Source organism: Symphalangus syndactylus, chromosome 13 (genome assembly GCF_028878055.3).
Source record: "Symphalangus syndactylus isolate Jambi chromosome 13, NHGRI_mSymSyn1-v2.1_pri, whole genome shotgun sequence".
Classification (NCBI taxonomy): Eukaryota; Metazoa; Chordata; class Mammalia; order Primates; family Hylobatidae; genus Symphalangus; species Symphalangus syndactylus.
In genome coordinates, this window is record NC_072435.2 from 58,822,343 (window position 1) to 59,101,787 (window position 279,445).

At 49.5% G+C, this 279,445-nt stretch overlaps 14 protein-coding genes, 1 long non-coding RNA gene and 2 pseudogenes across 46 annotated transcripts in view; 13 read left to right on the forward strand and 4 right to left on the reverse strand.

Moving 5' to 3' along the window:
• Positions 1–11,630: 11,630 nt before the first annotated feature.
• Positions 11,631–15,542, reverse strand: FAM187B (family with sequence similarity 187 member B). Its single transcript, XM_055238442.1, has 2 exons — positions 14,762–15,542; positions 11,631–12,043 (listed from the first exon to the last, which is right to left on the reverse strand). The coding sequence occupies exons 1-2, from the start codon at positions 15,481–15,483 to the stop codon at positions 11,656–11,658; spliced, it is 1,110 nt and encodes a 369-aa protein (XP_055094417.1). The 5' UTR covers positions 15,484–15,542; the 3' UTR covers positions 11,631–11,655.
• A 1,791-nt stretch (positions 15,543–17,333) lies between these two features.
• LOC129459572 (protein FAM187B-like) lies at positions 17,334–53,055 on the reverse strand. Of its 3 annotated transcripts, none has more exons than XM_063614112.1 (2): positions 35,987–36,509; positions 17,334–19,999 (listed from the first exon to the last, which is right to left on the reverse strand). In XM_063614112.1, exon 2 carries the CDS (start codon positions 19,755–19,757, stop codon positions 19,155–19,157), a length of 603 nt encoding a protein of 200 aa, XP_063470182.1. In that variant the 5' UTR covers positions 19,758–19,999; positions 35,987–36,509; the 3' UTR covers positions 17,334–19,154. The 3 variants fall into 3 exon arrangements, with proteins under 3 accessions (XP_063470182.1, XP_055092425.1, XP_055092424.1); XM_055236450.2 differs by lacking the exon at positions 35,987–36,509 and adding an exon at positions 52,352–53,055 and having other exon boundaries at positions 18,053–19,999; XM_055236449.2 differs by lacking the exons at positions 17,334–19,999; positions 35,987–36,509 and adding exons at positions 47,252–51,298; positions 52,352–53,055.
• Positions 36,089–54,658, forward strand: LSR (lipolysis stimulated lipoprotein receptor). 7 transcript variants are annotated; one of them, XM_063614061.1, is made up of 10 exons: positions 36,089–36,221; positions 37,556–37,900; positions 45,991–46,110; positions 48,624–48,680; positions 49,245–49,391; positions 53,049–53,222; positions 53,369–53,428; positions 53,526–53,657; positions 53,797–54,422; positions 54,512–54,658. In XM_063614061.1, the coding sequence occupies exons 2-10, from the start codon at positions 37,645–37,647 to the stop codon at positions 54,545–54,547; spliced, it is 1,608 nt and encodes a 535-aa protein (XP_063470131.1). In that variant the 5' UTR covers positions 36,089–36,221; positions 37,556–37,644; the 3' UTR covers positions 54,548–54,658. The 7 variants fall into 7 exon arrangements, with proteins under 7 accessions (XP_063470131.1, XP_055092413.1, XP_055092415.1 ...); XM_055236438.2 differs by lacking the exon at positions 36,089–36,221 and adding an exon at positions 36,246–36,376; XM_055236440.2 differs by lacking the exons at positions 36,089–36,221; positions 48,624–48,680 and adding an exon at positions 36,246–36,376.
• Positions 54,659–55,647: 989 nt separating this feature from the next.
• Positions 55,648–66,486, forward strand: USF2 (upstream transcription factor 2, c-fos interacting). Of its 4 annotated transcripts, XM_055236446.2 has the most exons (10): positions 55,648–55,850; positions 56,122–56,168; positions 56,257–56,375; positions 56,475–56,675; positions 57,124–57,274; positions 57,395–57,482; positions 57,761–57,819; positions 65,355–65,449; positions 65,603–65,731; positions 65,824–66,486. In XM_055236446.2, the coding sequence occupies exons 1-10, from the start codon at positions 55,789–55,791 to the stop codon at positions 65,911–65,913; spliced, it is 1,041 nt and encodes a 346-aa protein (XP_055092421.1). In that variant the 5' UTR covers positions 55,648–55,788; the 3' UTR covers positions 65,914–66,486. The 4 variants fall into 4 exon arrangements, with proteins under 4 accessions (XP_055092421.1, XP_055092422.1, XP_055092423.1 ...); XM_055236447.2 differs by lacking the exon at positions 56,475–56,675; XM_055236445.2 differs by having other exon boundaries at positions 55,656–55,850; positions 65,603–66,486.
• A 2,561-nt stretch (positions 66,487–69,047) lies between these two features.
• On the forward strand, positions 69,048–72,046 carry HAMP (hepcidin antimicrobial peptide). 2 transcript variants are annotated; one of them, XM_055236522.2, is made up of 3 exons: positions 69,054–69,348; positions 71,688–71,750; positions 71,841–72,046. In XM_055236522.2, the coding sequence occupies exons 1-3, from the start codon at positions 69,259–69,261 to the stop codon at positions 71,943–71,945; spliced, it is 258 nt and encodes an 85-aa protein (XP_055092497.1). In that variant the 5' UTR covers positions 69,054–69,258; the 3' UTR covers positions 71,946–72,046. The 2 variants fall into 2 exon arrangements, with proteins under 2 accessions (XP_055092496.1, XP_055092497.1); XM_055236521.2 differs by having other exon boundaries at positions 69,048–69,348; positions 71,688–72,046.
• A 7,261-nt stretch (positions 72,047–79,307) lies between these two features.
• MAG (myelin associated glycoprotein) lies at positions 79,308–99,348 on the forward strand. Of its 5 annotated transcripts, none has more exons than XM_055237655.1 (12): positions 79,348–79,405; positions 80,343–80,607; positions 81,462–81,517; positions 82,607–82,675; positions 82,833–83,201; positions 85,309–85,605; positions 85,853–86,110; positions 88,069–88,329; positions 95,419–95,706; positions 96,092–96,188; positions 97,458–97,557; positions 98,831–99,348. In XM_055237655.1, exons 2-12 carry the CDS (start codon positions 80,588–80,590, stop codon positions 98,993–98,995), a joined length of 1,980 nt encoding a protein of 659 aa, XP_055093630.1. In that variant the 5' UTR covers positions 79,348–79,405; positions 80,343–80,587; the 3' UTR covers positions 98,996–99,348. The 5 variants fall into 5 exon arrangements, with proteins under 5 accessions (XP_055093633.1, XP_055093630.1, XP_055093631.1 ...); XM_055237656.1 differs by having other exon boundaries at positions 80,343–80,415; XM_055237658.2 differs by lacking the exon at positions 80,343–80,607 and having other exon boundaries at positions 79,308–79,405.
• A 15,040-nt stretch (positions 99,349–114,388) lies between these two features.
• LOC129459735 (uncharacterized) lies at positions 114,389–117,419 on the forward strand. The gene is made up of 2 exons (XM_063615048.1): positions 114,389–114,488; positions 114,594–117,419. The coding sequence occupies exon 2, from the start codon at positions 114,594–114,596 to the stop codon at positions 115,314–115,316; it is 723 nt and encodes a 240-aa protein (XP_063471118.1). The 5' UTR covers positions 114,389–114,488; the 3' UTR covers positions 115,317–117,419.
• CD22 (CD22 molecule) lies at positions 114,588–132,550 on the forward strand. Of its 4 annotated transcripts, none has more exons than XM_055236842.2 (14): positions 114,588–114,635; positions 117,426–117,481; positions 117,954–118,331; positions 121,401–121,706; positions 122,893–123,159; positions 123,306–123,569; positions 126,085–126,342; positions 126,542–126,805; positions 126,901–127,164; positions 130,058–130,154; positions 130,280–130,355; positions 130,819–130,937; positions 131,369–131,453; positions 131,784–132,550. In XM_055236842.2, the coding sequence occupies exons 2-14, from the start codon at positions 117,448–117,450 to the stop codon at positions 131,913–131,915; spliced, it is 2,544 nt and encodes an 847-aa protein (XP_055092817.1). In that variant the 5' UTR covers positions 114,588–114,635; positions 117,426–117,447; the 3' UTR covers positions 131,916–132,550. The 4 variants fall into 4 exon arrangements, with proteins under 4 accessions (XP_055092817.1, XP_063471114.1, XP_063471115.1 ...); XM_063615044.1 differs by having other exon boundaries at positions 117,960–118,331; XM_063615045.1 differs by having other exon boundaries at positions 114,596–114,635; positions 117,928–118,331.
• Positions 132,551–132,667: 117 nt separating this feature from the next.
• Positions 132,668–139,332, forward strand: FFAR1 (free fatty acid receptor 1). Of its 3 annotated transcripts, XM_055236848.2 has the most exons (3): positions 132,668–134,528; positions 135,858–136,018; positions 136,376–139,332. In XM_055236848.2, exon 3 carries the CDS (start codon positions 136,723–136,725, stop codon positions 137,623–137,625), a length of 903 nt encoding a protein of 300 aa, XP_055092823.1. In that variant the 5' UTR covers positions 132,668–134,528; positions 135,858–136,018; positions 136,376–136,722; the 3' UTR covers positions 137,626–139,332. The 3 variants fall into 3 exon arrangements, with proteins under 3 accessions (XP_055092823.1, XP_055092824.1, XP_055092825.1); XM_055236849.2 differs by having other exon boundaries at positions 132,668–136,018; positions 136,591–138,732; XM_055236850.2 differs by having other exon boundaries at positions 132,668–136,018; positions 136,614–138,732.
• A 4,216-nt stretch (positions 139,333–143,548) lies between these two features.
• On the forward strand, positions 143,549–145,633 carry LOC129459732 (free fatty acid receptor 3). The gene is made up of 2 exons (XM_055236844.1): positions 143,549–143,738; positions 143,968–145,633. The coding sequence occupies exon 2, from the start codon at positions 143,979–143,981 to the stop codon at positions 145,017–145,019; it is 1,041 nt and encodes a 346-aa protein (XP_055092819.1). The 5' UTR covers positions 143,549–143,738; positions 143,968–143,978; the 3' UTR covers positions 145,020–145,633.
• A 10,813-nt stretch (positions 145,634–156,446) lies between these two features.
• LOC129459733 (free fatty acid receptor 3-like) lies at positions 156,447–157,518 on the forward strand. Its single transcript, XM_055236846.2, has one exon. The coding sequence runs from the start codon at positions 156,447–156,449 to the stop codon at positions 157,485–157,487; it is 1,041 nt and encodes a 346-aa protein (XP_055092821.1). The 3' UTR covers positions 157,488–157,518.
• Positions 157,519–166,804: 9,286 nt separating this feature from the next.
• Positions 166,805–169,004, forward strand: LOC129459731 (elongation factor 1-alpha 1-like; annotated as a pseudogene).
• Positions 169,005–185,535: 16,531 nt separating this feature from the next.
• On the forward strand, positions 185,536–186,504 carry LOC129460231 (uncharacterized; annotated as a pseudogene).
• Positions 186,503–189,059, forward strand: LOC134732187 (uncharacterized). The gene is made up of 3 exons (XR_010115074.1): positions 186,503–186,534; positions 186,800–186,953; positions 188,944–189,059. It is a non-coding gene; the product is annotated as an uncharacterized lncRNA (long non-coding RNA).
• Positions 189,060–213,921: 24,862 nt separating this feature from the next.
• Positions 213,922–271,243, reverse strand: KRTDAP (keratinocyte differentiation associated protein). Of its 4 annotated transcripts, XR_010115073.1 has the most exons (7): positions 270,874–271,243; positions 268,077–268,115; positions 267,937–267,978; positions 267,716–267,760; positions 266,987–267,034; positions 251,457–251,540; positions 213,922–213,987 (listed from the first exon to the last, which is right to left on the reverse strand). XR_010115073.1 is itself a non-coding variant. In XM_055237086.2 (6 exons), exons 1-6 carry the CDS (start codon positions 270,964–270,966, stop codon positions 266,703–266,705), a joined length of 306 nt encoding a protein of 101 aa, XP_055093061.1. In that variant the 5' UTR covers positions 270,967–271,243; the 3' UTR covers positions 266,601–266,702. The 4 variants fall into 4 exon arrangements, 3 of the variants coding, with proteins under 3 accessions (XP_055093061.1, XP_055093062.1, XP_055093063.1); XM_055237086.2 differs by lacking the exons at positions 213,922–213,987; positions 251,457–251,540 and adding an exon at positions 266,601–266,741; XM_055237087.1 differs by lacking the exons at positions 213,922–213,987; positions 251,457–251,540; positions 270,874–271,243 and adding exons at positions 266,601–266,741; positions 269,639–269,750.
• On the forward strand, positions 229,458–231,512 carry FFAR2 (free fatty acid receptor 2). The gene has a single exon (XM_055237085.2). It carries the CDS (start codon positions 229,459–229,461, stop codon positions 230,449–230,451), a length of 993 nt encoding a protein of 330 aa, XP_055093060.1. The 5' UTR covers position 229,458; the 3' UTR covers positions 230,452–231,512.
• A 5,247-nt stretch (positions 271,244–276,490) lies between the features above and the next one.
• The window catches only part of DMKN (dermokine), a 17,736-nt gene continuing 14,781 nt past the window's right edge, over positions 276,491–279,445 (reverse strand). For 7 of the 8 annotated variants that reach the window (XM_055236314.1, XM_055236313.1, XM_055236324.1 and 4 more), the window contains 3 exons: positions 278,111–278,134; positions 277,953–278,000; positions 276,491–276,809 (listed from right to left, as the gene is read on the reverse strand). In XM_055236314.1, coding sequence (XP_055092289.1) covers positions 277,953–278,000; positions 278,111–278,134 — 72 coding nt within the window. In that variant the 3' untranslated portion in view covers positions 276,491–276,809. The remainder of the gene's footprint in view (positions 276,810–277,952; positions 278,001–278,110; positions 278,135–279,445) is intronic. The other variant, XM_063615047.1, reaches the window with a different exon arrangement.

Below are 279,445 nucleotides of genomic sequence, written 5' to 3' on the forward strand. Positions count from 1 at the left end.
TGCCCAGCTCCACCACTTGCAACCAATGTAAGCTTAAACCTGGATATAATCTCTCTGTGTCAGAGGCATGTGAACCAGAACAATTCCATCTTGAATGGGACTGGGTAAAATGAGGCTGCATTTCCAGACAGTTAGGCATTCTAACTCACAGGATGAGATTGGAGGTCAGCACAAGATACAGGTCATAATGACCTTGCTGATAAAACTGTTTGCAGTAAAGAAGCCAGCCAAAACCCACCGAAACCAGAGTGACCTCTGTTCGCCCTCAATACTACACTCCCATCAGCGCCATGACAGTTTACAAATACCATGGCAACATCAGGAAGTTATGGTCTAAAAAGGGGAGACAGGAATAACCCACCCTTTAGCATAACATCAAGAAATAACCATAAAAATGGGCAACCAGCTGCCCTCAGGGCTGTTCTGTCTATGGAGTAGCCATTCTTTATTCGTTTACTTTCTTAATAAACTTGCTTTCATTTTACTCTACAGAATTGCTCTGAATTCTTTCTTGTGCGAGATCCAAGAACCCTCTCTTGGGGTCTGGATCCGGACCCCTTTCCTGTAATGTCTGTGGATCACTTGAGGTCAGACCAGCCTGGTTAACATGGTGAAACCCCATCTGTACTAAAAAAATACAAAAATTAGCCAGATGTGGTGGCATGCATGTGTAATCCCAGCTACTCAGGAGGCTTAGTCAGGAGAATCACTTGAACCCAGGAGGTGGAAGTTGCAGTGAGCCAAGATCATGCCACTGTACTTCAGTCTGGGCGACAGAGCAAGACTCCGTTTCAAAACAAACAAACAAAAAAGAAGTGATACAGCTTAAGAGAGTAGGCCACGTGGAAGCCACATGCATTGTGGGTTAGAATCCAGGCTGTTACTGAGAGCTTGTGGTAGGATGTTGCAGAATGGACACACTCTTTCAAGCCTCCTTGTGTACATTCTTACAAGGTGATTTTGCCACTCTTCCCATCAAGGCATGGAGTCTATGTCTCCACCCCTTGAATCTGGGCTGACTTTGTAATTTGTTTTGGCCAATCAAACATGGTGAAAGAAATGCTGTGCTAGTTTCAAGCCTAGATTTCAAGAAACTGTGCTGCTTCCATGTACTCTCTTAGTTGACCTTGCCATAACCTTGTGAACATGACCGGGCTAGCCTGCTGGAGGATGAGAGGCTGGAGGCTCCCCAGCGAACCGCCATCCAGCCCCCTGAGGCAGAGCCACCTAGCTACTTAGTGCTGGCCACAGATGCATGAGTGAGCCCAGCCTACATTACCAACCTGCAGAATGGACAGATGAATCCACCAATGTTGTTTTAAGCCATTTTAGATGATTTCTTAGGCAACAGTAGAGAACTGCTTCATCTGGTTTAACTCAACCTTGCCCAAGGGCCTTCCAAAACCCTGACCTCCAGGTCACATGACAAGGTGAGGCCTCTACATCCCAGTCCCTGGTGACACTGTGCTAGCTCGGAGGCTGGGTCTCAAGTGACCTTGCAACTTCCATTCACTCTCTTGGACTCCTGCCACCACCTTGTGGACACACCTGGGTTGGCCTGCTGGAGAATGAGAGACCAGGTGGAGGAGAACCCAGTTGCTCCAGCTGATGAACATCTGGTCCAGCCTACAGAGAGCCAACTATCAAGTCGGCCAAGATGAGCAGAGCCAACCCCAATTCACTGCTGCTGATCAGAGAAGCAAGAATGATCACAGCTGAAACCAGAACTGCCCAACTAATTTGTAGACTTGTAAGCAATAATGAATGCTTACAATTATTATTAGATAATAATTTAAATCTCTGACTTGGGGGATGTTTTGTTTGGCAGCCATAACTGATACACTAACCGATACACTTTGCAAACATGGGCAAATGAACTCATATCTCTGTGCCAGAGTTCCTCTTGTGAAAAACAGGAACCATTTGGGATGGTCATGAGGATGTCATGAGCGCATGATCCTAAAACTCTTGGCACAGAGCCTGGCTGCCTTAGTCCGTTCAGGCTGCTATAATAAATTACCATAGCCTAGGTGGCTTCAACAACAAACTTTTATTTCTCACAGTTCTGGAGGCTGGGAAGTCCAAGATCAAGGTGCCAGGAGAAGTGATGTATGATGAGGGCTGTTCCCTGGTTTGCAGATGGCCATCTTCTTGCTGTGTCCTCATATAGCAGAGAGCAGAGAGAGAAAAGGCAAGCTCTTTGGTGTCTCTTATAAGAACACTAATCCTATCATGGGGCCCCACCCTCAAGACCTAATGACCTCACAAGGGCCCCCCCGCAACAGTATGCCATTGGGGGTTAAGATGTCAACATGAAAATTTCTGAGGGGACATGCAGTCCATAACATTGGCAGAGAGTGAACATTCAATTTAAAAAGAGGTAAAATGAAAGGCAGAGAGACAGTTGACTAACACCCTGCCCACCATGAACCTTTTTGCCTTGTCCAGACAGCTGTGGGTCATTTTTCTTTTCTTTTTTTTTTTTTTTGAGACGGAGTCTCGTTCTGTCACCCAGGCTGGAGTGCAGTGGCGCAATCTCGGCTCACTGCAAGCTCCACCTCCTGGGTTCACACCGTTCTCCTGCCTTAGCCTCCTCAGTAGCTGGGACTACAGGTGCCCGCCACCATGCCTGGCTAATTTTTTGTATTTTTAGTAGAGACAGGGTTTCACCATGTTAGCCAGGATGGTCTCGATCTCCTGACCTCGTGATCCACCCACCTCGGCCTCCCAATGTGCTGGGATTACAGGCATGAGCCACCACACCTGGCCAGCTGTGGGTCATTTTAATGTAGCCTCCCAACGGCCCATAGGTCCCCAGCCTCTTAGCCCTTAATATCACCAACACAGAGACATTCCTTGGTGGCAGAACCAAAAACCCTTGGGAATAAGTACCAAGACCTGGTAACCTGGGACCTACTGATTCAGAACAGGTAGCAGCACATAGTTGTAACAAGCTCTGGATTCAGTTAGACCTGGATTATGATCCAATCTCTGCCATTTACCTGACGTGTGACATTGAGCAATCAATGCAACCATTCCAATCTTCCATTTTATCCCTGTAAAATAAGGATAATTGTACCTACCTCCCAGGATTCTTGCTCAATCATTTCTTCCTTCAGTTTAGTATTTTTTTATTTTTATTTTTATTTTTTATTTTTTTTTATTAATTTTTTTGCATACAAAAACAATAAACATTTTCTAAAAATACATACAAACAAAAAGATGCGTATCAAACATATTAGGAAGGTTGCACATGGGAAGTCGGGGAATAGAAATGGGGGTGGGAGTTAAAATAAATGAGAGGGACTTTATATGGATCAGTGATAAGAACTCAATCCTCTATTTGACAAAGAAGAGGGAGAAGGAAGAGGAAGAAAAAGAAAGTGGGATAAAGGATCAGAAAGGGAGGAAAATAGAAAAAATTAGAGTATGACTCCAGGGTAGACCTGTTTTGTTGTCATTGAGTTGGTTGGTTGGTTTGTCTGTTGTATTCTTCATGTTTCGCCAAGTTGGCCAGACTGGTCTCGAACTCCTAGCCCGAAGTGATCAACCCGCCTCGCCCCCCAGAGTGCCGGGACCACAGGCGTGAGCCACCACGTCCAGCCCCCACATTGCTTCTGGCCTCCGTGGTAGACCTCCCAGACGGAGCGGCCAGGCAGAGGAGCTCCTCACTTCTACCCAGACACGGGGCGGCCGGGCAGAGGGGCTCCTCACTTCCCAGACGGGGCGGCCAGGCAGAGACGCTCCTCACTTCTTCCCAGACGATAGGTGGCCGGGCAGAGGCGCTCCTCACTTCCCAGACGATGGGTGGTCGGGCAGAGGCGCTCCCCACTTCCCAGACAATGGGTGGCCGGGCAGAGGCGCTCCTCACCTCCCAGACGATGGGTGGCCGGGCAGAGGCACTCCTCACTTCCCAGATGGGGCAGCCGGGCAGAGGCGCTCCTCACTTTCCAGATGATGGGTGGCTGGGCAGAGGCGCTCCTCACCTCCCAGACGATGGGTGGCCGGGCAGAGGCGCTCCTCACCTCCCAGACGATGGGAGGCCGGGCGGAGGCGCTCCTCACTTCCCAGACGATGGGTGGCCGGGCAGAGGCGCTCCTCACTTCCCAGACGGGGCGGCCGGGCAGAGGCGCTCCTCACTTCCCAGACGGGGTGGCCGGGCAGAGGCGCTCCTCACTTCCCAGACGATGGGTGGCCGGGCAGAGGCGCTCCTCACTTCCCGGACGGGGCGGCCGGGGAGAGGCGCTCCTCACTTCCCAGACGGTGGGTGGCCGGGCAGAGGCGCTCCTCACTTCCCAGACGGTGGGTGGCCGGGCAGAGGCGCTCCTCACTTCCCAGACGGTGGGTGGCCGGGCAGAGGCGCTCCTCACTTCCCAGACGGTGGGTGGCCGGGCAGAGGCGCTCCTCACTTCCCAGACGGTGGGTGGCCGGGCAGAGGCGCTCCTCACTTCCCAGACGGTGGGTGGCCGGGCAGAGGCGCTCCTCACTTCCCAGACGGTGGGTGGCCGGGCAGAGGCGCTCCTCACTTCCCAGACGGTGGGTGGCCGGGCAGAGGCGCTCCTCACTTCTTCCCGGACGGGGGCAGCCAGGCAGAGGCGCTCCTCACTTCTTCCCGGACGGGGCGGCCGGGCAGAGGCGCTCCTCACTTCTTCCCGGACGGGGCGGCCGGGCAGAGGCGCTCCTCACTTCCCAGACGGTGGGTGGGTGGCCGGGCAGAGGCGCTCCTCACTTCCCAGACGGTGGGTGGCCGGGCAGAGGCGCTCCTCACTTCCCAGACGGTGGGTGGCCGGGCAGAGGCGCTCCTCACTTCCCAGACGGTGGGTGGCCGGGCAGAGGCGCTCCTCACTTCCCAGACGGTGGGTGGCCGGGCAGAGGCGCTCCTCACTTCCCAGACGGTGGGTGGCCGGGCAGAGGCGCTCCTCACTTCCCAGACGGTGGGTGGCCGGGCAGAGGCGCTCCTCACTTCCCAGACGGTGGGTGGCCGGGCAGAGGCGCTCCTCACTTCCCAGACGGTGGGTGGCCGGGCAGAGGCGCTCCTCACTTCCCAGATGGGGCGGCCGGGCAGAGGCGCTCCTCACTTCCCAGACGGGGCGGCCGGGCAGAGGTGCTCCTCACCTCCCAGACGGGGCGGCCGGGCAGAGGCGCTCCCCACCTTCCAGATGGGGCGGCGGCCGGGCAGGGGCTGCAATCCCAGCACCCTGGCAGGCCAAGGCAGGCGGCCGGGGGGTAGAGGCTGCCGCGAGGCCAGACCACGCCACCGCACTCCAGCCCGGGCAACACCGAGCACTGGGTGAGCGAGACTCCGTCTGTAGTCCCATTACCTCGGGAGGCTGAGGCGGGCAGAGCACTCGGCGTCAGGAGCTGGCGAGCAGCGTGGCCAAGATGGCGAACGCGTGCCTGCATCCAAAGGAGAAAAGGCAGGCAGCGGTGGCGCGCACCGGCAGACCCAGGCAGTCCGCGGCGCGGGCAGCAGCAAGCCGAGTAGATTGTAGCCTGGGCCAGAGAGGGAAAGAAAGAAAGAAAGGAAGGAAGGGAGGAAGGGAGGAAGGAAGGAAGGAAGGAAGGAAGGAAGGAAGGAAGGAAGGAAGGAAGGAAGGAAGGAAGCTTATTTTTTTTTAAACAGAGTCTCACTCTGTCACCCAGGCTGGAGTGCAATGGCGCCATCTCAACTCACTGGAACCTCCGCCTCCCAGGTTCAAGCAATTCTTGTGCCCCAGCCTTCTGAGTAGCTGGGATTACAGGCCTGTGCCACCATGCCCGGCTAATTTTTGTATTTTTAGTAGAGACAGCGTTTCACCATGTTGGCCAGGCTGGTCTGGAACTCCCAACCTCAGGAGATCTACCCACCTTGGCCTCCCAAAGTGCTGGGATTACAGGCATAAGCCACCATGCCCAGCCCTTCAGTTTGAATTTATTGAGCTCTTACGTTGTTCCAGCTCTTTCAGAATCTGGGGATACAATGGAGAACAACAACCACAAATTCCTGACCTCATGGAGCTCTCAATTTGTAGCTTAAAGAAAAATACTAATCTGATAGTGACAGAAGCAGTGAAAAATTGCAAAAGAAACAAGTGTTTTGGAAGGAGAATGTATCAGTCAGAATAGGCTGGGTTATGCTGTGGTAACAAACATCCCCCAAGTCTTAGCACCTTATACTAACAAAAGTTTACTTCTTATCTGTCACATCTATTGTAGGTCAGTTTCATTTCTCCTCCTTTTCAATCCAGGCTGGCAGAATGGCCTCCACCTCAAGAATTGTGGGCTCTGTGCAGAGGGAAAGAGAATCCTAGAGTATCTTTGCCCAGGCAATTAAGTGCTCTGGCCTAGAAGTGACTGTATTACTTCTGCCCACACTTCATTGGCCAGAGCTAGTTGCAAGGCCCCATCCAACCATAAGGAGGACCAGAAATGGCATTCTGTCCTATGCTTGGAAGGGAAAGAGCCAGGGGGATTCAGGGAGCAGCACTAATGACCATTCTGAAAACATATGTGTGATGGGAAGACTTCCATGAGGCAATGATGCTTGAAGTATAAGAGCAGTTAACTAAGAGAAGGGGAAATTAAGAGTTTTCTAGGTTAGAGGGCACAGCATGTAGTGAGGAGAGTAATGAGTAGAAACAGCTCATGCAACCAGTTTGATTGGAGCTGGAAGGAGCATGTGTGGTGCAAGGAAAAGGGAAAAGCGAGCAGTCGTCCATCGTGCAGTAAAGAGGTTTTCTTTTGGAGACAGAGTCTCACTCTGTTGACCAGTCTGGAGTGCAATGGCGTGATTTCGGCTCACTGCAACCTCCACCTCCTGGGTTCAAGCAATTCTCCTGCTTCAGCTTCCCAAGTAGCTGGGGTTACAGGCACCCACCACCATGCCTGGCTAATTTTTTGTATTTTTAGGAGAGACGGAGTTTCGCCATGTTGGCCAGGCTGGTCTCCAACCCCTGACCTCAGGTGATACACCTGCCTCAGTCTCCCAAAGTGCTGAGATTACAGGCGTGAGCCACCACGCCCTGCCTGTAAAGAGGTATTAATAGATGCCAATGAACTTCTTATGTCTGAACACGGAAATGATAAGTATATACAAGTTTTAGGAATTCAGAGAAGTCCATATTATTCTCAGGTCAACAAATTATTTGTACGAGGAATCAGAATTACAGATTCTTTTCTTTTAGTGGTTAGAATTGCTTTCACAGGACATGGCCACAATTTCTGAATCCCCGCCTGGGTGTTAATTGGCCAGATGGCCAAAAACTTACCTCCTCTTCCTGGGCACACAGGCAGCCATATTTCCCAGCTTGCTTTGCAGTTGAGGAGGGGTCATGTGACTGTGTTCTGACCAATGAAATCTTCTGGCCAGTGGACAAAACAGATGACACTTCTAGGCCCAGCTCTACCCTTCATACTCAGTTCCATGTTCTCTCTGTCCATTGTGTGGTGACCTTGGAAGCCAGTACTTCAGATGGCAGCCTGCATTCCTGAGTTATCTGAATTAAGTGAAAGAAAGCCCCTGAGCTGAGACTACGGTATTGAAACCATGCCCCAAAGAGTTAAAGAAATCAGTAACTAACAGAAATTCTAGAGTTTGCAGGATGGCAGATAAGAAACAACTTGCGGAAATGTGAACCACTCCCTCCACTTATGAGATAAAAGAACTGGCTGAAATCAATTGGAAACAATATGACTAAGTGGAGTCTGTGCAGAACCAGTTTGCTGAAGTCACAGCCCAAAGTTTCATACTAACCCCTCAAGTTTGCACATGGGACCCCCTAAGGAGGCATGAGGGAGAACTGTGCATGCCGGAGGACTTTCCAGACCTCCCCTTGGCTTCCACCAATCACCGGCTAATCCCAGAATCCACCCCCTGAACCTTTCCTGGTAAAATTACTGCCTTAAAGCCAGCATAGGGAGACAGATTTCAGCGGGACTCCTGTCTCCTTGGAAGTTAACCTGCAATATAAAGCTTTTATTTTCTCAAAAAACCTCGTGCCATAGTATTGGCTCATTGTGCATCTAGCAGCAAGCCCCTTTTGCTTGATACCAATGTAAGCAGGAAATAAACCTCTGTGTTTTATTCTGGAGTGTATTTATTGCTGCAGCAGAGCCTATCCTACACTGACTAGTACAGAATAACAAATGAGACTCCTTCAATAGCAGTAGGATTTGCCAAGACAATTTTTTTTTGAAATGGAGACTTGCTCTGTTGAACAGGCTGGAGCACAGTGGTGCAATCTTGGCTCACTGCAACCTCCACCTCCTGGGTTCAAGTGATTCTCCTGCCTCAGCCTCCCCAGTAGCAGGGATTACAGGCACGTGCCACCACACCTGGCTAATTCTTGTATTTTTAATAGAGGCGGGGTTTCACCATGCTGGCCAGGCTGGTCTCGAACTCCTGACCTCGTGATCTGCCTGCCTCAGCCTCTCAAAGTGCTAGAATTACAGACGTGAGCCACTGCGCCTGGACTGCCAAGACAATTTTATGATGCAGAAAGTGTCTGCATTCAGGGTTGTCATGTGGAGTCCCATGTCCAGCCAGGGGATAAGGGGAACTCACTCCATGCTCCACTCACCAGGCCTTTATACAATTTGTTCTAAGGCGACATGTAGGCTAGTGGCAGCTTTGTCTACATTTCTGCAGCTTTAGAAAAAAAGGGAATATTTTCTCCTTTTCTTTCTCTGGCAGAGTAGAAGAGCCATATAGCAAGACTAAGTACTGGAATTGCATTTATAAGCAATTATTTTTTTCCCAAAAAACATAGGCCTAAGAAGTTAAAAAATCACAACAAGAAAAGGAAGAGGGAAGAATAGGATAGTTAAAAATGGAATCTGTGGCATGTTTTGTCTTATGCTGTACTCTGTTGTGCAGGGGAGGGTGGCAAGGCTGGGCCTGACTATGTCTCCTGCTTGGTGAGGAAAGTTTCTCATTGTACAGCTGGCCACATGCAAAGCAGCTGCTACTCCCTGCTCCAACCTGGGGGACAACCCACCCTTACCTGTAAGGAACCCCACCTTGTCAGAATCACTTTTTTTTTTTTTTTGAGATGAAGTCTCTCTTTGTTGGCCAGGCTGGAGTACAGTGGCGCGATCTCGGCTCACTGCAAGCTCTGCCTCCTGGGTTCAAGCAATTCTCATGCCTCAGCCTCCCAAGTAGCTGGAATTACAGCCCCGCCACCACACCTGGCTAATTTTTGTATTTTTCGTACAGATGGGTTTTCACCGTGTTGGCCAGGCTGGTCCCGAACTCCTGACCTCAGGAGAATCGCCATTTTAAGTGGACATAGGTCATGTCTCTCCACTGCTCAAAACCCTCACATGACTCCCATTTCATCTCAAATAAAGCCCACAGCTGCTACCCTGGCCTACAGGGTCCCACACACTCTGGGCCCTGGTGACCTCCTTGATGTTCTCTCCACAGTTGCCTTCCTGTCCTAATCAGCTCCATCCACCAAGTAGGTACCCACCCCCAGAGCCCTTATATATGCTGCCTGTGCCTGCAACTGCTAGGGGTAGGCTGAATAACACCTCCCAAAGATGTCACTCTAATCCCCAGCACCTGTGAATGTTACCCCTGGGGACCTCCAAGAGGATGTGTAGAGTGTGCCTTGCAGGGGTGAGGAATCTGGGTGCTCCCATTCCTGTCCCTCGAGGTTAAGGACTGCTCCTGGGGTGTCAACTGCCCAGCTTCCAGCCTGCTCAATGAGTGGCTCAGCAGGCTTCTTGTATGAGTTAGGAAGCCCCTGGCACCCACTGGAATCATGCCCATGACTGCTAAAGCTGCAGGGGACTTCCAGGACTTTCCAGGGATATGGGTGAGTGTATTTGTTGTCTGTTGTTGCAAAACAGATTGCCAGAAATTCAGTGGCTTAAAATAATAGACGTCTATGATCTCACAGTTTCTGTGGATCAGGAGTCCAGGCACAGCTTAGCTGAGCCCTCCATCTGAGGTCTCAGAAGGCTGCTGTCAGACATGGATCAGGCTGCACTTTCATCTGGAGGCTCGACTGGGGAATGAATCTAATTCTGAGTTCATCCGGGTTATTGGCAGAGTTCGTTTCTCTCTGGCTGTGTGACTGAGGGTCCTTTGCTTGTGCTGTTAACTGGGAGCCTCCCTCAGGTCCTAGAGGCCACCCACAGCTTCCTACCATGTGGACTTCCTCAATGTGGCTGCTTACTTCATCAAGCCAGCAAGGCTCCCTGCCTCTGATCTGCTAAGACAGAGTTTTAGATAACATAAGGCAAGCTAGGGAGTGACAGCTCAACACTTTTACTGTGTGCTATTGGTTAGATGCAAGGTCACATGTCTGGTCCACACTGGAAGGGAGGGGATCATACAAGGCATGGACACCTTAGGCGCTGCCCTGACAGCCTTGGAGCACTGGGGCACTGACAGCCTCTGCTATGGGTTGTGAGACTTCAGTGCTGTGAAGAACAAACACCCTGAATGTGGGACCCGGGCTTGGCTCTCCCTGTCCCACCTCCAGCTCCCACACAATGGGGGCTTCTATGGGTGCAGGAACTGGGGGGCTACCTGGGACCTGGGGTGGACGCTTCAGGTCTCCTTTCACCTTCTAACCACAGGCCCCTTCCCAAGCTCACTGTGTGACCTCAGGCAAGTTGCTTGAAGCTTCTGAGTCTTGATGTTCTCAGCTGCAAAATAAGGTTAACAGCAGCACTGGCCTCTTGGGTGATCGTGGGGACATAACACTTACGAAGGGTTTGAGTTTTGACCACACCAGGAAGTCCCCAAATGTTTGCTACGATTATCATTATTATTGTCTACCTCTGGTTTCCAGGGAGGCCTCTTTAGTTCTCAGGGAACGCTGCCTCATTCTGCAGCAATCTTTGAGCATCTGGGCACCACATGAAGCCTTAAGTGTTTTGACAACAGTGTCTGGTACATGAGGGATGAGCCCTGCCCTATCCTGGGGGCAGAGGTTCTGTTCTGGGAGAGTTTCATCTCTGTCTAGTCATGGCTTCATCGCACTATTAGGGCAATGAATTTTAATGGCATGAATTATTTTTCACTCTTGCACTCTGCTGAACAGTGTGTGATTTCTGGGAACAGCCAGGCCTGGTGATTCCTGCAGGTCAGCTGAGCCAGGCCTGGCGCGTTGTACCAGCAGAAGGGCCTGTCTCCCCTTCCAAGGGCCTGAGGGGCCTCGCTCCACTGCAAGAGCCTGGAAAAGTGGCGCGTATCTGGCAGTGCCTCTGACTTGGGGAGTGGTGGCTGGGCCTGAAGGCCTGGGCACAGTGGGGAGGGTGGGCAAGGGACGGGCAGGGAAAGACAGCAGGGCCCAGTGCAGATCTGGGGAGCCTAGAGGTGTCCTGCTCATATCCCCCATCTTGTAGTTGGGGGAATGGGGTGAGTGAGGAGGCTATGAGTTACCACCCTTAGGGAGACACCCCAAGAATGGCCTCATTCCATCTCTCCCTCCTTCTGAAGAACACAGGGCTTGGGCCAGGCAACCTGGTTTGAACTAGAATCCCCAGCCTCAGTTTCCTCATCTGTGCTATGGAAATTACTAATGAGTTAACAGAGCAAGACCTGACCCAGGGAAGAGCTCGGTCACCCTTCGCTACAGGGCACGGGGGCGAAAGTGACAGAAGGGGCGGCTGTGGCTAAGAGGGAACCGGGGGCTGGGTCCGCTTGTGCTCCGGGGGCTCGCTTTATTTCACCACCAGCACCTGTGTGCTTCTCTTGCCAGGGGAAGGGCGGATGAACTTGAGCAGCGCCCCCAGCAGGGCCAGGACGGTGCCCACGAGCAGCACCAGCTTCAGCCCCTTGAGCACGGAGTCCGCCCTGCCCCGCAGGGCCTTCCTTGCCTCCCGCCACTGGGCATCGTTCTCTCTCCACTGAGCCTCCAGCGTCTCCGGACTGGCGGCGGGGTTGAACTGGGCCACGAGCTCCTGCTGCACGTAGCACTTGTAGATGGCCGGCTGGAAGACCTGCAGCTGCCTGCCGCCGGTAGAGGGGTCCAGAAAGGTGGTGAAGTCCCGGCCGGAGAGCTGGCTCTCCCACGTCAGGGGGGTGTCGTTGGCATGCCAGTTGATGGGCCTGCGAGGAAGACAAGGTCAGGGGCAGGGCCAGGGCGAAAGGAGGGACCGACGTCTCCCTGAGGAACAGAAAATAAAGCACAGCCCAGCTTCCCTCCTCACCACCCCCCACGGAGCAATGTGCAGCCGTCAACAGTGGGGTGGAGGCGGCACAGCTGGGGGCTCCCAGGGCTCCACCCGTTACTGGCTCCACCCCTTACTGGCCCCATCCCTTACTGGCTGGGTGACCTGGGGAAATGCCTCCAGCTCTTTGAACTTCCATTTCTTCATGTAAAAATAAGAGTCTAGATCAGGCTTGGTGGCTCACACCTGTAATCCCAACACTTTCAGAGGCAAAGGCAAGGAGGATGACTTGAACCCAGGAGTTCAGGACCAGCCTGGACAATAAAGCAAGAACCCATGTCTGCAAAAATTTTAAAAAATTAGCTGGACATGGTGACATGCGCCTGTGGTCCCAGCTGCTCAGGAGGCTGAGGTGGGAGGATTACTTGAGCCCAAGAGGTTGAGGCTGCAGTGAGCCAGTCACAGCACTGCACTCCAGCCTGGGTGACAGAGCAAGACCCTGTCCCAAAAAAGAAAACAACAAACCAAAAATATGGAGAGTAACGATTGTACCTCATAAGGTTATTTGGAGGAGTTAGCAAGGGCACTCCTTAAGTGATTTGTCCACCTGCCTTTGCCTGTCTGGTCTCATCTCCTTCACTCTCCCCTTTACTCACTCTGCCCAGCCACGCTGCTCTCCTAGATGTTCCTCTGACATGCTGGGCACAGCCTTGGCCCTGGCTGTTCCCTCTGTACCCAGGGCTTCCTTGCCTCCTTTCAATATGGGCTGAAATGGCAGCTTCTCAGAGGAGCCTTCCCCGACCCCACCACTTTACGCTTTTAACCTCCCCTATTCCCAGCATCCCTCCCTGCTCCGTCACCATCCAGAATACTATAGGTCAGGCACAGTGGCTCAGGTTTGTAATCCCAGCACTTTGGGAGGCTGAGGTGGGAGGATCACTTGAGCCCAGGAGTTTGGACTCAGCCTGGGCAACAAAGTGAGACCTCATGTCTACAAAACTTAAAAACTTAGCCAAGTGTGGTAGTGCATGCCTGTAGTCCCAGCTACTGTGGAGGCTGAGATGGGAGAATCACCTGAGCCCGGGGAATTGAGGCTGCAGTGAGCTGTGATTGTGCCACTGCATTCCAGCCAGGGTGACAGAGTAAGACCCTGTCTCTAATAATAACAACAATAATAATAATAAAACTATATATTTATGCACCACGAGGGCAGGAATCTCTGTTGGTTGTGTTCTTCACTGTTTCCCAGGTCCCTAGAATGGAGCTTGGCATATAAATGTGCAGTGAACACGGGTTTAGTGGAGAAATGAATCAGGCACCGACACACCCAGCGTGGTGGAAGAACAGAGAGGATACTCCACAGACAATATCATAAAAGCTTGCATTCCCACCTAGGTACATTGTGGAACTTCTTATTGGATGCTGTGGCAGGCACTCTGTAGTCTTTAGTCCCCTTAACACATCACAATGACCCCGTGTGGCCAGGGGCTGGCAAGACCTCTGCACTGAGTTAGACAGTGGCCCCCCAAAATGCATGTCCTTCCCAGAAGCTCAGAATGTAACCTTATTTGGAAATTGGACCATTGCAGATATAATCAGTTGAGATGAGAGCATATTGGAATAAGGTGGGCCCTCAATCCCAATTGACCGGTGTCCTTTTAGGAAAAGGAGAAGAGAGACAGAGACACAGACACCCAGGAAGAATGCCAAGTGATGATGGAGGCGGGCATTGGAGAGAAGCAGCCACAAGCCAGAGAAGATCGGGATCTCTGACTGCATCCAGAAGCTAGAAAAAGGGAGGATTGTGCTCAGCTCACTCAGAGGGACTGAGAGGGAGCGTGGTTCTACTGACACCTTGGTTTCAGACTTACAGCCTCCAGAAGGGTGAGACAATGGATTGCTGGGGTTTTTTTTTGTTTTTTGTTTTTTGTTTTTTGAGTCAGAGTTGTCTCACGATGTTGCCCAGGCTGGAGTGCAGTGATGTGATCTTGGCTCACTGCAACCTCTGCCTCCCGGGTTCAAGTGATTCTCCTGCCTCAGCCTCCCGAGTAGCTGGGATTACAGGCACGTGCCGCCATACCTGGCTAACTTTTGTATTTCTAGTAGAGACAGGGTTTCACCATGTTGGCCAGGCTGGTCTCGAACTGCTGACCTCAGATGATCCACCCACATCGGCCTCCCAAAGTTCTGGGATTACAGGCATGAGCCACCGTGCCCAGCCTGCATTTCTTATTAAGGGGCAGGTGGACTCGGGGAGAGGAGGGGAAGTATTTTCCAGAGGCTCCTGGCAGGAAGCAAGAAGATGAGTGTGAGTTCTGGGAGGCAGGCCTTGATGGGAAGCCCCGGGGGCACCAGCCTCTCCTCCAGGGTCTCGCTGACCTTCCCAGATGAAGCAGGGGCCTGTTAGAGCCCCTAAGCTTCCTGGGCTTCCCCTGTCACAGCCCCATCTGTCTGCCTGGGCTTCTCCCATCCCAGCTCGCACCACCCTGGGCTGTGTCACCCTTGGACTGTTTAAGAGCAGGACCTGGCACTGTCCTGATGACCGCTACGAGGCTGACCTGCATAGAACGCCCCCTCACCCCTCTGCACATATTACCATGAAGGATCCCCCGACCGGAAGAACCTGGCTAGGGGCCAGAGGCAGGGATTCCATCACCTGTACATGGATCCTAAGGGACAGTCGAGCCACACAAATTCTGTCTTCTCATCGAGCCTGAAGTTGTCAAAAATGACGTAATCCACCCTTAACTGTGTGTTATTGGTGCACTGGACGTGGCAGGCTTCCACCTGCAGCTCAGGCCGCAAGCGGCTAGACCACCCCAGCACCTCTCCCAGATAGAGCCAGCAGGGCATGGCTTCCTCCAGAGGCTCCTCAATGTAGCAGTACCCCAGGCGTTTACGCTCGCCCGGCTCCTCACAGAGGTTGCAGTCCTGCCAGGGCTCCCACCGGGTAAAAATGAGCTGTTTGCTGCCCAAATGCAGGGTCTCGTTCTTCAGGGGCTTCTGACCCAGGTCCTTGTGTGTTATATGTAGGGTGGTGACGTCCTGGAAGTCAATTTCATACTGCACCACTTGGCGGCCATTCTTGTTCCAGCAGTGGTAGAGGCCCGTCTGGGAGGGCAATGGATCTTTAATGAGAAGGCTGCCCTCGGGCACTATTTCCATATTGGAAATATTGGTGAGGCTGGTGAGCCTGCCCTTCTTGCCTTGTGTGAATAAGTAGTACCAGTGTGCCCCCGAGGAATTGCAATACAGGAGAATATCATTGCCGGAGAGTAGGGCCTGTTGGCACTGCTTACCACTGGGGCAGCTGATGGAAAAGTAGAACCCCAGCGCCGGGGCAGCAAAGTGGAGCAGCAGCCACAGCATGGGTGGCATGGTGGACTGGGGCTGTGGCAGTGGGCCGGTGCCACCCTGAACATTGTGAGGTCACTCATGAACTCCGGCCTCAGCCCTGGGCAGTGGGATGAATGAATTGCAGCCACCACATGGGTGTGTGAGGTCACCATCCCCTTTTGTTTTGTGACAAGCTGACAACACTATTTTTTTTTTTTTTTTTAGACAAGGACTTGCTCTTTTACCCAGGCTGGAAGGCAGTGCTGCAATCACAGCTCACTACAGCCTCAAACTCCTGGAATCAAGCAATCCTCTCACCTCAACCTCCTGAGTAGCTGGGACTACAGGTGCATGCTAACCATGCCCGGCTAGTTTAAAATTTTTTTCTGTAGAGACGGGGTCTTGTTACGTTGCCCAGGCTGGTCTTGAACTCCTGGCCTCAAGCCATCCTCCCACCTCGGCCTCCCAAAGTGCTGAGATTACAGGAGTGAGCCACTGTGCCCCGCTGACCATATTTAATTTCTGTTCCAAGTCCTCCATTTTGTTGGGAAAGGAGCAAACTTAATTTGTCTATTCAGAGTTTTCTCTATTACCTGCCCCCCTTCCTTTCCCAGGGGTGAGACTACATTCCCAGGGATGGAACAAGAGCATGAAAGTGTCACATGTGAATGCTCAACATATATTTCCTGAACTCTTACTATGTTCTGGGCATACTTCTTAGCACTGGGGATAAAGCAGTAAACAAATCCTCTCTGGGGCTGGGCTCAGTGGCTCATACCTGTAATCCCAGCACTTTTGGGAGGCTGAGGTGGGCGGATCACCTGAGGTCAGGAGTTCAAGACCAGCCTGGCCAATGTGGTGAAACCCCTGTCTCTACTAAATAGCTGGGCATGGTGGCAGGCACCTGTAATCCCAGCTACTCGGGAGGCTGAGGCAGGAGAATCGCTTGAACCTGGGAGACAGAGGTTGCAGTGAGCCGAGTTTGCACCACTGCATTCCAGCCTGGGTGACAAGAGTGAAATTCCATCTCAAAAAAAAAAAAAATTAAAAAAAAACTCTCTGGTTACTGTTCTGACCTCCTGCACCTCTCCCCCTACTCCCTACCCTCCAGCCACGCTGGCCTCCCACTGTTCCCTGAATCTGTCAGGCAGGCAGAGGGGCTCTTGCCCCAGAACCATTGCATGTGCTGGTCCCTGTCTCTTCCCTCAGCCATGTGCATGACTCAATACATCTTCAACAAATATTTTTCTCAGTTGCTCCCTTTCCTTCCATCCCCTTTTCTAAACGCCTTCTCAGGCGGTGGCTCACGCCTGTAATGCCAGCGCTTGCCAGCACTCTGGGTGGCCAAGATGGGAGGATCACTTGAGGTCAGGAATTCGAGACCAGCCTGGCCAACACGGTGAAGCCCCATCTCTATTAAAACTACAAAAAATTAGCCAGGCATGGTGTCGGGCACCTGTAATCCCAGCTACTCAGGTGGCCGAGGCAGGAGAATAGCTTGAACCCAGGAGGCAGAGGTTGCAGTGAGTGCAGATTGTGCCACTGCACTCCAGCCTGGGTGACAGAGACCCTGCCTCAAAAATAAATAAATAAAATAAATAAATGAAATTGATCTTCCAAACTTTTCCCAAAATAGAAAAAGACGGAACATTTCTATGAGACTTGCATCACCTTATATCAAAACCTTATAAGGATATTACAACAAAGAAAAACCTCAGGTCAATCTCTTTTGTAAACATAGACACACTATCCCCAAGAAAATATCAGCAAATTGATTCCAGTGATTTTCTTTACACAGGGATAAATATAAAGACCAAATTGGGTTATTTCAGGAAGGCAAATTTGGGTTATATTTGAACATCAATCAATGTAATTGACCACATTAACAGAATAAGGGAGAAAAACCATATTATTATCTCAGTAGATACAGAAACAGCATCTGATAAAACTCAACATTCATTTATGGCTCAAAACTTTTGGCAAACTAGGAACAAAAGGAAATTTTCTAAGAAGATGAAGTGTTTCTATTAAAAACCTAGGGCAGGCCGGGCACGGTGGCTCACACTTGTAATCCCAGCACTTTGGGAAGGCTGAGGCGGGTGGATCACCCGAAGTCAGGAGTTCGAGACCAATTAGGGTAACATGGTGAAGCCCCATCTCTACTAAAAATACAAAATTAGCCAGGTCTGATGGTGGGTGTCTGTAGTCCCAGCTACTTGGGAGGCTGAGGCAGGAGAATCATTTGAACCCAAGAGGCGAAGATTGCAGTGAGCTGAGATTGCGCCATTGCACTCCAGCCTGGACAACAAAGTGAGACCCTGTCTCAAAAACAACAAAAAACAAACAAACAAACAAAAACACCTAGGGCTAAATTATACTTCATAGTAAAATACTGAGAATAACACAAGTATTTCTGCCATCAACTTTTCCATTCAGCATTTTACTGGAGGTAAGATACAAGCAAAAAATTAGATACAAGATCATATATTAAATAGTATTTATATACCAGCAACAAAGAATTAAAAGATGAAACTTAAAAGATTCCTGTATGATAGTATGAAAAAATTAAATACCTAAGAATAAATATAATAAAAGATACATGAGTCCTCTACATTAATAACTTCACATTATTGGGAGAAATTAAAGAAAGACTAAACAATGGAAGTATTTGCCACATTCATGGATTGGAAGACTAAATATTGAATATATATTGATTTTCCCCAAATTTATCTTTAGATTCAATAAAGTTCCAATTAAAAAAAAATAAGAGTTTTGGGGTGGAAACTACAAACTGATTCCAAAATTTGTATATAATGGGCCAAGAATAACAAAGACAATCTTGAAGAACAAAGTTGGGAAACACTTACTACCACATATCATGACTTATTGAAAGGTATAAAAAGACACTGTGGGCTGGGTGCAGTGGCTTGTGCCTGTAGTCTCAGCACTTGGGAGGCCAAGGAGGGCAGATCACTTGAGTTCAGGGGTTCGAAACCAGCCTGGCCAATCCCTTCTCTACTAAAAATATAAGAATTAGCCAGGCATGGTTGCAGGTGCCTGCAATCTCAGCTACTTGGGAGGCTGAGGCAGGAGAATCGCTTGAATTTGGGAGACAGAGTTTTCAGTAAGCTGAGATTGTGCCATTGCACTTCAGCCTGGGCAACAGAAGGAGACTCTATCTCAAAAATAAATAAGTAAATAAATAAATTAAAGGAAAAAAAAGAAAACCAAAGACACTGTGGCACTGGGACAAGGATGGATAGATAAATTGTATCCACCAGGGTCCGATCAGGAGACAGAAACATCAGTATCTACATTGGCATGAGCCCATGGGCCTGAGTAGCTTGGTCTCTAGATTCTACATTTGGCCTCCCCCTGAATATCAGAAGCCTATGTAGACAAGAACTAGGTCATTGCTGTGTCGCTAACATCACCTGCCCAGGGCACACTTAGAAGAAACACCAGGGAATTCTTCCTGAATGCACATCTTAGCAAGCCAGTGAGGAGACATTTTCCTGTGCAGAACCAACATGAAGGCTTATGGGCTGGGAGAAAGAGCCTGGTTTTCTGTTGGAAGGTAACCCCCGAGCCCAGGTGAGCACAGAAACAAAGCCTGGGTGAGGGTCAAGGGCAGGGCTACGGCCCTGGTCCTGTCACCTGTAGATGGAGGCCAAGGGGCAGGTGAGCCACCTGTTGTTCATCCACTTGCTGGGCTAGTAAATGTCAAAGATGAGGTATGGCTGGTGAATTTCCTTAACGGGGTTGCAGGGTACGTGGCAGGCTTTCACCTGCAGTTCGGGCTGCATGCGGCTGAATTGCATCTTCTCATCTCTCAGATACAGCCGGCAGGGCATGGGTTTTTCCAGGGGCTCCTCAATGTAGCAGTACCCCAGGCGTTTGCGCTCACCCGGTTCCCCACAGCGGTTACAGTCCTGCCAGGGGTCCCAGTGGGTAAAGATGAGTACCTTGCCATCCAGGATCAGGGTCTCATTCTGCAGGGACTTTTGGTCTAGGCTCTTGTGCGTAACATGAAGGGTGGTGACATCCTGGAAGTCGATCTCGTATTGTACCATGAAGGTATCATCATTGCCCTGGCCGTAATAGAGGCCGGTCTGGGAGGGCTGAGGGTTGGTCAGTTGAAGGCTACCCCCAGGCAGTTTCCTTATGTCAGGCATTGAATTAAGCAGAGAAAGATCTTCCCCAAGAATGGAAGAGAAGTACCAGAGTGCCATGGGATGGTCACACTTCAGGACAGCATCACTGCCTGAGAGTAGGGCTCGCTGGCAGAGGTCCTTGTAGGCACAGTTGATTAACATCTAGGCCCACAGAGTGGGGCAAGAAAGGCTAAGCAGCCACAGGGTGTCCAGCATGGTGGACCAAGGCTGTAGAAGGAGGCTAGGAACTCTGTGGCCATTGTGAAGTCACTCACAAAACTCGAGGATCAGCCTAGGCAATGGAATGAACCTTGATCCAGTGTGCTTCCAGGAGTACAATTCAGTTCGTGTCATCAAATGGCTTGTAATAGGTTGTAGGGTCGAAGGTCAGATATCCACATGAGCTAGGCAGGAAACAAAATGGGTGAGCTCAAATCAGAACAAACGAACTACAAAGGCAAATTATTGGCCCTCCACATACTCAATATATAATGACAGAATGGGACAAAATGACTTTATGACCATCAGAAAGTGGAAGAAGAGGCAGGGCCCAGTGGCTCACACCTGTAATCCCAGCACACTTTGGGAGGCCGAGGCGGGTGGATCACCTGAGGCCAGGAGTTCAAGACCAGCCTGACCAACATGGTGAAACCCCATCTAACCCCGTCTAACCCCGTCTCTATTAAAAATACAAAAATTAGACAGGTGTGGTGGTGCATGCCTGTATTCCCAGCTGCTTGAGAGGCTGAGGCAGAAGAATCTCTTGCACCTGGGAGGCAGAGGTTGCAGTGAGCTGAGATCGCACCACTGCACTCCAGCCTGGCCAACAGAGCGAGACTCTGTCTCAAAAAAAAAAAAAAAAAAAAAAGAGAAAGAAGAAAGAAAGAAAGAAGAAAGAAGAAAGAAAGAAAGAAAGAAAGAGAAAAGAAAAGAAAAGAGAGAGAGAGAAAGGGAAGACACACAGAAATCACTGCTCTGTACCACTTCTGAAATCCAGTGGGAAAACATCACAAGGACCCCCTATCTTGTAGATGGGAAAGATTCCTTAACTAGCACTGAAGCAGCTCCTTGGTGTGTGTGGGGAGGGTAGGGGGATTCCCAAATCATTGTTCTCTGTGGGTAATATCTCACTCTCCAGGGAAATATCTCCTTTTCTCGTATTCTCCTTGGCTACATCTGAAAATGTGCCCTCCTTGAGACACCAGCAGTTTACTCAGCCTGCTTTCTATCTCCCACAGTTTGGGACCTACAGTTCTTATAAGCCTTCAGTCAACTAAATATGTAAACGAACAAACAAACAAACAAAAACACACACACAGCCGTAGTTCTGTTCGAGATGTTCTCGGGCTGGGCACAATGGCTCATGCCTGTAATCTCAGCACTTTGGGAGGCCAAGGTGGGAGGATTGCTTGAAGCCAGGAGTTCGAGACCAGCCTGGGCAACATGGTGAAACCCTGTCTCTCCTAAAAATACAAAAATTAGCCAGGCGTGGTGGTGGGCTCCTGTAATCCCAGCTATATAGTAGGCTGAGGCAGGAGAATTGCTTGAACCTGGGAGATGGAGGTTGCAGTGAGCCAACATCACACCATTGCACTCCAGCCTGGGCAACAGCACAAGACTCTGTCAAAAAAAAAAAAAAGATGTTCTTATCCTCTCTCTCTCTCTCTCTCTCATTTCAGGTACCTTAAATTCTATCAAGCATCCTTGGTGAGCTATATCTCTTATCTCTCTTTCATGGAGACATTTGTCCACCTGAAAGGGCTTCTGCTAGTATCTTAATTCATTCAGAGAATTTTTAAACAATGGGTAATAATTATTTACCTAGGCATATACTTTTGATTTTATCCTTGTCAAAAGCTGAGTTCTAATTGGACTTTGTCTCTCAAAGGCCCTCTCAATTTTTAGCTAACTTTGGCCAACATCTACTGCTAACATCTTATATTCCAGCAGCTTCCTTGAACGCTACAAGTCCATTAAATATATTATCTGCCTTCCAGAGTATCTCAGGCAACAGTCTCCATCTTTCTGGTTTCAAATAAGTGTCTTAGTCCCAAATGTATCTAAGCCAATGCTGTCTTTTTATTTTTGATTACCTCAGCACCCTACTCCTGATACTATTTTGGTATCAATCTAGATAAGTTATTTGCTACTATAATAAACTTCTAGCCAGGTGTGGTGGCTCACGGCTATAATCCCAGCACTTTGGGAGGCTGAGGAGGGCAGATCACCTGAAGTCAGGAGTTTGAGACCAACCTGGCCAACCCTGTCTCTACTAAAAATACAAAAAATGACAAAACCCTGTCTTTACTAAAAATACAAAAATTAGCCAGATGTGGTGGCATGCACCTGAAGTCCCAGGTACTTGGGAGGCTGAGGCAGGAAGATCACTTGAACCCAGGAGGCGGAGGTTGCAGTGAGCTGAGATCACGCCACTGCACTCCAGCCTGGGTAACAGAGCAAGACTCCATCTAAAAATAATAATAATAATAAATAAATCCCCCCAAATCTCAACAACATAAAACAAGAAAGGTTTACTTTTTACTCATTGTGCATTGGTATTGGAATCACTCAGGAATCCAGGGTGATGGCGCAACTGCCATCTCAAACATTTTCAGTTTCTTCCAAGGAGAAAGAAAGAGCTTTCTGTAAGATTTCGGGTCTACATTAAATGCTTTGCCCTTAAGTAACATGTCATGTCACTTGCTCACAAACCATTGGCCAGAAACAGCTACATGGCACCACCAATCCACCAAGCCAACAAAAGAAATGGAACTCTAGCCGGGCGCGGTGGCTCATGCCTGTAATCCCAGCACTTTGGGAGGCCGAGGCAGGCGGATCACGAGGTCAGGAGATCGAGACCATCCTGGCTAACACCGTGAAACCACGTCTCTACTAAAGATACAAAAAAACTAGCTGGGAGTGGTGGCGGGTGCCTGTAGTCCCAGCTACTCAGGAGCCTGAGGCAGGAGAATGGCGTGAACCTGGGAGGTGGAGCCTGCAGTGAGCGGAGATGGAGCCACTGCACTCCAGCCTGGGCGACAGAGCGAGACTCTGTCTCAAAAAAGAAAAAAAAAGAATGGCGTGAACCCGGGAGGTGGAGCCTGCAGTGAGCCGAGATCGCACCACTGCACTCCAGCCTGGGTGACAGAGCGAGACTCCGTCTCAAAAAAAAAAAAAAAAAAATGAAAGAAATGGAACTCTACTATTTCCAGGAATCCTTTGGCAAATGGCAGTAATGATTTCCATGGCTAATGTCTTTTACAAGGGATTTTTCCTCTGATATTCTCCTTTATATCACAGAGTTAAAACCATTTCCAAAATCCTCACATCAGCTCTCCCCTAAAGTTCTACTGGCCAGGATTGGGGCCCATGCCCAGGTCTAAACCAATCCCTGATAATAAATGAAGCTTACATCGTTGGCTTAAACCAATTAGAATTTGTTCCCTAGGATTGGGTAAGGTCAGCTTTTTCTTAGCAGAAAAGCCACTGAAGACCCAAACAAAATCAGGATTTTGTATGCAGGAGAATTGTAGAAAAGAATGCTGATTTGGTGTAGCCAACCATGTCTTCCATAGCATTGACTGATGGGAAAATATTAGTTGTACCAGAATTGTGCTAGGCGCTGTGTGAGCCACATGACCCCAGGCAAGTTGCTGAGACTTTCCTTTTTTTTTTTTTTTTTTTTTTTTTTGAGACAGAGTCTGACTTTCTAGCCCCCAGGCTGAAGTGCGGTGCTGCAATCTTGGTTCACTACAGCCTTTGCCTCCCAGGTTCAAGCAATTCTCTTGCCTCAGCCTCCCAAGTAGGTGGGATTACAGGCATGCACCACCACGCCCAGCTAATTTTTGCATTTTTAGTAGAGACGGGGTTTCACCATGTTGACCAGGCTGGTCTTGAACTCTTGACCTCAAGTGATCTGCCCACCTTGGCCTCCCAAAGTGCTGGGAATATAGATGTGAGCCACAGCACCTGGCCAGAACTACTGGAGACTGGTTAATTTATAAGGAAAAGAGTATTAATTGACTCACAGTTCTGCATGGCTGGGGAGGCCTCAGGAAACTTCCAATCATGGTGCAAGGCGAAAGGGAAGCAGGCACCTTCACAAGGTGGCAGCAGAGAGACAGCAATGGGGGAACTGCCAGCTACTTTTAAAGCATCAGATCTCATGAGAACTCCCTCACTGCAAGGGAGAAACCACCCCCATAATCCAATTACCTTCCACTGGGTCCCTCCCTTGACCCGTGGGGATTACAATTCCAGATGAGATTTTGGCGGGGACACAAAACCAAACCATATCACTTATCCACCTTGCACCAGACACCAAGGATCCAGGCTAAGTCCCTGACCTTTAGGAGCTTACATCCTAGTGGGGAGGTATTAGTCAGGATAGGTTAAGTTATGCTATGTAACAAAGGATTCTAAAATCTTAGTGGCTTAATAAAATTGTTTTTCATGCGACATGCCCAAAGTTGGCTGGGGAGAGCTCTACTTCACAAAGTCCCTTCAGATACTGTGGCTAACAGAGGTGGTACCATCTGCAACATCATTAGTTGCTATGGCAGGATAAGGGAGTATAGCAAATCATGAACTGGCAATTGAATAATTTGGTCAGTGATATGGTTTGGCTGTGTCCCCCCAAACCTCATCTCATATTGTAGTTCTCATAATCCCCACATGTCATGGGAGGGACTCGATGGGAGGTAATTGCATCATGAGAGCAGGTTTTTCCCATGCTATTCTCATGATAGTGAATAAATCTCACAAGATCTGATGGTTTTTTTCTTTCTTTCTTTTTTTTTTTTTTTTTGAGGCGGAGTCTCACTCTGCTGCCCAGGCTGAAGTGCAGTGGCACAATCTCAGCTGACAGCAACCTCCGCCTCCCCGGTTCAAGCGACTCTTGGGCCTCAGCCTCCCGAGTAGCTGGAATTACAGATGTGCGCCACCATGCCCAGCTAATTTTTGTATTTTTAGTAGACAGGGGGTTTTACCATGTTGGCCAGGCTGGTCTTGAGCTCCTAACCTCAAATGATCCACCCGCCTCGGCCTCCCAAAGTGCTGGGATTACAGGCATGAGCCACTGTGCCTGGTGAGATCTGATGGTTTTATAAAGGGCAGTTCCCCTACACACGGTTGCTTGCCTGCCGCCATGTAAGATACGCCTTTGCTCCTCCTTTGCCTTCTGCCATGATTATGAGGCCTCCCCAGCCATGTGCAGCTCTGAGTCCATTAAACATCTTTTTCTTTAGAAATTACCCAGTCTCAGATATTTCTTCATAGTAGTATGGAAATAGGCTAATACACAGATGGTAAACAAATAAATGACTAATAAAACATCAGGTCATGGTAAATGGTTTGAAGAAAAGAAGAAGGTGCGAAGAGAGATTGGGGATGGAGACTATTAGGGGATGAATTGTGACCCCACAAGTTCATATGTTGAAACACTGACCCCCAATACCTCAGAATGTGACTGTATTGGGAAACAGGGCTTTTAAAGAGGTAATTAAGTTAAAATAGGGTTGTTAGAGTGGGTTCTAATCCAATATGACTAGTGCCCTTAAAAGATGAGGGAATTAGAACACAGGCAGAGGGATGACCATGTGAGGACATAGTGAAAAGGGAACCATCTGCACACCAAGAAGAAAGGCCTCAGAATGAAACCAAACCTGCCAACACCTTGATTTTGGACTTCTAGCTTACAGAATTGCGAAGAAATAAATTTCTGTTGTTTAAACCACCCAGTCTCTGGTGTTTGTTATGGCAGCCCTAGCCAACTAATGTAGAGACTATTTTATTTTTATTTATTCATTTATTTTGAGACAGGGTCTCATTCCATCACCCGGGCTGCAGTGCAGTGGTGTAATCATAGCTCACTGCAGCCTGAAACTCCTGGGTTCAAGTGATTCTCCTGTCTCAGCCTCCTAAGTAGCTAGGACTACATGGACATGCCACCATGCCTAGCTAATTTTTAAAATTTTTGGTAGAGATGGTAGACTGGATAAAGAAAATGTATACACCATGTAGAGGCTTGTCTTAAACTTACGGCCTCAAACTATCCTCCTGTCTCAGCCTCCCAAAGTACTAGGATTACAGGTGTGGGACACCATGACCAGCCTGTGGGGAGAGAGGTAGGTGAGAAGAGAAGGCTTCTCTGAAGAAGTGACATTTGAGCAGACCTACATAAGATGGTTATGAAGATTCACACAGTGGCTCATACCTGTGATCCCAGCACTTTGGGAGGCTGAAGCAAGCGGAGCACCTGAGGTCATGAGTTCAAGACCAGCCTGGCCAACATAGTGAAACCCCATCTCTACTAAAAATACAAAAATTAGCCAGGTGTAGTGGTGCACGCCTATAATCCCAGCTACTCAGGAGGCTGAGACAGGAGAATTGCTTCAACTTGGGAGGTGGAGGTTGTAGTGAGCTGAGATTGTGCCACTGCACTCTAGCCTGGGTGACAGAGTGAGACTCTGTCTCAAAAACAAAAACAAAAAATTCCAGAGAAAGCAAGGTCTGAACTAAGCACACTGCACATGCAAAGGCCTTGAGGTGGGAACAGGTTTGCTATGTGAATACCCGTCAGCCAAAGACAATCAGGCATGCACCTATGAACAAAGTTAGGTTTTTTGACTTGCTGCAGTGAGGGCAGATGTACACCATAGGGAATGGTGTGGTGTCTCATGAAGAAGGGGTCAGAGAAGACTAACAGAATTTGGGCCATGTTGTATGATTGTGGGAAGGATTCAAAGAAGTGGGGATTTGCTTTGGGTTGGGTGCTATCAAAAAGTGTAACCAATACTTTTTTTTAAAACTTTTTATTTTAAGTTCAGGGGTATGTGTGCAAGTTTCTTATAGAGGTAAATTTATATCATGGGGATTTGTTGTACAGATTATTTCATCACCCAGGTATTAAGCCTAGTACCCATTAGCTATTTTTCCTGATCGTCTCCCTCTTCCCACACTCTACCCTCTGATAGGCCCCGGTGTGTGTTGTTCCTCTTTATGTGTTTGTGTTCTCATCATTTAGATTCCACTTATAAGGGAGAACATGCAGTATTTGGTTTTCTCTTTCTGCATTAGTTTGCTAAGGATAATGACCTTTAGCTCCATTCCTGTTCCTGCAAAGGGCATGATTTCATTCTTTTTTACGGCTGCATGGTATTCCATGGTGTATATGTACCACATTTTTTTAATCCAGTCTACCATTGATGGGCATTTAGGTTGATCCTATGTCTTTGCTATTGTGAATAGTGCTGCAATGAATATACGTGTGCATGTGTCTTTATGATAGAACAATTTATATTTCTCTGGGTGTATACCCAGTAATGGGATTGTTAGGTTGAATGGTAGTTCTGTTTTTAGGTCTTTGAGGAATTGCCACACTGTCTTACATGCTAATTAACACTCCCACCAACACTGTGTAAGCATTCCTTTTTCTCTGCAACCTTGCCAGCATGTTGTTTTTTGACTTTTTAGTAATAGCCATTCTGACTGATGTGAGATGGTATCTCATGGTGGTTTTGATTTGCGTTTCACTAATGACTAGTGATGTTGAGTTTTTTATATGATTCTTGGCCAGATGTATATTTTCTTTTGAAAAGTGTTTGTTCATGTCCTTTGCCCTCAACAAGTGTAACCAATTCTATCTTTTCTAGAAGGTGAGAAGAATGGAGCAAAGCTAAAACTGAAATTGGTAAAGAAACAGCAGCCACTCAGATCAGCTGAGAGAAGGGGATGTTTGATATTTTGTGGTTTGGACAGTGTTCCTGTTTTGTATCTGTTCAGGCATAATTACAGAGCAGTCTTGTTTCTGTCTAGATGCATCACAGTCACAGAGAGGCCTTTGTTGTTGTTGTTCTGTGAAAATTGTTCACCTTCAACAGGAGAACCTCATGACCTAGCAGTGCATTCTAGACAAGCTGCTAGCAACACCAAGACCCAGTTGTTACTGTTAGGCCAGCTCCCAGCTGTTAGAGGCTGCTTTCTCTTTCTTACATAGATGAGGAACTTCAGTGAAGTCTCTTCCAGCAATGAAAGACTGATCAAATGGCTTTCACTCTGTGAACCTCTGTTTCCTTATTTTCAAAGGATTTTAATTGTACTGGCCACATAGGGCTCTTGTGTGGATTTGATGAGATGTTACCTATAAAGTATCAGCCAGTATTATTACCTAGGGATTAGCAATATGGACTCATCCTCCAAATATCAGAGTTCTGTGTTGGGGCTCTGGATTACTACTTCTGATCATGGTTGTGCAGACACAGGGGGTGGGCCACGATTGGCTGAATCCCCACCAGCTGAACTGGCTTCCAGAAGGTATAAAGGGATAGCCACTGGATTTTCTCCCTTTTTGTTCCCTTTGGAAGGTGGACATTTAGGGATTAGGACATTCAAAAGCAACTGTGTATACAAGGGAATTTAGAAAGTCACTGCACAAGCTCAGGGATAGATGCAAATTCAGAAAATACCTAAGATGATCATAAGCTTTCATTTTAGGTTGATCCTAGCACAGATACATCCTATAACAATAAACAAACAAAAAAACCAGCAAACCCTGAGGAATGGGGAAAAGCTGATTTCCAGAGTTAGCACATTGTAAGATTCAAATGTCCATTTTCAACAAAAAAGTCACAAGACATATATACAAAGAAACAAGAGAGTATGGCCCATTCAAAGAAAAAATAAATAAACAATACCTGAGGAAGCCCAGGTGGTAGACTTACTAGACAAAGACATAAATAACTGTCTTAAAGATGCTCACACAGCTAAAGGAGACATAAATGAAGACAGAAAAATGATGTATGAACAAAAGAAGAATATCAGCAAAAAGACAGAAAATGCAAAAAGGAACCAAAAGGAAAATTCTGGAGCTAAAAATACAATTACTGAAATAAAAAACTCATTGAAGGGGCTCAGAAACAGATTTGAGCAGGCAGAAGAAAAATCAGCAAACTTGATGACAGGACAATTTATTGAGTCTGAGGGACAGGAAGAAAAAAGATTAAAGAAAGCTGAACAGAGCCTAAAGGATCTGTGGGACACCACAGAGGAGACCAACATACATATTATGGGAGGTCCAGAAGGAGAAGAGAGAGAAAAAGAGGAAGAAAGAATTGTAATTTTAAGAAATAAGGTTGAAAACTTCCCAAATTTGATGACAGACATGAATCAACAAATCCAAAAACTCAACAAACTCCAAGTATGAAAAACCCAGAGATTCAAGCTGAGACACATTATAATCAAACTGGAAAAAGCCAAAGCCAGAGAAACAATCTTGAAAGCAGCAAGAGAGAAGCAACTTGTCACATTCCAGAAATCCTCAATAAGATTATTGGCAGATTTATCATTAGAAACCTTGGATGCCAAAGGCAGTGGGTTAATACACTTGACATGCCAAAAGAAGAAGTAGAGAAAAAATCTATCAACCAAGAATTCTATAGCTACCAAATCTATCCTCCAACAATGAGGAAGAAGTTCAGATATTCCTGGATAAACAAAAGCTGAGGGAGTTCATTACCACTAGTCCTTGCCTACTAGAAATGCTAAAGGAAGTCCTTCAGGTTGAAATGAAAGAGTGCAGACAGTAATTTGAAGACATGAAGAAAAAAATAAAAATATCTGCTAAAGATAAATACATGAGCAATTATAAAAGCTACTGCTATCATAATTTGAGTTTGTAATTTCACTTTTTATTGTCTACATGATATAAAATAAAATGGATGAAAACAATTATTAATCTTCATTATTGGGAAAACAATGTATATAGGTGTGATTTGTGACACTGACAACAGAAAAGGAATGACAGAGGCCAGGTACCGTGGCTCATGCCTGTAATCCCAGCACTTTGGAAGGCAGAGGCAGGTGGATCACTTGAGATACTTGAGGTCAGGAGTTCAAGAGCAGCCTGGCCAACATGGTGAAATCTCATCTCTACTAAAAATACAAAAATAAAATTAGCCAGGCATGGTGGCAGACACCTGTAATCCCAGCTACTGGGGAGGCAGAGGCAGCAGAATTGCTTGAACCTGGGAGGCAGAGGCTGCAGTGAGCCAAGATTGCACCATTGCACTCCAGCCTGGGTGACAGAGCAAGGCTCCATCTCAACAAAAAAAAAAAGAAAAAAAAAGAAAGAAAGAAAGAAAAAGGAAAAGGAGTGACAGAGCTATATAAGAGCAGAGTTTATATATATACTATTGAAATTAAGCTGGTATAAATGTAAATTGGAGTATTATAATTTTAGGTTTTATATATAATATAATCTCCTCTATGACCACAAAATAAAAAGCTACAAAATATACACAACTGGAAATGAAAAGAGAATCAAAACATTTCACTACAAAAAAAATTAAACATAAACAGTAATGGAGAAAATGTGGGAAAAGCCATAAGATATATAGAAAACAAATAGCAAAATGGCAGTAATTTTGCTGATAGTAATTTCTTTAAATCAAGCCAGAGATTGCCAGAATGTATTTTTAAAAACATCACTCAACAATATGCTGTCTATAAAGGATTCATGTTACATCCAAAGACACAAATATGTTCAAAGCAAAAGATATGGAAAAGGATATTCCGTGCAAATAGTAACCAAAAGATAGCTTGAGTGGCTATACAAATATCAGACAAAATAGACTTTAAATCAAAACAATTTACAAGAGACAAGACAGACATTACAAATTAATAAAAAGTTAAATATCTCAATAAGATATAATAGTTATAAACATTTCTGCACCTAATAACAGACCTCAAAATATAAAGCAAAAATTGATAGACTCAAAGGAGAAATACACAGTTCTACCATAATAGTTGGAGAGTTCAAAATCCCGCTTTCAATAATGGATAGAACACACAGACAGAAAATTAGCAAAAATATAGTGGACTTGAACAACACAAAAACCAACTAGACCTAACAGACACATATGGAACACTCACCCAATTAAAAAAAAAATCCAAGTGCACATGAGACATTCTCTATGGTAGATGACATGTTAAGGCATAAGTTAAATCTCAGTAGATTTTAAAATACATATCAAACGAACTATTTTCTTTGACCACAACAAGATAAAGTTAGAAATGAATAATAGAAGGAAAAATGAAAAATTAAACAACACTCTCTTAAACAACCAATAGGTCAAAGAAGAAATCACAAAGGAAATCAGAAAATACTTAGGGACAAGCGAGAAAGAAAACAAAATATACCAAACTTATGAGATGCCCCAAAAACAGTGCTCAGAGGGAAATTAATAGCTATTAATGCCCATGTAAAAAGAATAACTATCTCAAATTAATAATCTGACTTACATCTTATGGAACTAGAAAAAGTAGAGCAAACAAAACCCAAAGCCAGCAGAAGAAAGGAAATAATAGAGACTAGAGCAGAAACTCATAAAATAGAGAAAGAGAATAGATAAAAAATCTATAAAACCAAAAGTTGGTTTTTTGAAAATATTAACAAAATTGGCAAACCTTTGGCAAGACTGATGAAGCACCAAAGAGAGAAGACGCAAATAACTAAAATCAGAAATGAAAGTGGCAATACCACTAATTTTAAACCACCTAGCAAAGAAAAATCTTAAACCAGATGGCTTCACGAGTTAGTTCAACCAAACATTTATTTTATTTTATTTTATTTTATTTTATTTTATTTTATTTTATTTTATTTTATTTTTGAGATGGAGTCTTGCTCTTTCACCCAGGCTGGAGTGCAGTGGCGCGATCTCGGCTCACTGCAGGCTCCGCCCCCAGGCGTTCACGCCATTCTCCTGCCTCAGCTTCCCGCATAGCTGGGACTACAGGCGCCCGCCACCTAGCCCGGCTAATTTTTTGTATTTTTAGTGGGGACGGGGTTTCACCATGTTAGCCAGGATGGTCTCGATCTCCTGACCTCGTGATCCGCCCACCTCGGCCTCCCAAAGTGCTGGGATTACAGGCGTGAGCCACCGCGCCCGGCCCAACCAAACATTTAAAGAAGAATTCACACAAATAATTTTCAAAAACTTCCAAAAAATTGAAGAGAAGGAAACACTTTCTAACTCATTCTGTGCAGCCAGTATTACCATAATACCAAAGCCAAATAAAGAAATCACAAGAAAATTACAGACTAATATCCCATATGAATATGGATACAAAAATCCTCAAAAAAATTAGCAAATCAAATTCATTAGCATATTAAAAGGATTACTCAACATATCCAAGTATGATTTATGCAGGAATGCAAGGGTGGTTCAACATAAGAAAATTAATCAATGTAATACATCACATTATTAGAGTGAAGGTAAAAAACACACACGATCACCTGAATTAATACAGAAAAGGTATTTAACAAAATTCAACACACCTTCATGATTAAAAAAAAAAAACCAGAAAACTAATCATACAGGGAAAATTCCTCAATGTGATAAAGGGTATTTATGAAAAACTCACAGCTAACATCATACTTAATGGTGAAAGATTGAAAGCTTTCCCCCTAAGATCAGGAATAAGACAAAGATGCCCATTTTCACCATGGCTAGTAAACACTGTATTGGAAGTTCCACCCAGAGCTATCAGACAGAAAAAGGAAATAAAAGCCATCCAGATTGGAAAGAAAGCAGTAAAACTATCTCTATTCACAGATGACATGATCTATGTATAGAAAATCCAAAATAATTCACAAGACAGCTACTACAGTTAATAAACAAATTGCAGGGTACAAGATCAACACACAAAATTCAGTCATGTTTCTACGCACTAGCACTGAACAATCCGAAGAGGAAATTGAGAAAACAATTTCATTTACAACAGCATCTAAAACAATTAAATACTTAGGAATAAATCTAACCAAGGAGGGGAAAGACTTGTACATTGAAAATGACAAAAGATTGCTAAAATAAGGCCTGGCACGGTGGCTCACGGCTGTAATCCCAGCACTTTGGGAGGCCGAGGCAGGCGAATCACGAAGTCAGGAGATCGAGACCATCCTGGCTAACAGGGTGAAACCCCATCTCTACTAAAAATACAAAAAATTAGCCGGGCGTGGTGGCGGGCGCCTGTAGTCCCAGCTACTCGGGAGGCTGAGGCAGGAGAATGGCGTGAACCCGGGAGACGGAGCTTGCAGTGAGCTGAGATTGGGCCACTGCACTCCAGCCTGGGTGACAGAACAAGACTCCGTCTCAAAAAAAGAAAAAGATTGATAAAATAAATTAACAAGTATCTAAATAAATGGCAAGATGTGTTCATGGATAGAAAGACTTAACATTAAAAATGTCAGTACTACCCAAAACAATCTACAGATTCAACACAATGCTGATCAAAATTCCAACATCTTTTCCCAAAGAAATGGAAGCAGATCCTCAAATTCATATGGAGTTTTAAGGGGCCCCCAATAACCAAAACAATACTGAAAGAGAAGAATAAAGTTAGAGGACTCACACTTCCCAACTGTGAACTTACTACAAAGCTACAGTAATTAAAACATATGGTACTTGCATAAGGATAGACATATAGATCAATGAAATAGAATACAGAACCCAGAAACAAACCCTCACATATATGATTAATTGGCTTTTGACAAGGAAGCCAAGACCACTTAATGGGAAAAGGACAGTGTTTTCAACAAATGGTAGAGGGAAAACTGAATATCCATATGCAAAAAAATGAAGTTGGACCCTTCTACCACATACTAAAATTAAAATGGCTCAGGCCGGGTGCAGTGGCTCACACCTGTAATCCCAGCACTTTGGGAAGCCAGGGCGGGTAGATCCCTCGAGGTCAGGAGTTCGAGACCAGCCTGGCCAACATGGTGAAACCCCATCTCTTCTAAAAATACAAAAATTAACCCAGTGTGGTGGCACACACCTGTAATCCCAGATACTTGGGAGGCTGAGGCATGAGAATCGGTTGAACCTGGCAGGTGGAGGTTGCAGTAAGTGGCGATCACACCACTGTACTCCAACCTGGGCAACCAAGTGAGACTCCATCTCAAAAAATAAAATGAAATAAAATAAAATGGCTCAAAGACTCAATTTAAGAGTTAAAACTATAAAACTCTTAGAAGAAAATATTGTCAAAGATCTTCATCACATTGGACTTGGCAACAACTGTATAAATAGGATACCAAAAGTACAAGGAACAAAAAATAGTAGGTAAATTGAACTTCATCATATTAAGAACTTTTGTGCACCAAAGGACACTATCAAGAAAGTGAAAAAACCTGGAGAATGGAAGAAAATATTTGCAGATCATATCTCTAACAAGGGATTAATATTCAAAATATACATAGAACTCCTACAACTTGACAACAAAAAAAACAAACAACCCAATTCAAAATGGGCAAAGTACTTGAATAGACACTTATCCAAAGAAGATACACTAATGGACAATAAATTCGTGAAAATATGCTCAACATCATTAGTCATTGGGGAAATGCAGATTACAACTACAATGAGATGCCACTTCACACTAACCAGGATGGCTATAATCAAGAAAATGGATAATAAGTTTTGGTGGGGATGTGGAGAAATTGGAATCCTCCATGCATTGCTGGTGGGAATGTAAAATAGTGCAGTCATTGGGGAAAACAGTTTGGCAGTTCCTCAAAAGGTTAAAAATAGAACTACCAAGTCACCCAGCAATTCCATTCCTAGGCATATATTAAAAAAAAAATGAAAGCAGATATTTGTACACCAGTGTTCACAGCTGCACTATTTACAATAGTCAAAAGGTAGAAACAACCTAGGTCCATCCACAAATGAATGGATAAATAAAACGTAGCATATACATACAACGGTACACTAGTCCGCTGTAAAAAGAAATTTTGATCTTACTTCCTGCTACATGACTTTGATATATTACAACATGGATGGACCTTGAAAACATTATTCTTTGTGAAATAAACTAGACACAGGACAAATGTTAGACGATTCCACTTATATGAGGCACCTAGAATGGGTAATTTGGTAAGCACAGGTAGCAAGGAATGGGGAGTTATTGTTTAACGGGCACAGAGTTTATGTTGGGGATGATGAAACAGTTTCTGGCATAAAGAGTGGTGATTGATACACGGCATTGTGAATGTACTTAATGCCACTGAATTTTACACTTAAAATGGTTAAAACGATAAATATTATAGTTTGCATATTTTATCATAAAAATATTTGTTAAACGATGAAGGGACGTGAACGGGTTGAAATTTTATAAAAAGTGGCCAGGCAAGGTATCACTGCAATCGTGTCCTACAGGAGGAGGAAGATCATGTGGACATCTGCGGGAAGGGTGTTCTGGCAGAGGGAGTAGCACGGGCGATGGCTCTGAGGACTGTGAGAGGTATATTTGGAAACAGCGAGGAGGCCAGGGTGTCTGAAGCTGAGTAAGCCAGAGAGAGTGGCAGGAAGTGAGATAAGAGAGGGAAGGTCAGTTTCTGCTGAGAGTGAGGAGGAGCCGCAGCAGGGTTGTGAGCAGGTGGACGTGATCTGGCTTGAGTTTTAACAGGGCCAGTAGAACAAAGCACGCCTGGGTACCGAAACCAGCCGGTGGCCAGTTGGCAACCTGGGGAAGTCTAACGCGAGGAAGCGCCAAGGGTTCCCCCAGGATGCGCTTCCCCTCGCCGCCACCTGGAGACAGCAGAGTCGCGCCCAGCGCTGCGCAGGCTGATCGCCGCGCCGTGCCCCCGCCCTCGGTCGCAGGTGGCTCGTCCCGGGAATTCCTAAGCGGAAACCGGTCTCATGCCCCGCGCCTTTGCTCGGCCCCTTTAAGAGCCAGAATTTCCGGAGGGCTGACCTGGGGGGGCTAGGGATGCCCAGGGGCCGAACCACAAGTTGGGAACGGGTGGGGGAGTTGGCGAAAACTTCCGAAGTGGAATTCCAACTTTTCCTGGGCCTGATTCCCCTTAGGCATCCCTGAGGGGGCAGAGCTTCCCTTCCGGGGACTTCAGAGGGTTCCTCAGGTCATCTAACTGGGAGACACAGGAGGCCCGAAGCGCCCCCCTCCACCTGGTCCAGAGGAACCTCAGTGGAAGTGGAGAAGTCAGGCGCCGCCGACAAGCCTCTCCCAGCCAGGACTTTGCTTAGACTCGCTCCTCCCGGCAGGGCGCACCTAGGCGGGTCCATCGCCAGCCGGGGAGAGGGGTGTGGGCAGGGAGGGAACAGGTGCGCGGCGGGACCCGCCCTATCTCAACAGGTGAATCGCTCCAAGTAGGTCTCGGTTGCGTGGATCTCGGTGAGCTTGGTTTGGCCGGAGCAGATGGGGGCCGGAAGAGACCTGTGGTCTGCAGGCGCCCTCCCAGCGGACCAGTCACTTGGTTCGGGCCCTGGGGGCCGGAGCGCACCTGGGTCAGCCCACTTCCGGGGAGGGAGGCAGAGGAACCCCTCCCCGCCGCTCACCCCTAAGCCCAGCCCTCGGCTCCCACCCTTGTGTACCTGGGCCGAACCATTCACCGGATCGCGCAGCGGGTGGAGTGTGGCTCGGAGGACCACGGCGGGTCAAGGACGTTTCTCCCCCATATCTGAAAGCGTGCCCTTTATTCACGTCGTTTACGTTCATTAAAACTTCCAGAACGCAGCAGGATGGACTTAGAGTAGGGACAAGGAACGGAAGTGGGAAGGGGAGGAGCGTGCACCCCTCCTGGCCTTGGTGAGCGCCGCGCCCCCTAAGGTACTTTGGAAGGGACGCGCGGGCCAGACGCGCCCAGACGGCCGCGATGGCGCTGTTGGCTGGAGGGCTCTCCAGAGGGCTGGGCTCCCACCCCGCCGCCCCAGGCCGGGACGCGGTCGTCTTCGTGTGGCTCCTACTTAGCACCTGGTGCACAGGTACGGGGCACGGGGCCTCTGAAGCTGCGGAATGGCGGAGGGCACTGTAGAGGCGGATGGATGGAATGGAGGCGGCGGGGGCGCGGGAAGCGGGGCGTCGCAGAGGCTGGGACCTTCCGATCCCCTGGGTCTTGGGCGATCTTTTGCGCGCCAGAGTGAGAGGAATTCCCCATCCGTGCCGGGGAGCGCTCCCCCCGCCCTTATCTGGAAGATAGCAGGAAGTGAAACTCCCTGGACGGTGAGACCCGGAGCGGCAGGGAGAATGGAACTCTTTGTGGGGAGAGAGTGGAAGACCGCCCGATCACTGGCAAAAGAAAAGCCGGGATGGGGCTTGGGCGCACCCGGGGATTTCTAAGTGTTGGAGTGACGGGGAGAGGGCACGGGAGGGCTGGATCAGACGATTCCTAGAGGGACAGAGACGAAGAAACAATGCCTAGGCCTCGGGTGGGTGTGGGACTGGGGACTTCCCATCCCCCGCACCCCACCCACCTCCCGCGGGCTCCGGATTATAAGTGCGTAAGAGTCAGGTAGGATGGACTTACGGACTTGAAACCGACTTCTGCTGGTAGGCTTTCACCTGGATGGGATGTTTGGGTGGTGGTGAGGTCTTTCCCGAGACACTTTTGGTTCAGTCATTTGAAATGACTTTAGGGTGAGGTGGTGGGAGGCTGATGGAGATATTGTGGGGGCTTTAGTCCCTCCATGGCAAAGTAGTTCAGGCAAACAACTCCATGGTTTTCCCTCCAAATTCAAAAGACCCCGGGTAACCTGGAATCCTTGGTAGTCGGTTTTGAAGTGGGGCCTTGGGCGCTGGGGGCATCAACATGGCCATTTGTGCTTGCCTGCCCAGGCCACACAGAGGCCCCTTGCTGTGGGTTAATGGCAAAGGGAAGAGGGGACTGGTGTGGTTCAGAGGACACAGGCTGGGAAGAGAGATGGCGGGCAAGTCCAAGGAAACTGGCCGTGTCACCGTGCACCTGCCACTTCAGCCCCACGGGTCTATAAAATGGGCATGATTATCGTGGCTACCTCACTGGTCCTGGTGATTAAGGAACAATGTGTGCCACGCACTCTGTAAACCACACACTTGCAAATGTCAAGCTGGTGACAGGTGGCCTTCCTGTTGAAGCACCTCCCTGAGCTCACAGCAACCCTTGCTGTCTCTCCTCTTGCCCTCAGCTCCTGCCAGGGCCATCCAGGTGACTGTGTCCAACCCCTACCACGTGGTGATCCTCTTCCAGCCTGTGACCCTGCCCTGTACCTACCAGATGACTTCGACCCCTACGCAACCCATCGTCATCTGGAAGTACAAGTCTTTCTGCCGGGACCGCATCGCCGATGCCTTCTCCCCGGCCAGCGTCGACAACCAGCTCAATGCCCAGCTGGCAGCCGGGAACCCAGGCTACAACCCCTATGTCGAGTGCCAGGACAGCGTGCGCACCGTCAGGGTCGTGGCCACCAAGCAGGGCAACGCTGTGACCCTGGGAGATTACTACCAGGGCCGGAGGATTACCATCACCGGAAGTATGTTGGGCGGGGCAGGGGGATGAGGCTGGGCTTGCCCGGGTGGTGGGGCTGGCGTCCTTGTGTGGGACCTGGAGTCCCCATCTGAAAGCTCTTGAGTGCCAGTGTCTGAAAAGATCAGTGAAGGGAGCAATTCTTTTTTTCTTTTTTTTTTTTTTTTGAGATGGAGTCTTGCTCTGGACTCCAGGCTGGAATGCAGTGGTGCAATCTCAGCTCACTGCAACCTCCACCTCCCAGGTTCAAGCAATTCTCCTGCCTCAGCCTCCCAAGTAGCTGTGTCTCCAGGTGTGTGCCACCACGCCCGGTTAATTTTTGTATTTTTAGTAGAGATGGGGTTTCACCATGTTGGCCGGGCTGGTCTCAAACTCCTGACATCAAATGATCTGCCCGCCTTGGCCTGGCAAAGTGCTGAGAGACACCATACCCAGCCTAAAGGGAGCAATTCTATTCTACTATTCTTCCTTCTGTTAATCCTTCCATTCCTTAATTTAATAACGAAGATTTTTTGAGTACCTGTCATATACCAGGTGCTGTTCTGGGCTCTGGGAATACAGCTGTTAACAAAATCATCAAACCACTTCCCTCGTGGAGCCCACATTGCAGTGAGAGAGACAAACACAACACACACTCTCAAGTGCTTGAAGATAAAGAAAACTGGGTAACGGAGAGAAGAGGCCAGGGTTTGTTCTATAATCAGATTAATAACACGAGCAGTAAGAAGTAAAATTTATCTAAGTAACAACTTATTAAGGGTCTACTGTGTGCTAAGCTCTCATCCAGGTTCCCAAGGATTAACTCAGACCACACAGTAATTGAATAGATTCTATTATTGTCATCTTACAGAGGCCCAGAGAGAGAAAGTGACTTGCCTAGTGTACCAGCTAGTTACACATAGCTGGTAACGGGGTTGGGATTCTAACTCAGCCACTTTGGGTCTAGTGGCCAAGCTCCTAATCCCTTTGCTTGCCTAGGGTGGTCCGCAGAGGACTCACAGAGGAGGTGGCAGGAGTGAACTGCAGGGGCAAGAGATCTTAATGGAGAAAGCCTGTGACATGTCAGGAACTGCACACATATTCTCCCATTGAGTCCTCTCTTCTACCCTCCTGACAGCTGAGGCACAGAGAGGTTACCTTGTTCAAATGGGCGCATAGGAAGTCAAAGTCTGGAGCTGGGGTTTGAACCCAGGCAGCCCTGAGAACCCTTGTTCTTAACTGTAATGCTGCCTCCTGATAGGATGTGCCTGTTGGGACTAAGTAAGGGGCAGTCATTCATTCATTCATTCATTTGGTATTTATCAAGCATCTACTATGTGTCGTTGGTGCTGGGGATAGAGGTGATTGGGATGGCTGAAGTTTCTGTCTTCAAGGAGATGACATTCTGGTGGAGTGAGACTGGCAGTAAATAAGCAGATAAAGAGTATGAGAATTTCAAAGTCTGGGCACGGTGGCTCACATCTGTAATCTCAGCACTTTGGGAGGCCAAGGTGGGTGGATCACCTGAGGTCAGGAGTTCCAGACCAGCCTGGCCAACATGGTGAAACCCCGTCTCTACTAAAAATGCAAAGATTAGCCAGGCGTGGTGGCACATGCCTGTAATCCCAGCTACTCAGGAGGCTGAGGCATGAGAATCGCTTGAACCCAGAAGGCAGAGGTTGCAGTGAGCCAAGATCGCACCACTGTACTCCAGCCTGGGACTAAGTAAGGGGCAGTCATTCATTCATTCATTCATTTGGTATTTATCAAGCATCTACTATGTGTCGTTGGTGCTGGGGATAGAGGTGATTGGGATGGCTGAAGTTTCTTTGAGACTCTGTCTCAAAAAAAAAAAAAAGACTCCGTTTCAAGGTATAAGAATGTCAGAGAGTACTAAGTGCTGCAAAGGAAATAACACCAGGCTGGGCGCTTTGGCTCATGCCTGTATATTTCAGCACTTTGGGAGGCCAAGGCAGGAGGATCACTTCAGCCTAGGAGTTTGAGACCAGCCTGGACAATAAAATGAGACCCCATGTCTGCAAAAATTTTAAAAATTAGCTGGGCATGGTGGCATGTGCCTGTGGTCCCAGCTGCTCAGGAGGCTGATGTGGGAGGATTGCTTGGGCCGGAGAGGTCAAGGCTTCAGTGAGTCGTGATCATGCCACTGCATTCCAGCCTGGGTGACAGAGTGAGACCCTGTCTTGAAATGAAAAGAAAATAGGCTGGGCACGGTGGCTCACACCTGTAATCCCAACACTTTGGGAGGCCGAGGTGGGTGGATCACCTGAGGTCAGGAGATCCAGACCAGCCTGGCCAACATGGTGAAATCCCATCTCTACTAAAAATACAAAAATTAGCCGGGTGTGATGGTGGGCACCTGTAATCCCAGCTACTCAGGAGGCTGAGGCAGGAGAATCGCTTGAACCAGGGAGGCGAAGGTTGCGGTAAGCCAAGATTGCACCACTGCACTCCAGCCTGGGAAACAGTAAGATTCCGTCTCAAAAAAAAAAGAAAAGAAAAGAAAAGCAAATAGCACTGGGTGATGTGCTACATGGAATGACTTGGGCTGTGAATATGATTTGAGGAGGGCCTGGGCCTGGGCCCTACAGAACCTAGAAGGCAGAGAGGAAGGGGAGGGGCAGGGTGCCAGGGATGAAGCCTCACCTACCTCATGTCTTATTGTGTGTTCACCGTCTTAAACAAGAATTTAAAGTTGGGCATGGGGTAGGGGGGGAAGGGAGCGTCCCTTTGCAGACCCCAAGAAGCCAGGAACTGGAGCACATTCTGCTAGAGGATCGATGGGAAGCAGGTTTCCAGGGGCTGAGCCTATGTCCGTCCTGTTTCAGAGGAAGCACCAGGCTTGCTTGCCCTGAATTTCTGTGGGCAGCTCAGCCATGAGCATCCTACTGTTATTGAGGTCACAGGGCTTCTTAGGCCCCCTCCTCTCTAACCCAGGGATTGTGCCTGCCTGGACCAGGCATGACTGCTAAGCTCCTGCCAGGACAAGCCAAATACTGAGGGTGCTTCCTCTGCTGGGCACAAAAGTCCAGGATGACCCCCCAGGCTCTGTCTAGGGGAAGGGGCCCTGCATGCTACAGGGGCCTCACAGACCTGGGTCTTTCAAACCACCCCCACCTGGGCCTGTGTTTGATCAAGGCCCTGAGTGTAAACATCCATTGTGTGTATATGTCCTTTCAGGAAGCCCCGTAGCCGCAGGAGCTTCCTCCGTTTCAGCTTTGAGGATGGGGAAAAATGTACTCCCCGTGGTGTTCCTAGGGTCACCCACTGTGCTGGGGTTTTTCTGTTTTTTGTTTTTTTCTGTTGCCCAGGCTGGAGTGCAGTGGTGCAATCTCAGCTCACTGCAACCTCTGCCTCCCAGGTTCAAGAGATTCTCCCGCCTCAGCCTCCTAAGTAGCTGGGATTACGGGTGCACACCACCACACCTGGCTAATTTTTGTATCTTTTTGGTAGAGACAGGATCTCGCGATGTTGGCCAGGCTGGTCTCAAACTCCTGACCTCAGGTGATCTGCCTGCCTCGGCCTCCCAAAGTTCTGGGATTACAGATGTGAGCCACCATGCCTGGCCTATCCTGGTTTCAAAAGTGAAAATAGTCCTGGGTGAACTAGAAGGCTGTCCACTCCAGGCGTCCCTCCGGTCAGGTGGCTCGTGCCCTGCTTTGTCCTTCCATGCTTTGGATGATGGACCAGCACCTGGACAGGAGGCCCTGTTCCACCTCCTCAGGCTCCTTGGGGTCCAAGCGCCCCCACCTCCAGCTGCACTGCAGCAGAGAGCCCATGGGACCTCTGAAATCATGAAGATCACCTTTGTGATGTATAAAGAAGGAACCAGAGGTTGGAGATATGGAGGAGGCCTGGCTGCTGTTCCCACTGGAGACCTGGCATCTTCTCCCCTCACCTAAAACAATGAAAGCAGTGCTCAGCTCGGCTGAGATCACGGCCAGCGCAAGACCAGGAACAGGGTACGCCCTGCAGGAAGAAGGTGCGCCCAGGCCTTAGGATGGATCAAAAGAAGCCGGAAAACTATATTTTTTGTGGGTTTTCAAAATGTCAGACAGGTCAAACAAAACACACTGAGGTCCAGCCTCGGCCTACGAGATGCCAGATTTCAACCCCTGGCCTATATGATCTGTTTGCCATGGCAGGCGGTTCCCGTCCACCTCTTTTGTTTACAGCAGGGACCAGCTCTTGAGCTCCAGTGTTGAAGAGGCATAGTCAGGGTCTGATTTGAAGACACTGGTGGCTCATGCCTGTAATCCCAGCACTTTGGGAGGCCGAGGCAGGAGGATTGCTTGAGGACAGGAGCTGGGAGACCAGCCTGGGCAACATAGTGAGACCCAGACACTACAAAAAATAAATTAGCAGGGCATGATGGTGTACCCTGGTAATTCCAGCTACTCTGGAGATGGGAAGATTGCTTGAGCCTAGGAGTTCGAGGCTGCAGTGACCCATGATCGCACTACTGCACTCCAGCCTGGGCGACAAAGCTAGGCCCTCTCAAAAAAGATACAGGTGGAAAAATGATGGACGAAGAGGGCATTGTGGCAAACCTGGAGGATTTAGGAGAACCTAGTTTGGAATTCTATGAGGATTCAATGAAAGAATGTGTGCAGAGGGGCCCAGCACATAGTAAGAGCTCAATAAACGGTGGGGGCCGGGGTGGTGGCTCATGCCTGTAATCCCAGCACTTTGGGAGGCTGAGGCAGGTGGATTACTTGAGCCCAAGAGTTCAAAATCAACCTGGACAACAAAGCGATATTCCCATCTCAAAATTAAACAACAACAACAACAACAACAAAACAGTGGCTTAGATGCCTGATCATTAGGGTAAGTTGTGTCTTCAACCCTTTCACGTCTGCTCTGAAGGTCACCATATCTGGAAGCCTTCCCTGGCCTCCTTGTTTAAAATGGCACAGCCCCCACTCCACGCCTGGCACTCTCTGTCTGCTGTCCCTCATTCGTTTTCTCCATACAGCTTATCTTTGTCTGATATGTGACATAGTTACATTTTTTATTTGTCTTTCTTTCCCAGTTAGAATCTGAGCTCTAGAAGGGCAAGGGCAAGGATTTATAACTCAAAGGTTCCGGGCTTAGGCCTCTTTACTTTCTTGATTTTGAGGTTAATTAAGAGCTCAGGCCTAGCGAAGTGGCTCATGCCTGGAATCCCAGCACTTTGGGAGGCCCAGGCGGGCAAATCACTTGAGGTCAGGAGTTCCAGACCTGCCTGGCCAACATAGTGAAAACCCTGTCTCTACTAAAAATACAAAAATTAGCCAGTTATATTGGCAGGCGCCTATAATCCCAGCTACTCAAGAGGCTGAGGCAGGAGAATCGCTTGAACCCAGGAGGCAGAGGCTGCAGTGAGCCGAGATCGTGCCACCGCACTACAGCCTAGGCAACAGAACGAGACTTCATCTCAAAAAAAAAAAAAAAAAAAAAAAATCAGAGCTCAAAGAGTTTGTTTTCCCAAGTAGCAGAATGAGAAAAGTTTACAAAATTGTTTAAATGACAATAAAGTCATTATAGATTAACAAATAAAATACCTTTTATGAAAAAAATCATTTTCTGAAACCAGACAAAACATTGTGAATGAGAAGGTGGCATGGTTTTATTTTTTTGCAAGTCTCTGAAGCCTGGCTGGATAGAAGAGCCTGGCTTCTCAGAGCTGCTTCAGTCTGTTGTGATGTCTATCATATGTCACGTAGCCTCTGGAAAACTCCACAGTTAGTATTGTTGGGAAAATAACTTTGACCTCAGGGTCTCCTGAAAATGTCTTGGGGAACCCCAGGGTCTAGAGGCTGCAGTTTGAGAACTGTTGCTGTGGTATACCAGGTGTCTCAAATACTGCCTAGAACATAGGTGGCACTCAGTAATTATTGTTGAAGGATGAATGAATGAATGAAATGTGTCTTTGAATCCAGCCATGTGCCCAGAATGATGAGACAGATGACAAAAGCTAAGGGACTTTAGCATGAGGAGAGAGGGGGTTCGTTTCCTTTTTTTTTTTTTTTTTTGAGATGGAGTCTCACTCTGTTGCCCAGGCTAGAGTGCAGTGGCGCAATCTCAGCTCACTGCAACCTCTGCCTCCTGGGTTCAAGCAATTCTCCTGCCTCAGCCTCCCAAGTAGCTGGGACTACAGGCGCGTGCCACCACACCTAGCTAATTTTTTACATTTTTGGTAGAGATGGGGTTTTACCATGTTGGCCAGGCTGGTCTGGAACTCCTGACCTCAAGTGATCCACCCGCCTCAGCCTCCCAAAGTGTTGGGATTACAGGTGTGAGCCACCATGTCCGGCCAAGAGGGTGTTCATTTCTGCTTCTGCCAGGTATTGTGTCAGGCACTGGGGACCCAGCAGTGACTGAGACAGACAGGGCTCTGCCTCACGGAGCCCACATTTTCACCAGGCAAGGGATGGTTGGCCCCTAAGCTGGGAGATAAGACTTCAGCAGTTGGGTGGGGGAGCCGTGGGAGAAGCCCAGCCCATGGGGGGACAGTGTGAATCTAGAACCAAGGCAATGGCAGGGGTGAGGCTGGCACGGTAGCTAGAGGCCATGTCGTGCCAAGGGCCTTGGGGACCATGGGACCTTAGGGAAGGCGTCTGGAATGCTGTAGCCAGAAACTGTTGCAAGGAGGATTTTTCTGTAGACGTGAGTCCTTCCTTGTGAAGAAAGCAAGGGTTCTTTCATTCCTGGGGATGCCAGGTGCTGTGGACTGCAGCACGCATGGTTGCTGCCATCACAGAGCCGTCGTGCAGGAGGGCAGCGCGTCCTTGGGAAGGTGGCAGGCAGGTCAGGCTTGGAGGAAAGAGGCTGGGAAGCTGAGGGCGTTTCCTGCCCGAGATGCCCAATGTAGCCTACTTATCTCCCCAGTGGCCTAAGGCAGAGTTGCCTGGTAGGTGCCCCGGACCCACCCTGGTGAAAGGCTGAAGGTATTTAACTAATTAGGGCCTGAGGAGCAGAGAGGAAACAGGATGTGCCAAAACACTTTGATAGATGGCAGAGTTAACAGGCTCCTTGCCTGCAGCTGCTTCAGACAAGAGCGTCCCCAAGCCCTGGGTCTGACCTGGAATGTGGGGATGGAAGGGGAGGGGGAGGGACCAAGGCACTGGGAGGGTAAGTCTCTCTCTCTCTCCCCCACATAGACACACCCACTCCTTATGGGTGCCTGGGCATCTCCTGGTACCTAGAATCTGGCCTGTTTATCTCCACACCCATCCCTGGGGTCTACACTAGGCTCTGTGGGTGGCAGTTCACATCAGGGGAGTTCTGACTTTGGCTCTGAGAGGTGGTTCAGAGATGGCTGTAAGTTGAGAAGCACAGACTGCTGGGTGTGGTGGCTCAAGCCTGTAATCCCAGCACTTTGGGAGGCTGAGGTGGGGGTGGATCACCTGAGGTCTGGAGTTCAAAACCAGCTTGGTCAACATGGCAAAACTCCATCTCTACTAAAAATGCAAAAATTAGCCAGGCATGGTGGCAGATGCCTGTAATCCCAGCTACACGGGAGGCTGAGGCAGGAGAATCGCTTCAATCTGGGAGGCAGAGATTGTAGTGAGCCGAGATTAGTTCGCGCCATTGCATGCCAGCCTGGGCAACAAGAGGGAAACTCCGATTCAAACAACAAAAAAAGCTGGGCATGGTGGAGTGCCTGTAGTCCCAACTACTCAGGTGGGAGGATTGCTTGAGTCCAGGAGGTTGAAGCTGCAGTGGGCTATAATTACACCACTGCACTCCAGCCAGGGCCATAGAGTGAGACCCTGTCTCTAAAGAAGGAAAAAAAAAAAACCCTCAGGCTCTGAGGGCACCATAACTGCTCTACACTGAAGAGATGTGCAGCTTTTCCAGACCCAAAATGTCATCCACAAAACAGAAGTGATAATGGCCCTGCCTCACAGACTTCTTGCAGTAGCCCAGGTGTTTAGAACGGGGTGTAAAAGGCCCCGTGCCTTTGGTAGGAATCTTTGCATATGCATTTGATCATCTGCAGCCTGCCCAGCCCACCGCTTGCCCACTCCTGGGTGTGCTGGGAAGGGGGCTCTGGCCCTCCTGGGGTTAGGTGCCCCAGCCTCTAAAGTGCCCTCACGCCTTTTCCTCCTGACCCAGATGCTGACCTGACCTTTGACCAGACGGCGTGGGGGGACAGCGGTGTGTATTACTGCTCCGTGGTCTCAGCCCAGGACCTCCAGGGGAACAATGAGGCCTACGCAGAGCTCATCGTCCTTGGTGAGTGGGCCTGGGAAGGGGGAGGCACGGCCCTTCCTTTTGTCCGCTTCTGTTCTGTCTGCCCTCCCGTGTCCACCCTCTGCCCTCCCGCTTACCCTCTGGGCTCTGTCGCCTGCTTTGCTCTCCCCCAGGCTCTGCCAGTCACTTAGGCTTCCCCGTGCCCTGCACCCCAGGCAGGGACCACTGGCCCACAGTGCCTCCAATCACCCAAGCCAAACTAAGAGAAGAGTGGAGACTCTGCCTCTTCCAAGTCTCATTTTTAAAAAAATCCAGACTTGGGGTCCGGGTGCGGTAGTTCATGCCTGTAATCCCAGCACTTTGGGAGGCCGAGGCGGGTGGATCACTTGAGGCCAGGAGTTCGAGACTAGCCTGGCCAATGTGGCAAAATCCCGTCTCTATAAAAAATATAAAAGCCAGGCGTGGTGGTGCACATGCCTGTATTCCCAGTTACTCAGAGGGCTGAGGCATGAGGATTGCTTGAACCTGGGAGGCAGAGGATGCAGTGAGCCAAGATCACGCCACTGCACTCCAGCCTGGGCGACAGAGTGAGACTCCGTCCAAAAAAAAAAAATCCAGACATGGTCAGAGTCCATGGGCAGTGAATGACGACAGTTGATGGTGTGCAAAATCGACCCACCTCTTGCTACATCTCCAAGGCCTCATCTCGCCCGAGTCCCTCGCCAAAGCACAGCGGTTTTGCCGTGTGCCCTGCTGGGATGGCGCTGCATGGCACACACAGTGTGTAAGTTTGAGTGCAGCTGAAACGAAGCCGATTCCAGACGCCCAGGGGCAGGGCGGGGAGTCCGTGTGGCTGGGAGGCCTCCCTCCATGTGTTAGGGGGATGTTGCCATCAGCCAGGTGCCCTGCTGTAAGCCAACACATGGAGTCTCATATGATGTGTGCTCTGCGTGAGTGATGCCGCTGGGTTGTACACTGCCATCTTCACATGTGTGAATGAGCACGTGACTGGGGGGTACTTGGGCCGCAAGACAGAGTTCATGTGTGGGGGATGGAACACGTGCACCAGTGACCCAGGAACCTCTGCGTGTTCTTTGGTAAAATGCACCATTTGCATCAGCAGTTCCCAAAATTAGTCTCCAGGTCTATTTACACTCTAAAACATTATCGAGGGTCTCCAAGAGCTTTTGTTTCTGTGGGTTTTATGTCTATCTGTTGCTTAACGTATTAGGAATTAAAATGGGGAGATTTTTCAAGCCCAAGATACACAAGCAAGACTTGGCAACATGGCAAGACCCCGACTCAACAAAAAATTTTAAAATTAACCAGGTATGGTGGCATGCACCTGTGAGCCCAGCTTCTTGGGAGGCTGAGGCAGGAGTATGGCTTGCACCCAGAAGGTCAAGGCTGCAGTGAGCCATGATTATGCTGCTGCACTCTAGCATGAGTGACAGAGACCCTGGCTCAAGAAACACAAACACACACACAAAGCATATAGTCCATTAGGCATCAGGGCGATGATGGCATCAGGGAGCCTGGGAAACTCCACTGGACATTCATGGGAGAACAAGTGAAAAAGGCAAATAACATCTTAGTGTTATTCTAAAAATTCTTCTTTTGGCCTTGCGGACAGGACCACACTTTGAGAGCTGTGACTGACATGCCTCTGTCGTGTTGCAAGGGCCTATAGTGCCAAGTGCATGAGCTCTGGGGAGGGCTTCGTGGGTGCAGAGCTGGGCCTGTGGAGGCCCCTGAGACACAACGCTGGTGGGGCTCAGAGCTCCAGGGGCACTCGAGGGAAGACAAGAACCAGGTCTGAGAGGCATGAATGTGACAGTGCACGAGTAGAGATGGAGACCTTGTGGGTCCCAGAACTAGGACTGCATATGACTTTCATATGTGGGCATTTTTGCCTTCATGGGTCCCTTCCTGTTTTAAAAAAAATTTGTGATTATGTTGTCACAAAGAGTTTATTACTATATATTCAGTGTTAATTTTTTTTCAGATTTGTAAAGTAAAATTAAACCATTTCAGCCAGGTGTGGTGACACATGCCTGTAGCCCTAGCTACTTACTCCGGAGGCTGAGGTGGGAGGATCGCCTGAGCCCAGGAGGTTGAAGCTGCAGTGAGCCATCATCACACCCCTGCACTCCAGACTGGGCGACAGAGCTGAGATCCTATTTCGTGGGCACTGTGCCTGCTGGAACAGGACATCCCTATCACCGTGGTTGGAGCCCTTTGGGGTGCTAAGACCTATGAATGAGAAAAACTTAGGGTGCCCAAGCTGAGGTAGAGCCCTCAGAACCCCCTGGGATTTGTATTGGAGCCCTCGTGGCATGAGACACAGGTGGATTATGCAATGGGAGTTTCTTACCTATAAGCACCCACATGTCGGCAGGTGGAGGGTAGGAGCCATGCGCTAGGGCTTCAGCCCCCAGCCCCTGCCCGGTTCAGGGCACACCTTGCACTTGACCAGCCTGGAGCTGGGCTTTCGGGGGCGGCTCAGCCTGGGCTGGCTCTGGCCAGCATAATCTGTTTCTCTTTTGTCCCTCCAGGGAGGACCTCAGGGGTGGCTGAGCTCTTACCTGGTTTTCAGGCGGGCCCCATGGAAGGTACGGGGGGTGGATCCTGAGTTGGGTTTCTCAGGAGCTCCCATATATCACCTACTGCTTCTGACTCTAGTTAGTATCCCCTTCCCCACTAAACCCTGCTCACTGTGGACCCCTCACTAACCTGGCCTGACTGTGGCTCTGAGGCATCTAGTGGCCTGGCGCTGGGCCTAGGCTAGGCTGGGTGAGGAGAACCTGGGGTGCAGGCCGGGGCTCTGTGACTGGCACCTGCGGTGCTCTTGAGGGTGTGGCATCTGGGCAGCTGGCTCTCTCTTTGGTCTGGGGGCTGCAGCCTGTCTCCCTCTGTGCAGGCCGCCTCTTGTCTTCTGCCTTGTGTTTTTGCACCTGGGGGAGGGCCCTAACTGGGGAATGGCCGGGATGGTAGAATGGGGAGTGTGCTGTGCCCAGCCTCTGGCACAAAAAATCCAGCCAGGGCTGCAGGTTCCTTGGTGAGCTTTGCAAATCGTCCCCGACCTCAGTGCTGGCTCCGCACCATGTGCCCCTGCTGTGCCATTGGCCCTGTTCCCTCCCAGGCCTCCGGGCTCAGGGCCTGTTCTCTTTCTGCAGACTGGCTCTTCGTGGTTGTGGTGTGCCTGGCTGCCTTCCTCATCTTCCTCCTCCTGGGCATCTGCTGGTGCCAGTGCTGCCCGCACACTTGCTGCTGCTACGTCAGGTGCCCCTGCTGCCCAGACAAGTGCTGCTGCCCCGAGGCCCGTAAGTGTCCCGCTCATGGCCACCCTGGTTCAGGCAACATCCTGCGTCCTAGGGAAGGAGGTGGCCATCCACCTGCCCCCAGGACAGTGGTGTTGGTCTGGAGGGTGTGAATTTAGCCAGTGGGGAGAAAGTAGGCTGAGGAGGGTCTGCTGCTTTAGATTATCATTTACTTCCTCCAACTTTCAGTTTATTTTTATTTATGTTGTTCTTTTCTTTTGTAAGTATAATCCATACACATGGTAAAAATGTCCAACAGTACAAGATACTATTCACATGAAAGTAAAACCCTCTAAAAAAACCAAATCTTGGCTAGGCGCAGTGATTACGCCTGTAATCCCAGCACTTTGGGAGGCCAAGACGAGTGGATCACTTGAGGTCAAGAGTTCCAGATCAGCCTGGCCAACATGGTAAAACCCCGTTCTCTACTAAAAATACAAAAATTAGCTGGGCATGGTGGTGTTCACCTGTAATCCCAGCTACTCAGGAGACTGCGGCATGAGAATCGCTTGAACCCAGAAAGTGGAGGTTGCAGTGAGCTGAGATCACGCCACTGCACTCCAGCCTGGGCAACAGAGTGAGACTCTGTCTCAAAAAAAAAAAATCTTAACTGAAAAAGGTAAGAAGCCAAACAAGGTTTACAACACTACATGATTTAAGCAAAAAAAATTTTTTTTGTTTTAGAGAAAGGGTCTCACTCTGTCATCCAGGCAGTGCAGTAGTGTGATCATAGCTCTCTGCAGCCTCGAACTCCTGGGTTCAAGCAGTCCTCCTGCCTCAGCCTCTGAAGCAGTTGGGACTGTAGGCACACACCACCATGCCCAGCTAATTTTTTGATTTTTGTTTTTTGTAGAGACACGGGTCTCAGTATGTTGCCCAGCCTGATCTCAAACTCCTGGCCTCAGGTGATCCTCCCAAGTCAGCCTCCCCAAAGTGCTGGGATTACAGGCATGTGCCACCATGCTGGCCAATTTTTAAAAATTTTTTGTAGAGACAGGGTCTTGCTGTGTTGCGCAGGCTGGTCTTGAACTCCTGACCTCAAGTGATCCTGCCTCAGGCTCCCAAAGTGATGGGATTACAGACATGAACTACCACACCTGGCTTTAAACTTAAGCAATTTTTTTTTTTTTTTTTTTTGAGACAGTTTCACTCTGTCACCCAGGCTGGAATAAAGGCGCGATCTCGGCTCACTGCAACCTCTGCCCCCCGGGTTTAAGCTATTCTCCTGCCTCAGCCTCCCGAGTAGCTGGGATGTAGGCGCCTGCCACCACGCCTGACTAATTTTTGTATTTTTAGTAGAGATGGGGTTTCGCCATGTTGGCCAGGCTGGTCTCGAACTCCTGACCTCAGGCAATCCGACCCCCCCACACACCCCCACCTTGGCCTCCCAAAGTGCTAGGATTACAGGTATGAGCCACCATGCCTGGCCAAATTTAAGCAAATTTTTGAAAACACGTATCCACAAGAATGCTGCACATTTTACCGAGCTACTATGTCTAGGGACATATCTAGCACACCAGCACGGATACCGTGGAGAGCTGGGACTGGGTGTGGGACTAGAGCTAAAGGGGAAGTAAGCAAACCAAGCAGGGGAAGGTAAGAGAAGACAGAAGACAGAGAGAGAGGGACCTAACTCTATGAGAGGAGTCAGACATGTGCAACTGAAAAAGACTTGCTCCTGCCCCTCTTCTGTGAATGTCTGTGAATATCCCAACGGGACACTTTCACAGAGGAGCTGACAGACGTGGTCACAGCCATCAGCCTTGGGACACCAGGCCACAGCGTGTACACTACGTGGCACTGATGGACACTTCAGCATCCCTCTAGCTGCTGTCCCGTTTCCCCTCCTCGGGGACCATAGCTGTTGCCAGTCCTTGGTTTCCTTCAGGAGGGTGTCTGGGTAGACCAGCCTTTGTGCACACAGTCCAAGATACATGAACAGTGAAGTACCAGGCAATCCTTGCGTGGGCAGGTGGAGAGCTGAGGCCTGCTTGACATCTTCCTGCTCAGAAGCCCAGTGAGCAGTTTCCCTCCCTAAGGCTCAGTGTCATCCCCTATAAAATGGGGCTTATGGCAGAGCCCACCACACTGGTACGTCTGGGGGTTTGGTGAGCTCATGTGCACTCCATTGAGCATGGAACCCAACCTATATAAAATATTCTACGTCTGTCAGCTGCTGGGCACTGCCACTATCAGCCTCAGTAGTGACTGAGGGCCAGGGCACCAGTCAGAGCCCTGCTGCACACAGAGTGACCCCAGAGAAGCAGCCTTCCCTCTCTGAGTCCTGTTTCCTTCTGTTAGGTCCCGACTTCATGGGTTGTTGTGAGCATTAAAGAAGTCGCTGGCTAATTTCATAGTCATTGAAGTCAGTGGTGTGCAACCTGGTTCCACAAAGGATCACTTCCCTGAAAAAATTCCACTGCTCCCTGGAGGCTTATGCAGGCCTTCCCATCCCCTCCCTCTTGTTGTGTTCAGCTGACAGCTTTTTGCTCAGTGAGTGAGTGTTAGGTCCATTTCACAGATGGGCTGCAACCAAGTTTGCAGTGAACCCACTAAGACCAGAGCTAGGGCCAGGACTAAATGCTGGTCCCAATGCCACATTCCCCTGTCCCAATACATTTCCTCCTTCCAGAGACCCTGTTACCCCAACCTGGGGCCCCATTAACTCCCTGGCAGAGGCCCTGTTACGTCTGCTGCTACCACAGCCTCCGCCCACCCGTCAGGAGGCAGCAGGTCCCACTGCTGATGATAAAGTTGCAGGCTGCCTGAGCTAATGAAGGGGCTTCCTCTAGGCTGTGCACTTAGTCTTCTGCTTCCAAACCAAATCAGAGGTGAGGCACCCTCTCTGGGCCCATCTCTCTCCATTTTCCTGTTGGGGTCCCAGGGAGGAAGCCACTTGCCTAGGGCCCAGGAACTTTGCAAGCCTCTTGCCCTAGGGAGGAAGGAAGGGAGGAGGATCTTACCTTGAACTGTCAAGCCTAGAGCCTGGCGGGGCGGGCGGAAATGGGTGCAGTCCATGAGTTAGAAACACTAGAGGAGACACTTTGCTGCTTGGCCGGGGCAGGCAAGTTAACTCCAGAGGCTCCTGCCACTGCATCTCGATCTGGAAGATGATCAGGTGGGCAGGACCCACGTCTCCCAGATGACTCACTTTTTCTAGAGCAGGGACTTGGCTGCCAAAGAGGATACTTGATTTCGGCTTGTGGGGACAGTGGTGGACCCAGCACCTGGGCTTTATATAAAGGGCAGCTTTGTTGCCCTGTAAACACACAGACCGTGGGTGGCCACTTCTTCCAGTAAGTTAGCTGGGGAGTTGGAAGTTTAGGTAAAACCGTTTGATTGGCAAATGTTGGCGAATGACCATGCTGTTAAATGAAACATTGTTCTGCCACGCTGGGGCCGTGGGCTGCCTGCGTGCACCCTCTGAGAAATCACACAGGAAGCGGGGTGGGGTCTCCGTGAAGCTGGTGTCCCTCAGCCTCAGGGATGCTGCAGAAATGGAATGAGGACCAGCAGGGACTCAGATGCCCAAGGAAGCTCTACAGCCGAGAGGACGGCTTGGGAAGGAGGTCCAGGCCCAGGTCCCTCCGGAACCCAATGGGTATGGGGCAGCCTGGCTCCTGCCCCACCCGCCTTCTCCTGTTGATTGTGTCCTCACAGTGTATGCTGCCGGCAAAGCAGCCACCTCAGGTGTTCCCAGCATTTATGCCCCTAGCACGTATGCCCACCTGTCTCCCGCCAAGACCCCGCCCCCACCAGCTATGATTCCCATGGGCCCTGCCTACAACGGGTACCCTGGAGGGTACGCTGGAGACGTTGACAGGAGTAGCTCAGGTGAGGCTGGGGGAAGCAGGAACAGCTGGTGGGGGTGTGCTGGGCATCTGGACACTGAGGGGCAGGGGCTGGAAGGAAGAGGGTCTTGGGAGCCGAGGAGGGGCTCTGCTCCTGGTGCGCAGCCACTGACAGCCACTCTCCCCCAGCTGGTGGCCAAGGCTCCTACGTACCCCTGCTTCGGGACACGGACAGCAGTGTGGCCTCTGGTGAGAATCCATCATCCCGAAGTTGGATGCACCTGTAAGGGAGAGGGGTGGGCCAGGATCCATCCTCCTAAACCGACCACCACCACCCTATCCCTAGAAGTCCGCAGTGGCTACAGGATTCAGGCCAGCCAGCAGGACGACTCCATGCGGGTCCTGTACTACATGGAGAAGGAGCTGGCCAACTTCGACCCTTCTCGACCTGGCGCCCCCAATGGCCGTGTGGAGCGGGGTGAGCAGGAGCCTTGGGGTCTGAGGGCTTTTAAGGTGGGGTGGGGGGAAGCATGTCTCCCTGATACCTGCCCCAGGGACTCTTGGTGCAAACCCTGGACCCCGGGCTCCTACAGCAGTGACACCCCCCTTCCCTGCAGCCATGAGTGAAGTCACCTCCCTCCACGAGGACGACTGGCGATCTCGGCCTTCCCGGGGCCCTGCCCTCACCCCGATCCGGGATGAGGAGTGGGGTGGCCACTCCCCCCGGAGTCCCAGGGGATGGGACCAGGAGCCCCCCAGGGAGCAGGCAGGCGGGGGCTGGCGGGCCAGGCGGCCCCGGGCCCGCTCCGTGGACGCCCTGGACGACCTCACCCCGCCGAGCACCGCCGAATCTGGGAGCAGGTCTCCCACGAGTAGTGGGAGGAGAGGCCGGGCCTACATGCCCCCGCGGAGCCGCAGCCGGGACGACCTCTATGACCAAGACGACTTGAGGGACTTCCCACGCTCCCGGGACCCCCACTACGACGACTTCAGGTCTCGGGAGCGCCCTCCTGCCGACCCCAGGTCCCACCACCACCGTACCCGGGACCCTCGGGACAACGGCTCCAGGTCCGGGGACCTCCCCTATGATGGGCGGCTACTGGAGGAGGCTGTGAGGAAGAAGGGGTCGGAGGAGAGGAAGAGACCCTACAAGGAAGAGGAGGAAGAGGCCTACTACCCGCCCGCGCCGCCCCCGTACTCGGAGACCGACTCGCAGGCGTCCCGCGAGCGCAGGCTCAAGAAGGTGAGGGCTGCCCTCCCTGGCGTCTAGACCGTCCCTGGACCCCCAGCCGGTCCCCGCGGCTCATACCCTTCTTTCTTTCTCCCTTGCAGAGCTTGGCCCTGAGTCGAGAAAGTTTAGTCGTCTGATCTGACGTTTTCTACGTAGCTTTTGTATTTTTTTTTTAATTTGAAGGAACACTGATGAAGCCCTGCCATATGCCATACCCCTCCCGAGTCTAATAAAACGTATAATCACAAGCTCTGGAGAGAACCATTTGTTCGGCCGCGCGGGGCGGGGGACCGGGGCTGCTCCGGTGTGTATCTGTAAAGCGCCGCGTCCCGGGGGCGCCGGAGTCCCGGGCCGGGAGGAAGGAACCCAGCCTGGCCCGGCCCGCGCCCGCGCCGCCGGCCGGAGAACGTGCACCGCGCAGCCGCCGCCCGGCTGCGTGCGCGCCCCGGCCCCGCCCAGGCGTGCGCATGCGCCCCGGCCCTCCGCCTTCGCGCACCGCAGGCCGGCCGCCGGGAGCGCGCGCTCGCGCCCCTCTCCCCTTCCAGCCCATCCCCCCAGCCCCCCTACCGACCTACTTTACTGTCTCCAAACTCGGGCAGCCCACCTGGCCCCCGACGACCCCAGCCCCTGCTCCGGGTACCCCGACGTTCCATCCGGACCTGCGTTTCACCCGGGCGGCGCGCGGCGATCTCGCGCCCCGCGGAGCCCCGGGCCCGCGCGCGCGCGCCCGCCCCCGTAGACAGACAGCGCGCGCGCTCCCGGGCCGCCTCCCCCAGCGCGCGTCCGCTCCGGGCTCGCGCCGCCGCCGCCGCCGCCGCCGCCGCGCGCGCGCAGCTCAAGTAAAGGAGGAAAAAAAAAAGGGGGAAAAATAGAAAGCGGCGGCGGCTGCAGCAGCGATCCGCCGCCGGACTGGGCCAGGCCGGGCGGCGGCCGCGCGAGCCGGCGATCCAGGGCACCGGCGGCGGCCAGCCAGGGCGGGCCGTGTTCAAAAAAAAAGTCGCGGCGGCGGCGGCTGCTCAGGGAAGGAGGCCTCAGGGCCGCGTGCAGCAGGCGGGCAGCCGGGTGGGCTGGGGGCGGCCGCGCGGCGTTCCGGAGCCTCGGGCCGCCCGGAGCCGGCGGGCGGGCGGAGGCGGAGGCGGCGGCGGCTGCAGGAGCGGCGGCGGCTGCGGCGGCGGCGGCGGCATCTCCTCCTCACATGACCCCACTGTTTGTCCCCGTGATCAGCGCGAGCGGCTCCCGTATCTCCTCCGTCCCCTCCTGCCGCGCGGCGTGAGCGCCGGGCTCGGGGCCCCCCCGGCCGCCCGCCCCCTCCCCTCCCTCCCTCCCCTCCCCTCCCCTCCCCCCCGGGCCCCGCGCCCCCCCCGCCCCCGCCCCCCCCATGGACATGCTGGACCCGGGTCTGGATCCCGCTGCCTCGGCCACCGCTGCTGCCGCCGCCAGGTAAGATCCCCGGCCCGGCCGTGCCCCCGCGCCCCGGCCCCGCGGCCTGCAGGCCGGGGCCGCCATGATCCCGAGCGGCCGCAGGCCCGGCTCAAAATGGAGGCCGCCGGCGCGGGGGGGGACCCGGCGCCTCCCGCCCACGGCCCCCGGCCTCGGCGGCGCCCCCGGCCTCAGGCGCGGCGGGGTGGGACTGGGGCCCTGCAGCTGGGCACGGGGGCGGGGGCGCGGGCAGGGGCCGCGCTGACCCTGCTCCCTCCTGTGCCCCCGGCAGCCACGACAAGGGACCCGAGGCGGAGGAGGGCGTAGAGCTGCAGGAAGGTGAGTGCTTGCGGGGCCGGCCGCGCCCGGGGAGGGCTGGGGGCGCCCGGCGCGGCCCTGACCGTGCCCCGACCCTCCTCGGCCCCAGGCGGGGACGGCCCAGGAGCGGAGGAGCAGACAGCGGTGGCCATCACCAGCGTCCAGCAGGCGGCGTTCGGCGACCACAACATCCAGTACCAGTTCCGCACAGAGACAAATGGAGGACAGGTGAGCGGCGGGCCGCGAGGGCGAGCGGGCGGGCGGGCGCGCCAGGAAGGCTCGGACCTGGCCCTAGCGCCGTCCTCGCCGCTCTGCCGCCCCCTGCAGGTGACATACCGCGTAGTCCAGGTGACTGATGGTCAGCTGGACGGCCAGGGCGACACGGCTGGCGCCGTCAGCGTCGTGTCCACCGCTGCCTTCGCGGGGGGGCAGCAGGCTGTGACCCAGGTGGGTGTGGACGGGGCAGCCCAGCGCCCGGGCCCCGCCGCTGCCTCTGTACCCCCAGGTCCTGCAGCGCCCTTCCCGCTGGTAGGTGCCCTGCCACCCTTGGGTGGGGGGGGGGCGAGGGAGTGGAGAGGGGACACTGGCTCTGCTCTTGGGGAGCCCCGGGGGTGGGGCAGGTGTCGCCCAGCGGATGCTGCCTTCAGGCCTCAGGCTGCATGGGGTCAGATCCCTGTTGTGCACCGTGGAACCTGGGGACAGTGCTCTTGGAATTTATTTTTTTTTCCGCAAAATGGGAATGATGTGTCTAAGAGGAAAGTTTCTTAGAGTGCAAAACGGATTGGTTCAGCAAATGATCGCTGATCTCCTGCCATGTTCCAGGGCTGTTTGAGACACAGGACAGAATGCTACACGCAGAAGGAGTCCCCACTCCTGTTAATTGCAGAGAATGCAGTAAACCCCAAGCACAGCAATGAGGGGAGGGGATGGAGGACCAGAGGAAGCTAAGGGTAGCCTCTGCCCTCCTACTCCCCAGGCTGTGATCCAAAATCCCTTCAGCAATGGTGGCAGTCCGGCGGCCGAAGCTGTCAGCGGGGAGGCACGATTTGCCTATTTCCCAGCGTCCAGTGTGGGAGATACTACGGCTGTGTCCGTACAGACCACAGACCAGAGCTTGCAGGCTGGAGGTGAGGAGAAGAAGTCAGGTTGGCAGGTGGGGGAGGCAACGGGCCCAGCAGGGAGGGAAGCCCCCCCAACCAGTTCTGACTTCACCCTGTCTTGCCACTGACCCCCCACTCTCCCTGCAGGCCAGTTCTACGTCATGATGACGCCCCAGGATGTGCTTCAGACAGGAACACAGAGGACGATCGCCCCCCGGACACACCCTTACTCTCCGTATGTGCAGGGGACACCAAGAGGGCCTGGCATTGAAATGGAAGGAAGAGAGGGGTTTCTGGAGTAGAAGCTGGGCAGTTAGCATGAAGTGGGCACATGGTGTAATTTTTTTTTCTTTGCCTGTTTCTGCTTCTCTAGTGCACATAAAGTGTCATGTTTTTTGTTTTTGCACATGGATTTACTTTGCAAAGATAATTTTTAAGTCTAATACTTAGTAGATGCTTGGGCAAACAGATCTGCGATAGTACATGCCCCCCTTTTTTTTCCTCTTCTTCTAGAAAAATTGATGGAACCAGAACACCCCGAGATGAGAGGAGAAGAGCCCAGCACAACGAAGGTGAGGACAAGGTGTGGCTCCGGGTCCCCCCGACCACCACCCTCACAGGCTCAGCCAGCCCTGGGGTGTGGAGTGACAGAGAGGGAAGCCACTCCTGGGCAGGCCACAAGTGCTCCAGAGGGCTTTGCTGGACGCTGTAAAGGTAGAAAGTGAGCAACGAGGGGAGAGTACAGTGTCAGAAGTAGAGGGACAGGGAGTGTGAATTGGAACTGGCCATTTGTTGACCCGGCTGGTGATCTCGAATTCATGGCCCACATCTAAGATAGTGGACTTCACATTCCCATACCGATTGCCTGCCCTACTTGAAAAATGGGGCTGACCGGGCTCACCTGGGCTGACCTTTCCACGTGGCAGCTGTCATGCTCACATCCCTCACTCCCATGCCTGTCTGGCCTCCAGAAGTAGGTCTGTTCCCCCAGGGAGCACATCTCAGGGAGAAACTGCATGAAGTTCTGCCTCTGGCTGCCTAAGGCTGGAGCATCCTGCCCTTTCCAGAAACACCAAGTCTCACCTCAGGTCATTTGGCCTTCAGTACTGTCCCACCCCGCCTGTCAGTAGCCACTGCAGTGGGCACAGCAGTGTGCAAGTGCCAGGAGAGTGCTTACACCCCAACAACCATCATTCAACAAATATTTACTGCCCGTGGGTTCTGGGCCGAGCGGCACAGGCCCGGTGCCAGGTCTGGAGTCTGGCCTGGAGCGTCAGGGAGGCTCAAAGGCCTGAGGGCTCACATCTCATGGGTCTTATGGGACATTGATGGGGGGTGGGCTGGGGTGAGGCTTCCCTAGGGAGAGGGGAGTGTGGGTCAGATTACTTTGTGGGGTGCTTGTTTGGTTGTGGAAGAAGTACTATTTGGAATGCCTCAGGAGGGAAGATCGGGAAGGCCTCGAATGCCCGAGTGAGGCGCTGAATGCTGAGTCCTAAAGGTGGTGATGGGGCTGGGGTCTGTGGCCCGGGTAGTTGTGTTCTGAGTAGCTCCTCTCTGAGTTCAGGCGTTCATTCAGCACGTGCATACTACAGCCAGCCCCCATTTTGCGTCCTCAGACATGGCAACGCAGCAGATAATAGGACAGACAAGGTCTCAGCTCTCTGTGCGCGTTCTGGTGGGAGAGATGGGAGTCACACACAGCCGCATCAGGCAGTGCAGGCAGTCACAGGCAGGAGAGGAAAGCTGGGGAAGGAGGTGGTGGGTGATGGCGGCATGGCAGTGTGCTCTGAAGGGCTCTCTGGGAGGTGACATTGAAGCAGAGCCCTGAAGGGACCTGAGGGAAGGGGCCTGTTGAGAACCTCAGGAGAGTCCCGGGCAGAGGGAAGAGCTAGGACACAGGCCAGGCCCTGAGCCAGGGCCGCTGTGGTGTGTCTGCAGAAGAGCAGAATTCAGGAAAGGAAAGAGGAAGTTGGCGCAGTGGAGGGGGCTGCCCAGGCCAGATGGTGGAGGACCTTGGAAGAAGTCCCCAGTGTGGCTGTCTGGGCTCCTGTGGTTTTATTCCAGGGTGATGAGAAGCCAGCGTAGGGGTTTGGGTGTGGAGGCTATTGGCAAGAGTGGTGGGAAGAGGCTGGGAGGTAGGAGACTATATGAGTGTCAGGCCTGAGATAGGGCAGGGGTTGGGGGAAATGTGGGGAGGACTCCAAGGCTGGAGAATAAGGGTTTCGTGCTGAACTCCCCTCCATGCTTGGAAGGGAAGGGGTGCATCTGAGCTTGGTTTTGAGATGCAGTGAGTTTGAGGGGCCCCCAGAGCAGCCCCAGCCACTGTGGTGTGGCGTCAGGGTGGTTCTTAATCTCCGTACCTGTCTTCCCTCTGTGAAATGCTGGAAGCACAGCCACCCCCAGCACCTGGTGGGGATGCAGTGAGTCGTGGTGGCCACACAGTAAGGCTGAAGAGAGAACTCAGGACCCTCCCACCCCACTCTCACCCCCGCCTCTCCCTCAGTTAATCTAACTCCAGGCAGCCTTGAGACTTTCTCACCCTGTGAAGCAGTCTTCGTCACCTGCCCACTTCTCCAGCTCCGTCCTGTCTCTGCTTTCCTGACTTGCAGAGCATCTGCCCCCATCTGCTCATCCTCCCAGTACCTTTGGCCATCTGGCTCATGGCTCTACCAAAACAGCTCCACTTCCAGTCACCCATGGTGACCCCATTGCCATATCCACTGGCCTCCTTTACTGTCTGGGCTCCAAGCGTCTGACGCTGCCTGTCCCTCTGGAATCTTCCTTTCTCCTCCATCCTCTCTGATTCTCCTGTGATCTTTGCCTCTCCTGCCCCACTGTTAACAGTGAAATTTCCAGGGTCCCAGTTCCAAGTGAGTAGATGGGGGTGCCGGGGAATCTGTGTTTTCCATCAGCTCTTCAGGTGATTGTCATAGTGGACAAATTTGAGAAACTGCTTTGGCTGCGAGTGTTTCTTTTTTTTTGAGAAGGGGGTCTCACTCTGTCACCCAGGCTGGAGTACAGTGGCACAATCACAGCTCACTGCAGCCTTGACCTCCCAGGCTCAAGCGATCTTCACACCTCAGGCTTCTGAGTGGCTGGGACCACAGGCAGGCGCCATCACATGGGGTAATTTTTTTTTTTTTCTGTAGAGTGGAGGTCTTGCTATGCTGCCCAGGCTCATCTTGAACTTCTGGCCTCAGGCAGTCATCCGGCCTCAGGCCTGAGCTGCCACACCCAGTCTTGCTGGTGTTTCATAAGGTCTGGCCCCTCCCGTCGGCCTCAGGTGTATGATGTGTGAGGCCCAGCAACGGGCTCGGAAGCTCTTGATCAGTATCCCCCAAACTCTGTTCCCACTTGTAGGTGTTCCTCTTTTTTCTTTGCTGCAGAAGAGTGTGTGACTCACAAAAAGTTGAGGACTGTTCCTTGATGTCCTCCCAGGCTTCGCCCACCACCTGGCTCCTGGTAATGCAAGGAACTGTGTTTCCATCCATTCCATTCCTCTCACTGCAACTCTAGCCCCACATTTTGAACTACCTATTCAAGATTTCCATCTCTGGACATCCCTGTAATGCCTCAAACTCAACTCACCCAAAACAGAATGTGCCATCTTCCCTCTCCAAAGGCTCTCATGCAACCTTCTTCTTTGCAGAGCAGCAAAAGCTACCCCTGTCACAGCTGCCCAAGCCAGAAACTAAGACCAGAGCCGCTTTCAACTCTGCCCTCTTCTTCCCTTATGGCCACAAACCCCAAGTTTCTGTTATATGGTGAATTTCAGATCCGCTTCTCTCACTTCTTTTTCCCTCCTTCCCACCACTTCTTGGTACTGCAGGAGCTTATCCCAGAGTCACAAACTCAAATGCCTGCAGGGGCCTGAGGGAGGCAGGTGCACTTGGCATGTCAGGAAGGGGCGTGTGGCTGGGTGTGGTGGCCCACGCCTGGAATCCCAGCACTTTGGGGATTACATTTTGGCCAAGACGGGCGGATCACTTGAGCCCAGGAGTTTGAGACCATCCTAGGCAATATGGCAAAACCCTGTCTCTACCAAAAAAACTAAAAATTAGCCAGGCCTGGTGGTACATGCCTGTAACAGTCCCAGCTACTTGGCAACCTGTGGTGGAAAGATGGCTTGAGCCCGGGAGATGGAGGGTGCAGTGAGCTGAGATTACCCTCCAGCCTGAGCAACAGACCCAGACCCTGTCTCAGAAAAAATTAGGAAAGGTTGTGGGGGGCCCGCAGTGATCTGGGGCATATGTGTCCTGCCTGAAGGGTGGCCCTTGCCCAGTGCCTTCCCCTTGCTGCCCTGTCAGAATCTAGGGCCACTGTTGCCAGAAACTCTGAGAAGCTAGAAATCGAGACTTCTACGTGAAATCTGATTTTTAGGTGCCAGATTGGATTGCTTTTTCCGTTTCATTGATTTCTACTCTTAATGTTACTAATTCATGCTTCTACTCACTTTGTTTTTTTTTGTTTGTTTGTTTGTTGTTTTGTTTTGAGACGGAATCTCGCTCTGTCACAGTGGTGCGATCTCAGCTTACTGCAACCTCTGCCCCCCTGGTTCAAGTGATTCTCCTGCCTCAGTCTCCCAAGTAGCTGGGACTACAGGTGCCCGCTGTCACACCTAGCTAGTTTTTGTATTTTTAGTAGAGACGGGGTTTCACCATGTTGGCTAGGCTGGTCTCAAACTCCTGGCCTCAGGTTATCCACCTGCCTCGGCCTCCCGAAGTGCTGGGATTACAGGAGTGAGCCACCGCACCCGGCCCCTTCTACTCAGTTTGGATTCAATTTGCTAGGTTTTGTGCTTTAGCTCCCCCGGCACACCCCAACTCCAGCTTTTTAAGGTAATTCTTTTTTTTTTTTTTTCAATTTTCTACTAAAATCTTTATTTTACAAGATTTATGTTTCACAGCAGGGATTGAGATGATTCTTAACCTTTCTCTTTGCTTAACAGCGTTTAGAGTTGCCAGTTCACTCCAGCATCACTTTAGCTACATCCCACTGGGATATGTTGTGTTTTTGTTATCATTCAGTTTAAAGTATTTTCCAATTTTCCTTGTGATTTCTTCTTTGACCTTTCTGTTATTTGGAGGCAGGTTGCTTAATTTCCAAATATTTGTGGGTTTTCCAGATATCTTTTTGTTATTGATTTTTAATTTAGTTCTGTTATGGTCAGAGAACATACTCTGTACGTTCAGTTCCTTGAAATTCGATGAGACTTACCCGACGGGCCCGAATGTGTCCTAGCTTGGCGGAAGCTTCTGGGGCAGACAGGTGTCTGCCGCTGTCAGGCAGAATGTCCCCCCAGGTCAGTGAGGTCAGGCTGGTTAAGTGTTCAGGCTTTCTATTCTGATTTTTTTTGTTGTTGTTTACTTGTTCCACCAATCAATGAGAAGGATGTCCATGTCTCTCACTATATTTGTGGATTGTCTATTTCTTCCTTCAGTCCTGGCAGGTTTCACTTCTGAATTTTCTCTTTTTTTCTTTTTTTTTTTTTTGAGACAGGGTCTCGCTCTGTCACCCAGGCTGGAGTGCAATGATGCGGTCTCGGCTCACTACAACCTCCACCTCTTGGGTTCAAGCAATTCTCATGCCTCAGCCTCCCAAGTTGCTGGGATTATAGGCACGCACCACTATGCCTGGCTAATTTTTGCATTTTTAGTAGAGCCAGGGTTTCGCCATGTTGGCCAGGCTGGTCTCGAACTCCTGGCCTGATGTGATCCGCCCTCCCAAAGTGCTGGGATTACAGGCGTGACCCACCCCACCCAGCCTCTGAATTTTAAGTGTCCTATGGAGTAACTGAAGTGCTGCTGTGGAATGAACGTGGCCTTGGTCCTAATGGGTCTTCCTGTATTTCAAATGTGCCATGATAGTCTTCCGAAGCCACAGGCTGGACAGCATCACCACCTGCTAAAGTCAGGGCCTAGATTCAAGGGCCTGGGCCTCTAGAGGAGGAGGAGATGCGGTCCTGACCTGCGAGCAGAGCACGCAAGGCCTTGACAACCGATCTTTACAACCTCTTCCCACCCCTGCATACCCTGAAATGGTTTTCAGGCCACCATTTCTGGGATCTTCCCACCTGCCTGCCTTAGAGTCCTTCTCTCAGGAACCAGCCCGAATGTTTCCTGGATCTCTGAGGATTCATCCCACCCCCATTCCCATGCAGAGGCCATGGCTCGGCGCCTGTCATTCCCGAGGCACTTTGTACCATCTTCAGTGATGACACGAATGCAATGGGGTTAGTGCCACCTGCCCACAGTGGTGCTGCGAGTGCCAATGGGGCACACCAGGGCTGCTTCCACCCTGGACCCCAGCCTGGCAGAGGGTCTGGCACATAGTAGGGCGGGGATTAGGTGTGTAAGAAGTAAACGCGCGCTGGAGAGGATGTAGCTGCAGCCGGCGCCCAGCTCTCGAGAGGACCTCGGGAGGGCAGAGGCTGAAATGAGGCCTTCTGCCGAGTTCCTCCATGGACCCCTGGGCAAGGAGCGCTCTGCTGGGGACTGCGCCAGCGGTGCCTCCAGGCCTGGACTCTCAGCTCCGCTGCTGCTTTTGGCCAGAGTTCCCAAAGGCGGGTGTGGTTGTCTTTGGTGGGAGGGTTCAGTGCACCGTGATAGTAATAGGGGAGCAAGCACTCACTGAGCCCAGTGCAGGGCCTGGACAGTGCTCCATAGCGAGCACTGATCTTGGGGTATTGGTTTTGGAGGAAAGAGGGAGCACAAGGATGGAAGGGGCCAGGGAAGAGTGGTCACGGTGGGAGAAGGAGAGTCCACGTCCATCAGAGGGTTTGTCACTCAGGCCTGAGTGGGAGGCACTGGAGGCAGGGAGAGGCCAGTCAGCAGCACGTGGCCACAGCCCAGAAAAGCCGGAGGGGTTTGCTGGTGGGTGGGCCCCAGCCTTTTCAAGGGAACGGCAGGGCTGGGGAGCTGCCGATCTCGGGGTGTGAGGGTAACGGGCAGGCTGTGGCCCACCCCTCCTTCTGAGGCTCACCGGACCCCTGACCTGTTTCCCATCACCATTATCCAAGGCTTTGAAAAGACCCCCTGGCCTTCCTGCCACATCTGCCCTAGCTATAGGCTTCGTTCCCCTCCACAAATGGTGCAGACAGCATGAGCCACCCTGGCAGGGGGCTGGGGGTCCGTGGGGTGGGAGTTGGGGGTAGCTGAGCGTTCTTTCCTGTCCCCACGGTGCCTGGTGCTGGGGCTTGGCAGGCAGTGAAGGGTTGGGACAGCCTGGCTTTAGCCGGCCCTGAGTCAGGGGTCTCAGGCTCCGCAGCACACAGACCCCAGGCAGGTATCAGGACGGGATGTGGCCAGAGAAAGGCATGTGCTCTGTCTGGGGGCAGCTGCCACCCAGCTGACACAGTTGGCGTGAGATTGTGGAGTTTTATGGAGTAAAATCACAAATCTGGGTTTTTTAAGTAAAATCTCCTATGAGTTGCCATCTCTGGCCTTCAACATAGGGTTTGAGTCTTTCATGGGTGAGCTGGTGCTTTGTGGGCCAGGCCCTGGGAGCCGCAAGTACCAGTTGGGATCTGCCGTTGCCCTGTGGAAGGATTTTAAGCAGGGGTGAAATGTGGTCAGACTTGGATTTAGAGATGAGGGAAAAAAACAAAATCATGGTGCCCAGAGTCTCTGGGGAGACGGGAGAATGCAGTGCAGGGGCCGCGGGAGCCAGAGAAGGGCACTGGTCCTGCGAAGAGTGGCTCTGCCCATCCCTGCCTCCCAGTATGTGCCCACTGTGACCAGAGCTCCATTTCTCAAAAGAAGCCAGTGACGCCAATTACCATGAGAAATTTCCTTATTTTTAACTGTCGATTAAAATTTATACAAGTATGGCGGGGCAGGCCCGCAAAATGATCTCCAAGTGCCTGGCCTTTGACGCCCATCCTAAAAGCATGTGTGGCACTGGAGGGCCCACGTTTCTTTGTTCGTCTTGAGAAGCTGGGGTGGGGGCCGGCTGGGCTCAGGGTGCGGCCCCTCACTTCCCAGGGCTGTGGTCTCGGTGGGGCCTGCACTGTGCCTGGGTGTCCTCAGGCTGAGCCTCTGCCCTGTGAGGACGGCCTCTCGGGCACGAGCCATCAGCAAAGGCGTGGCTGTGACTCTGTTTTCCGCAGTGGAGCGGAGGCGGAGGGACAAGATCAACAACTGGATCGTCCAGCTTTCGAAAATCATTCCAGACTGTAACGCAGACAACAGCAAGACGGGAGCGGTGAGCACCCCGGACCCTCGGTGGCTGTGGTGGGCCTGGCCCCCAACCCTTGCATGCAGAAAGTCCAACAGCCATGGGGCTTGGGAGTCATCCCTGGGGTGGAGGCCGGTGGGCGGTGCCCGCCCTAAGGCTCCTGGTCCCCTCGCCCCCCAGAGTAAAGGAGGGATCCTGTCCAAGGCCTGCGATTACATCCGGGAGTTGCGCCAGACCAACCAGCGCATGCAGGAGACCTTCAAAGAGGCCGAGCGGCTGCAGATGGACAACGAGCTCCTGAGGCAGCAGGTGGGTGCGGGGCCTGGAGCGGGTCAGGGCCCAGGAGCCCCAGATGCAAGGCGCTGGCCCTCAGCTCCCTTGTCCTCCGTCGTGTCCGCCAGATCGAGGAGCTGAAGAATGAGAACGCCCTGCTTCGAGCCCAGCTGCAGCAGCACAACCTGGAGATGGTGGGCGAGGGCACCCGGCAGTGACGCCCGCCACCACCGCGCAGCCGCCGCCGCCCACGCCGGCCTCTGCTGCCCCCTTCCCCAGCCCTTAGCACAGAGAGGGACACACGCCCCTCCCCCAGCTGCGTTTTTTTATAGTAGATTTTTAACAAAAAACGGGGAGAAATAATGCATTTCCGTGGATACAGTGCCCACCGCCCTCCTCCACTTGGAAACGGTATCCTCCCTCCCCATCCGTCTGTCTGTCGCCCTTCTCCCAGCCCTCAGTAAGCCCCAGCACTTCTAGTGGTCTCACCTGGAGGCAAGAGGGAGGGGACAGAGGCCCTGCCATGTCCCACTGCCTCCTGCTCTCTGGAGGTACTGAGACAGGGTGCTGATGGGAAGGAGGGGAGCCTTTGGGGGGCCACCCGGGGCCTGGACCTATGCAGGGAGGCCACGTCCCACCCCACCTCGTTTCTGGGTCCCTGCTCCCCTTTGGGTGTGTGTGTGTGTGTGTTTTAATTTTCTTTATGGAAAAATTGACAAAAAAAAAAAATAGAGAGAGAGAGAGAGGTATTTAACTGCAATAAACTGGCCCCATGTGGCCCCCGCCTTGTCTGCTTGTGTGTCTGTCCATCTCAGGAGTGGGGAGGGGGCCTGGGGTCTGCAGAGCTCCACGAGGCATGATTCCGCTGTTGTGCACATGGCTGTGCACGGTCCCTGCCAGCTGCACTACCCAGTACCCAGTGGTTGGTTGGATGGATGGAGGAATTAAGGAATGAATGTCCCCTTTGAGGCCCTAGGCATGCATGAGGGTGTGGGGAGCTGGGGTCAAGGACATGTCCCATGTTGGAGGAGAGGTGGGGGTCTCCGTGTCAACAGTTCCTGAAAACACAACCAGCCCCTGGCCCTGCCCTGCTGGGCTGAAGGCCTCCCCTCTGCACCAGCCAATAGTGGGGCCTGGCCTTGAGCCCCTCACCCCCAGGGAGGGCAGATGGCCAGAGCGCCAAGCTTGGCCCGTCAGCCTGTCGCCTTGCACCAAGGCTCTGGCGCCTGTGCTGTGACCCCTGCCCCTGCTGATGATGAAACGTGTCCTCAGCTGAGATGCAGCGATGCCTGGTAGGGCTGGGGGCTGCTGCCGTGTCTTCCCCGGGTGAGCACACCCCTATTCACTGGGCCCTGCTTCAGCCTGCAGCCCCATTCAACTCCATCCACTCCCAAGAGCTGGGCCTGCCACTCTGCTCACCTTGTGGAGCTCCATGCTCTGCCTTTCCTCCCCAATTCCCCCCATCCCCGCACTCGTCTCTTCCCTCAAGAGCCCTGTCTCCTTTTCCTAGCTATTCCCATCTGAGGCCCTCTTTATTCATTTAGTTTTTAGAGACAGGGTTTCACTCTGTCACCCAGGCTAGGGTGCAGTGGCGCACAATCACGGCTCACTGCAGCCTTGACCAACTACAGGTGCGTAGCACCACAGCCAAGATTTTGTAGAGATGGGGTCTCGCTTTGTTACCCAGGCTGTGACAAGAGCAGCCTCCCATGTGGTGTGGATGAGGAGGCAGATGGCAGGGCCTGTCCATTTCTGTGCTTGAGTGGGCCTTGGCAGTGGTTCAGCAACCAGGAAGCAGTGTTCATTCCTCGACAGCAACATCCGCAGGCTCTGGTGACTGGGCTGACACTGGATGGCCCTGGGATGAAAGAGGCAAAGTGGCAAAATGTCCAAGGGCCCATCTGGAACCAAGGTTTGTCGATCCCCTGGGCCGTGTGTACCCTGAGCTGGGCCTGGTAGTGGAAAGGAATGAAGGCACTGCAGTCAGGCAGCCGGGTTCATCCCCCAGCCAGTGGTGTCCTCAGGAACCGGCTCCCCAAAAACATCCCTGGCTTGTAGTGCTTGCCAATTTCTGGGTGTCAACACTCCCACTGCTGCTGATTTCAGGGTACCAGCATGATGCCACTGAATGCAGAGTTTCGAGATGTGCACGGTCTGCTCTGTTGAGCCAGGTCTAGCATGCCGCTGTGCCCTGCTGTGTTTTAGGGGAGATGAGGAAGCCTGGTGGGTAAGAGCAAAGGCCCTGGAGTCAGGCTGTCCAGGCTAGAATCCCAGCTCTGCCTCTGGCTGAGCAAGCTTGGGCCATGCCCTGATCTCTGCCTTCAGTGCCTTTTCTGTAAAGTGAAGGAAATGAGTGTCCGACAGGGAGGAGGCTCCTAAAAGGGAGCAGGGTCTGGGGAACCCAGGCCTCTGGGGTTGGGTGACTGAGAAGGCAGCCCCTGAATACAGAGCAGAGCTGAAGGTGGGGCAGTAAGTGCTGCTGGGAGAACAGGCAGCACAGGCTGAGTTGGTGCAGAAGTGAGTCAACATATGTGCCATCGTATAAAATGTACTCATCAGACAGCAGATGTTAGCTATTATTACTATTACCGCTATTTTATGTTTTATAGACAGGGTCTCACTCTGTCACCCAGGCTGGAGTGCAGTCACACAATCATAGCTCACTGCAGCCTCAGCCTCGGGCTTAAGCCGTCTGCCTCAGCCTCCCAAGTAGCTGGGACTACAGATGTGCGCCACCACGCCTGGCTAAATTTGTTTAAAATTTTTTTTGTAGAGATGGGGTCTCCCTATGTTGCCCAGGCTAGTCTTGAACTTCTGGGCTCAAGCGATCCTCCTGCCTCGGCCTCCCAAATTGCTGGGATTACAGGCATAAGCCACTGTGCTGGGCCATATTACTGCTGTCATTTATGGCTAAAAGTTTGCTCAAACATTTTCCAGTTACCAGAGCCACATCTCAATGGTCTGACACTGGGAAAACACTGCGTGCGGATCAGGGGCGCATGCAGATGCTTGCCCTGCTCAGGGCTATCCAGTGTTCCCTGCCAGAACCTATGCATGTGTGGTGAGAGCTTAAAGCAATGGATGCTTCCCCCAACATGCCAGACACTCCTGAGGAGGCTGGCGGCTGCTGGCCATGCCCTGTGTGCATGTAGGCGATGGGGAAGTGAGTGGAGGAGAGCGGAACCTTGATTCTGCTCATCAAACTGCTTAACCGCTGAAGCAAAAGGGGGAACTTTTTCCTGATCAGCAGAATGACATCATGATGGGGAAAGGGCTCCCCAGATGGCTGGCGAGCAGTGTGTGTCTGTGACCCCGTCTGCCCCACCCCCTGAACACACCTCTGCCGGCTGAGGGTGACACAACCCTGTTCCCTGTCGCTCTGTTCCCGCTTATCTCTCCCGCCTTTTCGGCGCCACCACCTTCTTGGAAATGAGACAGAGCAAAGGGGAGGGGGCTCAGACCACCACCTCCCCTGGCAGGCCCCATAAAAGCGACTGTCACTCGGTCCCAGACACCAGAGGAAGCTCAAGACCCAGCAGTGGGACAGCCAGACAGACGGCACAATGGCACTGAGCTCCCAGATCTGGGCCGCTTGCCTCCTCCTCCTCCTCCTCCTCGCCAGCCTGACCAGTGGCTCCGTTTTCCCACAACAGGTGAGAGCCCAGTGGCCTGGGTCCTTAGCAGGGCAGTAGGGATGGGAGAGCCAGGCCCCAGCCAGGGCACTGGAGACACCCGAGCACTGAGCAGAGCTCAGGGCGGCTCAGGAGGACTAGCAGCTGAACAGGAACCAGGCCAAGCACAGTGGCTCATGCCTGTAATCCCAGCACTTTGGGAGGCTGAGGCAGGCAGATCACTTGAGGTCAGTTTGAGACCAGCCTGGCCAACATGGTAAAACCCCATCTCTACTAAAAATACAAAAATTAGCCAGGCTTGGTGGCAGGTGCCTGTAATCCCAGCTACTCGGGAGACTCAGGCAGGAGAATTGCTTGAACCCACAAGGTGGAGGTTGCACAGTGAGCTGAGATTGCACCACTTCACTCCAGCCTGGCAACAGAGCAAGACTCCATCTCCAGAAAAGAACAGAAATCAATGAAGCACCAAGTGACAGGGACTGGAAGGTCCTAATTCCATGGGTATTTACGAAGCCCCTACGCTGTGTGGAGTCTTATTCTAGACAGTGGGGACGAGGTAGATGAGAGAGGAGACTTCTCCATCCTGGTCAGGGAATTCGTTAAAGACTGATGAAAACATGAACAAATAATTGTGTCTAGTACATGCTATTCGTGAATCTCATAACAGATGGTGGTAGAGTGACCGTGACCCATTCGTCACACAGTAGAGTCACTTTTTTGGTTTGTTTTTTAGAGACAGGGTCGTCCTCTGTTGCTGAGGCTGGAGTGCAGTGGTGCAGTCATAGCTCACTGCAGCCTCAACCTCCTGTGCTCAAGCAATCTTCCCACCTCAGCTTCCCAAGTAGCTGGGACAGCAGGCACATGCCACGGGTGCGGGGACCACAGGCACGGTCAAGGGGCTGGCAGTCAAGCAAGTGTTTCATGAGAAAGTGACAGTTGACCTTTGTCTTGGAGGGTGAGAGATGGAGTCAGCAAAGACCTAAGGAGAGGACAAGACGGCATAGCCCAGGGTCAGGCTGAACAAGAGGAGACGGTGGGACTTGGGGATAAGGCTGAGGGGTGGGCAGTCCCAAAGTCTTGTGGGCAACCATACAGACACTGATTTTTCCTTGGAATAAAGAGGAAGCCCCCATAAGCTTTTTTTTTTTCTGAGACAGAGTCTCGCTCTGTCATTCAGGCTGGCATGCGGTGGCATCATCTGGGCTCACTGCAACCTCCGCCTCCCAGGTTCAAGCAATTCTCCTGCCTCAGCTTCCCGAGTAGCTGGGATTACAGGCGCCTGCCACCATGCCCAGCTAATTTTTGTACTTTTAGTAGAGACAGAGTTTCACCATCTTGGCCAGACTGGTCTTGAACTCCTGACCTCAGGTGATCCTCCCATCTCGGCTTCCCAAAGTGCTAGGATTACAGGCATGAGCCACTGCGCCCAGCCTCCTATAGGCTTTTAAAATGGACAAAACCATAATCTCACTGGCCATGTTTTAAAAAACTTAGTCTGCCAGTCTGGCACCATGGCTCACACCTGTAATCCCAGAGTTTTGGGAGGCCAAGGTAGGAAGATCAGTTGAGCCCAGGAGTTTGAGACCAGCTTGGGCAACACAACCAGACCCCATCTCTACGAAAAATTAAAAAATTAGCCAGATGCGGTGGCGTGCACCTGCTGTCCCAGCTACTCAGGAAGCTGAGGCGGGAGCATCGCTTGAGCACAGGAGGTCAAGGCTGCAGGGAGCCATGACTGTGCCACTGCACTCCAGCCTGGGCAACAGAGGGAGACTCTGTCTAAAAAACAAACAGGAGATCGAGACCACGGCGAAACCCTATCTCTACTAAAAATACAAAACATTAGCTGGGCGTGGTGGCGGGCGCCTGTAGTCCCAGCTACTCGGAGAGGCTGAGGCAGGAGAATGGCGTGAACCCAGGAGGCGGAGCTTGCAGTGAGCCGTGATTGCGCCACTGCACTCCAGCCTGGGCGACAGAGCAAGACTCCGTCTCGAACAAACAAACAAACAAACAAAACAAACAAACAAACAAAAAAAGTGACTCTGCTGTGTGGCAAATGGATTGAGGGGCAAGAATGCAGGGAGATGTGTTAGGAGGCTGGCACTGCCATCCAGGCAGGGGAAGGTGATGTCCCAAAGAAGAGTAGCAGCTGTGGAAAGAGGAGGAGGCGGATCTGGGAGGATTTTTTTAGGAAAAGCTGCCCATGGGAAGGTGAGCAGAAGCAAGAAAGCAAGGCCCCTCCTAAGAGTCCAGCTGAACTCTGGGTTTAAACCACTTGGAGAGGAGCAGGTTGCCGGGAGCCAGTCTCAGAGGTCCACTGGGCCCCCTGCCATCCTCAACACCCCTTTCTGCTTTCACAGACGGGACAACTTGCAGAGCTGCAAGGACAGCTGGACAGAGCTGGAGCCAGGGCCGGCTGGACGGTGAGCGCAACAGTGATGCCCTTCCCAGCCCCATGCTCCCCTCCCCATGCCCAGGCTGGTTCCCTGCTCACACTCCCTTCCTTCCCACAGCCCATGCTCCAGAGGCGAAGGAGGCGAGACACCCACTTCCCCATCTGCATTTTCTGCTGCGGCTGCTGTCATCGATCAAAGTGTGGGATGTGCTGCAAGACGTAGAACCTTCCTGCCCTGCCCCCGTCCCCTCCCTTCCTTATTTATTCCTGCTGCCCCAGAACACAGGTCTTGGAATAAAATGGCTGGTTCTTTTGTTTTCCAAACCAGAGTGTCTGTTGTCCTTTCTCTCTGCCGAGGGCCTGTGCTAAGAGCTTGGTGGGTCATGTGGGGCTGGTGTGTCCTGGAGGTTGCCAGGAAAGTTGGTGAAGAAAATTTGTTTCTGTTCTCCCCCTTCATGTTGCAATAACAGGGGATGAAAGATAATGTTTCCTCTCCTTGAGATCTTCCTAAAACAGCCGTAGAAATCAGTGCCTATAAGGCAAGCTTGTCCAACCCGCGGGCCACATGCAGCCCTGGATGGCTTTGAATGCACCCAACACAAATTTGTAAAGTTTCTTAAGACATTATGACATTTTTCTGAAAATTTTTTTTTTTTGCTCATCAGCTGTCATTAGTGTTAGTGTGTTTTATGTGTGGCCCAAGACAATTCTTCTTCCAGTGTGGCCCAGGGAAGCCAAAACATTGGACACTGCTATAAGGGTTCTCAAAGTAAGATCCAGGGACTCTTTTTGTAGGGCTCCTGGAGGTGGAAACTACTAAGACTTTTTTTTTTTTTCTTTTTTTTTTTTTTTTTTTTTTGAGGCAGTCTCTCTCTGTCACCCAGGCTGGAGTACAGTGGCATGATCTTGGCTCACTGCAACCTCCACCTCCCGGGTTCAAGCGATTCCCCTGCCTCGGCCTCCTGAATAGCTGGGACTACAGGCACGTGCCACCACGCCTGGCTAATTTTTGTATTTTTAGTAGAGGTGGGGTTTTGCCATGTTGTCCAGGCTGGCCTCGAACTCCTGACCTCAAGTGATGCACCCACCTCAGTCTCCCAAAGTGCTGAGATTACAGGCGTCAGCCACCACACCCGGCCTACAAAGATGTTTATTTGCCTTTTTCACCCTGGTTCTCTCATGAGTATACAATGGAGTTTCCAGGAGGCTCTGCGACACCCAATGGCATCATCACCAGATGGCTAATGGATTGTGTGCTGCTGTATCTCACGCTTTTAAATGTCCCAGTTTCTAGCCCGGTGCGGTTGCACAGTCCCTATGCTACTCAGGAGGCTGAGGCGGGAGGATCATTTAAGACTGGGAGTTCCGCCGGGCGCGGTGGCTCACGCCTGTAATCCCAGCACTTTGGGAGGCCGAGGCGGGCGGATCACAAGGTCAGGAGATCGAGACCATCCTGGCTAACACGGTGAAACCCCGTCTCTACTAAAAATACAAAAAATTAGCCGGGCGAGGTGGCGGGTGCCTGTAGTCCCAGCTACGCGGGAGGCTGAGGCAGGAGAATGGCGTGAACCCCCGGGGGCAGAGCCTGCAGTGGGCCGAGATCGCGCCACTGCACTCCAGCCTGGGTGAAAGAGCGAGACTCCGTCTCAAAAAAAAAAAAAAAAAAAAAAAAAAAGACTGGGAGTTCCAGAAGAAGACCTGGTGTCAAAAAAAAAAAAAAGTGGGGCAATGAAAATGAGAGCAATACAGCTTTCAAGAATGGGAGGGGCCAGGGGTGGTGATTCATGCCTACAGCACTTTGGGTGACTGAGGCAGGCAGATCACTTGAGGTCAGGAGTTCAAGACCAGCCTGGCCAACATGGTGAAACACCGTCTCTACAAAAATTAGCCAAGCATGGTGGCATGTGCCTGTAATCCCAGCTAGTCAGGAGGCTAAGTCAGGAGAATCACTTGAACCCTGGAGGTGGAGGTTACAGTGAGCCAAGATAGCACTGCTACACTCCAGCCTGGGCGATGGAGTGAGACCCTGTCTCAAAATAAAAATAAAATAAAATAAAATAAAATAAAAGAATGGGCAGGAACTCAGTTCCTTGTGGAGGTGAACTCTATTCCTATATGTTTCACGTGCAAAGTGTGCCCATCCTGAGAGAATTCAACTTAAGATGCTCCTATGTAACAATCCCCCATCCCCCATACCTCGCTCATCCGCTACACCTGGATGGCCTCTGAAGGCCATGACCCTCACGCCTTTTGGTCTTGGGACCCCTTTACATTCTGAGAAATTACTGAGGACTCCAAAAAGCTCTTGTTGAAGTGGGCTATATCTCTAGTTGCCTGATGTATTAGAAACTGAAACTGGAAAATATTTTTACTATTTATTTATTTATTTTTGAGACAGGGTCTCACTCTGTCGCCCAGGCTGGAGTTCAGTGGCATGATCTCGGCTCACTGCAACCTCCACCTCCCACTTTCAAGTGGTTCTCCTGCCTCAGCCTCCTGAGTAGCTGGGACTACAGGCGCCCGCCACCATGCCTGGCTAATTTTCATATTTTTAGTAGAGACAGGGTTTCACCATGTTGGCCAAGCTGGTCTTACACGCCTAACTTCAAGTGATCCACTCGCCTCAGCCACTCAAAATGCTGTGATTACAGGTGTAAGCCACCGAGCCTGGCCTGCCCACATTTAATAGAAACAGAGATAGGAGCTGTTATTTTGCTGTCTTCTTAGCTCCGACGAAGCAACAGCTCTCACTTGATGGTAAAGGGCATTGGTCATTCGGCCTCAATGTTGGGTGTGGACAGGGAGTGGGAACACCCAGTCTTGGCGGGAGAGGGCTCCAAGACACGGCTGCCACACCCAAGGCAGGTAAACCTGACCAGAGCTTCTGATTTTGTCAAGAGAAGGTGGGAATTCCTATTTTTATTCTAGATTTCTTGCTTTACAGTATTGGCAACCGAGCAAAGGAATTTGTCTTTTTACATCAACATTCTGTGAGCCAAACTAAGCCCAGCTGGGAGCCAGATCAATCTGGGGCACCATCAATGTCTGCCTTCGATTTGGAATCCATGGAGGCTTGTCCTCTGGGAGGAGAGGTTTCCTGAATGAAGACTGAAGGGGTAGGGAGAGGGGAGTTGTGGTGAGCTTGGCCTCTTATTAGCTGTGACATCTTGCATGCATCTCCTTCGTATCCAGAGCTCCACCTCCTCATCTGTATTTTTTATTTTATTTTTTTAGTCTGGGTCATGCTCCATAGCCCAGGCTGAAGTGCAGTGGTGTGATCATAGCTCACTGCAGCCTTGACCTCCCGGGCTCAAGCGATCCTCCCACCTCTGCCTCCTGAGTAGCTGGGACCACAGGTGCCTATCACCACGCCCTGCTAAAGTTTTGTATTATGTGTAGAGATGTGGATCTGGCTGTGTTGCCCAGGCGGGTCTCGAACTCATGGCCTCAAATGATCCTCCCACTTCAGCCTCCCAAAATGCTGGGATTACAGGTGTGAGCCACCATGCCTGGCCTCTCCTTACCTTTAAAAGAACAGAAGCACTGGGTGTGGCGGATCACACCTGTAATCCCAGCACTTTGGGAGGCCAAGGCGGGTGGATCACCTGAAGTCAGGAGTTTGAGACCAGCCTGGCCAACATGGTGAAACCCCGTCTCTACTGAAAATACAAAAATTAGCCAGGCGTGTTGGTGCACACCTATAATCTCAGCTACTCGGGAGGCTGAGGCAGGAGAATCGCTTGAACCTGGGAAGCAGAGGTTGCAGTGAGCCAAGATCATGCCACTGCACTTCAGCCTGGGTGACAGAACAAGACTCCATCTCAAAAAAAACAAACAAACAAAAAAAAAAAAACCAGAAGCGTCTATACAGGACTTAGCTTATCTGGCTCTAGAGCTGCTCAACCAAGGGGATGAGTGTGAAATTGCTTTGGAAACTGTCCAATGCTTCCTCAATGTAAAGGATTCACATTGACAGGGGAGGGTAGAGGCCTCCCTCCCGGCAGGTGGGAAACCTGAAATCAGGAATTACACTTAATGACACGGGGTGCTCTTCTCTCCTGAGCAAGCAGTTCTCTGAGGTGGTCCTAGAGAGATGGGAGAACATGTAAAGCAGAGATACTCAAACTTCAGCGTGCTCAAAATCTCCTGGAGGGCCTGCAAAAATGCAGATGGGGCCGGGCACAGTGGCTCAAGCCTGTAATCCCAACACTTTAGGAAGCAGAGGCTGGAGGATCACTTGAGGCTAGGAGTTCAAGACCAGCCTGGCCAACATGATGAAAGCCCGTCTCTACTAAAAATGCAAAAATTAGCTGGGTGTGGTGGTGCACACATGTAGTCCCAGCTACTCGGGAGGCTGAGGCACGAGAATTGCTTGAACCTGGGAGGCAGAGGCTGCAGTGAGCTGAGACCTTGCCACTGCACTCTAGCCTGGGTGACAGAATAAGACTCTGTCTCAAAAAAAATTAAATAAATAAATAAATAAATATAAAATGCAGATGAGGCTGGGTGTGGTGGAGTAAGCCTATAATCCCAGTAGTTTACCAGGCTGAGACGGGAGGATTACTTGAGGCCAGGAATTCAAGGCTGCAGTGACCTATGATGGCACCACTGCACTCCAGCGTGGGTGACACAGTGAGACTCTGTAAAACAAATAAACAAAATGCAGATAGCTGGGCCTCCAGAATTTCTGATTCCACAGGTGCAAGGTGGGGCCCTTGAACTTGCATTTCGAGCAAGCTGCAGTCCTGTGGAGGACTGGTTGTGAAGCTGCAACTATTGTCTGAGGGCAGCAAGGGCTCTTGGATGGATCAAGCCTCAGCCCCCATCTATGAGAGCTTTAAGCTTTAAGTGAAAGCTCCCCATGGCGGAGAGCTTCATTCTGAATTCCTGCTGCTAGGAATTCAAAACTCACATTGAAGTCCTAACCCCTAGTAGCTCAGAATGTGACCTTAGTTGGAGGCAGGGTCTTCACAGAGGTAATCAAGTTAAAACGAGATGGGAGAATCCTAATCCAATATAACTGGTTTCCTTATAAAAACGGGAAATCTGACAGGGTGCAGTGGCTCACACCTGTAATCCCAGCACTTTGGGAGGCCAACACAGGAGGACTGCTTGAGCTCAGGAATTCAAGACCAGCCTGGGTAATATAGTGAGACCCTGTCTCTAGTGAAAAAAAAAAAAGTGCCAGTAGTCCCAGTTACTATTGAGAGGCTGAAGCAAGAGAATCGCTTGAATCTGGAGGGTTGAGGTGGCAGTAAGCTATGATTGCACCACTGCACTCCAGCCTAAACGACAAAGCAAGACTATGTCTCAAACACAAATAAATAAATAAATAAATCAATAGCAAATCTGGGCAGGGGTGAATACAGGGGGAAGAGCACGTGAAGATGAAGATGCCATACAGAGAGAGGCCGGGAACAGATCCTCACACCCCTCAGAAGGAACCAACACTGCCAGCACCTTGATCTTGTTGATCTTGGAATTCCAGCTCAATTCTGGCAGGGTTTTTTTTTGTTTTTTGGGGGGTTTTTTTTTGAGTCGGAGTCTTGCTCTGTTGCCCAGCCCGGAGTGCAGTGGCGCGATCTCGGCTCACTGCAAGCCCCGCCTCCCGGGTTCACGCCATTCTCTTGTCTCAGCCTCCTGAGTAGCTGGGACTACAGGCGCCTGCCACCACGCCCAGCTAATTTTTTGTATTTTTAGTAGAGACAGGGTTTCACCGTGTTAGCCATGATGGTCTCGATCTCCTGACCTCGTGATCTGCCCGCCTCGGCCTCCCAAAGCACTGGGATTACAGGCGTGAGCCACCGTGCATGGCCTCAATTCTGGTTTTTAAGCCACCCAGTTTGTGAAACTTTGTTGTAACAGCCCTGGAAAACTGATACACCTGCTTTCTCGTAAGAGATCAGCTGATGCGGCAGCACAAGCCACTGGATCTGCAGGTCGGTCGTCTGCTTAGACAGGGCACCTGCCCGCCAGGTCCTCTCACCCAGCCCCTTTCTCTCCAGCTCCAGCCGCCTCGCTCCCACAGGTCTCCTGGAGACTCGAGTTGCTGATGTCAGCGACTATTGCGAGTGCTCCTGTGGGACACTGTCCTCTCCCCAGCAATAACCTTCAGTTCACACCCAGGGAGGAGATGGAGCCCCACACTGCACCAGCACACGACTCCAGCTCCAACGAGGTGGGTGTTGATGCTGAAGGCTGTGACATGCAAATACCCCCAGGATCTCCTTGTCACCCCGACCACCACCACCAAAGCCGAGGCACCAGGCCCGTCTCTTCTCCAGGACCCAGGCGTTCAAGCCCCACCCGACTGTCAATGGTCCTTTGTCCCGGACTGGGAAAGGCACGGGCAGAGTCTGACATCATGAAGCCTGGGGTGGGAGTGGGACTCCCCCTCCCCCTCCAACTCCCCCCCAGCCCCACAACGCTTCTCTCCCTGGTCTGAGGGATTTCCCCGCCCCTCACCCCCTGGGTTCTCCCTTGAGAGCGAGGACCCCCCCACCCCCTACCACTGCTCTGGCCTGAAGGAGGACAGGAGATGTCCCAGTGCGGCTGAACAGCTCATAGTGAAATCACTGCTGCACTTTGTCACGCCACCTCCAGCTGCCCCAAGCCCCCGCCCACCTTGCAAAAGTCGTGACCAAGGGGTGGAATCTGCACTCAGAGGGTCCTTGCCCAACTCGGTCAGCACAGTCCTCTGTGCACCAAGCACTGCTCCAGGGGACAGAAGGGTGCACATGACAGACAGAGAGATAGATAGGTTTCTGGTAAGCCCCTGCCTCTGAGAGCTCCTGGGTTAGTGGGAGGCAGAGGCGGGCAGACCTAGGGTGCACACGGGCCAGCCTGCCAAGGCTACAGAAGGAAAGGACAGCATTGCAATGGAGGGGCCTGGCTGATGGGGAAAGATGGGAAAGCTTCCCAGGGAAGCGGCACCCAGGCTGCTGAGCCTACAGGACGGGTGAATGGCAGCCAGTGCCAGAGTGGGGAGTGCTATGGAGTGGGGACTGCTTTCCAGGAAGAATGAGCAGCAGGTGCACAGGCCTTGAGTCTGAAGGTGCCCCGGGGCTCTGGGGAACACATTCAACCACCCACGCTGTTTATTAAGCTCAGCGGCCTGCCAGGAGCTTGTCTATGAGCAAGGATGGATTGAGAATATCCAAGACAAAGCTTCTGGCCTGGTGGAGGTCATGTTCTCATGAAAGAAGTTGGTGAACACGGAAGGTCATTTCAGATGGCAAGAGGAGGTAACATTGACGTTGAGGGTGGAAAGGACCTGTCTCCTCCTGCTGCCCACCTAATGTTGCCACCAAGATTCCCTGAGGACAATGCCTCTGTCCCTCAGCCCGGGACTTCCAAAGAGATTAGACTGCCCCCCCCCCCGGGACCCAGAATCAGGGTGTACAGGAATGGAGGATGGGGAGAGAGCAAGGCAGCCACTCCTGACCCCTCCAGGAAGGAGCTAGGAGAACCCAGGCATCAGGCTGCCCAGTCCGAGCCCCGTGGTGACAAGGGCCCCTTTGTGCCCCCCTCCCCCGGGGGTAGGGAGGAGCTGGGCCCTGGAGGCAGGCGGCCCCTGGCACCCAGGGGGAGGGGAGGGGCTGGCAAGTGGGGGCCTAGACCCTGGGAGGCAGGGGACTGCGAGCTGGGCTGGCGGAGCAGAGGTGCAGAAGCAACTGAGTCCAAGTGAGTACGGTGGCAGGGAGGCCAGGGCATGGGGAGCAGGGCACCGGGGCAGTGGCACCCAGACGTGAGCAGGGTCAGGTGCTCTGGGTGAGGGAGCGTCGCTGTGCACCCCCACTGATTTAGGATGCAGGAGAGTGTGGCTTGGGGCTGCTTTAGGGATGGGCTCGGACCATCCCTGGGGCAGCGATGGGGCTCTGGGAAGAAACCACAGAGAGAACAAAGGGCCCCCCTCAGCACCCCTTGTGGGTGAAGGTTTTGCAGGAGAGGTTTCCTTGGGGTCCTGAGTGCTGGGCAGATGGGGTGGAGGAGGTCTGCGTCTGGCCGAAGAATAGAAGGATGTCCAGGTGATCAGACACCTGCAGGCTGCAATCTGGGAGATGGATGGGGGCAGTGGGCTGTGAGTGACCGCATTCCAGCACCTGGGCACATAACAGGTGTGTGTGTGTGTGTGTGTGTGCGTGCACACACATGGCTGCCCATGCACCTTCCTCTGGAAGCCTCAGTCGACTTTTCTTCATTAATCCCCACTAAGGAAACTTTTTATTTTTTGTTACTTTTTTTTTTAAGAGATGGGACTCTCACTATATTGCCCAGGCTGGTCTCAAACTTCTGGGCACAAGAGATTCTCCCAACTTGGCCTTCCAAAGTGCTGGGTTTACAGGCGTGAGCCACTGCGCCCGGCCCCAACTAAGGAAATTTTTAGATGCATTTGTCCTCATCCCATCCTTCCCTTGGCATTTTAATCCAACAGATCTGCTGTACATATGTTTATGGACTATGGCCACACACATTGTAATAGCTGAGGTTGATTTGGCCCCCATCCCAAGAACTTGTTTTCCCCGCTGCTAAGAGTGCATTGTCTACCTGCTTGTTTCATGTTTCCCCGGGCATGTGCTCATCCTCATCCACATCTCTCTCCTGTACCTTCCTGTCACAGGTGCAAGGGCAGCATCGGCCAGGTGTCCATCGGCGCGTGTCTGAGTGGATCCGTCTATAGCCATCCTCAGTGTGTGTGTGCAGTTCCTTGCATCTTTGTCAGCCTGGCATGCATGCCGGGCTCTGTGTGTGTGTGTGTGTGTGTGTGTGTGTGTGTGTGTGTGTGTGTGTGTGTGTGTGTGTGTGTTTGCTGAATGCCAGGGCTGTGTCTGTCCAGGTGTGTGTGGACAGCAGCAGAGGCATTGCATGCATGCCTTGGGAACTATGTGAGTGCCAGCCCATCCCTGTGGGCACAGGGGTCCCCGTGCCTGTCTGTGTGTTCAGGGTCCTGTCTGGGTGTCTGTATGAGTCTCTGCTGTGTGTGCCTGCCCCTTCTGGCTGGGGCTACATCTGTCACATTTCATCTCCGCGATTGGATGTGTCTGTGCATGTGTCTCTGTCCGTGGGAAGAGGGTGGTGAAGGCTGGGAAAAGCAATTGCTTGGAAACCCTGGCTCCAACCCCAAGGCAACCCACAGAGCAACAGGGTGCCAGGGGCTCGCTAGCTCCCACCCTGAGCCTTCCTGGCCCTGCTCAAAGCCCAGCCAGGAGTGCCTGACCCCTTTCTTACTCCCCACCTACCCTGAAAGCCCCCCTCAGGCTAAAGCACCCTCTCCCCGAGGGAACAGGACTCTTTTGTACCGGGGACCCGCTTCTGGTGAGGGTGCGGACACCAGGGGCCGTCTGTGGGGTGGGAGAGGGCGGCAGGAATTCACGCGGCATGTCGGGAATGCTGAGACTGTGAAACCCAGTCATTGATGGCTCTGGGTCCCTGCCCGCCACCCCCAGGCCCCGGCCGTGGGACATCTGCTCCCTCACTCCACTCGCCACACCCCTCAGTCTCACCCCCATACCCCAATGCGGTCGTTCCCCCTTCCCCCCCCACAGTTCTCCGACACCCCAGCTTGGAGGGAGTTGTTGCCAGACAGTGGCTTCGAGGCTGTGTGGGAGGGTCCCAGGCACAATGGGAGGCCACATGGGCAGCCTGACAACAGGTCACAACCCATGCAGGAGATACTGAGGCGGGGGTGGGTTGGGCGCCCCGATCCCGCCCCCTTGCACCTGAGGGACTCTTGTTGCAGGTTGTCTGGCAGCTTCAGGTGGACCCAGAAGACGTCCCCAACTCAGGGAGATTCAGGTGAGGGGCAGGGTACCAACTCTCTTCCCTTGCTTCAGCTTTGCAATGCTGGCCCTTCCTTGGCTCTCTGGTTCTTACTTTCTGGAGATCTCCAGGGGCATCATGGTGACAAAGATAATGATCAGCACATCATCACTGCATAGAGACAGGACATGCGGCTAAGACTGCAGACCAACTGTGTGGCCTTGGGCGAGTCACTTAACCTCTCTGGACCTCAGCTATAAAATGAGGATAATGCATCTTCCTCAAAGAGATCAAATGGGTTAAGACAGCAGAATAAGCAGTGAGGGCTGGCGCATGGCCAATGCCATAGAAGGGGTTATAATTATAATTAATAGCAGCAGGCCGGGTGAGGTGGCTCATGCCTGTAATCCTAACACTTTGGAGGCTGAGGCAGGAGGATCGCTTGAGCCAAGGAGTTCAAGACCAGCCTGGGCAACATAGAACATGGCAAGACTCCCATCTCTAAAAAAAAAAGATAACAATAACCAAATAAATAAACTAAAATAAAATTAGCCAGGCATGGTGGTGTGTACCTGAGGTCCCAGCTACTCTGGAGGATCGCTTAAGCCTGGGACATTGAAGCTGCAGTGAGTGAGCCATGATTGCACCATTGCATTCAAGCCTGGGCGACAGAGCTGAGACCCCATCTCAAAAAGTAAAGTTAAAAAATATCAGCAGACCAGGCATGGTGATTTACACCTGTAATCCTTTGGGAAGCCAAGGAAGGAATATTGCTGGAGGCCAGGAGTTCAAGGCCAGCGTGGGCAACATAGTGAGACCCCACCTCCCCAACCATTTCACAAAAAAGAAGAAAAATTAACTGGGTGTGGTGGAGCATACCAGAAGCTGAGACAGGAGGACGACACGAGCTCAGGATTTTGAGGCTATAGCGAGCTGTTATTGTGCCACTGCATTCCAGCCCGGGCGATGAAACAAGACCCTGTCTCAGAAAAATAAGTAAATAAATGCATAAATAAATAATAATAGCAGCAGCAGCTAACATGTGAATGGGCCCCTTCCTGAAGCCCAGATGGAACACCCCCTTTCACTTCCACCAGCCTTTAACCGTCTCCTCTCCCTTTCCAGTGATCACTCACTCGCTGTACACAATGATATTCCTCACGGCACTGCCTCTGTTCTGGATTATGATTTCAGGTAATGGCTGACAGGTGCTGGGGACCCAAGTGCCTTGGCCCCTGAGCAGGCTGGAGGTGGGTCCCTGCAGCCCCCGGCATGTGGTCGGGGATGGGAGCCAGAGGGGGTGATTGGGTAGGATGCGTCCCTGAGCCTCAGCTCTCCTGCTTGCCCGCAGCTTCCCGAGGGGGTCACTGGGGTGCCTGGATGCCCTCGTCCATCTCGGCCTTCGAAGGCACGTGCGTCTCCATCCCCTGCCGCTTTGACTTCCCGGATGAGCTGCGGCCCGCAGTGGTGCATGGTGTCTGGTACTTCAATAGCCCCTACCCCAAGAACTACCCGCCGGTGGTCTTCAAGTCGCGCACCCAAGTAGTCCACGAGAGTTTCCAGGGCCGCAGCCGCCTCCTGGGGGACCTGGGCCTGCGAAACTGCACCCTCCTGCTCAGCAACGTCAGCCCCGAGCTGGGCGGGAAGTACTACTTCCGTGGGGACCTGGGCGGCTACAACCAGTACACCTTCTCAGAGCACAGCGTCCTGGATATTATCAGTGAGTCCCCAGCGGTAGTGCAGGCACCGGGAGCTGGGGCAGCGGGGCGGGAAGGAGTGTGGCCGGAAGGCCTCCCCGCACCTTCCCTAGCAGGTCTGGATGGCAGATCCGGGAGGTGCTGATTTGGCTGGGGGTGCAAACCTCAAGGCCCACGCAGACCATGCAGATGACAGACATGAACAAAGCAGGGCCCCAAAATAGTCTTGCTGCCCTCAGGGGGAAACAGGTGCTGCTACTCTTTTGGAAACACCTGGAGAAAGGCAGCGGGGCCAGGGGGTAGGGGCAAGGCTGCTGGGTCCCCACTTTATCGTGGTGACCTTGGGCAAGTGTCTTCACTTCCTTCGGCCTTGGTTTTCTCTTCCGTAAAATGGGGATAAGAACAGCACGTAAGGCAATAGTGAAAAGCCATCACACGCCCAGAGCAGCACCTGGCACGTGGCCCCCAGCTCTGGCCAACAGAAAGCAGGGCCGTGGCTGTCAGGTGTTCTGAATTTTCAAGATAAACCAGAATTTTGGATTCTTTGGTGTAATCTCCTAATTCTTAAATTTTGGCTGCTGATTCAGATTTCTTTTTTTAAATCCTTTAAGCCAAATAGAATACAGCTATGGCCAGACATGGCAATCAGAATAGGGCACACTGCCTGATTTCAGGGATCCCCCTGCCTCATTTCTGAGCCGTGCTGCTGCTTGGAGCCCTCAGCGCTGAGTCCCTATGAGAGAGCCGGGTTCACCCTGGTGCAGAAAGAGACTGCACAGGTGCAGTACACACACACACCACTCTACAGAAATCACACACTACACACTACACACTGCACACTCTACCTACACACTACCCACACACCACACACACACCACACACTACACACACATCACACACTACACAAACCACACACCACACACTGCTCATGCTACCTACACACTGCCCACACACCATCACATCACACCAAACACACCACACACACCACACTACACAAACCACACACCACACACTGCATACACTACACACACACTACCCACACACCACACACACCACACACACACACCACACCACAAAAACCACACACCACACACTACACATACACCACACACACACCACACCAAGCACACACCACACACTACACAAACCACACACCACACACTGCATACACTACACACACACTACCCACACACCACACACACACCACACCAAACACACACACCACACACACACCACACACCACACACACACCACGTACTATGCAAACCACATACCACACATGACCCAAACTACACAACACCCCACACACACTGCACATATACATGTACTACCCACACATCACACACACACCACACATGACACAGACCACACACCACATACACCATGCACTACACTCACACCACACAAACCACACATCACACACACAACACACATGACACAGACCACACACCACATACACCATGCACTACACTCACACCACACAAACCACACATCACACACACAACACACACTGCACACATACCATACACACAAACCACATGCTACACACATACATCACAAACACACCACACACTACACAAACCACACACATCACACTACACACATGCACCACACACCCACACCACACACACACACACATATACCTACACAGACACACACGCTCACATGCCCGGTGGAGGGTAAACCAAGCAGTCATGGGAGAGGAGAGCCGCTTGGGAAGTGATGAGGTGTGGGGAGCCCACGCTGACGCCAGAGCCACAGGGTTTGTAGCCAGTGTTACCTGGTGCCAGCTGCAGCCTCAGTTTCTTCATCTGCAAAATGAGCAAAATTACAGTACTCACCCTCTCGCTTTGCGGGAGGAACTGGCAAGTTAAACACTGTCAAGTGCTCTGGCCACAACACTGATTTTCATTACGATGGCGCTCTGGTGGCTCCGTGGAGGGCTCCGGGGTGACCAAGAGGAGGAAGGGCGAAGGGAATTCTGAATCCGGAGGCAGGGAGCAGAGGCGGTGCCGTTGAGGAGTACCATTGCCAGCAATGGAGGTGGACAAGGAGGAGGGTGGGTGGGGTAGGACCGGGACCATAGCCCAGTGCTGCTTCTTCAGCCCTCCCTTTCCCCGCCTCATATAGACACCCCCAACATCGTGGTGCCCCCAGAGGTGGTGGCAGGCACGGAAGTGGAGGTCAGCTGCATGGTGCCGGACAACTGCCCAGAGCTGCGCCCTGAGCTGAGCTGGCTGGGCCATGAGGGGCTGGGGGAGCCCGCTGTGCTGGGCCGGCTGCGGGAGGACGAAGGCACCTGGGTGCAGGTGTCGCTGCTGCACTTCGTGCCCACGAGGGAGGCCAACGGCCACAGGCTGGGCTGCCAGGCCTCCTTCCCCAACACCACCCTGCAGTTCGAGGGCTACGCCAGCCTGGACGTCAAGTGTGAGCCTGGGTGCGGGCGGGGCGGGGTGGGGCGGGGTCCGGGGAGGGGGTGGACCTGGGGAATGAGGCCGGAGGCGGGGCCGGGCCGTGATGGAGGCGGGGCCAGGACCAGGGCCAGGCAGGGATTGGGGGGTTGGGTGGGACGGGGGCGGAACCAGGCAGTCCTGGGGCGGGGCCGGGCTGGGAGAGGGCACTGGGCCGGGTCCCCAGCACCTGCTCACTAACCTCGCTGTGTCGCGGGCCTCAGACCCCCCGGTGATTGTGGAGATGAACTCCTCGGTGGAGGCCATCGAGGGCTCCCACGTGAGCCTGCTCTGTGGGGCTGACAGCAACCCCCCGCCTCTGCTGACCTGGATGCGGGACGGGACAGTCCTCCGGGAGGCGGTGGCCGAGAGCCTGCTCCTGGAGCTGGAGGAGGTGACCCCCGCCGAGGACGGCGTCTATGCCTGCCTGGCCGAGAATGCCTATGGCCAGGACAACCGCACCGTGGGGCTCAGTGTCATGTGTGAGTGGCCCACCCTGTGCGTCCACACGCCCACCTGCAGCCGAGAGATAAAGGGAAAGGGGCCTCATCCAGGGCGAGAACCGGCTGGGTCCCGCAGGGGACCGGCCATAAACACGGTCGAGGCCAAGGTGGACAGGAGGGTTGCAGGTCAAGGTGTACCTTCATTCTTTCCACAAGAATCTGGGGAACACCTGCTCTGCCTCACCCTCCTTCCAGGACAAGACCCAGGCCTGCCTCCTAAGGAAGCCTGTTAACTGCAGCTTCCTGGGGGCAGCTCCTGGCTGTTCTGGGACTTGATGTGGGCCTGGCCCCAGGAATCTGCATTTGACTTTATAAAAATTTTTTGGAGACAAGGTCTTGCTCTGTTGCCCAGTCTGGAATGCAGTGGCACCATCATAGCACCGCTTGCCCTCAAACTCCTGGGCTCAAGCAAGCCTACCACCCCAGCCTCCTGAGCAGCTGGGCCTACCGGTGTGCACCACCACACACCAGGCTAATTTTTAGATTTTTTTTGTAAAGGTGGGATTTTGCTATGTTGCCCAGGCTGGTCTCAAACTCTTGGGCTCAAGAGAGCCTCCCACCTCAGCCTGCTGCGCTGCTGGGCCCACAGGCAGGTGCCACCACACCCAGCCAATTTTTTATTTTTTTGTAGCGACAGAGAATCGATATGTTCCCTGGGCTGGTCTTAAACTTCTGGGCTCAAGTGATCCTCCTGCCTCAGCCTTCCAAAGTGCTGGGATTACAGGCATGAGCCACTGTGCCCGGCCAGGAATCAGCATTTTTAAATGAATTCCATTGTAGTTCTAATGAGAGGGTTGAGGGGACTTCAGGCCTCATCCAGCCCCTTGTATGCACATTTATATTATTGGGCCAGCAAGAAGGGTGCTGGTCAGAAGAGGATTCTTAGCTGAGAACCAAAGACAGACCATTCATTCATTCATTCATTCACAAATGTGTATTGAGGCAAAGTGCCCAGCACTGGGGATATTAATAATGACAGCCCCAGCCAACATTTACTCCACAGCGCCTGCGTGCTTTTTTTTTTTTTTTTTTGAGACAGAGTCTGGCTCTGTCACCAGGCTGGAGTGCAATGGAGCAATCTTGGCTCACTGCAACCTCCCACTTCCTGGTTCAAGCAATTCTCCTGCCTCAGCCTCCCGAGTAGCTAGAATTACAGGCGCACACCACCACACCTGGCTAATTTTTGTATTTTTAGTAGAGACAGGGTTTCACCATGTTGGCCAGGATAGTCTCAAACTCCTGACCTCGTGATCTGCCAACCTCGGCCTCCCAAAGTGCTGGGATTACAGGCGTGAGCCACCACACTCAGCCTAATTTTTGTATTTTTAGTAGAGACGGGGTTTCGCCATGTTGGTCAGGCTGGTCTCGATCTCCTGACCTCAGGTGACCTGCCTGCCTCAGCTTCCCAAAGTGCTGGGATTACAGGTGTGAGCCACCACGCTCGGCCTCCTGTGTGCTTTTGACATGCAATCTTCCCCCTGGCATTCCCACGGCTGGCTCTGCCCACCTCCTAGGCTCGCTGAAGCCTTCCCCCATCATCCTATCCCAAACTGTAACTACCCTGATTTTCCATACCGTCAGCCCCTTTATTTTTCTCTACACACTTCTTCCCATCTTACAAAATATATATTTTATTTAATTACATCGGCTCTTTCCACATGGGCCTTGTTCCAGATAAGAAAAGTGAGGCCCAGAGAGGTTAAGATGTGGGTCCACACACAACTGGACAGGGGTAGAGTTGGGATCTGAAGACAAGCACTCTGGCTACGAAGCTGCTGTTCTTAGAAATGAGATAGCCAGGACTGGGGTCACCTGAGCCTTCCTGAACCAGTGTGCTAGGTTTGGGGTGGGATCTGGGGTCATATCTGGGGGTGGTAGTTGGCTGGCAGAAGAAGCACCTCCTGGGTGCTGACCATCAGTCCCATCCCACCCCGCAGATGCACCCTGGAAGCCGACGGTGAACGGGACACTGGTGGCCGTAGAGGGGGAGACGGTCTCTATCTTGTGCTCCACACAGAGCAACCCGGACCCTATTCTCACCATCTTCAAGGAGAAGCAGATCCTGGCCACAGTCATCTACGAGAGCGAGCTGCAGCTGGAGCTGCCAGCCGTGTCGCCCGAGGATGATGGAGAGTACTGGTGCGTGGCTGAGAACCAGTATGGCCAGAGGGCCACCGCCTTCAACCTGTCTGTGGAGTGTGAGTACCTTCTGCTCCCCTACGCTGGGGATGGATGGTTCCGTGGGGGACACCAGGGTTACTGTGGGTGCCCACGCATCCCAATCAGTATTGGCTTTGCCTGTCCTCTGCAGAGACGAGGAAGGGAGGGCAGGGAAGCTGAATTCACAGCAGGAAAATAAAATCCCATCTGAGAATACTGTGTTCCCACATCCGGGAGTGGGCTTTTTTTTTTTTTTTCAGAGTCTTGCTCTGTCACCTAGGCTGGAGTGCAGTGGCATGATCTCGGCTCACTGCAATCGCTGCCTCCTGGGTTCAAGCAATTCTCCTGCCCCAGCTGCCTGAGTGGCCGGGATTATAGGTGCTCGCCACCACACCTGGCAAATTTTTGTATTTTTAGTAGAGACGGGGTTTCGCCATGTTGGCCTGGCTTGTCTCGAACCCCTGACCTCAGATGATCTGCCCACCTCAGTCTCCCAAAGTCCTAGGATTATAGGCATGAGCCACCACGCCCAGCCTGGGGTGGGCTTTTGACCAGTGAAATTTCTGGATCCTGTGGCTACTGCCCCTCTGCATTAACCAGAACAATGACCATGATCTCTAACCTGTGTAGAGTGTCGCTATGTACCAGGCACTGTTGGAAGCGCTGTACAGCAACCCACTCATTTCATCCTCATGACATCTTCATGAGGGAGGTTCTATTACTGTTCCCCTGTTTACGGAGAAGGAAACTGAGACCCAGAGAGGTTACGCCACTTGCCTAAGTTCCCACAGCCAGGAAATGGCAGAATTTGAGGTTTGAATCCAGGCAGCCTGGTTCCATTCTTCTTCCTTGCCCAAGGCTGACCTCATCCTATGTTAAGACAGCAGAATACATTGATGGGGTAATTGTTATACACAAAAGGCTGTGCGGCTCTGTGAGAGGTGGAGGGGCTGAGAAGACACCACACTTATGAACAGGTACAGAATAGCTGGAGAGATGACATAGATGCACATAAAAAGCTACTGTCTTGGAAATGAAACTCACCATTGCACCGCTGGCCAGTGCCTCTCATCTCCTCACTACGGACTGTGCCACCATCTCCCACCACCCCTACCCCCACAGCCATCACTACAGGTTGTAGCAGCCAAGTCACAGTTTTGACTCCCCTTCCTTAAACAACTCCCTCTGGAATGTTGCCTTCCTGTTTCCATTTCCCCTGCTTCCTCCCAAGTTCCTGTTGGCTTCTAGCACTCCTCTCCAAACTTCACCTCTCTGGTCTTCACCATGCCCACAATGGCCCCCACCACACAAGTTTGCCAGAAGGTTTGATGATATTCAACATGCAAAGAATTCAATGCAGTGTCTGCTACACAGTACATGCTCTGTGCTGTGTACATGGCGACAATCAGTACATGGCAGATACAGGTTAGTCCTCGGGGGCAACCTCTCATGGCAAAGCCGTCCCTCTCCTGCTGACCTATAATCTTCGGGCACTTTCCCTCCTGGTTCTGTTCCCTAGCGGGGTTGATGTGATCCTGGCGCAGGGCTGCGTGGTCCCCTGCTCCCTCCATCTATGCGTGCTATCCTGGGCCAGCTTCCCCATCTGGTTGTCCCCTGTTCCCCGTTACACCCCACACCAGTGCTTCTTAAGTTTAAGAGTCAGAGAGAGGAGCCGATGGGCGTACTTGAACAAGAATGCAGCACCACCTCACATACATTTTCCAGTGGGGAGCAGATCTCTCCTTTATAGTAAGAGCAGCGGGCAGCAAATGTGCGTTAGGGGCCTGCCCTGGGCCAGACCTTGAATCCTCTACAGCTGTTTTCTGGCTCAGTTCATTTTTTTTTTTTTTTTTTTTTTCCAAGACTGAGTCTCGCTCTGTCGCCCAGGCCGGAGTGCAGTGGCACGATCTTGGCTCACTGCAACCTCTGCCTCCCAGGTTCAAGCGATTCTCCTGCCTCAGCCTCCCAACTAGCTGGGATTATAGGCATGTGTCACCACGCCCAGCTAATTTTTGTATTTTCAGTAGAGACGGGGTTTCTCCATGTTGCCCAGGCTGTTCTCCAACTCCTAGCCTCAAGTGATCCACCCGCCTCGGCCTCCCAAAGTGCTGGGATTACAGGTGTGAGCCACCATGCCCAGCCTATCTGGCTCATTTTCAATTCTAGGGTCACCCTGTGAAACAGGGCTGTGTTATCATTATCCCCTTTACCAAGGAGAAAACTCAAGGGCGGAATTCCCTGAGGCCAAGCAGCTATAAAAGTTGGTCCGAGCCCGATACTTCCAGATTCTTGTCTGCCCCAGCTGTTAAACCTCTGGCTGCCTCACCTCCCTCACAGCTCTTAGCACTCCAGGACTCAATCTGGCTTCTCTTGAAAACGAACACACAGGCAGATGTGGAGTGTGCAGGCCTCACCCTGCTAGAGTTGAGGGGAGCAGTGGCCGTATCCCCCGCCCCACCTGCCAGCTCCCCACTCTTCACCCAGGCCTGTCAAAGTGCTTGCCCTTGGAGAGTGCAACCCTCAGGCCCCCTCCCTCTCCACACAGTCAATGTTCCCTGGCACCAGGTCTCCAATGTTCATTGACAATGGTGGTGACCCTTGAGCAGGGCCTTCTGTCCTGCCTGCCAACCCCAGAGCCCTGAACGGCACGGGGCATGCAGGAAGCGTGCAACCTTACCGAGTACCTGAGATGTCTAGGGAACTAGCTTGAGTACGTTGTACGTATTGACCTATTTTGTTCTTACAACCATGTGATTGTGGGGAGGGTACCATTATTCACCCCAGTTTAATACAAGGAAACAGAAGTTTGACTGGCATCCAGTCCCAATAGGGCTGAACAGACCTGGGCTAGAATCTCAGCTCTGTCCCCATCCTCCTGCCTGAGCTCAGGCAAGTGACTTCAGCTTTGCAACCCTTAGCAAGGGTTCATAACAGTATCTTACCACAAAGATGGCTGTGAGAACTAAGAGAATTAGGCTGGGCGTGGTGGCCCACACCTGTAATCCCAGCACTTTGGAAGGCTGAGACAGTTGGATCACTTGAGGCCAGGAGTTCGAGACCAGCCTGACCAACCTGACAAAACCCCATCTCTACTAAAAATACAAAAATTAGCCAGGCGTGATGGCGCACACCTATAGTCCCAGCTACGGAGAAGGCTGAGGCAGGAGAATCGCTTGAGCCCAGGGGGGTGGAGGTTGCAGTGAGCTGAGATGGAGCCAGTGCACTCCAGCCTGGATGACAGAGCAAGACTCTGTCCCACCCCCCCACTCCCCCCAAAAAAAGAAGAACTAAGAGAACAATACCGAGTGTTCATAGTGCTACGTACTCTGTGGATATTGGGTGTCATCATCGTTCTCACTGATTTTTCCTTTGGACTCCAGGTTAAATATTTGTTGTGTGTTTTGCTGCTGAGGTTTTGCTCATGTGACCTCTCTGCTGGAATGGTTCTGTCTATCTACCCATGAGTACTTGGGTGGGATGTTACGTATTTTTTTTTTTTTTTTTTTGAGACAGGATCTTGTTCTGTTGCCCAGGCTGGAATGCAGTGGTTTGATCATCGCTCACTACAGCCTCAACCTCCTGGACTCAATTGATTCTCACACTTCAGCCTCCTGAGTAGCTGGGACTACAGGCACACATCACCATGCCCAGTTAATGTTTTAATTTTTATAGAGATGGGATCTTGCTCTGTTGCCCAGGCTGGTCTCAAACTCCTAGGCTCAAGTGATCCTCCTGCCTTGGCCTCCCAAAGTGCTGGAATGACAGGTGCGAGCCACCGCGCCCGGCTGGGATGTTAAGTGTTTACAACACACTTGCGCGCCTATCTTCGGAGTCCCGTAGCCCCTTGTGAGTTACTGACTGTAACCCCCTGGTTTGCACAGATGAGAACTCCATCCTGGAGGCCCAGGAGGCTGAGTGGCCTCACCCAGCCAGTAGATGGCAGAGCTGGGATTCAAGCCAAATCCATCCCACCACAAACTCCTCATTCTTTGTACCTTTGTCTTAGAGGTTTGTCTAGAGTCCCATAACAGTTTCCGCAGCTTCACAGGTTGTCTGAAAAGATACTAAGCACGTGCATCAGCAGGGTGTCGGCGTTCCGCCAACATCCAGGTCGGACACTGTGTCACCAGAGCACCAGCGGGGCTGTCTTGAGTGGAAGTGCTTTGAAAAAGTTTCATGTCTGTCGGTTCAGGTTCGCTGTTATTAATGTACTCTGTGGTGTGTTAGCTGGTTAACGCTATAGCAAGCATATTGCATCTCTGCCCGAACAGGACTTTTTATTCAGTAGACTTAGAGACGTATGCGCAGAGGTTCCCATTCCTGCCATGAATCTGTGTGCCCGTGTGACTCCCAGGTCCACCACCGTTACCGGCACATTCTTTTTGCTGGCAATTGAAAATACGTGGGGTAGGTGAGCCAAGGGTCTCTTGCCTGTGTGTAAGTGGGTTTTGGTGAGAACTCACTGAGAACCAGTTCTCAGTCTAGAGAAAGCCAAGGAGGGTGCTGGACTCTCCGGCTGAGAAAGAGAACATAGTTTAAAAAGCAGCGTTCTGTGCTGTAATACAATTTCGTATTTTGGTACAAAAATTAGCCAGGCATGGTGGCACGCACATGTAGTCTTAGCTACTCACTTGATCTTAGCCAAAAGGCCGAGAAGCGATAGTCTTAGCTACTCAAGAGGCTGAGGCAGGACAATCACTTGAACCTGGGAGGCAGAGGTTGCAGTGAGCAGAGATCGCGCCACTGCATTCCAGCCTGGGCGACAGAGAGACTTTGTCTCAAAAATCATAGTAATAACAATAATAATAATAATAATTCCCTGTTTTGGAAAATGAAAGAAAAAAAAACCTACCAGTACTATTTTTGTAATCCAGTGGCAGCAAAGCTCAACCAAGTGACTTTGGGTGGAGGGTGGTGTTTGGTGCTAGTGGCAGAAGGAAATCTCATGGGTGAGGGAGGGCTGGGGTTCAAGGGGGCTTTAGGGGAGGAAGTGGGGGGCATCTGCAGCGCAGACTGAAAGGAAGGAGCAGAGGCTGGAAGCCAGAAAGGAGGGGATAGTCTAAGCCTGTGTGAGCCCCAAGGGTCTGGGGAGGCCGGGGGCTGGGAGAGTTCCATGGTTCCTCCCTTCTATGTGTGGGGCCCAGAGTGGAGAAGGAGCAAGCCCCTGTCTTGATGGAAACAGGAGGCCCCTTATATCAGTGTGTGATGCAGGGAGGGTGAGTGCTGGGGAGGAGAACTGAGGGAGGCAGGGAGTGAATGACACGTGGAGCGAGGTGCAGCTTCCCTGGGTGGTCAGAGGAGATGCCGCGTGGGTAGAGGCCAACTTGGAGCGAGGGAGGGCGTTCCACAGGCAACTGATGGAAGTGTTCCAAGTTGAGGGAGAAACGCACAGACCCTGGAGTGGGAGAAAGCTCCACGATTTTGAGACACAGCAAGGAACCGGTGTGGCTGGAAAGGACTAAGCCAGGGGGAGAGAAGGAGAGAGCGTGTGGTCAGGCAGGGCCTGAGGGGCCTTGTAGATGAAAGACTTTGTATTTTGGGCTGGGCACAGTGGCTTGCGCCTTAAAATCCCAGCACTTTGGGAGGCCAAGGCAGGAGGATTGCTTGAGCTCAGGAGTTCAAGACCAGCATGGGGAACATAGCAAGACCCTGTCTCTACAAAAACAAATAAAAAATCCTCCAGTAACTATCATGAGTATGACAGATTTACCGTCCTCTGCAATTCTGAACATAAAGCTTTAAAATCAAAAGGCGTTTTGCAAATTTGGCACCACCCTGATTTGACAGCAAAATCTGGCCTAAAGAACGCAAGGCTGTTTGTAATCTACACTGATTTCATTTAGGGTGAATATTCATACTTTTTGCTGTATATATTACATTGAACTATGTGAAATTTTTTCTGCATGTCAAAAATGGTCAAGTGTGGCTGGGTGCAGTGGCTTATGCCTGTAATCGCACTTTGGGAGGCTAAGGCAGGAGGATCACTAGAGGCCAGGAGTGCAAATGAGCTACAGTACTGCCACTGCACTTCAGCCTGGGCGACAGGGCCAGACCCTGTCTCTAAACGACAAAAAATAAAGGATTTGTATTTTAGGTGAACCACGGAGCAACAGAAGGAGGGTTTTGAGCAGAGAGTGCCATGATCTGATTTATGTATTACAAGGTGAATGAGGTTAGAGAGAGTGTAAGAGCCAGGGCCCAGGAGAAACAGCCCGTCCCTGTGACATAGTGCTTCGTCCAGGCTGAACCTGAGGCTAGAGTCGCCTCAAAAGTGGCACCAGAAGAATCGCCCCAAGAGAGCACCCCAAACCATCCCGAAATGAGGCCACTTGGGATTCCAAAGAGAGAGGCACTAAACACCAGGTGATCATCAGTCCAAAGCATTTGGGAGGGGAACTTGCACAGTGCTACGGCGAGAGAGACGGAGATTCTACCCAGACATGTCCCTGAGGGTCAGGGTATGGGTTTACATGCGGGTTTAAGGAATTTGGCCCAGGGCTGGGGCTGGTTTCTTTCATTCTTTCATTTTTGTTGTTGTTGTTTGGGGTTTTTTTGAGACAGCGTCTCATTCTGTCACCCAGGCTGGAGTGCAGTGGTGAGATCTCAGCTCACTACAACTTCTGCCTCCCAGGCTCAAACGATTCTCCTGCCTCAGCCTCCCGAGTAGCTGGGACTACAGGTGTGCACCACCACACCTGGCTAATTTTGTATTTTTAGTAGAAACAGGGTTTCACTATGTTGGCCAGGCTGTTCTCAAACTCCTGACCTCAAGTGATCCAACCACTCTTTGGCCTCGCAAAGTGCTAGGATTACAGCAGTGAGCCACCGTGCCCAGCCTCTTTTAGTGTTTTGAGCAACAACCTAAACACCTTTATCAGTGCCTGGGAATGTTCAAGGCCCCAGGCGTGGGTTAGTGAAGCTTGCAGTGAAAACAGGCAGCCGGCGGGGTCGTAGTGAGGTCAAGGCACTCTCAGGACACAGAAAAAAGGAGGGGAAATTGGAGGACCCTACAAGAAGCTACCGCCCCCATCCTTGGCCACGCTGGCCTTGCCTTGAGCCAAGGAGTCTCCCGGGCCGGGCCTCGCATTGGCTCCGGGCCACCCTCAGTCTTGATTTTGCCCCTGCAGTCGCCCCTGTGCTTCTCCTGGAGTCCCACTGCGCGGCAGCCCGAGACACGGTGCAGTGCCTGTGCGTGGTGAAGTCCAACCCGGAGCCGTCCGTGGCCTTTGAGCTGCCGTCGCGCAATGTGACCGTGAACGAGAGCGAGCGGGAGTTCGTGTACTCGGAGCGCAGCGGCCTCGTGCTCACCAGCATCCTCACGCTGCGGGGGCAGGCCCAGGCCCCGCCCCGCGTCATCTGCACCGCGAGGAACCTCTATGGCGCCAAGAGCCTGGAGCTGCCCTTCCAGGGAGCCCGTGAGTGGCGTGGACTTGGGGTGGGAGCCACAGGAGGGAGCGGGCTCGTCTTGGATCCAAGCTCCCAAGGCTGACCAACAGCCACAGAGCATGGGCTATGCAGATTGAGAAAAAGGTCAAATGCTCCCTTTCCGGTTGGAGAGGAGAAGCTGCCCTGAGTTTGACCCGAGTTTGCTCCGACCTTTGAGGTATGAGCCCCTCCCCAGGGCCCTCTAGCACGAAAGGGATTGCCCTGGCACGAGGAGGCTCCATGCCGATCAGTCAGTGCAAGGATGCCCCCGCTGTGTGAATACCTTGACTGTCACCCCAGCACGTCTCCAAAGTTCTCAGGTGTCGTCACCACCACCCATAGTCCTAAGGGCCCCTGGGTCTTCTCTGTCCTCAGATCGACTGATGTGGGCCAAGATCGGGCCTGTGGGCGCCGTGGTCGCCTTTGCCATCCTGATTGCCATCGTCTGCTACATTACCCAGACACGCAGGAAGTGAGTGCCAGCCGGGGCTGATCTGGGGATGGGAGTCTCCAAAAAGGGGACCTGGTGGGAGATGGAGGCCCAGAGTGGGTGGGGAAGGCAGTACCATAAGTGTAGAGGAGGCAGATTCTATTCTGGGAATGTTCAGCTGGACAGAGGAGAGTGGGTTCCTGTTAATTCCAGCCCCTGCTGGTCAGGGGCATGCCAGAGCCTCGGCTGAGCCCTTTACACACATCATTTGAGACCTGTTTCCCCATATTCTATTTTGACAGCCTCCCTACCTCTAGGAACTCTCCCCTACACACTCCAGTGTGGTGGGAAAAGTCCAGGTACCCCCTGCAGCCACAGCAGCAGGTCTACTTGATGCCAGAAGCCCCAAAGATTACACACATCTGTGGCAAAAAAAAAAATATGCCTTGGCCGGGTGCGTTGACTCACACCTGTTATCCCGCACTTTAGGAGGCCACGGCGGAAGGATTGCTTGAGGCCAGGAATCTGACACCAGCCTGGGCAACATAGCAAGACCACATCTCTAAAAAAATTTTTTTTTAATTAGCCAGCGTGATGGCACACACTGTAGTCCCAGCTACTTGGGAGGCCGAGGTGGAAGGATTCTTGAGCTCAGGAATTAGAGGCCAGCCTGGGCAACATAGGGAGACCCCGTCTACAAAAAAATGAAAAAATTAGCTAGTCATAGTGGCATGTGCCTGTGATCCCAGCTACTCTGGAGGCTGAGGAGGGAAGATCGCTTGAGCCTGAGAGGTTGAGGCTGTAGTGAGCTGTGATGTCACCACCGTACTCCAGCCTAGGTGACAAAGAGAGACCCTGTCTCTAAAAACAAACAAACAGACAGACAGACAGAAAGCCTCTCCAGCCCCAAACCACACCCACCTGGCCCAACTCAGCTGCAGACGTGTTTCTTCCTTGTGGCGCACACACATCAGCTGTCCTGAGAAATAAATTAACCCCTCTGCCTACATCCTGGCGGCAAGAGGGGCAGACAGACCCAGAGCCTATGAGGGAAACCTGGAGAATCCAGGCGGGGATCCTGAAAAACGGCAGAGCTCAGGGGCCAGGTGACTCGTCCCCAGCCGGGCAGGGGCCACAGAGGTGGGAAGGATGGGCCGTGTGGGTAGGAGAGGCTGGTGGTTCTGAAAGGGCTGCTTGCCACATCTTAGAGATGAGTGGGAGAACTCTGAGGTCCCCTGAGCCAAACTCCTAAAACATGTGCGGGTGCAGAAAGGGAGGGCAGAGGGAGGTCTGACGAGTCCTGCCCTGCAGAAAGAACGTGACAGAGAGCCCCAGCTTCTCAGCAGGGGACAACCCTCCCGTCCTGTTCAGCAGCGACTTCCGCATCTCTGGGGCACCAGAGAAGTACGAGGTAAGGACCAGGCTCCAGGCTGGCCTGGGAACCTGGATGCCAGGGACACTGAGGGCGTGGGAAGAGCCTGTGAGGCCAAGGGGCAGGGGAGTGGGAGCGGCCTCTCACAGGAGGAGAGGAAGGACATTCCGGGGCTGGGTTGGACCTGGAGGCTGGGGAGGAGGTGCCCAGGCTGAAGCTGTGTAGGGGGTGATGGGATGTGGGGCCTAAGGGCCCCCTCCCCTCCTTGCCTGTGTCTGTGACTGCATTTCCTTCTCCAATAGTCCAAAGAGGTTTCTATCCTGGAATCTCACTGAGCGCCCCAGGAGGTAGGTTCCGGGGGCCTCAGGGTGCCCTCCTCTGGGCCCTCCTTGGGCCCTGGGGTTGGCATGCATGTCCGTGTGTCCCTGTCAGGCATCAAGGTGGTCTCTGGTGACGTCTGGGCCTGCCCGGCGGTGCTGGCATTGTCTAGTCTGTCCTGTTGCAGCTCCCTTCTGTCTGTGGCCACCGTCCTGTGTGTCCAAATTCCTGTGGCTAGGGGGCGGAGGGAGGGGTGGGAAGCATGGGGGGAACCCACATGTCACCTGCAGCACCTCCCAGATTGAGGACGGACCCATGCAGGACCCATGGGGGGGCACGTACCAAACCAGGTATTTCCAGGAATTTGGAAAGATGGGGTCCCGACTAGGTGGCTTTCACCCAAAAAGGTGTTCGGGGTTAAATTGTGTGCCCTCAAAACTCCTATGTTGAAAGCTTCCTGGCCGGGGGCAGTGGCTCACAGCTGTAATCCCACCACTTTGGGAATCTGAGGCGGATGGATCACTTGAGGTCAGGAGTTTGAGACCAGCCTGGCCAACATGGTGAAACCCCGTCTCTACTAAAAATACAAAAAATTAGCCAGGTGTGTTGGCCGGCGCCTGTAATCCCAGCTACTCGGGAGGCTGAGGCAGGAGAATTGCTTGAACCCAGGAATTGGAGGTTGCAGTGAGCAAAGATCGAGTCATTGCAATCCAGCCTGGGTCTCAAAGAAAAAGAAGAAGAAGAAGAAAGCTTCCTGGAGAAACTGAATTTGTAGGCAAATTTCAAGCTCAGCAATGATTAACACTGGCAGAAGCTCCAGAGTGGGACCCGGTGACCGCGGGGCTCGCTGGGCCTGCGGTCCTTGAGAAAGGAGGTTCTCGCAGGGATTTATTTGGGACTGAACTCAGGAGCTCTGAGGGCGCAAACACTCTGGCCTCTGCATCGGGAAAAGGCAGGGAGCAGGACCCTGCTAATGGGTGGTTTCCCCTCCTAGAGCGAGAGGCGCCTGGGATCTGAGAGGAGGCTGCTGGGCCTTCGGGGTGAACCCCCAGAGCTGGACCTGAGCTATTCTCACTCGGACCTGGGGAAACGGCCCACCAAGGACAGCTACACGCTGACGGAAGAGCTAGCTGAGTATGCTGAAATCCGGGTCAAGTGAAGGAGCTGGGGGCAGCCTGCGTGGCTGACCCCCCTCAGGACCCTCGCTGGCCCCCACTGGCTGCGGGCTCCCTTCCTCCCAAAAGTAGCGGGGGCTGGGGCAGGAGGGGAATGAGGCAGGTGACAGTGAGGTCCTGGGGGCCTGACCTCCCCCTCCTTCCCAGCTGCCCCTCCCTGCCAGCACCCCCACACCCTCATTAAGGCTCCTCTCTAACCTCCTTTACCCTCATCTGTCTGGAGGGGAGCTCTGTCTGTCCGTGTTATTTATTGCTACTTCCTGCCTGGTCTCCTGCCCCCACACCTGGCCCTGGGGCCTGTACAAAAGGGACATGAAATAAATGCCCCGAAGCCAAATGCCAGTCTAAATCCTGATGCTTTCTGACCCGTCTTTGGGCAGCCTGCCATCCCACCGTCTACAGAACGATGACAGAATTTCTCCTTGCCCTCGGCTGAGCCCGGTATGCAGGCAAGGGCCCAGGGATTTTAGCCTTGAACCCAGGGCCAGTGGCCATTAAGTTGCTCCCACTCTGAGCTGGTAGCTGTGAGCTGGGTCTGGTTTGACTTATGGGTGATTTCACATAAAAATCCTCATGCTGGTTTCTGCCGCAGTCAGATCAGCTGACAGCGCCAGGTTTGCACTTGTACGTGGCCATGACTTGCTGAAAGGGAGGGTCCTGTGAACTGGCCGCAGTCCCCACCACTCCCTATTGTCCCACACCTGTCCGGCTTCCTGCACTGAGATTACCTCCTGGTCCCTGCAGCTTGGAGGGCAAGCCACAGATCTAGGTCTCACCAGCCCGTGTTGGTTTCACCCCCATCTCTCACATTCATGCTGCAATTTGCAGCGTCAGCCTTTACCCATCACTATATTCAGTTCGAGAAACATTAATTAAGCACCAGCTGTATACTGAGCACTTTCCAGAGGCTCAGGCTATCCTGAGAAGGGTCTCCTAGGACAGCTCTGTGACGATGAGAATGTTGAGACTTAGAGAAGTTAGGTGATTTTCCCAGGGTCACAGAGCTCAGAAATGGTGTGTCCAGGCCCTGGGGTTGATTCTTCTGACTCAAATGCACTCTTTCTTTTCTTTTCCCTCCCTCCCTCTCTCTCTCTCTTTTTTTTTTTTTTTTTGCTGGAGTCTCTCTCTGTCACCCAGGCCAGAGTGCAGTGGTGCGATCTCGGCTCACTGCAACCTCCGCCTCCTGGGCTCAAGCGATTCTCCTTCCTCAGCCTCCCGAGTAGCTGAGATCACAGGCACTCGCCACCACGCCCAGCTAATTTTTGTATCAAATGCACTTTTTCTATAATACCTGTCAGGAAGTTAAAAAGGGGCAGAGTGTCTGGTGTAAATGGGATTAGTAACTAACAGTTGTTGAACGCTTTCTATGATTCTACCCAGTTTGCATTAATTAATCTCCATTAACCTCATTTAACTTCCCTAATAACATGACGATGGTTCTCAAAGTGTGGTCCCTAGGCAGCAGCATCAGCAGCACCCAGGAACTTGCTAAAAAGGCAAATTTTCAGCCCCCACCCCAGACTTCAGGAATCAAAAACCCTGGGGTGGGGCCCAGGAATCTGTGTTTTGAGAAGTCCTTGGTGGATTCTGATGCACATGCACATTTGAGAACAAGCAGCTGAAGCACAGAGAAGTTACATCAGTTCTGTGGTCCCCAACTGTTAGCAGTGGAGCCCAGATTTGAGCCCCGACCACTGGCTCCAGAGGCCATGCTCTGACGCTGTGCTACACGGCCATCTTGGTGAGAACCAACAGCTGCTCACAGAGCCCGGGTGCTGGAGGAGCAGTAAGGTTAAGCTATGGGCTTCGGGCAGTGAGGGCAGGGTTTCCTAGATGGCGGCTCTCCCTGTTTTTGTTTGTTTGTTTTTTGTTTGTTTGTTTGTTTGTTTGTTTTGAGATGGAGTCTCACTCTGTCATCCAGTCTGGAGTGCAATGGCACGATCTTGGCTCACTGCAACCTCTGCCTTCCAGGTTCAAGCGATTCTTATGCCTCAGCCTCCCAAGTAGCTGGGACTACAGGCGTGCACCACCACACCTGGCTAATTTTTGTATTTTTAGTAGAGACAGGGTTTCACCATGTTGGCCAGGCTGGTCTCGAACTCCTGACCTCAAGTGATACATCCAACTCACCTTCCCAAAGTGCTGGGATTACAGGCATGAGCCACCATGCCTGGCCTCTCCCTGCATTTTGAAGAAGGCAGAGGACACAGCACAGAGACCAAAATAAAGGCCTAGAGGCAGGAATAAACAAACCAGGTCACGAGGGGAGGTGACATGGGGCTGCTTGGCTGGGATGGGAAGTCCACATGCAGGAGGAAAAGAGATCTGTGGGGGGCCAGGCTGTGGGCAGTGGGAAGGGAGACCTTCCGTGGGGCCTGTCCAAGCTGGCAGGGTGCAGTGCATGCCCTTTCCTCACAGGGCTCACAGTCTTGCAGGGAGAAGGACATGAAAGAATCTCATGCACAATATCAAACTGCAACTGTGACACTGGCTCCCAAGGACAAGCTCAGAGTTTTTACAGCAGGGGTCCCCAATGCTGTACTGCACACACTGATACTGGTCTGTGGCCTGTTAGGGACTGGGCTGCACAGCAGGAGGTGAGCAGCCAGCGAGCAAGCATGACCGCCTGAGCTCCGCCTCATGTCAGATCAGCAGCAGCTTTAGATTCTCACAGCAGCACGATCCTTATCGTGAACTGTGCATGCAAGGGATCTAGGTTGCGCACTCACACATCATACCTAATGAACTATCACTGTCTCCCATCACCCCCGGATGGGACCGTCTAGTTGCAGGGAAACAAGCTCAGGGCTCCCACTGATGCTACATGATGGTGAGTTGTATACTTACTTCATTATATATCACAATGTAATAATAATAGAAATAAAGTGCACAATAAATATAATGTGCTTGAATCATCCCCAGCTCCCTCCCCACTCTCAGGCCCATGGAAAAATTGTCTTCCATGAAACCGATCCCTGGTGCCAAAAGGTTGGGGACCGCTGCTTTACAGCATAGAATCTAAGTGTGACTTAAGGTCACAGGGGGCAGGGGAGGCTTCCCTCTGGAAGGAAACTCACACATGTGTGAAGTCCCCAAGTGAGAACATGTGTGAAGGCCCCAAGTGGGAACATGTTTAGCAAAATTCCAGGAGCTGAAGCAAGGCCAGAGAGGCATCAGACGGGGCTGGGGATACACAGGGGCCTCTCCGCAGCCGATGGGGAAGCCTCTTCCAGATCCCCTGCATACATGCTCACCAGCCCTGCCTGACACACCTGTCCCCTGATGACAGACTCTGGCTCCAGCAGGTCTGGTCTGGGAGGACTTCGCCCAGAGGAGCAGAACATTGTCAATAACCAGGGATCGGGGAGTAACCTCACACTGCCCAAAGTGCAGCTTGAGGGCCCCGGGAGCCACTGTGACGCTACTGTGTATGCTTCATTTAGTGTGCGCCAGAACAACAGGAAACCAGAATGCCACACCAGCTTCAGATGAGGCTAAGTCAAAATAAATAAATAAATAAGAAAAAAATCAATCAACTGAATTGATTTTAAAAATGTATTAAATAAACATGTTGCAGGTGGCTCCTGAAGGTTGTAGGCAAACCTCTAAAGTTTGGGGAACAATGAGGGAATTTGACACAAAGACCATCCTTAGGAGGGACTAGCACTCAACCATGGCGAACGTGTAGGACCGAGCCGGGTGTGGTGGCTCATGCCTATAATCCCAGCACTTTGGGAGGCTGAGGCTGGTGGATGGCTTCAGCCCAGGAGTTTGAGACCAGCCTCAGCAACATAGTGAGACCCTGTCTCTACAAAAAATACAGAAATTGGGCAGGTATGGTGGCATGTGCCTGTAGTCTTACCTACTCAGGAGGCTGAAGGAGGAGGATCGTTTGAGCCCAGGAAATGGAGTTTGCAGTGAGCCGAGATTGAACCATTGCACTCCAGCCTCAGCAACAGAATGAGACCCTGTCTCAAAAAACAAACAAACAAACAAGTAGGACCTGAACTCGAGTTCACGCTCTCAGACTTTCCCCACCCAGCTCCTGGACCCCACCAGAATTCAACACATGCTCACTGAGCACCTCTGTGTGCCAGGCCTATGCTGGGCCCCAGGGTCACAGCAGTGCCCAAAAAGAATCACTCTGTGACCTCCCAGAGCGGACATTCTGCGGAAGAGACAGACAGCGATCAGAAAGACAAGCAAACACATGACCGCACATCTGACAGTGAAGGAACTGCAGAGGGGTGCAAGGTCAGGCTGTGCTGGGTCAGGCTGCCATTTCAGAAACAGAAGTCATTTGACTTGAGACCAGAAGGAAGTAAGGGAGGGAGCTCTGTGGGTTCCTGGGGAATGTGGGTCCAGGGAAGGCCAAAATCAAGTGCAAAGGCCCCTGGCGAGAATGTACTTGTTACATTCATGGAACAAGAAGGAAAGAAGCATGCTGGAGTGGAGTGATGGAGCCGGAGTGGTTGCCCAAGGAAGCTCGATTACACAGGGCCTTGTAGGCCACAGGCAGGACTGGGGCTTGTTTGTTTGTTTCTTTGTTTGTTTGTTTGTGGCAGGGTCTCACTCTGTTGCCCAGGCTGGAGTGCAGTGGCACAATCTCAGCTCACTGCAGCCTCTGCCTCCTGGGTTCAAGCAATTCTCCTGCCTCAGCCTCCTGAGTAGCTGGGATTACAAGCATGTACCACCATGCCTGTCTAATTTTTATATTTTTAGTAGAGACAGGGTTTCACCATGTTGATCAGGTTGGTCTTAAACTTCTGACCTCAGGTGATCCACCTGCCTCAGCCTCCCAAAGTGCTGGGAGTACAGGCGTGAGCCACCCCACCCAGCAATGGAATTTAATCCTAGGTTTTTTTTTTTTGTTTTTTGTTTTCGAGTTGGAGTCTCGCTCTGTCACCAAGGCTAGAGTGCAGTGGCATGATCTCTGCTCATTGCAACCTCTGCCTCCCGGGTTCAAGTGATTCTCCTGCCTCAGCCTCCCAAGTAGCTGGGATTACAGGCATGCACCACCACGCCCAGCTAATTTTTAATAGACACCGGGTTTCACCGTGTTGGCCAGGCTGGTCTCGAACTCCTGACCTCAAGTTATCCGCCTGCCTCCGCCTGCCAAAGTGCTGGGATTACAAGTGTGAACCACTGCGCCCAGCCGGGACTTGGGCTTTCAAAGAGCGCGTTGAGAAGCCGCTGGAGAAGTGAGCTACGAGGGGTGTGACGGAGGGCTTGAGGCTTCAGAGGCCCACTGGCAGCTGCGTGGACAGTGAGCACAGGCTATCAGTGGAGGCAGGGACAGGGCTTGGGAGGCCCTGGCCATTGTCCAAGAGAGAGGAAGTGGAGATGGGAAGAGGGGTGGGGTCAGGACCCATTTTGGAGGAGGAAATGGTGGGACTCACTTGAAGAGTCAAAGGTGACTCCAGCAGCTTCCTTAAGAGGTCGAAGAAAGCGGGAGGGGCAGGTTCAGTGGAGAACGCGAGAGTGATCTACTCCGGCCGAGTTCAGGCCCAGGGAGGCCCTCAGGGACAGGAAAGGCAGATGGCACCTCCTCCCTGGGAAATGCCAAGCCGAGGAAGAGTCAGAACACATGACACAGTGGCTCAGAGAGATGGGGGCAGATGCTGAGATGAGGGTTGGCCAGGCAGGAAGGGAGGTGAGAAGGTCTCATGGCCTCACGTGCCAGGAGGGCTGGGCCACCATGTGTGGGAGGGAGGACACCCAGGCACTGGGCCATGGTCATGACACGGGTCTCTTTGTCCCTCCCGGTCTGCCAACCTCCTAAGTCACTCCTGATGGAGATGACTGATCCATCCCTGGCCTGCCTCCCACCCTGTCCCTGGGACAGTGCCTGGGGCAGGCGGCTCCATTATCCTCCTTGATGAAAGAGCTCCCGGCCGGCACTGGCCACTCCAGAGCCTTCTCCCCAGGTGGGTGATCATGCAGGGCTGGGGTCTTGCGACTGGCCAGTGGTGGAGATGCACTGCACTGCTGAGAAGTGCTTTCTAGGAGTTCAAGACCAGCCAGGGCAACATAGCAGACATTGTATGTAGGAAAAAAAAATGCTTAAAAATAAGCTGGGCACAGTGGCACATGCCTGTAGTCCCAGCTACTCAGGAGACTGAAGCAGGAGGACCACTTGAGCCCAGTAGTTTGAATCTGCAGTGAGCTATGATTGCACCACTGCATGCCAGCCTGGGCAACAGAGTAAGACTCCGTAGCTAAAAAAGAAAAAAAAAGATCGAATGTGGTGCTCATGCCTGTAATCCCAGCACTTTGGGAGGCCGAGGTGGGCAGATCATCTAAGGTCAGGAGTTCAAGACCAGCCTGGCCAACATGGCGAAACCCCATCTCTACTAAAAATATAAAAATTAGCCAGGCATGGTTGTATGTGCCTGTAGTTCCAGCTACTCAGAAGGGTAAGGCAGGAGAATTGCTTGAACCTGGGAGGTGGAGGTTTCAGTGAGCCGAGATCGCACCATTGCACTCCAGCCTGGGCAACAGAACGAGATTTGTTCTCAAAAAAAAAGAAAGAAAGAAAAAGGGGGAAAAAAAAGGAAGTAGGCAAGCCTCTTTCTTTCCCCACTCTTCTCGCTCTCAACTCCAGGCTGCTCCTTAAACAGGAGGTGACATCCTCAACCTCGCAAATTAAAAAAAAAAAAAAGTCTTTTAATTTTGAAATAATTATCATAGGAAGTTGCAAAGATAGAACAGAGAAGTCTGGCAGCAGCTGAGCCAAAGGCCGCTTCCCACCCTAGAGCTCGATCTGCCTGGGGAACGGGAAGGAAATGACAGTTTAGTCCCAAAGGGCCTCTCTGTGAAGCTCAGGCTAGGGCTGAGTGGCCAGAGGTGCATGCATTAATGTCTGCAGGGAGTGCTGGGTCAGCAGGGTATGTGACAATGTCTGGAATAATGACAGCTCACTTTTACAGAGAGCCCATTCCATAGCAGCCACCGTGCAAAGTGCTGGAGGGGCTGGGGACCTGTCACAGCACAGCCCTGAAGTTGTAACAGCAATCTTATTATCACCTGGGGAGGGGAAACTGAGGTGATGTCACAACAAACACATGGCAGACCTGGGACTGGAACCCAGGTCTGTTTACCACATGCTTGTCATGGGATGTGCGGGTTGCTGAGTGTGTCCTGTGTGTGCTGTCACCAGCCCTGTGAGGAAGGCACTATCATTGTTCCCGTCTTACCGTCCTGGGCAGAGGTTGGGGGGTGACGGGGACATAGCCAGGCAGGGAGTAGCCACCCAGGGCTCACAGGGACTCTGTTAGTTGCCTGCTTTCACTGCTTCCCTGGTAAAGGGGTGACAGTCAAGTCATCAAAAAAGGAAACCAACGACCTGTTTGGAGGAACACGGGGAGGAAGAGTGAAAGCGCGGAGGCTGCGTTCTCAGGAGTCCTGCTCCTCCTCCCTTGCCTTCTCCACACAGCCCTTGGACTCCAGAAATCAAGACACATCCACAAGCCCAACCTCCTCCTGTTACAAGACTATGAGCCACACCTGGCGCCGTGGCCTGCAGAAACCTCAGCTACTCCTTCTAGGTGAGGAGCAGGAATTCAAGCCCCAAAGGGTCCCCTGCCTGAGACCTTTGGGACCTGGCCACCTGGCCTGGAGTCCCCCATTGAGATTGCTGGGATTAAAAAAATAAAAATTTACGGCCAGGTGCGGTGACTGGCACCTGTAATCCCAGCATCTTGGAAGGCTGAAGAAGTGCATTGCTCGAGGACAGGAGTTGGAGACCAGAATGGGCAATGTGAGACCCCGACTCAACAAAAAATAAAAAATAAATTAATGGGGTATGGTGGCTGGTGCCTGTAGTTCTAGTTACTCAGGTGGCTAAGGATTACTTGGGCCCACCTCAAGTTCAAGGCTGCAATGAGCTATGATCACACCACTGCACTCCTTCCTGGGTGACAGAGCGAGACTCTGTCTTAAATTTTTTTTTTTAAATAAGTATAGATTCACAGAAGTTGCAAAGATAGAATAGAGACGTCTGGTGTGCTCTTCATCCGTATCCCCTGATGGTTACTTCTTAAATCATTCAGGACAATATCAAAACCAGGAATTTGACATTGGTATAATGTGTGTGTACAGTTCTATGTCATTTTATCACATCTGGATGTATATAACAACAACTGCAGTCCAGACACAGAATTATTCTGTTACTACAAAGACCTCCCTTGTGCTACCCCCTTCATAGTCAAACACTTTCCCCCACCATCCCTAACCCCTGGCAACTTTTCATCTCCTCTATCATTTTGTCATTTCAAGAATGTTATGCCTGGGCATGGTGGCTCACACCTGTCATCCCAGCACTTTGGGAGGCTAAGGCAGGTGGATCACTTGAGGTCAGGAATTTGAGACCAGCCTGGCCAACATGGTGAAACCCCATCTCTACTAAAATACAAAAATTAGCCAGGCGTGGTGTTAGGCACCTTAATCCCTGCTACTCGGGAGGCTGAGGCAGAAGAATCACTTAAATCCAAGAGGCAGAGGTTGCAGTGCGCTGAGATCGAGCCACTGCACTCCAACCTGGGGGACAAGGGCGAAACTCCATCTCAGAAAACAAACAAACAAAAAGAATGTTGTAACACATGTGATCCTTGGAAACTGGCTTTTTTCACTCTCTGTACCGCTTTTCAGAATCGTCCAAGTTGTTGCCTGTATCCTCTTCATATCTCGCTCCTTTTTATTGCTGCATAGTACTCCATGGCATGGATGTACCATAATCTGTTAAGCCACTCACCTAGTGAAGGATGTATTGGTTGTTTCCAGTTTTTTGTTTTTTGTTTTTTTTCTTGAGATGGAGTCTCGCTCTTGTTGCCCAGGCTGGAGTGCAATGGCATGATCTCGGCTTACTGCAACCTCTGCCTCCCAGGTTCAAGCAATTCTCCTGCCTCAGCCTCCCGAGTAGCTTGTGTTAGAAATGCTTGTTTTTTGGTGCTGTAAAGAAATAGCACTTGAATGTAAATTTAATTTCTTTAGCAAGGCTATTTTTACTTTCTGCAGAAAGGGTATACACGCTAGCAGTTTTGCTACAAAAGTACACTGAACAAAGGAGACAGGGTCATTTATAACTTGACGCATCTACTTTATTGCTGTGTCTGGTTTCTATTGGCTGGAACGGGACCTCACATTCTGTATTTGTCCTGATTGGCTAGCAACTTAGAACTTTTTAAAAGCGGCAAAGGCAGAGGAGAACAAAGGAAGAAGAAAGTAACGTGGAATACTGAGAAAAGTAAAAGCATTTCTAAATAAGGAAGAGGAACAGGCTTTGACTTAATGCTTTCTTGGACTAGTATAAGCATGCTAGGGCAAATCTTTAGGCTAAATTGTAGGATCTAAGAACATAAAGTACATTGATTTTTTTATGACGGCTAGTAGATATTTAAGAATGTTAGCACAGGTTTCTGAATAAATTTTGCTTCTAAGAGAAGTTACTATTTATTCTTAATTAGATGGGGAGGACAGTCTCTTAGAAAAGGAACTTCTTCTTTACTTTTTACACTGGGATTACCAGCATGTACTGCCACGCCCAGCTCATTTTGTATTTTTAGTAGAGACAGGATTTCACCATGTTGGCCAGGCTGGTCTCGAACTCCTGACCTCAGGTGATCGCCCACCTCAGCCTCCCAAAGTGCTGAGATTACAGGCATGAGCCACCGTGCCTGGCCTGTTTCCAGTTTTTGGCTATTACAAATAAAGCTGCTGTGAATAATTGTGTGCAGGTTTTTGTGTGGACGTATGTTTTCATTTCTTGGGGATAAAATGCCCAGGAGTGCAATTGCTGGGTCATCTGGTAGGTATATTTTGTTTAGTTTTTCAGGAAACTGACAAATTGTTTTCCAGAGTAGCTGGACCGCTTTGCACCCCCACTAGTCGTGTGTGAATGATTCAAGTTCACGGCATCCTCACCAGTGTTTGGTGTTGTCATTATTGGTTTTTTAATTTTAGCTGTTCTAAAGCGGTATCTTGTCATGGGTTTCAATTTGCATTTCACTAATGGCTGGTGATGTGGGACATCTTTTCATGTGCTTATTTGCCTTCTATATACCTTCTTCAGGGACATGTGTCATCATGTCTTTTGCCTATTTTCTAATTGGACTGGTTTTTATTTATTTATTTAGAGACAGAGTCTCACTCTGTCGGCCAGGCTGGAGTGCAGTGGCGGGATCTCGGCTCACTGCAACCTCCGCCTCCTGGGCTCAGGTGACTCTCCTGCCTCAGCTTCCTGAGTAGCTGGGATTATAGGCGCACACCACCATGCCTGCTAATTTTTGTATTTTTAGTAGAGATGGGGTTTTGCCATGTTGGCCAGGCTGGTCTCGAACTCCTGATCTCAGGTGATCCACCTACCTCAGCCTCCCAAAGTGCTGGGATTACAGGTGTGAGCCATCGCACCCAGCCTGATTTTTATTATATATATATATACACAATATACATACACACACATATATGCACACATATGTGTGTTAAAGCTGTATATAAAGCTGTTATATATTACATATATACTACATATATAACAGCTTTGCTGAGATATAATTCACATACCATAAAACACACCCATGTAAAATGTCCAATTGAACGGTTTTGGGTCTATTCACTGAGTTATGCAACCATCACCACAACCAGTTTTAGAACATTTCATCACCCCCAAAATAATCTCACATCCATTAGCAGTCACTCTTCATTTCCTCTCACTTTCCTCACCCCACCCCAGCCCTACGCAACCATTACATCTACTTCAGTCTCTACAGATTTGCCTTTTCTGAATATTTCACATGAATGGAATCACACAATATATGACATTTTGTGATTGGCTTCTTTCACTTAATGTTTTCAAAGTTCATCCATATCCAGGCACCGTGGCTCACGCCTGTAATCCCAACACTTTGGGAGGCCAAGGCGGGTGGATCACCTGAGGTCAGGAGTTCAGGACCAGTCTGGCCAACATGGTAAAACCCCATCTCTACTAACAATACGAAAAATTAGCTGGATGTGGTGGCGGATGCCTGTAATCCCAGTTACTCAGAAGGTTGAGGCAGGAGAATCGCTTGAACCCAGGAGGCAGAGGTTGCAGTGAGCCGAGATGGCACCACTGCACTCCAGCCTGGGCAACAAGAGCGAAACTCGGTCTCGAAAAAAAAGGTTCCTCCATGTTGTGGTATCTATCAGTACTTCATTCCTTTCTATTATCAAATAATATTTTATTGTTTAGGTCTCCCATATTTTCTTTATTCATTCATCTCTTCATGGACATGTGGGTTGTTTCTACTTTTTGGCTTTCATGAATAATGCTGCTGTAAACATTTGTGTTCAAGTTTCTGGGTGAACACGTTCTTATTTCTCTTGGTTGTATATGTAGGAGTGGAGATGCAGGAGTGTATGGTAATTCTATGCTTAATCTTTGGAGGAACTGTTTTGAGACTTTTTTCCAGAGTGGCTGGACAATTTTATATTCACACTAGCAATATATAAATGATTTAGTTTCTGTACATCCTCTCCAGTATTTGATACTATCTTTTATTTTAGCTGTTCTTATAGATGTGTAGTAGTGGTATCTCATCGTGGTCTTAACCTGTCTAAAGGCTAGTGATGTTGAATATCTTTTTAGATAATTATTTTCTATCCATATATCCCCTTGGGTGAAATTTCTCTTTATGTCTTTTGCCAATCTTCTAATTGGATTATTTGATTTTTTTATGTAGTGTTTCTGTGTTGAATTTGAGAGTTCTTTATATATTTGTTCTAGATAGGAGTCCTTTGTCAGATATGTGGTTTGCAAATATTTTCTCTTAGTCTGTAATTTGTCTTTTCATTCTCTTAACTAGGTCTTTTACAGAGCAAAAAAAATATTAATTTTGATGAAGTTGGATTGATTTTTTTAGGGATCACGCCTTTGGTGTCATGTCTAAGAACACTTCATCAAGCTCTAGGTCTCAGAGATTTTCTCTTATGTTATCTTCCAGAGGTTTTTTTTTTTTAATTTATTTTATTTTACTTTTTAATTGAGACAGAGTTTCGCTCTGTTGCCCAGGCTGGAGTGCAGTGGCACGATCTCAGCTCACTGCAACCTCCGCCTCCCAGGTTCAAGTGATCCTCCTGCCTCGGCCTCCTGAGTAACTGGGACTACAGGCATGCACCACCCAACTGGCTAATTTTTTGCATTTTTATGTGGCTGCTTTCGAGAATTTTCTCTGCCTCTTGTTTTTAGGAGTTTGACTATGATGTGTCTTGGCATGAATTTCTTTGGGTTTACCCGGTTTGTGATGCGCTCAGCTTCTTGAATCTGTAGACATATGTTGTGCATGTCTGTTGTCAAATGAAGACAATTTGCAGCCGTTACTTCTTGGAATATTTTTTAAGGCCCACCCTTCTTTTCCTCCCCTTCTGGGACTTCAGTGACAAAATGTTAGATCTTCTTTTATTATAGTTACGCATGTCCTTGAGGCTTTGTTCCATTTTCTTTCATCTATTTTCTTTCCATTGTTCAGAATGGGTAATTTCTATTGTTATATGTTTTGTTTCACTGCTTCTTTCTTTTATACTCTCCATTCTGCTATTGAGCCCATCCATTATGGTTTTTATTTCAGCTCTTGTATTTTTTAGTTCTAAAGTTTCCATTTGGTTTTTCTTTATATTTTCTATTTCTTTGCTGATACTTTTTATTATTTTATTTGTTTCAAGCACATTTATAATTTCTCAGTGAAACATTTTTATGATGGCTGCTCCAAAATCTTTGTCAGATAATTCTAACATCTGTGTCGTCTTGATGTTTGTGTCTGTTAATTATCTTTTGTTATTCAGTTTGAGAATGCCTGATTCCTAGTATGACAAGCGATTTGCCACTGAAGTCAGGATATTCTGGGCACTATGTTATAAGATTCTGGATCTTCTTTAAATCTTTTGTTTTAGTGGGCTTCCCTTTATACTGCTCCAGCGAAATAAAGTGGGGCACTGCCTCATTGCTTCCAGACAGGGATAAAAGTCCAGGTTCTCCATTCAGCCTTTCCTGAACCTGGGGGTTGGGAGAGATGAGGCCTCCATGTTATTGTTAGGTAAGGGTAGAAGTTCGGGTTCCCCACTAGGAATCCATGACAACTCCCTGGCTGGGAGTGGGAGGGTTACTTCATCACTGCTCCCTATGTGGCTTTCCTTGACACTGTGTGTGGCAGAGAGAGGGGGGCGCTTGTTACCACTGAGTGGTGGTGAAAGTCCCAACTCTCCACTAGGCCCCCTTTGACACTACTCCAGTGGGGGCGGGGGGGATGCCTCATTTCTGCATTGGAGTGGCAGTGGATGCCCAGGCTGCCCACTGGTTTTTACCAACACCACATCGGGGGAGGGATCCCAGTGGGGATGAAGTTCCCAGCTCCAAATCTGGCATCACTCTGGCTGAGTATGGGAGTGGCCTAGGGTTCTTTGTTACAGCCTGGTGAGGGTGAAAGCCTAGGTTTCCCACCCAGCCTTTGCTGACAGGGGTGAGGGTGGAACTTGGCTAGAGCAGAGCAGGTATGGACTAAAAGAGCTCTGTCTTTCTAGGATGCCCCTTTCCTTGTTCTTTGGCTAGAAAAGCATAGTTTTGCTAGAATTTGTTTTGTTGGGACTTTTTCTTGTTTGTGCCCCTTGGCATTTTCAGTTGTTGGCTTCTCCAGTATTCAGCCTGAGATATATGAGGCAAAGAGAAATCCCAGGGAATTCACCACCATTCCTTAAGTCCTGAGGTCCCTAACTAGTCTGCTTCTCTCCATCTTTCAGTCTTCTTATGCTTGTCTTGTCATGTTCAAGGTTTTCAGTTATACTTGGCAGAATAAATAAATACATCTACTCCATCTTTCCAGAACATTGCTGTTTTTTGTTCATTTTATTTATTTATTATTTATTGAGACAAGGTCTTACTTTGTTGCCTGGGCTGGAGTGCAGTGGTGCTATCATGGCTTACTGTAGCCTTGAACTCCCAGGCTCAAGCAATCCTCCTGCCTCAGCCTCCCAAGTAGCTTGGACCACAGGCACGTGCCACCATGCCCAGCTACTTTTCATTTTTTGCTTTTGTTGAGTAGCCGCACAGAGTCTTGCTATGTTGTTCAGGTTGGTCTCAAACTTCTGGCCTTAAGCTATCCTCTTGCCTCGCTCTCCCAAAGCGTATTACAGGAGTAAGCCACCACACCCAGCCTGATTGGTGCTTTTGGAAGAAGGTGTTCTTCCCTCTCTCCATTTCCCTCCCTATGGCCAGCTGCCCATAGAGGGCAGTGGTGCTGGAGTGAAGACCTCTCAGTGCATCCTTCTTCATCTGTAGGATGTGCATGGCTTCCACTACTGTCTGTTCTGCTCCTGAGACACTCGCTGGCTACAAGATTATAAAAAAGTGATGAAGTTTCAGCCTCAAGACTCTCCATTCAATAACACTTCCTACAAGATATCTTTTTTGTTTTTTTGTTTTTTTTTGAGACAGGATCTGGCTCTGTTACCCGGGCTGGAGTGCAATGGCGTGATCTGCTCACTGCAACCTCAGCCTCTCGGGCTTAAGTGATTCTCCTGCCTTAGCCTCCCGAGTAGCTGGGACCACAGGCACTTGCCACCACACCCGGCTAATTTTTGGATTTTTTTTTTTAGTAGAGATGGGGTTTCACCATGTTGCCCAAGCTGGTCTTGAACTCCTGAGCTCAGGCGATCCACCCGCCTTGGCCACCCAAAGTGCTGGGATTATAGGCGTGAGCCACCATGCCCAGTCCTACAAGATATCTTTTCTTTTTCTTTCTTTCTTCCTTTCTTTCTTTCTTTTTTTTTTTTTTTTTTTTTTGAGACAGAGTCTCACTCTGTTGCCCAGGCTAGAGTGCGGTGGTGCGATCTCTTCTCACTGCAGCCTCCGCCTCCTGGGCTCAAGTGATTCTCCTGCCTCAGCCTCCTGAGTAGCTGGGACTACAGGCGCCTGCCAACACACTCAGCTAATTTTTTGTATTTTTAGTAGAGACGGAATTTCACCATGTTGGCCAGGCTGGTCTCGAACTCCTGACCTCAAGTGATCCATCCACCTCAGCCTCCCAAAGTGTTGGGATTTCAGGCATGAGCCACCGTGCCCGGCCAAGATATCTTTTTCCTCCTCAATGTCTATGTGCTCCTCCCTCAACCCTTGGGGGCTTCAGTGTAGGTGGTCAGATTCCCCACCGTTTATGCCTATGATGAAAAGAGTGGAAATGGTAATAACTGGATGGTGTCACTAAACTACAAATACTTTCAGATGGGCCTGTGCCTTTTTCAGCGGGCTCCAGTTCTCCTGCTTGGCTTGAGTCATTCGCATTTCCTGAGAGCTGGGTAGAGGGGGAGTTGTGGAGGAGCCAGTTCTGCAACTGATCTGATATTGCAAACCCATACACTGAAAGGAAGAACTGCCCATACATATTCGAGTCTTCCGATCTGACTCCGAGCCCGCATCCCCGTCAGTCGTCTCTTTTCCCCACTCCCCAGATCACGGTGCCGCTTGGTCCCCCTCAGAGCCATAGAGAAGCAGGGGGTGTGGCCATGGAGGGGAAACCTCTGTCACCAGAGACTTTACTGTACTTCTCCTTTTGCTCTCAGATGCTGCCAGTGTCCCTGAAGAGGGAAGACACGCGGAAACAGGTAAAAACCATTTTGCTTTTATTTTGCATTCAACAAGCAAGTTATTATGGAACAGCAGTTATGGGCCAGGCATACCTCCCAGAGCTGGGAACACAGCGGGGACCTCCCTGGCTCTCTCTTACTGGTGTTACAATAGGTTGTAGACAGACCCCTGTCTTGAGCATCCTCCTTGCCAGGCCTGTTGAGTCTTCTGAGAGTATGGTGGGTTATTGGATGCCCAAGAGGGAAGAAGGAGCCAGGCAGGTCGGCCCCAAGGTTCTGCAAGGCCCTCAACAGGCCTGGACTGAGGAGGTCTGGACAGCATGGCCCTGTCCTGAGCTTCTGTGCATAATAACTGCTGTCCCTAACCTCCATCCCACCCTCAGCCTTCCAATTCCCGGGCCTGGGGCCCTACTTCTGTGTTCCAGAGACTCCTGGAGCTCCTTGAGGCAGCACACAGCCCTGCTCTGGAGGCACCCATCTCCCACTCATGCTGGGATGCTCCAGCCCGTCCCAGAGCAGGGTGTGGCTGGAGGGTGCTGGCAGAGAAGGGACAATGGCCCGGCTCCTGGAGGCAAGTGTTGGCTGCAGGGAACAGAGTCCAGTCCTTGCCACAGCCCTTGTTACCCCTTAGGTAACCTTAAGGGGATTTCAAAGAACACTGGCTCTGCAACCCTGCTAAGTTTTTTATGGAACATGTAAAATAGATCCCATGGCCAAAGAAGCATGGACAATGTATTATACTATACTCTAATCCCCATGTCTGGAGATTAATGGTGTAGATAGAGTTTACTAAAAGGTTTTTAAAGTCCTGCAGTAAAGAATCTTACTTAAGCCAGGTGCGGTGGCTCACGCCTGTCATCTCAGCACTTTGGGAGGCCAAGTTGGGGGGATCACCTGAGGTCAGGAGTTTGAAACCAGCCTGGCCAACATGGTGAAACCCCATCTCTACTAAAACAAACAAACAAACAAACAAATTAGATGGGTGCGGTGGCACATGCCTATAGTCCCAGCTACTCAGGAGGCTGAGGCAGGAGAATCACTTGAACCCTGGAGGCGGAGGATGCAGTGAACTGAGATGACACCACTGCACTCGAGCCTGGGCGACAGAAGAATGAGACTCTGTCTCAAAAGAAAAAAAAGAATCTTACTTAACTCTTTAACCCTGCCTTTCTCAAGTGTATGTGACCTTGAAGACGTTTTTTGCATGTGACATGATGAGTACCTGCAGGGCTGATGTCAGCTCTGCCTGGGGAATCTGCCTCAGCTTCAGACCCTGCACCCCAAATTCTTGCTTAGGCCAGGCCAGACCCCCTTCCTGCTGCCAGCAAGCAGCTTAGCTTTCCCCACACCCATGAACAGACACCCAGCAGCCCTTGGCATGAGCCATGTGGCCCGAGGAGATAAACAGACAGAGAGAGGAACATTGATGCGTGGGAAATGTTGGCAGGTGAGTGGGAGGGGCTTGGGTTGGTGCTGAGACCGGAGACACACTCTGCTGTCACATCCTTCAGGGTCCCCGGGGGCCAGCACGGAGGGCCATGATCATGTAAATTGGGACTTAAATTTAACTCTATGTAAATATAACTCTATGCAGAGGTCAGGGATGGTGGAGGACAAGCTCATTGCAGAGAAAGAGAGAAAGATGGGCAACAGTTGCAGAACCTAACCCACAGATAGGTTTTGTTTGACCAGCTCTGTATATTTTTAGTTTATTTATTTTTAATTTTTTTGAGACAGAGTCTTGCCCTGTTGCCCAGGCTGGAGTGCAGTGGCATGATCTCGGCTCACTCCAACCTCTACTTCCTGGGTTCAAGCAATTCTCCTGCCTCAGCCTCCTGAGTATCTGGGATTACAGGTGTGCACCACCACGCCTGGCTAATTTTTTGCATTTTTAGTAAAGATGGGGTTTTGCCATGTTGGCCAGGCTGGTCTTGAACTGCTGACCTCAAGTGATCTGCCTGCCTTGGCATCCCAAAGTATTGGGATTACAGGTGTGAGCCACTGCGCCTGGCTCACCCATACTTTGTTACTGGTTTTAGAATTCCTTTTTACCTGGTCTTTCAAACCAAGTTTTGACCACGTCTGTCCCTGAGTATAATCCTTGATGAGTAGCACCAGAGAGAGCTCCACGTTACCCGGGGCCTGGCATTCAAAGCACTCAGTGGTCTGGTGCCACTCAAAGCCTGCGAGTCAGGCAGGAAGTTTATAAAATTAGAGATGGATGAATGGATGGATGGGGAAAAGGAAGCAAGGGAGGAAGGAAGGAAGAAAGGAAGGAGTTCTGGGAAGAGAGAGAGGCTGCCCCCACAGGGCTGTCAGTTTGAAGGAGAGGCGCAGCATACTCAGAAAAAACTCCTGGCCAGGAGTGGTGGCTCACGCCTGTAGTCCCAGCACTTTGGGAGGCTGAGGCTGGCAGATCACCTGATATCAGGAGTTCAAGACCAGCCTGGCCAACATGGTGAAAACCCATCTCTACTGAAAATACAAAAATCAGCCAGGCGTGGTGGCACCTGCCTTTACCCAGCTACTTGGAGGGCTGAGGCCAGAGAAAAGCTTGAGCTTGGGAAGCAGAGGTTGCAGTGGGTGGAGATCGCACCACTGCACTCTAGCCTGGGAGACAGAGCAAGACTCTGTCTCAAAAAAAAGAAAGAACTCCATGAGCATCCCAAATGCCACATCCCTGTAATGCAACCAGACCCGGTCCTCCCGGATCCAGGGGAAGGGTCGGAGCTCAGTGGGTGAGCAAGAAAAGCCATGTGGAAGAAGTAAGTGGCCAGATGGCTCAAAGACAAACTCTCCCCTGCTCAGGCTTCCACCCAGACACGACACCATGCATCTCCTCGGCCCCTGGCTCCTGCTCCTGGGTAAGGACTGTGGCCTGGGCTAGTACTGGGGTTCTGGGATGTCAGTGGGCACTGGAGGAGGAGGAAAGACCCAGGCAGAGAGGCATCAACATAGGGTAGGGTGGGGGCGGCAGTGTGTATAGATAAATGTACATACAAATATATATGTTTCCCATATATACATATGCTTCTCTTATTGCATCCTGCTGTCTTTGTGTATCTCTGTATTTCTCCCACTATCTTCAGAGGGAATTCTTTAGTCTTTGGAAAGCTCTCAGCTGGGTGCAGTGGCTCATGCCTGAAATCTCAGCACTTTGTGAGGCTGAGGTGGCAGGATCACTTGAGGTCAGGAGTTTGAGGCCAGTTTGGGCAACATAGCAATACCCCTATCTCTAAAAAGAATAAAAAATTAAACAAATTTTAAAATAAAGGATAATTTTTAAAAGAAGGCTCTCATGCCCCCTCAGTAATGCTTTCTGATCACTGTGGTGAGTTCTAGAATACTTGGCTTTCTCTGACTCAAGTAAATGGAAGTTTGACCACCCTGAAACCCTCTACGCCTGGGAGGGGGCCTGCGTCTGGGTCCCCTGCACCTACACAGCCCTAGATGGTGCCCTGGAAAGCTTCATCCTGTTCCACAATCCTGAGTATAACAAGAACACCTCGAAGTTTGATGGGACCAGACTCTATGAAAGCACAAAGGATGGGAAGTTTCCTTCTGAGCAGAAAAGGGTGCAATTCCTGGGAGATGAGATTAAGAACTGCACACTAAGTATCCATCCGGTGCACGTCAATGACAGTGGTCAGCTGGGGCTGAGGATGGAGTCCAAGAATGAGAAATGGATGGAACGAATACACCTCAATGTCTCTGGTAAGGCCTTCGGGGAGCAGGTCCTCTGCTCTGGGCAGGGGTGAGTGGGAGGCAGGAAATACCTGACGCCTGGCACAGAGCTCACAAACCGAGCTTCCTGCAGAGCTCAGGCAGGGGACGCCAGTGGGTGACGATGCGATGCAGCAGCACTAGACAGAGCTGCGGGACCTCAGATGTCCCATCTGACCCCTCAGTTCCTGCCCCTCTGGGACCTGGATTCCAAGGTTGTCGGATCTCCTGATCTTTCTCTCTTTCTTTCTCACCATGTATTTTTCAGCTTTTGTGACAAACTCGTGTTTGGCCTTAGTACTGGAACCATCCGAGCACCACATTCCTTTAGTGGGGTGGGTCTGCATGTAACCAGCCTCAGCTCTCCCCCAGGCTGGACCGCCCCCTTCAGACAGCGGGGTCTGAAGCTGCATTGCTCACCCCAAACTTAGGGCTGCTCAGAGCTCCCTATAGAGGAAACTGGGTGTGGAACGGAGTAACCGCACTGCCTAGGGCAGAGGCCCCAGACCTGTGTTTAATGGGTCAAATCCACCCCTACATGTGCAGTGCCATAACTGAGCCTGTGTTATAAAAATCATAAAATGTTTGTTTTACTTTTTTTCCTCTTCTTTTCCCCTTCCCCTTCCTCTCCCTTTTTATGAGACCGGGTCTCGCACTGTCGTCACCCAGGCTGGAGTGCAGTGGCACGATCTCAGCTCACTGCAGCCTTGATCTCCTGGGTTCAAGCAATCCTCCCACCTCCAGAGTGGCTAGGATCACAGGTGCATGCCACCATGCCTGGCTAACTTTTTAATTTGTTGTAGAAATGGGTCTTGCTATGTTGCCCAGGCTGGTCTTCAACTCCTGGCCTCAAGTAATCCTCCTGCTTCAACCTCTCAAAGCATTGGGATTACAGGCATGAGTCACCGCACCCGGCCTGATCTTCTGATTTTTCAAGAGATGATGGAAATCTAGATTTTCCAGTGAAATCTCTCAGTGTGTTAATGTTCATGGCAAGTTCTCATGAGCTCTTCAAGGTTAGATGACACTGTTGTCAAACCCCAAAGGCCAGGTTTGAGCTCCCGATGCGTAGTCAGCCAAACGCTGACACATCAGTGCTTAGAAGCTGAGAAAGGATTATTTAATTTAGCCAAAGCGAGGGGACAGAAGAAACTCTCAAATCTGACCTGACTTTGAGCGTTACTGGGGGCTTTTATGAGTAAAGTAGGTGTGCAGGATGTGACCTCCCGATCATCAAAGCTGTTGTGCCCTTCGGCTCATCAAATTTCTGGATGTCATCAAGGAGGTCTGTGTGACCTAAGGATCATTGTTCTTTGAAAGAGAGACAAGTTCATTTATCTTGCAGGCAGCTGCCAGGGGGTCAGGATATAAGTTAAACAATTGTTAGTGAATTAAAGGTTACCTGCTACTGAAATGACCAAAATGTAACTAATCGTGCATGGAGGAAGGAAAGAACAAAGAGAAAAGAAAAGAAGTAAAATGAACATCTGATAATTTTTATAACATAAGCTCAGTTATAGCACTGCACATGTAGGGGTGGCTTTGACCCATCAAACACAGGTGTGGGGGCCCCTGCCGTAGGGAGTGTGGGCGCCCCTGCCGTAGGGAGTGTGGGCACTCCATTCCACACTGTTTCCCGGATGGGCAGTTCTGAGCAGCCTTAAGTTTGGGGTGAGCAATGCAACTTCAGACCCCGCTGTCTGAAGGAGGTGGTCCAGCCTTGGGGAGAGCTGAGGCTGGGTGCACACAGACCCACCCCACTAAAGGAATGCGGTGCTTGGATGGCTGCAATACTGAAGGAAGCCATCAAAGTAACGCAAGTTTGTCAAAGCTGAAAAGTCCGTGAACTAAACTGATAAAATTCACTTAGAGGTGGTGGGAATAGGCCGGGCACGGTGGCTCATGCCTGTAATCCCAGAACTTTGGGAGGCTGAGGAGGGTGGATCACGAGGTCAGGAGATCGAGACCATGTCTCTACTAAAAATGCAAAAAGTTAGCCAGGCGTGGTGGCAGGTGCCTATAGTCCCAGCTACTCGGGAGGCTGAGGCAGGAGAATGGCGTGAACCCGGAAGGTGGAGCTTGCAGTGAGCCGAGATCACGCCACTGCACTCCAGTCTGGGCAACAGAGCGAGACTCTGTCTCAAAAAAAAAAAAAAAAAAAAAAAAAGAGGTGGTGGGAATAGAACTTTGCAATCATTCAGAAAGCAGATATCCGGCAATGAGCATGAAAGAAGAGTAGATTACAGTTCCCAAGGAGGTTTTGTGTGGTCAAGGCTTTTCAGAGGGGATTTCAGGTGAGCAAAAGTGATTCAAAGTGGAGAAAAGCAGGACTGAGCTGGATGCAGTGGTTCCCGCCTGTAACCCCAGCACTTTGGGAGGCTGAGGTTGGAGGATCGTTTGAGCCCAGGAGTTTGAGACCAGCCTGGGTAACATGGTAAGACCCTGTCTCTACAAAATGTTTAAAAAACTAGCTAGGTGTGGTGGCACATGCCTGTAGTCCCAGTTACTCAGGGGGCTAAGGTGAGAGGATTGCTTGAGCCTAGGAGGTCGAGGCTACAGTGAGCTAGGATTGCGCCACTGCACTCCAGCATGGGCGACAAAGCAAGACCCTGTCTCTAAAGAAAAAAAAGAGGCCGGGTGTGGTGGCTTACACCTGTAATCCCAGCACTTTGGGAGGCCAAGGCGGGAGGATCACTTGAGGTCAGGAGTTCAAGACCAGCCTGGCCAACATGGCGAAACTCTGTCTCTACTAGAAATACAAAAAATTAGCTGGGCATGGTGGTGGGCATCTGTAATCCCAGCTACTTGGGAGGGTCACTTGAACTGGGGTGGTAGAGGTTACAGCCAGCCAAGATAACGCCACTGCACTCCAGCCTGGGTGACAGAGGGAAACTCCATCTCAAAAAAAAAAAAAAAAAAAAAAAAAAGCAGGACTGCAGAGAGGTGGAATGAAGTGGCAAGGGGTTCCTGAGGGGTGATTTGGGACAGGACATCTAAAGCCAGGTGTACGCTCACATCCTCAGTCCCCCAGGCTCCAGCACGGTCTCTGTTCTTTTGCAGAAAGGCCTTTTCCACCTCATATCCAGCTCCCTCCAGAAATTCAAGAGTCCCAGGAAGTCACTCTGACCTGCTTGCTGAATTTCTCCTGCTATGGGTATCCCATCCAATTGCAGTGGTTCCTAGAGGGGGTTCCGATGAGGGAGGCTGCTGTCACCTTGACCTCCTTGACCACCAAGTCTGTCTTCACCCGGAGCGAGCTCAAGTTCTCCCCACAGTGGAGTCACCATGGGAAGATTGTGACCTGCCGGCTTCACGATGCGGATGGGAAGTCCCTCTCCGAAGACACGGTGCAGCTGAACGTGAAGCGTGAGTCTCCCCGACATGCCTGTGAGAAGGGCAAGGTCTGTGTCACCTTCTCCTTAGGGCAAGGTCTGTGTCACCTTCTCCTTAGGGCAAGGTCTGTGTCACCTTCTCCCCAGGGCAAGTTCTGTGTCACCTTCTCCCCAGCCCCGCAGGGGGCACGCACCCAGGGTACGGGGAAGCCTGCACAGACGGTGGCGTCCTCCAGCCCTGGTCACGCCACCTTGTCAGCCCTGGTGTTTCGGGAAAAAGATTTGCTCTAGCCTAACAGAATAAAATGGTCCATCCTCAAGCCATGACATGAATTGGGGATTATCTGGTTAGGTCTTTTTGTTCCCCTCTTGGTGGGGATTTTTTTCACATCATTATCTTGTGCCTCATTCATTCAATAAATACGTTATCACAAACCTGCTAGGTACCAGACCTTATTACAGCTGCCAATGGGGCGCATGGGGCGGTGGGCAGGGTGCAGCAGTGAGCAAAGCTCTTGCCCCACACGGAGCCGGCACTGCAGTGAAAGAGACAGACAACAAACGGATTAACAAAGAAATACAGAGCATGAGCCAAGACATTAGAATCTGAAACAAAGCAATGTTAACAAAGAAATATACAACACTATTGTAGGTAGTTATATGTGTGTTAGGAAAAAAATAAGGCCGGGAGAGGGGAGTGACGGAGAGAGACCTCTCTAAGAAAGTGAGCACTTAAGCTGACTGGAACGGAAGTAGTGGCTGAGGCTGGCAAATATTTTCGAGAGGAGGATTTCAGGGAAAGAGAAGAGCAGGTTCAAAGCTTTGAGGCAGGAGCTGGGTGGGAGGACCTCAGAAGCTGAAGTTCACCGCCTCTGAGGGCCACATGGTAGGACAGGAGGCAGGCGATGGAGCAGGACTCTGGATCCCGAAGACTGAGGTGAGGGTTTGGGATTCTATGCAAAGCACGGAACCCGCTCGTGGTTACCAGCAGGATTGGCGAGGTCTGGTGGATGGTGTTAGGAACCCTGCGTGCTGCTGGTGGAGACCAACAGGTAGAGGAAGTGGGAGTGGGAAGCTGATAGCCGAGTTAGGAGGCTGTGACCATCACCTGGGTGAAGGGACCGGCAGGCCACCGCTTTGTCAGAATAAAAGCACTTTCCACGCCCTCCGCCCTCTGAGAATTCCCTGCCCCCTCCCTGACTGCCCCTCTGCTCCTCCAGACACCCCGAAGTTGGAGATCGAGGTCACTCCCAGTGATGCCATAGTGAGGGAGGGGGACTCTGTGACCATGACCTGCGAGGTCAGCAGCAGCAACCCGGAGTACACGATGGTATCCTGGCTCAAGGATGGGACCCCACTGAAGAAGCAGAATACGCTCACGCTAACCCTGCACGAAGTGACCAAGGACCAGTGTGGGAAGTACTGCTGTCAGGTCTCCAATGACGTGGGCCCGGGAAGGTCGGAAGAAGTGCTCCTCCAAGTGCAGTGTGAGCCCCTCGGAGCTGGGGACAGGCCAGGCAGGGAGGTAGCAGGGGTGGACCCGGAGAGGGGAGCCACGGGGGCTCTCGGGGCCGTGGCCACAGGTTGGGGGTGCTCTCCTCACTCCTCCACTCGCCTCTGCCCCCTCTTCCAGATGCCCCAGAACCTTCCACGGTTCAGATCTTCCAGTCACCAGCTGTGGAGGGAAGTGAAGTCGAGTTTCTTTGCACATCACCGGCCAATCCTCTTCCAACAAATTACACGTGGTACCACGATGGGAAAGAAATGCAGGGAAGGACAGAGGAGAAATTCCACATCCCAAAGATCCTCCCCTGGCACTCTGGGACTTATTCCTGTGTGGCAGAAAACATTCTTGGTACTGGACAGAGGGGCCCGGGAGCTGAGCTGGATGTCCAGTGTGAGTTGCCATGGAGCCTCTGGTTCTAGGGAGAGAAGATGGACACAGGGAACGGGGAAGGCAGATGGGGTGCAGGGCATTCCGGAGTCCCGGAGTCAAGCGCAAGGAGCAGCCAGGGTCTCCTGACATGTAAGCTTCTCAGGGCAGGGACTTTGTTGCTGTTCACAGCTGCTGTCTCGGCTCCTGGCATAGGGCCTGGCTCACGGAGGGTGCTTGGTAGATGCTTGTTTTTTTGTTTTTTGTTTTTGTTTTTGTTTTTGTTTTTTTGAGACGGAGTCTCCCTCTGTCTCCCAGACTGGAGTGCAGTGGCACAATCTCGGCTCACTGCAAGCTCCGCCTTCCCGGGTTCACGCCATTCTCCTGTCTCAGCCTCCTGAGTAGCTGGGACTACAGGCGCCCGCCACCACGCCCAGCTAATTATTTGTACTTTTAGTAGAGACGGGATTTCACCGTGTTAGCCAGGGTGGTCTCACTCTCCTGACCTCGTGATCCACCCACCTCGGCCTCCCAAAGTGCTGGGATTAGAGGCGTGAGCCACCGTGCCCGGCCTGTAGATGCTTGTTGAATGAATGAGGTCAGGTGCAGTGGCTCACGCCTGCAATCCCAGCTCTTTAGGAGGCTGAGGCAGGAGGGTCTCTTGAACCCAGAAGTTTGAAACCAGCCTGGGCCACATAGCGAGATACCATTTCTACAAAAAAATACAAAAATTAGCTGAGCATGGTGGTGCGTGCCTGTGGTCCCAGCTACTGGGGAGGCTGAGGAGGGAGAATCGCTTGAACCCAGGAGGTGAAGGCTGCAGACTGAGCTATGTTCCTGCTACTGCACTCCAGCCTGGGTAACAGAGCAAGACTTGGGTCTCAAAAAGAAAAAGAAAATGCTGGGACTGGGATTATAGGTGTGAGCTGGGCACAGCGGCTCACACCTATAATCCCAGCACTTTGGGAGGCCAAGGCGCACAGCTCGCTTGAGGCCAGGAGTTCAAGCCCAGCCTGGGCAACGTGGTAAAACCCCATTTCTACAAAAAAATTAGCCTGGCATGGTCATGCACACCTGTAGTCTCAGCTACCCAGGAGGCTGAGGTGGGAGGATCACCTGAGCCTGGAAGTCGAGGCTGCAGTGAGCCCATGATCGTGCCGCTGCACTCCAGCCTGGGTGACTGAGTGAGACCTTGTCTCAGAAGAAAGAATGGATTGGCCAGGCACAGTGGCTTATGCCTGTAATCCTAGCACTTTGGGAGGCCAAGGTGGGCGGATCACCTGAGGTCAGGAGTTTGAGACCAGCCTGGCCAACATGGCGAAACCCTGTCTCTACTAAAAATACAACAAATTAGCCAGGCATGGTGGCGGGCACCTGAAATTCCAGCTACCCAGGAGGCTGAGGCAGGAGAACCACTTGAACCCAGGAGGCAGAGGTTGCAGTGAGCTGAGATCATGTCACTGCACTCTAGCCTGGGGGATAGAGTGAGACTCTGTCTCCAAAAAAAAAAAAAAGAATAATTAACTGCAAGATACCAGGGCTCCATGAGGGACACGGAGACTTAGTGTCCCTAGGCAGTGGCTGAGTCTTGAAAGAGGTCTTGAAATTTTTAACGAGAACTGGGGCAAACTGTCTCATTACCTCGCCATTGTGAGACCCTCTTTAACACAGTGAATCTTGTTACCATGTAGAGCACAGGACAAAAAGAACACATAAGCTCGATCCTTGGACGCTGAGATGTCACATGTGCTAACGGGACAGGGGTGTCCAAATCCTGAGCATCTCAGACAGCTGGATGTGCGATCGCGGCAGCCGCAGCGATGTTTGTGGAGTGTTTGCCACACGCCACACTCTGCTCTAAGGGCATCATCTCATTTCCTTCTTGAAACAATTCCCAGGAGGTTAAGAACTCTCAGGACTCACCCCCCACTCACCCCCCACTGCCTCTTGTTTTTGAGATGGAGTCTTCTTCTGTTGCCCAGGCTGGAGTGCAGTGTCTTGATCTCGGCTCACTGCAACCTCCACCTCCCGGGTTCAAGCGATTCTCTTGCCTCAACCTCCTGAGTAGCTGGGACTACAGACATGCACCACCATGCATAGCTAATTTTTAAAATTTTTAGTAGAGACAGGGTTTTGCTGTGTTGGCCAGGCTGGTCTTGAACTCCTGACCTCAGGTGATCCGCCCGCCTCGGACTCCCAAAGTGCTGAGATTACCAGCGTGAGCCACCACGCCCGGCCTCAGGACCCCATTTGACAGACGCGTAAACTGAGACCCACAGCCCATGCCCGTGCACCTCTCGGCAGCCATCTGGCTTCAGTGCTGTGCCCTGAACCCCTGCACCAAACCACAGCCAGGCCAGAGAGCCAGGGCAGACTTTCTGTTCTCACACAGATGCAGGAAGGACGCACGAGCCCCACTTTGATTAATTTAGGACCTGTGCAGATGCCGGGGACAGGTAGCGGGAGAAGAGGAAGCAGGAGGGAAGGGGTACTATAGACAGCTGGCTTTTCTTTGCTCACCTCTCTGATTTTCTTCCAGATCCTCCCAAGAAGGTGACCACGGTGATTCAAAACCCCACGCCGATTCGAGAAGGAGACACGGTGACCCTTTCCTGTAACTACAATTCCAGTAACCCCAGTGTTACCCGGTATGAATGGAAACCCCGCGGCACCTGGGAGGAGCCATCGCCTGGGGTGCTGAAGATCCAAAACGTTGGCTGGGACAACACAACCATTGCCTGCGCAGCTTGTAACAATTGGTGCTCATGGGCCTCCCCTGTCGCCCTGAATGTCCAGTGTGAGTCCCTGGGCTAGGCAGGGGGATCTGGGAGGTGGCCCGGCTGGGATGAGGGGATGAAGGCGACGAGGCCGGAGCCTGGGCCAGTGTCTTCCACAGAATTGAGGGACGGGAGCCCAGCCTCAGGGCCGAGGGGAGGCCTGGGGACAGCAAAAGGGACCGGGAGCGGAGAGGTCAGCTTGGGACACTTGCCCTCCAGATGCCCCCCGAGGCGTGAGGGTCCGGAAAATCAAGCCCCTTTCCGAGATTCACTCTGGGAACTCGGTCAGCCTCCAATGTGACTTCTCAAGCAGCCACCCCAAAGAAGTCCAGTTCTTCTGGGAGAAAAATGGCAGCCTTCTGGGGAAAGAAAGCCAGCTGAATTTTGACTCCATCTCCCCAGAAGATGCTGGGAGTTACAGCTGCTGGGTGAACAACTCCATAGGACAGACGGCGTCCAAGGCCTGGACACTCAAAGTGCTGTGTGAGTGAGGGCTGGAGGCTGGGAGTGGAGCAGAGCGGGGACCAGTGGCCTGCCTGGTAGTGACTTTGCACCCCCTCCCTCTGCCCACCATGCAGATGCACCCAGGAAGCTGCGTGTGTCCATGAGCCCGGGGGACCAAGTGATGGAGGGGAAGAGTGCAACCCTGACCTGTGAGAGCGACGCCAACCCTCCCGTCTCCCACTACACCTGGTTTGACTGGAATAACCGAAGCCTCCCCTACCACCGCCAGAAGCTGAGATTGGAGCCGGTGAAGGTCCAGCACTCGGGTGCTTACTGGTGCCAGGGGACCAACAGTGTGGGCAAGGGCCACTCACCTCTCAGCACCCTCACCATCTACTGTAAGACCTCTTCCTGCTCTTGTTCTTGTTGGTGGTGGTCGATCCTTCCTTCCTTCCTTCTTTCCTTCCTTCCTTCCTTTTTTCCTTCCTTCCTTCCTTCTTTCCTTCCTTCCTTCCTTCCTTCCTTTTTTCCTTCCTTCCTTCCTTTCTTTTCCTCTTCCTCTTCTTCCCCTCCTCCTCCTCTTCCTCCTCCTTCTTCTTCTTCCTCTTCTTCTGCTTTCTCCTCCTCCTCCTCCTCTTTCTTCTCATTCTCCTTCCTTCTTCTTCTTATAGAGACAAGGTCTTACTCTGTCACCCAGCCTGGAGTGCAGTGGCATAATGACACCTCACTGCAGCCTCCAATTCCTGGGCTCAAGCAATCCTTTCGCCTCAGCCTCCTGAGTAGCTGGGACTATAGACATGCACCACCGCACCCGGCTAATTTTTACATTTTTGTAGAGATGGGGTCTTACTATGTTGACCAGGCTGGTTTCAAACTCCTGACCTCAAGTGACCCTTCTGCCTCAGCTTCCCAAAGCCCTGGGATTAGAGGCATGAGCCACTGCGGCCTAAGTCTCTCCCTGTCTCCTCTCAGGCTCCTCTCTGGCCCTGTCTGCTCCTGTGACTTCCCGAAAAGCCTTCCAGACCAGCTGGCCCCTTCTTCCCCACCTCACTGTCCCCTTTCCCATTCACACCCCTTGCTCCAGGCCATCTGCCACTGTGCTGAAGGAGTCATCTTGTCCTGTGTCACCAATCTCTCTTTTTCTACCTCCCCTGCAGTCTCTCCTTCCTCCCTCTAGGGTCCCCTCTCAGGCTGCTCCACCTTCCAGAAGTCCTGAGCTCCTACTGGGTCCCTGTCTCTCTCTCTCTGACTACTCTGTCTCTCTCAGCCCTGACAGGCTCCTTGTTTTTATCTTTTAAAATATAAATGGTTTTTTTTTTTTTTTGAGATGGAGTCTTGATCTGTCACCCAGGCTGGAGTGCAGTGGCATGATCTCGGCTCACTGCAAGCTCCACCTCCCGGGTTCACCCCATTCTCCTGCCTCAGCCCCCCGAGTAGCTGGAACGACAGGCGCCCGCCACCACGCCCGGCTAATTTTTTGTATTTTTAGTAGAGACGGGGTCTCACTGTGGTCTCAATCTCCTGACCTTGTGATCCGCTCGCCTCGCCCTCCCACAGTGCTGGGATTACAGACGTGAGCCACCGCGCCCGGCCGATTTTGTTTTTTTTTTTTTGAGGCAGGGTCTCACCCTGTTGCACAGGCTGGAGTGCAGTGGCACAATCTCAGCTCCTGCAGCCTCGACCCCCTAGGCTCAAGTGATACTCCTGCCTCAGCCTCCAGAGTAGTGGACTTGAGTGGTTTTTAAACAGATCATACAAGCACCTGGTAAAAAAATAAAATGTAAGCATGAAAGGGTAAATAGTGGAAAGACAGTCGCGGCTCACTCTTGATCCCCGAGAACTCTCATCCCCACCAAAGGTCCTCACTGCACAGTCTTCCCATCTCCCCCAGGGGTATTTTTCACACGCACAATTCACACACAGAGGTCTGTGCCTATACACCCTTCCTCATGATGCAGATGAGGCAGAGCTCACACTTTGCCTGGGAATTTTCTTTGCTTTTTTCCATGTAATAATACTGTTTGGACGTTGTTCTGTATCTATGTATACACAGAGTGTCTAAAGTCTGGAGGCTGAGCGTGGTGGTTCATGCCTGTAATCCCAACACTTTGAGAGGCTGAGGTGGGAGGATCACTTGAGCCCAGGAGTTCAAGACCAGCCTGGGCAACATAGCCCATACCTCATAGCAAGATCTCATCTCTACAAAAAATACCAAAAATAATTTTAAAAACAAACAAAATAATAATAACAACAAAAAAGAGTCTGGAAGCATAGGGAACATAATTAATTTATTGTACTTTTTCAGATTAATAATTGGAAACATGGTCTTAAATTGAGGGAATCTGACCAGGCACAGTGGCTCACGCCTGTAATCCCAGCACTTTGGGAGGCCAAAGTGGGTGGCCACAAGCACTCTGGGAGGCCACAACGTGGGTGGATCACTTGAGGCCAGGAGTTCCAGACCAGCCTGGCCAATGGTGAAACCCCATCTCTACTAAAAATACAAAAATTAGCTGGGTGTGGTGGTGCGCACCTGTAATCCCAACTACTCAGGAGGCTAAGGCAGGAGAATCACTTGAACCCGGGAGGCAGAGGTTGCAGTGAGCCAAGATCTCACCACCGCACTCCAGCCTGGGTGAAAGAGCGAGACTCTGTCTCAATCAATCAATCGGTCAATCTAGGGAACCATCACCAGCACGGCCAAAGGCCAAAGGAAAACATCTGAAACATGTTATCTGGAAATGTAACAGACACATCCCATTGTATAAAACCATTGTTCCCTGGGTGTCCCCTTTGCAGACGGCCTGAGAGCCTCCTCTTTTTCCTGGGGCCATGGAGTCCTCGCGTATGAAGGTTGCATACATCCTCCTCCCAGTGCCCTCTTCAGGGCCTAGGTCTGCAGCCTCTTGTTTTGGGCATGCCTGCAAGGACAGTTGCAAGATGCATTCCCATGTGGAATTGCTGGGTGGAAGACAGGTGCACTTTCAGAGCTGATCACACAGCCATACTGCCATGAACAGCTGCACCCATTTATGCGGGTGCGGGCCACAGGCTCTGGGCATGCCGCGTCTGTGGGAAAAGCAGCTCCTCGGGAGAATTAGTGCCTTATTCCTAAAGGGAGGCCCAGAGCAAGCAGGGGCCATTGTCACCCTCTTTCTCTGCACCCCTGCATGCATGCAGGGGAGAAGGACGAGTCTGGCTGCAGAGAGAAGTCCAGGATGCCTTCCAGGCAAAGGCTGCCAGGGAGAGCTGACCCCTCAGTTGATTAAGGTCTCTCCTTTCTCCACCCAGATAGCCCGGAGACCATCGGCAGGCGAGTGGCTGTGGGACTCGGGTCCTGCCTGGCCATCTTCATCCTGGCAATCTGTGGGTTCAAGCTCCAGCGACGGTGAGCTCCTGCCGCCCCCCACCACCTCCTCTCTCCCTTGGTAGAGGCCCATGTCCAGTTGCTCCATCTCGAAGCCTCCAGCCTCTGGAGTCCCTGACTCTCATACATGTGCCTTTATTTCTCAGTTGGAAGAGGACACAGAGCCAGCAGGGGCTTCAGGAGAATTCCAGTGGCCAGAGCTTCTTTGTGAGGAATAAAAAGGTAGGATGGGACTGGGCGCGGTGGCTCATGCCTGTAATCCCAGCACTTTGGGAGGCTGAGGCAGGCGGATCACCTGAGGTCAGGAGTTCGAGACCAGCATAGCCAACATGGTGAAACCCTGTCTCTACCAAAAATATTTTAAAAATTAGCCGGGCGTGGTGGTGCATGCCTGTAATTCCAGCTACTCGGGAGGCTGAGGCAGGAGAATAGCTTGAACCTGGGAGGCGGAGGTTGCAGTGAGCCAAGATTACGCCACTGCACTCCAGCCTGGGCGACAGACTGAGACTCTGCCTCAAAAAAAAAAGGGGGGTAGGCATGAGGCAGACTGTGAAGCTGAGTGGGGAAACAAGGTGAATGAAGGGGATAAAATGTCCTCTGGGGAGACCTGGGCTGTCAGAGGCCAGGGAAGGGGGCGAGGGTTGGGGAATAGGTGGTTAGCACTTCACCCTCATCTCCCTCCCAGGTTAGAAGGGCCCCCGTCTCTGAAGGCCCCCACTCCCTGGGATGCTACAATCCAATGATGGAAGATGGCATTAGCTACGCCACCCTGCGCTTTCCTGAGACGAACATACCACGAACTGGGTACTGAGGGTACCAGGAGGGCGACCCTGCACCCTGGGAGGGAGGCGGGAGGAAAAACTCTTGTTCCGCCTGCCCTCTTTGTGCCAGGCCCATGCCAGGCACCCTGATACACGCACTGCCTCATTCCCGCTTGGCAACAAGCCTCTGAGTAAGGGCCAGTCTCCGGAAGTGGACCTGCTCCTTCAAGTCAGCAGCACACACGCCCAGTCCGTTCTTATCACAAAGGTCAAGACCTCGTGATACACACCCACATCTACTCCCTCCATACACATTTGCACGAGCTCCTACTGTGAGCTTTGGGCACTGGGGAGGCCGCAGGTTTTACATAAGGGGCTGAGGTTGGGGTGCTGTTGGGGGCTGTGGGTGCTGAGAGGGAGGAGAGTTCATGGGAGATGCTTCATGAGTGGTCGTCTATCTGCCCTGTCTCTCAGAGATGCAGAGACCTCAGAGATGCAGAGACCTCGCCCAGACTGCGATGACACGGTCACTTATTCGGTGTTGCACAAGTGCCAAGTGGTAAGGAGGGTCTCTCCAGGTCTCCCCAGAGGGGCTGGGGAAGGCTGGGGACCGGGCCTGGCCTCAGCGGTGGGTCCCACATAGGAAGGACTTGGGTAGGCATCCGTGGTGGCAGAGGTTGGGTGTTGGAGACGGTTGCTCCGGCAGAGCTGGTCAGAGCCAGGCAGGTACCTCCGGGTCCTGGATGCCGGCCACAGCCAGTTTCCTGACACGAGGACACCCTCCTGGGCTTTTGGACCCCCGGGTAGAATGAAGGAGAGAATGCGGAGAAAAGCGGCGGTGGAGGCTGGCGACAGTGGGGCCAGGCTGACCACCATGCGGTTTTCTCAGGGCGACTATGAGAACGTCGTTCCAGATTTTCCAGAAGACGAGGGGATTCATTACTCAGAGCTGATTCAGTTTGGGGTCGGGGAGCGGCCTCAGGCTCAAGAAAACGTGGACTATGTGATCCTCAAGCACTGACACCGGACAGGCTGCGGCGGAGGCGCTGGGGGCAGCAGGGGCCAGGGAAGTCCCAGAGTTTCCCCAGACACCACCACACGGCTTCCTCCTCCATGTATGTGCACACACACACACACTGCGGAGAACCTTGTGCCTGGCTCAGAGCCAGTCTTTTCGGTGAGGGTAACCCCAAACCTCCAAAACTCCTGCCCCTGTTCTCTTCCACTCTCCTTGCTACCCAGAAATCCATCTAACTACCTGCCCTGACATGCACGCCTCCCCCTGCCCCCACCACAGCCACTGGCCACTGGCCATCCCCACCCCCAGGTGCTTGTGTCTAGGATCTGCTCGTCGTCATTTTTCCTTCCCTTCTCCATCTCTCTGGCCCCCTACCCCTGATCTGACATCCCCACTCACGAATATTATGCCCAGTTTCTGCCTCTGGGGGAAAGCCCAGAAAAGGACAGAAATGAAGTAGGAAGGGGCTCAGTCCTGGCCTGGCTTCTCTGGAAGTGAGGCATTGCACGGGGAGGCATACATAACAGCGGCCCCTTGACTCCGGGGACTCCGGGTTTGAGATGTACACACTGGTGTGGATTAACATGCCGTGAAGACAGAGCTCACAATAAAAATGGCTCAGATGCCACTTCAAAGAACCAGTGAACTCTTTTCAGTCTGTGGAGTCAGAGTGGGGATGAGGAGAGGGGAAAGTCTTCATGGGGCCTGGGGGGAAGGAAATGGAGTCACAGTGGTTTAGTGATCAAACCAGCAGATTAGAGAGTCTGGTGTCTTGTTAGGAAAAGCATACTGGCTTTGCAGGCAGACAAGCGTGAGAGCTTGAATCTTGATTCTTTGGCTTAACTAGCCCGGTGATATTGGCAGGGCTCGCCAGCTTGCCTGAGTCTCGGCTTCTCCATCTGTAAAGTGGAGAGCGAAAGGCCACTGCCTACCACGCAGGTGGCCCACGATAGGAAGTGAGGCATCGTCTTATATATGCTGGAGCCACATTGAGACCCAGCACAGAAGCTGAAAGTCCCCCAGAAAACAAACCTCCATCCTTTATTTGCATTTTTCAAAGAATGTGAAAAGGGGAAGCCGATTCAAAACAGCTCTTCCCAAAAGTGACGCTACCCAGTTCTTGCACAACCCATAGCTGCCAGAGAAAGTCTTGAAGATCAGCCACCCTGAGAAACCTCACAGCTTTTCTGTCATTCGAGGTCCTCTGCACCCGTTCTCTAATGCTGTTCACTGATTCAGACTTTCCAGTTAGGTGCCCCAGCTCCCCTCTCCGCTTCTCGGGTTTGATCTTTCTCCACCCATTCACCTGCTTCTGCAAAGGGGCTAAAGCCCATTCTCCTTAGAGGGCAGGGGTGTGATTATCTGATCATCAAGGACATCGGTTCCTAGCACGTGGCAGGTGTCCCCAGACTGCTACCTTCCTTTCCCACCCTCCTTCCCCTCCCGTCTCTGCTCAGTACCTGAACGGTAACGCTAGGAATTATGGTTCAGGGAGGCCTTGATCTCCCCATCAATCCACTTTGTCCCTGGTTTGATTCTCGTGAGCACCATTAACTTTTCTGGAGGAAGGTGAGGTTTTAAGAACTGTTTAAAGGCCAGGCGTGGTGGATCACGCCTGTAATCACAGCATTCTGGGAGGCCAAGGTGGGCAGATCACCTAAGGTCAGGAGTTCAAGATCAGCCTAGCCAACATGGCAAAATCCTGTCTCTACCAAAAATCCAAAAATTAGCTGGGCGTGGTGGTTCACACCTGTAATTTCAGCTACTTGGGAGGCTGAGGCAGGAGAATCACTTGAACCTGGGAGGCGGAGGTAGCGGTGAGCCGAGATCACGCCACTGCACTCTAGCCTGGGCAACAGAGCGAGACTCCGTCTCAAAACAACAACAACACAAACTGTTTAAATGAGACAGGGAGGGTGTTAGGGTGTCTGTGCCCAAAATGAGATCTGGTGTCATTCAACCCTTTCTTCACTCATTCGGCACACAGATACTGAGCACCTGGAAATGCACCAGTACAGAGCCAGTTGTTAGGACACCAAAAAGATAAGGTATAGGACCAACCTTGGGGATCTCTAGTCTAGGGCCGCCAAGGATTTTTAAGGCAAGATCCCCTGGAGGGAGCTGAGGCAGTCCTAAGCCTGAAGGGCCTGGCTCAAGCTCCCCGGCAACCATCAAGCGTCTTCCCCTTACCACCCTGTCCCTCAGCACAGCTGCTGACATAAACCTACTACATGGCTGATTGACCATGAGATGTGGCCATCAATAGACATTGCTGAGGCGTGAAGAGCAGGTGAAGAGCAGGTGGCCAGGAAGCTGGGGGACCAGGACTCCAGACGCAGGCTGCCTTCCACAACCCCAGCTCTCACAGTCTTCCCAGGGTCCAGACAATGGATCGTGCATTTAGGTTCCCAAACACCTGCTGTGCAACGTGTAGTAGGCAAAGCAGGCCAAAGCATTTGCCCTCAGGAGGCCGGCATTCTAGCTCGGGAGCCAGCCAAGACAATGTCGCACTGAAGAAAGACAACAAAAGTGAGATTCGCAGGAGGGATCAGTGTGGCTGAGGCACCCAGGAAGGCCCTCGGAGAAGGTGCCCTTGGGCAAAGATCCAGACGCCAGGTGGGTGGGGCCAAAGCAGAGAAGATCTGGAAAACCCAACGGCTCCCTGGGGCTTCACTCTTGCTGTAGGAGGGGAAACTGCACTGCTGTGGATTCTTCCTCTGTTCTGTCTGTTTCTCGGTTCCCAACAACACACTGAACAGTAGGAGGCCAGTTCTCCGCTCACAGCGGGTGCTGCACCCCAGATGCGGCTCTCGAGAAAAAAGCGAGCACGGACCAATTTAGTGGCTCTGAGGTATGAAAAGCAGTGAGACAGTGTCTTTGAGGGAGTTAGTGATAGGCTGAGACCCCCTTGCTGTCCCCCCTGAAGCCTGGTGACCAGAGCTGCCAGGAGGCCACACAGAGAGAGGTTTATGATGGGGGACCTGGAATTCGGAAGGGGCAGAGTGGTCAGGTGACCCACACATGCCTGAGAAAACTGATGTGGAAAGGCTGTGTTGTCATTCTGAGGCAGGAAACAGAGACAGACCGACAGACAGACAGACACGGGCACAGTGAGAGACAGAGACAGAATCACAGAGCAGAGCTGGCTTCTCACCAGCAGGCGTGGGCACACCTGAGAGAGCGTCTAGAGAGGTTAGAAATCTTCCTTAGGTCCTCCTGGAAGGCTCAGGTGACCCCACTGGGAAACACGAAAGGCTGGGAGGATTCCCAGGGCTGAGAGAAGGAAGCTACGCAGCCGGCCGGTGCCACATTCCCTGTGCCTCGGGGAGTGCCCCCCAGTGTCCCCAGCCATGCACCCGGGGGGAGTCGGCTTGGACATCTGTGCCACCCCTTGACAGGCAGAGTGGGGGCCACAAGCTGGGTCCTCCAGTGCCAGTCAGCAGAGGCTGACCCCGTTCCTTGCCTTCCTCCTCCTGCTCCTTCCTCCAGCCCTGGGAAGGTCGGAAGCCACCACCATGGAGCTAGAGGGGAAGCAGAGGCAGAACAGGGGGGCCCCTCCTCGCAAAAACTAAAACAAGCCCACAGCCTATGCAGAACCGCACCTGGGTGTGATCACTCCTTACCCCACACACCCACTGCCACTTGGAGATGGTTTGGTGGCTGCGGTCACAGGGCACCCTGTGTTGTCAGGGGTGAGCCAGCGAGGCCCGGGGCCTGCCCAGGGGTGAGGGTGGAAAAAACCTGGCCCCAGCACAGGTGTGAACAGGCAGGAGTGTTGGGGAGGGAATAGCGCTGGGTTGTGGCCAAGTCCCTGAGCCCTGCTCTTGAGAGGCACTGGCTACACACCTGGCCCCTATCCAGATAGGACCCCTATTCCTCCCTGGCCCCTCTGTGTTCCTGCATCTTCCCAGCCCCTCACCTCCTCTGGTGTGGCCTCACCTCCAGCCGGGATGCCCCATTAGCTGCTCATCCAAGCTGCTAGAACCTCAGGCTAATGGCCCTGTCACCTGCCCTCCTCCCCTTCCGGCTCACTGCCCATCCCGGGCATCCTCCGTCAGCCCGCTGAGGGGACTGCTGAGCCTCAGAGACATCTGGCAGCACCGGAGGTGGGTCCCTCTCTCTGTGGCTCCTCTCTTCACCTGACTGTTCCCCAGACCCCCAGACCCCCTGCCCAGGTGGCCCCTGAGAACTGCTAAGCTCAACCGTGACACGGATGGGGCCCAGCTGACCCTTGGGCTCTCCCTGGGGGACCCCCTTTTCCTGCCCCTGGCCACACCCTCACCTCATCCACACCCTTCTCCTCCCTGCTTCTCCTCTGGCTTTCCACTGTAGGGGAGCAGCTCCTGCCTTGCCAGGGAACCAGGGAGGGCAGTGGGCTCAGGAGTCAAACTCCCATTCCCAAGGAAGGCTCAGGCTGTGGGCCCAGCCCTGTTCTGAATTCTCTCCACCCCTCCTCCCCACAGAGTCTCAGAAATCCAGAAGCCTTCTTCCTCTGGGACCTGCGCGCCACATCCTATCTCCTGTGACACTGCAGGAGCTTCCCTGGTTTTAGGAGGTGATATGGTGGAGAGAAAGCACAGGACTGGGGGCCACAGGTCCTGGCTTCTCATCCAGGCTCCGCTGCTCCCTGACTGCTGCCTTTCTCTGTGGACCTCCGTTTCCTCCGTGATCCCAGCAGGCGAATTGTAATCCTCCACACAGGGCTGGAACCCGCGAGTGATCCCAGAAGCCCCTCCTCTCCGGGGCCCCAAGATCTGAGGACAGGGAGCCAGTTGCACACAGGAGCCGTGCAGGCCAGGACGGCGGCCCCATGGACCTGCCCCTGCAGCTCTCCTTCGGCCTCTATGTGGCCGCCTTTGCGCTGGGCTTCCCGCTCAACGTCTTGGCCATCCGAGGCGCGACGGCCCACGCCCGGCTCCGTCTCACCCCTAGCCTGGTCTATGCCCTGAACCTGGGCTGCTCCGACCTGCTGCTGACAGTCTCCCTGCCCCTGAAGGCGGTGGAGGCTCTTGCCTCGGGGGCCTGGCCTCTGCCGGCCTCGCTGTGCCCCGTCTTCGCAGTGGCTCACTTCTCTCCACTCTATGCCGGCGGGGGCTTCCTGGCCGCCCTGAGTGCAGGCCGCTACCTGGGAGCAGCCTTCCCCTTGGGCTACCAAGCCTTCCGGAGGCCGTGCTATTCCTGGGGGGTGTGCGCGGCCATCTGGGCCCTCGTCCTGTGTCACCTGGGTCTGGTCTTTGGGTTGGAGGCTCCGGGAGGCTGGCTGGACCCCAGCAACACCTCCCTGGGCATCAACACACCGGTCAACGGCTCTCCGGTCTGCCTGGAGGCCTGGGACCCGGCCTCTGCCGGCCCGGCCCGCTTCAGCCTCTCTCTCCTGCTCTTTTTTCTGCCCTTGGCCATCACAGCCTTCTGCTACGTGGGCTGCCTCCGGGCACTGGCCCACTCTGGCCTGACGCATAGGCGGAAGCTGAGGGCCGCCTGGGTGGCCGGCGGGGCCCTCCTTACGCTGCTGCTCTGCGTAGGACCCTACAACGCCTCCAACGTGGCCAGCTTCCTGTACCCCAATCTGGGAGGCTCCTGGCGGAAGCTGGGGCTCATCACGGGTGCCTGGAGTGTGGTGCTTAATCCGCTGGTGACCGGTTACTTGGGAAGGGGTCCTGGCCTGAAGACAGCGTGTGCGGCAAGAACGCAAGTGGGCAAGTCCCAGAAGTAACGCCACCGCTCGGGGGAAGGAGCATGGGGCAGGAGGGCCCGGCTGCTTCTCCAGGCCCCTGCGGGGGGCTGCTTCGGAGGAACTGCAGGGCAGCCTGGCCCGGAGGCCTCCCTGGAGCCACTCAAGCGGAGAGTGGTGCCTGCCGAGGGCAGCACCCCAGTCAAGAGAGGAGCACGGAGCCAGAGCAAGGTGGCAGGGGGAGGTAAGTTTGCCACCGCAAGGTCGGCCCCCTTCCTCGCCTGTCTTTCTCTCCACTCTGCACGTCCTCACCTGCCTGTCTTCAGTGGGCCGCGAGCAGAGGCCTTGTACTTAGGGGAAGGAGGAGGCAGTCTGTTTCTGACCCACAGGAACTGCCACTCCGGTGATGCACTTGAGGACACGCTACTCTGAAATCAGTTCCCAGGAGAGAACATTTGATTTCCGAGTAGGAGAGGAGGCAGGAGGCAGGATAATGACGCTGTTATACCATGTGAAACTCGCAAGGGGGCAGCCTTGGAGCTTGGAACGGAGGCTGGCAGGAAAAGATGCTTCAGCCGGGGAGGGAAAATGCAAGGTCCCGAAGTGATGGGCAAAGGCCACCCAGTTGACTCTTGAACAACGTGGGGATGGGGTGCCGAACCCCCACGCAGTGGAAAATCTGTGCATGACTTTGACTCCCCCAAAGTTCAACTACTAATAGCCTACTGTTGACCAAAATCTTTACCCAGTATATAAACAATTGAGTAAGACATATTTGAAGCCAGGCAGAGTGGCTTATGCCTGTAATCCCAGCACTTTAGGAGGCCGAGGCGGGAAGACTGCTTGAAGCCAGGAGTTCAAGACCAGCCTGGGCAACATAGTGAGACCCCACCTCTACAAATAATAAAAATAAAAATAATTAGCTGGGCGTGGTGGTGTGTGCCTGTAGTCCCAGCTACTGAGGAGTCTGAGGTGGGAGGATCGCTTGAGCCCAGGATCGAGGCTGCAATGCCATGATTGCACCACTGCACTCCAGCCTGGGTGACAGAGCAAGATCCTGTCTCTGGAAAAAAAAGAAAAAAGACATATTTTGTATGTTATATGTATTATATGCTGGATTCTTACAATAAAGTCAGCTAGAGAAAAGTACATGTTACTGAAAACATTATTAGAAAGAGAAAATACCTTCACAGCACTGTGCTGTATTTATCAATACCGTAAGTTTATGTTGTCTGTTTATAAGAGAAATTGTCTGTCTGAAGCGGCAGTAACCACAGCTGCAGATCTCAATCTGTGCTAGAGATCAAACGGTTCAACCCTTTTTTGTAATGTCATGACTTCTCTTTGCTTCTTGGAAGCAGCTCTGGCATCACTAGTGGCCCTGCATATGGGGCCCAGGGTGTTATTCAAAGTTTACGGTATTGCAGTAAACATGGTGAAACATATGCAATGACTACGAAAGATCACTTTTTACTTCTACACACAATGTACTGGCGAGAACTGCTCACCAGGAGATGATTAGCTTCACGTGGTGTTTGAAGCAGATACTCAATAGTTGAGCTCACAGAGAAAGCACAGGAGGTGGCTACGAAATTATTATAGGAGTACAGTATATCTACAGTAAATATGCACTTATTACTTTAATACTGCACATCTTTATGTTTGCTTGCATTTCTCGACTTCAAATGGCATCAAATAGAGTTTGTGTTTGCGTGTGTATATTTTTGATAAATTTTAACTTTTTTGTTTTGTTTTGTTTTTAGACAGAGTCTTGCTCTGTCTCCCAGGCTGGAGTGCAATGGTGTGATCTTGGCTCACTGCAACCTCCACCTCCCGGGTTCAAGCAATTCTCCTGCCTCAGCCTCCCAAGTAGCTGGGATTACAGGCACCCACCACCACACCTGGCTAATTTTTTGTATTTTAAGTAGAGATGGGGTTTCTCCATGTTGGCCAGGCTTGTCTCGAACCCCTGACCTCAGTTGACCCACCCGCTTTGGCCTCCCAAAGTGCTGGGATTACAGGCGTGAACCACAGTACCCTGCTAGTTTTAACTTTCTATAAGAGATTTGCCCAGCCTGGGCAACATGGCGAAACCTTGTCTTTACCAAAAATACAAAAAAATTAGCTGGGCATGGTGGCGTGTGCCTGTAGTCCCAGCTACTGAGGAGGCTGAGGTGGAAAGATGGTTTGAGCCTGGGAGGTGGAGGTTGCAGTGAGCCAAGATCATGTCATTGTACTCCAGCCTGGGCAATAGAGCCAGATCCTGTCTCAAAAAAAAAAAAAAAAAAGCTTTGTGTCCATTTTGTGGCAGTAAATAGACCAGTACCTACATATATTTTTTTTGTATTTGTGGCATACTTAACTTTTGCTTAATTTTTAAAATATATTTCTAGGCTTGTGGTTCCTCTGTAAATTTTTTCAAATTGTTATAAATCTCTGAATATGTTTCCAATATATTTATTGAAAAAAATCCAAAAGTAAGTGGACCTGCACAGTACAAACCTGTGCTATTCAAAGGTCAACTGTATAGTCTGTAATACGTGATGGGTATCATGCTGAGTGTCTACAGTGAGTGTTGTCTCACTTCAGCTTCACACAACCCTGTGGTTTAGCCTTGCCACTGCTGTACAGATGAGTGGGTGTTCACTACATGAAGGTACTGGGCAGAGGAGCAAACACTGACTAAATTCTAGCCTGTGCTTTGCTCAGCAAGCCACATGGCTGCCTTGCTTGCATCAAGGGAAGGAGTATTGTGTTCTAATTTGAAGAAATACACCAGCCACTCCTTAGGCAGCATTTGGTGCGGGGTGGGCTCCTCTGGAAAGGGAGCACCTAATTTGCACAAAGTTGCTGCACCAGGTAGCTAACGGGATGAAGAAACTTGCCTGAGGCCCTACAGCAAGGAAGGGGTAAAAGCAGGATGTGATCCTTCCAAGCAGGACCCCCAAGAGCCAGGGGACATTTGGGAAACCTGGGGGTGTGGGGGTTAACCCTGTATTTGTGGTCCATTTTGCAAAGGATAGCATCCCCAATCCATGAGAGGGAGAGCAGAGCGGAGTGGCTGTGGCTGTGAAGGAGACAGACATCTGGGCACCTGCTCTAAATGACAGCAATGCCATGCACATGATGATGTATTGGAGCACAACAAATGGCAGCCACCAGCTGGGGTGCACACACCAATTTCTACAAATGAGCTCTGTTCAGGCTGAAATGTCTATGCATGCAAGGATTTTTCTTGTAATTGATGATATATCCCCAGCGCCCAGAAGAGAGAGTGGCACACAGTAGGTGCTCAGTAAATATTTGCTCAATGAATGAATGAATGTCTCTACTAGCCTTCCAAAGAAAGTTCTATATCTGTTTTATCAATATGGAAACAGGCCAGAGAAATTAAGTAACTTCTTTTGGAAGCCAGAAACAAGCCTGGCCCTTGTGCAGTGACAACACCAGGGAATTTCAGTAAAAACCCAAACTCCACCCCAGGGAGCCCCAGTGCCTCCTCCCGCACCGCGGGGTGCCAGGGCCCACTCTCTTTGGCTCCTGCTCCACAGCCCCTGCTGGATACTGGGCTGCTTCTCCCAGTTCCTCCTGCCTCCCCCTACTTAGGGCAAATCCAGTGCCTCCCTGGGGCCCAGGAGACTCAGTGTGATCCACCCCAGGTGCCTTTCACTTTTGTGAGACCCAAACATCCTATCAGCTTCCCCAGCAGGCCAAGCCTGTGCACCCGTGACTCCCCTGCCCCAGTGTTCCCTCCAGTGGCTGTTTGCCTCTTCAGTATCCATGTCTTCGTGATCCTTCCCCTACTCCATCCCCCAAGCCCTCACCACCAAATGTAATGTAAACAACATGACAGCAAAAACTTTTTGTTCACAAATGCGTTTTTTTTTTTTTTATTTTTAGACACAGTCTCACTCTGTTGCTCAGGCTGGAGTGCAGTGACACAGTCATGGCTCACTGCAGCCTTGAATTCCTGGGCTCAAGTGATTCTTCCATTTCAGCTTCCCAAGTAGCTGGGACCAGAGGCACATGCCACTAAACCCAGCTAATTTCTTTTTTCTTTCTTTCTTGTTTTTTTTTTTTTTTTTTTTTTTTTGCCCCTGTGGACATAGGTCTCCTTATGTTGCCCAGGCTAGTCTCAAACAACCTGTGCTCAAGCAATCCTCCCACCTCAGCCTGCCAAAGTGCTAAAATTACGGACTTGAGCTGCCGTACCCAGCCTACTGCTGCACTTTTAACAGCTTAATTGAGATATTATGTACATATCATCAAATTCACCAATGTTAAGTGTACAATTCAATGATTTTTAGTAAATTTACTGAGATGTGAGTCCATGACCATCAGCTAGTTTTAGAACATTTTCATGACCCTTGTAAAATCCTTCATGTTCATTTAAACTTAATATTGGGCCAGGCGGGGTGGCTCACGCCTATAATCTCAGCACTTTGGGAGGCTGGGGTGGGCGGATCACCTGAGGTCAGTGGTTTGAGACCAGCCTGGCCAACATGGCGAAACCTCATCTCTACTAAAAATACAAAAATTAGCCGGGCATGGTGGTGGGCACCTGTAATCCTACCTACTTGGGAAGCTGAGGCATGAGAATCTCTTGAACCCGGGAGGCAGAGTTTGCAGTGAGCCAATATCGCACCATTGCACTCCAGCCTGGGCGACAACAAGACCCTGTCTCAAAAAAAAAAACCAACTTAATCTTCATTTCTACCTCCATCCCCCAGACAACCACGAGTCTACTTTGTGACTCTATAACTTTGCCTATTCTGGACATATCATATAAATGAAATCTGACAATATATGGTCTTTTATGTCTGGCTTGTTTCACTCAGCATAAGGCTGTAGTGTGTATGGGTAGCTCATTCCTTTTCTTTGCCAAATAGAATTCCAGTATATGGATGTGCCACTTTTTTATTCACTCACCAGCTGATGGGCTGCCAGGTGACATTTCCACTGCTGGTGGCTATGACCAACACTGCTGTGAACACTTAGGACTGAGTCTTTAAGTAGACCTGAGTTTCCACTTCTCTTAAGTAAATACCTACGGTGGAATTGTTGGATCGCATGGTGAATTTATGTTTAACTTTTTAAGCAACTGCCACCTGCTTTCCAAAGCGGAGACACCACCTCCCATTATTCTCACCAGCAGTGAATGAGGCCCCTATTTCTCTACATTCTCGCCGACCATAGGCATTGCCTGACTTTTTGCTTGTGGCCATTCCAGTGGATGTGAAATCATATCTTATTGTGCCCCGTGACTGTCTGAATGAACTAATAGATCACCAGTGAAACTGGACAGCACTTGGGTTTGAACCCCGGTGGTGATATTTCACAAGCTGTATCACCTGGAGCAAGTCACTTCCCTACGGTGAGGGACAAGGATTTTATGACATAAAAGCGTCGCCCTAGAAGCAGTGTCTGCTACGGATTATGTGCCCACGAAAAGGCAGCTGCTGTTGTCATCACCACCACCACTATTATTATTATTATTATATTGTCACCCCAGAGATAATCCTGTACCAGTGACAGGGAAAATAGCAGCTGGCATCCACTGCCTACTCACAAACAAACGCCAGGCTTCCATCAAACCACTCAACATGTATTAGTAATCTTTTAATCTACCTACATATTGTTTTAATTTGCATGTGTTAATGCGGTGATCTATGAGATGGGTACTATGACGAGCTCTGTTCTGTAGGGGAGAAAGCAGAGACATGGAGAATTTAAATCATTTCCCCCCAAATCACAAAGTCAGGAAGAAACAGACCTCATGGAGCTCGCTCTCTGTCATTGCATCACACTTCCTGCCCTTACAAGGCAAATTGGATAAGTGCCATTCTAGAGAAGCAGACAAAATTCAAGTGAAGAAGAGGGGAGGGGAAGACGTCGGCTGGGGCCTGTTTAGAGCATCCCAGCTGAGCCTGCACGAGGAGGGAGGCACACAGTTGTGGAATTTGTTCCCCTTTTAGCATACTGACCAGCCCTGGCAACGGAGCTCAAGGCATCTTTGTGCCACTGTTCAACAGTGAGTGACGTCATGGGCACGGCCAGGTCTTTATCAGTTCTGCCGGATAAATAGCCAACCGCACTAGGTCTGGAGAGACAGCAAGGTGCTGTGCGGCAGAGCGTTTGGGGTCTCAAAGAAGCAGGTGAGCCTGGGCCCGAGGGGCTGGGTGGAGGAGCACCTTGGTGCTTCCCTGCTGGGGAAGGGACAGGGGACAGGGCATGCTCAGGAAGACAGGCAGGCTGAGCCCCCCGGAAGGCACCCGGAGACAAGAGGGGTGGGCGTAGTGACCTCGTGCCCTTTTGGGGGAGATGCTCCTGGCCAGAGGCCGTTAGGCCCCCCACTACCAACTCCATGTTACTCTCTCTCACCAGTGGCCACCACCATGAGTGCAGGCCCCGACCACTCCTACTTCTCCGGCAATCACTGGTTTGTCTTCTCGGTGTACCTTCTTACTTTCCTGGTGGGGCTCCCCCTCAACCTGCTGGCCCTGGTGGTCTTTGTGGGCAAGCTGCGGCGCCGCCCGGTGGCCGTGGACGTGCTCCTGCTCAACCTGACCGCCTCAGACCTGCTCCTGCTGCTGTTCCTGCCTTTCCGCATGGTGGAGGCAGCCAATGGCTTGAACTGGCCCCTGCCCTTCATCCTCTGCCCGCTCTCCCGATTCATCTTCTTCACCACCTTCTATCTCACCGCCCTCTTCCTGGCAGCTGTGAGCATTGAGCGCTTCCTGAGCGTGGCCCACCCACTATGGTACAAGACCCGGCCGAGGCTGGGACAGGCAGGTCTGGTGAGTGTGGCCTGCTGGCTGTTGGCCTCTGCTCACTGCAGCGTGGTCTATGTCATAGAATTCTCAGGGGACATCTCCCACAGCCAGGGCACCAATGGGACCTGCTACCTGGAGTTCCAGAAGGACCAGCTAGCCATCCTCCTGCCCGTGCGGCTGGAGATGGCTATGGTCCTCTTTGCGGTCCCCCTGATCATCACCAGCTACTGCTACAGCCGCCTGGTGTGGATCCTCGGCAGAGGGGGCAGCCACCGCCGGCAGAGGAGGGTGGCGGGGTTGGTGGCGGCCACGCTGCTCAACTTCCTTGTCTGCTTTGGGCCCTATAACGTGTCCCATGTTGTGGGCTATATCTGCGGTGAAAGCCCGGCGTGGAGGATCTACGTGACGCTTCTCAGCACCCTGAACTCCTGTGTCGACCCCTTTGTCTACTACTTCTCCTCCTCTGGGTTCCAAGCCGACTTTCATGAGCTGCTGAGGAGGCTGTGTGGGCTCTGGGGCCAGTGGCAGCAGGAGGGCAGCATGGAGCTGAAGGAGCAGAAGGGAGGGGAGGAGCAGAGAAAGGACCGACCAGCTGAAAGAAAGACCAGTGAACACTCACAGGGCTGTGGAACTGGTGGCCAGGTGGCCCATGCTGAAAGCTAGGTCCTCCGGGGGAGGAGGGTATAGCTGGCACTTCCTCGCTCACACCAGGAGGGACTTGGAGTGGCGAGCTGGGGCCCGATGGGGCTTGGGGGAAGAATAAACATCTAGCCTCCCTAAGGGTGTGCACACTAAAGCCCAGCTCTCGATCTCACCTCCATCCCCAACCACTCACACACTATGGATTGGGCTCTGGGAAGGGGTCAGGGTGAGAGGGTGCTCTGGAGAACAATGAGGTCCTCATAGCAGCAGGCAGCTCCTGTGTTTTCTTGAGAGTGACAGAGGAGCTAAGAGCAGTGCCCAGGGTCTGAGGGGGCTGCCCAGTGAATGGCGGGGCAGGAGAGAGGAGAACCCCATCCTCAGAGCTGCTCCCAGCCAGCGAGTCAGGAGCGGGGAAGACAGGGCTCCAGGGATGAGGCCGCATTCTGCTCCCACAGTGCCTTTTCCAGAAAGTTCCCATTGCCAATAAATGTGGATCATCAGAGACATTTATGAACAATGACAGAAGAAAAATTACCCAAATAAATGTGGAAGCAAGCAAAAGAGAACAGTGTTTCCTTCTTCTCCTGTTTTGTTCTGGTGGTGTGCTTGAGCCGGGTGGGACTGGAAGATGGAAGGAGAAAACACCAGACTCTGGAGGAAAACGGCCAAACACCAGGATGCCTGGATGCTGGGAGAGGATCTGGCTTGTAGGGATGAAAATAACAACTGCCCTGCCTAAAGGACTTGGCCTGACACATCATCTCCTTCTATCTCTCAATAGCCCTGTGAGAGGTACCAGCGTTATCCCCAGTTTCAGATGAGGGAGTGGCCCAGAGAGGTGTCATCTCCTACCTGAGATCCCATTGCTGGTGGGCGATTGAAGTGGGACCAGAAGCTGGCATCAGTGGACTCTGACACCCATGCCCCTAAGCCACTCTGCTGTTCTCCAGCTGTGTGTCACCTGTGGTCACCTGGCCCATTCAAATGTCCCAAGTCAGATAAGGCTGTCTGAGCAGGACAAATGTAAACAGGCCATGATAAGAAACAAAACTAAATGCAAAGCATATTGACTATTTGCGTGGGTTCAACCTTTTCCCAGTAAAAAAGCCCTCTTGGGGAAAAAAAAAAGATAATTAGTCGGCACAATGGACTTCAGGTTTCTGCAAAGTCAGACAGATGTTCCTCAGAGCTCTATTCATCAAAATGTGGCCATTCAGGAAGTTTTCATGTTCCCTGAGTGGTGGCCCATGAGAAATAGCTGATCAGGACCTCCTCCCCAAGCAAGGCCACCTGAGACTCGCCGGCCCCTGTTTGCATGCCGTCAGCAGTATTTCAGAAGCATTTGTTGAACATCTATTGCATGCAGATGGCTGGGCTCAGAACTTCAGGGAGTTCGACACCAGGGTCTTTAAATATCTGCTTCCTCCCTGGGGTTAAGTGTGCTGGGAGAATGAAGACTGGCTGTGTGTGGGGAAGTGGATTTCAGGTGGAAGGAGAGGACTCTGTGGAGAGTTGAAACCATGAGCTGTTTCTCTTTCCCATGGCTCACCTGTGCATCCCCAGGGCACTCAGCCCTGGTGGCTGCAAAGAAGTTGATGCAAGTAGGGGTGTTCATGGCTCAGAAAGGGGACAAAGGTGCCATGGAATCCTGCAACTTCAGAATGGGCACCGCCACCCCAAGGCAGAGAACAGAAAAACTGAAAACCCCACAGTCGAAAGAGAGCCATGAAGAGCTGGAGTCTCCCTCCTCCCCCAGGTTTATAAGAGGGAATAAGAGGCAGCTTCATGGGCTTTGCTGTCCCCAGCCATCTCCCAGCCAAGCCCAGTCTGTATAAGCAAATCCCAGGGGTGGGGAAGATGAAAAGCCATCAGGGTGTGGGTGATCGTGGGAGTGGGGGTGAGGAGGATGTTGGAGCATTTTGCATACATCTCAGAAGCCAAGGGAATGGGGCTGTCAGAGAACGGGAGATGCATCTGGGGCTGCCGCCTGGTGCCATCTAGGTGGGGCGGGAGAAAGGCAGAAAGAGGAGGTGGGGGAAAACTGTGGGGGGTGCAGCAGCTGGCACCCTCTCCATCGGGCAGAGCAAGTAGGTGTGAATCTCCCATGGGTGAAGCAATCACACGAAAAAAGGAGGGAGATGGCGTCTTTGGAGGGAGGTGATGATAGGCTGAGATCCCCTTGCTGTCCCCCCTGAAGCCTGGTGACTGGAGCTACCAGGAGGCCACACAAGAGGCTGATGATGGGGGACCTGGAACTCGGAAGGGGCAGAGTGGTCAGGTGACCCACACATGCCTGAGAAAACAGATGTGGAGAGGCTGTGTTGTCATTCTGAGGCAGGAAACAGAGACAGACAGACAGACAGACAGACACGGGCACAGTGATAGACAGAGACAGATTCACAGAGCAGAGCTGGCTTCTCACCGGCAGGCGTGGGCACACCTGAGAGAGCGTCCAGAGAGGTTAGGAATCTTCCTTAGGTCCTCCTGGGAGGCCCAAGTGACCCCACCGGGGAGCTGAACAGCTGGCTGGATTCCCAGGGTTGAGAGAAGGAAGCTGCACAGCCGGCCAGGGCCACATCCCCTGTGCCTCAGGGAGGGACCCCCAATATCCCTAGCCATACACCCCGGGAGGAGTCCTTGGAGTTGAGGCCACTGCCTGGGTCCTCCAGTGCCAGCCAGCGGAGGTTCTGTCCCTTGCCTTCCTCCTCTCCTTCCTTCTGCCAGCCCTGGAAAGGTTGGAAACCACCGTTGTGGAGCTAGAGGGGAAGGAGAGGCAGAACAGAGGGGCCCCTCCTTGCAAAAACTAAAACAGGCCCACAGCCTGTGCAGAACCGCACCTGGGTGTGATCACACCTTACCCCACACACCCACTGCCACTTGGAGATCGTTTCATGGCTGCGGTCACGGGGCACCCTGTGTTGTCAGGAGTGAGCCAGCGAGGCCCGGGGCCTGCCCAGGGGTGCATCAAGGGTGGAGAAGACCTGGCCCCAGCGCAGGTGTGAACAGGTGGGAGGACTGGGGAGTGAATGGCGCTGGGTTGTGGCTGAGCCCCGGAGCCCTGCCCTTGAGAGGCACTGGCTACACACCCAGCCCCTACCCAGACAGGACCCTGATTCCTCCCTGGCACTTCTGTGTTCCTGCATCTTCCCAGCCCCTCACCTCCTCCAGTGCCGCCTCAGCTCCAGCCAGGATGCCCCATCAGCTTCTCACCCAAGCTGCTAGAACCTCAGGCTAGTAGCCCTGCCATTCCAGCTCACTCTCCCACTCCCCTTCCAGCTCACTGCCCATCCCGGGCATCCTCCATCAGCCCGCTGAGGGGACTGCTGAGCCTCAGGGACATCTGGCAGTACCAGGAGGTGGGTCCCTCTCTCTGTGGCTCCTCTCTTCACCTGACTGTTCCCCAGACCCCCCAGACCACCCCTGCCCAGGTGGCCCCTGAGAACTGCTAAGCTCAACCGTGACATGGATGGGGCCCAGTTGACCCTTGGGCTCTCCCTGGGGGACCCCCTTTTCCTGTCCCTGGCCACACCCTCACCTCATCCACACCCTTCTCCTCCCTGCTGCCCTGCCAGCTTTCCACTGTGGGTGGGGTGGGGGAAGCTCCTGCCTTGCCAGGGAACTGGGGAGGGCAGTGGGCTCAGGAGTCAAACTCTCATTCCCAGAGAAGACTCAGGCTGTGGGCCCAGCCCTGTTCTGAATTCTCTCCACCCCTCCTCCCCACAGAGTCTCAGAAATCGAGAAGCTTTCTTCCTTTGGGACCCACGTGTGAAGTCCTATCTCCTGTGAACCTGCGGGTGCTCCCCTCAGTTTAAGAGGTGATATGGTGGAGAGAAAGCACAGGACTGGGGGCCACAGGTCCCGGCTTCTCATCCAGGCTCCGCTGCTCCCTGACTGCCGCATTCCTCTGTGGGCCTCCATTTCCTGGGTGATCCCACCAGGCGAACGGTAATCCTCCAGGCAGGGCTGGAACCCACGAGTGATCCCAGGAGCCCCTTCTCTCTGGGGCCTCAAGATCTGAGGACAGTGAGCCAGTTGTACACAGGAGCCATGCAGGCCAGGACGGTGGCCCCATGGACCTGCCCCTGCAGCTCTCCTTAGCCCTCTATGGGACCACCTGGCTTGTTTCACTTAGCGTAATATTTTAAACATTCACCCATGATATAGTACAGCAGTCCCCAACCTTTTTGGCACTAGGGACTGGTTTCGTGGAAAACTATTTTTCCATAGACCTCAGGGGAGTGGGGGGATGGTTTTGGGATGAAACTGTTCCACCTCAGATCATCAGGCATTATTTAGATTGCCATAAAGACCATGCAACCTAGATCCCTTGCATGTGCAGTTCACAATAGGGTTCGCGCTCCTATGGGAATCTAATGCTGCCGCTGATCTGACAGGAGCTCAGGCAGTCATGCTGGTTTGTCTGCCCACTGCTCACCTCCTGCTGTGTGGCTGGGTTCCTAACAGACCACTGACCTGCACGGGTCTGCAGCCCGGGATTGGGGAGCTCTGATGCAGTAGGTATAGGCAGCTCATTCCTTTTTATTGCCAAATAGAATTCCAGTGTATAGACGTGCCACTTTTTTTATCCACTAACTAGCAGAAGGGCCTCCAGGTGAGGTTTCCACTTTTAGTTCTTTTTCTTTTTCTTTCTTTTCTTCTTTTTTTTTCTTATACTTTAAGTTCTGGGATACATGTGCAGAACATGCAGGTTTGTTACATAGGTATACATGTGCCATGGTGGTTTGCTGCACCCATCAACCCGTCATCTAGGTTTTAAGCCCCACATGCATTAGGTATTTGTCCTAATGCTATCCCTCCCCTTGCTGCCCATGCCCTGACGGGCCGCGGTGTGTGATGGTCTCCTCCCTGTGTCCATGTGTTCTCATTGTTCAGCTCCTGCTTATGAGTGAGAACACGCAGTGTTTGGTTTTCTGTTCCTGTGTTAGTTTGCTGAGAATTACTTTTGGTTCTTATGATGAATGCTGCTACGAACATTGAGGACCAAGTCTTTGCGTAGACGAATGTTTTCACTTATTTTAAATAAATACGTATGGTGGAATTATTGAATCACATGTTAAATTGATGTTTAACTTTTTAAGAAACTGCCACCTGCTTTGCAAAGCAGCCGCACCATCTGACATTCTCAGCAGCAATGAGAGGCCCCTGTTTCTCCACATCCTCGCCATCACTTGTTATTGTCTGCCTTTTGCTTATAGCCATTCTAGTGGATGTGAAATGGCATCATTGTGCTCCCTAAGTATTTGAATGAAGAAATAAATTACCTCTGCACTGGAGAACACTTGGGTTTGAACCCTGGTGGTGATACTTAATAAGCTGTATCACCTGGAGCAAGTCACGTCCCCTCTGTGAGGCACAAAGGATTTCATGACAATAGGGGATGCCTTGAGAAGTGGAGTATCTCTGAATCTGTGGATTATGTGCCTACCGAAAAGCAGTTGTTATCTTCACCACCACCACCACCATTATTATTATTACTGTCACCCCAGAGACATGCCCACATCTGTGACCTGGATGCTGGCAGCTGACAGGTGCTGAACACTCACCATCACATGCCAGGCCTCCTTCAAAGTAGTTGACACAGCTCTTATTTGGGATTTCACAAAGGGCGGCACCCAACCCTCCCTCCCTACAGGAGCAGCAGGGTCCCAGCAATGTAGGACAGTTCGCGGAGTTGCACGCTCTGGACCTGGGGTAGAGGCTCTGCCATGACGCCTGTCTTAATTGTAGCTGGCAGAGAGGTGGATCTACAGTCCACAACAGCACTGTGGCTGGGAACCAAAGGACAAAGACTTTATAACCAGAAGGTCATGTGCCATGTAACAGGGGTGTAGGGAAGTGGATCATGCTTCTGCTGGCTTAGGACAAGGAGCTGGTGCACCCCTTACCCCTTTCTGTGTCACTTCAGAGCACCCCATCACAATCTCTTCCTGCCACTCCTGTCAAGGAGGGTGTGACCACTGGGCCCTGGCCTACCTGCCAGCTCTTCTTAAGTGCCATCTACTAGACTTCAGCCTAAATTGCACCACTAAATAAAAATATATTGCTACAACAAGCGGCATCTAAGAAAGCCACCACATGAACCTATCTGCAACCAAGAACTTGTACAGAGCCTTGGCCCTTCGAAAGCATCCAGAAATGAAGCCAGTTGATCATATACAACACACACCACAGTCATACCTTCAATAGAAAAAAAGAATAAAAAAATTAAAAAGCCCCACCCAAATGATAGCAAATTTTGAAAAAGAAGCATCAGCCCTCTCAGATGAGAAGGAATCAGCACAGGACTCTGGCAGTACAAAAAGCCAGAATGTTTTGTCACCTCCAAAGTATCTCACTAGCTCCCTAGAAATGTATCCTGACCAAATTGAAATGCTGAAAATGACAGATCTAGAATTCAGAATGTGAGTGGCAAGGAAACTCAGCAAGACGCAAGAGAAAGTTGAAATCCAATACTAAGAAGCCATAAAAATGAGCCAGGATGTGAAAGATAGATATATAGGGGGAAAGAAAAACTATATATAGAGAGAAAGAACCAAAACACAAAAAGAATCAAACAGAACTTCTGGAATTGAAAAATTTACTACGGGAATTTCAAAATACTGTTGGAAACCTCAACAATAGACTAGACCAAGCAGAAGAAAGAATTTCAGAGGCAGAATGAGTTTTTTGAATTAACCTAGTCACACAAAAATAAAGAAAAATAATTTTAAGAAATGAACAAAGGCTTTGAGAAGTATAGTATTATGGGAAATGGCCAAACTATGACCCATTGGCATTCTTGACAGAGAAGAAGAAAAAATAAGCAACTTGGAAAATGCATTTTAAGGTACAATTCAGGAAAATGTCCCTAATCTTGCTAAAGAGGTCAACATGCAGATATAAGAAATTCAGGGAATGCCTGAGAGGTACTATACAAAATGACCATCCCCAAGGCATATAGTCATGAGACTACATGAAAGAAAAATATCTTTAAGGAAGCTAGAGAAAAGAGACAAATTACCTATAAAGGGAATCCACTCAGAATAACAGTGGACTTCTCAGCAGAAGTCTTACAATTTAGAAGAGATTGGGTGCCTATTTTTAGTCTTCTTTTTTTTGATGGAGTCTTGCTCTGTTGCCCAGGCTGGAGTGCAGTGGTGCAATCTCGGCTCACTGCAACCTCTGCCTCCCGGGTTCAAGCAATTCTCCTGCCTCAGCCTCCCAAGTAGCTGGGACTATAGGCATGCACCACCACACCTGGCTAATTTTTTTGTATTTCTAGTAGAGACGGGGTTTCACCATATTGGCCAGGCTGGTCTCAAACTCCTGACCTTGTGATCCACCCACCTCGGTCTCCCAAAGTGCTGGGATTACAGGCGTGAGCCACCACACGAAGCCTTCTAGGCTTCTTAAAGAAAAAATGCCAGCCAAAAATGTCATATCCTACCAAATTAAGCGTCACAAAGGAGAAATAAAATCTTTCCTAGACAATCAAATGTTAAGAGAATTCATCACCACCAGACTGGTCCAACAAGAAATGCTCAAAGAAGCTCTAAATGTGAAAACAAGAGAACGATACTTGCTACCACAAAAGCACACGTAAGTACAAAGCCCACAGACCCTAAAAAGCAACTACACAACCAAGACTACAAAGTAACTAACTAACAACACTATGATAAATCACAATAGGGACAAAACCTCACATATTAACCTTGAATGTAAATGGCCTAAACACTCCACTTAAAAGACATAGTGTGGAAAATTGGATAAAAATATGAGACCCAAACTTCTGCTATCTTAAAGAGACCCATCTCACATATAATGACACCCAAACCCTCAAAGGGATGGAGAAAGATCTCTCATGCAAATGGAAAACAAAGGGTTGCTATTGTTGTATGAGAAAAAACAGACTTTAAACCAACAACAGTAAAAAAGCACAAATAAGGGCACTTCCTAATGATAAAGGGTTCAATTAAACAAGAAGATTTAACATCCTATATATATAAGCACCCAACGCTGGAGTACCTAGATTTATAAAACCACCACTACGATACCTAAGAAAAGAGATGAACAGTCACACAATAATAGTGGGGTTCTTCAACAGCCCACTGACAGCATTAGATAGATCATTGAGGCAGAAAACTAACAAAGAAATTCTGGACTTAAATTGGACACGCGATCAAATGGACCTAATAGACATCTACAGAATACTCCACCCAACAACCACAAAATATACGTTCTTCTCATCTGCACAAAGAACATACTCTAAGATTGACCCAATGCTTAGTCATAAAGCAAATCTCCATAAATTTAAAGAAATGAAAATTATACCAACCTTCTTCTCAGACCACAGTGGAATAAAAATAGAAATCAATACCAAAAGGAATTCTCAAAATCACACAAATACATGGAAACTAAACAACTATTTCCTGAATGACTTTGGGGTAAGTCATTAAGGAAGAAGTCAAAAAATTAAGGCAGAAGTCAAAAACTTCTTTGAAACAACTGAAAATAGAGGCACAACATACCAAAACCTCTGGGATACAGCAAAAGCAGTTTTAAGAGAAAACTTTGTATCACTAAATACCTACATCAAGAAGTTAGAAAGATCTCAAATTAATAACCTAACATTACACCTAAAGGAACTAGAAAAACAAGAGCAAACTAAATCCAAAGCTAGCAGAAGAAAAGAAATAACTAAAATCAGAGTAGAGCTAAATGAAATTGTGACCAATAAGCCATTTAAAGGATCAATGAAATGAAAAATTGGTTTTTTGAAAGAATAAACAAGATTTATAAGCTGCAAGCTAGATTAACAAAGGAAAAAAAAACCCTCCAAAAAAGCACAATCAGAAATAACACAGGCAACATTACAACGAATTCCACAGAAATACAAAAGATCCTCAGAGGCTGCGATGAACATCTATATTCACATGAACCAGAAAATCTAGAGGAAACAAATAAATTCCTGGAAGCATACAACCAAGATTGAACCAGAAAGAAATTGAAACCCTGAGCAGACCAATAATGAGTTACAAAATTGAATCAGTAATAAAATATCTACCTCCTTTAAAAAGCCCTTGACCAGACGGATTCACAGCCAAATTCTACCAGACCTGCAAAGAAGAGATGGTACCAATCCTACTGAAACTTTACCAAAAAATTGAGGAGGAGAGATTCCTCCCTACTCATTCTACAAGAACAGTCTGATTCTGATATCGGAATCTGGCAGGACACAGTGAAAAAAGAAAACTGTAGGCCAATAGCCTGATGAACATAGATCCAAAAATCCTCAATAAAATACTAGCAAACCAAATCCAGCAGCATGACAAAATCATAATTCAGCATGACCAAGTGGGCTTTATTCCTGGGATGCAAAGATGGTTCAATATATGCAAATCAATAAATGTGACTCACCACATAAAATTAAAAACAAAAATTATATGATCATCTCAATAGATGCAGAAAAATCATATAATAAAATCCAACATCGCTTCATGATAAACACCATCAAAAAACTAGGCATCGAAGGAACATACCTCAAAATAATAAGAGCCATCCAGGACAAACTCACAGCCAACATCACACTGAATGGGCAAACGTTGGAAGCATTCCCCCTAAGAAATGGAACAAGACACAGATGTCTACTCCCATTACTCCTATTCAACATAGTAGTGGAAGTCCTAGCCAGAGCAATCAGGCAAGAGAAAGGAATAAAAGGCATCTAAATAGGAAGGGGAAGTCAAATTATCTCTGTTAACTGATGATATGATTCTATACATAGAAAACCCTACAGATTCCTCCAAAATACTCCTAGACCTGATAAATGACTGGCAGTTTCAGGATACAAAATCAGTGTATAAAAATCAGTAGTATTATTATATGCCAACAATTGTCAAGCTGACAGCCAAAAAAAGAACACAATCCCAATTACAATAGGCACACACAAAAATAAAATACCTAGGAATACATCTAATCAAGGAAGTGAAAGTGAAAGATCTCTACAAGTAGAACTAAAAAACACAAATAAATGAAAAACATTCCATGTTCATGGATTAGAAGATTCAATATCATTAAAATGTCCATACTGCTCAAAGCAATCTACAGATTCCACCCAATTCCTACCAAATTATCAATGTCATTTTTCATAAAATGAAATCATTCTACCAAAAAGACACCTGCTTGCATATGTTTGTCACAGCACTATTCACAATGGCAAAGTGATGGAATCAACCTAGGTGCCCATCAATGGTGGACTAGATAAAGAAAAAGTGGTACATATACATCATGAAATACTATGCAGCTATAAAAAAGAATGAAATCATGTCCTTTGCTGCAACATAAATGCAGCTGGAGGCCTAAGTGAATGATCCTAAGTGAATTAACACAGAAACAGAAAATCAAATGCCGTATGTTCTCACTTTTAAGTGGGAGGTAAGCAATGGGTACACACAAACATTAAAGATGGAAACCAAAGACAATGGGGACTCCAAAGCGGGGGAGGGAGGGCGGAGGACAAGGGTGGGAAAACTACCTGTTGGGTACTATGTTCACAATTTTGGTAAGGGGTTCAATAGAAGCCCAAACCTCAGTATTATGCAATATACCCATGTAATAAACCTGCACACGTGCTCCCGAATCTAAAATAAATATTTTCAAAAAGCAATTGACCTATATTATTAACATTTTAATCTACCTGTATATATGTTTTAATCTGCGTGTGTTCATGCTTTGAAATATGGTACAGGTACTATGACAATCCCTGTTCTGTAGGGGAGGAAGCAGAGACTTCCCCCAAATCACAAAGTCAGGAAGGAACAGACCTCATGGAGTCTAGTCTCTGTCACTGCCTCACGCTTTGTGCCCTTACAAGGCAAACTGGATAAGTGCCATTCTAGAGAAGCAGACAAAATTCAAGTGGAGGAGAGGGGAGGGGAAGAAGATGTCTGCTGGGGCCTGTTTGGAGCATCCCAGCTGAGCCTGCACAAGGAGGGAGGCATGCAGTCGTGGAATTTGTTCCCCTTTTTGCATGCTGACCAGCCCTGGCAACGGGGCTCAAGGCATCTTTGTGCCACTGCTCAACAGTGAGTGACGTCATGGGCACGGCCAGGTCTTTATCAGTTCTGCCGGATAAATAGCCAACCGCACTAGGTCTGGAGAGACAGCAAGGTGCTGTGCGGCAGAGCGTTTGGGGTCTCAAAGAAGCAGGTGAGCCTGGGCCCGAGGGGCTGGGTGGAGGAGCACCTTGGTGCTTCTCTGCTGGGGAAGGGACAGGGGACAGGGCATGCTCAGGAAGACAGGCAGGCTGACCCCCCTGGAAGGCACCCGGAGACAAGAGGGGTGGGCGTAGTGACCTCGTGCCCTTCTGGGGGAGATGCTCCTGGCCAGAGGCTGTTAGGCCCCCCACTAGCAACTCCATGTTACTCTCTCTCACCAGTGGCCACCACTATGAGTGCAGGCCCCGACCACTCCTACTTCTCCGGCAATCACTGGTTTGTCTTCTCGGTGTACCTTCTTACATTCCTGGTGGGGCTCCCCCTCAACCTGCTGGCCCTGGTGGTCTTTGTGGGCAAGCTGCGGCGCCGCCCGGTGGCCGTGGACGTGCTCCTGCTCAACCTGACCGCCTCAGACCTGCTCCTGCTGCTGTTCCTGCCTTTCCGCATGGTGGAGGCAGCCAATGGTTTGTACTGGCCCCTGCCCTTCATCCTCTGCCCGCTCTCCCGATTCATCTTCTTCACCACCTTCTATCTCACCGCCCTCTTCCTGGCAGCTGTGAGCATTGAGCGCTTCCTGAGTGTGGCCCACCCACTATGGTACAAGACCCGGCCGAGGCTGGGACAGGCAGGTCTGGTGAGTGTGGCCTGCTGGCTGTTGGCCTCTGCTCACTGCAGCGTGGTCTATGTCACAGAATTCTCAGGGGACATCTCCCACAGCCAGGGCACCAATGGGACCTGCTACCTGGAGTTCCAGAAGGACCAGCTAGCCATCCTCCTGCCCGTGCGGCTGGAGATGGCTGTGGTCCTCTTTGCGGTCCCCCTGATCATCACCAGCTACTGCTACAGCCACCTGGTATGGATCCTCGGCAGAGGGGGCAGCCACCGCCGGCAGAGGAGGGTGGCGGGGTTGGTGGCGGCCACGCTGCTCAACTTCCTTGTCTGCTTTGGGCCCTATAACGTGTCCCATGTTGTGGGCTATATCTGCGGTGAAAGCCCGGCGTGGAGGATCTACGTGACGCTTCTCAGCACCCTGAACTCCTGTGTCGACCCCTTTGTCTACTACTTCTCCTCCTCTGGGTTCCAAGCCGACTTTCATGAGCTGCTGAGGAGGCTGTGTGGGCTCTGGGGCCAGTGGCAGCAGGAGGGCAGCGTGGAGCTGAAGGAGCAGAAGGTAGGGGAGGGGCAGAGAGAGGACCGACCAGCTGAAAGAAAGACCAGTGAACACTCACAGGGCTGTGGAACTGGTGGCCAGGTGGCCTGTGCTGAAAGCTAGGTCCTCCGGGGGAGGAGGGTATAGCTGGCACTTCCTCGCTCACACCAGGAGGGACTTGGAGTGGCGAGCTGGGGCCCGATGGGGCTTGGGGGAAGAATAAACATCTAGCCTCCCTAAGGGTGTGCACACTAAAGCCCAGCTCTCGATCTCACCTCCATCCCCAACCACTCACACACTATGGATTGGGCTCTGGGAAGGGGTCAGGGTGAGAGGGTGCTCTGGAGAACAATGAGGTCCTCATAGCAGCAGGCAGCTCCTGTGTTTTCTTGAGAGTGACAGAGGAGCTAAGAGCAGTGCCCAGGGTCTGAGGGGGCTGCCCAGTGAATGGCGGGGCAGGAGAGAGGAGAACCCCATCCTCAGAGCTGCTCCCAGCCAGCGAGTCAGGAGCGGGGAAGACAGGGCTCCAGGGATGAGGCCGCATTCTGCTCCCACAGTGCCTTTTCCAGAAAGTTCCCATTGCTCAATAAATGTGGATCATCAGAGACATTTATGAACAATGACAGAAGAAAAATTACCCAAATAAATGTGGAAGCAAGCAAAAGAGAACAGTGTTTCCTTCTTCTCCTGTTTTGTTCTGGTGGTGTGCTTGAGCCGGGTGGGACTGGAAGATGGAAGGAGAAAACACCAGACTCTGGAGGAAAAGGGCCAAACACCAGGATGCCTGGATGCTGGGAGAGGATCTGTCTTGCAGGGATGAAAATAACAGCTGCCCTGTCTAAAAGACTTGGCCTGACACATCATCTCCTTCTATCTCTCAATAGCCCTGTGAGAAGTACCAGCGTTATCCCCAGTTTCAGATGAGGGAGTGGCCCAGAGAGGTGACATCTCCTACCTGAGATCCCATAGCTGGTGGGCGATTGAAATGGGACCAGAAGCTGGCGTCAGTGGACTCTGACACCCATGCCCCTAAGCCACTCTGCTGTTCTCCAACTATGTGTCACCTGTGGTCACCTGGCCCATTCAAATGTCCCAAGTCAGATAAGGCTGTCTGAGCAGGACAAATGCAAACCGGCCGTGATAAGAAACAGAACTAAATGCAAAGCACAGTGAGTATCTGTGTGAGTGCATCCTTTCCCCAGTAAAGAAGCCTTCTTGAAAAATATAGATTATGCTAATTGGAGTCAATGATTGGGCAGGTGACTCACAGTGGGCACCCGGTGCTCCTCGATCTTAGCTAATGTGGGATCTCTTCAACTTTTTACATCCTTGTCCCCTTCAGGAGCCTCTTTGGATATACATCTTTCCTACACAGCACATTCCTCTGTCTGCTTATGCAATTTCAGTGCAACCAACACACTGTCTGTTTATGTGTTGTGGCCCTTTAGAAAGACAGAAACCGGCTGGGCGCAGCGGCTCATGCCTACAGTCCCAGCACTTTGGGGTGCCGAGGCAAGAGAATCACTTGAGGTCAGGAGTTTGAGACCAGCCTGGCCAACATGGTGAAACCTTGTCTGTACTAAAAATACAAAAATTAGCTGTATGTGGCAGCATGCACCTGTAATCCTAGCTACTTGGGAGGCTGAGGCAGGACAATTGCTTGAGGCCAGGAGGCAGAGGTTGCAGTGAGCCGAGATTACACCACTGCACTCCAGCCTGGATGATATAGCGAGACTCTGTCTCAAAAAGAAAAGAAAAGAAGAAAGAAAGAAAGAAAGAAAGAAAGAAAGAAAGAAAGAAAGAAAGGAAGGAAGGAAGGAAGGAAGGAAGGAAGGAAGGAAGGAAGGAAGGAAGGAGAGAGAAAGAGAGAGGAAAGAAAGAAAGAAAGAAAGAAAGAAAGAAAGAAAGAAAGAAAGAAGGAAAGAAAGAAGGAAAGAAAGAAGGAAAGAAAGAAAGAGAAAGAAAGAAAGAAAAAGAAAGAAAAGAAGGAAAAGAAAGACACAAACCATTGTGAGATGTTTTGTTGTTGTTGTTCCCCAAGAACTAGTTTTCACCTATTTGGGATCAACATTGCTGCTGCTGAGAATGTCTGAGCCACGGAAATGGTCCCATCTAATATACGGATAGAGCCCGTCTCACAGAACTGCAGCCCAACAAAATTAAGCTGAGGATCTTGCTGCAGGAAGGGAGATCACACTCCGGAAGAAGTGTGAGGTCTCGTACAAGAGAAGAGACCCAGTTATCATTGAATTTGAGCTAAGGGTAGCGTGAATTTAGATGAAGAGGTGTGTGATAGGCTCAACACAAAGCAGGGATGTGTGGAAAGAGGCCAGTGTTAGGTGGAGGCCAGGAAGACTACTCAAGGTCCTGTTTCTCTGGAAAATACCAAGCAAAGATAAAGGTAGAACTCTGTATTGGAAAACTCCTGATCTGAAGCTCTGGTGGGTTGAAAATCAAGGTTGCATCTCTGTGTCAGAGACTCTGATCTTCTAAGCAGAAGTATATATTCCTTTCTTACTTATGATCTTATGCAGCTAAGTTTCCGACTATCTTTGACTTTTGAGAACAAGGTTTCTTAGCAATATCCTTTTGTTAATTAGCAAAACAAGTTGTTAAAGGTTTACAAGAGGAACTTTTTTAGGAGAGATCCGCCTTCACTGAAACCAAGGGCAGGTCAACCCAGAAGGACAAGAGGAAGGGCAGACTCAACCCATCTCGGCTACAGCTTCCCGAGGCCATAGGTCAAGTCTCAGATTACAGGGGAGTGAGAGGAAACAAGAAATTTTAAATCACCCAGTGTTGGCTGGGTGCGATGACTCATGCCTGTAATCTCAGTGCCTTGAGAGGCTGAAGTGGGAGGATTGCTTGAAGCAAGACTCCTTACTCTAAGAAAAAGTTAACTGGGCATAGTGGCACGTGCCCATAGTCCCAGCTGCTCATGAGGCTGAAGCAGGAAGATCACTTGAACCCAGGAGGTCGAGGCTACAGTGAGCCGTGATTGTACCACTGCATGCCAGCCTGGGTAACAGAGCAAGACCCTGAAAAAAAAAAAAAAGGAAAGAAGAAAGGAAGAAAGAAAGAAAGGAAGGAAGGAAGGCAGGAAGGAAGGAAGGAAGGAAGGAGAAAGAAAGAGAGAGAAAGAAAGAAAGGAAAAGAAAGAAATGTATAAATCACCAAGAGTGACCACAAACCTTTGGAAGCAACCTAAGAAACTGACAAAGATGGTTCAATCCATCCCATGGAAGGCAGTGAGATCATTGCAGGCTTGAGCCCAGTAAGCTCAGACTACTCAGTAAACCAGTGGCAGTGGCAGAGCAGAGGCAGAGCAGGAATTCCCCACTGGGAGACAGGATGCCAGTGTCTTTTTATGAGTTAAACTTATATCCACTGGAGAGTGCAGTAAGTGGCCTCTCAGGCTGTGAATATGCCCGGTGGGGCATGGGAAGCTGTGCTGCAAAACAGGATCAGTGAGCTGGCTTCAACTGGGTTCAACTGGGAGGGGGCAGACATAGACCTGGTCAGGGCCAGGGGAGGTGGAAGGGAGGTAGTAGGCTGGACTTGATTTTGGAGGTGGGGCTCAGACACTGGACCAAATTGAGGACTAGCTAAAACAGGGAAACAGGGACGGGGCTTAAGCGACTTCCCATGGGACATGCCCACCAGTGTCCCCTGTCAGTTTACCATTGTCATGGCAACACCTGGTAATTACCACCCTTTTTCTAAAACTTTGGGCATTAACCACCCCTTAATCTGCATGTAATTAAAAATAGATATAAATATGAACGCAAAACTGCCCTAAGCTGCTACTCTTAGCACATTGCTATGGGGTAGCCCTGCTCTGCAGGGGCAATCACGGAGCTGTTGCACTGCCAGAACTATAACACCATCACTTCAATAAAGCCATTTTCTTCTACCACTGGGTAGCCTTTAAATTCTTTCCTGGGTGAGCTGGTTGCAGTGGCTCACACCTGTAATCCCAGCACTTTGGGAGGCTGAGGCAGGCAGATCGTTTGTGATCAGGAGTTCCAGACCAGCCTGGGCAACTTGATGAAACCCAGTCCCTACTAAAAAATACAAAATTTAGCCAGGCGTGGTAGCCTGTACCTGTAATCCCAGCTACTCAGGAGGCTGAGGTAGGAGAATTGCTTGAACCCAGGAGGCAGAGGTTGTAGTGAGCCAAAATTACACCACTGTGCTCCAGTCTGGGTGACAGAGTGACACACCATCTCAAAAAAAAATAAAAATTTAAAAATTAAATAAATAAATTCTTTCCTGGGCAAAGCCAAGAAACTTCCCAGGCTAAACCCCAATTTAGGGCTCATCTGCCCTACATCAGAAGGGAAACAAAGACCAGACGAGGAGAGCAAGAAGCCTGGGAGTCTACAAAATAAGTTGCGGGACTCTTCCAAAAAAAGGAAGCTGAGCATCGATAAAAGCTGAAAGACACCTGGAAGAAAAGTGAGGCCACTGTTTCTGGGAATTACAAGTGGGAGATAGAGGTTTTTATTGTGGGAGAATAGTGTGAGAAGGTGCTCAACTTTTGACCTTCCTCTCTGAGGACATGACTCTTCTGGTTTAGAAAACAACAGTAAAAAGTCCCCAAGAGATACTGGTGGTTGTGGTTCCCAAAACTTCATTAACATCTGTAGGAAGACTTCTGACTTTCCTCTGAGGCCAGTTCTGAAAAGCCATTCATAGGGAGGCAAATCAAAATATCAAAGCAGCAGCCTGTGTTCTGGGAAAAGGTTGCTGGGATCACATTCCAGAGAAAAGGTGGGATAGAAGGAATGAAAGCTGATCAACATGGCTGGGTGCGGTGGCTCACACCTGTAATCCCAGCACTTTGGGAGGCTGATGCAGGCAGATCACCTGAGGTCAGGAGCTCGAGACCAGCCTGGCCAGCATGGTGAAACCCTGTCTCTACTAAAAATACAAAAATTAGCCAGGCATGGTGGCATGTGTCTGTAATCCCAGCTACTCAGGAGGCTGAGGCAGGAGAATCGCTTGAACCTGGTAAGCAGAGGTTGTGAGGTTGCAAGGTTACAGTGAGCTGAGATTGCAGCACTGCACTCCAGCCTGGGCAACAAGAGAGAAAATTCCATCTCAAAAAAAAAAAAAAAGAAGAAGAAAGCTGATCAACACTGGTAGAAGTGGGGGAGGGCAGAGCTCACCTCCCATGGGAGCCAGGGTGGAGCTAGCGGAGAGAAAATGTTGTGAAAGAGGAAATGGGATACAGAAATATTTTTTAAGGAGCGAGTGCTTTTAATGGATTTAGAAGAATATAGTGGCTCGATATGGTGGCTCATGCCTGTAATGCCAGCACTTTGGGAGTCTGAGGCAGGTGGATAGCTTGAGCCCAGGAGTTCTAGACCAGCCTGGGCAACATGGCTAAACCCTGTCTCTACTAAAAATACAAAAATTCGCTGAGTGTGGTGGTGCATACCTGTAGTCCCAGCTACTTGGGGGGCTGAGGCAGGAGGATCACCTGAACCTTGGGAGGTCGAGGCTGCAGTTAGCCATGATCAGGCCACTGCACTCCAGCCTGAGTGATAAAGTGAGACGCTTTCTCAAAAAAAAATTAAAATTAAAATTAAAAGAAGAGTATAGTGAGATAACCCAATCAATCATCCCCTCTTGCAGATTCCCCCAGTCTCAGGGGTCAGATTGTGATTGGCACTAATCATGATGCTCTCGACCCCCTTTACTGGTGACTGGTCTCAAGATGGAAGTGTGACCCAATTCCAGCCAACAAAGGGAAATAAGTCTGCTGGGGGCCTCTGGGAAAGATTTTCCTCTATCTCATTAAAAAAATAGATGCATAATCTAATCTGGAACTTTCTATGGAAGGATGTGATACTTGGAGCTACAGCAGCCATATTGGGGCCATGAGGTTACAAACTTGAGGAAGAAGGTAAACAAGCTAAGGACAGCAGAGCAGCAGGATATAAAGGGCCTGCGTCCTTGACCCTGCTGAGGTGGGACCACCAACCTCCAAAGTCACTGTAGTAAATGTTCCTTTTGTTGACTCACTATTGGCCAGATACCCTCTAACTTGTAGCTTAACACAATAGATCAGCCTATATCCTACTAGAACCTACCCAATGACATCTTCTCTCACGTTAAAATATTTTAGGTTCCTGGAGTTCCTACACTCTGCCTATTTGCCTTATAGGAGCTATGTGATGTTAGCGTTTGCCTTATCTGTTACGGCTGAACTCAGGAGATGTCTTACAGTTCTAGACACTAGCTCTAGCACCAAGATGTCTGGACTCTCCTCATTCAGAAGGAGGCTTTTGAGAGCTGACTGGCTGGGGCTGCACGAACATAGCCTTCCAAGACAAAAAAACAAACATGCTAGATGGGACCCTTTTAAGGTAAAATGTTCATCTAATTGACAGTCTTAATTGCAAGCCTGCACTTTTATTAATAAAAATTCTCATACTTGAGCAGATCACCTGAGGTCAGGAGATCAAGACCAGCCTGGCCAACATGGCAAAACCATGTCTCTACTAAAAATACAAAAATTAGCTGGGTGTGGTGGCACACGCCTGTAATCCCAGCTACTCGGGAGGCTGAGGCAGGAGAATTGCTTGAACCCAGGGGATGGAGGTTGCAGTGAGCCAAGATCATGCCACTGCCTTCCAGCCTGGGCACCAGAGCAAGACTCTGTTTCAAAAAAAAAAAAAAAAATTCTCATACTTACTATGGGCTCCTGGGTGCCATGGAAACAAGAGAAGGCTGAAAGACCTCTCTTTCTTGATGTGGACCATGAGCAATGTTATCCTGTGGAAAAGTACTTGTCTCTGTTCAGTGTTCTTGGGCACAGGAGAGCTACTTGTGCTCTCCTGTCCTCGTGCCTGTGGAGTCACTCGAACACACACAATGCCCACATGAAGATGGGGATATGCGGTCTTGGATGCCTAATTTACTACTTACAATTAACACACACAATTAGATGACTCCCTTTTCCCTCCCCTCCCTTCTTTTTTTTTTTTTTTTTCTGTGACAGGGTCTGGCTCTGTCGCCCAGGCTGGAGTGCAGTTACGCGATCATGGCTCACTGCAGCCTCAACTTCTCAGGCTCAAGCAATCCTCCCATCTCAGCCTCCCAAGTAGCTGGGACTATAGGTGCATGCCACCATGCCTGGCTAATTAAAAAAAAAAAAATTGTAGAGATGGGGTCTCGCTATGTGGCCCAGACTGGTCTCAAACTCCTGGGCTCAAGCGATCCTCCCACCTTGGCCTCCCAAACTGCTGGCATGACAGCCAGTGCACCTAGCCTTGATAATTTCCAGTGGTTCTCTACGCTTAGAGCGTAGAGTCTAGAATGCTCTCTTAAAGCCTCCATAAAAATAACTCCTTGTTTGTGTATCCTTTGGTGAACAATCCAATGACTTGCAGGAGCACTGCCAGGCATCCCCAGCCATTGCAGGCCTGCAGACTGCTTCCCTGGCCCACACTTGCTGGTCCGTTTGTTCACTCTGCAGTGAACCCTTCTGCTTACAGCTTTTCCAGCTAACCTTTTGATTCACAATGTAGCCTCTGACAAAAAGCAGACCAGTAGTTGCCAGCGGCTGGTGATGGGAGAGAGGAGGGTGTTGACTGGGAAGATATCACAGGGACATTTTCAGGTGATGGAAATGTTAGATCACTTGATTGCGGTGGGGGTCACACAAGAAGTCAAAACTTATTGAACTCTCTCCGTCCAATGGGTGCATTTTATGGTGTGTCAATGAAGCCTCAATAATGTTGTTTTTAAAAAATGGTGTCACCTCACCTCCTGGCTTGTAGTGTTTGTGTACCTAGTATCAATCTTGCTAAGTTTCCTCCAGCCAAGCAAGTCTCTGCTTCTGCTGGGCTGCTCTGCAGAGGCTGTGACTGCTGGATGATAACCCAGGTTACATAAAAGTGTAGAAACCATGTGCAAACAAATGATACGTGGCAACCAGCTTTTATCTTGGTGCTGGAGATCTGCAGGGCATGGTGGAAAGGGCGGCAACTGGACAGTGCAATGGTTCATTTCACCTCCTGTCACCATGTGGGGCTGTGGGGGCAGCTCTGTCATACCTTCCAATTTTCCAAGTTGAAAATCCAGTTTTCATTGCTGTTTTTGAAATCTTACACTTTTAAAAAACTGCTAACAAATTCAAAACGTGTAAGTATCTGTGTGAGGAAAGTGAATCAGGCCTGAGGGTTGTGGACTGCTTTCTAGATTTCCAGCCTGTGACCTCTGCAGCAGTGGAGGCAGAGGAGGGCTCAGAGGTCAGGAGGGAAGGGGAAGGAGCATGAGGAAGTGTGATTCTACAGTAAGCACGGCCCATACTTTTACTCAGAACCCAACACAGGCAATTGACGAGAACGTCTGAAGATGTTCTTCCTCATCCCTCTTTCTTATTTTGCAGTCCCTCCCTGCCCCTACAGCTGTTCTCTGAAAGCTGTCTCCCTCATCCACAAAAAGATCTTGGAGGCCACAGGCCAGGCAGGGAGGGAAGCTCTGAAGACTGATGCTGGCTCTCCTTCCTTCCCCTCCCAACTCCCCCTCCCAACTGGCACTGAAGGCAGGTGTTCCTCAGGCTCGGACCCTGCCTGCCTTTACCCATTTTCTCTCTCCTCTCTGCAGGCATTCTGATCCATCACAATGCTTGTTAACATTCATGACTCCCACATCTCCAGCACCAGACTCTTGTGTATCCAACTGTATACAGAGACATCTCAACTTCTAGACTTTCAAGATCAAACCTAACTCTTTACTTCCTCTTCCTAATCTGGCCCCACCAACCAGCCTACTCCACCTCTGTAAATGGCAATACCACCCACAGTCTGCCCATATCAGAAACCCAGATGTCATTCATTAATTTATTCATTCATTCTTTCTTTTTTTGTTTTTTTTTTTTGAAACAGAGTCACTCTGTCGCCCAGGCTGGAGGGCAGTGGTGCAATCTCAGCTCACTGCAACCTCCATCTCCTGTGTTCAAGTGATTTTCCTGCCTCAGCCTCCTGAGTAGCTGTGATTACAGGCATGCACCACTATGCCTGGCTAATTTTTGTATTTTTAGTAGAGATGGGGCTTCACCATGTTGTCCAGGCTGGTCTTGAACTTCTGGGCTAAAGCAATCTGCCTGCCTCAGCCCCCCAAATTGCTGGGATTACAGGTGTGAGCCACCATGCTCAGCCCATTCTTTCTTTTTTTAGAGATCTGATTTTTTTTTAATTTTTAAAATGATCATACAATAAAATGAATGTTTTCTGGAAAAGGTGTACAGTTCTGTGAATCAAACAGACAGAGAGATTCCCGTAACCACCAACAAAATCAAGATAAAGAGCAATGATAGTCACATCTTCCCTTCACCCCTAGCCACTATGAAACACAGATCTATCATTAGGGTTTTATCTTCTCAAGAATGTCACATAACTTTTTGCAACAGGTTTGCCACCAGAACACAGGTGTCATGAAAACTACCCCTAAAAGCCAAAATGGGAAAGGAGAAGACTCATATCAACATTGTCGTTGTTGGACACGTAGATTCGGGCAAGTCCACCACTACTGGCCATCTGACCTACAAATGTGGTGGCATCAACAAAAGAAGCATTAAGAAATTTGAGAAGAAGGCTGCTGAGATGGGAAAGGGCTCCTTCAGGTATGCCTGGGTCTTGGATAAACTGAAAGCTGAGCGTGAATGTGGTATCACCATTGATATCTCCTTGTGGAAATTTGAGACCAGCAAGTACTGAATGACTATCATTAATGCCCCTAAGGAATGAGACCACCACTTCTCCTGTTGTCCTTCCCAGCTTCTCCCCAACCTTCCCTTTTCCCTAGTTTATAAGACAGGAGAAAAGGGAGAAAGCAAAAAGTTGGAAAGAAACAGAAGTAAGATAAATAGCTAGAAGACCTTGGCGCCACCACCTGGCCCTGGTGGTTAAAACAATAATAATAATATTAACCCCTGACCAAAACTACTGGTGTTATCTATAAATTCCAGACGTTGTATGAGAAAGTACTGTAAAACTTTTTGTTCTGTTAGCTGATGTATGTAGCCCCCAGTCACGTTCCTCATGCTTACTTGATCTATTATGACCCTTTCACGTGGACCCCTTAGAGTTGTAAGCCCTTAAAAGGGCTAGGAATTTCTTTTTCGGGGAGCTCGGCTCTTAAGACGCTCCCAGCCGAATAAAAACCTCTTCCTTCTTTAATCCGGTGTCTGAGGAGTTTTGTCTCTGACTCGTCCTGCTACACCCCAGGACACAGAGACTTCATCAAAAACGTCTTTACAGGGACATCTCAGGCTGACTGTGCTATCCTGGTTGTTGCTGCTGCTGTTGGTGAATTTGAAGCTGGTATCTCCAAGAATTGGCAGACCTGAGAGCATGCCCTTCTGGCTGAGACACTGGGTGTGAAATAATTAATCACCGGTGTTAACAAAATGGGTTTTATTGAGCCACCCTACAACCAGAAGAGATATGAGGAAATTGTTAAGGAAGTCAGCACTACATTAAGAAAACTGGCTACAACCCTGACACATTAGCATTTGTGCCAATTTCTGGTTGGAATGGTGACAACATGCTGGAGCCAAGAGCTAACATGCCTTGGTTCAAGGGATGGAAAGTCACCCATAAGGATGGCAATGCCAGTGGAACCACGCTGCTTGAGGCTCTGGACTGCATCCTACCACCAACTCGTCCAACTGACAAGCCCTGCTTCTCCAGGATGTCTACAAAATTGGTGGTATTGGTACTCTTCCTGATGGCCAAGTGGAGACTGTTGTTCTCAAACCTGGTATGGTGATCACCTTTGCTCCAGTCAACACTACAACTGAAGTAAAATCTGTTGAAATGCACCATGAAGCTTTGAGTGAAGCTTTTTATGGGGACAATGTGGGCTTCCATGTCAAGAATGTGTCTGTCAAGGATGTTCATTGTGGTAACAATGCTGGTAACTGCAAAAACGACACGCAAATGGAAGCAGCTGGATTCACCGCTCAGGTGATCTATCCTGAACCATCCAGGCCAAGTCAGTGCTGACTATGCCCCTGTACTGGATTGCCACACGGCTCACATTGCATGCAAGTTTGCTGAGCTGAAGGAAAAGATTGATTGCTCTTCTGGTAAAAAGCGGGAAGATGGCCCCAAATTCTTGAAATCTGGCGATGTTGCTATCATTGATATGGTTGCTGCTAAGCCCATGTGTGTTGAGAGCTTCTCAGACTATCCACCTCTGGGTTGCTTTGCTGCTTGTGATATGAGACAGACAGTTGCAGTGGGTGTCATCAAAGCAGTGGACAAGAAGGCAGCAGGAGCTGGCAAGGTCACCAAGTATCCCCAGAAAGCTCAGAAGGCTAAATGAATATTATCCCTAATATCTGCCATCCTGGTATTAAGCAGTGGTGGAAGAATGGTCTTAGAACTGTTTGTTTCAGTTGGCCATTTAAGTTTAGTAGTAAAAGACTGGTTAATGATAACAATGCATCATAAAACTTTCAGAAGGAAAGGAGAATGTTTTGTGGACCACTTTGGTTTTCTCTTTTGCATGTGGCAGTTTTAATTTATTAGTGTTTAAAATCAGTGCTTTTTAATGGAAACAACTTGACCAAAAATTTGTCACAGAATTTTGAGACCCATTAAAAAAGTTTAACGAGAAAAAAAAAAAGAATGTCACATAAACAGAATCCTACAGTGTGTAACCTTTTGAGCTGGCTTCTTTTTATTTATTTATTTTATTTATTTATTTATTTATTTATTTATTTTTGAAACAGAATCTCACTGCGATGCCCAGGCTGGAGTGCAATGGTGCGATCTCAGCTCACTGCAACCTCTGCCCCCTGGGTTCAAGTAATTCTTCTGCCTCAGCCTCCTGAGTAGCTGGGATTATAGGCATGCACCATCATGCCTGGCTAATTTTTGTATTTTTAGTAGAGACAGGGTTTCACCATGTTGGCCAGTCTGGTCTTGAACTCCTGACCTCGGGTGATACGCCCACCTCGGCCTCCCAAAGTGCTGGGATTACAGGCATGACCCACTGCACCCAGCTAGCTGACTTCTTTCATTCAGCACAATGTCACTGAGCTTCATCCATGCCACCATGCCTGGCTAATTTTTAAACTTTTTGTAAAGACAGGATGTCACTATGTTGCACAGGCTGATCTCAAACTCTTAGGCTCAAGTGATCCTCCCATCTCAGCCTCCCAAAGTACTGTAATTACAAGCATGAACTACCACACTCGACCTCCTATTTACTTCACCTTGGAAGCTACAGTGTTACCCAGAGCCTATAAACAAACAAACAAAAACACCATGGATATTTTGTTCCTGGTACACAAATTAATATCTTTAAATCCACCAACACCACTATACATTCTGTGCAATTAAAAAATTAACTTGAGGTCGGGTGTGGTGGCTCACACCTGTAATCCCAGCACTTTGGGAGGCTGAGGAGGGCAGATCACTTGAGGCCAGGAGTTTGAGACCAGCCTGGCAAACATGGCAAAACCCCATCTCTACTAAAAATATAAAAATTAGCCTAGAATGGTGGTGTGCACCTATAATCCCAGCTACTCCGGAGGCTGAGGCAGGAGAATCACTTGAACCCAGGAGGCAGAGGTAGCAGTGAGCCAAGATCATGCCACTGCATTCCAGCCTGGGTGACAGAGTGAAACTGTGTCTCTAAAAAACAAAAAGAAAAAGAAATTCACCTGAGGCACATGACCAGTAAATCCCTTAGTGCTAGTACTGTCTATGCAAAATAGCAAATACAGAGTGAAACAAACCAATGCAAGCATTTAGGTGAAATTGGGCTGCATGCTAAACCTGGCTTCATGCTTAACTACATTAAAAACAATTGCCAAAATGTCAATGTGTTTCTTCACAATGTTTCTTATTTTAACTTCATCACAACTAACAGCTTTAACTACGAGCAATGTTAACTAGCCAAATTTCTGTAATTTTCCACCATGTTTTAAATAATATTTTATTTTTATTTTGTTTTTTTTTTTGAGACAAAGTCTTGCTCTATCATCCAGGCTGGAGTGCAGCAGCATGATCTTGGCTCACTGCAACCTCTGCCTCCCAAGGCTCAAGCGATTCTCCTGCTTCAGCCTCCCTCGAGTAGCTGGGACTACAGGCGCCCACCATCACACCCTGCTAATTTTTGTATTTTTAGTAGAGATGGGTTTTTACCATGTTGGCCAGGCTGGCCTTGAACTCCTGATCTCAGGTGATCCACTTGCCTCAGCCTCCCAAATTGCTGGGATTACAGGCATGAGCCACTGTGCCCAGTCAAAAATATCTTATTAACTAAACTTTTTCAACTTCCTATTTTTTCTGTATGTTCATGAACACAGACACTCAGAGAAACAGAAAAAAATAAAAAACTAGGTATGACTTACGTAGACCATCTATAACATGCTTGGACTTCCTGTTATGTCCTAATTTTATTTATTTATTTATTTATTTATTTATTTATTTATTTATTGAGACAGAGTCTTGCTCTGTTGCCCAGGCTGGAATGCAGTGGCACAATCTTGGCTCACTGCAATCTCTGCCTCCCAGATTCAAGCAATTCTCTTGCCTCAGCCTCCCAAAGAGCTGACATTGCAGGTGTGTGCCACTTTGCCCAGCTAATTTTTGTATTTTTAGTAGCGACGGGGTTTCACCATGTTGGCCAGGCTGGTCTCGAACTCCTGACCTCAGGTGATCTGCCTGCTTCAGCCTCCCAAAGTACTGGGATTACAGGCATGAGCCACTGGGCCCTGCCTGTCCTAAATTTTTTATTTTTAAATAACCCCTCATTTTACGTTAGGACAGAAATTTACCATGCAAGATCCTTTCTCCTACAAAAGTATTTTCTTTATAACCTTCCTTACCAAAAACACATCTTTATATCCATAACTGTCTTCACATCTCTCTCCCCTTTGCTTTCTACCTTGTTTCATAAATAACCTTTCCAAGCCCATAATGTGAATCAACCTCTAGATAAGTTCTGAATTAGACAAAATTTTTCTTATTCTCAATAAGAACACATCTTCTTTGGCACATTTTACATACAGAATTACATGTTAACTAGAATTCTTATTCTTAGTAATCTTAAATTTTAGTGAAAACCTAGGAAGCAAGAAATCCTGAACTGCCTAACAGATGTTAGCATTGGCAAGACAATTCCACAATTTTTAAAAACATGTTTGCCTACATCATAACCCTTTCTGAATTGGAAATGTCCCAGACATCCAATAAGCACCCAATATAATTTCAAGATTTTAAATTACATGAAAAGTTTCCCTGCTGCATTTATCCCATTTACATTTCATTCATTTTTAGCAATTTATCTAGCTTACTAATGAAAATTGGGGTATTAAACAAAGCTAGTCATTATTTCTTCATTAACCATTTTTATAACCTGTGAATATCAGGTGTTCACCTAAGTAAGAAATTTCAAGTTAAATACTTGGGTATTTTCACCCGTAACTCAGAAGATTCCTCTACTTTTTTAAAACTAACAACATTAAATTAGTCTTACCTATCAAAAAATCACACAAAGATCATTTTGTTCTTGGCTAGATTTGCCATCTTATAATCTTTTGTGCCAAACTCTGATACCTTAAAATATCTAGCAGAGACAAAGATAAAACCCAGAAAAAAAGTATGCTGACAATTCAGAAGATATTTCTATTTTTATTTTACTGATTATCGTAAAGCCAGCTTATTTATTAAACATTTACCTAAGTCATGTAAACTTGAAAAATGTTTGGACTCATACACTTAATTTATGAGTGCTCCTTTATTTACATGCCAATTTTGGTACCCTGCAAAAACAACATATAACATCCAGGAACATAGGCACTTGCAAAGATCCAATAGCTTTTCCTAGGGATTCTTGCCATGGGATAGCAATACAAATTCACTAGTTTATAAACATACACAGGTAAACTTTGTTTTCCCTGATAGGTAATTCAATGAAGGCTATGAACCAAAATTTTGAGTAAAGCACTTTCTATGATAGTTTTATTTTTATTTTTTGAGACAGGGTCTTGCTCTGCTGCCCAGGCTGGAGTGCAGTAGTGCAATCACAGCCACAGCCCACTGCAGCCCTGACCTCCCAAGCTCAAGAAATCCTCCCACCTCAGCCTCCTGTATATCTGGGACTACAAGTGCATGCCACCTTGCCTGGCTAATATTTTAATTTTTTTGTACAGAAAGGATCTTCCTATGTTGTCTAGCCTGGCTGCAAACTCCTAAGCTCAAGTTATCCTCCTGCCTTGGCCTCTCAAAACACTGAGATTATAGGCATGAACCACTGTGCCTGACCTATAGTTTTATTTTTATTGATTGATTGATTGATTGATTGATTGAGATGGAGTCTCACTTTGTTGCCCAGGCTGGAGTGCGGTGGCATTATCTCGGCTCACTGAAACCTCCACCTCCCAGATTCAAACAATTCTCATGCCTTAGCCTCCCAAGTAGCTGGGATTACAGGTGCCCACCACCACATCCAGCTAATTTTTGTATTTGTAGTAGAGACAGAGTTTCACCATGTTGGCCAGGCTGGTCTCAAATTCCTGACCTCAAGTGATCTGCCCACCTCAGCCTCCCAAAGTGCTGGGATTACAGGCATGAGCCACCATGCCCACCCTATAGTTTGATTTTTAAAGGCCAAACCTCCCCAGACTCCAAAGAACACTGAGGCCAAACAGTACCACAGAAGAACATCATGTCCTAATAAGGCCTTGAAACCACCTTCGCAAAGATGATGACAGTGAGAGAAGTCTAGCATGGCTGACTCCATCTTGCTTCTAGCCTTACAGGCTGGCTGTCCTCTTTATTCCTGGGCATAAGCCAAGCTAACCACTGGAGGAATTTATAGTTTAACTTTGAAGCAAGGATGATAACAGTCTTTCCCTAAAACTATACCCTCTTTGCTCAGTGACTGAAGCCACGTTTATAAAACTAATGAAAGGCCACGACATTAGGATTATGGGAGGGGCCTGGATTCTGTTAAAATGTAGGCATAGTTTCAATAATCTCTTATTGCTCAGGAGTTTGTGGCCAGAGATCACAAGACTCGTGACTTCCCTGATTGCGCCTATAGACAACATCACTATTGTAGAACCTGATTGGTCTTTTGAGATGTTTTTCAGACTTTGGCACTCTGGCAACCAACTGACCTCACCTGAACCCATGACTCATGACTCAGCTGGTCCTGTGGATCCCACCCAGAGGCAGACTCAGTGCACAAGGACAATTTTCTACACCCTTACAGTTTTATCCCCAACTAATCAGCAGCACTCATCTCCTAGACCTCTGCCACCAAATAATCCATAAAAACCCTAGCTTCTGAATCCTCAGGGAAACTGATTTGAGTAATAGCTCCAGTCTTTCTGTTTGGCTAACTCTGTGTTAATTAAATTCTTTCTCTACTGCAGTATCATGGTCTCAGTGAATTGGTTTTTTCTGTGCAGTGGGCAAGAAAAATCCATCAGGCAATTACAGCCCAACCAGGCTTTGAACAGCAACGTAAAAACCTGGATACATGGAACTCCATCCCACTTTCCTATTCAACAGCAAAATGAGACCCATGGAGGGGCCAGAGCATTGCAAAAGAATATCCATTGATCAAATTCTCGTTTCTCACAACTATATTGACACACACACATAAACAAACAATTATCAAAATGCAATCCAACTGCTACAGCAACAAACAAGTCCTAAGTGTGTCCAAACTAAAACAGCTGGGGTGCCTTCCTCTCTCAGTTGGTTTTTAAAGACCAAACCAAACCTTTGGTGGGCAGAGGCCTAGGGAGTGGGTTCTACTAACTGGTTGGGGGTAAAACTGTAAGGATGTGGAAAATGGTCCTTGTGCACTGAGTCTGCCTCTGGGTGGGAACCACAGAACCAGTTGAGTCATGAGTCTTGGGTTAGGGTAGGGTCAGTGGATTGTCAGAGTGCAAGAGTTGATCTTGTTCTATCTGCAAACAGAAATATCTTCTGAGTTTCCCAAATCAAGAGCAGCCACCCGGTACCCACCAGAAATCACTCACATGTCCAGACACAGTTGTGCCCACACACAATTACTAATGTCAACAAAAAGAGTCAAACTGTGTAAAATATTTGAAGAGATTTATTCTGAGCCAAATATGAGTGACCATGGCCCATGACACAGTGCCCAGGAGGTCCTGAGAATATGTGCCCAAGGTCGTTGGGGTACAGCTTGGTTTTATACATTTTAAGGAGGCAAGAGACATCAATCAAATACATTTAAGAAATACATTTGTTTGGCCCAGAAAGGCGGGACAACTCAAAGTGGGGTGGGGCTTCCAGGCTATAGGTAAATTTAAACATTTTCTGGTTGACAATTGGTTGAGTTTGTCTAAAGACCTGGGATCATAGAAAGGAAATGTTCAGGTTAAAAGATTGTGGAGACCAAGGTTCTTTTGAAGTCTTACAGTGGCTGCCCTTAGAAACAGTAGTTGACAAATGTTTCCTATTCAGACCTTTAAAAGTTGCTAGACTCTTAGTTAATCTCTTCAGGATTGGGAGGGCCTGAAAGAAAAAGATCTAGCTATGTTAATAGAGATTCTTTACAGATGCAAATTTCCCCCACAAAGGACAACTTTGCAGGGCCATTTCAAAATATGGCAAAAAAACATGTTTTGGGGTAAAATATTATGACTTTCTTCTTTGTCATGTAATGTTATACCAGAGTAAGATTGGAAAGTAAGTCACGATATATAGAGTTAAATAAAACCCATCTGGGCTGGGCATGGTGGCTCACACTTGTAATCCCTGCACTTTTGGAGGCTGAGGCAGGCAGATCACCTGAGGTCAGGAGTTCGAGACCAGCCTGGCCATTATGGTGAGACCCTGTCTCTACTAAAAATACAAAAATTGGCGGGGCATAGTGGCAGGCACCTGTAATTCCAGCTACTCGTGATGCTGAGGCAGGAGAATTGCTTGAACCCAGGAGGCAGAGGTTGCAGTGAGTTGAGATCACACCATTGCATTCCAGCCTGGGCAACAGAGTAAGACTATCTCAAAAAAAAAAAAAAAATCTGATGAGAATTTATGGTTTGTAGGGCATGACTTCTCTAGACCCCTTAGATAGGAATTTGGGCAAGATTTTAAAAATCAGAGCTTAGTTCTCACTAACAAGCCCCAAGAGTGTCCAAACTGAAACAGTCATGATGCTTTCCTCTCTCCATCATTTGGGCTTATTCAACCTGCAAATGGAAATTCCTTAGAAAATTCCCAAATTGAGAGGAGCCCTTCCTGCTGTCTGGAACCCAGAAAAGACACTCATCCATCCAGACACAGATGTCAAATTTCAAAGGCTGTTCTTCCTAGGCAATCAGCAATACATTTGGGGCTGGCAGCAGCAGGGCCAAAGAGAAAAAGATGGAAACCCACCTCCAGCCAAAAACGGTCAGACAGCTGTTCAGGGGGCTTCTGAAAGTCCCAGTCTGCAGCAGCTGAGCCACAAGCAATGTGTTCCCAGTTAGGGAACCAAAATCTGTTACTGAAATGCCAGGGCTCCAGTCTAGGTCCCGTTGCTCACTGCACAGAAAGCCAATCACCAAGACAATGAGTATTGCCTGGGAAGAAGGCTTTAATTGAGTGCTTTAGCCAAGGAAAATGGGGATCAGTCTCAAATCCATCTCCCTAGTCAACTAAAATCAGGCGGTTATATAGCAGGGAAGAAATGTAACTACATGTGGGAAAACCAGAGTTAGGGAGAGGTAAGGAAGAGGAGTTGGTCAAAGGAATTAGGGAGGGATAAGGAAATCAGGAGGGATGAGGGGTCTGGCATCTCATTGTCTGGATGCAGTGATCTGGTGAGTTTCAATTCGTTGATATTATCTGGGAGGACTGAGGGTCAGTTTCCTGTGGCAAGAACTCAGATAAGACAAATGTGGGCTTCAAACTTTAAGACCAGGAGGGGGCCAGGCACAGTGGCTCATGCCTGTAATCCCAGCACTTTGGGAGCCCGAGGTGGGTGGATCATGAGGTCAGGAGATCGAGGCCATCCTGGCTAACACAGTGAAACCCTGTCTCTACTAAAAATCCAAAAAATTAGCTGGGTTTGGTGGCATGCGCCTGTAGTCCCAGCTACTCAGGAGACTGAGGCAGGAGAATTGCTTGAACCTGGGAAGCAGAGGTTGTAGTGAGCCAAGATCACACCACTGCACTCCAGCCTGGGCAACAGAGCAAGACTCCATCTAAAAAAAAAAAAGGAGGGTGAATTTCTATGTTGATCCAAAAGAAGTATCTATGGGACAATCAGGTCAGTTTCATGAGGAATATAAATTGGATCCTGTCATTGCCCTGAATAAAACTTTTCAATGGCTTCCCATTCTGGTCCCCTCCTCACAGCCTTTGAGGTCCTGCCTCTCTCTTCAAGCTTCTCTGGGGCCATCCCCAGAGAAGTGTCACTGACATTACTTTTCTGGCCTGGACTTCTCTCTGTCCCTTGAGCAGGCCAAGCTCTGAATGTCTGCATGCACCATGCCCTCCACTCTTTACCTGGCTGGTTCCCCACTTCTTCCAAGTTTCTGTCCAATGTCACGCCTTGGAGAGGCTTTCCCTGATCATCCAATCTCAAGAAGCCCCCTTCTGATATTATCTCACACTGCGCTCTGATGGTTTGATGTTTGTATTTGTGTGTTCATTTGTTTAACATGACTCCTACTAGACTGAGAAGCCCATGACAGCAGTCACCATGTCAGTTTTGTTTGTCACTATATACCCAGTGGGTGCCTAAAACCATGCCTAGCACAGACTGGGCATTTGATGGTGAATAAATGAATGAATGATTTTTTAAAAATATCTCTAATTTTCTACTATTATAAATAATGCTATAAGAAACATCCTTTTACATAAAGGCATGTGCACTGTGCATTTCCTACAAGTCGTACTGTTGAATTAAATGATATATACATGTAAAGCTTTGATAAATATCGATGAATCACCTTCTCTGGCTGAGTCAACCCTTTCTTCCCCAACAGTCTGTAAGAGACCCCAAACTCTGCTGACAAGAGAAAATATTGTATTTTAATTTTTTGAGATGATATTTAGAATTTAGAAACTTAAGTATTAGTCTGGGATTTCCAGAGAAACAGAACCAATAGAGTGTGTGTATGTGTGTATGTGTGTCTGTGTGTGTATCTGTGTGTCTGTGTCTCTGTGTATGTTTTTGTATGTCTGTCTCTATGTGTGTCTCTGTGTGAATGTGTGTGTGTTTCTATCTCTGTGTGTGTTTTTTTGTGTGTGTGTATGTGTCTCTGTGTGTGTGTCTGTATATCTCTGTGTGTGTCTGTGTGCATGTATGTTTGTGGCTCTGTGTGTTAATGTGTGTCTCTGTGTGTGTGTGTTTCTGTATGCATGTCTGTGTGTGTTTCTGTGTGTCTCTGTGTGTGTTTTTGTGCCTGTGTGTCTCTGTGTGTGTATGTCTGTGTGTCTCTGTGTTTCTGTGTGCGTGTCTGTGTGTGTGTCCATGTGTGTCTCTGTGTGTCTGTGTGTTAGTGTGTGTCTCTGTGTGTCTGTGTATCTTTGTGTGTGTCTGTGTGTGTATCTCTGTGTGCATGCCTGTGTGTTTCTGTGTTTTTGTGTGTGTGTGTGTCTGCATGTCTGCGTGTGTGTATAAAGAGATTTATTTAAGGAATTGGCTCATGGGATTGTGAATGCTTGATGAGCCCAAAATCTGATGGAGGAAGCTGGCTGACTCGAGGCTCAGGAAGAAGTTGTGGTTTGAGTCTAAAGAGAGCCTGCTGGTGAGCCAGGAAGACCCACTGCTGCAGACAAAGTCTGAATCCAGTATGCAGGAGAAATCTCTTTTGCATGTGGAGGTCAGCCTTTTGTGTTGTTCAGGCCTTCAGTGACTGGAGGAGGCCCCCACATTTTGGAGGGCAATCTGCTTTGCTCAGAGTCCACCAATTTAAATGTCAATCTCATCCAAAAACACCCTCACAGCAACACCCAGAATAACGTTTCACCAAATATCTGGGCACTGTGGCTTGGCCAAGCCAACACATAAAATTAATCATCATACTCTATATTATTTTCAAATTAATCTCCCAGATTAAAAATGATAGACAATATTTACATATTGTGTAGAGTCATTTGTGTTTCTCCCAATACTTGCTTCCTTCTTATTTGACTTACAGGAGTTCCTTGAATATTGGCTTACAAACCCCATATCAGGTATATAAGTAGAGGGATAGTGGCCTTTTACTTTGTTGATTGTAATGTTTTTAATAAGTTATCTCTTTTTATGTGCTCAAATTTCTCACCATTTTTTGATGACTTCTACGTTATGTCATACCAGGAAAAAGCCTCCTTATTTATAAGACTTTTAAAATTACACAATACCTACACAACATTTATTATTTTTAAAAACATTTTTGATCTTGAATGCACCTGCCTTTTATTCTTGTTACCTGGCTGTAATTCTTCCCAGTGGATAGTCAGCTATCCCAACATAATTTACCGAATAGACCATCCTTTCTCACAGTGGTTTGAAATGGACCTGGATCACTTAAGTAGGAAGAATTCTCCAAATGTAATCTAAAACAACAAGATTTCATCATTCTTACCCATCCTTACCCATAATTAGGAAAAATATTAAAGATTCAAACATCCAATATTGGAGAAGGTGTAGGGGAAGGGGTTCTGCCATGTACAGCTGGTGGAAATGTAAATTACCAAACACTATCAGGAAGGTAATATGCAAATATCTATCAATAATTTCAAGGCACATCTCTTTGACCTAGCAATTACATAAATTATAGATCTAAAGATTCATCTAACCAAAATACTCACACCTGTTCAGATAGCTAGCTAGCTAGCTAGCTAGATGATAGATAGATAGATAATAGATAAATTTGCAGAGGCACTGTTTGTTGTACCAAAGAACTATAAACTATGTAAATTAATCCTAAATGGTTACATAAATTGTAAGACAGTCCTAAAATGAAATACCATGTAGCCGTTAGAAAGACTCTAGATTGGTATAGGCTGCCATGAAAAGATCACTAAGGCATATTGTAAGGTGAAAAATAAAATTTCAGAAAAATAGAGTATGATTCCATTTATGCTTTCTTTCTTTCTTTTTTTTTTTTTTTTTTTTTGAGATGGCGTCTTGCTCTGTCACCCAGGCTGGAGTGCAGTGGTGCCATCTCGGCCCACTGCAACCTCCGCCTCCTGGGTTCAAGTGATTCTCCAGCCTCAGCCTCACGAGTAGTGGGACTACAGACGCCTGCTACCACGCCTGGCTCATTTTTGTATTTTTAGTAGAGACAGGGTTTCACCATGTTGGCCAGGCTGGTCTCAAACTCCTGACCTCAGGTGATCCACCTGCCTCAGCCTCCCAGAGTGCTGAGATTACAGGCGCGAGCCACTGGGCCCAGCCCCAGTTATGCTTTTTTTTTTTTTGAGACGGAGTCTCACTCTGTCGCCCAGGCTGGAGTGCAATGGTGCAATCTCGGCTTAACTACAACCTCTGCCTCCTGGGTTCAAGCAATTCTCCTGCCTCAGACTCCCGAGTAGCTGGGATTACAGGTGCGCACCACCACACTGGCTAATTTTTTGTATTTTTAGTAGAGACGGGGTTTCACTATATTGGCCAGGCTGGTCTCGAACTCCTGGGCTCAAGTGATCTGCCTGCCTTGGTCTCCCAAAGTGCTAGGATTACAAGTGTGAGGCACTACAACCGGCCCCATGTATGCATTTTTAAACCAAATATTTGTATACGCACATATATGGACATAAACAAAATAGAGGTTTCCTCTGGGAAGGGAGAAGTGAAACGGCATTTCACATTTTACTTCTGTACCGTTGGGTTTTTTTAAAGGCTATATTCATGCGTTATAATGCAACTTTTTAAAATTAGAGAATAATAATGGGGAACCATTCAGCACCTTGATTCTGACCAAGCGAGAGCAGATAAGGGAGCACAGGGATTCAAGCTGCCTGGAGACCTCCAGGGTCACTGTGAGGATGGCTGGAATCATGGGAATAAACAAATGATTTAACATGCTCAGGCTTCTAAGTGCCCATCCCTGGGGCTGCGGAGGAGCGAGGTGCTTAAACCATTCCCAAGCCTCAGGCATTGAAAGCAGGAGTGTTTTCTCTAAGAAGGAGGGTGCTGTGCTGTAACTGACCTCTTTGGCATTCAGCGTCTGCACAACAGACATCCAGTGCAGCTCTGTGCCTGCGGAAGAGACCAGGCTGCTTGTGCTGGGAGGGGCTGCTGCCCAAGGACAAGTCCTGAACTCACAGCAACGCTGAATCGCAGTCCTGGGCCATCTGGCCCCGGCCTCATAATCACTCTTCTGTCATGAATACTGAATGAAGGTAAACATACAGTCACAGGGCTATCTTGACGGCACCCAACTTTAAACCTGTGGCCTATTTCTGGCTCTACACTGTGCTGAATTCTGTCAAAAACAAACAAACAAATAACATCCTAAAACTATTTTGTGAACAATACATTACTTATTTCACATTAAGAATGTTGCTCTGTTATTTTTTTTTATGTTTTGTTTTGTTTTGATGGAGTCTCGCTCTGTCGCCCAGGCTGAAGTGCAGTGGCGCGATCACTGCAACCTCTGCCTCCCGGGTTCAAGCAATTCTCCTGCGTCAGCCTCCCAAGTAGCTAAGATTACAGGTGTGAGCCACCACTCCCGGCTAATTGTTGTATTTTTGGTAGAGACAGGGTTTTCCATCTTGGCTAGGCTGGTCTCGAACTGCTGACCTCAGGTGATCCGCCCACCTCGGCCTCCCAGAGTACTGGGATTACAGGCGTGAACCACTGCAACTAGCCAACAGCATGGTTTTGGTCACCTCAAATGAGGACACAAATACATAAATCTCACGGTTTTGGTATTGTATCATTTTTTTCATATACTGGGAAACGAAAAATGGAAGTGGTGTAGGCTGTCCTGACCTCTGAAAGGCCCTGAGGGGACAGTGGCCATCTTTTGGTTTCCTGGCTTCTGAACCCCTTCTGTGTTTAGGCAACTGGCCACGTATGAGCCTTGTGAGGAGGCAGAGCCCATCTCCCACTAGAGAAGCTACTGATGCAGGGACCTTATTTTCCAAGCATCCCTGATGCCTGCGTTTAGCCAATCAGGTGCACCTGCCCCAAATTCTGAATCTGAGGCTAATGGCACAAAGGAGGAAAAGTGGAAAATTATTTCTGGCAGTGGCAGTAGTGGTGGCAAACAGAATGTGGCTCTAGGTCCTAGTGTGCGGTAGCGGGGGGACTCCCACGTCCTTCCTGGACTGAGTTAATGGCATGACTTTTAATGTGGCCCTGGCTGTGCAGCTTCCTTGATTCTAGGAGCCTGGTTTTCCAGCCTTCCTGGCACATCTCTGAGCTACCCAATATCTTATCATTAAATCCCTAAATGAGCCAGAGTTGGTCTCTGTTGCTGCAATTAACAGCGATTGCTGAGACACAAGTCCAGCACAATGATGATGAGCAAAGAAGCCTGCGTTCTGTTGAGAGATGTGCAAACCATTAGTAATCAGAAAAATGAGACTGCACTAAAACGGCATGGAGATGCTACTTGATATCCATGCGACTGGCAAAATCTCAGTCGATGGATAATGCCAAGAGTGGGTGGGGGCGTGGCTCAAAGATCCAGTTGCCTTGTGGCCGGTGGCTATACCCTTTTCCCTTTTAAAAAATTTGTTTTCTCGGCTGGGCGTGGTGGCTCACGCCTGTAATCCCAGCACTTTGGTAGACCGTGGCAGGTGGATCACTTGAGGTCAGGAGTTCGAGACCAGCCTGGCCAACATAGTGAAACCCTGTCTCTTCTAAAAATACAAAAATTAGCCAGGCATGGTGGCAGCCACCTGTAGGCTCAGCTACTCGGGAGGCTGAGGCAGGAAAATCGCTTAAACCCAGGAGGTGGAGGTTGCAGTGAGCCGAGATTGCACCGCTGCACTCCAGCCTGGTGACAGTGACTCTATCAAAGAAAAAAAAAAGGTTTGCTTTTTTACATTTTTTTCTCATTTTTAATTTTTAATTTTAATTTTTATTTTTTGAGACAGTAAGTAACCTGGGCTGGAGTGCAGTTGTGCAATTGTAGCTCACTGCAGCCTCTACCTCCGGGCTAAAGTGACCCTCCTGCCTCCTCCTCCCAAGTAACTGGGACTGCGGGCACATGCCATCACACCCAGCTTTTTAATTTTCATTTTGTAGAGACAGGGCTCTTGCTGTACTGCCCAGGCTGGTCTCAAACTCATGGGCTTAAATGATTCTCCCACCTCAGCTTCCTTTTTTGTAGAGACAGGCGGTCTCACTACGTTGCCCAGGCTGGTCTCAAACACCCAGCCTTAAGCAATCCTCCTCCTGCCTCAGCCTCGTAAGTAGCTGGGATTATAGGTGTGAGCCACCATGCCTGACTTTTTATTTCATTTTTTGTAGAGACGGGGTATCGCTATGTTGACCAGGCTGGTTTTGAACTTCTGGTCTCAAGCAGTCCTCCTGCCTGGGCCTCCGAAAGCGTTGAGATCACAGACATGAGCCGCCTTGCCTGGCCTACTTCCGTTCTTCCTGGAAAATTGCCTTGTTGGTTTGTCTACTTGTTTTCTGTCCATCCTGGTCACTCTTGTCTCCAGCTCCTAGAACGGTACCTCACACAGAGTAAGGGCTCCATGTGTTTTGTGACAGGGAAGCAGACAGTGTGGCTTGTTGGAGAGGAGCCACATACCCCCGCCCCCCCATTCATACATGGTGTGACTCAGCCTGAACCATTGCTCAGCTGAGTTGGATTTGAGATGTTGCACCGCCCACTCCCGTGATACAGCTGTGCGTGAGGACAGCACAGTCTTGGGGTGCTGCCAAACAACTTAGTTTGAATTCTCCCTTTGACTCATTGGAACCTAGACCTCAGCACCAAAGATGTCCCCATACCAGTAACCCGGGCAACAGAATGCAGTTAAAGGACAGAAGACAAAAGGCGCAGGTTCTGACACATTCTTTGCTTGTATCATCAGCTAGCAAGCACTCACAGGCACATCCAACCTCCATCCTTATATTCCACAAGGGTTTGAGTGTCTGTTATAGGCAAGGGTCAGTGCTAGGTTTTTTTTTCTAAAAACAAACTTGGGGCTGGGCATGGTGGCTCACATCTGTAATCCTAGCACTTTGGGAGGCCAAAGCGGGTGGATTGCCTGAGCTCAAGAGTTCGACAACAGCCTCGGCAACATGGTGAAACCCCGTCTCTGCCAAAAATACAAAAAATTAGCCAGATGCAGTGGCGTGCACCTGTGGCCCAGCTTTTCGGGAGGCTGAGGTGTGAGGATCGCTTGAGCCTGAAAGGTGAAGGCTGCAGTGTGCTGTGATTGCACCACTGAACTGTAGCCTGGGCAACAGAGTGGGACCCTGTCTCAAAACAACAACAACAAAAAAAAGAAAGAAAGAAAGAAAGAAAGAAAGAAAGAAAGAAAGAAAGAAAGAAAGAGAAAGAAAGAAAGCAGAAGTGAGAGATGGATGTGTGTGTAGTCGTGTGGGATAATTGCCCATGGGCAGGAAACAGAATGCAACCTCTTAGAATGCAGGGGGAGGAGGAAGCCTGAAAAAACTGTTCAAATTTGGATTCTGGGCTGAGCACAGTGGCTCACGCCTGTAATCCCAGCACTTTGGGAGGCAAGGCAGGCGGATCACTTGAGGTTAGGAGTTCGAGACTAGCCTGGCCAACATGGTGAAATCCCGTCTACAAAAAATACAAAAATTAGTCGGGCGCAGCGGTGCACACCTGTAATCCCATTACTCGGAAGGCTGGGGTTAGGAGAATCACTTAAACTAGGGAGGCAGAGGTTGCAGTGAGCTGAGATCGCACCACTGAACTCCAGCCTGGGCGGTAGAGCAAGACTCTGTCTCAAAAAAAAAATTGGACTCTGGGTGAAATAAGTCTGTTGGGGACAAAATCTGGTGGGAGACCCAGAAGGTCAAGCTGCTTTAGAAAGAGCTCAACCACCACTGACTTTCCTCTTTTTGACCACATGACTCTTCCAGGTATAAAAAGCCTGCCGTTGGTGGAAAAGGAAAAGGGGGTCCAGTTAGACCAGATGCCACCTGCTTCTGAAACCAGACATCTTTGAAAACCCATCCATCTACCTGCAGGAAAAGGCAAGGGACCTGACCTCACCTGGGCTCAGGGAAGAGGTTGCTGGGATCATAACCCCAGGGAGAGACGGGATGGAAGGAGAGCACGCAGGGAGCGGAGGACAGGGGTACTCTCCAAGGAGGAGAGGGAAGAGGCCACAGAAATGGAAAAGGGGCCAGGACAAGTCAGTGGAGAGATGGTCAGGGCCTGGCGAGGAGGAGCAGGAGGAAAGCGGTAGAGCTCAGCCTCACGGCGGCAGGGCCACTCCCATGCATCTGGTCCTCTACTTCTGAAATTCCCGAATGCAGAATGAGATGTACAGATGGGCCAGCGGCAATATGTTATCCATCATAGGTTAAGGCCTCATTATTTTATTCATTTTTAAACTTTTTTTTTTTTTTTGAGACGGTCTTGTTCTGTCGCCCAGGCTGGATTGCAGTAGTGCCACCATGGTTCACTGTAACCTTGAAGCCCCTGGGCTCAAGTGATCCTCCTGCCTCAGCCTCCAGAGTAACCGGGACTACAGGCACACACCACCACGCCCAGCTAATTTTTTAACATTTTGTAGAGAAAGGCTCTCACTGTGTTGCCCAGGCTGTCTTGAACTCCTTGACTCAAGCAATCCTCCCGTCTTGGCTTCCCAAAGTGTTGGAATTACAGGTGTGAGCCACTGCTCCCAGCCACAAGTTTTATTTTAAATGTTTACCTTTCAATGATCACTTCGAGGAGATTTAAGCTTACTCTTTCTTTTTTTTTTTTTCTTGAGACGGAGTCTTGGTGTGTCGCCCAGGCTGGAGTGCAGTGGCACTATCTTGGCTCACTGCAACCTCCGCCTCCCAGGTTCAGGTGATTCTCCTACCTCAGCCTCCCGAGTAGCTGAGACTACAGGCATGTGCCACCACTCCTGACTAATTTTTGTATTTTTAGTAGAGTCGGGATTTCACCATGTTAGCCAGGTTGGTCTCGAACTCCTGACCTAAAGTGATCTGCCTGCCTCAGCCTCCCAAAGTGCTGGGAGGCATGAGCCACCGTGCCTGGCTCATTGTCTAGTTTTTACCAAGAAGACGATGAGATATGCCAGAGGGCTCCATATCTGCTATGAGAACTTCCCCCAAGAGCAGCTGGCTGTGGTGCTGCAGCTGGAGCTGTGCTTAGAGCTCTTCTTCACCCCCATGGCGGTCACCACCTTCTGCCACTGGCACTTTGTGCAGATCATGCTCTCCTGGCCCTAAGTGGGGACCTGGAGGTGCTGAAGAGCCGGGAGACTGGCTGCCATGACCCTCTTCAACTTCCGGGTCTGTTTGGACACTATGCTTTGTCTCCCATGGTGGGTTCCCCCAGTGGAAGAGTCAAATTGGTAGGCAGGCGCAGTGTTGTTCAGTGCTCTCGATGCTGCATTGACCCCTTGACTATCTTTGTTTTTGTTTTTATTTTGTTTTGTTTCGTTTCGTTTTTGAGACGGGGTCTCGCTCTGTCACCCAGGCTGGAGTGCAGTGGTGTGATCTTGGCTCACTGCAACCTCCGCCTCCCAGGTTCAAGCTATTCTCCTGCCTCAGTCTCCCGGGTAGCTGGGATTACAGGCATCCACCACCATACCCGGCTAATTTTTGTATTTTTAGTAGAGACGAGGTTTCAACCTCTACTCAGGCTGGTCTCAAACTCCTGACCGCAAGTGATCTGCCCACACTGGCCTCCCAAAGTGTTGCAATTACAGGCGTGAGCCACCATGCCCAGCCTAACCCCTTGATTTTCTGTTTCTTTTCCTCCACCGTGCGCAAAGCCTTTGACAGAGGGCCACGGAGGTGGCAGCACGGCGGGGGTCTCACTGCCTGGGTCTCACTGCCTGGGTGGTGGTGAAAGCTCTGGAGAGCCAGCTGCAGAGAGAAGATGCGGATCTTAGGGATGGCCAATGTCACCTTCACAGGAGATTAGAGGTGCCAGCTTGGGGTAACCTTTTGGGGAAGCAGGGCTCAAAAAGAGGAACAATGAAACAGAACAAAGGTGAGTTCTCCTGTGCCCAGTTTCAGAGGTCAAGGAGAGTAGTAGATAGCTCAAACCCAACTCAGCCATTGAGTGAGTGTTTTCATTTTGTTCCTTGGGGTCTATGATATTTTCCATTTTCTTTTCTTTCCTTTTGTTTTGTTTTGTTTGTTTGTTTGTTTGTTTGTTTTAGAGACAGGGTTTCCCTCTGTCTCCCAGGCTGGAATGCAGTGGTGTGATCATATCACACTGCAGCTTCTAACTCATGGGTTCAAGCCATCCTCCTGCCTCAGCCTCCTGAGTAGCTGGGACTCCAGGTGCACGCCAACATGGCCGACTAATTGTTTATTTTTTATAGAGGACAGGGTTTCACTATGTTGGCCAGGATGTTCAACAACTTCTGCCTTCAAGTGATCTTCCCTCCTGGGCCTCCCCAAGTGCTGAGATTGCAAGCATCAGCCACCACACCCAGCCCATGACATTTTCTTCATTATGGCTGGTACTGCCTCATGGTAAGCCACAAGCCTTTTTATCCTGTAATATCAGAGTCTTGGAATTCTTTATCTTCCCTACTCTGTATCTAGAAGACAGTAGCATTCACTTATCTGCTGCAGAGCTCTTAATTCTATCCTTGGCCCCGATTCAGAAAGGGGGGTTCTTCATGCTGGGTCTGAATAACCCAGCACAGGCAAGTCTGGGGAGCAAGGCAGGTGCCTGGCACCTCAAAGGACCAACAACCGAAACAAAGCAGTGGCTGGCACAGGTGGACAAACCGGGCAAGAAAAGAAACAGTCCTTCGGAGCAGAGTCCACGTGGTGGGAAGAAACAGGTCATGATACTTTTTAGTGGTTACATCCTACTGTGTTTGTGCCTTCTTTTTTCCTTTCTCAGTCTTGCCAAGAGGTCCATTAATTTGTGTTTTCAGAAAACCAAGATCCTCTCCAGCATTTATCTTTGTTTTCTTGTTGCATTAATTTCTAATCTTATCTTTATTGTTTCCTTCCTTCTACTTTATTGAGTCTTCTCTGTTGCTCCTTTTCTAACATGTTAACTTGGATACTCGTTCATTTTAGCCTTTCTTCTTTGCTAACGTAAGCATTTAGTGTATTGGATAGATTTCCCTCTACGAACAGCTTTAGTGGGAAGTCACAAGTTTTGATTTGCAGCGTTCTCATTATTTTGAGTTCTAAATAGGCTCCAAATTCCATGTGATTTTTTTCTTTGACTCTTGACTTTGGAAATGTATCTTAATTTTCAAATACAGAATTTTTTCCCCCTTTATCCTTTTGTTATTCATTTCTAACTAGAGAGTGTTGTTTCAATGGTATCAGTTCTTTGAAATTTGCTGAGAATTGTTTTTTGGCTTAGAATATAAACAGTATTCTAGTATTCCAGTAATGAAAAGAAGATAGATTCTGCAATTGTTGGGTGCCATGTTCTCTGTATATACCTTAGATCAAACTTGTTAATTTATGATGTTCAAATCTTCATAACCTTTATATACATTTTCATCTATTTAATCTATCAGTTATATGAAGAGGTGCGTTACATGCTCCTTCTATCATGGTAAATTTGTCTATTTCTCCTTGTAGTTCTGTCTCCCTGGTGAATTGAAATTTTCAAAATTCTTTCTGCCTTAACCTTGATTTTGTCTGATATTAACAGAGCCACATCAACTTGGTTTTTGCTTATTATTTGCCTAGTCCATCTCTGTCCATCCTTCTACATTCAACCTTGCTATATCTTTATGTTTTAAATGTGCTTTTCCTAAGCAGTATATAGAGTGGTTGAATTTTTTTGTAATCTGGTCTGACGACTGGACAATATTTGTCTTTTAACTGTATCATTTTGTCCATTTATAGTTATAAAATAATAATTTCCAATATATTTGAATTTATCTCTGTCATCTTATTTTAAATACTTTTAGTGAAGTATGTGCAAACATATTGAAATATACATGCATACCATGTGTATTAGTCCATTCTCACACTGCCAGTAAAGACATAACCGAGACTGGGTAATTTACAAAGAAAAGAGGCTTAATTGACTCACAGTTCCACAGGGCTGGGCAAGCCTCAGAAAACATAGAATCATGGTGGAAGGGAAAGCGAGCAGGTCCTTCTTCATATGGCAGCAGCAAGAAGTGCACAGCAAAATGGGAGAAGCCATCTGATAAAACCATTAGATCTCATGAGAACTCACTCACTATCAGGAGAACAGCATGAGGGTAACCACCCCATGATTCAATTACCTCCCACCTGGTTCCTACCGTGACACTTGGGATTATGCGAACTGCAATTCAAGATGAGATTTAGGTGGGGACACAGCCAAACCGTATCACCATGCATGGCCAAATAATAAGTGTACAGGCCAAATAAACTATCACAAATATCAGAGTGAACACACCTATTCAGGAAAAAGCGAAACGTCTACCATATTATTTTATGCTTTTTATTTCCCTCATATTTTATTTTATTTTGTTTTATTTTATTTTATTTTCAGACACAGTCTCACTCTGTTGTCCAGGCTGGAGTCAACGGCATTATCTCAGCTCACTGCAACCTCCACCTCCTGGGTTCAAGCAATTCTCGTGCCTCAGCCTCCCAAGTAGCTGGGATTACAGGTGTGTGCCACTATGCCTGGCTAATTTTTGCATTTTTAGTAGAGACAGGGTTTCACCATGTTGACCAGGCTGGTCTTGAACTCCTGACCTTAGGTGATCCAACCACCTCGGCCTCCCAAAGTGCTGGTATTACAGGTGTGAGCCACCTTTCCAAGCCATCCCTCACCTTTTAATATTTCTTTTTTTCTTCTCTCTAGCCTTCTTTTGAGATTCAGTTTGTTTATTTCTTTTCTTTCTCATTTCATTTATTCTTCCACTGACTTGGAAACTGTATGTTCTGTTTCCATTATTTAGTGGTTATTTTAAACATTGTAAGATGTTAGGAGTTCCTCAATGAGTTACTCCCTCCCTCCCTTCCTTCTTCCCTTTAATACCACACATCAAGGAAAACCCAACCCAAGTGGCTTCAAACTATGTGAATCTAGGGCAGCAGTTCTCAAAGCACTGTCTGTGAGGTCAAAACTATTCATAATGCTATTAAGATGCTGATTGCTCTCTTCACCTTCATTAGCTCACAAATAATGTGCACAGTGGAGATTTTGAGAGCTACGTGACGTGGTATAATGACGGAATGAATGCAGACCAGATAGGAAAATACAGCTGTCTTCCATTAATCCAGGCATTAAAGAGATCTGCAAAAATGTAAAACAATGCCACTGTCACGAATTTTTTGAAGATATAGTTGTTTTTTCTAGGAACACGTCATTTATATTAACATGTAATGGTTTTATGGTTATTATTATTATAAGATAAGTTAATACACATTTTTAAATTTTTCTGTTTTAACTTTGTTTTTTTTTTTTTTTGATACGCAGTTTCACTCTTGTTGCCAAGGCTGGAGTGCAGTGGTGTGATCTCAGCTCACCACAACCTCTGCCTCCTGGCTTCAAGCAATTCTTCTGCCTCAGCCTCCCAAGTAGCTGAGATTACATGCGCATGCCACCATGCCCGGCTAATTTTTGTATTTTTAGTAGAGACAGGGTTTCACCATGTTGGTCAGGCTGGTCTCGCACTCCTGACCTCATGATCTGCCCACCTCAGTCTCCCAAAGTCCTGGGATTACAGATATGAGCCACCATGCCTGGCAGGAATTTTCTTTTTTTCTTTTCTTTTCTTTTTTTTTTTTTTTTGAGACAGTGTCTCACTCTGTCACCCAGGGTGAGTGCAGTGGCATGAACACAACTCACTACAGCCTCGTCTTCCCAGGCTCAAGTGATCCTCCCACTTTAGCCTCCCGAGTAGCTGGGACTACAGGTGCACGCCACCATGCTCAGCTAATTCTTATATTTTTTGAGGAGATGGGGTTTTGCCATGTTGCCCGGGGCTGGTCTCAAACTCCTAAGCTTAAAGCAATCCACCTGCCTCAGCCTCCCAAAGTGTTGGGATTAGAGGGGTGAGCCACCACATCCATCCCTTCAGTAATTTCCAAGAGTATAAACCGGCCCTGAGATCCACAAGTTTGAGAATTGCTGACCTGGTGAGATGACAGACAGGCTTACTCTGCTAAGTGCAATTGTGCACATATGAAACCTTCTGCTACCTGATGTGTGTTTAATGATTCAAAATTTCATAAAATCTAATGCCACTTAAGCTCTCAAAGTGAGTTTAAAGTCTGCCTGGTAAAATGCAAAGCTTGTTGAGGTATTAAATATGAGACCTAACAACCAGAACTATTCAATGAGGAGATGAAGTAACAAAGCTGGCTTAGATGGATGGGATGTAATTGCGCTGCACAGACCTGTACTTACCATGTTACGTTAGTTCCTGTTCTAAAGATTCTTTTTTTTTTTGAGACGGAGTCTTGCTCTATAACCCAGGCTGCTGCAGTGCAGTGGCATGATCTTGGCTCACTGCAACCTCTGCCTCCCAGGCTCAAGCAATTCTCATGCCTCAGCTTCCCAAGTAGCTGGGATTACAGGCGTGTGCCAACACACCTGGCAAATGTTTGTATTTTTAGTAGAGATGGGGTTTCACCATGTTGGCCAGGCTGGTCTTGAACTCCTGGCCTCAAGTGATTCACCCACCTCAGCCTCTCAAAGTGCTGGAATTACAGGCGCGAGCCACCGCGCCCGATCTAAAGATTCTTTAAATTGGAGTTTTTCTTCTTGTTTTATGGGGAAGGATAACTTCATCTACAATTAGGTGGAATATTAACCCAAACTATATGTAAGATTTCCAATCTTAGAGGCTATAGGAACTGGGGGAGAAGGAAAGTGTAATACTAATTATATTTGTCCTACGTCATCCTGGGGAAAGTGCACATTTAATTCTTGTCAGCAAAGATTAAAGAAAGGTTTTCAGGGCAAAAGTTATGAACAGGCTTAGTGTGTTTTATTTGAATGGGGGAATTCACAAAGCCTTTGTGAAAGCCTCAATTTTACTGTTAGACTACTTGATAGCATCTAGTTAATATAAGCTAGGGTGATTCAACTAGTTCCGTTGTACCTCCCGGGAAATAAATGGTTCCTGAGGCATTGTGTTAAGCGAGGAATGGAAGCTTGAAGGTTACCGGCAAGGCTCCCTTCAGCCCTCTCTGGTTTTCAGGTTAGTGGTGGGGAGAGTGAGTGTCCACCGGAAAGGGACTGTGATGTGAAGTTAGGTCACTTGATTTCTGTAAACTTATGGGAGACCTTTCTCCTAAAGATGGGCTCAAGATGCCACCATTTACAATGTTACTCTCAATGACCTTGGGGAAGTCCTGCTCCTAGGGGTGGGACACAGTGATAAGAGGGAGGGGTGTGCCGGGCACGGTGGCTCATGCCTGTAATTCCAGCACTTTGGGAGGCTGAGGCAGGCGGATCACCTGAGGCCAGGAGTTCAAGACCAGCCTGGCCAACATGGCAAAACCCTATCTCTACTAAAAATATAAAAATTAGCTGGGTGTGGTGGTGTGCAGCTGTAATCCCAGCTACTTGGGAGGCTGAGACAGGAGAATCACTTGAATCCAAGAGGCGGAGGCTGTAGTGAGCCAAAATCATGCCATTGCACTCCAACCTGGGCAACAAGAGCAGACACTCTGTCTAAAACAAACAAACAAACAAAAAAAAAAACACAAGAGGAAGGGGTGGAAGAGTGTACTGATTGTTGGACCCTGAGGATTGCAAGTTTATCATAACATGCTTTACAGTCTCTTTCAAAAATGAACCAGCGATCAGAGGTGGCACTGGTTGGTTTGGCCTTCTTAGCAGCATCCCTCCCTTGCCCTCTGCCATGTGGTTTGGTGGAGCTGACTTCACCCCCAGCTCCTGCTCCAGGGGCAGGTGTGAAACCAGGACCCTGATCATCTGCAGTTCATCCTCTGACCACAGTGATGGCTCACACTTAGGTGCATGACTCAATCCAGACCAATGAAAGATGAACCCAGGCTGGGCGTGGTGGCTCACATCTGTAATCCCAGCACATGGGAAGGCTGAGGCAGGCGAATAGTTGAGGTCAGGAGTTCAAGACCAGCCAGGCTAACATGGCAAAACCCCGTCTCTACTAAAAATACAAAAATTAGCTGGGATGTGGTGGTGCACACCTGTAATCCCAGCTACTTGGGAGGCTGAGGCAGAAGAATCACTTGAACACAGGAGGTGGAGGTTGCAGTGAGCCAAGATCATGCCACTGCACACCAGCCTGGGTGACAGAGTGCACCCACTGTGGATCCAGCCTTTTTTTTTTTTTTTTTTTTGAGACAGAGTCTTGCCAGGCTGGAGTGCAGTGGCATTAATCTCGGCTCACTGCAACCTCTGCCTCCCGAGTTCAAGCAATTCTCCTGCCTCAGCCTCCTGAGTAGCTGGGACTAGAGGCGCACACCACCCCGCCCAGCTAATTTTTGTATTTTTAGTAGAGACAGGGATTCAACATGTTGGCCAGGATGGTCTCGATCTCTTGACCTCATGATCCACCCACCTTGGCCTCCCAAAGTGCTGGGATTACAGGCATGAACCACCGCACCTGGCCAGCCCTTCTCTTTTTTTTTTTTTTTTTTTTTTATTATACTTTAGGGTTTTAGGGTACATGTGCACAATGTGCAGGTTTGTTACATATGTATCCATGTGCCATGTTGATTTCCTGCACCCATTAATTCGTCCTTTAGCATTAGGTGTATCTCCTAATGCTGTCCCTCCCCCCTCCCCCCACCCCACAACAGTCCCCGGAGCGTGAAGTTCCCCTTCCTGTGTCCATGAGTTCTCATTGTTCAATTCCCACCTATGAGTGAGAACATGCGGTGTTTGGTTTTTTGTCCTTGCGATAGTTTACTGAGAATGATGTTTTCCAGTTTCATCCATGTCCCTACAAAGGACACGAACTCATCATTTTTTATGGCTGCATAGTATTCCATGGTGTATATGTGCCACATTTTCTTAATCCAGTCTATCGTTGTTGGACATTTGGGTTGGTTCCAACTCTTTGATATTGTGAATAGTGCCGCAATAAACATACGTGTGCATGTGTCTTTATAGCAGCATGATTTATAGTCCTTTGGGTATATACCCAGTAATGGGATGGCCGGGTCAAATGGTATTTCTAGTTCGAGATCCCTGAGGAATCGCCACACTGACTTCCACAATGGTTGAACTAGTTTACAGTCCCACCAACAGTGTAAAAGTGTTCCTATTTCTCCACATCCTCTCCAGCACCTGTTGTTTCCTGATTTTTTAATGATGGCCATTCTAACTGGTGTGAGATGGTATCTCACTGTGGTTTTGATTTGCATTTCTCTGATGGCCAGTGATGAGGAGCATTTCTTCATGTGTTTTTTGGCTGCATAAATGTCTTCTTTTGAGAAGTGTCTGTTCATGTCCTCTGCCCACTTTTTGATGGGGTTGTTTGTTTTTTTCTTGTAAATTTGTTTGAGTTCATTGTAGATTCTGGATATTAGCCCTTTGTCAGATGAGTAGGTTGCAAAAATTTTCTCCCATTGTGTAGGTTGCCTGTTCACTCTGATGATAGTTTCTTTTGCTGTGCAGAAGCTCTTTAGTTTAATGAGATCCCATTTGTCGATTTTGGCTTTTGTTGCCATTGCTTTTGGTGTTTTAGACATGAAGTCCTTGCCCACGCCTATGTCCTGAATGGTATTGCCTAGGTTTTCTTGTAGGATTTTAATGGTTTTAGGTCTAACATATAAGTCTTTAATCCATCTTGAATTAATTTTTGTATAAGGTGTAAGGAAGGGATCCAGTTGCAGCTTTCTACATATGGCTAGCCAGTTTTCCCAGCACCATTTATTAAATAGGGAATCCTTTCCCCATTTCTTGTTTTTGTCAGGTTTGTCAAAGATCAGATAGTTGTAGCTATGTGGCATCATTTCTGAGGGCTCTGTTCTGTTCCATTGATCTATGTCTCTGTTGTGGTACCAGTACCATGCTGTTTTGGTTACTGTAGCCTTGTAGTATAGTTTAAAGTCAGGTAGCGTGATGCCTCCAGCTTTGTTCTTTTGGCTTAGGATTGACTTGGCGATGCGGGCTCTTTTTTGGTTCCATATGAACTTTAAAGTAGTTTTTTCCAATTCTGTGAAGAAAGTCATTGGTAGCTTGATGGGGATGGCATTGAATCTATAAATTACCTTGGGCAGTATGGCCATTTTCACGATATTGATTCTTCCAACCCATGAGCATGGAATGTTCTTCCATTTGTTTGTATCCTCTTTTATTTCATTGAGCAGTGGTTTGTAGTTCTCCTTGAAGAGGTCCTTCACATCCCTGGTAAGTTGGATTCCTAGGTATTTTATTCTCTTTGAAGCAATTGTGAATGGGAGTTCACTCATGATTTGGCTCTCTGTTTGTCTGTTATTGGTGTACAAGAATGCTTGTGATTTTTGTACATTAATTTTGTATCCTGAGACATTGCTGAAGTTGCTAATCAGCTTAAGGAGATTTTGGGCTGAGACAATGGGGTTTTCTAGATATACAATCATGTCATCTGCAAACAGGGACAATTTGACTTCCTCTTTTCCTAATTGAATACCCTTTATTTCCTTCTCCTGCCTGATTGCTCTGGCCAGAACTTCCAGCACTATGTTGAATAGTAGCGGTGAGAGAGGGCATCCCTGTCTTGTGCCAGTTTTCAGAGGGAATGCTTCCAGTTTTTGCCCATTCAGTATGATATTGGCCAGCCCTTCTCTTTTAACCACCAGGAGAAAGAACCTCTCTTCTACTGATCTTGAACTTGAAGGCCGGTCCCTCTCTTCTGGGGGCCATTGTGAAGAGAAGCTGCCTGAGCCTGAAGTCAACTTAAAGGAAGGTGAAACAGAGAGAAACCACACATTCAGGCGTTTGATGACCTAAAGCAGATCTACTCTGGGGATTTTTAGATTTGAAAACCAAATATTCTCCTTCCTTAGCTTAAAGCCAGTTTGAAGCTGAGATGGACATAATGTAATTGCTCTGCACAAGCCTGTATATTCATTGCTTTATGCTCATCCTTGTTCTAAAGATTAGCCTTTTGCCCATTTTCTAATTCAATTGCTTGGTTGTTTTTTGTTTTACTATTGAGTTTTGTGAGACATTTATTTAGAGTGTCTCGCTCTGTTTTCCAGGCTGGGGTGCAGTGGCATGATCTCAGCTCACTGCAATCTCCGCTTCCTGGGTTCAAGTGATCCCCCCTCTTCAACCTCTTGAGTAGCTGGGATTACAAGTGTACACCATCACACCTGGCTAATTTTTGTATTTTTAGTAGAAATGGGGTTTCACCATGTTGGCCAGGCTGGTCTCAAACTCCTGACCTCCTCAAGTTGATCAGTCCACCCCGGCCTCCCGAAGTGTTGAGATTACAGGCGTGAGCCACCACACCAGCCAACACTGAGTCGTATTTCTTTGGATTTTTGTGGTTGATGTTCCCATTATGCTTCTCCCTCACTGAATCTCCTACCTTCTTCATCAGAGGCAGCGTCATATTGGACTTTAAGTGCATCCTTCCTGTCCATGATTTTAAATTGTACCTTGCAAATATACTTTGCACCTAAACACCGTTTAGTATTCTTTTGCGTCTTTTCAAATATCCATAAATACCTATAGTACAAGTCATTCTGCAACTAGCTACTTTCTACCCCAAATCATCCCTTTGCTATCTGGCCTCCATCACTAAACCTTACATATCTCATTGATTTCTTTTGTCTGCTCATATTAATAAGACGAGTTTTATTTTTTCCATTCTACTATTGATAGACATTTAAATCACTTCCCATTCTTTGCCAGCATGACAATGCTGCTTTGAACATCCCTGTGTGTGTCTCTTCGCACACACATGGAAGAGTTCTTCCGCTGGGTGGCACGGCATGTGCATTTTCCATTTCAGTAGAAGCTGCCAAGGTCCTCTTCAAAGTGATGGCGTAAATCCAGCTCTTTCTGCAAGAAGGCTCACCAGCCTTCCCACCAGCTCTTCTCCCCACCCCAGCCCTGCAGCCCTGCAGACTGACCCTAGGTAATGAGTGGTGGGGAGTGACCCAGGCATGCACGACCTGCCCAGAGGAAAGGGAGTTCAAAGAAGCACCTGAGACCCTCACAGGAACCTAGCAGATTGGCAAAAGTGCCGGATGTATCCAGGACAGACGCTCTCCCCAGGACTCCAGGGGTAAAGGAGTGCCCCACCTCCCCACTCCTTGCCTTTCTTAACTGAATTCAGATTGTCGTGAACATTCAAGAAAAGCATTGTGGCTGACTTCCAAGGTTACCACTTGAGACCGTCACTACAGCAGTTACTACTCTGACTGCTCGAGACCGTCATTACAGCAGTTACCACTGTTACCACTTGAGACCGTCCTTACAAGACGGAAGGAAGGGAGGAACGTAGAAATGAAAACCAAGGAAAAAAAGAAACTGCTTTAAGTAAAGGCTAGCATGGGGAAGAAGAGAACTCCCTGCTTCTAGTGAGCAAAGGCAGCCCCCCTTATTTATTGGGTAACAAGAGCAAGGAGGAGGAAGTAACGATTGGTCAGCTGCTTAACTGATCACAGGATCATAGTGTTACTGACAGGCTTCAATTATGCCTAATCATAAGAAACATTTGTTCAGCTTCCAACAAAGCTGAAGGTTAAATGATGGAATTAAATTCAGCACAGAGGGGTTTCTCCCCCAATCTCACCATATAAAGAAAAAGCACATGCATGCAGGAGAGAAACAGTGAATGGAAGGCTAGGAAATCTTGGTCTTGGAGGAGAGTGCAGATTGGAGATAGAGGGAAGGGGAAAATAAGATGCTAGGATCTTGAGGGAGGATGTGGGGTGGTGGCCAAGCTTCCTGGTTCATGGGGATGAGAATGAAGCCTCTCTTGGCTCTGGGTCATGTGACATGAGCCAAGATAAGACATGGTTCCTGCAGAGAGATGGAGCGTGGTCTGTCTTGTGCTCATGTGTCTGTGTCAAACGGCTTCCGAGGGAACTAGAGACACTTAGGTCTATGTGGTTTAAGGAAAGCACAAGTGAAAAGAAGCCAGGAATAGTGCAGAGGTAGGGGATGAGACACCAAGACATGAGGCCAGAGTGTGAGACAGAATCAGAGCTCCTGCCTGCAGAGAATGATAGGTTATGTGAGGAGCCCTGGCCCTCTGTGGACATTTTAATAAGTGGCCCCACTTTCTTCTTAGGTGCTCATGTGTCCAGGGATTCTAGGGAGGTTTTGTGAGGCTGAGCTAAAAAGTAACCAATTCCAGCTAGGCACAGGGGCTCATGCCTGTAATCCCAGCACTTTGGGAGGCTGGGGTGTGAGGATTGCTTAAGGCCAGGAGGTCAAGGCTGCAGTGAGCCATGATCATGCCACTGCACTCCAGCCTGGGCAACAGGGTGAGACCCTGTCTCAAGAAACAAGCAAACAAAAATAACCTATTCCACTTTGACCCTGAATAGGGAAAACTGACCAAACAAGGACAGTAGCCGGGGGCAGGGATGGAAGCATAGGAGAAACTGGCAGTGGACAAGCTCCTTTGGAATAATCCACCAAGAGAGGAAATGAAACAGAATGCCTGAATGAATTATGAAAGCAGAACAAAGTCTGAAAGAATAATCAGGGCTTGAGATCTAGAAAGGATCAATGAGATTTGTGGGAACAGACTTTCAGGGGAAACACAGAGGGCTAAGTGGCCTGAGAACAGCTCAACTCTTGACCTTCCTCTTCCTGACACATAGCAAACTCAAGTGTAAAAGTTCTTGGTTCCTGAGAGATCCTGAAATGGCAGAGGTGGCTGTATCTATGCACATTATTCAACAAGTTGGTAAAAGTCCACTTTAGGGTGATCACCAAGAGCTGTCTGCTTAGAAACAGGATGATGCTATATACCTAAAATACTCCCAGCACGTCCCAGGAGATGACACCCTAAGCTCTCACCTGGGAAAGGAAAAGGATAAGAGACCCAGGTGACCACAGGTTCACCTTGCTGGGGAACAAGGTTTTCTCACCTTCATTTCCAGCGCAGGAGGGAAACCAGGATAGTAAAAGATCAAGAAAACTGAACAAAAACTAGGAGAGAAATTAGTGGAGGGATGACAGAGGTTGAAATGGGAAGGCACTAAGCAGAATCAGGTATCCTCTACAGAGCAGAGAATTGCCCTGAGCACAGAATGCTGTATCATTTTCTCAAAGTCACAGAGCTGGGAATTGCCAGAAGTGGGACTGGGATCCAGATCTGCTCCCTCAATCCTTATTCTCCCTGGATTTCTCTTCAGAGTGGAGCAATGCCCTGGCATTCAACTTGTCTGTGATATGACAGTCCTCACACTCTGTGTGGTGACCTACTATGAGTGGTACCTGGGCGCTGCCTGCCTAGAATTCATCCCTCCTTCTTCTGGTAGCAGCATCCCAATTTTCCTCTAGTTAACCTCTCCTCCTCTACTCTTGGTCTGTGGGATGTGGGGAGGGAGACAGGGGGAGAAGGGGAGGTTGGCCCTGTTATAACTGCAGGGCATGCAACTCAGACTTGACAAGCTCAGTCCATCTAGAGTCAATCTTTTCTAGACTCTTCTAGACTAATTCAGAAAGCAGCTTTCTCTTTCCACAGGGTGGTTAGGAAGGTAGAAGGTAATCCTGGAGCTTCCCGCCACCACACAGGAGGAATTTGCCTGAGAGCAAAGCCAGCATAGAGAAGCAGAGCTGAGACATGGAGACAGGTGGCTGAAAGTTTCATTTCAGCATATGGATCTCACCATTCCTGAAGCCACTTTCAACTCTTCGATTTCATAGCTAATAAATTCTCATTTTTGCACAATTAGCTGAAGCATGGTTTTTTGTTACCTGGAAGCAATGAATACAAATGTTTTTTAGGTAACTTAATAATAATAAAAGATAAAGAATATAATATTAAAGAATAGAGGCATTTCCAGGGCCGGGCACAGTGGCTCACGCCTGTAATCCCAGTACTTTGGGAGGCCAAGGTGGGCAGATCACTTGAGGTCAGGAGTTGGAGACCAGCCTGGCGAAACCCCGTCTCTACTAAAAATACAAGAATTAGCCAGGTATGGTGGCACACACCTGTAATCCCAGCTACTCGGGAGGCTGAGGCAGGAGAATCGCTTGAACCCGGGAGGCAGAGGTTGCAGTGAGTCGAGATCACACCACTGCACTCTAGCCTGGGAGATGGAGCAAGACTACATCTCAAAAAAGAAAAAGAATAAAGGCATTTCTGAATTGTATCTTTTATGATTTTAAAAAAATGAATCAGACAAGATTCAAGGCTAGCTGTGTAATACATTCACGAATGCACTCACATTCTGACATGCAAGGGTTAGAGTCACAGCCCATGGGCCAGGCATGGCACTTCACCCCAGTATGCTGGCGACAGCCCTCCCTGCACCAATAAATCAGATGCCTGCTTAACAACTATTTCAATCAGAAGTGCATTCTGCAGTTTTGAAAGTTTCCACACATATTATCACTCCTCAGTCATAAAACAATCCAATGAAGTTAGTTTCTAATGCCTTTTTTTTTTTTTTTTTTGAGACAAAGTCTCAGTCTGTCACCCAGGCCAGAGTGCAATGGCATGATCTCGGCTCACTGCAACCTCTGTGGTTCAAGCAATTCTCCTGCTTCAGCCTCCTGAGTAGCTGGGATTACAGGTACGCACCACCATGCCCAGCTAATATTTGTACCTTTAGTAGAGACGGGGTTTCACCATGTTGGCCAGGTGGTCTCGAACTCCGGACCTCAAGATCTGCCCACCTCGGCCTCCCAAAGTGCTGGTATGACAGGCCTGAGCCACTGCACCTGGCTCTGACTACATGTCTTCTATCAAGGACTTACGTCATTCTTTTTGGTCACCCAGAACCTCTGAACTCCCTGCCTGTGAATCTATGCCTGCCCAAGGGAGAAGCAGAAACTTGCTTTCTCAGAGTCAGCTCCCATCTAGGGCACAGGCATGTGACCAAAGTCCAGCCAATTAGCAAGCCCAGGTGGGGGCAGTGCTGCACAGCTGTGACGTTAGGCCAGGAGGCCACTCTAGGAAGCTGGCAGCACACAGCCAGTTGCCAGGGCAGCAGAGAGAGGTGCCGAGGGTGTGGCAGCAGTGCCAAGCATGTGAACTGCAGAGTCTGTGCCAGTGGTGGAGGCGGTGGTGTCTGCAAGGGTATCATCCAGGCATACCCTCCAAGCCTGGTGTTCTGGCTGGCCTGGAGATTCCACAAGCTACCTAATACCCTTTAAAAACAAAATTCCTAGGCTGAGTGGGATGGCTCACGCCTGTAATCACAGTGTCTGGGGAGGCCGAGATGGGAGGATGGCTCCAAGTGGGAGGATCACTGGAGGCCAGGAGTTTGAGATCAGCCTGGGCAACATAGTGAGATCCCATCTCCATAAAAATAATTTTAAAATTAAAAAAAAAAATAGGCCGGGCATGGTAAGCTCACACCTGTAATCCCAGCACTTTGGGAGGCCAAGGCAGGCAGATCACCTGAGGTCAGGAGTTCGAGACCAGCCTGGCCAACATGATGAAACCCTGTCTCTACTAAAAATACAAAAATTAGCCGGGTGTGATGGTGGGTGCCTATAATACCAGCTACTTGAGAGGCTGAGATGGGAGAATGCTTGAACCTGGAAGGCAGAGATTGCAGTGAGCCAAGATCGTGCCACTGCTCTCCAGCCTGGGCAATAGAGCAAGACTCCGTCTCAAAAAAAAAAATAAATTAATAAAATAAATAAGAACAAAATTCCTTTTCCGCTTAACCTGGCAAGAGGAGAGTCTGTTGTCTGTAGTGGGAAATCCAACAGATACAATCAGGAGAGCATCCAAGGTCTCTAGGCGGACAGTCCTCTGCAGCTGCATCCTGTCTGTGCCACTGGTCCCTCTGCCAGCCTCTTGGCCATGTGTGTAGCCTGGGAAGAATGCTGCCCTGCTCCACCTGCTGTGGCAACTGCCACTATGTGAGATGGCCAGGCTGCTCCAGCTCCCACGGTGGCTCGTGGTCTGTGCCTTCGTCAGTCTGGCTTCTCCTGGGGCAGCGGCTACCAGCTGGACTCTGGCCCAGGAACAGGGCTTTCCCTGTGCTCGCCTGCACCTCGCACCATGGTCCTGGCCCCATGATGACTGAATCTGCCAGTCTCCACTCCCCTGTGCACGTTCTGCACTACAGCAGCGGGGTGTGGTGACAGGAACACTAAAGGATTGAATGCCGGGATCCTGGAGGGGAATCGAAGCTGCTGGTGCTTCTGCCTGGGTCCTGGGGGAGCAGGAAACGTTGTGGAGTACTTACTGTGGGCTCAGCACAGTTCCATTTTAATTGACAAATAATAATTGTATCTATGTGTGGGATACAATATGATGTTTTGATCCATGTTTACAACGTGGAATGATTAAATCAGGCCAATTAAACGCATCCATCACCTGACATACTTATCCTTTTCTTGCAGTATAAACATTTAAAATCTCTTTTCATGGCTTTGAAATATACATTACATTATTATTTATTACAAACACCATTATGTACAATTGATCACTAAAGGTGATTCCTCCTAACTTAAACTTGATGTCTTCAGTCAACATCTTCCCTTTCCCCATCCAGCCCCTTCCCCCAGCCTCTGGTAACCACCATACTTCTCACTATGAGATCTGCTTCTAGATCGGCTTTTTAAGATTCTCCATGTAAGTGAGATCATGCAGTATTTGTCTTTCTGTGCCTGGCTTATGTCGCGTAGCAGAAGGCCCTCCAGGCTCATCTATGCTGCCACAAATGACATGGTTTCTTTCTTTTTCAAGGCTGACTAGTATTCCAGTGTATATCTACACCACATTTTCTTTTCTTTTCTCTTTTGAGACGGAGTTTTTGCTCTGTTGCCCAAGCTGGAGTGCAGTGGCACAATCTTGGCTCACTGCAACCTCCACCTCCTGAGTTCAAGTGATTCTACCACCTCAGCCTCCCAAGTACCTGGGATTACAGGTACCCGCCACCACGCCCGTCTAATTTTTGTATTTTTAGTAGAGATGGGGTTTCACCATGTTGGTCAGGCTGGTCTCGAACTCCTGACCTCAAGTGATCTGCCTGCCTCAGCCTCCCAAAGTGCTGGGAATACAGGCATAAGCCACCGCGCCTGGCCCACATTTTCTTTAGCCATTGATCTGATGGTGGATATCTAGGTTGCTTCCTCATCTTGGCCATTGTGAATAACACTGCAATGGACATGAGCGTGCAGGCATCTCTTTGACATACTGATTTCAATTCCTTTGGATCTACACCCAGCAGGGGGATTTCTGGATCATATGGCAGTGCTGTTTTTACTTTTCTGAGGAACCTCCATACTGTTTTCCATAATGACTGTATTAATTTACATCCCCGTCAACAGTTCGGCACTGTTTCAAAGGTTTCCTGTGCTCTAAAGCACTCTCTTAGCTCTCCTCAGAGGCTTTTGTTGCAGGGGTTTGGGGGAAAAAGACACCCCCTTGTCCAGAGACATGGACACCTGCTTGCATCCCAATTTGCCTGTCATTCACTCCTTCATCAACTGCTCCCGGCCAGGACTTGTTCAAGCTGCTGAGAATATTTTGGTGAACAAGACAGGAAGCTGCAGCTCTCATGAAGTTCATCTTCTGGAAAAGCACCAGCATTGGAGGAACAGTGGTTGGACCTTTTCTGGCCTGGAATGTTTGTATTCTTAGTAGAGACAGGGTTTCACCATGTTGGCCAAGCTGGTTTTGAACTCCTGACCTCAGGTGATCTGCCCTCCTCAGCCTCCCAAAGTGCTGGGATTACAGGCATGAGTGAGCCACTGCACCCGGCCTATTTTTATTTTTTGAGACAGGGTCTCACTCTGTTGCCCAGGCTGGAGTGCAGTGGTGCAATCTTGGCTCACTGCAGCCTCGAACTCCTAGGCTCAAGCCTTAGCCACCAGAATAGCTGAGATTATAAGTGTGCACCACCACCCCTTTTTTTCCTTTTTTATTTTTATAGGCATGGGGTGTTTCAGTATGTTGCCCAGGTTGGTCTTGAACTCCTGGCCTCAAGTGATCTTCCCACCTCCGTCTCCCAAAGTTCTGGGATTATAGGTGTGGGCCACTGCACCTGGCCAAGGACTCCTTTAGATGGAGTGGCCAGGAAGGGCTCTCCAAGGACAGACACTGGAAAGACGACAGGCAGCTGCGAGAGGGTGTGGGGCAAGGACGCTCCAGGCAAAGGCAACAGCAGAGACAAAGATTTCCACGCAAGACAAGCTCAGTGTGGGCTGGAGACAGTGCTAGGAGACACGGTGCATCCACAGAGGTCTCCTGCAGGTGCGCTGGAGAGATGTGGCCCAGAAGCAGGGCAAGGTGTGCTGGGAAAGAGAACGTGGAGGCCAGCAGGCCATCAATTCCCCAGGAACCACACCTAGATGAAGCTGGAACTAGTAAACCTTTTCCAAGCAGAAGAAAAGATCTGGGGTCCAAGCCAAGTGATCCCACTGCCCATACACATACCTGGTGGGTCTTCACCTGGTGGGTCTGCAGCTGAACCCTGGAGTGCAAATGAAAACCCACTAGGACTCAGGATAAGAGGGAACAAATACGAGAGTAGTCCCAGGTGTGATGAAGGAGTGGACCTACCGGGACATCAAGGAATCCAGGCTACCACGAGGAAGGACAAACACAAAACACACAGCGCTGACTGTGTCCCAGATCCTGACCCAAGAGATTTATTTATTTATTTATTATTTATTTATTATTTATTATTTATTATTTATTTATTTATTTATTTATTTATTTTTGCGACGGAGTCTCACTCTGTCGCCCAGGCTGGTGTGCAGTGGCATGATCTTGGCTCACTGCAGCCTCCGCCTCCCGGTTTCGAGTGATTCTCCTGCCTCAGCCTCCCGAGTAGCTGGAATTAAAGGAGCCCCCCCACCACGCCCAGCTAATTTTTGTTTTGTTTTGGTTTTTTTTTTTGAGACAGAGTCTCGCTCTGTCGCCAATTTTTGTATTTTTAGTAGAGACAGGGTTTCACCATGTTGGCCAGGCTGGTCTCGAACTCCTAATCTCAGGTGATCTGCCCACCTTGGCCTCCCAAAGTGCTGGGATTACAGACGTGAGCCACCGCACCTGGCTCCCCAACAGTTTTAGATACATCAACCCATTCAGTCTTCACAAAAGCCCATGAGGTGGGCACCATCATTGCCTCCATTTAGAGGGAAAGAAACCACAGCCCAGGAGACTACAGGACTTGTCCAAGCACACACAGCTGGAGGGAGCCCAGCAAGGCTGGAATCCAGGCAGTCTGCATCCCAGTCCATGCCCTTGCCCTCCACTCTACACGGCCTCACGAGATGCCTCTCCAGATACCTAAATGTAGAAGTCAAAGGAATACTGGGGAAGCAGCCAAGGTCTGCATTTGGAAATCCATACGTTAGATTTGCGGAATCAGTTCTGGAGAAAAGGTGGAATTTTTCAGGTTTGTTTTTTTTTTTCATGGAGGTAATCAATTACCAACTTTCCAACGGACACAGCCCATCTTATTGTGAAAGCCTGTCCCTAGAGCAGAGCCAGAGGAGGTAGAGCCAGCTCCTACTCTGCAACTTCAGTAAGGAGCATGAAGACTTCTGTTTGCAGGTTACCACTCCACTCCCCAACAAAAAATGAGAGTAGAGCAAGGATTCCGGGCAGCTGCCTGTACTCCAGGAAAGGATGTTGGTGGAGAAGGAATCGGGAGAGGGCCACACTGTTGGGGGCAAAGCAAGGGGCTCACTCCCAAGGGACAGACAGAACCAGGGAAGGCAAAGATCACAGAAAGGGAACAGGAGTGGAGAGCTTCTAATGGAGAGACTGCGTGATGCTCTCCTGGGCTGGAGCTAGGGAGCTGGGAACAGCTAAGGCATGCCCACAGGCACAGAGGCAGCTCTTCTGCCCCTTGGAACTTCTGACTCGGAGGCTGTCAATGTTCCCTCTCTTGAGCAGGAGCAGGATGGGAGAAGTTGCAGCTAGATTGCTTTGGAGTCTATCCAGCATGTGGACATAACCTGTCCCAGTGTGGTCACTGGAAAGAAGTTAAGAACCACTCCTAGGCCGGGCGCGGTGGCTCACACCTGTAATCCTAGCACTTTGGGAGGCCGAGGCAAGAGTATTGCTTGAGGTCAGGAGTTCGAGGCCAGCCTGGCCAACGTGGTGAAATCCCCTCTCTCCTAAAAATACAAAAATTCACCAGCCATGGTGGCACACACCTGTAGTCCCAGCTACTCGGGAGGCTGAGGCGGGAGAATTGCTTGAACCTGAGAGGCAGAGGGTGCAGTGAGCCGAAATCACGCCATTGTACTCCAGCCTGGGCGACAGACTGAGACTCCATCTCAAAAAAAAAAGAAAAAAAGAACGGCTCCTGTATAGAGTTCAGTTGAGGCCAGGCACAATAGCTCATGCCTATAATCCCAGCACTTTGGGAGGCCAAGGCAGGCAGATTGCTTGAGCCCAGGAGTTCAAGACCAGCCTGGGCAACGTGGCAAAGCCTCAACTCCACAAAAAATATAAAACTAAGCCAGGCATAGAGGTGTGCGCCTGTAGTCCCAGCTACTTGGGAGGCTGAGGTGGGAAGATTGCTTGAGCCTGGGAGGTCAAGGCTGTAGTGAGCTGTGATGGAGCCATTGCACGCCGGCCTGGGTGACAGAGTGAGACCCGGTCTCAAAAAAAAAAAAAAAAAAAAAAGAGTTCAGTTGTCTGTTTACAATTGTAGAAAATAACCTATGTGTGGTGGTCCATTTTCAATTCTAAGTGCCTTAATATAGGTTTAAACAGGCTACAAAGAGATAAAGAAGCAGAATGTACTAAGTCACCCCCCCACCCCCTCCTGCCCGTCCCGCTTCTTGCTTTCCCTTTCATCTAGCTGCCAGGTGACTATCAGTCAGGGCCTCCTTAACCATCCCCTTCCACCCCTCCAAAGAATTTAGCTGGGCCAGGCGCAGTGGCTCATGCCTGTAATCCCAGCACTTTGGGAGGCCAAGGCGGGCAGATCACCTGTGGTCAGGAGTTCAAGACCAGCCTGGCCAACATGGTGAAACCCCATCTCTGCTAAAAATCCAAAAATTAGCCAGGCACCTGTAATCTGAGCTACGCGGGAGGCTGAGGCAGGAGAATCGCTTGAACCAGGCAGGCAAAGGTTGCAGTGAGCTGAGATCATGCCACTTCATTCCAGCCTGGGCAACGAGAGTGAAACTCTGTCTCAAAAAAATAATAATAATAATAATAATAATTTAGGCTAGCTTGCAACATAAATAATTGTACTCTTTCTTATCAGCTAAGTCCAGCCACTATGGCCATAACTCAGATGTCTGAAGAGTCCTGAGACAGTTGCAATGCATTATAGGCTGCAATAAAATGCAGCAGAAAGACCCTAAAGAGCATACTGAAAGCCTTGACCCAACTACCAATAGATGACATGCAGAAAGATTGTAACCCAATAGTACTCAGCCAGTGAGGAACTAGGGGAGGGACTTGTGCACTCGGGAATAAATTGCTTGTTGAAATCGTTCCAGGTGTGCCTGCATGCCAGACACCCCATCTTGCAAGATAGCCATTAAGGCCTCGCTTCTGCTGTTCTCCCATCCCTAAGTCCATTCTTTGGTTTGGACGAGTGAGTTTGTTTCTTTTTTCTGTTTCTTTTTCTTTTTTTTCCCTTTCATCTAGCTGCCGGGCGCCTATCACTCAGGGCCTCCTTAACCACCCCCTCCCACCCCACCACCGAGGCTGCAGTGCAGTGGCGTGATCTTGGCTCACTACAACTTCCACCTACTGGGTTCAAGCAATTCTCCTGCCTCAGCCTCCAGAGTAGATGGGATTACAGGCACCCGCTACCACACCCGGCTAATTTTTGTATTTTTAGTAGAGACAGGTTTCACCATGTTAGTCAGGCTGGTCTCAAACTCCTGACCTCAGGTGATCCACCCGCCTTGGCCTCCCAAAGTGCTGGGATTACAGGCGTGAGCCATGGCACCTGGCAGAGTTTGTTTCTCACACAATTTACAATAGAGGAGTATTCTGCCATTTTGCAAAGTGTTCTCACATATGTTACCTCATTTATTCTGAGAGAGAGGGAGGATTATTGTGGGAATTGGCTCATGTGATTACGGAGGCTGAGAAGTCCCATCTGTCTGCAAGCTGGGGAACCAGGAGAGCTGGTTGTGTAATTCAGTCCAAATCTGAAGGCCTGAGAACTGATGTCTGAGGGCAGAAGAAGATGGACATCCCAACTCAACAGAGAGAGCAGACAGAGCAAACTTGCTCTTTTTTTTTTTTTTTTTTTTTTTTTTTTGAGATGGAGTGCCTGCCATCACACCCAGCTAATTTTTTGTATTTTTTTGTGCAGACAGGGTTTCGTCATGTTGGCCAGGCTGGTCTTGAACTCCTGACCTCAAGTGATGCACTCAGCTCGGCCTCCGAAAGTGCCGGGATTATAGGCGTGAGCCACCACGCCTGGCAGAGCCACTGTTTTTTTTTTTTTAATTGACTTATTTTTCTCACATATAATTTAGCCTTACCCTAAGCAAAAATAAATATTAATAATAGTAACAGCCAGCAATTCTAAGTACTTGCTATGTACCAGGCATATACATACATACATACATATGGGATTTTTTGAGACAGAGTCTGGCTCTGTCGTCCAGGCTGGAGTGCAGTGACACAATCACAGCTTACTTCAGCCTCAACCTCCTGGGTTCAATCAATTCTCCCACCTCAGCCTCAAAAGTGGCTGGAAATATAGGTACATGCCACCACACCCAGCTAATTCTTTTGTATATTTTGTAAGGGCGAGATTTTGCCCTATTGCCCAGGTTGGTCTGGAACTCCTGGGCTCAAGCAATCTGCCCACCTCGGCTTCCCAAAGTGCTGGGATTACAGGCATAAGTCACTGTCCCCAGCCCAGTACGTATGTTTATAGACAACTATAAACATATGTATACACGCAACATGTGGTTGTGTAGAGATGTGTAATACACATACACACAAACATATACATATTCATTTCAATCCTCACAGCAAACCTACAAGGTAGGTATATTAGTCTTCTCGTTCTACAAATGAGGAAACTGAGGCCCAGAGAAGATGAGTGCCCTTGCCCAAGGTTACACAGCCAACAAGTAGCTGCCAGGACTCCAGCCCACAGGGCCGGCTCCAGAGTCCACACTCTTAACCCCTGAAATCATGAGTTTAGTGGCTTAGCTACAGGTTAGGTCACTTGCCAGGGAACCCGGAGCTACCAATGGGATGGGAACTGCGATGTGAATCCCAGTAGTCTAACCTCAAAACCTGCGTGTTTAGCTCCTACATGCATTCCCATATGGGCTATGGACGGCTCTACTGATGGAAGAGGGTGCTGGACTGGGGTGGAATTGTGAAAGAACTTGCGATGTGGAGAGGGGCTTGAGGGTCAGCCTAAATAAATGTTGGGGACAGCCCCCACTGAGAGCTGGATTTGCCCCGCCATCTTCCCTTCTCAATCTTTTGTAAAAATAAACCAAAAGCTGATGTTCACCACTTCATGCCATGCAAACAACTGTTTTTGGTTTTGTTCTTCAAATATAAAATAACATGAAACATGCTTTGTCAATGTACTTACCCCATCCCATCCCACACTCTCTCTTCCCAAATACCCCATCACCCTCCACTCTTCAGAGATACTAGACGGGGTGGCTCAGCAGGGCTGGGAACAAACACTGGCCAATGTAAAGGCTTCTGAATACTCCACAGCATGGGAGAGTCTGTCTTCAGCACAATCCCCCGTTAACCCCAGCAAAGATGTTCACGTGACAGGGGCAGGGTGCGTCATGGAAGCCTGACATTCCTCATGCCAGATCAGACGGGAAGGCTGTAAAAGGGGGAAGGTGAGGCCAGCTGGCAGAAAGCAGGAGGAACACAGCCTTGCTGCAGGTTCGTACTCCCATGCCTGAAACGCCTCCTCCTCCTCCCGCCTACCCAGGCTGAACACCTGGAGAGGGGCAGGGTAGGAATGCCCCCTAGGTGACCAGGGTGGAGAGGAGGACGCTGAAGAGGTCTAAGGATCACGAGACCACTTGTGGCTTGACTTCTTCCCCAAGTGGAGATTCCTTGATCATCCTCAGAGCCTGTGGTCCCTTCCGTCTAGTCAAGAGTGGGCAGGAGGCCAGGCGAGACGAAACTCAAGGGGAAAGCCGCACTCATTCTTATCAACATCTCCTTGCCAGGAAGCTTGTGGTATTCACTCAAATCCAGGACATGACAAACATTTACAGAAAATAATAAAAGCAGATGATGTGAGGACAGTCAAGAGATGCAAAGGACCCTTATGCTCCCCCTCCTCATCTAGAAAGTGGGTCTACATGAAGTGTAACAGCAGAATCTGACATAGCTGACTCCACCCTGCTTCTAACCTCACAAGCTAATGGCCTTTGTCATTCCTGCACATCAGCCAAGCTAATCATGGGAAGAATTTAGTTTACAGTTTAACTTTAAAACAAGGATGACAATAGTCCCTTCCCAACACTCACCGCCAAGGAGCTAAGGAGGGCGTACACACTAGCAGCTACATCATGTTAAAGATTTATAGGAACATTGTGACCTCAGCAGGACAAAGAAGTTGCACAATGTCCCTCCTCGGACACTCACTGCCATCCAGATGTCCGCAATCATCGGTCACCTCTTGATCTTAAACCCCACTCTCTTCCCCCTTCCCTAATGTAAAAGGAGCCCAAAATTCTATTACTTAAGATGGTTCTCAGGACACTAGGTCTGCTATCTCCTCAGTCTGCTGGCTCTCTGAAATAATGTCATTTTCCTTCCCCCAATATCTTGTCTCTTGATTTATTGGCTGTTGTGCAGAGAGTGGTATGAGCTTTGGATTCAACTACAGGAGGACAGTGAAACCAGAAGAGATAGATAGATAGAGAGAGAGAGAGAGAGAGAGAGAAATGAGCAGCTGCTGAATCATGAGGCTTTCCCTAATGGCAGGGAAAGAAGAAAGTTTTTTTTTTGTTGTTTTTTTTTTTGTTTTTTTTTTTTGAGAAGGAGTCTCGCTCTTTCACCCAGGCTGGAGTGCAGTGGCGCGATCTGGGCTCACTGCAGGCTCTGCCCCCCAGGGTTCACGCCATTCTCCTGCCTCAGCCTCCTGCGTAGCTGGGACTACAGGCGCCCGCCACCTCGCCCGGCTAATTTTTTGTATTTTTAATAGAGATGGTGTTTCACCGTGTTAGCCAGGATGGTCTCGATCTCCTGACCTTGTGATCCCCCCGCCTCGGCCTCCCAAAGTGCTAGAATTACAGGCGAGGAAGAAAGTTTTGACAGACAGTGGGGCAAGACACTCGCACACAAACAGGCAGCCAGAGGAATCCTTAAAACCCACACACCATACAAAAATAAAGAAAGAAAATAAAACATAATAAAAGAAATGAAACCCATACATCAGATCACTTACTCCTCTGCCTTATACCCTTCAAGAGTTTCCTATGACTTTGGGAATAAAATCCAAATCCTTACCTTGGACAACAGAGCCCTGCACAATGTGCTTTCCCTCCACTCCCTCTATCCCCCGCTGTCACGTCTCTGATCTGGTTTCCCATCACTTCCCTCACGCTCATTCCCCCGCCCCAGCCACACTGGCCTCCTTTCGGTTTCTCCATCACACCAAGCTTTGTATCGCCTCAGGGCCTTTGCAAAAATATCCCATCTGCCCCAAGTGCTTCTCCCCCTGGCTCTTCCATGGAGAGCACCTTCAGGCCTCAGCTCAAACGTCACCCCTTCAAGGACATTTCCCTGCTGCCCCCAGCACAGGTTACTCTATTCTATCATCCAATTCTATTTCCTTCCGAAAGCGTGCCCCACATTACCTTCTATATTCCTGTAGAGACTATACTAGTGTCTCATCCCTCCCCACAACTACAATGTCAATTTCATGAAGGCAAGAACCATGTCTGCCTTTAAAAACAAAGCAAAACAAAACAAAACGAAAAACAAAAAACAGGGTCTCACTCTGTCCCACAGGCTGGAGTGCAGTGGCACAATCTAGGCTCACTGCAGCTTTGATCTGCTGGGCTCAAGTGATCCTCTGACCTCAGCTTCCTGAGTAGCTGGAACTAAAGGCATGCACTACCACACCTGGCTAATTTTTGTATTTTTTTGTAGAGATCAGGTGTCACCATGTTACCCAGGCTGGTCTTGAACTCCTGGGCTCAAGCAATCCACCTGCCTTGGTCTCCCACCAAATGCTGAGCTCACAGGCATGAGCCAACACACCCAGCCATGATGACTGTCTTGTGATGCTCTATCCCCATCCATCCATGGAGAGATGAAAATGCATGATCTGGTTGTTACCTTTCACTCAGCTGCCTAATCCAAGAGACATGCAGGTGACTTTGAGAAGGCTGGGGCTATCCTGGGCCCACAGAACTCAGATAGAAGACATTGGGGACAGGAGAGGAGGTGGCACAGGGACCAGACACAGAGCACTGGAAAGGAGAGGATGTCAGGAGCAAGAGCTGAGCCGGATTCTCCAGACGGCAGCAGACTCTGGGGGGCTGCCTAGACTTGGGGCATTTTTTCTGGGCTGGCCCTGGACTTAGAGAATATTTTTGTGATTTAGCGGCCCCCATTTTTGTGAAATGTCCTCTGCTGACTGACAGATTAACCTGCTTTGACTGGACCATGCTAAAAAATGAACAGGAATTTGATATAGTCCAGTGTGGAGGTGGAGAGGGAGGGAGGTGAAGAAAGAACAGAAGGAAGGGGTAAGACACACTGAGGAGCAGATGGAAGTGACCTGAGGGGATCCCCCAAAGAAGAAAGGGTGGGCTATGCAGACCATGGGTGTAAAAAGACACCTGGAGGAAGTTAGGACTTGGATTTCTAGGAGACATCAATTCGACTCGTAGGAGCAGGGATCTGGGGAGAGGCAGAGGGCTCTGCTGCTTCTGAAATAGCTCAGCGAGTCCGCTCCCTTTCTCTGACAAAGGACCCCTGTGGATAAGAAAGTTCTCTGCCCTAGGGAAGAAGAGCAGTCAAGGTGCTTACAGGCTCTTTCCAGAAGCCTGAAGACCTTTCCCAGGGTGGACTGTGGTGCCCTTCCCTGTGCAGGCACCCTGACCACTGTGTGTCCAGAGAAGAGGGATGTGGCACACATACCTGAGAAGCATTGTGACTCCTGCGAGACCAAGTGGGAGGTTGCCACTCCTGGGGACCATCTGATGGGAAGCAGCGATGAAGAAAAGGGAATGGCGTCTGGATGTGGATGGAGGCAGGTGCTTCTACTGCTGCCCGGCCGGAGAGGAGCATCCCCAGAGGGTCCATCCCTAGCCAGGCTGGAAGCTTGTCTCTGCGCATCTGGTCCCCTCTCGAAGCAGTTCTCAAAAGCATGTTGAGACACACTGCTGGGATGTGGCAACACACCAAGAGGCAAGAAATGTAAGTCCATGGTTCCTGGTAATACTGAAAAAACTAGGCTTTGGAAGTTTAAAAACAAAGAAATGAGAGGATACAAGGTAAGCTGTTATAACATCACTGTCAGTTATGAGTATTCTGTTACGCTTTCTTTTGAGCCACAGTCTCGCTCTGTTGCCCAGGCTAGAGTACAGTGGTGCGATCTCGGCTTACTGCAACCTTTGCCTCCCAGGTTCAAGCGATTCTCCTGCCTCAGCCTCCTGAGTTGCTGGGATTACAGATGCCCGCCACCACATTCAGCTAAATTTTTTTATATTTTAGTAGAGACAGGGTTTCACCATGTTGCCCAGGGTGGTCTCAAACTCCTGAGCTCAGGCAATCCGCCCGCCTCAGCCTCGCAAAGTGCTAGGATTACAGGCGTGGGCCATCACACCTGGCCCCCATTACGCTTTCTAGAGGGAGGAAGAAGTACTAACCTCGCAGTGCAGAATGGAGACTGCACAGCACATGCGCAGATGGTCTTGACAGAGAATGCCTCCCTCTGTGCTGGGGAACTCATCCTTGCCCATTCAGCTTCTGTGGCTCAAGCAGGCTGATGTCAGCCATTGGCGACGCTGTCGGCGTGTGTGACCAACAAACCATTCAGAGGCAGCAGAGCCGGCCTGGAGATCTGGGCTGTGACCTCAGAACAGGAGACCCTCTCCCTGCACAGATTATTATCCTAAACTGCCAAAGGTCACTGTGTGAAGAAATTTTACTAAGAGCCACCAAACCCCTCTCTTCCCTCCAATCAAGTTCAACCTTCTCAGAAGAGCCCAAGAGACCTCTGTGAGAGTAAGACAGGAGTTGGCATTGGTGCAACTTGCAGAATGCCATGTTTGTTAGCGCCTCGTCTTCATGTGGCCGGAGGGCACTCCTGAAGCTTCAAACTCCTGTAAGAATGCTTCCTGTCCAGGGAGGGTGGTATGGAAAGTCTGAGGCGGCTGGGAGAGGAACTGGCAAAGTAAGGAGCTGGAGCAGGAATCAGAGAGACATGGCATGGGGAAACTCACAAGCAGACTCCACCCCAGTCAGGGAACCTCACTCAGCGTTCCATTAAGGGCTGGAAAAGGAGGCACCGACAGGTGTTTCACAGAAGCAAATGGTAGCTGTTCAGGAGGCTGGACCTAGGAAAAGGGACATAAAATCAGGGAGGTGCCTCACCCTAATTTTTCTCAAGTCCAGCGGAACCTTCTCAGAGAGCCTCACTCAATTCCTCCTCTCAGACAAGCCCAGCAGCTCCGTCCACGTCCTTTGCTGAATGGAGCCAGCATGGTCACTTCTGCCCTATCAAGGAAGCTGAAGGCCCTGGCCCATCTCTGATGGCTCAGGGCACAGGAAAGCCTTGCCTCTGCCTAATCTGCCCTCTACTTCTGCACCAGCATCCTCTGTGGCCCACGGCTCCTGGCTGGACTTGCACTGAAGGACACAGCTGGTCAGAGCTACACAACAGGGTGGCTGTCCCTCTACCCTCCGTGTGCGGTGGCTGCTGCAGCAGGATACAGCCAGCCTCCTGGCTGCTATCCCACAGTGCTATGGCTGATTGCGTTCTTACACTGGAAGATAAACAGTGCTTGTGTCAAAGAAAATACAAACAAGGCCGAGCATGGTGGCTCATGCCTGTAATCCCAGCACTTTGGGAGGCCGAGGTGGGTGGATCACTTGAGGTCAGGAGTTTGAGATCACCCTGTCCAACATGGCGAAACCCCATCTCTACTAAAAATATAAAAATTAGCTGGGTGTGTTGGCATGCACCTGTAACCCCAGCTACTCGGGAGGCTGAGGCAGAAGAATTGCTTGAACCCGGGAGGCAGAGGTTGTAGTGAGCCAAGATCGTGCCACTGCACTCCAGCCTGGGAGTGCTCATATGAGCACTCACTCTACAGAGACCCTGTCTCGCAAAAATAAATAAATAAATAAAATAAAATAAATTTTTAAAAAAAGAGGTAGAAGTTGGAAAAGCGGTTATCTTAGGAGTGGAAGGTTTGCTGGCTGAGAGGGAACAAAAGGGCCTCTAGGGTGCTGAAAATGGCCTGCATCTCAACCTGGGTGGTCACACACAAATGTACAGATATGTTAACATGCGTCCAGCTGTATCCCTAAGATGAGCTCACCTTTTTGTATGTATGTTACCTGTTAAGAACAACAATTGATAAAAGCCCCCTCTAAAATCCCATGTCTTCCTATGGCTACCATAGATATTTTAGGCTTATAATTAGTTTTGCTCCCCATATTTGCTATTCAAGATCTGTATAATTTTGGCACTCTCCCCTTTTTCCTTGCCAACAGAATCCCAATTTTGTTAGGTTTGGGAAGTGCCCAATTAATACTCATTTGCCCAAACTCTCTTGCGGCTAGGAATTGCCATGAGATACAATGCCAGCCAGTCGGAAATAAGTAGACGTCTGCTGCATAGGGCTTCCAGAAAAGCTATCATTTTCCTTTTTTCCTTTTTTAGAGACAAAGTCTCGCTGTGTCGCCCAGGCTGGAGTATAGTGGTGCCATCACAGCTCACTGCAGCCTCCCATTCCCAGGCTCAAGCGATCCTCCCACCTCAGCCTCCCAAGTAGCTGGGACCACAAGAGTGCACCACCACACCCAGCTAGATTTTTTTTTATTTTTTGTAGAGAAGGGGGATCTCTGTTGCCCAGGCAGGTCTCGAATCCCCAGCCTCAAGCAATCCTCTTGCCTCGGCCTCTCAAAGTGCTGGAATTACAGGCGTGAGCCACTGCATCTACAAAAGCTGTCATTTTCCTGCTTGAAAAAGGGATAGATCCATCTCTCATGCATCTTTTGCGCTTCTGTCTTCCCTGCCCCCTGTTTTGCTGCTCAGAATGTAGATGGTTCTTACGACCATGAAGTGAAAGCCAAGATCTGGGGACAGTGAAACAGACAGCCAGACGACCCCACGCTGGGGATGGACGAGTGATCCTGAGGAGCAGCCCTGGACATGGGTTCCCTAATTCCTTCATGTCCCATGAGAAAAATAAATCTCTATGTGTTTAAGTCTCTGTTATTTGGGCACATTTGACAGTCCTCAAATGAGATATAAGGCTTTTATCTTCATAAATGGCAAAGACTTCTAGAGACAGAAGGGAAGGCTTCTGGGTGCTAATTCACGGTGGCTTCATATCATCGTGTAGCAAGGGCTCACAGAAAAAAAAAAAGTGGGGGAAGGAATCCCCAAGACACTCCCAAAATTAAGACTGCATTCTCCCCTTCCACTTTCTCCTGATAGCAGTCTTCACTGCTTCCTGTGGAATCTGAATTCTTCTGGCAGTGGAAAAGGCTCAGGGAAGATGGCTAGACGTGAAGAGGATCTTGGTTCCCGTAAACTTTACCAAGAGCAGGTCTTAGAGTGTTATGTCCACTGCATCACTGTTTCTCAATCTATTTTTAACCACCTCCCACTTCTGATAAACAGAAACTTTACTTTCTGGTTTGCATTAAGAAAACCAGGCCTTTTCTCTCTCTCTTGGAAAATTTCCAAGCATTTTGAAATGTGCTGCCATCTCCCCCACTGCGACACCCGGGAGTTTCTGATATCTTCCCCGCACTTCCTGAAAATCTGTGGTCTAATTTAAGTTTCCTAAGATTCTGCGAAGTAGATAGAAACCCTGGTGACTCCAGCGATACCACAACTCTTAGGGGAAGATGAGTCATGCATGTGGCAGAAGTAGGTAATGGAGGAAAACAGAGACAAGGTCGGGCTGGGGAAAGGAACACAGAGCAACCAGTTTTGCCCCCCATCTGGTGTGCCTTTTGCAGGGTCAGCCAGCACCTGACTGCAGGTTTCCGCCTCCAGACACTCTGCTGCCTCTCCTCCCTTGCTCAGGGTCAGCACCGAACGGCAGCCCAAGGAAACGACCAGCTGCCTTCTGGCCCTTATCAAGGATGGTGTGAACCCACGCTAGCTACCCAGGGATGTGGCCCGGAAGCGGCAGGGGGAGGGCTTTTTAGTCCTGTGCCTAGTCCAGTGGTCACCTCTACATGGACAGCAGATGGAGAAGGGGGCTTGGGGAAGGAGGAAAAGGTCAGGCAACCTCTCCAGGATTCCTGGAATAAACATTCCTCCTCCCAAGCTCTTCATTCTGTTTCACAATCAAATCCAGAGTCTTATAAGCATTCGTGGCAACGATGAAAGCTAAACAACTTGGTAAACGGTAGACAGAAACAGTAAACAGAATCTTCCCTCTACTTCCTGTGTATCCAGAATGTTTAGAGACAGGGAGTGGGGACTGACGACAGATTGCAGCATCTGGGATCTGGGGCTATGGCAGGAACGAGGACATGTGGAAGGCTGGGAGTTGCCTGGGTCTTGGGAGTCTGGGGTTGAAGGTTATTCCTTCATGGTTTCAGGGAGAGTGAAGGCCACTGGCAAGAAGCCTGGTAACCACACAGACACACCCTGCAGGAAGCAAGTGACACCATCTCACACCCTGACCTGTCCCCCATGTCCTCCTCTGTTGGATGCACAGGACTTCCAGGGGCTGCCAAAGAAGTTGGGTCTAACCCGGGCCCTCACAGTACAGTGGCGAGTGTAGTGCGGTGGTAAAGACCATGGACTCCAGCCAGGCACGGGGGCTCACTTCTGTAATCCCCACACTCTGGAAGGTCGAGGTGTGCGGATCACTTGAGTCCAAAAGTTCAAGACCAGCCTGGGCACATGGTGAAACCCTGTCTCTACAAAAAATACAACCATTAGCCGGGCGTGGTGGCGCACTGTAATCTTGTAATCCCAGCTACTCGGGAGGCTGAGGCGGGAGGGTTTCTGAAGTCAGCAGGTTTCAGTGAGCCGACACAGTGCCACTGTACTCCAGCCTGGGTGACAGAGTAAGACCCTGTCAAAAAAAAAAAAAAAGTAGCCAGACATGGTGGCGTGCACCTGTAATTCCAGCTACTCCAGAGGCTGAGGCAGGAGAATCACTTGAGTGTGGGAGGCAGAGATTTCAGTAAGCCATGATTGTGCCCCTGCACTCCAGCCTGGACAACAGAGCGAGACCCTGTCTAAAAAAATAAAAAATAAAAAGAGCCCATGGACTTTTTAGTTCTGAGTTCAGTTCCTCCATCCACCAGATGCATGACTCCAGGCAAATCACTTCTTTCTCTACATACTTCAGCCTCCTCATCCGTTAAAGGGGATGAGTGTGTAACTTCCTAAGATGTTTTAAGATCTACATGAGTTCATCTTTGCAAAGCTCTTTGCATGGCACTTGATACACAATGTCATACAATACAATAAACGTTGGCTGCTGTGTCTGCTATGTCCTCTGTCTGTTGTAATGAATTGCCGCAAACTTGGTGGCTTAACGTAACAGAAATTTATTCTTTCACATTATTGAAGACGAGAAGTCCAAAATCAGTGTCACGGGGCTGAAATCAAGGTGCAGGGTCTCTTAATTTTCCCTCCTTTTTTCTCTGTCCTGACCAAGAAACAGAGTGCCTTGACCAACCTGTGACCCAGCCAGCTGCCTGTTTTCTCTGCAGACTTGAATCCAAGCCAGGCCTTGAACATTCCCAGGCACTGATAAAGGTGTTTAGGTTGTTGCCCAAGACACTGAAAGAAACCAGCCCTGGCCCTCGGCCAAATTCCTTAAACCCTCATGCAAACCCCTCCCCTGCCCCCTCCCTTTTCTCTCACTGTTCGTCTTGAGGATGCTGCAGCCCACTCTGCAAATTCCCCTCCGAAACGCTTTGCACTAGTCACCCTGGCATTTGGTGCTTCTTTCTTTGGGAACCCATCTGGCCCCATCTTGGGATGGTTTGGGGAACTCCTTGGCAGAAACTCCCTTGCCACAGCTTTTCGGGGTGACTCCAGCTGGATCCGGCTGGGATGAAACACAGGTGTTCAGCAGGATCCCGTTTCTCTGGAGGCTCTTGAGAAAATCCATTCTTTGCCTCTTCCAGCTTCTGGTGGGCGCTGGCTTGCAGCTACATCACTCCGGTCCTCCATGATCACAGCATCTTCTCCCCTTCTGTCTGATTTCTCCCTCTACCTCGTTCTTTTTGTGATTACATTTAGGGCCATCTCAGATAGTCCAAGATTATCTCCCCATCTAAAGATTTTTTTTTTTTTTTTTTTTTTTTGAGACGGAGTCTCGCTCTGTTGCCCAGGCTGGAGTGCAGTGACGTGATCTCTGCTCACTGCAGCCTCCACTTCCCGTGTTCAAGTGATTCTCCTGCCTCAGCCTCTGGAGTAGCTGGGATTACAGGATTACAGATGCACACTACCACGCCTGGCTAAGTTTTTGGATTTTTAGTAGAGACGAGACGGGGTTTTGCCATATTGGCCAGGCTGGTCTCGAACTCCTGGCCTCTAGTGATCTGCCTGCCTCGGCCTCCCAAAGTGCTGGCAACACAGGTGTAAGCCAATGCGCCCAGCTCTGCCTCCTTCTTTTTGTGATTATGTTTAGGGCCATCTCAGATAGTCCAGTATGACTTCCCCATCTCAAGCTTCTTAACCCCAACTGCAAAGTCCCTTTTGGCCGTGGTTCCAGGGATTAGGATATGGGTCTCTTTTGGGGGGACCATCATTTGGCCACCACAGCTGGTGTGATTGGCCAGGAGTGAAGTCTGATAAACAGGATTCAGGTGGATGGAGAGTGGAGGAAGGAGAGGTCTCTGCAGAGAGAGATTGGGGTATGGCTACTGGCAGTGGGTGGGAAAAACCACAGAGGCCCACCACCAAGGCCACAGAGACAGAGTCTGCAGAGTTCTCCCAAGAAGCTAGCCTCAAGATGCTCCTTTTGATTTTCTTCTTCAGCAATGCGCCAGCCCAGGGATGGGTTATGTAGGGACTGTGGAAGTGAAGGACTCCACGACTGGAGTGACAGGGGAGGCTGCATAAGAGACAACTAAAAGAGAAGATGCACGGAGGCGGGTGGGCACAAACTGTTACCTTCACAGTGGGTGAGCTCCTCTGGTGAGGCCTCTGCAGGGCTCAAAAAGGGTGATACGCAAATGAACTCAGGTGAACTGCACTGGCACAGGAGCCATTACGTCTCAAAGTCCATCAGCACGTGCTGGTCTAGATTCACCTTCCCTCTTCATCCCTAGGAGAGTTCTATTTCCCTCTGGCATTCTGTACTTCCTTATTAATTGTCATTTATTTAAAATTGCACGCTGGGTGCCATGGCCCACTCCTGTAATCCCAGCACTTAGGGAGGCCAAAGCAGGAGAATCGCTTGAGGCCAGGTGTTTGAGACCAGCCTGAGAAACACAGCAAGACCCTGTCTCTGCAAAAAATAGCAAATTAGCCAAGTGTGGTAGCCAAGCCTGTAGTCTCAGCTACTTGGGAGGCCGAGGTGGGAGGACCGCTGGAGCCCAGGAGGTCGAGGCTGGAGTGAGCTATGATCACACCACTGCACTCCAGCCTGAGTGACAGAGCGAGACCCCCACCTCTAAAAATAATAATAATCAGCCCAGACATGGTGGTTCACGCCTGTAATCCCAGCACTTTGGGAAGCCAAGGTGAGAGGATGGCTTGAGGTCAGGAGTTTGAGACCAGCCTGGGCAACATAACAAGACCCCATCTCTACCAAAAATAAAAATAATAAAAACCTTTAGAAATAATAATAATAAAACAAAGTTACATATCTCAAATCCTAAGTGATCCTCTCTGCCCCAGGTGCACATTCTCCCTTATCCATGCCATCCTCAATCCCCTCAATCCCTGGTGACTGCAACACTCTCCTAGTGGATCCCTCTGCTTCCAGTTCTGTCCTTCTAGGGAGCATTCTTCACACAGTAGCAGGCTTGATCTTCTAGAATCATATATCACATCACATGATTCCCCTCTTATGGCCCTAAGTGACTTCCCACTGCTCAAAAATGGAGTCTTAAGGCCAGGAGCAGTGGCTCACACCTGTAATCCCAGCATTTGGGAGGCTGGCAATTGTTTCATTCATTCATTCATTCAACAAATATATAACCACCCCCTAGGATGTGCCAGGATCTGTGCCACCCATTGGAAATGTCATAGTTGAAAAATACAGATGGGTCCAGGCACAGAGGCTGACGCCTGCAATCCCAGCATTTTGGGAGGCTGAGGTAGGTGGTTCACCTGAGGTCAGGAGTTTAAGACCAGCCTGGCCAACATGGTGAAACTCCGTCTCCACTAAAAATACAAAAATTAGCAGGGCATGGTGACAGACGCCTGTAATCCCAGCCACTCAAGAGGCTGAGACAGGAGAATCAATTAAACCCAGGAGGCAGAGGTTGCAATGAGCCAAGATCGTGCCACTACACTCCATCCAGCCTGGATGACAGAGCAAGACTCCGTCTCAAAAAAAAAAAAAGGGGGTATATAGCATGGATCATCAGTGCTGACCATGAGGAAAAAGGCCCTGTGGCTTTTGCTGCAAGTCCCTTAAACCACAAGACAGCTCTCAAGTGATTACACATCCAGGATGTCTTAACAGGTCCCGGAAAAAGATAAATGAGGCATCTGAGGACAAGTGTCCTCTGAGCTTTTAAAACAGACTTATCTCCATTCTGAAGCCACTCTCATCCACCTATCCTCCACTGTCATCCAGGAAATTGTTACTAAGGGCCTAACATGTTCCAGGCTCCACGCCAGGCCCTGGGGATGCAATGGTGAGCAAAGCAGCTGTGTTCCCCGCCTTGTGAACCGTCTCATAAGGGGAGGTAGACTTCACATCCATCTTAATGCAAATCCTCATGCTAATGAACACATTATAATAAACTGAGACATGGGACATAGGAAGGAATAGTAAAAGATGCTATGAGAGGAATAAACAATGAGAAAATGAACTCTAAAAAAATTAAATTTACAGCTGCCTCCAAAATATTTAGAATCATGCCAAACCTCTATGCTGACAACTAGAAAGCATTGCTGAGAGGAATTAAAGACCTAAATAAATGGAGAGAGATGTCCAGTGTCAATGGTCCCAAATTGATATGGATTCAGTGTGAGCCCAATCAAAATTCCAGCAGGCTTTTCTGTAGAAATTGATTTTAATATTTATATGAACATGCAAATGACCCAGAATAGCCACAGCAAATTTAGAAAAGAAGAAGAAAGTTGGGGGACTTACCCTATTTCAAGACTTACTATGAAACTATAGTAATCAAGACTGTGTGGGGGCTGGGCACAGTGGCTCATGCCTATAATCCCAGCACTTTGGGCGGCCGGGGCACGTGAATCACTTGAGGCCAGGAGTTGAAGACTCACCTGGCCAACATGGCGAAACCCTGTCTCTAATACAAATACAAAAATTAGCCGGGCATGGTGGCAAGCACCTGTAATCCCAGCTACTCAGGAGGCTGAGACAGAAGAATTGCTGGAACCCGGGAGGAGGAGGGTTCAGTGAGCCGAGATCACTCCACTGCACTGCAGCCTGGGAGACAGAGCAAGACTCCGTCTAAAAATAAAAATTTTAAAAAATAATAAAAATAAGTAAATTTTTAAAAGACGGTGTGCAAATGATGAAAGGCAAGATGCAGAGTTCACTAGAGAAGAATAGAGTCCAGAAATAGTACCACATACATAGAACCAATGGGTTTTCAGTACAGGTGCTGAGGCAATTCAACAGGGAAAGGAAAATCTGGAATAATTGGATAATGAGGTAAAAGCTTCTTAGGACATAAAAGTGCAAACCATAGAAGAAAAACTAGATAAATTAGACCTTATCAAAATGTAAGACTTTTTTGCTTTTCAAGAGACAATTAAGAAAATGAAGGCCAGGCACAATGGCTCATGCCTGTAATCCCAGCACTTTGGGAGGCTGAGGTAGGCAGAATGCTTGAGCTCAGGAGGTCGAGGCCAGCTTGGGCAAAATGGCGAAACTTCATCTCTACAAAAAATACAAAAATTAGTCAGGCATGGTGGCAGGTGCCTGCAGTCCCAGCTACTTGGAGGGTTGAGGTGGAAACGTCACCTGAGCCTGGGAGGTCAAGGCTGCAATGAGCTGTGATCGAGCCACTGCACTCCAGCCTGGGGAACAAAGTGAAACACTGTCTCAAAAAAAAAAAAAAATTAAAAGAAGAAGAGAAAAGTCACAGAATGGCAGAAAATATTTGTAATATATACATCTGACAAATGACTAGTACCCAGAATATAATAAAGAACTCTCAAAACTCAACTATATGAAAATAATCCAATTTTTTTTTTTTATTTTTTGAGACAGAGTTTCACTCTGTCGCCCAGGCTGGAGTGCACTGGTGCAATCTTGGCTCACTGCAACCTCTGCCTCCCCGGTTCAAGTGATTCTCCTGCCTCAGCCTCCCTAGTAGCTGGGATTACAGGTGCCCACCACCACGCCCAGCTAAATTTTGTATTTTTAGTAGAGATGAGGTTTCACTATGTTGGCCAGGCTGGCCTGAAACTCCTGACCTCAAGCAATCCACCCACTTCAGCCTCCCAAAGTGCCATGATTACAGGTGTGAGCCACCATACCCAGGCTAAAATTTTTTAAATGAGCAAAATATTTAAACAGACATTCCACGAAAGAAGATATACAAATGGCTCATAAGTACTTGAAAAAATGCTTAACACCAATAATCATCAAGGAAGTACAAATTAAGACCACAACAAAGGCCAGGTACCGTGGTTCATGCCTGTAATCACAGCACTTCGGGCAGCCGATGTGGGCAGATCACCTGAGGTCAGGAGTTCAAGACCAGCCTGGCCAACATGGCAAAACCCCATCTGTATTAAAAATACAAAAATTAGCCAGGCATGGTGGCATGTGCCTGTAATCCCAGCTACTCAGGAGGCTGAGGCACGAGAATGGCTTGAACCCGGGAGGTGGAGGCTGCAGTGAATGGAGATGGTGCCACTGCACTCCAGCCTGGGCGACAGATTGAGACTCTGTCTCACAAAAAAAAAAAAAAAATACATATATATATATACACACACCATGGCACACTTATTAGAATGCCTACAATTAAAAACTAACAAATGTCAAGTGTTGGCAAGGATGTGGAGCAACTGAAATGCTCGTAGGCTGCTGGTGGGAATGCAACATGGCACAGCTACTTTGGAAAACTGTAGTTTCTTAAAAAGTTGATAAAACGTTTACCATACCACCTGGCCAATACACTGCCAGGTATTTGCCCAACAGCACTGAAAACATTTCCACATAAGAATGTTCTTAACAGCTGTATTCATACTAGCAAAAACTTTAAAAAAAAAAGAAAAAACCCAAACCAACCAAATATCCATCAACAGATGAATGGATAAATAAAATAGGAAATATCCTTAAAACAGAATACTATTCAGCAATAGAAAAGATGCTTTACCTATAAGAGGGGAATCGAAATCTAGGAGGTCAGGGCCTTTTTTTTTTTTTTTTTTTTTTTTGAGACAGAGTCTTGCTCTGTCGCCCAGGCTGGAATGCAGTGGTGTGATCTCAGCTCACTGCAACCTCCACCTCCTGGGTTCAAGTGATTCTCCTGCTTCAGCCTCCTGACCAGCTGGGATTACAGGCATGCGCCACTATGCCCAGCTAATTTTTGTATATTTAGTAGAGACAGGATTTCGCCATGTTGGCCAGGCTGGTCTCGAACTACTTACCTCAGGTAATCCACCTGCCTCGGCCTCCCAAAGTGCTGGGATTACAGGCGTGAACCACTGTGCCCAGCCAGACAGGGCTTCCTTGAGGAAGTAAGTGGTTATCTGAAAGAAAGCTACAAATTAACTGGGAACGTTGGAATGGGTAACAAGAAATAAAAACATACCAGGCAGGGGCTGGTTCAAGCTCCCCATGGCGGATGGAAAACATGACACATTCACAGAAGTGGAAAATGGCCCTGCCCAGACAGCAAAAAGAGAGAAGAGTGATGTGAATGGAAGTTGGCAAGGGCCATGCCAGGCAGGCCTTTTTAAGGATGTTGATATTTCTCCTAAAAGCAGTGAGAAGTCTCTGAAAGGACAAGAAGGTGGTATAATTGGATTGACATTTTTAAAACGATTCCACTAATACAGTATGGAGAACTGACTGCCAGGGAAGCAGACGGATGAGAGGAAGTGAGTCAGGGCCCTGCTGAAATCCTGGTAGGGATGATGGCACTGAGATGGGATGATGGAGATGGAGGCGGATGGATGAATTCATATTTGGAATCCATAAGTATTTGGGGAGTACATCAGACTGCATTCTAGGGATAAGGAAGAAGATAGTATTGAGATTCACTTTAAGACTGACTCTAGGCCGGGCTCAGTGGCTCACGCTTGTAATCCCAACACTTTGGGAGGCCAAGGTGGGCGAATCACTTGAGGTCAGGAGTTCGAGACCAGCCTGACCAACATGGTGAAACCCCGTTTCTACTAAAAATACAAAAATTAGCCGGGCGTGGTGGTGCATGCCTGTAATCCCAGCTACTCGGGAGGCTGAGGCATGAGAATTGCTTGAACCCAGGAGGCAGAGGTGGCAGTGAGCCGAGATCACGTGCCACTGCACTCCAGCCTGGGCGACAGAGCGAGATTCAGTCTCAAAATTAAAAAGAAAAAAAAAAAAGACTGACTCTAAGATCATGGTGCAGGAGAGGTGATGGGAAGAGATCTTATGCCCCGAGACAGGGAAGGGTGGAAGAAGGCTGAGTTTGTTAGGGAAGATCTAAGGCCAGTTCTGGACACATTTGATTTGGTTGATTTGGGACACCTGTGAGACACCCAATGGCAGTGTCAACTAGGCAGTTGGGCATGTACATGTGAAGCTCACAGAAACCTAGGGTGAAGATTCAAACCGGGGGTGTCATGAAGGTGGTAACTGGAACTACGGAAACAGACGCAGTCGACTAGAAGGAGAGCGCAGGCGAGAACAGGGGAGAACCTGGGGCCAAGCTTGAAGGAAGTCACCATTTCGGGGATGAGCAGGGGAATGGTGAGCTGCAAAGGGGTATGAGAAGTGACCAAAGGAAAGAGAAGGAAGCCAGCAGCATAACACATCAGAATTTGTGAAAAGAGGATGTTTCCAGAAGGGTGTGGAAATTGTGCTGAATGCTAATAAAATAAGAAAAGCGTAAGTCCACTGAATTTAGGAACATGGAGGTCACTGTTAACACTGCAAGAGAAAATCCCATGGAAAATAGGCACAGAACCCAGATTAGAGTGGACTGAGGGGCGAGTGAGAATTAAGAATGTGGAGAAAGTGATTACACAGAACTTTAGATAAGGGTCCAACTTCCTGTGATGACAGGCCGCATTATAAAGACGATGAGAGAAAATTGAACTTGGAAGGAACTGTGAAGCATATTGCTCTTGTGAAAGTTTACTCCCTTGAACTCGGTCTGAGAGGTTGGGTTTCCTTTTCCTGTGACGTAGGTGGACATCATGAACTGTGAGACTGAAAGCCTCCTTGGTGATGCTCCCTTCATAATTGCTATGAACACGGAGAGGGGGGTTCGTTGGGGCATCTTCCACGGGGGGACACACGACAGTGATGGCCAAAGGCAGGAGGTGGGGGGAGAAGGACAGGCAGAGACAGAGAGGCAGTCCCGCTCCTCAACACTTGTTTTCCAATGAGTTTCCTGGATTCTGCAATTAAATCCTGATCCTCGTGCATGTTTATAGAAAATCATAAAAGCAAAATGACACAAATAAATTTGGTGGCAACAACAGAGAACGGTCTCTTTCTTAGTTCTCCTGTTGATCTGAGAAGCGACGTGTGCTGGGGGAAGGAAATAAAGAACTAGAACGCCTTCAGAGGAGAGTAGAATGGACGAGAAAGAAAAGCTAAATATCAAAATATCTGGACCCTGGGGTTATAGACCACAAAAAGAATAAATGACTGACTGACTGAATGAATGAATGAATGGCAAACAGTAGGAAATAGGTATGTCCTAGGGAAAGAATGGGGATTCTGTGAGCAGGAATCAGGCCACAGATGGCAGAACAGAGACTTCTTCCCTGGTTCAAGAGGAAAACATGTTAACGATCCTTGCTTCATTAGGTGTGTATTTCAAAGGGACCTTCAGGAGCTTCTAACCTGGGGCTACCAAGGTCAGAGAGGGGGAAACAGTGAGACTTTATCAGGGAAAGGAATGAAGCCTGAGTGCCACTCCCTGATGAAAAGCCACATGGGCACGTGAACTCGGGCCTCCTGAATTCCTGACACTTGCCCAAGAGAGACAGCACATCCATGCCCTGAGCCTCTGGAGGCTGCACCAAGTGGCTCACTCTCTATGAAGCTGTGTTACAGGCTTGAGACGAGGCAGCACTTATGGGCATCTACTAAGTGCTTTATATACACAACCTCACTGAATCCTCACAGAAGTCCTAGGATGTCAGAATTCGCATGCTCACTCGACTGCAAGAAACTAGAGTTCAGAAAACTGATCTGCCCCAAGGTTGTAATGAAGGGACCTGGATTTGAACCCATATCTGCATGACTGTAACTCCCACACCATTTCCATCATATCAAGATGCAGGCCAGGACCAGCCTGTTTCAACTGAGACGGGCAAAAGAAATGTGTTGGGGGCAGAGGGCAGGACACCACAGAGAAAGTAAAAAAAATGAAGAAGAAAAGGAAGGAGGGCCGGGTGCAGTGGCTCACGCCTGTAATCCCAGCACTTTGGGAGGCCAAGGCAGGTGGATCACTTGAGGTCAGGAGTTCAAGACCAGCCAACATGGTGAAACCCTGTCTCTACTAAAAATACAGAAATTAGCTGGGCGTAGTGGCAGGTGCCTGTAATCCCAGGGACGCTGAGGCGGGAGAATCGCTTGAACCCGGGAGGCAGAGGTTGCAGTGAGCTGAGATGGTGCCACTGCACTCCAGCCTAGACAACAGAGCAAGACTCAGCCTCAAAAAAAAAAAAAAAAGAAAAAGAAGAAAAAGGAAAAATAAAAAGGAAGGAGGAAAACTCATTTCTGAGAATGAGCAGAATGACAGAAGAAACTGCCTAAGAAAGAGAAGAGAAAATAATCTGACTTGGGAAGTAAAAAAGGAAAAATGCCTGGGAATTTTTTTTTTTAATCAGGAATTAAGGACAGAAAAATCCGAATTTGGAAGTCAAGAGTGAGGATTCTCTAGGGAGAGAATAAAGATGCTGGGCCTTTCCTTTGGGTTTGAGAGGAAATGGTGCTTAAAGACCGACTTCCTTTCTCTGGTCACGTGGCTGGTGCTAGTATAAATGCTTACTACCAGCCAGGTTCCTCACCATTTTTTCCTGCATGGCATGGACAGAAGTAGGGGCTAAAGCTCTGTTCCTCTCTCCTGGAAGCTTGCAGACCTCCCTTCAGAACCAATCCCAAGAAGCCACCTATCCGGAACAACACAAGGCAAGGCAGCTAGTGTAGTGCTTGTGCTCTGGGAAGCGAGGCCAGGATCAGGTGTGAGGGGAAGGTTCTGGGAGACCAGAGGAAGGATGTCAGAACCAAATGGAAGGCTCATGCCCACAGACAGGAGCTAGTGTGAGGAGCAAGGAAACAGCCAGGAAACCAAGGCTGGAGAGTGGACAGAGGGACAGGACCTGGGTTGGGGGCCAGCAAGGGTGACACCCCAAGTGGAAACTGAGTTACCCCGTGAAGAAGACGAGTTCTATTTATGGTCAGAATGCCAGGCTCAAGGGCCAGTGAAGGCCTGTGGGCTTTTCTGAATATTTCTCTAAGGTCTTCTAGGGACAAGCCTTCCTCCTAAGGCTAGTGCTGGTTCATCCTTCTTCCCCTCCACCCTCCTCTAAGCCTCCCAGCCTCCCCTTTTCTTTTTTTTCTTTTTTTTTTTTTTTTTACGTGGAGTTTTTGCTCTTACCGCCCAGCGTAGAGTGCAATGGTGCAATCTTGACTCACTGCAACCTCTGCTTCCCAGGTTCAAGCGATTCTCCTGCCTCAGCCTACCAAGTAGCTGGGATTACAGGCGCCCGCCATCTCATCCGGCTAATTTTTTTTTTTTTTTTTTTTTTTGGATTTTTAGTGGAGATGGGGTTTCACCACTTTGGCCAGGCTGGTCTCGAACTCCTGACTTCAGGTGATCTGCCCGCCTCGGCCTCCCAAAGTGCTGGGATTACAGAAGTGAGCCACCGCGCCCAGCCCCAGCTTCCCCTTTTCTAGAGAATCCCAGAGTTTGGTGTTGGACAGGGGAGGACAAGGTAGGGGCGAATCTGTGCTCTGCAAAACAGACAAAGGGAAGTAGGAAGCTGGGCTGGTGGCTGGGCACTTGGGTCCTGTGGAGAGCTGGCACTGGGTATCGGCACCTGGGGCCCCACAGCCTCGTTATCCTGACATGCATCTTACAGCTCTCTCCCCACACTGATGCCTTTCTCTCCTGCAGGTGTCTGTCTGAGAAAGGGACTTGAGTAAAGTTAGAAACTGGTAACAGTAACTTCCTGTATCTGTGAGGATAGGAGGAGAAAGGCTAGGGAAACTGGAGGGGGAATTCCCTTGGGAAGCCACGGGTTGGTCTCCTCCAGAGACACATGATGGCAAACATAATCACTACTGCTTAATATCCCGCCCCAGGCAAAGTCAATAATTGCTCTGGGTAGTTCGAGCAGGTGGTGTGAGCAAGCCGTGGTGGCATCAGAAAGCACAGTCCTGGGAAGGGGCCAGTGCCGGGGAGGATGTCCGCATCCTGAAGGAGAGCTGGCGGCTCGGGCTGTGAGTGAGACCCCCCGACCCCGCCCTTTTTTGTTCCCCTCCAGGATGCTGCCGGACTGGAAGGGCTCCTTGATCCTCATGGCTTACATCATCATCCTCCTCACTGGCCTCCCTGCCAACCTCCTGGCCCTGCGGGCCTTTGTGGGGCGGGTCCGCCAGCCCCAGCCTGCACCTGTGCACATCCTCCTGCTAAGCCTGACACTGGCCGACCTCCTCTTGCTGCTGCTGCTGCCCTTCAAGATCATCGAGGCTGCATCGAACTTCCGCTGGTACCTGCCCGAGGTCGTCTGCGCCCTCACGAGTTTCGGCTTCTACAGCAGCATCTACTGCAGCACGTGGCTGCTGGCGGGCATCAGCATCGAGCGCTACCTGGGAGTGGCTTTCCCCGTGCAGTACAAGCTCTCCCGCCGGCCTCTGTATGGAGTGATTGCAGCTCTGGTGGCCTGGCTTATGTCCTTTGGTCACTGCACCATCGTGATCATCGTTCAGTACTTGAACACGACTGAGCAGATCAGAAGTGGCAATGAAATTACCTGCTACGAGAACTTCACCGATAACCAGCTGGACGTGGTGCTGCCCGTGCGGCTGGAGCTGTGCCTGGTGCTCTTCTTCATCCCCATGGCGGTCACCATCTTCTGCTACTGGCGTTTTGTGTGGATCATGCTCTCCCAGCCCCATGTGGGGGCCCAGAGGCGGCGCCGAGCCGTGGGGCTGGCTGTGGTGACGCTGCTCAATTTCCTGGTGTGCTTCGGACCTTACAACGTGTCCCACCTGGTGGGGTATCACCAGAGAAAAAGCCCCTGGTGGCGGTCAATAGCCGTGGTGTTCAGTTCACTCAACGCCAGTCTGGACCCCCTGCTCTTCTATTTCTCTTCTTCGGTGGTGCGCAGGGCATTTGGGAGAGGGCTGCAGGTGCTGCGGAATCAGGGCTCCTCCCTATTGGGACGCAGAGGCAAAGACACAGCAGAGGGGACAAATGAGGACAGGGGTGCGGGTCAAGGAGCGGGGATGCCAAGTTCGGACTTCACTACGGAGTAGCGGTTTCCCTGGACCTTCGGAGGTGGCCTGGGTTACACAGGAACTGGGAAGCCTGGGAGAGGCGGAGCAGGAAGGCTCCCATCCAGATTCAGAAATCCTTAGACCCAGTCCAGAACTGGGACATTGAAAAAATGCCTTTCACCAGCTTGGTATCCCTTCCTGACTGAATTGTACTACTCAAAGGAGCATGACTCAGAGATGCAGGAAGAAGTAGTTAGGTATAGAAGCACCGGCCGGGTGTGGTGGCTCATGCATGTAATCCCAGAACTTTGGGAGGCTGAGGCAGGTGGATCACTTGAGATCGGGAGATTGAGACCATCCTGGCCAACATGGGAAACCCCGTCTCTACTAAAAATACAAAAAAATTAGCTGGGCATGGTGGCACGTGCCTATAATCCCAGCTACTCAGGAGGCTGAGGCAGGAGAATCGCTTGAACCCGGGAGTTGGAGGCTGCAGTGAGCTGAGATCACGCCACTGCACTCCAGCCCAGCGACAGAGCGAGACTCCATCTAAATAAAAAAAAAAAAAAAAAAGAAGAAGCACCTTCAGGCTGGAGAAGCAGCATAGCTAACACGAGTCCTGTCCTTGTGATGTGGTTGATAGTTGGGGATGGCCAGGCTGAAGCAGAGAGTCCTAGAGAAATTTCGATACAAGCTTCAGAGCAACACCTAGACACTGCTCTAGCAGTTGATGCTGGAGATAAACCAACAAGAGAGACATGGAAGAGAAATACTAAAAAAGGTCAAAGAAGACTCAGAAAGGTTCTGAGCCTGGAGATGAGCAGGGAGGCCTCAGGGCTTAGACCTTTAATGATAGGGGTTTCCCTGCATCGGTTTGACCTGTTGCCTTTTTGATGCGCTCTGTTTGTTTTCATGTGTTATCTTGTCTCCCCTGCTAAACTGGGAGCTGCCAGAGGTCTGGGTCTTATCTCCTTCTTCCATGGTACCCCACACAGGCAAGGATGTGGTTTGGTACCCAGCAATCAGAGACTGGCACTCCCTCATACAGGAGAAAGCAACCTGGTCTAGCAAATTGAAAATAAAGATTATAAAACTCTGAAGTGAATGTCCACAATTTTTGTAACACTGCTGCAAGCACAGGGAGGGCAAAAATGGGAGAGAGAACCAGATTCAGCAGCAAAGGGGAAAAGTGATGCATCCGAAACCACAGAAACATCTTAAGACAAAGAGGTGGTGCGGGCAAAAGAAGTGAGGGCACTGACAGAATCATCTTTCGAGGGATGAATAGAGTCCAGCCTTAGAAAGGTTGCGGGGTGATTCCGACTCACAGTCATCTGTCTGTCACAGGGCCTTAAAACATGTTACCCTCCTGCTCAGAAACCTGCAGAGCTTTCCTATCATCAAAATGTTTCCTTGGCCAGGTGCAGGGGCTCATGCCTGTAATCCCAGCACTTTGAGAGGCTGAGGTGGGAGGATCGCTTGAGCCTGGGAGTTGGAGACCCACCTGGGCAACACAGTGAGACCCTGTCTCTCAATTTTAAAAATTTAATTTAAAAAGATGCTTCCGGCTGGGCACAGTGGCTCACGCCTGTAATCCCAGCACTTTGGGAGGCCAAGGCGGGCTGATCGCCTGAGGTCAGGAGTTCGAGACCAGCCTGGCTAACATGGTAAAACCCCATCTCTACTAAAAAGGCAAAAAAATTAGCCAGGCATGGTGGCGGCCGCCTGTAATCCCAGCTACTCAGGAGGCTGAGGCAGGAGAATCGCTTGAACCCGGGAGGCAGAGGTTGCAGTGAGCCGAGATCGCGCCATGCACTCCAGACTGGACGACAGAGCGAGACCCTGTCTCCAAAAAAAAAAAAAAAGTGTTTCCCCCAAGGAACTCATATTGTACCATTCTTTTCCTTGATTTGTCCTGTCTCTCCCCTTCCAGTTCTACCTGCCTAGCTCATTTTTCCACAATAAGGACTCCTAGACCATTCTCTCTAGTTAAATGACCTCCAGCTCCTAACCTAGTAGTTTGCAACCTGAGCTGTATATCAGAATTACATGCGGAGGTGTGAAAATAATACAGACAGCCACCTCCAACCTACTGACAGAATCTCTGCAGGTGGGGCCCCAGCAAGTGAGCTTTTCAAAAAAGCACCCCAGGTGGCCAGCTGGGGTCGCAAATCACTGCCTCATCTCAGAAGCCGAATCTGTCCAAGAACTTGTTCTTCAAAAACCTTGCCTGCTTATTCATCCCCCCTCACCTCAATCCCACATTCTTCTACCTGTTTTTTTGTTGGTTTGTTTGTTTGTTTGTTTTTAGACTTGGGGTCTCACTCTGTTGCCCAGGCTGGAGTGCAGTGGCACAATCATGGCTCACTGCAACCTCGAACTCCTGAGCTCAAGTCACCCTCCTGCCTCAGCCTCCCGAGTAGATGGGACTACAGGTGCACACCACCACACTCAGCTAATTATTTTATTTTATTTTTTGTAGAGATAGGGTGTTGCCCAGGCTGGTCTTGAACTCCTGGCCTCAAGTGATTCTCCTGCCTTGGCCTCCCAAAGTGTTGGGATTACACATGTGAGCCACCATGCCTGGCCCTCCCCCATCTTCTGGTGCTTGCTTCTTCCTCACTTAGAAAAATCCACTCAATATTCACTTTCTCCAGAAAACCTTTCCTTATTAGTCCCACTGAACTGAAAGCTCATTTTCTATTTTTCTCCTTCAAAAGACTGGACAGGTACCATAAGAACCCTGAATTCAGTGTCCATTCCACTTACTAAATGGATGGCCTGAAGCAAGCCTCCACCTCCAGCCTGTATTTCTAAATCATAGTGATTAGGATACTAGATACCTCCCAAGAGTATTCTGCGAATTAAAATAAGACTCTATGAATAAAATTGCTGAGAAATCATAGAATATTAAGTAGTTCTAAGATATAAATCCATGTACACAGATGTACCCTCACTTATTAGAAATATAATAAGTAAACATTAAAAATAATGGAAATAATGCTGGGCATGGTGGCTCATGCCTGTAATCCCAGCACTTTGGGAGGCCGAGATGGGCAGATCACTTGAGGTCAGGAATTCGAGATCAGCCTGGCCAACACGGTGAAATCCTATCTCTACTAAAAATACAAAAAATTAGCCAAGCACAGTGGCAGGTACCTGTAATCCCAGCTACTCGGGAGGTTGAGGCACGGGAATCGCTTGAACCTGGAAGGCAGAGGTTGCAGTGAGCTGAGAACGTGCCACTGCACTCTGGCCTAGGCAACAGAGAGAGACTGTCTCAAAAAAAAAAAAAAAAAAAATAGAAATAACATAGTAGGTAGATAGCATGGCAGTAATACGTTAAAAAAAAGTCTGGGATTCTCAGCTGACTGTACATGCACTATGAGTCTGTGATGTATTACAGCTGCCACAAAAGCTAATTTGATTGGATTACATGAAAAGAAATCACGTTGGCCAGGCACAGTGGCTCACGCCTGTAATCCTAGCACTTTGGGAGGCCAAGATGGGCAGATCATGAGGTCAGGAGTTCAAGACCAGCCTGGCCAACATGGTGAAACCCCATCTCTACTAAAAATACAAAAAATTAGCTGGGCATCATGGCGGGTGCCTGTAATCCCAGCTATTTGGGAGGCTGAGGCAGGAGAATCGCTTGAACCCGGGAGGCTGAGGTTGCAGAGAGCCGAGATCGCACCATTGCACTCCAGCCTGGGCGACAAGAGTGAAACTCTGTCTCAAAAATAAAAAGAAAAGAAATAATGTCTAGACAAGTTGATGATACTGAGGCAGAGCAGGTGTGCTAAGTGGGGCTTGGCCCATGAGGGTTCTTGGTTTTGCCCAGGAAAGAATTCAAGGGCTAGCTGGTGGAGAAAGAAAACAGCTTTGTTGAAGCAGCCCTGTTACAGCTGCAGCCCTGTTGCAGCTCCGTGACTGCTCCTGCAGAGCAGGGCTACCCCACAGGTAGAGAGTAACAGCTCAGGGCAGCTTTGCAGTCATATTTTTGCCTACTTTTAATCGCACACAAATTAAGGGGCAGTCAACACAGAAATTTCTAAGGAAAGGGTAGTAACTTTAGGGTTGTCATGTCATTGCCGTGGAAAGGTGTGGTAACGCCCAGGTGTTGCCATGGCCACAGTAAACATGGCACTTTGGCGGGCATGCTTTATGAAAAGCTGCTTCACCCTTTCCCTGTTTTAGCTAGTCCTCAATTTGGTCCAATGTCTGAACACCACCCCTGGGGCTGAGTCCCGCTTCCTACCTCCATAACCCCCATTCCACTTAAGTCTAATCAGCAGCAGGTTCAGAACTGAGCAGCACATTCTCTTGTATTTTTTTTTGAGATGGAGTTTCACTCTGTCACCCAGGCTGGCGTGCAGTGGCACGATCTCAGCTCACTGCAACCTCCACTTCCCAGGTTCAAGCGATTCTCCTGCCTCAGCCTCCCAAGTAGCTGGGATTACAGGTGCCTGCCACCACACCTGGCTAATTTTTGTATTTTTGGTAGAGACGGGGTTTCGCTGTGTTGTCCAGGCTGGTCTTGAACTCCTGACTTCAAGTGATCCACCCACCTCAGCCTCCTAAAGTGCTGGGATTATAGGCGTGAGCCACCACATCCAGCCTGAGCAACACATTTTTAAGGGCACTAACTCAGCCGGGCGCGGTGGCTCACGCCTGTAATCCCAGCACTTTGGGAGGCCAAGGTGGGTGGATCACCTGAGGTGAGGAGTTCGAGATCAGCCTGCCCAACATGGTGAAACCCCGTCTCTACTAAAAATACAAAAAAATAGCTGGGCATGGTGGCAGGCGCCTGTAATCCCAGCTACTCGGGAGACTGAGGCAGGAGAATCGCTTGAACCCGGGAGGCGGAGGTTGCAGTGAGCCAAGATTGTGCCACTGCACTCCAGCCTGGGTGGCAACAAGCAAAACTCTGTCTCCAAAAAAAAAAAAAGAAGACATCAACTCAACGAATCAAGCCCAGAAAAATTAACCAAAATGTTTTGGAGATTTAAGACTGTATAACAGTAGTAATAGCCATAATAATAGAGCAAATTAAATACCAGGCACTGTGCCAAGAAGGGGCCTGAGAGGGTTAAGGTCACTTTTCAAGGCCAGTAGGTGGCAGGGAGTTTGAATCCAGGTCTTTCTGAGCCTAAAGTGCATGCTGTTTTCACTGACACATGAGAAGGAAGTAAGAGAACACTGGCTGGGACAAGATAAGAACTTTTTTTTTTTTGAGGCAGAGTCTCGCTCTGTCACCCAGGCTGGAGTGCCGTGGTGCAATCTTGGCTCACTGCAACCTCCACTTCCCAGGTTCAAGCAATTCTCATGCCTCAGCCTCCCGAGGAGCTGGGATTACAGGCGTCCACCACCATCCCTGGCTAGAAGATACATTCTATGAGCCACACAGGAAAGAACAAAGACCACAGGTGGAAGAGACACAGAGATACCTTTCAAACAGTTACGGCCATTTCAATGGAACTGACTATCTTAGCAAAGAAGTCACTCCCCAATTTCCAGGAATATTCAAGAAGGTAGCAAACATCTATCCTAGGACACTGAGGAAACTCATACATATGAGGGCTGAACCAGTTTAATGACAACTTTCAACTCTACAATTCTCAGGTTCTTTTTTCTTTTTTTCTTTTTTTTTTTTTTTTTTTTTTTTTTGAGATGGAATCTTGCTCTATCACTCAGGCTGGAGTGCAATGGCGGGAGTGCAATGCACGCGATCTTGGCTCACTGCAACCTCCACCTCCGAGGTTCAAGCGATTCTCCTGCCTCAGCCTCCTGAGTAGCTGGAACTACAGGTGTGCACCACCAAGCCCAGCTAATTTTTGTATTTTCAGTAGAGATGTGGCTCATGCCTGTAATCCCAGCACTTTGGGAGGCTGAGGCAAGCGGATTGTCTGAGGTCAGGAGTTTGAGACAAGCCTGGCCAATATGGTGATTCTCAGGTTCTTTAGGGGCACAACTTCTCTTACTAACCAGGAAAGTACAAAATGAAGTCATTTTGCTGGGCACGGTGGCTCACACCTGTAATCCCAGCACTTTGGGAGTCCAAGGCAGGCAGATCATGACGTCAGGAGTTCGAGACCAGCCTGACCAACATAGTGAAACCCCGTCTCTACTAAAAATACAAAAATTAGCCAGTTGTGGTGGCACGCACCTGTAATCCCAGCTACTCAGGAGGCTGAGGCAGGAGAACCCGGGAGTCGGATGCAGTGAGCCGAGATTGCACCACTGCACTCCAGCCTGAGTGACAGAGTGAGACTCTGTCTAAAAAAAAAAAAAAAGTCATTTTGTTGTCATGGGGTTATAAGAAGATCGATCACTGGACCTGGTCTAAGACTTTCAAAGTGAAGCTGTAGCTGCTCACTTACAAGCATTTGACCTTCATCAAGTTACCTGACATAGCAGCCCATTTCTTCATTGGGAAATCAGTCGATCATTTGTTCAACAAATATGTATTGATTACCAACTCCAGGCCAGATACTTTCCTAGGGTCTAGGGATATAGAGCGTACAAAAGACAAGTATCTTCCGTGTTGGGACTTCCATTCTGGTAGGGGAAAATAGTTTAAAAACAGGTAAACAAATAGATGAGCAAGGTCATTTCAGAGTATGGCAAATGGAAAGTAGTTACAAAGGAACTGAAACAAGGTCATGGGAGAAACTATAAGGGGAGGTTGAGGAGGTTAGAAGATCATTCTACTCTCTTGCTTCAAACCTTCACCTGGCTTCCAGAAGCTCTTAGAAGCTCGTTCAAACTCCTTTTTGCGACCTAAAATGCTTTGCATGATCTTTTCGGGCAGCTGCTAACCCGATGAAAACCCCGCGTGTCTGCATAGAAGTCTATGGTTTCTTAACTGTCATGCACATGGTCTCCTTGAGCCTAACAAACATTCCCCTTCAGGTCCCTTCAGGTAGGCACAGCTGCCAGAATGATCTTCTTAAAATGGAAATCAGATCATTCCACTTTCTTGCTTCAAATCCTCGAATGACTTCTAGAGGCTCTTGGAATACAAATTCCTTTCTGTGACCTAGAAGCCCCTGCTCAGCTCCTCAACCTCATCTTCTTTCACTCTGTCTCCATTCACAGTATTCCAGCCCAGAGGTTCTCAACGTGTGGCCTCTGAGCCAGCAGCTGCTGCATCACCTGGGAACAAGCCACTTGACACATCGGCCCGTTTCTTCATTCGGAAGTCGAATCTCCTAAGTTAGTGGTGTTCAGCTGAGCCCTGAACGATGAAAGGGAGTTGACATACAAAGGCCCGCAAGAACATTCTGGAAACAGAAATTGCTGGTGCAAAGGCTCTGAGGAGAGAGAAAACCTTAGCATCCCTCAAGGCCAGAGAGAAGACCAGTGAAGGGCTTGAAGAAGGGTTTTAAATGTAAGCAAATATTGGAACTACCTGAAGCATTTGCTGAACCATAGACAACTGTCCTCACTCCCTCAGGACTTCAGAATCAGTAAGGATATTGGTCAGAGTTCTCCAGAAAACAGAACTGACAGGACAGACAGATTAGATAGACAGATAAGTAGGTAGGTAGACAGATAATAGATTAGAGAGATAGAGAGAGACAGAGAGAGAGAGATAAAGATACACAGGTAGGTAGTAGGTAGACAGATAATAGATTAGATAGATGATAGATAGATAGATAGATAGATAGATAGATAGATAGATAGACAGATAGATAGATAGATATACACAGGCAGGTAGTAGGAGGTAGACAGATAATAGATTAGATAGATAGATATAGATAGATAGATGATAGATAGATAGATGATAGATAGATAGATAGATAGATAGATAGATAGATAGATAGATAGATAGATAGATAGGGGAAGGGTAGGAAGCCCTGATCTATTGCATTTGCAAATTTCTGTGGCATATACACTCCCACCAGGGATCACTGCTACCAATATGAAGATCTTGAACCTGGGTTTGGCAAGAGATGCTAATAATGGGCTCTTATTATGCTGTAATGAGCTCAGACATATCTGTGCATGCAACTCACAGTACGTATGCTCAAATGGCAGCCAGATCACATCCTCCTTGAGAAAACTTTCTCTTTCCCCACCAACGCTTCATGCAAGCCTCTTGCACAGTGCTTCTGATACAGTAAACACTAGTTAAATGTGGCTGGCTGGGCCTGCTCCAAAGCATCCGGGTGGCTGTATGATTGCACAGCTCCTCTGAACCCCCTGCCCCAAAGCAGGATGACAGATGGGTAAACAGAAATATTAGTACCTGGTTAATGAATAACACAGACAGCAGCCTAGTGCCGCTACCAGGAAACAGGGGTGGAGGGATCTGTCCTGGCCCAACCTGGGGGCCTGAGCAGCAGGAAAAGGGAACCTGGCATTATTTCACTTCCCCTTTCTGGAAAAGATGCTCCTGGGCCTCTTCCTCAGAACTTCTCATCAGCCCACACAACCAGAGCTCACGTGCAGTGTGGCTTGGTAGTGAATACTATGGTTGGAAAAAGAGGGGTGGGGGCAGTGGGCATGGAGAGGGTCTGGAGGAAACACACAGCCGTGATTCCAGCCTCACTCCCTTAAACGTCCTGCCTCTCAGCACTGGGTCTCTGCTAGTTCTTCTTTTCACCTTGCCCTGCCTCCTGTGGGTAAGTGCTTTTGCCCCACTTTTTTTTTTCCTTTTCATTATTTATCTCTAATCACAGGAAATGAGGACATTTCTCATCTACAAATTGCACATCCAATCAGGAAATTGGGCCAAAGATCTCTAAGCCTTCAGAAGCGGTCATCCAGTAACCCACTTGGCAAAGTTTCAAAGGTCTGGGAAAGTAGATGCGAGGTCAAGCAGTGTGGGAGGGGAGCCCACTCTGCAAACGCTGGCCAAGGCCAGCTGGCCACCAGCAGCTTACCCAAGGAGCGGTTGTCCAAGCTACATACTAACCCCGGTTCCCTCTCCTCAAACATTGTCTTCTGCCATCTGTCAGTCCGAGCTACGACCAGCCTCGAGAAAACAGAGTTAGGAAAGTAAACACACTGCTCCCAAATCTAGCTATTTTAAATAAAAAGCTCACCCATGTGGGCTGCAGTCGAGAATTTCTAAAGTGCCATGGCAAACATTACACCATTTGAGTTTCCACGGCGTAGCCTTCATTCATCCACCAACATTTATGGAGGCCTACCATGTGTCAGGCCCTGTTCTAGGTGCTAAGGATACAGCAGTGAACAAAAAGGGTAAGATTCCTGCCCTCAAGCAGCTCCTATTCCTGGGCAGACAGGGACAGCAAGACCCATAAGCAGGATCCTTTGCACTGGTGCTACGTGCTGTGAAGACGACAGAACCGAGCTGGGGTAGAACATGACTCCCAGGAAGGGAGTAGGTGGTTACTTTTGAACACACAGCTTGAGCTTGAGAAGGCCATGCAAAGGTGATATTTGAGCTGGGACTAGAATGGCAAGGAGGAATCTTGTATGCCAAGAACTGGGGGAATAATGTCCCAAGCAAAGGGCTCCAGGCCTGTGCAAGGCCTGAACAGGCTGAATTTGTGCCAGGAAAAGAAACGCCAGGATGGCTGCAGCTTAGTGACAGCTAAAGAGCCAGCAAGTGTCAGATCCCAGGGAGTCTCAAAGGCTTTTAAGAAGCACAACAGGCCAGGCGCAGTGGCTCATGCCTGTAATCCCAGCACTTTGGGAGGCTGAGGTGGGTGGATCACAAGGTCAGGCGTTCGAGACCAGCCTGACCAACATGGTAAAACCCTGTCTCTACTAAAAATACAAAAAAATTAGCCAGGCATGGTGGCACACACCTATAATCCCAGCTACTCAGGGGCAGGAGAATCACTTGAACCCGGGAGGTGGAGGTTGCTGTAAGACGAGATCGCACCACTGCACTCCAGTCTTGCAACAGAGAGAGACTCCATCTAAAAAAAAAAAAAAAAAAAAAAAAAAAAAAAAAAAAAAGAAGCACAACAGATATCCTCTCCCTACTTAACAATAAGAAAAGCTGAGGGTCAGCGATGCAAAGTGACACACACAAGTCCTCAGTGAGATGGTGTTCTGGCCCCTCCTCCACGATTCCCAACTCCCTCTCAAAACCACAGGCACACTCTCTCTCAATCTTTACTTCATTGAGGAAGAGAAAAGAGGGCAGGAATCGTGACTCATGCGGTGTGCAGTTGTTTGGTATAGAAAGTTGGGGAGAGCGATGGAGACTGACCTCCATCGAGGTTCTGAGAAAGGAAAGGCATTGGGGGTGGGGTAAGATGGCTGGTGCTGAGAGCAGAGACCAGCAAGAAACCTGGCTCCTAGGAGGAGTCATGGCTGGGGAGAAGAAGGGGCCTGGGCTCCAAGAAACTGATGGGAGGCCAAGGAGTTTACCAAGAGCCGTCCCATGTTGTCCCGGGTCCACTGGCCTGCAACAGAAATGAAGGTGTGAGGACAGAAGCATAGAGCTCGGGGGATGCGAGCAGGCCTCCAGCCTGGGTCCACTTCTCAACCCTGGCTGCACTCCAGAGCCACTGGAGGAGTTTCCAAAACTGCCAGTGTGTTTGGGCATTATATTTTCTAAAGCTCTTCAGGTGCTTGTGAAGTAGAGTGAGGGTTGAGAAGCAGTGAATTTAGTCCTGGTCCTCTAGGGGACAAGCTGAGGGCTCTCCAGGAAGGGGCAGCAGGGTGTACTGAGTTTGAATCCTGTCCTAGCGCTGTGCAACTCAACCTTGCTGTGCTTTCGTTTTCTCACAAGATTTTTTTTTTTTTTTTTTGAGATGGAGTCTCGCTCTGTCGCCCAGGCTGGAGTAGAGTGGCGTCATCTCAGGTCACTGCAATCTCCGCCTCCCCGATTCAAGCAATTCTTGTGCCTCGCCCTCCTGAGTAGCTGGGATTACAGGCATGCACCACCACTCCCAGCTAATTTTTGTATTTTTAGTAGAGACGGGCTTTCACCATGTTGGCCAGGTTGGTCTTGAACTCTTGACCTCAAGTGATCCACCCGCCTCAGCCTCCCAAAGTGTTGGGATTACAGGCGTGAGCCACTGAGCCTGGCCTCTCACAAGATTTTTAAAAAAAAAAGGCCAGGTGCAGTGGCTCACACCTGTAATCCTAACACCTTGGGAGGCCAAGGTAGGAGGATCACTTGAGACCAGGCGTTTGAGACCAGCCTGGGCAACAAAGTAAGACCCCGCCTATAAATAAATAAATAAATAAATAAATAAATAAATAAATAAATGTAGTTGATTTTAAAAAAGAAAAAGAAAAAATGAAATTATTAAATAAAATAAATTAGCCAGGCATGGTGGCACACACCTGTGGTCCCAGCTACTTGGGAGGCTGAGGAGGGAGGACTGCTTGAACCCAGGAGGTGGAGGCTGCAGTGAGCCACTGTACTCCAGCCTGAATGACAGAGTGAGACCCTGACTCAAAAAATACATAAGTAAAAAATAAAAGAAGAAAAAATAGGGCTAACAGCACCTACATCATCATGTTATTATGAAGATGAAACGAATTTCATATTGTACCTCCAAAGCACTTAGAAAAGTGTCTAGCACTGGAGATGCCAAATACATGTTTAACCATGGAAATGTTTTAAAAATGTAATTCCATTCTTCTGCTCAAAGGCCTCCAGATACTTCTCATGATCCTCAGAGTAAAATCCCATGCCTTCCCCAAGGCCAGCAAGGCCCCTGAAGCATCTGGCACTTGGCTCTCACCGAATCCAGCTCATCCCTACTCCCTTCCTCCAAGCCCTCCTCCAGCTCCCTTCGCTCTTCCTTTTTTGTTACTGACAGCTCACTATGCTCCTTCTCCTTGTGGTTCCCTTTTCGTGGAGCCCTCGTTCCCCAGGTACTCATCCAGCTGAATTTCCCCTCTTTCAGGCCGCCTGTGACTCAAATTTTATTTCCTCAAAGGACTTCCCCCTCCACCACTCCTAAGTGGCCTCCCTCTTGACACATTCACATAATCCCAAGTTGGACTTCGCTGGGTGTATCGCTAGCTGATAGCATCTATTTTTGTCTACTTGTTATTTTTATCCGTTAAACTTGCACATCCCTTAATGCATCAGATGGTTGGCTGTGAAAAACAACTTCCTTCCCCTCTCTCCACCACGGTCACTTACTGCTTCCTGGAGGCAGCTGCTGCTACCTCTTGTCAGCAAAATATTTATCCCTCCATGCCTTTAAGGGGCTTGCTTATTTTACTGTATTTCTTCATTTCTCAATATCAGGTTTCATCTGTTAAATTATTCTGTGGCAGATGAAGATTATGCTCTTATTCTTTTCCCAATATGTACAACACCCTTCCCACCCTGTCTTCCTGATCTGCTCCCACTGTCACTATGTTAGAAAATATTCAGTGTTTGCATGGTCATGACTACATCAATGTTATCGACATTGGAGCTCTGTAGCAAATAACAGCTCCTTTTTTTTTTTTTCTTGAGACAGAATCTTGCTCTGTCGCCCAGGCTGGAGTGCAGTGGCACAATCGCAGCTCACTGCAACTTCCACCTCCCAGGTTCAAGCAATTCTCCCTGCCTAAGCCTCCCGAGTAGCTGAGATTACAGGTGCCCGCCACCTAGCCTGGCTAATTTTTTTTTTTTTTTTTTAGTAGAGATGGAGTTTCACCGTGTTAGCCAGGATGGTCTCGATCTCCTGACCTGGTGATCCGCCTGCCTCGGCCTCCCAAAGTGCTGGGATTACAGGTGTGAGTCACCACGCCCAGCCAGTTCCTTTTTTTATCTTGCACAGCTTTCATCTGGAATTAATAATCACCTTATTTTTTCATGTGTTTAGTCTACATGTTTACCACAAATTCAACCCCAAACTCTTTATAAATGTTCTTGTCTCCTCTCAAGAACTGCAGGGGTTTTAGGAGGATACAGATTTCCTCTCCCTGAAGAAATGTGTCTTGGAACTTTCTGACCTGTTCCAGCCTGCCTGGGTGGTGGTTTATGCCAGGTGTATAGCTCACGCTTGAAGCTCTTTTTTTTTTCTTTTAGATGGAGTCTCGCTCTGTTGCCCAGGCTGAAGTGAAGTGGTGTGATCTTGGCTCACTGCAACCTCTGCCTCCTGGGTTCAAGTGAGTCTCTTGCCTCAGCTTCCTGAGTAGCTGGGATTACAGGTGCGTGCCTTCATGCCTAGCTAATTTTTCTTGTATTTTCAGTAGAGACAGGGTTTCACCATGTTGGTCTTGAACTCCTGGCCCAATGTGATTCACCCCCCTCGGCCTCCCAAAGTGCTGGGATTACAGGCATGAGCCACCGTGTCCAGCCAGCTCACACCTGAAGCTCTTAAGTGGAAAGCCTCTTTGCTTCTCTGCTCTTGTCTTCCTCTTCCTTGGTTTACATCCTTAAGCAGCTTCTTTATTTACTGTTGGGAATAACGCTCCAATCCTAAGGAAATTGAACACTCAAACAAAGGATTCTTAGCCAAGCAATTTTACTTCTGCGCAGAGGGGTGCTTCTCCTTGGCCAGTTGCCATGAGAGCACACCTGAACAAAGGGGCATGAGAGCCTTTATTCCTAATGCAAGTCCTGCCCCTGTACCCTTTCCCCACTGGCTGCAGTCAGCTGTACAATCTAAACTAGTCCCAGTTGGCTAAACATTTGAACTTTCTTTAGATAAGGTGGGCACATAAGGGAGAGAGGGGAAAGGGGAAGGGGTGTCTGCAGTGAGCTAGAGAGCTAGTCTTCTTTCCAAATAAGGAAAGGAATGTGAGCTGGTACTGATAACGCCTGGTACTGTGGCATGTCTGGGCATGTAACAAAGGCAGAAAGGAAAAAAAAGGAGAAAAAGGAAAAAGGGGTAGGGGGATACTATGAATTAAAGAATAAAGGATTGATCAGGCTATTTGAAGAGAAACCTCATCATATCCCACATTTACTTATTTTATTATTTGTTAATTTTTTTAGAGACAGAGTCTCGCTCTGTTGCCCAGCCTGGAGTGTGGTGGTACAATCGTGGCTCACTGCAGCCTCTACCTCCTGGGCCAAACAATCCTCCTGCCCAATCCCCTCAAAGCACTGGGATTACAGGTGCCACCACACCTGGCTATTTTGTTTGTTCGTTTATAGAAAGGGGAGGGTCTCACTATCCTGCCCAGGGCTGGTCTCAAACTCCTGGGCTCAAGTCATCCTTCTGCCTTGGCCTCCCAAATTGCTGGGATTACAGGCGTGAGCCACCATGCCCAACCCTGATGCAGCTTCTTTAGAAAGTAAATGCTTTGAAATCCTGTGTGTCAGAAAATGTCTTTATCCCGCTCTCATGCGTAGTTGGTATTGGGCTATGTATGGAATAGTCTGGGTTGGCAATCATTCTTCTTCAGAACTTGAAAGGCATTGCCGCATTGCCTTCTATCGTCCAGTCTGGCTGAAAATTCTCGAGACATCCTAACTCCTATCCTTTGTCCATGGCCTGTCTTTTTCTCTCTGGAAGCCTGCAAGATCCTTACCTTTCTCACAAGGTATCTAAAATTCCATCCATTGGGCATTCAATGGACTCTTTCAGTCTACAAAATAATTTCCTTCCATTTGGGAAGATTCTCTTGAAACACTTTGTGATGGTTTCCTTGCCTTCATTTTCTCACTTCTCTCCTTCTGGGATCCCTGTTATTTGGGGACACCACGCCTCTTACACAGGCCCTCTAATTTTCCCTTTTTTCCCATTTTTTCTCTCCGCATTGTTTTGCTTTACTTTCTGTGAGATTTTCTTATCTTCCAGCCCTTCTATTTTTCATTTTTGCTATCACTTTTCATTTCTGAGCACTTTTTTATTCCTTCTTAGCATGCTGACCTTGTTTCATGATTGCAATGTCCACTCTGATTTCTCTGAGGAATCTTCATCTCCCTGCTCTAAGTTGCCTTTTTTGGTATCAGTTGCTATATTTTATGTTAGAAGTTGTCATCATATATGTGGTAATTCTTGGTTGTCTGCTCACATTGAAGAGAAGGGAAGGGACCACTTTTTTTAGATACATAAAAAGTATATAAAGGCACTATGACATGATGTCTAAACCAGAAAAGAATGGTTGAGTGCCATGGCTCACACCTGTAATCTCAGCACTTTGGGAGGCCAAAGCTGGAGGATTGCTTGAGCCCAGGAGATCCACACTAGTCTAGGCAACATAGTGAGACCCTGTATCTAAAAAAAAAAAAAAAAAAAGAAGAAAAAATTTTTTTTTTTGGAGAGGGAGTTTTGCTCTTGTTGCCCAGGCTGGAGTGCAATGGCGCGATCTTGGCTCACTGCAACCTCCGCCTCCCAGGTTCAAGCGATCTCCTGCCTCAGCCTCCCAAGTAGCTGGGATTACAGGCATGCACCACCACGCCCAGCTAATTTTGTATTTTTAGTAGAGATGGAGTTTCTCCATGTTGGTCAGGCTGGTCTCCAACTCCCAACCTCAGGTGATCTGCCCGCCTCGGCCTCTCAAAGTGCTGGGATTACAGGCGTGAGCCACCGTGCCTGGCCAAAAAAAAAAAAATTTTAAATAGCCTGGCATGGTGGCATGGTGGTGCCTGCCTACTCGGCAGTCCCAGCTACTCGGGAGGCTGAGGCAAGAGGATCACTTAGCCCAGGAGGTCAAGGCTGCAGTGAGCTATGATCACACAACTGCACTCCAGCTTGGGCAACAAAGCAAGACACTGTCTCTAAGAATAATAAGACTTTCAGCCTATTTTCCTTATGTTCGCTTGTCCTTTGTCCCATTTCCAGAGGAACCTGTTGCTACCAGTTCATGAGCTTTTTGTGGATTCTACAGTAGAAACTTCATTGAATCTTGGTTTTTCCCACTGTTGGCTTATGATCCAACTTTCACAGGTCTGGTAAGTCAGTCACCAGTTACCACTCATTCATCTGCTGTCCAGCTGGCAAAATTTTGGTGGTATTCTATCCTCTTATGTTCTCCCTGTACTTACAGGGACTCTTTTCTAAAAGATCTCTTTACTGTCATTACAGTGTGATTTCAGGAGGCAGCAAAAGGAGATTCATGGATTCCACCCACCGTTATTAGCCCCAAGTATTTCCTCTTTATTGTTATTGCTTACCTGCTTATTGTCTGTCTTCCCCTCCTGAATATAAGTTCCAGGATAACTCATCTACTTTGGTTATTTTGCTTAGGATTTTGTTTCTTTCTTTTTTTTTTTTTTTTTTTTTTTTTGAGACATAGTTTCACTCTTGTCACCCAGGCTGGAGTGCAATGGCACGATCTCGGCTCGCTGCAACCTCCGCCTCCTGGGTTCAAACAATTCTCCTGCCTCATCCTCCTGAATAGCTGGGATTGCAGGGGCCCGCCACCACACCTGGGTAATTTTTGTATTTTTAGTAGAGACGGGATTCGCCATGTTGGCCAGGCTGCTCTCAAACTCCTGACCCCAGGTGATTTGCTTGCCTTGGTTCCCAAAGTGCTGGGATTACAGGCGTGAGCCACCGGGCCCGGCATGTTTTTGTTTCTTTTTTGGAGATAAGGTCTTACTCTTTTGCCCAGGCAGGAGTGCAATGTCGCAATCACAGCTCACTGCAGCCGTGAACTCCTGGGCTTAAGTGATCCTCCTGCCAGCCTCAGCTTCCCAAGTAGCTGGGTCTATCGGTGCATGCCATCAAGCCTGGATTTTTTTTTTTTTTTTTTTGTTAGAGACAGGGTCATGCTATGTTGCTCAGGCTAGTCTCGAACCCCTGCCTGGCCTCAAGTAATCCTTCCATCTCAGCCTCCCAAAGTGCTGGGATTGTAGACCTGAGCCACTACGCCCGGCCCCATTTTGTACACCTATGCATCCCCAACAGTCAGAACCATGTTTGACACAGAGTCAGTGTTAAACAAATGAATGAACCAATTTGCTAGCAAAAGAAACGTACTACTCACCATCAGGGAGGTGGTAGCAGACTCAGGTCTCCTAACTTTCCAGGCAGTGTCCTTCCTAGCACAGCATGGTTGGGGTATGGGTAATTTTGCTAATTAATGATATCAGACAGGTTATAAAGTGCTTCACCTGGTACAAAATGGTTTCAGAAATCTTATCTCATTTGATCCTGACAACAGCCCATGGGCCAGATGGTAAAAGAATTATTATTGGCCCTAATATAGCAATGATCCCTGACAGGAACTATCCTGTACGAAAGAAATCACCGTCGCTGCTCCTGACCTCTCACCCATGTCCACTGTCATTTATCTGGGCCCTTGCATCACCTCCTCTGCAGACGGGACTGTTAAGGCTTGTCACCTGTCAAGGACTTGGTCCCCAAGAATCCAGGACTAGCTCCATCATAAAGAGGGAAACGGGTATAGACAAAGGTAAGTCATATAAGGTCCTTGGAGAAAAGAAGACATCTGAGTTTTGTGATGTTACAGGAGCAGAAAAAAGAAGAAAAGCAGAACTGTCAGATCAGTAGCACCTTAGAGAAGAGCTGGATGGAGAAGGAAGAGAAGGGGCTTAGATCCTGGAAGGAGAGAGAATAAGTCCCAGAACTAAGAGTGGTATATATACGGTGGGGAGAGAGGTGGGATGAAAATAACTGTTTACCATAACCATAGACTCCCTTTTTTAAAATGAAATGAAAAATATCCTAGAATATAATCACAAAGCCAGTTAAAAAATATTCTAGACAGGCCAGGCGGGATGGCGCATGCCTGTAATCCCAGCACTTTGGGAGGCCGAGGCGGGAGAACAGCCTGAGCTCAGAAGTTTGATGTGGCAAAACCCCATCTCTACCAAAAAATACAAAATATTAGCCAGGTGTGGTGGTGAGCCTGTGGTTTCAGCTACTCGGGAGGCTAAGGTGGGAGGATCACTTGAGCCTGGGAGGCGGAGGTTGCAGTGAGTCAAGATTGTGCCACTGCACTCCAACCTGGGTGACAGAGGGACACCCTGTCTCACCAAAAAATAAAATAAAAAATTCTAGAAAGCAAGTTCTGTAAAACCATAACATCAGCTCTTGGGATCTGCTAACTTAGTTTCTGGATAGCCCGAACTCTGCCCTAAGACCCCAGGGAAAAGTGAAAGTAGGATGCATGGCCCCTTCCAGGGAAGCAAGATGTGACTCAAAAGTCACACCAGGTCCCAAGGGTATAGGTCACAGAGATAAAGGCTGTAAAGCACCCCACACTTTCTCATTGTGCTACCTGCCATCCTCCTCAGATTCTGCCTGCCACCTCCTGGGCAGATAAGGCTACTACCCGCCTGCAAACCCTGGCAGGTCCAAGCACCACTCAGGCTGCTGTGCCTCTGTGATCCACACCCAGACACTGGAAATTGCCCAGAAGCAGAAACTTAGGGATGAGGAAGTTGGCAAGGTGGGGTCTTTTAACCCTGCATCAAATCAAGATGAGTCTTTGTTTTTTGTTTTTTGTTTTTTTGAGACAGAGTCTTGCTCTGTCGCCCAGGCTGGAGTGCAGTGGCACAATCTCGGCTCACTGCAACCTCTGCCTCCCAGGTTCAAGAGATTCTCCTGCCTCAGCCTACCAAGTAGCTGGGATTACAGCACCACACCCAGCTCATTTTTGTATTTTTAGTAGAGACAGGGTTTCACCATATTGGCCAGGCTGGTCCCAAACTCCTGAGCTCAAGTGATCCACCCTCCTCTGCCTCCCAAAGTGCTGGAATTACAAGCGTGAGCCACTGTGCCCGGCCTTCAAGATGAGTCTTGGTATGGAAAGAGGTCTGAGACATCTTATGAAGCTACAATAGCAGTTGCAGAAGAGAATAAATAAAACAGTACTGTCTATAATCTTAAAATCAGTATAGTTATAGTTACGTGTCACTTAACAATGGGGATATGTTCTGAGAAATACAGGCAATTTTGTCATTATGCAAACATCATGGAGTGTACTTACACACACCTAGATGGGATGGCCTACAGCACACCTAGGCTAAAATGGTATGGCCTATTGCTCCTACGCTACAAACCATGGTACCATACTGAATATTGTAGGCAACTGGAGCACAATAGTATTTGTGTATCTCAACATAGAAAAGGTAATGCATTGTGCTATGATGTTACAGCAGCTACAATGTCAGTAAGTGATAGGAATTTTTCAGCTCCATTCTAATCATATGGGACCGCCATTGTATGTGTACGCAGTCTGTCAATGACCAGAATGTTGTTATGTGGTGCATGACTATATATATATAATAATAGCAGCTGAGTGTTTTTGAGACCTTTGTACATGTGAGCACAGAGTTAACCTCTCTGCATACACCGTTCAATGAATTCTTACCAAAGCACAGTGACATAGGTATTGCCATGACTTTTTTTTTACAAAAAGGGAAATTGGCCAGGCACATGGCTCACGCCTGTAATCCCACACTTGGGGAGGATCACTCGAGCCCAGGAGTTCAAGACCAGCTTGGGCAACGTGGTGAAACCCTGTCTCTACTAAAAATACAAAAAAAAAAAAAAAAAAAATTAGCCAGGTGTGGTGGCAGGCGCTTGTAGTCCCAGCTATTCGAGAGGCTGGGGCAGGAGAATGGTGAACCTGGGAGGCGAGCCTTGCGGTGAGCCGAGATCGCGCCACTGCACTCCAGCCAGGGGGACAGAGCGAGACTCCATCTCAAAAGAAAAAAAAAATGTATTTGATAGATGTTTCATGCCTACCTAAAATTATAAAACCAAGCTGCACCCTGACCACCTTGGGCAAATGTTCTCAGGACCTCCTGGGGGCTGTGTCACAGGGCCATGGTCACTCATAATAAATCTCTTCAAAATATTTTACAGAGTTTGACTCTTTTTATCAACACTGCTCACCAAACATACACAGAGAAGAAAACTCCAATTACTCTAGCATGTAGGCCCTGTTAACTGAGCAACTACTGTGAGCTACACTGAGGGCTAAGCACTTCACATCCAAGACGTCACTGAATCCTCACAACTGGGTCTGGAGGGAGGGTATTTTCATTAACTCCCTTCACAGAGGAGGACCCTGAGGCTCAGGAATGTGAAGTGACCTCCCTAAGGTTACATAACAACTTAGGAACTCAACTTAGGCCTGACTGGTTCCTGAGCCCATGCGTGTAGCTACATCAGTATGTTAGTGGAGCAGGAATGATGACAATGATAATAACAGCAATTTACGTGCTTGCTATGTGCCAGCCCTGTGCATTTCATGTATAATCTCATCACATCTCCATGGCAATCCACGTTTTACAGATGAGGAAACTGAGCATCAGCAGAGGGAAGTCACTTGTTTGCCCAGGGTCATCCAGCAGAATTGAGACTAGAACCCAAACCACTGGCATCCAGCCAGTGGCTCAGACCAAAATCTCAGTAGCCATCCTTGACTCCTCCTTCTTTTTCCTCCATATCTAATCCATTGGTTCTAGTTGGCTTCAGTTTTCAAAATACGTTGTTCACTTCTCACTATCTGACTACTGCAGGCCCCGTGAAAGGCACCGCCATCTCTCTTCCAGGCCAGTTTGAAGGACTTCCTACTGAATGCCCTCCCTCTGTTCCTGCCTCTTGCCCCCCCATCCACTCTCTACATTGCAGTCAGAGTGATCTTTTTCAACTCTTTTGCTAAATATCTCTCCTGCAACCTTTCTTAGGGTTTTGGGAGACAATTAAGCCCCGCAGAGAATGCTTTGAGTGATTGTTTTCTTGATTTTCCCAAGGATGCTACTAGCTAATACCATTACTTACTACAGTAGGAGATAACTTAATTCATTACATGCAATGGATGCCTTAGAGTCTTAGGGCTTAAGTCTACCGAGAACCAGGTGGAGACAGCTGCAAAAGTTTCCTGTCACACTTCAAATACCAGTGACCATGGCCTACAAGGCCCCTGTGACCTGCCACCCACCACAACTTGACCTCTGCAGGTACATTTCCTACTACCCTTTCCCAAGCACAAGACCTCTTCTCCCTACCGCAATCGTAGAAGTCTCATTGCTGCCTTAGAGCTTTTGCAGGAGTTGTTCCCACCACCCTGAACCCCTGCCCAAGCCATCCGGAGCCTGCTCCTTTTGTCAGTCATTCAGGGCTCAGTTCAAAGGCCACCAGCTCAGAGGGGCCCTCTCAGTCACCTTAATTAAATACTGCCAATTCCTGCTGTTTTATCCTTTATGGCACTTATTTATCATGACCTGAAAGTACCTTTGTTTGTTCATTCAACAGTTGTGTGTCTCCCAAGTTAAGGCTGAGCTCCATGGGGCAGAAACCTTTTCACAGGGAAGCAATCTGTAAAAAATATGTTTAGAGAATCCATCAGATATCTATTATGAGCCAGTCACTGGGTTAGGAGCTTTGCAATGAATCCTTTTATCAACCCCAACATTGTCCAATAGATATACAATGTAAGCCAAGGCCAGGCACAGTGGCTCGTGCCTGTAATCCCAGCAATTTGGGAGGCTAAGGCAAGAATGACTCTTGAGGTCACCAGTTCGAGATCAGCCTGGACAACACAGCAAGACTCTGTCTCTACAAAAATTAAAAGGGGCTGGGGGTGGTGGCTCACGCCTGTAATCCCAGCAATCTGAGAGGCCAAAGCAGGTGGATCACCTGAAGTCAGGAGTTCGAGTCTAGCCTGACCTACATGGTGAAACCCCATCTTTACTAACAATACAAAATTAGCTGGGCATGATGGCTGGTGCCTGTAATCCCAGCTACTCAAGAGGTTGAGACAGGAGAATCGCTTGAACCCAGGAGGCGGAGGTTGCAGTGAGCTGAGATTACACCATTGCACTCCAGCCTGGGTGACAAGAGCGAAACTCTGTCTCAAAACAATAAAAGAAATAAAAATAACTTTAAAAAATTAAAAGAAAGAAATATAATGTAAGCTATTGTTTAAAAAATCCAAGCCTCTTGGATTCAAGCGATTCTCCTGCCTCAGCCTCCCGAGTAGCTCCAGGCACCATTTAAAAATCTTTAATTGTCTAACAATCAAATTAAAAGAAGTAAAAAGAAACAGATGAAATTAATATATTTTATTTAAACCAACATGTTCAGAGGATTATCATCCCAACATGTAAATGGTTAATAAAGATATGAACAGATGACAGATGGATGGATTGGGGTGTGTATGTGTGCGTGTGAGCTCCTCCTCTATAGCTTTTCTGGGTTCTGAGAAGCTCAGAGGCTGCATCACTGTTCGGGGACTCAAGGGCTTGCACTTCAAGACCCAGCCTCAACGCCCCAGACACTGCATCTCGTCTTTCCCGCCTTTTCTGTACCTGTCTCCATGTGATGCGCCCTTCAGGGCCTGCATACAGAGGAGGGAGGGCTGTCCTCCCACGAGGCCTCAAGGTGCCTATCAGTGCAGTGGCTCAAACAAAACAGGTGTGACAAAAGGCTAGGAATGCCTCCCAGGGGCTGAGGCACCTCAGGGAGCGTGTTAGAAGAAGTGGACAGTAAAAAGAGAGCGTCCGGGCCGGGCGCGGTGGCTCACTCCTGTAATCCCAGCACTTTGGGAGGCCGAGGCAAGCAGATCATGAGGTCAGGAGATCGAGACCATCCTGGATAACACGGTGAAACCCCCGTCTCTACTAAAAATACAAAAAAATAGCCGGGCGTGGTGGCAGGCGCCTGTAGTGCCAGCTACTCGGGAGGCTGAGGCAGGAGAATGGCGTGAACCCGGGAGGCGGAGTTTGCAGTGAGCCGAGATCACACCACTGCACTCCAGCCTGGGCGACAGAGTGAGACTCCGTCTCAAAAAAAAAAAAAAAAAAAAAAGGGAGAGAGAAAGAGAAGAGAGCGTCTGAGTCAGGAGCGGTGGCTCATGCCTGTAATCCCAACACTTTGAGAGGCCGAGGCAAGTGGATCACTTGAGGTCAGGAGTTCAAGACCAGCCTGACCAACATGGAGAAACTCTGTCTCTACTAAAAATACAAAATTAGCCGGGTGAGGTGGCGGCGCATGCCTGTAATCCCAGCTACTCGGGAGGCTGAGGCAGGAGAATCACTTGAACCCGGGAGTTGAGATTGCACTCCAGCCTGGGCAACAAGAATGAAACTCTGTCTCAAAAAAAAAAAAAAAAAAAAGCGTCCAGAACCAGGACGCATGCGCACATTAGCCCCGACTGGAAGTGCATGAGGACAGAAGGGAAGCAGAAGTTGGGGCTGAGGTGTTCCTGCTGAGAAGAGTGATGAACGCAGATTTTGAAGCTCGGGATCCTGCCCACACCATGGAGCCAAGAGGATCAGAGGAGTCAGCATTGAACTGGAAATCAAGTTGGAACTGAAAATTGACTTATCCACAAATAGTAAGAACTGTGAATTTGGGCCTCAGGGAGAGGAAATTTTATTCCTAGGCAGGGTCTTCTTGGGAAGGCAGCTGCACGAGGCTTCTCTGAAGTCCAGTAAGGTCTTGGGAGGTTTCATTGAGAAACTGAATACTGAGAACAAAATGCTGAGAAATGAACAGATGCCAAAGCAAAATTTGTTCCAAAAATTGTGCCGTGTTGTAAATGTTTACACTGAATGAATGATACAAAAATATACTCAGGGCAATACAGTTGTGCATATGATCGGATTTATAAGAGATAACGAGATGACCTGTTAATGAGAGACTTTTTTTTTTTTTTGAGATGGCATCTTGCTCTGTCGCCCACACTGGAGTGTAGTGGCACAATCTCGGCTCACTGCAACCTCCACCTCTTGGATTCAAGCGATTCTCCTGTCTCAGCCTCCCGAGTAGCTCCAGGCACGTGCCACTGTGCCGAGCTAATTTTTGTGTTTTTAGTAGAGACAGGGTTTCGTCATGTTGACCAGGCTGGTCTCGAACTCCTGACCTCAGGTGATCCACCCACCTCGGTCTCCCAAAGTGCTGGGATTACAGGTGTGAGCCACTGCACCCGGCCAGTGAGACACAGTTTTTAAGTTGAACAGTGAATGACACTTTGTGGTCCCAATCCAGTTAGCCTACCTCTGTGACTCTGAAAAATCTCATTTCGAGATAACTTAAGGAGTGAAAATTGAAAGTCTTCCTAGTTTCTGCCCCTACTGGAGAGGGGCCGCAGATGTTCTGTTAGGAATTAGTGAGCAGGATGACTCTGAGAATAAGCCACAAGAGGAATCTGTGATAACTGAACATCCTGAGAGATGTTCTCATCAGATCACCAGTGCTGGCGGGACATCCAGGCTCCATCCCTGATGCTACACTGGGAATGAGTGATGAGCGGTGCTCTGTGTGGGGAGTGAGGTTTTTCATAATGTGCGAGGGTTTCTGGCTAGAACAACAAATAAAGCAAGATTAGGTTGGATAATCAGACTGGCAAGGCCTCTTGGAGGAGGTGTCATTGCCACAGAGACCTGGATGAAGTGAGAGAGCAAGGGAAGAAGGGCATGAGTCATGCAGGCAGAGGGAGCATGGCCTTTTAAAGAGCCCTTGAGGAGGCTGGAATGGGGTGCGGAGGGCTGGAGCAAAGTGATCAAGATGGGAGGGGGAAGTAGGAGATGAGGCCCATAGTAAAATCTATGGGGTTTTATTGTGAAGTAATGGGAAATCATGGGACGGTAGAGAGTAGAGAGTAGAGAGAGAGCATGAACTTATTTAACATAAAAAGGGCTTTCGGGGAGGGGTGATAGAGGCTCAATAGGAGGGTAAATACAAAAGTGGTCACTTGTTGTAGCGGGCGCTAAGGAGCGTTACCTCAGGTCACCAGCCTGGGAAGGAGACTCAGGTGCAGGTGAGGGAAATGAGGCACGTTTCCATGGGAGAGGCCTGGGGATTTTTGTTTGTTTGGGTTGTCATTGATTTAGGGGAGGAGGACCCAGGAATGTTGTGGTCGGTTGGTCTGTTGGGTGTCAGAAAATGTAGTGGGAGGTCTTAATGGGATGATAGTCATCAAGGGCGGGGTGCTGTGTTCATTTCTCAGGAACATCTGAGGCCATTTCACCCTGTTGAAGTTCTCGGGCCGCCTCCACAGTGCCACCATTGTTGGGGTTTGTAATCAAGTAAATCAGGCTCTCAGGAGGGACTGTGTTTAGGAGGTAACATGAAGAGCGCCCAGTCAGTCACCAGAATTCTCAACCTTGTCCCTCACAGCTGAATGGCTTTGGACAGATTGAAGTTAAGGTGTCTTTATTGTGGTTGCCTTAAAATACTATGTTAGGCTGGGCATGGTGGCTCACTACCATAATCCCAACACTTTGGAAGGCTGAGACAGGAGGATGAGTTGAGCCCGGGAGTTCAGGACCAGCCTGGACAACATAGTGAGACCCCATCTCTACAAAAAATTTTAAAAATTAGCCAGGCGTGGTGGCGTGCACTTGAAGTCCCAGCTATGCAGAAGGCTGAGGCAGGAGGATTGCTTGAGCCCAGGAGGTTGAAGCTACAGTGAGCTATGTTTGTGCCTCTGCACTCTGGCCTGAGTGACAGTGTGAGACCCAGTGTCAAAAATAAATTAAAATATTATGCTATGAAGTATTTCAAACACACATAAAGATATGAGAAACCATATTAACAAACCCCTGTGTAGGCACCCCTCAGCTTTTTAAATTATTATTATTTGAGACGGAGTCTTGCTCTGTCGCCCAGGCTGGAGTGCAGTGGCACAATCTCGGCTCACTGCAACCTCCTCTTCCCAGGTTCAAGCAATTCTCCTGCATTAGCCTCCTGAGTAGCTGGGATTACAGGCACATGCCACCACGCCCGGCTAATTTTTGTATTTTTAGTAGAGATAGGGTTTTACCATGTTGCTCAGGCTGGTCTTGAACCCCTGACCTCTTGATCTGCTCACATCAGCCTCCCAAAGTGCTGGGATTACAGGTGTGAGCCACCACACCCGGGCTGCACTCTTATTTTATTGCTGGACAGCTACCATTCCACCATGCGGTCCACCCTATTTTACACATCCATTCTTTTTTTTTTTTTTTTTTTTTGAGACACAGTCTCGCTCCATCGCCCAGGCTGGAGTTCAGTAGCATGATCTCGGCTCTCAGCTCACTGCAACCTCCACCAGGTTCAAGCAATTCTCCTGCCTCAGCCTCCCAAGTAGCTGAGATTACAGGCACCTGCTACCATGCCCAGCTAATTTTTGTATTTTTAGTAGAGACAGTGTTTCACCATGTTTCCCAGGCTGGTCTTGAACTCCTAGCCTCAAGTGATCCGCCCACCTCAGCCTTCCAAAGTGCTGGGATTACAGACGTGAGCCACCGCACCCAGCCTAGACATCCACTCTTTTATTCATGGTTTCCAGCTTAGAGCTATTCCAAGCACTGCTACTGTGAAAATCCTTACACCTGCCTCTTTGCATATATATGCAAGAATTTCTCTCTAGTGTATCCCTAGGATGGTCGTTGCCGGGGTGCACCATCCACAACTCTACTGCTATCTTGGTTTTGGCATTCAGGAATCTGATGAGAAACTTCAGTGACAGAAAGTGAAACCCGACCATGCTTTGCCCCTTTGCATTTTATTTTCCTTTCTGTAAAGTGCACATGATAACAATGGCTCCTTCATGAAGTCGTAAGAGTTAAATGAGACCATGAGTGTAAAGTGCTTAACGCGATATCATACACACTGCAGGCGCTCAATACCTGGGAGCTTTTTTTTTTTTTTTTTTTTTTGAGTCTCGCTCTGTCACCCAGGCAAGAGTACAATGGCATGATCTCGGCTCACTGCAAGCTCTACCTCCTGGGTTCAAGCGATTCTCCTGCCTCAGCCTCCTAAGTAGCTGGGATTACAGGCACCAGCCACCATGCCCAGCTAATTTTTTGTATTTTTAGTAGACACAGGGTTTCACTATGTTGGCCAAGCTGGTCTTGGACACCTGACCTCGTGATCCACCTGCCTCAGCCTCCCAAAGTGCTGGGATTACAAGCATGAGCCACCATGCCCACCGCTGCCCCTCCCTGCCCCCGGCTTTTTTTTTTTTTTTTTAAGCCAGGGTTTGGTTCAGGCTGGAATGTAGTGTTGCCATCATAGCTCACTGTAGCCTTGAACTCCTTGGGCTAAGCGATCCGCTCACCTCAGCCTCCCAAGTAACCGGGGCTACAAGCATGCAGCACCATGCCTGGCTAATTTTTTAATGATTTTTTGGAGAAACAGGGATCTCACTATCTTGCTGAGGCTGGTCTTGAACTCTTGGCCTCAAATGATCCACCTGCCTTGGCCTCCCAAAGCACTAGGATTACAGATGTGAACCACTGCACCCAGCCAACACAAGAAACTAAAATAGTTAAAAATTCTAGGGCTCTGAAGTCTAACAGAACCTGAGTTGAAAGTCTGGCTCTGCTATTTCTTCTGTGGGTGCTCTTGGGAAAGTCACTTCATCTTTATGGGCCTCAGTTTCCTCATCTGTCAGAGAGAGCAAGTGAATACAGTTGCAAATATTATTTCTCTAAGTATGACTCTATCTGAGTCATTATCTAAGTGGAGTTTTATAGCATAATAATAACAGCTACCTTTTATTAACATGAAAAAAACTAGGCTAACATTTACTGAGGTTTTCTTAACCCTTGTGAAGTCTTGCTATTATTCCCACTTTACAAATGATGAAATTTTGGCCCTGACAGAGTAGCCACCCAGAGGTCACGTAGCTAGTAAAGTGGTAGGAGCAGAATTTGAAATCAGGTCTGACTGATTTTATAACTCATATTCTAACCGCTAAGTTGTACCACCTTAAATGCCTCCAGCGGATACTTAGCAGTGGTTTCCAAACATTTTTTTTTTCAAGCGAAGTCTTAAATGAAACAGTAGGTTATAAAGCAAGTGAAGGCCAAATTACACCAGTTAAAGCAGGGGTAATGTAGGTAGGGGTTCAATCCTGGCTCTGCCGGGTCCTGGCTGTGTGAGCTTGAACAGATTACAGTCTTCATCATCACTTAATGATGGAGATACATTTTGAGAAATGAAGAACAGCAGAGTGCACTTACACAAAGCTTTATAGTATCGCCTACTCCACACCTAGGCTGTGTGGTATAGCTTATGGCTCCTAGGCTGCAAACCTGCCCAGCGTGTCACTGGACTGAATGCTGCAGGCAACTGTAACACAATAAGCATTTGTGTTTCTAAACATAGAAAAGGTACAGTACAAATATGATATAATCTTTTGGGACCACTGTTGTTTATGCCGTCTGTTGTTGACCGAAACATCATTATACAGAGCATGACTGTACTTATCTCTCTGAGATTCAATTTCTTTGTTTGTAAGATGGGGATAATGATGCCAACCTAATAGGTTTGTTTTGCGGATCAACTGAGATAATATATGCAAAGCACTTGGCATAAAGCCTGGCGCATGATAAGAACCAAATTAAGAATGGCTGCTATTGAATTGTGGCTGTGGTTGTTACCACCTTCAGGACTGTCTTTACTGACGACGGGATTGAGTGGAAATTTTTCAGCCCCCCATCATCTGACCCAACCTGCATTTCCAGGCCTCCATGCCTACGGGATAGCCAGGTTGAATGACAGCGTTCCCAGTCCAGAATCCCACACTACCAGTTCTTCATGCTCTGCCCACTGGAGGGCCCTCTTCCCCCCTCCCTCCTCTAAAAGCATACTCTTGAAATTTTTTGAATATTTTAAGAAACTGTTATTGTAGAATATTTCAAAATATGCAAAAATAAAAAACTAGTATAATGAACCTCGTTTTTAATTAGGTAATACCGACCTGATTTCCTGTGTACCCCAACCTGTTCCCCCCACTGGATTATTTTTAAGCAAATCCTAAAGAGTTTATTACTTCCAACATAAATTCATCATTATGTATCTGCAAGGTAAAGACTCTTTTTTAACATAACTACGATAACATTTTCATGTCTAAAAATATAATTTCTTTTTTATTTATTTTTTGATTTTTTTTTTTTTAATTATTTTTTTAGAGACGCAGTCTCACTATGTTGCCCAGGCTGGTCTTGAACTCTTGGACTCAAGCAATCCACCCACCTCGGCCTCCCAAATCAAAGAGCTGAGATTACAGGCCTGAGACGCCATGCCCAGACCAAAGATGATAATTTCTCATTATCAATATGTCCGTGTTCAGGTTTCCTTCATCGTCTCCTAAATCTTTTTCTCTCCCAGTTGGTTTGTTCAAATTAGGATATAGACAAGATTCATATGTTGAATTTATGTGATGTATCCCTTCAATCAACTTTTTTTTTTTTTTTTTGAGACTGAGTCTCATTCTGTCACCCAGGCTGGCATGCAGTGGCACAATCTTGGCTCACTGCAACCTCTGCCTCCTAGGTTCAAGACATTCTCCTGCCTCATCCTCCCGAATAGCTGGGAATAACAGGCATGCACCCCCATGCCCGACTAATTTTTGTATTTTTAGTAGAGACAGGGCTTCACCATGTAGGCCAAGCTGGTCTTGAACTCTTGACCTCAGGTGATCCACCCCCCTCGGCCTCCCAAAGTGCTGGGAATACAGCCGTGAGCCACCATGCCCGGCCCCATCAATTTTTATCTTTTTTTCCCTCTTTCTCTTTTTTTCTACGGTGGTGTTTTTTGTTTTGTTTTGTTTTTTTGTTTGTTTGTTTTTTTGGACGGAGTTTCGCTCTCGTTGCCCAGGCTGGAGTGCAATGGTGCAATCTTGGCTCACTACAACCTCCACCTCATCCTGGGTTCAAGCAATTCTCCTGCCTCAGTCTCCCAAGTAGCTGGGATTACAGGCATGTGCCACCACACCTGGCGAATTTTGTATTTTTAGTAGAGACAGGGTTTCTCCATGTTGGTCAGGCTGGTCTCGAACTCCCTACCTCAGGTGATCTGCCCACCTCAGCCTCCCAAAGTGCTGGGATTACAGGCGTGAGCCACCGTGCCTGACTTTTCTGTAGTGTTTTTGTTGAAGAAACTGGATTATCAGTTTTCTAGATTTCTCACGGGAAATGCCAAGGTTGGGGGTAGTTATTAATGTCTTTCCTGTAGAATCCTTTACTGTGTTCCTCTGTGCCTTTTCATCCCCCTGCAAACTGGTAGTTAGATCTAGAGTCTAGAGTTTTAATCAGGTTTGGAGTTGATTTTTGGCAAGAATGCTTCCTATGTGGGGCCCTGTGCTTTCTGTTGCATCAGGTCTGCAGAAGCTTGTCTCTTCTCTCTCTGGGTGTTGGATAGATCCATGGGCTCACAGGTTGTGAGCCTGATCCACCACCATAAATTTCCCCGTCAGCATTTCACCTGCCGGGTTTGGCAGTCATTAATGTGAAGGGATTAGCATGTGCCACTCCAAAGTATGCTGCTTTAGCATACGGATTATTTTGAGTGGAAGGTAATTAAGAAGCAGCAGACAGAAAAGGAACTCTCTGTCCTCTCCCTTTCTGCCTAAAGCAGGGCGTACATTTCCCATCAGGTAGAGGAGATAACTCAACGCTGGAGACTTGAATCTGCATAAGCAAATCTTGCTAAATAACCTTTATCTTCCATTAATTTCCCCTGTATATTTTACTTACCTTCCCACAATTTACCTCACCTGGATGTCCAAATCCCTTTTTCATCGTTTTTTCACTTTTCCACAATTTTTTTTTTTTTTTTTAGACAGAATCTCACTCTGCTGCCAAGGCTGGAGTACAGTGGTGTGATCTGGGCTCACTGCAACCTCCACCTCCCAGGTTCAACGGATTTTCGTGCCTCAGCTCCTGGGTAGTTGGGATTACAGGTGTGCATCACCATACCTGGCTAATTTGTTTGTATTTTTAGTAGAGATGGGGTTTCACCATGTTGGCCAGGCTGGTCTCAAACTCCTAACCTCAAGTGATCCACTTTCCTCAGCCTCCCAAAGTGCTGGGATTACAGGCATGAGCCACCATGCCCAGCTTACTTTTCCACGATTTATCACCCTTTGTTAAAATGGTATATGAGCCTCAAGCCTGGCCACTTCTTTAGGTTTTCTGTGAAGCTCCTGGATGCATGCATAATAAGCCTTTTCTCCTGCTAATCTATCTTTTGTTAATTTTTTTTTTTTAAGATGGAGTCTCACTCTGTCGCCTAGGCTGGAGTACAGTTGTGTGATCTCAGCTTACTGCTACCTCTGCCTCCCAGGTTCAAGCAATTCTCCTGTCTCAGCCTCCTGAGTAGCTGGGACTACAGGCATGTGCCACCATGCCCAGCTAATTTTTGTATTTTCAGTAGAGATGCGGTTTCACCATGTTGGTCTGGCTGGTCTCGAACTCTTGACCTCAGGTGATCCACCTGCCTCGGCCTCCCAAAGTGCTAGGATTACAGGCGTGAGCCACTGCGCCTGGCCTCTTTTGTTAATGTAATTAGCATGCCACAGCCACTGAACCTAAGACAGTAGAAAAAAAATGTTTTTTTCCTTCCCTACAGATGCTAGCCTACATTCATTATTTTATTAAATTTTGAAAAATGAAAATATTCTATTATTTCTTTTGCATTTATTAGCTTCAAATTCTTGTATAAAGAAAAATTGTGCCAGCTGGGCATAGTGGCGCATGCCTGTAATTTCAACACTTTGGGAGGCCAAGGCCAGAGGATCACTTGAGGTCAGGAGTTGAAGACCACCTTGGGCAACATAGCAAGACACCCATCCTACAAAAAATTTAAAAATTTACCAGGTGTGGTGGCTTGTGCCTGTAGTTCCAACTACTCAGGAGGCTGAGGCAGTAGGATTGCTTGAGCCAGGGAGGTGAAGGCTGCCTCCAGCCAAGATCATGCCACTGCACTCCAGACTGGGTGAAAGAGCAAGACGCTGTCTCAAAAAAAAAAAAAAGAGAGAGAGAGAGATAAATTGTTTACCCTGAAGTATATATATAGTTCATAGAGGAAAGTAAGGATGAATCCTTGATTCATTTCCTTTATTTACCGGTTTTTTAAATGAGTTGATTCCCAGAAGCCTCCCAAAGTAATCAGTTTGGCTTTGGTTTTTAGTCCCTTTATGTCCTGGCTGAGTATGACAGGGACTTTTTTTTTTTTTAAGTTCGTTTATAAATGCCAAACTCAAAGTGACTTTCCCTAGTTTTCTTACCCTGGTGCAAAACTATCTCCTCCCTTCCGTCAGATTTAAACATACCGCTCTAAGGTATCTAGTGCCTTCTCCCTGTGTGCTTCCTTTATCCTAAGTATCAACTGGATCATAACTCCTCGAAGGCCTTCTGCATAGCACTCAACATCATGCCTAAGACCGTGCTTCTCAAACGTTATTCCACATGTGAATCATCCAGGGGCAGGGGTCTTGTTAAAATTCTGATGCATTAGCTCTGGTGAGCAGAGCTTCTGCATTTCTAGCAAGCAAGCACCAAGTGATGCTGATGCCGCTGGCTGGGGGCCCACACTCTGAGTAGCAAAAGGGTGTGGTAAATGTGAGAAATCAGTTTCATTCACTCAGTTAAGAGGCACCTACTCTGGGTCAGTGCATGGACTAGGCCCTACCACTCTACAATGCAAAGCGTTTTTTGGTGTTTGTTTGCTTTACTAGAAAATTTTGATTTTAATTTATTCTTTTGAATATGTAATTTGCACATGGTAAAATATTTTTGTTCATAAAATCCAAAAGGGTACACAGTGAAAATATCTAACTTTCCAAAAGTGATCACTGTTACTTCTCAAGTTTTATTCCAGATAATAGCAGATAATAGCATATATTTGTACCATATCTTTATTTTAACCACATGGCAGCATAATGATCTGCCACTTTCTTTTTTTCATTTTACTCTATCTTGGAGATTGTTTCATAGCTCAGTGTGTATCTCTACATCCTCTTGAACAGGTAGTATAGTATCCATACAAGATGCATTTGTCGGCCGGGCATGGTGGTTCACACCTGTAATCCCTGCACTTTGGGAGGCCAATGCAGGTGGATCACCTGAGGTCAGGAGTTCAAGACCAGCCTGGCCGATGTGGCAAAACCCCATCTCTACTAAAAATACAAAAATTAGCCGGACATGGTGGCAGGCACCCATGTGGAAGATGTAATCCCATCTTCTCAGGAAGCTGAGGCAGGAGAATCGTTTGAACCCGGGAGGCAGAGTTTGCAGTGAGCCGAGATTGCACCACTGCACTCCAGCCTGAGCAACAGAGTGAAACTCCATCTCAAAAGAAAAAAAAAAAAATTGCATTTGTTGTTGTTTTTATAAAGTATAAAATGAAGAGTGACTACTTCCTGCCTTTTATTAAATAAAGGTTATTTAATAAGATTTGCTTATGCAGATTCAAGTCTCCAGTGTTGAGTTATCTCCTCTACCTAATGGGAAATGTACAGGTCATCCCCAGGGAGAACAGGTGCTGTGTCTTCCATTCTTTGAATCCCCTGAATGGCCTGACCCATGTTTGTGCATTTTGTCAATTTCACATGATCTAGCATACATCTGTCACTCACGTGCACAGCTTGTCTACACTTCACTTTGTCTTTTACTTTTTGGTTCAGATTGCAGTCTCTCTAGACTCCAATTGTTTCTTGACTGTGTATTCTGTCAGCACTTGCAAATTCATCTGGTGTTCTCTGGCTTTAATAACATGTTATTGTGAAATATAACATGCATAGGTGTGTATAAAATGTACGTATTTAAAGAAGAACTGAAACATGATATAGAAGTGGCGTCTGTCACCCCCCCTTATCTCCTATGTGCCACTCTCCTATCACATGGGATCTCTCCATCTAAGGGGCAACTACTGTCCTGATTCTGGGTTAATCTTAAGTTCTCTGACTTTCCTTTTTGAAGTGGTTCTCAGGCTTTAGTGAATCAGACTTGCTTAGGGGGCTTGTTAAAACACAGATTGCTGCGCCCCACCCCTGGTTTCGCATTTAGTAGATCTGAAGTGGGGCCAAAGAATTTGCAATTCTTTTCAGTTCCCAGGGGATCCTGGTGCTGCCAGCCTGGGGACCACATTTTGAGAACTACCGTCTTATCTCAGAGATACTCTTAACTTGTGTATCATGACTCCTAGTCCCCTGCGGGTGCTTTACTCCTCCCCTAAAACCTAGTCACTCGATGGGTGTCCATTAAGCACCTCCCCTCTTCTTCCTGTACTCCATTTCCTATCACCTGGTTTGTGAGTGCACAATCTTCACTAAGTATTTCAATTGATTGTGGCATTTCACCAGTGTCCATAGTTTTCTTCTCTGTTGGTCATCCCATTTATAGCTTTCCTCTCCTTTGTGTGTATTGGAAGGAAGAGCATAAGCAACTTTTTTTTTTTGACAGAGTCTTGCTCTCTCACCAAGGCTGGAGTGTAGTGGTGCAATTTTAGCTCACTGCAACCTCCGCCTCCCAGATTCAAGTGATTCTCGTGCCTCAGTCTCCTGATTAGCTGTGATTACAGACATGCATCCCCACACCCGGCTCATTTTTGTATTTTTAGTAAAGATGGGGTTTCACCATGTTGGCTAGGCTGGTCTCGAACTCCTGACCTCATGTGATCCGCCCACTTAATTTTGTGTTTTTAGTAGAGATGGGGTTTTGCCATGTTGCCCAGGCTGGTCTCGAACTCCTGACCTCAAGTGATACACCCGCCTCGGCCTCCCAAAGTGCTGGGATTACAGGTATGAGCCACCGTGCCCGGCCAGGAACACTTACGTGTCTTATTCACCTGGTCTGTAAGCGCCTTGAAAGTAGGAACCAAGTTTAATTTCCCTTGTAGTCCACTTCCTCAATTAAACTGCAGTTGATGGTTTACAAACGCAGTTGCTTATAAAGGCCAAAGGCAATGTAAACAAGTGAAGCTTGCCAAGTAGAAACTTCCCTGGAAGCCATGTCCTGTGTAAAGAGGGCAGCTGCTACTTGGCTTTAAGCCAGTCGCAGGTCCACTGTACTCTAATCTTCCCAGTTTTCAAGAGAAACTAGAAATAATTCCAACTAGTTTAGTATTTTAAGTACACAAATTGGGTCAGAGAAAATACATCTACAGGAAGCAAAACTAAATCCATTTCATGTTTCAAGATCTTTGCAGTGGATGGATGGATGGATGGGTGGGTGGGTGGGTGGGTGGATGCATGGGTGGGTGGGTGGGTGGGTGGATGGATGGATGGGTGGTGGGTGGATGGGTGGGTTGGTGGATGGAGGGATGGGTGGGTGGATGGGTGGATGGGTGGATGGATGGATGGATGTGTGAGTGAATGAGTGAATCTGGATCATTGTGGCAGCTCTCTGGTTGAAACTGGGGGAGTAGAGATACACTATCTACTATATGCCTGGCCGTGTGCAAGGGGCTTTACATACTTATCTCATTTGACCTTCATAACAACACCACAGAGTGGTTATCATTCTTATTTATTTCCATACTCATTTCACAGATAAAGAAACAGAGGCTTAGGAAGACTCAAGGTCACACTGCTAGTTTTCTTTATTTAGAGCCTACCTAATTCCAAAAAAAAAAAGGATTTCAGATGGGCTCATGTGATTTAAGCTGGGTCCTGAACTTTGGATTTCAGATAGCTCTGTTATACAAAATCACCACTACAAAGGGAATCAGGTTTTCAGAAGGTAGGTGGGGGGAATGCCAACAGGTCAGGGAGTAGGTTTGATTTGTGAAAGGAAAATAAAAACTTGGGACCCCAATTCACTCTGTCGAAAGGAAAAAAGATAAGCTGAAAGCTGAGACATGCCAGAAGCTGCCTTTCCTTTTGTTCCTAAACAGATAGCTACAGGTAAAAGGTTAACTATCTCAACAGATAGCTATTCTATGTTCACCATATCTTATGTAAAGTGCTGGATGTACTGAGCATGAGACAAATATATAATGGACTATTCCCCTACCTGCCCCTTTTCTCTTATAACATGTGGATTCAGTAATGTGACCATGCCCTCCCTCTTTCCCTGCTTTTCCCCTTTAAATACTGAAGCTCTCAAAATCATCTTTGGAGAAAGACACAGACCACAGACTGCTCCTCTGATTCTGTATTTTTTCTCCCGGGCATTGTTCTTAACCTTAGCAAAATAAACTTCTAAACTGATTGAGACCTGTCTCAGATAGTTTTTGGGTTACAAATTGGCAACCCATGAATGGCCTGAGTGGAGGTGGCCCTGACCTCTGACAAATCTATTGGTGCTTGGTACTGGTTTGAGCTGTCTTTATTGCTCAAACCAACAGGACAGTTTTCTGGGTCCAGGAGCTCCCCCTTAAGAGAATGAGACCTGTCTCAGATACTTTTTGGTTTAGCAATTTCTTGAGCATCTTACTAAGCAAGTCATAGCTTCGTGCTCCTCAAGGATCCCAGCCAACACTAAGGAGCTAAGACACAAGGGGGTCTCTTGCCATCTTGGTGTGTCCTTTATATTTCCTCCTGTCTCCCTACTTACTCTCCTCTTGGAAGTCAAGATTTCTACCTATCAGCCTTGGGGGTCATTCCATCTTAATTCCTTTGTAAAGCCCAGTAGGAGGACAGAGACACAGATACAAGAGCTGTTGGATGGAAAATGTTTTATTGGAGTTCCTGAGCCAGGAAAGAGTTATGGTAGGTTGAGAATCAGCGCTCACACTAGCCCCCTCTTCCAGTGGAGGTCATGGTCACTGGGCATCAGGAGTTGCGCTCCTCAGTCCTTTCAGCTAGAGGGAGAGGGGTCAGGGTTAGATGGGGAACCCCGGGGTGCCTAGTATAAGATGGCATGGATGGAAAGGAATTTCTGCCTCGGTGTGAGTTCCCGTTCTCCTCCACATGTAGTAGCTAAGACCTCCCTTCAGTTTGGTGAGAAGGCTGATCCCCCTTTCCCTGTCCCCACTCTCTCTCCCATATCCTCTGCTTCTTCCCTTACCCCCAAGCTCCATATCCTCCTAATGCCCACACCTCTTACCTTAGGAAAGGCATCCCAGTTGAGGAAAGGAAGTTTCCTTTTGATAGACTAAAAGAAAGGAAGAGAAAGAGAGTGATGTGTTGCAGGTCAGCCAGACGTGGATCGGTAAGCATTCCCTTAATGCACTCCCACAGTAACCATAGTAACAATAATGTCATTGTTTTGTCATTACTTTATCAAGAGCTAATATTTCCTGAGGCCTTAGTCTGTGTCTGCCTTGCACGGGCTGCTCTACAAGCATGATTTCAGTGGGTTTTTACAGCAACCTTTTGTGGTGCGAATTGTCATCATCCCCACATCACAGAGGAAGCGGAGGCCAAGGGAGCTGAAGACGTTGGCATGAGGACATGTGAGAAGTCAGTGCAGAGTCAGGAGACGCGGGCCTCAGCTCTGTCGCTGACTTTGCCTTCTAAGGGCGGGTGGGCCTCAGTTTTTCCATAGAAGATGAGGGGATTCAAATAAAATCTTGACCGATTAGGCTCTTCCCCTTCTGCAATTGTCCTTGGGGTCCTGCTCCTCCACCGCCATCTTAGGAAAACACGGGTAGCCAGGACTGGCGCCGGGGGAAGCTTTCTTCCGTTGACAGTCCATTGGGCAGCATCCAGGTAGGGCAGTCACTCCCTCCCAGAGATCAGGAACCAACCTATACATTTAAAGCCAAAATGTGCGGCCACTACCCTGGGATGACTGCAGACAACCGAGGAGGGCAAGGGGCGCCCGAGCACTCACCTCAAAGAGGGCGTGCCAGTTCAGGAACTCATCAGCCTTAAAAGCCTGAGGAGGAAGTGAGACAGCAGAAGCAGGTCAGCTCCAGGGGAGGCCAGAGCTTAGCCCCCAGCCCTCTGGAGAAGGTGAAGGAACCGTGGCAGCTTTGCAAGCTCTCTATCAAGGCGTTTATCCCCTCTGTCATGAGGGTATTCGTGGGGGTAGCGCCAGAGAAGCGTACTCACAGATCGCAATTTGTCGATGTTCAGGAACGGGGTGTTAAAGGCCTAGGCAGAAACGCAGGGTGTTAGGAAAGTTGCTAAGAAGCAAAAAGAGAGAGAGGACAGACTCATGCCTGGAGGGCCGGGGAAAACAGACGGCTTACCTCCGGTCGCGACGCATAATTCTCAATGGTGCTTTCTTCCTGGAAAAAGAGAGGGAGAAAAGGAGGCAGGTGGTCACGTGATGCCAGGGCCCTCGCCCACATCCCTCTCTGCCAGCTCTGCCTTCATCCACAGCCCAGTCTCCGAAAGAATGCAACCCATTCGCCACCGTGGTCTCCGTTCCAGTCGCGCACATGGTTGGCAGATGTGCAGGGTGAGGAGGGGGAATTGGAGAATGGTACATGTAAGCAGTGTCACCATGGGCAGCAGGCAGAAAGCCTGGAGCCGAGCATTCCTCTCCGGAAAAGCTAGCTAGTGCTGTCCTGCAGTTGACTTAAGTCTAAGAGGTGGGGTGTTCTGGAGACACCCACGCTCAGTCCATATAGCTGGGTGGGAAAGATTTGCGTGCAGGTGGGAGCCCAGCTGCTGAGGTGACCTGCCTGCCTCTCACTGATGGAGGTTGCTTTGCTTTGTGGCTTTATTGCCACCACTGTTGGAGGCTCCATTATCCCCCTCCATGGGGACCCCACCCCAGGCCTCAGTGTGTCCCATCGTGTCCTCCCCATGACAGAGCCCAACAGGGAGCCCGCAGGCTGGATCCAGATGCTCAGATCTCATAAAAATTTGCCTCGTTTGTTTTTTGGTTTGAATTAGACATTTTGAATTAGTAAGAATTCATAAATCATCCAGATTTCTAGTTTCCCCTGAAAAATTTAAAACTCTAGGCACATCTTCCCACTCCATGGCGTCAGGTGGGGTAAAAGCTGCCCTTTCAGACTGGGAAAGTTGGCCCCACTTCACCTGAGGCCCCGACAGCCGCCCAGCTCAGTGACACCACTGGCTTGGACCTCAGCAGCTGAGCCTGTGTCCCTGTCTTAGACTTTTAAATCCGGAGTAGGCATCAGGATTCCTCTCTGGCTGAGGACTGGATGGTAAAGATTCTCACTGTGGCCTGTGCTCCAGAGACAGTAGGGAGCCACCCGTCACCTGGGCATCGCTCCCAGGGGCACAAATGAAGCAAAGAGCAGCTAAGCATGGGTGTCTCCAGAACACCCCAGCCGCACTTCTCTTCAAGTTAAGTCAGCTGCAGGCAGAACTAGCTAGTTTTTTTCTTTGCTCCACCCTCTCCACCTGCTGCCCATGTGGACGCAGGCCTGGGTTTGGAGCTACTCTGCCTCACATTGCCGCTCTCCAGTTCCCCCTCTTCCCCTGCACATCCCCAGGCATGTGTGCAGCTGGAACGGAATGGGTGAACATTCTGAGGGCCCATGGTGGAGATCATCTGAACCCAGACCACCCACTCAGTCCTGTCTCCTCCCCAGGTTCAGTACACGAGCCTCCCCAACACACTTCACCATCCCTTCCAGAAAGAGGAGCATCTCTGCCCCAAGTGTCTCCCCAGGGATGCTCTGTTCCCTCCTCCCTTCCTCAGAGCCCCAGTTTCTTCCGCCTCCATCAGAATCCAAAACTAAGAGCCACTTATCCAGGAATGGACAGGAGGTAGAGAGATGGAGGGGTAGGTGGGTAACACGTATAAGAATAAAAATGCAGGTGACGTGCTCACCTCAGGACCACCCAGGGTAGCTCCCTGGGCAGAGTGGAGCACCAGGAGGGAGAGGAGCACCACGGCAGGAAGGACTGGGATCTTCATGGCGTCAAGTTTGGGGTGCTCTGAGGCGGGGCCTCAGTGCTTGCTCTTTATATTGCCAAGGAGGCAGATGAGCACAAAAATGGGGCCCCCACCCCACTGACTCACCCCCAGATCCTGTCACCCACCCCTGGGGCTCTGGGAGGGGGAGGCATGGACTGTTCCTCATTTGCCTCGGATTTCTCAATTCGCATTCTGCCCCAGGCACGTGGAAGGTAACACTGCAATGGGTCTCTTCATGCAGATGGGGCCGGGACAGAGACAGGTTGGACCTGTCCCTCCGAGGGATTGGCAGTGGTACCCAAGTAACCTCTCCTTTTGTCTTTGTCTCTTTTCGTTATATCCCTCATTCCTCTCTTAGAATTCAGGCTTTTTTTTTCTCTTTTTTTTTTTTTTGACAGGCTCTCACTCGTTGCCCAGACTGGAGTGCAGTGGTGTGATCACGGCCCACTGCAGCCTTGACCTCCTAGGCTCAAGCAATCCTCCCACCTCAGTCTCCCTAGTAGCTGGGACTAGAGGCACGCATCACCTCACCTAACTAATCTTTTTATTTTCTTGTAGAGATGTTGGAGCTTTTTTTTTTAATTTTCTTTTTTTTTTTTTTTTTTTTTTTTGAGACAGAGTCTCGCTCTGTCGCCCAGGCTGGAGTGCAGTGGCGCAATCTCGGCTCACTGCAAGCTCCGCCTCCCGGATTCACGCCATTCTCCTGCCTCAGCCTCTCCGAGTAGCTGGGACTACAGGCGCCCGCCACCACGCCCGGCTAATTTTTTGTATTTTTAGTAGAGACGGGGTTTCACCGTGGTCTTGATCTCCTGACTTCGTGATCCGCCCGCCTCGGCCTCCCAAAGTGCTGGGATTACAAGCGTGAGCCACCGCGCCCGGCCAGCCTTTTTTTTCATTTTCTTGTAGAGATGAAGGTGTCTCGCCATGTTGCCCAAGCTGGCCTCAAACTCTGGACTCAAGTGATCTGCCTGCCTTGACCTCCCAAAGTGCTGGGATTATAGGTGTGAGCCTGTGCTCCACACTCATTCAGCCCTTTTTTTCCACCCTACCAAAATCTATGTAAACTCTTTAGCTTGGCATTGAAGGCGGTCCATGCTCTGAATTCAACCCACCTTTATAACTTCTTCCTTTACTAGCTTTGTACATACCTCACATTCTGGCCAAATTGGACTCCTTACCAACTGTATCCTTCTTTTTCCCTCTTCGGAGCATCCGGCCATGCTGTTCCTTACTCCTAACATGGCCTTCTCTCATCTCCAGTTCTCAGAACCCAACACTCATCTTGCATGAAGCTTCCCAGATTTTTCCTGCAATGCCCAGTCCCTCTCTCCATACCTTTCCTTTCACAGAATTCCCATATTCATTCGTTTGTATGTCTCTGGCATTGTATCTAAGTAAGTCATGTTCTTGCCTTGTTTCCCTTTTAGAATATCAAGTTCCTTGAGGTCAGGAGCTGTATCTTGATCAGCTTTACATCCCCCTAGAACCATGGCTCACACAGAACCCAGGTAGAGTCAGCATTGGTCAGATATGATATGTTAGACTTAGTATTCAGGCATCCTTCTGCCACGCTGTGCATTTTCCTTCCATGGGGCTGAACCCTTCCATTTTCCAACTGCCCATCTTTTACTCTTGGGTCTTCAGAGAAATGACTGTCTTGAGCTAAGATGACAAGGAACAGGGAAACAAAAAACAGGTCTTACAGTGCCCAATTGGAGATGGGATCCAGGTACCCTGAACTTGGAGTGCCCACTCCATGTCATTGCCCCTAACCCACCTCGCCCCACCCCCAGTTTGGAAGTTGGATCACCTCACTGTGACACAATATCCTAGCCAAGCAGCCTTCTCCACAGTGAGGTTCAGGTGGCCAAACCGGCTCCTGCTGTAACAGGGAGGGGCTGGGACATGGACCGGTGCTGTCAGGGCAAAGAAGACCTTATCAACACAACCTGATGCAATGCACGGTGGCGGCGGCCCTGGGTGGGAGGGCTGGACAGCGTCCATGAACAACCTTTACGAACACCAGAAGCTGGGCACCTCAGCTCCATCCTCACGCTGCCCCCACACCCCAGTCCCAGACATCCTCTTCAGCCTCCTCTGATTTTATAATGGCAGCTTCCCCTTTGCAGAGCTACCTGAGGGAACACTGCTTAGAGAACACTCCCTTAGCCCAGATGGCCGCACAGTAGTGGATGTCACAGAGTTGGTGCTCCTGGAGGGGACGAGTTAGAGAATGACTGAGGTGGGTGGAGCACCTCCCAAAAGGTTTTCTGGAGGACACAAGTTCTGTGTAATGAATCCTTGTTAATTAACAAACAGTAACTGAAAAAGCTCATTAGCCACCGTTCCATTCGCATAGGGTCAACTCCAGGGAGTGAAGAATCAGACAATAGAGAACTGATGTTGTATAATCAGCTACGATTTGACAGGTGGGTGAGGGGACCCGGTGCCAGTTTTGGCCTGGGTGATCTAGAGCATTGGACAATCCAACACCATCTTCTGTTTGGCTCTAGAGTCTAGTCTGTGATTTTCCTTTGACAATAAACTGCCCTCCCTATGTTTTCCTCTCCACCCAATGGTATTGATAACAATGTTAGCTGAGTTACTGAGGCTTACTATATGGCAGACCTTGTACTAAGTGCTCCAAATACGTGATCTCATTGAAATGTCCCAGTGATTCTGACACAGGTGGGTACTATAATTACTCACATTCTATAGGCAGGGGAACCACAGCATACAGAGGTTAAATAACTCACCCCGGGTCACACAGCCAGAATGTGACAGGACCAGCATTAGAACGCTGGGCTTCCAGAGCCTGAACCTATATTGCTCCTCTCTATGCTGGACAGGCTATGTTACAGCCCATGGAACACCCTGTGTGAATTAGACCCATGTCCTGAGAGTGGGGGGCAGACTGCATAGAACCCCTGCAGGTCCCCTTTACAGTGTCCTTTGTGGTGCATAGCCTGCACCATCAGAGGTGGCAGCCCCGAGCATAGGTGCATTCATTTAAATGAATCAAACTGCACACTCTTGACACACTCTTAACTAAGGTTAGTGGCATCAGCCCCCGAATGAACCTGTGATTGCCTCAGTTTCCAGATGCCTCCAGTAGTATAATCATCTTGCCACACCAAGTATGTGTTTACAGATAGGGTTCCGGTTCTGGCTTTAGTGTTCAACATTCTGGTGTTTAAAAATAGGTACTTTTTGTATCATGCCTCTAAACACAGGCCAACTACTTTGTGTGCTCAACCAAAGAAATTCTGTTCCTATGCTGGAAAAAAAGCTGTCTGTGTTGGACTCACGATTTGTTTCCACCTGGCACCTTCCTGGTAGATTTTCTAAGGGTAGCTTTTTGGGGTTTTGTTTGTTTGTTTGTTTGTTGTTTGTTGTTTTTGAGACAGAGTCTTGCCCTGTTGCCCAGGCTGGAGTGCAGTGGTATGATCTTGGCTCATTGCAACCTCCACCTCCCAGGTTTGAATGATTCTCCTCTCTCAGTCTCCTGAGTAGCTGGGATTATAGGCGTGCACCACCACACCCAGCTAATTTTTGTATTTTTAGCAGAGACGGGGTTTCACCATGTTGGCCAGGATGGTCTCAAACTCCGACCTCAAGTGATCCTCCCGCCTCGGCCTCCCAAAGTGCTGGGATCACAGGAGTGAGTACGGCACCCAGCTAGTTCCATCTTGACGTGATTTTTGCTGTAAGTGCCAGCTTTAGAAGCCAGTGTCTCTCTCCAAACTCCTCCATCTTCCTCCATCTACGCTGCCTCAGTAGTTTGTGTTCCCTGAGTTGGCTTGGGCAGATGGGGAAAGAGAGGGTCCCAGCAGCTCAGGTGATGCGCGGCAGGAAAATCTGCCCAATATTCAGCTCAGCTTTGGATGAATCACGGAGGGTTAATAGAGTCAGGCAGCCCCAGAGACTGGCTCTGCAACATCACATCTCCAGGTCGGCTTGACTTCCTAGCTCCCTCACTGAGAATACCAGTAAACCTCTGTTTTCCCACAGGCCTGCCCCCACCCCACCCCAAATCTGCCAGAACTTGAGTGTGGGTAGGAGGCGAGGCCCAGCCTGGATTGCCCCATTGTGAGACACACCTAGGGCCTGGCAGCCAGCCTCCTGGGTCTAGGGAGGGAGTGGGGATTCCAAGAGATAGACGCTGGGTTTTCGGGGCCTTGGTGAACACTAGGTGGGAAGCCAGGAATCCTGTGAGAGAAAGGGGGCTGGCGTGTGGAGTGTTAGAGGGCAGAACTCAGGGCATCCCTGTCCCATCCCTTCCTCCCTCCATCGGTGTTGTCACACCCAAGAAAGCAGCCTCATCCACCAGCAGGTCTGGTTTCTTCCTTTGCCGCCCACCCTATGTGCCCTGTGCTTAAACCTCTCCCAGGAAGTCTTCCTGGATTGGTCCCACTTAATTCCAATCCCTCCCTCCGTTGGCTAATTTGTAAATATTTATTTGGCTCTTGGTGCTGGGGGCTGTAGATGGACAAAAGACCTGCCCTATGGATCCCATGTCCTAGCAAAGGAGACATCATAATGTAACAAAAAATAGATACGCAAACAAGATGACTTCAGAGAAGGACAGGTGCCGCGAAGAAAACGGGGCCATATGATGCTGACAGGGTTTCCTTGGTCGATGGCCTGAGGGCCGAGTGCAGTGGCTTGCACCTGTAGTCCCAGCACTTTAGGAGGCTGAGGCAGGAGGATCACTTGAGCCCAGGAGTTCCAGACCAGCCTGGGCAACATGACAAGATCCCGTTCTCTTTTAAAATACAAATTTAAAAAGGTGGCCCAGGGAGGGACATTTGAAATTAGTCCTAAAAGCAGATGAAGCTCTGGCTTTCTGAAGACCTTGGTAACAGCTGCCCATGTTCCCTGATGGCCTGTGCCAGTGACCCAAAAGGACCTCAGAGAGGGAGGGCAGGCCCATCTCATAGAGCTGTGGTGAGGAATGGGGATTTTATTCCAGGGCTAATGAGAAGCTGGTAGTAGGTTCCGAGCAGGGGCTCCTTCTTGGGCGTTGTGGAAGAATGGGATCTAAAGAATAAGATGGAAGTTGGGGTTTCAGGAGGTCACTGGAGGAGCCCTGAAAGGAGAAAGGGGTACCCACCCTTCATTGGAGGGCCCCTTATGCCAGGGGACCTTAGCCTGCCTCGGGTGCCACTCTAAGCTTTCAAGAGCCGCTTTCAGCTCTTTGGGCCAAGAACATCCCAGGAGCCAAGAACCGTGTTGCTCACCTCCGCGTCTCCCCCAGTGCCTCAGGGACTGGGCTGAGGAGACCTCAGCTCCCCGCGGGTTCCCACCCCCACCCACGCTCGCTCCGGGAAGCTCCCTGTGCAGCGAGGACGGAGCGTCCTCCCTGGGAGAGCCCCGCGCTCTCCCCCTGTGGCCTCTAGGAGGTACTGCAAGGCCCTCCTATGGCGTTGAACCCCGGAGGACAAGTACAAACCAGCGTCAGGATTTCAGGACCCAGGAGAGAAGGGAGGCCGAGCAGAGGAGCGGCCCTCCCAGGCAGGCCGACTGGGTCAGCTTGGTCTCCTCAAGTCAGTTCTGAGCCGGGTTTCTTTCACGTATACATCCACTGTTTGAGACCCTGTGCCTGTCCTGTGGGTGGAGAGTGACCTAGGCAGATGGGGGCCATGTCCTCAGGGAACTCAAACCTGGAGGGAGTCACTTAGGCTGGCAGGGCGCCTCCTGTCCACCTTTTACTTCCTGTCCCTGCAGGGATGCCAGGGGGACAAAGGGGTGGGGGATCCTTAATCCGGGCATGTTGGACCAGCTTGGTGGGACTTAGGGGCTCCAACTGCAGACCCGCAGCCCAGTCCCAAGGGCTCTTCAGCGTGGGATAAGCCTGGCTCAGCCTGCGCCGCAGCCTCTCCTGTTTCATTGGTACAGTGATGGGACGGAAGTGTTCTGCCTCCCTTCCTCTGTATCCTGGAAACACAGGGCACTCAGTGCCTGAGATAAGGCCCTGGGTTAGATCCAGTGCCCCCAACTTCCTAAGCTCGTCTCCCCAACCACGCCCCTATCCCCACAGCAGCCTGTCCATGTGGATAAGCACAGTCTCTACCAGCACCTCGCTCCTGTTGCCTGCCCTCTCCCTGACCTTCTGGGACTGACCTCCCGTTTTGAACAACCTCTTTCCCCCTGCTCCTGACTTGAATATTTCCATTGTCGCTTTTTCAGGCCGACAAAACACCTGTGGCTGCTTCAAGTGCAAAAAGAACAGTATTCAAGCCGGCATGGTGGCTTACGCCTGTAATCCCAGCAACTTTGGGAGGCTGAGGCGGGTGGATCACCTGAGGTCAGGAGTTCGAGAACACCCTGGCCAACATGGTGAAACCCCATCTGTACCAAAGATACAAAAATTAGCCAGGTGTGGTGGCGCATGAGTGTAATCCTAGCTACTCAGGAGGCTGAAGCAGGAGAATTGCATGAACCCAGGAGGCGGAGGTTGCAGTGAGCCAAGATCGTGCCACTGCACTCCAGCCTGGGCCACAGAGTGAGATTCAGTCTCAAAAAAAAAAAAAAAGAATGGTATTCAGATATAGGTTGGGCAATGATTATTTTTTTACAGATGAGGAAACTGAGGCATAATGCAGGCTGCTTGTCAGAAATAAATCCCAGGTCTCATCTCTCTCACCCTCTGTGCTTTATACCAGTTTCAGGCAGAAGGCAGATTAGCTGCCACTGAATCACTCTTCCATCCTCCCTGAGCTAGGCCATCAACATAGCATTAAAGAATAAAATTTGAGAAAGTCGTAGGGAAACAAGATTCATGTTTTATTTCCACAGAGAAACTCAAAAGTAGGAAGCTCCTCCTTCCTGGAGAACTGTCACAGTGACTTCAGGTCACAAAAGGGAGCAGGTAGAGAAAGATGCTGGTATATCCGATGAGGCTGGTGGTCACTGAAGCACCACAGTGCAGCAGGAAGAAACAAGGAGAGACAAGCTGGGTCCCCAGCCTAGGAAACAGAGGTGCGGCAGCCGGGCCAGGGCTGGCACAGGCTGGGGGCCAAGGGGAGGAGCTCCCTGACGACCAGTGCTTTTCGGGGCCTCGGCGGTGGTTGGAAGAAATTGCCTAGAAGAAAAAAAATCAAATGGTAGCACGTGGCTACTCCTAAGCCTGCGGAAACAGTGCATCTTTTCACCCACCGTCTGGGCACCCACTATTCTTTTGCTGTCCTACCTGTTCGCCTGTGGTGCCCCTCACTTTTGCTCCACCTAAAACAGAATTTGTGGTTCTGCCGAGCTAAGCTATCACCTCTCACCCATGCAGCCTCGCTGCGTCCCACCTCTGAACGCTTCCACCAGGAGGCTCTTTTCTCCACAGTTCCCCTGTAACATCCCTATCCCGGTCCTACACCATCTTCTCTTCTCAGAGCTGTGCCTGTGTGGTCCCACCTTAGGGTGCTTTCCGAGGGCCCTAGGTCATTTTCTTTCTTCCTTTCTCCCTTTGTTTCTTTCTTTCTCTCTCTCTCTCTTTTTTTTTTAGAGACAGGGTCTCCCTCTGTTGCCCAGACTGGAGTGTAGTAGTGTGATCATAGCTCACTGCAGCTTTGAACTCCTGGGCTCAAGCTATCTTCCTGCCTCTGCCTTCCAAGTAGCTGGAACTACAGGCATGTGTCACCATGTGGGGCTAATGTTTTTCATTTGTTTGTTTGTTTTGAAACAAGGTCTCATGTGATTGCCCAGGCTGGAGTACAGTGGCGCGATCGCAGTTCACTGCAGACTCAACCTCCCAAGCTCAGGTGATTCTCCCACCTCAGCCTCCGGAGTAGCTGGGATTACAGTCATGCACCACCTCACCTGGCTAATTTTTTGTATTTTTAGTAGAGAGGGGGTTTTGCCATGTTTCCCAGGCTGGAATGGTTTGTTTTGTTTTGTTTTGTTTTGTTTAGAGATGGGGTCTTGCTATATTGCCCAGTCTGGTCTCAAACTCCCAGCCTCAAGTGATCCTCCCACCTCAGCCTCCCAAAGCGCAGAGATTACAGGCATTAAGCCACCGCACCCGGCCCCAGATCACTTTATTATGGGTCTTTCTCCACACCCCACCATGAGGTCCCCTCTTCCTTAACACCTTTAGAGCGTCCACCCAGAGCATACTTGACTTCATGTTGCTGCCCACTGAGATCTGAGGATATACCAAGATCCCGGCCCTGCCCCGGGTGACTGTGCCTCCACCCCCAGGATGTGGCCTGGGTCGGCTCACTCTGACACTCACCTACCAAAACTTCACCCACTGCAGCAGGCCAGGTTGCACCCGGGAAGCCTGCCGGAAAAAGAGAAAGTCTGAGTGGCCACCACAGGGTCCCTTCCACACCCTCTGGCCTCAGGCCCCTTCTCTCTCCAGCCAGATGAAGCTCAGTCCCCCATACTCACCGAGGAAGAAGGCGAGACTCCCCCCTGCAAAAAGATCAAAGGAAAGTGATGTGGGGCTCATGGCCCCCCTGTACCCTGTACCCTGTACCCTGCCAGGGTACCCCCCTGTACCCTGCCATGGCCTCCGGGCTCATGAAGGGCCCAGCAGCAAGGGCAGGCTCACACCAGGGCTATCACCAAGGTTTTCCAGTCTGACTGTGGACATTCAGCCTGTGGAGTTGGTTTCACGGCATTTATCATCCTGAGTGCACTTGATCCAAGATGATATTGAGCATGGTTCCTGGGCACGTACTGACCAAGGGGGTCAAAAGAGGATAGGCCTCCCTTCGGCCTGCCAGGTGGGTAGACATTGCCACAGATAACCCAGCAGAGTGGAAGCCACAGGCAGTAGAAGCTGCATGTCCCTCCTCTCACCAGCCTGTAGTTTCTTGTCTCTCAGTGGAAGGTCCTCTCCCCAAAGGCGGGGACTTTATTGTCGTGAGAGATGGAAATACCCAGCCTGCTATTGCTTTGTCAGCCGAATTTGTAATATTCATTTACTGATGTTATGAGATTGCCTTCTTTGCAACGGAATGAAACCAAATTCTCACTTATTTTTTCTTTTCATTTCCTTTGTGGAATAAAGCATTCATTTAACCGCCAGCCAGGCATTCCCAGGCCGGCCTCCCCTAAGTGCTAGTCTGCTTTCCTCACCCTCCATTCCATCTTCCCCCCTAAAAAAAAGGTCCACAGTGGCCGGGCTCGGTGGCTCACACCTGTAATCCCAGCACTTTGGGAGGCCGAGGAGGGTGGATCATGAGGTCAGGAGATCAAGACCATCCTGGCTAACATGGTGAAACCCTGTCTCTACTAAAAATACAAAAAAAATAGCCGGACGTGGTGGTGGGCGCCTGTAGTCCCAGCTACTTGGGAGGCTAAGGCAGGAGAATGGCGTGAACCCAGGAGGTGGAGCTTGCAGTGAGCGGAGATTACGCCACTGCACTCCAGCCTGGGCGACTAAGCAAGACTCTGTCAAAAAAAAAAAAAAAAAAAAAAAAGGGTCCACAGAGAGGGAACCTGTGAGGAAGAGCTGCTCGTGTGTTTTGCAGGTGTCATGATTTTTTAAAGCCTATATTCTTCTTGGAGAGGGTGTTGGTTCTTAGTTTTCTATGTTGCTGCTGTTCCTTTTTAATCTTTTCTGACTGGGTGGGTGTGAGGCGCATTGAACCCTCCTGCCCTCCACTTCCAAACTGTCTCAGGGGACCCGAGTCTCCCTTGCAAAGGGGTGGGGAGGCCTGGACTCAAAGAGAGCGGGATCCAGCCTCAGGCAACCAACCCAGAGGACCCAGGCAGTGA

Excerpts from the sequence above, each read along its gene's own strand:
- LOC129459572 (XM_055236449.2), bottom strand. The coding sequence starts at position 52,485 with ATGCAGTGGCAGGAGCCTCTGGAGTTAACTTGCCTGCCCCGGCCAAGC. Across the intron at positions 51,299-52,351 it reads TCTAGGCTTGACAGTTCAAG|GCTGGTCTACCCAGACACCC; the intron begins GTAAGATCCTCC and ends GTGTGCACAAAG.
- LSR (XM_055236438.2), top strand. The coding sequence starts at position 36,268 with ATGGCGCTGTTGGCTGGAGGGCTCTCCAGAGGGCTGGGCTCCCACCCC. Across the intron at positions 37,901-45,990 it reads GAGGATTACCATCACCGGAA|ATGCTGACCTGACCTTTGAC; the intron begins GTATGTTGGGCG and ends CTCCTGACCCAG. Across the intron at positions 49,392-53,048 it reads GTGCTGCTGCCCCGAGGCCC|TGTATGCTGCCGGCAAAGCA; the intron begins GTAAGTGTCCCG and ends GTGTCCTCACAG.
- FFAR2 (XM_055237085.2), top strand. The coding sequence starts at position 229,459 with ATGCTGCCGGACTGGAAGGGCTCCTTGATCCTCATGGCTTACATCATC.
- FAM187B (XM_055238442.1), bottom strand. The coding sequence starts at position 15,483 with ATGCCACCCATGCTGTGGCTGCTGCTCCACTTTGCTGCCCCGGCGCTG. Across the intron at positions 12,044-14,761 it reads CCCTTAGGATCCATGTACAG|GCCCATCAACTGGCATGCCA; the intron begins GTGATGGAATCC and ends TCTTCCTCGCAG.
- USF2 (XM_055236445.2), top strand. The coding sequence starts at position 55,789 with ATGGACATGCTGGACCCGGGTCTGGATCCCGCTGCCTCGGCCACCGCT. Across the intron at positions 55,851-56,121 it reads ACCGCTGCTGCCGCCGCCAG|CCACGACAAGGGACCCGAGG; the intron begins GTAAGATCCCCG and ends TGCCCCCGGCAG. Across the intron at positions 57,483-57,760 it reads CGGACACACCCTTACTCTCC|AAAAATTGATGGAACCAGAA; the intron begins GTATGTGCAGGG and ends CTCTTCTTCTAG.
- LOC129459733 (XM_055236846.2), top strand. The coding sequence starts at position 156,447 with ATGAGTGCAGGCCCCGACCACTCCTACTTCTCCGGCAATCACTGGTTT.
- HAMP (XM_055236521.2), top strand. The coding sequence starts at position 69,259 with ATGGCACTGAGCTCCCAGATCTGGGCCGCTTGCCTCCTCCTCCTCCTC. Across the intron at positions 69,349-71,687 it reads GCTCCGTTTTCCCACAACAG|ACGGGACAACTTGCAGAGCT; the intron begins GTGAGAGCCCAG and ends CTGCTTTCACAG.
- CD22 (XM_055236842.2), top strand. The coding sequence starts at position 117,448 with ATGCATCTCCTCGGCCCCTGGCTCCTGCTCCTGG. Across the intron at positions 121,707-122,892 it reads GGTGCAGCTGAACGTGAAGC|ACACCCCGAAGTTGGAGATC; the intron begins GTGAGTCTCCCC and ends CTGCTCCTCCAG. Across the intron at positions 127,165-130,057 it reads CAGCACCCTCACCATCTACT|ATAGCCCGGAGACCATCGGC; the intron begins GTAAGACCTCTT and ends TTCTCCACCCAG.
- FFAR1 (XM_055236848.2), top strand. The coding sequence starts at position 136,723 with ATGGACCTGCCCCTGCAGCTCTCCTTCGGCCTCTATGTGGCCGCCTTT.
- LOC129459732 (XM_055236844.1), top strand. The coding sequence starts at position 143,979 with ATGAGTGCAGGCCCCGACCACTCCTACTTCTCCGGCAATCACTGGTTT.
- MAG (XM_055237653.2), top strand. The coding sequence starts at position 81,238 with ATGCGGTCGTTCCCCCTTCCCCCCCCACAGTTCTCCGACACCCCAGCT. Across the intron at positions 83,202-85,308 it reads CAGCGTCCTGGATATTATCA|ACACCCCCAACATCGTGGTG; the intron begins GTGAGTCCCCAG and ends CGCCTCATATAG. Across the intron at positions 85,606-85,852 it reads CGCCAGCCTGGACGTCAAGT|ACCCCCCGGTGATTGTGGAG; the intron begins GTGAGCCTGGGT and ends CGCGGGCCTCAG.
- LOC129459735 (XM_063615048.1), top strand. The coding sequence starts at position 114,594 with ATGCTGCCAGTGTCCCTGAAGAGGGAAGACACGCGGAAACAGGTAAAA.
- KRTDAP (XM_055237086.2), bottom strand. The coding sequence starts at position 270,966 with ATGTTAGGAGTAAGGAACAGCATGGCCGGATGCTCCGAAGAGGGAAAA. Across the intron at positions 267,761-267,936 it reads ACATCGACAAATTGCGATCT|GCTTTTAAGGCTGATGAGTT; the intron begins GTGAGTACGCTT and ends CTTCCTCCTCAG. Across the intron at positions 266,742-266,986 it reads ACTGGGATGCCTTTCCTAAG|CTGAAAGGACTGAGGAGCGC; the intron begins GTAAGAGGTGTG and ends CTCTCCCTCTAG.